The 264,649-nt window shown below is 34.1% G+C and overlaps 15 protein-coding genes and 8 long non-coding RNA genes across 25 annotated transcripts in view; 10 read left to right on the top strand and 13 right to left on the bottom strand.

Annotated features, from left to right (window-relative positions):
* Positions 1-23,573: 23,573 nt before the first annotated feature.
* Positions 23,574-27,982, top strand: LOC124456346 (DENN domain-containing protein 5B-like). Its single transcript, XM_047006819.1, has 6 exons — positions 23,574-23,704; positions 23,796-23,942; positions 24,577-24,670; positions 25,206-25,309; positions 27,371-27,456; positions 27,708-27,982. Exons 1-5 carry the CDS (start codon positions 23,636-23,638, stop codon positions 27,425-27,427), a joined length of 471 nt encoding a protein of 156 aa, XP_046862775.1. The 5' UTR covers positions 23,574-23,635; the 3' UTR covers positions 27,428-27,456; positions 27,708-27,982.
* LOC124456352 lies at positions 27,115-27,295 on the bottom strand. The gene is made up of 2 exons (XR_006952230.1): positions 27,254-27,295; positions 27,115-27,191 (listed from the first exon to the last, which is right to left on the bottom strand). It is a non-coding gene; the product is annotated as an uncharacterized LOC124456352 (long non-coding RNA).
* Positions 27,983-28,025: 43 nt separating the features above from the next.
* LOC124456347 lies at positions 28,026-29,118 on the top strand. Its single transcript, XR_006952226.1, has 3 exons — positions 28,026-28,200; positions 28,312-28,340; positions 28,700-29,118. It is a non-coding gene; the product is annotated as an uncharacterized LOC124456347 (long non-coding RNA).
* On the bottom strand, positions 28,265-29,241 carry LOC124456351. The gene is made up of 2 exons (XR_006952229.1): positions 28,785-29,241; positions 28,265-28,743 (listed from the first exon to the last, which is right to left on the bottom strand). It is a non-coding gene; the product is annotated as an uncharacterized LOC124456351 (long non-coding RNA).
* A 155-nt stretch (positions 29,242-29,396) lies between these two features.
* Positions 29,397-49,353, bottom strand: LOC124456344 (DENN domain-containing protein 5A-like). The gene is given in 12 exon segments (XM_047006816.1): positions 29,397-29,763; positions 30,008-30,093; positions 36,526-36,629; positions 37,153-37,250; positions 37,881-38,027; positions 38,119-38,241; positions 40,415-41,257; positions 43,080-43,264; positions 43,656-44,172; positions 45,141-45,302; positions 47,154-47,263; positions 48,971-49,353. Coding segments are annotated over 12 exon segments (2,538 nt in total). The 5' UTR covers positions 49,068-49,353; the 3' UTR covers positions 29,397-29,697.
* LOC124456349 lies at positions 38,322-38,937 on the top strand. Its single transcript, XR_006952227.1, has 2 exons — positions 38,322-38,396; positions 38,530-38,937. It is a non-coding gene; the product is annotated as an uncharacterized LOC124456349 (long non-coding RNA).
* A 208-nt stretch (positions 49,354-49,561) lies between the features above and the next one.
* Positions 49,562-51,692, bottom strand: LOC124456343 (zinc finger MYM-type protein 1-like). The gene is made up of 3 exons (XM_047006815.1): positions 50,807-51,692; positions 50,401-50,640; positions 49,562-50,319 (listed from the first exon to the last, which is right to left on the bottom strand). Exons 1-3 carry the CDS (start codon positions 51,690-51,692, stop codon positions 49,562-49,564), a joined length of 1,884 nt encoding a protein of 627 aa, XP_046862771.1.
* A 1,555-nt stretch (positions 51,693-53,247) lies between these two features.
* Positions 53,248-54,564, bottom strand: LOC124456342 (52 kDa repressor of the inhibitor of the protein kinase-like). The gene has a single exon (XM_047006814.1). It carries the CDS (start codon positions 54,562-54,564, stop codon positions 53,248-53,250), a length of 1,317 nt encoding a protein of 438 aa, XP_046862770.1.
* Positions 54,565-59,160: 4,596 nt separating this feature from the next.
* LOC124456350 lies at positions 59,161-60,022 on the bottom strand. The gene is made up of 3 exons (XR_006952228.1): positions 59,818-60,022; positions 59,299-59,669; positions 59,161-59,215 (listed from the first exon to the last, which is right to left on the bottom strand). It is a non-coding gene; the product is annotated as an uncharacterized LOC124456350 (long non-coding RNA).
* Positions 60,023-64,700: 4,678 nt separating this feature from the next.
* Positions 64,701-65,673, top strand: LOC124456345. 2 transcript variants are annotated; one of them, XM_047006817.1, is made up of 2 exons: positions 64,701-64,999; positions 65,356-65,673. In XM_047006817.1, the coding sequence occupies exons 1-2, from the start codon at positions 64,730-64,732 to the stop codon at positions 65,626-65,628; spliced, it is 543 nt and encodes a 180-aa protein (XP_046862773.1). In that variant the 5' UTR covers positions 64,701-64,729; the 3' UTR covers positions 65,629-65,673. The 2 variants fall into 2 exon arrangements, with proteins under 2 accessions (XP_046862773.1, XP_046862774.1); XM_047006818.1 differs by having other exon boundaries at positions 65,316-65,584.
* A 547-nt stretch (positions 65,674-66,220) lies between these two features.
* Positions 66,221-67,780, bottom strand: LOC124456341. Its single transcript, XM_047006812.1, has one exon. The coding sequence runs from the start codon at positions 67,778-67,780 to the stop codon at positions 66,221-66,223; it is 1,560 nt and encodes a 519-aa protein (XP_046862768.1).
* A 58-nt stretch (positions 67,781-67,838) lies between these two features.
* On the bottom strand, positions 67,839-71,030 carry LOC124456340. Its single transcript, XM_047006811.1, has one exon. It carries the CDS (start codon positions 71,028-71,030, stop codon positions 67,839-67,841), a length of 3,192 nt encoding a protein of 1,063 aa, XP_046862767.1.
* Positions 71,031-71,516: 486 nt separating this feature from the next.
* Positions 71,517-72,777, bottom strand: LOC124456303. The gene is made up of 2 exons (XR_006952209.1): positions 72,580-72,777; positions 71,517-72,509 (listed from the first exon to the last, which is right to left on the bottom strand). It is a non-coding gene; the product is annotated as an uncharacterized LOC124456303 (long non-coding RNA).
* Positions 72,778-75,979: 3,202 nt separating this feature from the next.
* Positions 75,980-79,684, top strand: LOC124456339. The gene is made up of 5 exons (XM_047006810.1): positions 75,980-75,992; positions 76,055-76,240; positions 78,963-79,040; positions 79,345-79,580; positions 79,655-79,684. Exons 1-5 carry the CDS (start codon positions 75,980-75,982, stop codon positions 79,682-79,684), a joined length of 543 nt encoding a protein of 180 aa, XP_046862766.1.
* On the top strand, positions 79,683-80,347 carry LOC124456302. The gene is made up of 3 exons (XR_006952208.1): positions 79,683-79,706; positions 79,895-80,005; positions 80,292-80,347. It is a non-coding gene; the product is annotated as an uncharacterized LOC124456302 (long non-coding RNA).
* A 284-nt stretch (positions 80,348-80,631) lies between these two features.
* On the top strand, positions 80,632-82,178 carry LOC124456337. The gene is made up of 5 exons (XM_047006809.1): positions 80,632-81,065; positions 81,198-81,313; positions 81,495-81,586; positions 81,670-81,790; positions 81,864-82,178. Exons 1-5 carry the CDS (start codon positions 80,632-80,634, stop codon positions 82,175-82,177), a joined length of 1,077 nt encoding a protein of 358 aa, XP_046862765.1. The 3' UTR covers position 82,178.
* Positions 82,179-82,391: 213 nt separating this feature from the next.
* Positions 82,392-83,680, top strand: LOC124456287. Of its 2 annotated transcripts, none has more exons than XM_047006767.1 (4): positions 82,392-82,503; positions 82,649-82,774; positions 82,899-82,957; positions 83,109-83,680. In XM_047006767.1, exons 1-4 carry the CDS (start codon positions 82,398-82,400, stop codon positions 83,358-83,360), a joined length of 543 nt encoding a protein of 180 aa, XP_046862723.1. In that variant the 5' UTR covers positions 82,392-82,397; the 3' UTR covers positions 83,361-83,680. The 2 variants fall into 2 exon arrangements, with proteins under 2 accessions (XP_046862723.1, XP_046862722.1); XM_047006766.1 differs by having other exon boundaries at positions 82,598-82,774.
* Positions 83,681-84,596: 916 nt separating this feature from the next.
* Positions 84,597-89,995, bottom strand: LOC124456336 (uncharacterized membrane protein DDB_G0293934-like). The gene is made up of 6 exons (XM_047006808.1): positions 89,962-89,995; positions 88,871-88,899; positions 87,949-88,104; positions 87,195-87,413; positions 85,381-85,834; positions 84,597-85,002 (listed from the first exon to the last, which is right to left on the bottom strand). The coding sequence occupies exons 1-6, from the start codon at positions 89,993-89,995 to the stop codon at positions 84,746-84,748; spliced, it is 1,149 nt and encodes a 382-aa protein (XP_046862764.1). The 3' UTR covers positions 84,597-84,745.
* A 10,734-nt stretch (positions 89,996-100,729) lies between these two features.
* LOC124456354 (DELTA-alicitoxin-Pse2b-like) lies at positions 100,730-108,823 on the top strand. Its single transcript, XM_047006822.1, has 3 exons — positions 100,730-100,918; positions 103,589-103,863; positions 107,224-108,823. Exons 2-3 carry the CDS (start codon positions 103,803-103,805, stop codon positions 108,483-108,485), a joined length of 1,323 nt encoding a protein of 440 aa, XP_046862778.1. The 5' UTR covers positions 100,730-100,918; positions 103,589-103,802; the 3' UTR covers positions 108,486-108,823.
* A 1,608-nt stretch (positions 108,824-110,431) lies between these two features.
* On the bottom strand, positions 110,432-173,561 carry LOC124456355 (receptor-type tyrosine-protein phosphatase mu-like). Its single transcript, XM_047006823.1, has 20 exons — positions 173,473-173,561; positions 173,218-173,270; positions 162,745-162,859; positions 160,525-160,706; positions 158,829-158,941; positions 152,025-152,112; positions 150,804-150,877; positions 150,679-150,715; positions 140,139-140,236; positions 128,341-128,460; positions 128,075-128,232; positions 125,503-125,638; positions 125,135-125,275; positions 121,998-122,093; positions 121,852-121,927; positions 121,362-121,496; positions 121,099-121,224; positions 112,222-112,370; positions 111,013-111,148; positions 110,432-110,892 (listed from the first exon to the last, which is right to left on the bottom strand). The coding sequence occupies exons 3-14, from the start codon at positions 162,765-162,767 to the stop codon at positions 122,007-122,009; spliced, it is 1,257 nt and encodes a 418-aa protein (XP_046862779.1). The 5' UTR covers positions 162,768-162,859; positions 173,218-173,270; positions 173,473-173,561; the 3' UTR covers positions 110,432-110,892; positions 111,013-111,148; positions 112,222-112,370; positions 121,099-121,224; positions 121,362-121,496; positions 121,852-121,927; positions 121,998-122,006.
* On the top strand, positions 134,483-145,566 carry LOC124456356. The gene is made up of 3 exons (XR_006952231.1): positions 134,483-134,495; positions 137,474-137,480; positions 145,330-145,566. It is a non-coding gene; the product is annotated as an uncharacterized LOC124456356 (long non-coding RNA).
* On the bottom strand, positions 173,288-251,383 carry LOC124456353 (hemicentin-2-like). The gene is made up of 10 exons (XM_047006820.1): positions 251,129-251,383; positions 250,324-250,716; positions 201,144-201,404; positions 197,587-197,871; positions 191,459-191,722; positions 188,355-188,603; positions 177,020-177,310; positions 175,931-176,163; positions 173,990-174,046; positions 173,288-173,696 (listed from the first exon to the last, which is right to left on the bottom strand). The coding sequence occupies exons 1-10, from the start codon at positions 251,187-251,189 to the stop codon at positions 173,682-173,684; spliced, it is 2,109 nt and encodes a 702-aa protein (XP_046862776.1). The 5' UTR covers positions 251,190-251,383; the 3' UTR covers positions 173,288-173,681.
* A 9,866-nt stretch (positions 251,384-261,249) lies between these two features.
* LOC124456335 overlaps positions 261,250-264,649 on the bottom strand; it is a 5,643-nt gene continuing 2,243 nt past the window's right edge. Inside the window, exons 4-6 of the mRNA XM_047006807.1 lie at positions 262,646-264,442; positions 261,693-261,938; positions 261,250-261,435 (exon numbers count right to left, since the gene is read on the bottom strand). Coding sequence (XP_046862763.1) covers positions 261,250-261,435; positions 261,693-261,938; positions 262,646-264,442 — 2,229 coding nt within the window. The remainder of the gene's footprint in view (positions 261,436-261,692; positions 261,939-262,645; positions 264,443-264,649) is intronic.

Here is a 264,649-nt window from a genome sequence, read left to right as displayed (position 1 = left end):
TTTTTTTACTAATTGTTTCAGGATTTTGAATTTTTTTGTATATCGCTTTTGTATTAATTACTTATTACAAACAGTTATGTGATATATGTAGTCAAACGACGAGCAGGTATGTATGATTTTACTCTAACAGAGAGCCCCACTTTACATGCTTACTACACATTATAACTGTTTGTTAATATTTAGTTATTTGAATTGATAAGATAATGACCATAAGCATAACTAATTTACAACCATCATCTAATATGTACCGTTTATCATCAAAACAACTGAGTGATACTTTATTAATTTCATAACTACTAAGTTGATGGTTTACACTTCTAATAGTTTTCATTGTATGATGCATTTGTTTCTTATCAAATAATGTTTTCTTATAGTCTTCATGTTTTATTTCATTTCTAATAATATTTTTTTTTATTCCTTTGCTTTTTATCTCCTATATTATTATCTTTAATATAACTATACATTTTGCTTCTAGAAACCAACAAATTCAGTTGTTATTTTCCAGCAGCTTCGTCTTTAAATTTACCGATAACTTTTTTATTAGTTTATCATTGATATTTATATGGTATTCTGGGTAATCACTGAAATCAAATTTATCTTTATCATTTCAAAATCTTGTAGACATCTTCAGTTTCTTAATTCATATGTTAAACTATCTGTGTCTGTGAAAGTTTAGCTTTATCACCATATTTCTTCTTGATATAATTGTAATGAAAATCATACATCAACGTTTTACTTAAATCTAAGATACACATGCCAACATATGCAGGCCTGTTAAGGGTTAGTGTTTCTTTGATCTTGTACAGCCACAAGGTTCTCATTGAAGATTTTTACTACTTACATAAGTAGGTTTTGAAGCTAATTTTAATAATTTATTTTTATTAGTTACTACTCTAACATCTACTCGTTTTCGTAAATTTTCCATAGTCTTGCCAGATACCGAATTATTCATTAATTTGAAGAAGTCTTTTTCAAAAGAATTTTTGCATTAGTTCTTTTTGAGTATTAAAAGTCTATGTATTTTTCAACCATGGAGATTGATTAAATTCAAGTACTCTATGTACTTTTTTTTTAACTTTAACCCAAGATCTAAATATAGTTGAAGATTTCTATAATGTAAAACATATTTGTATTTATTTTTTTAAAGTCGGAATCAGTTTGCTTACTAATCCTGTTGATATATTGTAATTAGAAGCAATTGTCTTACAATATACGACAACATGTCGCTAGTTATAACTTTTTTTCTGGTGCAACAGGATAATCATTATGTAAATCATGTAGTTCTTTATTGTATTCTAAATCAACTTCTAAAATTAAACCTTTTTACTATCTGCTTGATATTCAGCAAGGTTTAAGTTGTCAATCTGTTTATCAGTTAACCATTTTGAAACCACCAGTTGGAAGGCTTGGCTCATAGCCCAGCCATACAGGTTGTTAGTATCTAAATACATATATATTTTGAGGGTTTATTATTATCAAATGTTTCCATATACTTGTTTATTAGCCTTACCATATCGATTGAAATATAAGAAACACCTCCTCTCATACCCTTTTCAATGAATTGAAACATGTCAATATCAGTCATTAGTTCTAATTTAATCAAAATAAAGCAAATTCAAGAGGACATCTCGTTTTCTTGATATTCAAAGTTTGAAACAAAATAATGTGTAATATTTGTCTTTATTCCAAAGACATCACATCAGACTTATAGTTTTACAATGCAGGCTGCGAAACTTTTATATATTTACAAACAAATGCAGTTATGTAATTGAGAACTATAAGACTAAAATATACTAACATTAAAATAGAGATAGTTTCTTACAAGCTTTAAAACCACTATTAAGTTGTGCATATCGTTTTATCAAAAGTACTTCTAAGATGAGAATTGATTAGGATTATTATTTTTTCAGTGATAAACAATATTTTGGTATTACTAGGAATCAAGTTACAAGTTAATACCAAAATATTATATCATGTAAAAATAATAATCCTAATCAACTTTTCATCTTAGAAACTTTACTTTTGATAAAACGCATATCATGGGTATATACCTTTGAGTCATTAAATTAGATTTTTCACGGCCAAAGCTGCTATATATTATGATCTTTAGGTAAATATTACAAGCTTTTTTCCAGACTAGAGCTTATAAATTGAAAACTATCAATAAAATTAAGATGGTTACCTAACATAAAAGCCATATACTTTTCCATATTATTAGGTATAGCATTTATATTCATCTGAATATCTTCTCCTTTTTTGTTTTTGTATGTATGCTTATTAACAATAGCTCCGATTTCTTGCATAATAAAATGACTGTCATACCCACGCAGATTGTGAAAATATTGCTGGATTTTAAATTTATCATAGTCTATTCTAAGTTTTAAATTACAATCTTGTGTCTTTGACCCTCTATATTTTTCCAGTGATATGACAATGGTCTCGAACTCGAATATCTTTGTTAGTATATTTTTATTTACAGATATGACATTCATCAGCTTTTTAAAGTCTTCTTCATCATCATAGGTCATTTTAATGGTTTATTAAAGTGGGTTTTCATAATATTTTTACAATATTTAACTTCTTTTAACAGCTTCCATAAATTTGTAAACAGCCTTTTTCCTCTATATAGTTGAATTGGTTTTGTGATTTATCATCATAAAACAAACAACTTTATACCCATAACAGTCAGTATGTTTCTGATAGGCTTCTGTAAGATTTTTATTATTTTGATTACAACCAGATATCTTTTCTGTAATAGCCTCAAAATCGCTATATATAACAAATGGTAATGGTTGTTGCTTATGATAGTTGTTGAATTTCAGTATGTTGTCATTTTTATTTGGCATTCTTATTGATTGTATACCATTTATTAATATACAGTTTTCTATATGGTTATTTAATATTTTTCCAGAACTAAAACATTGAAGGCATCATACACAAATGTTTTTTCTTTCTTTATGTTTGGTTTGATTGCATAAATTTAAAATCTTTTATTAATACAAAATGTTTGTTTTCATTATCAGTTATTAAGTAGTTCCATATGGTTTTCAAATTGTTCCTTTGATGAATAATGGATATGGTTGTTTATCTTCATAACCGAAAACGTTAGTAATTCTGTTTTGCTTTTCGATTTTATTATAATGTTTAACAGTCACTGGAAATTCAATCCCAGAGTAGTCTAATTTGTTAATATATTCCTTATCAGATTATTTAATTCTCTGTGGATATTTATTTTGTGGGTTAATATGTCTAATATGACACCATCTAAAGCATTCATTATCTCTATTTTTGATATTAATTAATCCTTTTTTACTATTGTTAAGTTCTTGTGGTAAATTAATGTATGAAGATCCTTGTAATGGCTTGTATTTAACAATATTTAAATAATGGTTATCTACAGGTGGATAAACCATCCAGAACCTTCTTGAGTGAATCTATCAATTTATTTAATTATTTTTTGTTCTGAAATTTGTAGTGATTCAGTAATATTTTCATAATTTGTAATTGTTAAAAGCTGGATTGTTGAAATAAGCAGTCTTTTTGTATAAAGTTGGTCAAAATTTGTCATCATCATGTTTTCTTTTTTTACTAAATATTACCTTAAGCGTTTCAACAAATTTTAATCCTTTCATTGTTGTTAATAATTCTTTAATATAATATGTAAGATACTTTCTTGTGCTTCGCATTTGTATTAATGGTACTTTATTGTTAATAAACTGCATTTCATATGACTTTGTATAACCTTTAAGAGCATTGTTTGTTTCTCTTATTTTAACTCTTGGTGTTGGTTTGGTTTTTATTTTTATCTGATAGCATCTGTGTATTGTTCTCATACTCTTTAACCATCTCTTTTACACTCTTTCTTGGTTTTGGGACTGGTGTTAATACTTTGATTAATTCGTTTTTTTTCTAAGTTTATAATAACCTTTAACCTTTTTTTCTTTAGCAATAACTTTAACTGTGATACAGTCATTTGTTTGATATTGGATTGTGATAGTACTTTTTGTACTGGTTTGGAAATTGAAGTATTATTAACTTCAACCTTGGCTTTGATTTAATATTATATTAATTAAATCATTTCTAGTCATCTTTTAGATACGCATCTCTATTCATCTATGCATATTATATAATATAGGTTTGTCTTTAAGTACCTTTCAATTTAAATAATCTCTCTATTCATATATATACTATATATTTTATTTTTATTTTTTTTTTTTTAAACGCACTAATTTTAATTATAGAAATAAATCTATATTTAAAACTTTTTATAAAAACTATATTATTTTAATTTTGAATTTCTTAAATGTTTTCTAGTTCTAAGATGTAAAGTCTTGTATGCTAGCAAAACTATATGTTTTATTACATGAATCACAATGCCATGGTTTTGACAACATATATGAAGTTCTATGTTGTTTAATTTGTTCTTTAGTATAAATTATTGGCCTTCCTCTTATTAGGTTATCTGAACACATATATACTAATACTATATTTTATTTTTTAAATAGTTATTTAATGCGTTTAAGATAGATTCTAATAATACAAAATAAATTGTACTATTTAAATTGTGTATAAAATAATTTAATAAACATTTGGCTATTTAACATTTTTTAGTTTTATTTTTTTTTTAAATATTCTTTTAATTCAGATTTTTTATGTAATAAATTTGGTAACATATTTGGCATTAAACCATATTCATAATAAGGATTGAACCCTTTCATATGTAACCATATACACTGATTTAATTGTGCACGAATAACCAAGATCATCCTAAACTTTCTTGTATAGTAGTATCATAATATTACAATGATTCTTTTTATATGATTATCAGTTTTAAATACTTAATAACCTTAAATTTTTTTATTATGTTCAACTAATTTTTAGACAATATTAATTGCTTCAGATATTAAAGTATGTTTAAATGTTTCAAAATCTTTACATTTTCATATCCTGTAGAATCAGGTGGATAATGTAATAATTTTGTCAGTAAATCCAACTAGGTATATATAAATCAAATTTACATAATAAATAATGGTCTAAAGGTCAAAGAAACCCAACCAGGCCCATAATGACATAATGATATTTTATTATTACTCATTTCAAGTATTATTAATATCATCTTTTGTCTTTAAGTCTTTTTAAGTTTTCTATTTTTCTATCCTTATATATAGATTTATATATATTTCTTTAAATTATTTAAACGCACCATAAAATTTTTTTGTAAATGTTTTATTTCTTCTTAGCTGGACCCAATTTTATAATAAATTACAGTCGATATTTTTATCCACTCAAAGGATTTTATATACTTCACCAAATAATCTATCATCAAAATCCTTTTTGTTTTTACTATTTTCATTATCTCTAACATGGTGTTTAATGGTATACCCCTCCTACTAGCTAAACAGTATTATACAATAACATGTTCACATACTAATATTCTTTTCTAGCCAATCAACTTATATTTAAACATAGTATTTACCAACAACTATAAAATCATTTGTAATCATCTCAACATATTCAAAAGTTACACACAATCTAATTTATTATAAAACCATTTCTTTCTCGAGTGTATGGATCGTTGATTTTCCAAATCTCTAGTATCCACTCATTTACTACCTTTATATGAATGAACAGAACCACAATTTATACAAACATTCATTTTATTGTTATCTGAAATAATTTCTTGATTTTCATGACTTATAAGTATGTCTTAACAGATCTATTAATATAACTTCATATCTTTTATCACAAAGCAACAATTTACGTAACCAAAAACTCTTCTAACTCTTTATGAATCAATTTATTACAATACATATAATATAATATAATATAATATTATATCTTTAAGTAGTTTATATAATATATATCGGATACAATGCCAAGACATACCATTGTTAATAGATTGATATTTTTTCATATTCTTAGATTCTTTGTAAAAGTCATTTTAGTTGAGGTTCTCTATGAAATGTTAGACCGTTGTAATCAGGGGCGGATCTAGGATTTTCAAACATCAGTCATAAAACGTCGGAGGCACTCCGCGCCGGGGGGGGTCTGAGGCATTCTCCCCTGAGAAATTTTGAATTTCAGAACCTCTAAAATGCCATTTTCAGCGTTTTAGAGCAATACAAGATGTATTTGTGGGCATCGTTTTCGGTAAAAACAACACATTTGCTTACGTTTTTTCAAAAAAATAAAGTGAACAATACTTGAATGTTTTGCCAAATAATTAGGCTCATTATCATGCCAAATATATGGCTCATTAGCATGTCTAGGAACGTAAAATTTATTTTACAATAATGCTATTCAAAACAGATATAGTCTTTAAAAATTTCTACCAAGTTGTCAGGCATAGACCCCCCTAGAGACCCCCATTTAAACCTCTATGTAATAAGTTAAGTTAGAAATTTGGTACTACAAGTGACAGTTCATAAATAGAAAAGCTCAGACTTCAAACCATGCAAGTTTATTGTAACCCTTTACCCATCTCCACATCAGTGCCAGCAAATTCACGTTTGAGAAAAACTCAAAATTTTTTTCTGTCAAAGATTAAGAAAATTATCAAAGTGAAAAATTGCAGTTAAGGACAGCTTAATGCCATGAATGTTTCTTAGGCATTTCACTAGACTATTATCTTCTGTAAGTATATGCAAGGTGTGCTATATAGCAATCACTAGTAGCATTGTATTTGCAAATACAAACAGAATGTAACCAACATGTCTTTAATTATATAATTACATGAATGTTAAAATTGGTTCATGTGTCATGCTTACTGGTTATGATAAATATCTTTTCATATGATCAAAGCTCGTTTAAATGTAAATCTGAAATAATTTAGTTTAGAAATTATAATGATCATCAGAAAAATTACCTAGTGATCATGAAAATACTTTGCTGTTTTGCCAAATTTCAAGGTTTATCTGCATACATTGGAAGACATTTTTACTTTATAGAAAATGCTATTCATACATCAATAGCCCTTTGGAATTTATGGCAAACAATCTGGTATGAGCCGTAGATTAACACACCTTTACATCTCTACATGAGGTGTTCAGTTAGAAAAGGGGACAATATGTGACATGGGACAACATTTCATGTATGTGAAATACTCAGGTTTAATACCATTCCAGTCAAATTGTCAAAATAAAAAGCTTCATGGATCATAAGACTCAAAATCACAGGTTATAGTAAACAGCTTCTCATGTAATCAATGTTAGTTTTCTCAAATCTTAAACAATATGTAGTATAACTGTCCAATGATTGAATGATCAATGATCATAAACTGAAAAGCCCCAAACATTTGTTTATGATAAAGTAAATAATAGTATGGCACCTTATGGCTACAGATTTTTGTCCATTGAAATATATTTGCAGAAATGTAGGATTTCGCTGCCATATAACGGCCACGATTCCCAAGCATTATAGAAATCATAGCTAAAAGTCCTTCGGCAACAACAATTTTAGAAGCATCAATCTGCTTACCATACGCCATATTAACATAAATCGCATCACACACTCGCATAAATTGACTTTGATATATTACATTCATGCATACACTTCACTTGTCCTTTACTTACGATTTTCGATGTAAATTTCTGCTGATAAAACTCAAAACAATGTTGGCTTGCTTTTGAACATCAATGACTGAAATGTCGCTCGCGAGATCGTCTTTGCCAAGCATTTACAATTTATCCATAAATTTTTCACCCTCTTGAAAAAATTCCCAGTTTGGAAAGCAGCATTCATGTCAACATATGAATTTGTAAAGATTTCCATAAATTCCATCTGATTGTAGTTTAGTTTCTATCATGCTTCTGAAAATTACTATGAACGATCAAACATTCAATTCAGACAGTGAGCTTGACTATGTTAGTTCAGTTGGCTATCAGTCGAAATCGGTCAAACCAATCACAGTAAGACAAAATTCAAATGAACCAATTGTAAGATAGCAATTGGACTCCTTATAGGTCCGGCCACCCTATTATCGGTCGAGATTATTCCAGACTGTCCACTGATCTGGCCATTGACCAATAAAATAGCGTTTCTGGCGTTCATAGACTCCTTTGTTCGACTTATATGAACCAGTACAGTTCACCACCCGCTTATCAGTCGGTTATTCCAGGTCAATTAAAATTCAACTGATCTGGTTACCAAGGAGATATTCGTTGCATTAGTCATTAGTTTTCAATAATAAATAAAGCTGGATTTTTATCACGAAGTAAATGCGATAATAAAGTAAGAATAATTAATGATTTTTAATTAATATGAATAGGTAATTTTTGAATTTCAAACATTAGTCGCGCGACGGATTTGACATACTCTAGATCCGCCCCTGGTTGTAATGTATTGTTTTTACTTTTCTAAGCATATCTAAAGCTTTGTTCGTAAGTTCTATATCATTATCAGCATATTGAAGTTCTTGTCTTAGCTGTTGAATTTTATCATGCTGCTTGACTTCATTTTCATAGAACGCCTCTTTAGCCTTAGATAGGTCCTCTAGAGCCTTATTGTGACGTTTAATTTCCTCTTCATAACCTTTTTTATCAAGTTTATGAAATAGCCAGCCTGCTAGGGAAAACCTAGGCCATTAACAACCGCTCCAAAAGCTGTTCCAACCCACTAGTAATAACACTTGTCATATATATTTATACAGATTTAACTGGATTTTCAGGAATCCATTTTTGTCTTGAGCATATTTAACTAGCATTGTTGATGCTGTAACAGCAACAACCAATTTAGCAAAATCTTTGATACTGTTTGTGTCTGTTAATTTTGACCTAGTAGTTTTTAGACGCCATAGAAAGACCTACAGCAGTTGTTGTCACAAGCACTGCATCAAAAGCTTCATTCATAAATTGTTTCTTATTCATAGTATTACTCATATATAATAAAATATTTTATTCAAATGAGTCTAAATTATATTTTTATTTTTTGTATCAAAACATGTTTTCACCAGTTGTTTCTTCTCTCGCTTTATCGTTTGTTAATTTTTCCTGCCTTTTATCATTTTTCCTTGTATAATAGAGACTAGCAATAGCAGTTAATACTCCAATAGTTCCAAATAAGAATCCATAATTAATATTCCAGCTATTATCCTCAATTTTCTTTTTATTTTCTAATTCAATCCTATCTCGCATCTTTTTTTCTTTAGAAGCTTTCGATATAGCAGCCAAGCGTTTCCCAGCTTCAACTCTAAAAGGGTCTTTCTCTTTCTTAACTGTAGTTATCTTTACGTTTTCTTCAGACATGTTATATAATACTGTAGATTTTGTTCACAGATAACTCACAGATAATCTTATAGATAACTTACAGATAACTCACAGATCTTTATATTTTTTGTTATATTTACTCACCATACTATCTATAGGAGGACAATTGTCTATTATAATATCATCAATAACTTTTATGTCTGATATAAATATCACTTCATCATAAGGTAATCCTCTTAAATATGATCTTATATCCATAAGTATTTTTCATATGATGTATATGCAAATTTACACATTTCTAAGTTATTATTAATCTTACTCTTAACCATATAACCTTGAACTAAAGCACCTAGGCCACTCAAGGTGGCTATAACTATCGGGTTTACGGTTACACTACCTACAATACCAGCAGTCGAGACTAGAAAATACTTCCCATGTTTAATGATAGTTTAATTTTCTTTAATTTATTATACTTCCATTTATAACCGGTATACATCTTGTGATAGTACAAATACAACTTTTTCAGCTTTTCAAATTCCTCTTGACTCAACTTACTCGAAATATGATTAAAATTTATAACTTTTTTCATATTATATTATAAGACATATTTAATTAATACAAATGATGATAGCGTTGATATACCGAGTAAAGTAATCATATCTGTTTGATGGGATTATTATTTACTATCATTTTGTATGTTTATGTACTACTGGTTTTATGCACTTCATCTAGAGTATCTAGGTGTTGTGAGGTTGTATTATCTTGATGTACTTTTTGTTCTTCCTTTTAACTCCATAATAATTTATTTTAGAATTAATACCGAATTTCATAGTTTTATTAGCTAATGTTAAAATATTATTATACCCATCAATCTTTTTATCTAATATGATCATACGGCTGGGTATTAAAATCATACCAGGGCTGATTGCCATATTTAAAATAACATTCGTGTCTTTTATACTCTTTCTCATGTTAGATATCAATACAGTCGTATCATTCTGTACTATAGTATCCTTTAGTAATTTCCTAAAAACGTTTTGAGTTTGCAGGCTCTTAGCTCCATGATTAACTATTGACCATCTTGTATTTGCCTGGGCACCAAGAATTGTATAAACAAAACTTTCAATGCTCTCTTGCAAAAGAACTTTTCCGATTTTGTAATCCCTTCAGAATGATATGCAATGAAGCTCTTATAATCAGTAGTCGAATATTGAAAATTAACATAATACCCATCACCGTCTTTATCGATTTTAAAATACCTTTATAAGGTATATGCTTTTCAATTCCGTAAAGTCATATTTGTCTAATAACGATGGATGCTTCATAAATTTTTGAATCTGATAATATAAATGATATTTAACAAGGCTTTGTATAATTCTACTTTTATCAAAATTTAAATGATTAAGCCCAATACCGCATAAAAAACTGGCAACATATGCCCCACAAATCATAGCGTAGTACGCTTCTTTTTTATAATTTAAATGACTTTTAATATTGTATCTTATACCAGTCGGCTGTTCTTTTTTACTTTTAATTTCACTTGTCCACGTAGCTGTTATAGGTGGTAAACTACTCATAAAATAATCATTCTCTGTGACATACAATCTGAAGTTACAGATATCGACATTTACCGGCCTTTGAAATGTAGGTTTTACAATAAACTTTGAGGTCCAGCGATGTAACATATGATCGAAATAGTCCTCAGAATGACCTTCATCTCCATTAACAGCTGCTATGAGATTTGAAAACAAAGGCGTTTTAGTTGTTTCTAAATGTATTTTAGGCCATGATTTATATGATACATGTTTTAAATCATCATCGCCTAATTTTATAGCATTTTCTTCTATTTGCTTGTTTGACATATAATATAAGCTATATTATATATGAAGTTCACTGTTTTTATAAACGGAGATAGTACAAAATTGACTTACAAGAAAGTATAGTAACATCTAACTATTCATATTTATATATCAAAAAGCTTATGTGTATTGGGAATATAAAATGTGAAATTAAATAATACTTTAGCTTTTACAATAGGCGCAACAAAATATAATATAGATGCTGGTTACTGGACTTTTAAAATGCTTAAAACGTTTTTGAGTCTGTTAACGTAAAGCTTGAGATGATAGAAAACAACGGAACTTGTAAAATAACTAATAATAATGACGAGGTATTAGTATTGTCTGATACTCTTATTAAAATGTTAGGTTTTAATGATACCATAAAAACTATGAAAAAAGGTATCGTACAAAATGGTGTTTCTAAAGTGGATATAAACAGAGGATTAAAGTGTTTGAAAATTTCTTCTAATATTGTAAATTCAAGTTATAATTATAACCCTGAAGGAAAAAAAGTAATATAGCTTTAACTTTACCAGTAATAACAATTCAGTCGTTATTTGGTACTGTATACGAATACAACGATATTGAATCTAAAGTTACAATTATAAAAGGAGTTTTAACGAGCTAATATTTAATATATTAGATCAAGATGATACCCTGTGAATGTAGGTAGTATTCTACTTGAATGTTATCTTGAGTAAGTTAAATGGATGAAGACATTAAAATTGAGCAAAGTTTAAGAGATATTTATTATGATCCAAAACAGGATATCAATCAGCAGAACGGCTGTATCAGAAAGCATTAGAAGAAGGTATAGATGTTAGTAGAAAACAGGTTAAAGAATGGTTAATATCTCAAGATACATACACTAGATATAAACCTATTATTAGGAGACATAAATTCAGACAAACAAGGGTAAACTATCTTGGTGAACAAATACAAATGGATTTAGTTGATATGGGTTCTTATAAGTATAAAAACAATGGTTATTATTGGATATTAACAGCTATTGAAATATTAAGTAGATATGCATTTACTATCCCTGTTTATAGGAAAGACACAAATAATATGACAAAAGCTGTTGCAAAACTATTAAGTCAATTTAAAGATAGATTTAATGATTACCCAAACTAGCTCAATTTGATGATGGTAAAGAATTTTATAATGTAGGTGTCAAATCATTATTAGAGAAACATGGAATTAAGTACTTCTCTACTAAAAATGATAAAAGGCTGCGATTGTCGAACGATTCAACAGAACGCTTAAAACATCTATGTTGAAATATTTTTACAGTAAAGGAACATATAAATGGATTGATATATTGGATGATTTAGTATATAATCATAACAATACAAAACACAGTACAATCTTGATGAAGCCTAAAGATGTTAATAAAAATAATGAAGATGAAGTATGGAATACATTATACGGTTATGAAGTTGCTGATTTACCATTACGTAAGATTAAAACTGGTGATATGGTTAGAATATCAAAGTATAAATCTATATTTACAAAAGGTTATGAAGCAAATTTTACAGAAGAGTTGCTTAAAGTGACTAAAGTTATTAGAGGATATCCGAATTTATATAAGATAGAAGATTTAGAAGAAGAGCCTATAATTGGTAAATTTTATGAAGAGGAACTATCAATTGTGAATAAAAAAGATGATGTTTATAGAGTTGAAAAGATATTAAAACGTAAGAAGGTTAAAGGTAGCAAGATGGTTTTAGTTAAATGGTTAGGTAATGATAATAAATATAACAGTTGGATTCCTGAAAGTGAAATATAAAATATAGAGTAATCTATATAATGGCAGAAGGAGGTTTTGATTATATTGAATTAGAAGATAATAAGCAAGAAGATAATAATGATGTTAATGAAGATCAAGAAGATTGGCAAAATTTTCAATTTATTGATGAAACATCATTTACTGATGATAATTTTGGTGTAACAATAAGAAAAAAAGACAAATAAAACTAATACTCTTCCTAATGTTCCTACTTCCACTCCTGTTTATACAGATATTATTAGACCTGAAAATGAAGTTTCTTTTGCTGTTGAATCTTTTATTAAAAAAAAATTATAAAAAGAGTTTAGATTTAATCACCTAAAAGGTATGGCAGCTTCTGAAGGTATAAATTTTAGATTAAATTTAGGTAAAACTGAGTCGAATCATATTACTTACAGACCATTAAATACAAAAATAAGCGAGGAAATAGTATAATTGTTTTAAAACGTAATAGTAATGGAATACTACAATATAATAAACTTAAAAATGCTAAAGAAGCTGTTAAACAATTTAAAACGAAATTAAAAAATTATTAATTTGCAAGATGAATTTATAAAAACTGAAGAGAGTATGCCTATGGTTGATTTAAATAATCAATATACAGAAAATTTCAATCAAATAACTAATGAAGAACTTAGAGAACATATAGGAGTAATGAACCCATCTGAAACTATTGATAAAAGAACAAGACCACAATTCATAGAAGCACAAATAAATCACTTTGCTGAAGAGCTAAACAAAACTATAACTAGAATAGGTGAAATAGAAAATGAAAATGGTATTGACAACAATATTGATGAATTAACTAATTTGCACGAAAGAGCCGCGGAATTAGAAATTATAATTAGAGAAGAAGAAGAGCAATTAGAGAAAGAGGATGTACGAGATAAACAAGAAGAAGACATTACTAGATTATAACAGTTTAAAGAATGGGTTAAGGAAAATATCCCAGGATTATCAGCTTTAGTTATATCTGTGGCTGGTATAATTACAACCATTGTCATTGGTGCAAGAAAAGCAATCCTACAAGGTGCTCAAGCTACTAGTAAATTTTCTAAGGCTTTAGCAAATCTAGGTAAAAAATTATGGCCAGTGTTAGGACCATTATTGAATATTATCGCTCAGGCTATATCTTGGGGAGCTAAAGGTCTAGCATGGGTAGCTTCTAATCTTTGGGTTTTAGCTATTGCTGCTGCTTTGTTAATATATGACCAGTATAAACAAAGAAAAAAATAAAATATGTTTTAATATATATATGAACAGATTACAAGAAGAGCTTTTACCTGGTTATAAAAGGAGTACTATGACAAAATTAAAGGTAACCGTACTTTTTTAGTATAACCTTTAACCCTAATAGTGTTAAACCGAATGAACAAGTTTATGTTAATATACCAAATTAAAAAAATAGTTGTTTAGTGCCTGGTTCAGTTAATCTATCGTTTGATCTTAAAATCAGTAATACAAAAAGTCACTTTCTAAATAATCTCAGTCAGATTTTACAAAATAGACTACAAATTAAAGTTGCTGGTGAGACATTATACGACTGTAATAATCATAATGTTATAAGTATATACAAAGACTTGTGGATGCCGAAAAGTGATCGACAAGGCCTTATTGAATATGGTATATGTAGCCAAAATCTAAGAAAACTTATTTCTAAGGATGATAGTGCTGCAACAAGTGGAGATTCAGAAAAAGTAGCAGACAAATTAATGTATGATATTTATGGTATAAGACAGAAAATTAATATTGATAATATTCTTAAAGACCATGGTTTGTATTGCCCTTTCAATATGAATAATAACTTTCAATACATAATAACATTACCACCAAGTGATCAAGTCCTTATCCCTCAAAACAGTCAATCTATAGGTGATTATGAATTAGAAAATATTCAGCTGGAATATGAAACTATTGAAAATCAAGAAATTGCAGATGAGGTGACAAATTTATATTCTATAGGAAGAAGTTTATTTTATGAACATATAACCCTCTTAAAAAGGAAAAATGGGATAAGTCAAGTACATTACAGAATGTTAACGTCAATGTCCCAGAAAAGCATGAAAGGCATTGTACTACTATTCAAAGAAAATTCAGTTAGTGATAGTGAAAATTTGTATTTCCATTAATTGATGAAGTTAAAATAACTGTCGAAGGAGTGCCTAATGTTATTTTCGCCCAAGGTATGAATAAAAACAATTTTATGAAGAAGCAAGAAGATTTTTGATAGAACTATCCCGATAGATTGCTTCATGACAATTGAAAAATTTTATAAGGATAAATTTGCATTAGTTATCGATCTACGCACCTTTCAAGAAAAAATATTGCTGGTAACGGAAACGAATCGTTAATACTCAAAATGGTATTTTACTAGAGATTAAAAAAAGAGCATATGCAAAAGATTTAAACTGTTACATCTATGTTGTTAGTGATGCTCTTGTTCAATTTGTTAATAATGATTTACAAAGAATTCAATACTAAAATAACCAGTAATATATAAATGAATACACCTTTTAATATGATTATTTTAGGTATGACTAATTGTGGAAAATCTTTTACCTTCTCAAAATGTTAGAAGAAAACTTTAATAGACATTTTGATTATATTATTTTATTATGTCCAACGCTATCATATAATAAAACCTATCAAGAATGGAAATATATAAATGATTCTGATTTAATTAAGGTAGAATGCAATCAAGATCAGGTAGATATTGTTTTAAAATATGTTAGTGATGCATATAAAGGTACCAATAGTCTTATTATACTTGATGACTGTGCAAGTTGCTTGGATGTTAAAACTAGGACATCGCAATTAATAAAATTAGGTTTTAGTGCTCGTCATTATGGGCTTTCTACTATTGTAGTTACACAGCAATTGACTAGTATTTCTAAACCATATCGCTAAAATATAAGTTATTTAGTTACATTTTATAATACAAACCGCAATGATATGAAAACTATATTTGATGATTATCTTTACGGTGTTGAAAAAGATGATATAGAAGAAATAACCAAAAAATTGAAAAATAATAAGTATGCACATTTAGAAATCAACTTGTATTCCCATACCAATGGAAAATTGTTATTCCGCAATAAAACATGTGTTATATATATATATATGCCAAAGCGTAAAGAGCCTGAAACAATTGATGATATAATTAATGAGATTGATTCCACAAATGATATTATCAAAGATGCGGTATGTGATGATAATATACAAGATAAACCGCAAGAAAGTTTTAATAAAAGAGATCAACTACTTAAACTAGCTGAAGATGGTGATTTAGACAAGTCAGTTGCTTACATTAAAAAAGCTAGTCAAAAAATTATTGATAAATTATACACTGAATACGAGAAAAAACGATTACAAAAAGCTAATGAGTTTTTAACTGATTTAGTTATATCAAAATTTTCAGATATATTAAAAGGGTTTGATGCTATTGAAGATCCCAAAGAATTAACAAAACAGCTTAAATCAGACGACCTTTTAAAACGAGATGTGTACAGTTTAGTAGAAAAAGTATCACCATTATTACCTTTTTTAGGGTTTTTATCTGGTGGTATAACAACCGTTAAACATGTTTACGAACATAAAAATAATAAACAGGATATAAAATCTGAGGAATAATATAAATGAGCTTATTTTATGGGCATGATAAAACAGATATTAATTTAAATATACAAGGATTTGTAGATAAAACACATCTATCAGATAACTATTATACTAAAAATCAAGTTAATAATAAATTTAATGACCACTTTACTAAAACACAAGTTAATAATAAATTTAATGACCACTATAGTAAAACTCAAGTTGATAATAAATTTAATGACCACTTTACTAAAACACGAGTTAATAATAAATTTAATGACTACTATACTAAAACGCAAGCTGATAATAAATATGTTTTGACTTCTAATTTAACTAACTATTATACAAAGAATGAGATTGATAGCAGAGTAAATGGTAAAGTAGTATACCATAGCAATCAATTAAATTATAAAAATTTTAATACCCGACAAGATACTATCAGAATTTTGTTTAATAATATTAAATTTATTGAATTTACACTTTTATTAATAAATACGTCTGATAACTCTAAAACAATTGAATTAGATATGATGGCAGATAAGATTAAAAAAAAATTTATCATTAAACTAACAAATGATAATGAAAAAAAGATAGTTAATGCATTACTAGATTTATATTACGTATACTGTGTTGATGATGATTTAAACTATATTTATATTATTATTGAACCAAAAAAAATCTACAGTTTCAATTGATTATGACGAATGGAAAAGAAAATGGCTGAAAGCATTTAATGGATTAACCAAAAGCAAGTTTATTCACAACATCAATCTACATTATCTTAACATATAATGGTTTTCACAAAATTTTAGGGCTACTATAGAAGATAATATTCTATCAACTAAAAATTTGTAAATGATGAAATCGAAAAATTAAAAAAATTTATTAAAGATAACTATCAAGCTAAAACTTAAGATGAAGAATAATCCTCATGTTTGACTACATATCACATAACTGTTTGTAATAAGTAATTAATACAAAAGCGATATACAAAAAAATTCAAAATCCTGAAACAATTAGTAAAAAACACTTTTAACAAAAATTATATAAAACATTAAATTAAAAAACATGCGCTGAGTTTGAGACCATTGTTAAAGTCCACTAGTTAATCCAATATACCAAGTAGAGTATAATCGCGCTGCTACTGATATTTTATTAACACTTGATTATTAACACTTGATTATTAAAGAATATTTCTACCACGCGCTGAGTTTTAAGACCATTGTTAAAAGGCCACTAGTTAATCCAATATACCAAGTAGACTATAATCGCGCTGCTACTGATATTTTATTAACACTTGATTATTAACACTTGATTATTAAAGAATATTTCTACCACGCGCTGAGTTTTAAGACCATTGTTAAAGGCCACTAGTTAATCCAATAGACCATTTGACTATAAAGCGCTGATACTAATGTTTATAAAACATATTGTATATGGTAGACAAATTGTAAAACATCTTTGTCCTTGATTTATAAAGATAGTATTTTAAAGAGCATATCTTAACCTCTGTTATTCGAGAATATTCTTCGAATATTCGTCGAATCAAAGGGGGCAAGCCGAAATTCTAGCTAAAGCTAGAATTTTTACCCGCCAGGCTTGCACGATTCTCGGGAGCTCCATCCCCCTGCTCGAGCATGGAGCAATATCACTTCGTGATATCACATCATGCTCTGCGCTGCCGAGCCCCCTCGGAAACGATGCTTTCTTAACATTTATTTGTAAAGATAGTTTTTAAAATTTAAACGCACCTATATATTTCAAAAACATATAGATTCCATATTTTGTAAAGAGCATATTTTATGTCTGTCGTCCTTCGGACACCACGGGGGCAAGCCGAAAATTCTAGCTAAAGCTAGAATTTTTTTACCCTCAGGCTCGCTTACGATTCTCAGGGGCTCCATCCCTTCTCGAGGATCTGAGTAATATTACTACGTAATATTACATTATCGTCTGCGATGCCGAGCCCCCTCCGAAACGATGCTTTCCTAACATTTATTTGTAAAGATAGTTTTTAAAATTTAACGCATCTATATATTTCAAAAAACATATAGATTCCATATTTTTCAAATGATGGATTGTAACCTCGAGATTTTTAACCCCCTTTTTTTCCCACTACTTTTAAAACATGGGCTTTTTGTGCTGCTTTGTTTACATGGCCTTTTGTGTTGGTTCCCCTTTGAAACATGGCCTTTTCCACTACTTTGAAACAATGACTTTTTGCGCAGTTTATTTACATGGCCTTTTGCGTTGCTTGGTTCCCCTTTGATACACGGCTTTTGCTCTGGTACACCCATGTATCTTATACTACTAATCGGTACTAAGTACATCCAGTTGGTCGTTACCATGAGCTTGGAGAGTTTGTGGGTTGACAACGCATGCTCAGATTCTCAATTAATTTGTGACAGAGCGAGCTCTGAAATTGGTGCTGTAGATGCGCTGAGCAAGTTTTCCATCATATATTTTGGCATGCTTTTGTCTACTTAAGCTTGTTTTTACAAATGCATGAAACTCGTCAACACTTTGTTACGGCACTCGTAATATCCGTGACAACGTTAAAATGTTTTTTATTTTCTCTACAACTTTATACCTGCATATTGCATGTCATATCAAGCTTTCCTTTGATTTGACGGGAAATGGTTTTATTCACTCCTACATCTTCTGCCTTTATAATTAGTCGATCTGTATTTCTAAACTAATATTTACAAATGCCTCAAGAGAATCTTTTTATTTTATTGGCTCTTCTACAAATACAATACCATGTCCGACTATTTGATTGCACGAATTTTGTAATTTGATCACTTTTTTTGACACATGTGTTTACCATGGGAAAGATGGATTGCTTAAATGTACGTAGTTGTTTAGACTAGTTGGATCCATAAATATCCTGTAATGTATACTCTTGTGAAACACCAATGAGCATACGTAGTGTGTCTTCTTTAACCTCTATTCTTGTTCTCCACTTCATCATCTATCCATCTTTGTTCTTTTTTAGTTCTCAGCTCAACGCAACCCTTGTCTGAAGTTCCTAAAGCCTTGATCTACCCAAGAAAGATCTCTGGTGGTAACATGTTAGGTATGGCTAATGGTTGGTCATCGTCATTGAGCCTTGTGACACTAGTTCAGTAGACGTTAATTGTCCTGAAGACGTTGAGGAGGTTGCTAGTAAAGCGTCGCCTAAACCAGAAGTTAGTTTTCATGGTATGCTAAACGATTACGCAAACGTTGTTAGGAAGAAGTTCACATCAAATGGTTATGGTCTCGTTCCATCGTCTTCTGAGAAGGTTTCATGTTCATCCTGTATATTTCACCAATGTTACAAATACTTAGTTTTTTATTTTTGAAATTGTCGTTTTATGATTATTATTTTAGAGTATAGACATTGAAGAATCTTGTGGTAGTACAGGTATTTTCAACATTTTTTTGTTTAAAAATTCTCTAGTTTCAATTCTTCGAAATTTCTCATCTTAATTATCACCTTTACTTTAGAATCCTTGCGATACGAGAAATCGTCGGGATTTGAGGTACTTTATACGATATATTGAATTTAAGTTTTATAGCGTTAATAACTCTCATCTTTCCGTCGTAACTTTGCTATAATTCTATTGATAAATTATGTTTTTATATATAACAGAATATTGATGATCCTACTTCACCTGAAGGTGTTCAGCAAGAACGACGTATGAAGTTACTGTCGTTAATTAACAATATAGCCCTTGATAAAGGGTTGGATGGTCAAAATTATAAATGTCATGGTTGTTCCAGACCAATTGGAATGAGTATGATCAATGAATTCTTGACTTGTTATTTCCTAATAACTCAATTATATTTATTTTCAAATTTCTTAGCTTAATAAATGTTATCCTTGTAGAAACTATTATAACAAAGTACATAATCCTTTTTTCCGTGAAGCCCATGGATGCGTTCGTTCATGATGAAAGAGTCATATTGTATAAGGAGGCTCTCGTTCATCACGAGAGAGTTATGAGAAAGTTACGTTGTAAAAGGTAATAAGTAAAAAACGTATAAACATGCTTGGTGTTTGTTTAAGTTTTAGTTCAAAAAGGCAGAAAATGTTTGAACCTTTGAAGTATCCTTGGACGTTCTAGTTTTTTTATGAGAAGAATTCTTGTAAAGAAAAAGATAAATTTTGAAAACCAAGGAATCCCGTTTTCGGTCCATGCCTCCAGATACCCGAGATAGTTGAGCACTAGAGCGTCGCATGTTAACTAAGGGAACCACATAATCCTTGTTTGTTTTCCATGAAACATATGGATGGTTTGCTCGTGATACATGAGAAACAGTAAATGGGAGAGTTAAATCAGAAAGATATAAACCGATAAAATTGGTATAAAACTTGTTTAAGGTTGTCTTTAATTATAAGTGTCAGAAAAAGACAGGGTCATAAGAGTTAATTGAAACATTGCTTGGTTTGTTTTATGAGAAGAAAACAAAAAGATAAAATTCGAAAGCAAAAAACCCCGTTTTCGGTCCATGCTTCCCGATACCTTCTTAAGCGCAAGGCACTAAAACGCCGTATGTTAACGTTTCGGTAGGAGATTTCGGCCCCTCCGCTATCCTACTTGGGAGATGCCAATAGCAAGCTTCCGCCCATCAGACCCTGAGATCACCTGCGATAGGCTTTGCTCAGGGTACGCAGGAGAGTGCTTTCGCCACCGAAGTGAGGGCCCCTAAGCCACTGCATACTATATCGCACCCAGCTTCCACTGCTACTTGACATCTACTATATGAAGTTTTAGCTTTATATATATATATACCAAAATTTAAAGGCGTACGAAAGTTGTGGGATGATTGTTATCGTTACTGCGCACGCCCAGATGATTTCTTTGATAATTTGCGACTAAGTGAGATAATTGACACAAATGTAGTGCAAGTACATATAGTTGGTCGTTGTCATGACTATGAACAATTACTCGAGTGGATTGCGCATGCTGGAGCACATGCGCAAACGATTTCTCTATTAAGTTGTTACTAAGCATGCTATCTACTTCAAAATTGGTGCTAGTAGATGCAGTTTGTCGTTGCCATGACCACGAACTTGGGTAGCTGGTCAAGTTGACTGCGCATGCTCAATCAGACTGCGCACGAGCAGATGATTTGTACGGAAGAAGAATAGATTGGACATAAACAGATCACATTCCTACGAGAAATGCCAAAGTACAAAAAAGCTCGGCTTGGTATATTTTAAGCGTATTTTTCAATTTTTTTCTACATTAAAGTGGTATACAGACTAAGCCCAATTGCATTTGCAGCTCAACCACAAACCACAGTATAGAAACAAAAAGTAGTCCCACTCTATAGAAATTTTTTGGTGTAGTGCATATCTTATTAAGCATGTGAGTAACATAGTGGCATTCAGTAAATTGCAGTTTCTGACCAACAGTGGCGCTGAGGAGGCAAGCCGCAGCCAGCAATCTAATTACTGCCTGCTGCTTAGTGCTGTGCAACTTAGTGCTTTATACAGCACTAAGTTGTACAGTGAAGTGACGCACTGTTTGTTTGTATACTGTGGCTCAATTGTGGCATTATGATGTTATATACGCCTTTTTTTGTGGAGTGCTAACTTTGTTCGTTGTTAAAAACTTCCGTGAATACATCCATTCTTTCCGATGCAAATTTTCGAGAAAACTGCATTTATATATTTGGAGAGTGTTGTTTAAGATAATGTTGTTTATGGTGGGGAAACATGTGACGTTCGTGCTCATGTTCTCCACAGTCAGGCTGCTTTCGTGTAGATTACGAATATGCAGACGGATCCTTTGGATCTTACGTTGGAGTTAAAACTTTTTAGGGGCTGATTACTGTTGTAGTTAAGACGAAATAACACGTGGTCGAGCAAATGGTTTCACCCGCCAATTTTTTTTCCGCAATAGAAATCCAGCCTAATGCGATCGAAAATTTAATTGCTTTAAATTTCAGGCTAACACAACAAGGGGCGAGACTAGAACGTTAATTGGGGGAAGGTAAATATTCATGTACTCAGCTCTGACCTGCTGATTTCTTTTCTTGGCGATTTTAATTTCAAAAAAATCAGCAGGGCAGAGCTGAATATATGAATATTCACCCCTCACTCCAATTAGCACAATTAACGTTCTACTTTCGGTCCTGAACACAACGACCGTATTTTGATGTCAATTATGGCTGTCTTAACCTGACTTTACCGACATTTTTTCTTTCTTTAGAAATATAATTTTTTCTGTTATTTTTACGTAATAAATATGATGAAAATTCGACACTTTCGTATGATAGTGTTAAAAATTTATGTTTTTTGGGTTTGAAGTTTTTTCTTGCATTTATAAAGATGCATTGATTAAGAAATAAAAGATGTTTACTGTGTTTCTAAGGGCAGTAATGCATGCAAACTGAGGAGACCTTTACGAGAACTCGAGAGCTGATCAGTGCAAGCCCGAGACTTTCCCTCTAACAAGTATTCATGATTGATTTGAGAATTCTCTTTGATTTATTGAATTGACTCAGTTCAGATCTATTTGCACAGGCTAATGTAAACTCAGCTATAGACCACTAAAGGTAAAAGATAATCGCATTGAAACAGTATTGAAATTCGAGGCGAGGAACAAAAAAATCAAAAATAAGAATTCTGAGTCGCATAATAAATGAATGAAGATGCAAAACAATGTCACAAGTATATAGAAAATTGGTAGATTTTGTTGATTTTGAATTACGTTGATTTTGAAATGGTGCATTAAACTACATGTTCCAGCAACGAAGATTGCCGTTTTAACGTCAAAATATTTTTCAAAATCCTCCACAAACTTACGCACTGTCTACTTCGTCGCAGAGAAAAGCATCTTCGATTAATTCGGGAAAGAAACCATCTCCAAGGCCTAAAACAATATTTCCTCAGAATAATTATATAAAAACAAGACATGTTTCCTTAAATATAGTTTAAAACATAGTTCGTTAAAAAAACAAAAGCAGCTATAGCTACAGACAACGCAAAAACACAACGCACAACGTACCTCTTCTTATTTCTACATCAAGTACATGTGGACTTGGAGCAGTATGGTCGACCGAGTTCGTTCTTCTATACAATATTTGCAATAAAACGCGTATTTTGCCATGTTTAGCTATGGATTTATATGTAATTTACAAAAATATGCTTTGTTTCGCAGAAGTACCTTCAAGAAAACGAAAATGCCCGCAGTCCAAAGTCTCAACTCGGCGATATGAGTCTAAATTCATCTGATGCACACATCAACTTCATTCAACGATTATTGACCGAGTGCAAAGCGAGGGTGAGTTGAAAACGTTCATTACATACAACATGCTTTTAACAAAACTGTTTTCAACTCGATGTAACGATTATTACGCTTCTTGTTTGTACAGACGAAAAGAATGCTGGTAATGAAGATGGGCCAGGAAGCGAGGGACCTGGGTCATAATGACGCGAATGGAGTTGAAGAAAACAGTCTGATTGCCGGTTTGTGTGACCTCCTGGACAGAATCTGGGGTCATGGGCCTTACGATTTGAAGGTATCTTTCAGTGTCTTTTCACTTACGACCGATTTTTTGGCGGGAATAGACAAATTTGTAAAGACTCGAGAACACGAAGTAGCTAAATGCAACGCATATTAACGACTAAAGCTTGTTTTCAAACTCTTGAACATCGTCTGTGGATTATTGAAACTTTAGAATTGCAAATGATTGTGTTTGACTTAATATCGTAGGACGAACCTTAACGAGAGAGAGAGAGCGGCAGGGGATCACTTTTTTAAAGGTCATGGTTTTTTATTAATATAGTAGGAGAACAAAAAAGTATATAAAGAACTAAATGACCTTCTAGAGCATTGAGTAGCTATGCGGTCTTAAAAAATATGTTTTAATATAATCAACTGTTATTGATTTGTGTGAAATATGGCACTTGTTGAATCTTTTTCTTGGCTGTTGCGGAGGCCTAAGTTCTACAACATATAAAACATACTGGTGATTAGATAGTCGTTGTCATGACGTAACACTGCGTGCTGGATGGAATGACGTAATTCATCCAACACTATTTCTAATACATTTAGAATTACCAAAAATTGCTGAAGAACTTCACTTTTAATTTCTGTTAAAAAATGCGTAAACATGGTTTTCTTTCGTAATCATTCAATGTTGTTTCCCATAGGCTAAATCTCCATTATGGCTCCATATAATGTCCTACTACAACAGTTGGGATGGAGATGAGATGATTATGAATGAAGGCAGTTCCAACTCACCCTGTAAGTTTTTACTCACCTGATTACATATTGACTTGAACGCCACAGTAATAAACTAAAGGCTGCGGTTTATTTGGCTACAAATATTCGCTTTTTAACATAGTTAATTTCATGTGAGAAGCAATTTTGTCTGTTAGTAGAATGGGGTACTTGTGCACACGAATTGTTTTTACATTTTTCACTTGCACAAAAGCTCAACGAATACATATGGGAGACGAATATATGTGTAAGAGTGGTAATGGTGCGAAAGGTGCTTTTCTCCCACAAACTGTTGATGAAAACTGCCATCTTTTTTTCTAAAGTCAATTATGCAATGCGATGTCTTGTCGAGGAATTTGCATGATAAACAAGATTCACCACCTCGAGAGCAAAGCAAATTAAAACAATACAAACCGTCAAGTGATTAAGTCGTTTTAAATGTTACATTTGATGAACCAATTGTTACGTCATGATTACGTCATGTATACGTTCTGAAGGTCGAGTGAGACAGTAAGTGCTTTAAATAATATCTAAGTTTCTCAATTTTTTAAACTTATAGATTTCCTTGTGGTCGATGGCTATCAAAAAGCAATGACGATGGTAGTACGTAGAGGTTGTTGGTTGGCGAGCTTCAAAGAATACACAACAATAACCATAATGAGGGTATGTTTCTGTAGATAGATTTTTTGTTTATTGTGCTCTGTTTATCTTTCATATAACATCCTGTTCGGTCTATCTTACATACATTGTGTTCTGTCTATCTTACATACATCGTGTTCTGTCTATCTTACATATATTGTGTTCTGTCTATCCTTACATTGTGTTCTGTCTATTTACATCATCGTGTTCTGTCTATCTTACATACATCGTGTTCTGTCTATCTTCCACATACATCGTGTTCTGTCTATCTTACATACATCGTGTTCTGTCTATCTGTCCACATGCATCGTGTTCTGTCTGTACATACATCGTGTTCTGTCTGTCTTATATACATCGTGTTCTGTATATTTACATACATGCCGTGTTCTCTTGTCTTACATACATCGTGTTCTGCCTATCTTACATACATCGTGTTCTGTCTATCTTACATACATCGTGTTCTGTCTATCTTACATGCATCTTGCAGTTGTGTTCTATCTATTCCATCATTATTCTATCTATCCATCCATCTATTTCCATATCATTCTATCTATCCTTCCATCCGTATTCTATCTTCCATCATTGTTCCATCTATGTATACATCGTGTTCATCTGTCACCATCATTATTCTATATATTTTCCATCATGTTCTGTCTATCTTCCATTCCATCGTGTTCACCTATCTTACATACATCGTGTTCTGTCTATCTTACATACATCGTGTTCTGTCTATCTTACATACATCAGTGTTCTGTCTATCTTTATACATCGTGTTCTGTCTATCTTACAGCATCGTGTTCTGTCTATTATTACATTACATCGTGTTCTGTCTCTTATATACATCATTGTTCTGTCTATTTTACATACATTGTGTTCTGTCTATCTTACATACATCGTGTTCTGTCTATCTTACATTGCATCGTGTTCTGTCTATTGCATGCATCGTTCTATCTATCACCCTTCATTCTATCTTCATTCTATCCTTCCCCTTCCATCTATCCTTCCTTCCTTCCATCATTTCTGTCTATCTTTGTCCATTATATTTCCATTGTCCTATCCTTCCACATTCTGTCTATCTTCCATCATTCCATTCTGTCTATTTACTTCATCATTCCTGTCCCATCATTCTGTCTATCCATCCATCATTCTGTCCTATCCATACATCATTGTTCTGTCTGTCTTCCACATACATCATGTTCTATTCCATATTTTACATACATCGTGTTCTGTCTATCTTACATACATCGTGTTTCTGTCTCCTTATACATACATTGTAATTTCTGTCTATCTTACATACATCGTGTTCTGTCTGTCTTACATACATCATGATTTCTGTTTCCATGTTCCTGTCTATCTTACATACATCATGTTCTGTCTCTATCTTCCATTCTGTCTATCTTCCATTATTCTACCCTTCATTCCATCTATCACATTCTATCATTTCTATCTTCCATCATTCTGTCTATCACCATACATTCATTCTGTCTATTTATCTTATTCCATACATCGTGTTCTGTCTATCTTACATCGTGTTCTGTCTATTTACATACATCGTGTTCTGTCTATCTTACATACATCGTGTTCTGTCTATTTTACATACATCGTGTTCTGTCTATCTTTATACATCGTGTTCTGTCTGTCTTACATACATCGTGTTCTGTCTATCTTACATACATCGTGTTCTGTCTGTACATACATCGTGTTCTGCCTATCTTACATACATCGTGTTCTGTGTAACTTAGATATGTCGTATTCAACATCGAATTCTCCGCAAAGACGATCTCCGGTCATGACGAAAAAAAATGCAGAAAGTAAGTGGGCAGTAGATGTCCACGTTATTTTGATCATATAATCAGTTGGCATTTCCCAATCTACGTACAAAAGTTATATGGTCTAGGTTACCAATCTACATGAGTTATATGGTCTAGGTTGACAACTTACAGGAGTTATATGGTCTAGGTTACCAACCTACAGGAGTTATATGGTCTAGGTTGACAACTTACAGGAGTTTATAGTCTAGGTTGACAACTTACAAGAGTTATATGGTCTAGATTTTACATTTTAAAGTCTCACTGAATTTTCTAGAGAATAAAATTTCTGTGGTTCAAGAAAACCTTGCAAATGCTGTCAATAAGATCGTGAAATACTTTTGCACAGAGGAATCGGAAGAGGTTGTTGATTTTATTTAAAAATGTCCGTCGCATAGTATAGCGAAACACTATTTTTGTGTTATCAGTACTTCCTTGTCGACATTATGTAGTATGTAGTATAATAAATGTATTAATCAGGAAACATCTACAAGATGCGATTTTTGATGTGATCATAACAATAATATACAGTCGTTATATCGCCTTGAAATTCTCTGCTTTCGTTCGGATTCTTCCTTATCCCCTTTATGATGGTGATTACATTTTCTTGCTAGAGAGGATATTTAACGTATTTATTATGTGGTGAAAATGGACTTTGTGACTCATTGGAGTAGATATGAACATCAACATTTACTATCGATGCTCAAAGAAAGAAGATGTGTTCCCAACAAACATAACATTGTCGCGTATTTATGTTCTATTTTCCTCATTGTGGGAGGTAACCTTGTTTGTCTCCTACGCTGTTGACTGCTTTGTTTTTAGGTGTTTCATTACGGTTTAAAGTCCTCACGTATTTTTCAGAAGAACTTTTTCATTTGGGATTTTATTGGTATGAAATAAATTTGCAATTATTTGTTGCGTTGCTACTGTATTGTGCGCTTTTCTGAATGTCTTTAAATCTCATTCTTCCCAGAAAAAGTAAACATCTATCTAAAATCGGACGAAGGGACATATATTCTAACCGAGCAGCGTCCAGCAAAGTTGTCGTTTTGCTCCATCGTACAGAAGATTAATGATGCCTCACAAACTGTAGGCAAAGATGAAAAGGTGGGAATTCTCTCCAGATAGATCATAATAACTTTTTCCCACATATTTATAATCATCACTGAGATTTCCTCTTCTGTGAAGAATTCACGTTAAAGTTTATTTTTTTTCTAGTTTCAAACGTTCATTTGTCTTGGTGTAAGGTATTATTTTATTTCTCATTTTAGTGTCATTTTTATAACCATCATTGTCGTCATTATTTTCCATATCATCATCTTTGTCGTCATCAACATCGTCATCGTCATCAACGTCATCATCATATCATTGTCATCATCATCGTCATCAACGTCAACATTATCGTCATCATCATCATCATCTTTCGTATTGATGGCGCTATTTGTCATATAGGACAGTCAACAATCCTTATTGATAACATCAACTGTCATCTTTGTCATAACCATCATTACATAGCCTCCATGGATCTTAACCTACCATGGTCCATGGATTGTATTTATCTTCCAAATGAACGACATTGACAAGGATTTTCTGTTTTTCTTTTTAGGGATCATTCACTGGAAAAGTGGTTTCCTTTGATCTCTATTTGTCCTGTCACAACCAATATGTACGAACAGAATTAGTGAACGTACTTGGGTCGCTGGCTGAATACAATATAGTTCTAGAGGCGTCTCTCTTGAAAGGATTATCCTGATAATATTATGTCCTTGGCAAGTTGTGTACCATTTTGCCACACGGAGTGAAAAGTATCCATCATTGGTGGCTGTGTTGGTCAAAACAAGAAAAGAATTTGCAAGCGTTCCTTTGGGGTAGTAACCATGAAGTTAATTATGTCGAACACTGCGAAGACACTCGAAAAATCGGAAACAGAAGAAACACACTTTATGCATCGTTTATGTTATACAGTGGTAGGAAATTGTTATGCATTAATGGGGTTTTTTATTACATAGTATTGATGAAATGAGAGCTTTAGATGGTTTATTGCTTATGAATTAAACGAAGATAGTGTAGAGAGTGGTAAATTTGTGGCTGAGTTGCTCCTAACACAAAGTTTATAACAAAACCGAAACTTTCAGCGACAAATCAAGTGCCTTAAAAAATTACAATCTGTTCTTCTCAGCTACATTTTTCCCTGTATTTTTGCGTCCATTAAACTAAAATTAAACAGAGATTGAATTATGTGAAAATCGTTTGTAATGATTAATTATGTTGTTATAATTCTTTAGTTTTCTCTTTATAGCTTGTTGGATTGAAATGTATGGATTTTTATAGATTATTTGTAAAATAAGAAAGATTAATATATTTGAAAATTTCAGTTTAATCTATTTTAGCCTCGAGTGTAATGGACTACATTAATGTGAAGTCTTATTCTATTCAAGTATAGTCCTTTGAATTCCATATATATATTACACGATTACACTGTCTTTGCGTGAGACAAACAAGGTTACCTCCACAATGAGGAAAATAGAACATAAATACGCGACAATGTTATGTTTGTTGGGAACACATCTTCTTTCTTTGAGCATCGATAGTAAATGTTGATGTTCATATCTGCTCCAATGAGTCACAAAGTCCATTTTCACCACATAATAAATACGTTAAATATCCTCTCTAGCAAGAAAATGTAATCACCATCATAAAGGGGATAAGGAAGAATCCGAACGAAAGCAGAGAATTTCAAGGCGATATAGCGACTGTATTGTTATGATCACATCAAAATCGCATCTTTAGATGTTTCCTAATTAATACATTTATTATACTACATACTACATAATGTCGACAAGGAAGTACTGATAACACAAAAATAGTGTTTCGCTATACTATGCGACGGACATTTTAAAATAAAATCAACAACCTCTTCCGATTCCTCTGTGCAAAAGTATTTCACGATCTTATTGACAGCATTTGCAAGGTTTTCTTGAACCACAGAAATTTTATTCTCTAGAAAATTCAGTGAGACTTTAAAATGTAAAATCTAGACCATATAACTCTTGTAAGTTGTCAACCTAGACTATAAAACTCCTGTAAGTTGTCAACCTAGACCATATAACTCCTGTAGGTTGGTAACCTAGACCATATAACTCCTGTAAGTTGTCAACCTAGACCATATAACTCCTGTAGATTGGTAACCTAGACCATATAACTTTTGTACGTAGATTGGGAAATGCCAACTGATTATATGATCAAAATAACGTGGACATCTACTGCCCCTTACTTTCTGCATTTTTTCGTCATGACCGGAGATCGTCTTTGCGGAGAATTCGATGTTGAATACGACATATCTAAGTTACACAGAACACGATGTATGTAAAATAGACAGAACGCGATGTATGTAAGACAGACAAAACACGATGTATGTAAGATAGACAGAACACGATGTATGTAAGTGAGACAGAACACGATGTATGTAAGACAGACAGAACACGATGTATGTAAAATATACAGAACACGATGTATGTAAGACAGACAGAACACGATGTATGTACAATAGACAGAACACGATGCATGTAAGATAGACAGAACACGATGTATGTAAGATAGACAGAACACGATGTATGTAAAATAGACAGAACACGATGCATGTAAGATAGACAGAACACGATGTATGTAAATAGACAGAACACAATGTACGTAAGATAGACAGAACACGATGTATGTAAGATAGACAGAACACGATGTATGTAAGGTAGACAGAACACGATGTATGTAAGATACACGACGTATGTAAGATAGACAGAACACGATGTATGTAAGATAGAGACAGAACACGATGTATGTAAGATAGACAGAACACGATGTATGTAAAATATACAGAACACGATGTATGTAAGACAGACAGAACACGATGTATGTAAGATAGACAGAACACGATGTATGTAAGATAGACAGAACACGATGTATGTAAGATAGACAGAACACGATGTATGTAAGATAGACAGAACACGATGTATGTAAGATAGACAGAACACGATGTATGTAAGACAGACAGAACACGATGTATGTAAAATATACAGAACACGATGTATGTAAGACAGACAGAACACGATGTATGTACAATAGACAGAACACGATGTACGTACAATAGACAGAACACGATGCATGTAAGATAGACAGAACACGATGTATGTAAGATAGACAGAACACGATGTATGTAAGATAGACAGAACACGATGTATGTAAGATAGACAGAACACGATGTATGTAAGATAGACAGAACACGATGTATGTAAGATAGACAGAACACGATGTATGTAAAATATACAGAACACGATGTATGTAAGACAGACAGAACACGATGTATGTACAATAGACAGAACACGATGTATGTAAGATAGACAGAACACGATGTATGTAAGATAGACAGAACACGATGTATGTAAAATAGACAGAACACGATGCATGTAAGATAGACAGAACACGATGTATGTAAATAGACACAACACAATGTACGTAAGATAGACAGAACACGATGTATGTAAGATAGACAGAACACGATGTATGTAAGATAGACAGAACACGATGTATGTAAGATAGACAGAACACGATGTATGTAAGATAGACAGAACACGATGTATGTAAGATAGACAGAACACGATGTATGTAAAATATACAGAACACGATGTATGTAAGACAGACAGAACACGATGTATGTAATAGACAGAACACGATGTATGTAAGATAGACAGAACACGATGTATGTAAGATAGACAGAACACGATGTATGTAAAATAGACAGAACACGATGCATGTAAGATAGACAGAACACGATGTATGTAAATAGACAGAACACAATGTACGTAAGATAGACAGAACACGATGTATGTAAGATAGACAGAACACGATGTATGTAAGATAGACAGAACACGATGTATGTAAGATAGACAGAACACGATGTATGTAAGATAGACAGAACACGATGTATGTAAGATAGACAGAACACGATGTATGTAAGATAGACAGAACACGATGTATGTAAGACAGACAGAACACGGTGTATGTAAGATAGAGACAGAACACGATGTATGTAAGATAGACAGAACACGATGTATGTAAGATAGACAGAACACGATGTATGTAAGATAGACAGAACACGATGTATGTAAGATAGACAGAACACGATGTATGTAAGATAGACAGAACACGATGTATGTAAGATAGACAGAACACGATGTATGTAAGATAGAGACAGAACACGATGTATGTAAAATAGACAGAACACGATGTATGTAAGATAGACAGAACACGATGTATGTAAGATAGACAGAACACGATGTATGTAAGATAGACAGAACACGATGTATGTAAGATAGACAGAACACGATGTATGTAAGATAGACAGAACACGATGTATGTAAGATAGACAGAACACGATGTATGTAAGATAGACAGAACACGATGTATGTAAGATAGACAGAACACGATGTATGTAAGATAGGCAGAACACGATGTATGTAAGACAGACAGAACACGGTGTATGTAAGATAGAGACAGAACACGATGTATGTAAGATAGACAGAACACGATGTATGTAAAATATACAGAACACGATGTATGTAAGACAGACAGAACACGATGTATGTAAGAATAGACAGAACACGATGCATGTAAGATAGACAGAACACGATGTATGTAAGATAGACAGAACACGATGTATGTAAAATAGACAGAACACGATGTATGTAAGATAGACAGAACACGATGTATGTAAATAGACAGAACACAATGTATGTAAGATAGACAGAACACGATGTATGTAAGATAGACAGAACACGATGTATGTAAGATAGACAGAACACGATGTATGTAAGATAGACAGAACACGATGTATGTAAGATAGACAGAACACGATGTATGTAAGATAGACAGAACACGATGTATGTAAAATAGACAGAACACGATGTATGTAAGATAGACAGAACACGATGTATGTAAATAGACAGAACACGATGCATGTAAGATAGACAGAACACGATGTATGTAAGATAGACAGAACACGATGTATGTAAGATAGACAGAACACGATGTATGTAAGATAGACAGAACACGATGTATGTAAGATAGACAGAACACAATGTATGTAAAATATACAGAACACGATGTATGTAAGATAGACAGAACACGATGTATGTACAATAGACAGAACACGATGCATGTAAGATAGACAGAACACGATGTATGTAAGATAGACAGAACACGATGTATGTAAGATAGACAGAACACGATGTATGTAAGATAGACAGAACACGATGTATGTAAGATAGACAGAACACGATGTATGTAAGATAGACAGAACACGATGTATGTAAAATATACAGAACACGATGTATGTAAGATAGACAGAACACGATGTATGTAAATAGACAGAACACGATGCATGTAAGATAGACAGAACACGATGTATGTAAGATAGACAGAACACGATGTATGTAAAATAGACAGAACACGATGCATGTAAGATAGACAGAACACGATGTATGTAAATAGACAGAACACAATGTATGTAAGATAGACAGAACACGATGTATGTAAGATAGACAGAACACGATGTATGTAAGATAGACAGAACACGATGTATGTAAGATAGACAGAACACGATGTATGTAAGATAGACAGAACACGATGTATGTAAGATAGACAGAACACGATGTATGTAAGATAGACAGAACACGATGTATGTAAAATAGACAGAACACGATGCATGTAAGATAGACAGAACACGATGTATGTAAATAGACAGAACACAATGTACGTAAGATAGACAGAACACGATGTATGTAAGATAGACAGAACACGATGTATGTAAGATAGACAGAACACGATGTATGTAAGATAGACAGAACACGATGTATGTAAGATAGGCAGAACACGATGTATGTAAGATAGACAGAACACAATGTATGTAAAATATACAGAACACGATGTATATAAGACAGACAGAACACGATGTACGTACAATAGACAGAGCACGATGCATGTAAGATAGACAGAACACGATGTATGTAAGATAGACAGAACACGATGTATGTAAAATAGACAGAACACGATGCATGTAAGATAGACAGAACACGATGTATGTAAGATAGACAGAACACAATGTATGTAAGATAGACAGAACACGATGTATGTAAGATAGACAGAACACGATGTATGTAAGATAGACAGAACACGATGTATGTAAGATAGACAGAACACGATGTATGTAAGATAGACAGAACACGATGTATGTAAGATAGACAGAACACGATGTATGTAAGATAGACAGAACACGATGTATGTAAGATAGACAGAACACGATGTATGTAAGATAGACAGAACACGATGTATGTAAGATAGACAGAACACGATGTATGTAAGATAGACAGAACACGATGTATGTAAGATAGACAGAACACGATGTATGTAAGATAGACAGAACACGATGTATGTAAGATAGACAGAACACGATGTATGTAAGATAGACAGAACACGATGTATGTAAGATAGACAGAACACGATGTATGTAAGATAGACAGAACACGATGTATGTAAAATATACAGAACACGATGTATGTAAGATAGACAGAACACGATGTATGTAAGATAGACAGAACACGATGCATGTAAGATAGACAGAACACGATGTATGTAAGATAGACAGAACACGATGTATGTAAAATAGACAGAACACGATGTATGTAAGATAGACAGAACACGATGTATGTAAATAGACAGAACACGATGTATGTAAGATAGACAGAACACGATGTATGTAAGATAGACAGAACACGATGTATGTAAGATAGACAGAACACGATGTATGTAAGATAGACAGAACACGATGTATGTAAATAGACAGAACACGATGTATGTAAGATAGACAGAACACGATGTATGTAAGATAGACAGAACACGATGTATGTAAGATAGACAGAACACGATGTATGTAAGATAGACAGAACACGATGTATGTAAGATAGACAGAACACGATGTATGTAAGATAGACAGAACACGGTGTATGTAAGATAGAGACAGAACACGATGTATGTAAGATAGACAGAACACGATGTATGTAAAATAGACAGAACACGATGTATGTAAGATAGACAGAACACGATGTATGTAAGATAGACAGAACACGATATGTAAGATAGACAGAACACGATGTATGTAAGATAGACAGAACACGATGTATGTAAGATAGACAGAACACGATGCATGTAAGATAGACAGAACACGATGTATGTAAGATAGACAGAACACGATGTATGTAAGATAGACAGAACACGATGTATGTAAGATAGACAGAACACGATGTATGTAAGATAGACAGAACACGATGTATGTAAGATAGACAGAACACGATGTATGTAAGATAGACAGAACACGATGTATGTAAGATAGACAGAACACGATGTATGTAAGATAGACAGAACACGATGTATGTAAGATAGACAGAACACGATGTATGTACAATAGACAGAACACGATGTATGTAAGATAGACAGAACACGATGTATGTAAGATAGACAGAACACGATGTATGTAAGATAGACAGAACACGATGTATGTAAGATAGACAGAACACGATGTATGTAAGATAGACAGAACACGATGTATGTAAGATAGACAGAACACGATGTATGTAAGATAGACAGAACACGATGTATGTAAGATAGACAGAACACGATGTATGTAAGATAGACAGAACACGATGTATGTAAGATAGACAGAACACGATGTATGTAAGATAGACAGAACACGATGTATGTAAAATAGACAGAACACGATGCATGTAAGATAGACAGAACACGATGTATGTAAATAGACAGAACACAATGTACGTAAGATAGACAGAACACGATGTATGTAAGATAGACAGAACACGATGTATGTAAGATAGACAGAACACGATGTATGTAAGATAGACAGAACACGATGTATGTAAGATAGACAGAACACGATGTATGTAAGATAGACAGAACACGATGTATGTAAGATAGGCAGAACACGATGTATGTAAGACAGACAGAACACGGTGTATGTAAAATATACAGAACACGATGTATATAAGACAGACAGAACACGATGTATGTACAATAGACAGAACACGATGCATGTAAGATAGACAGAAGACGATGTATGTAAGATAGACAGAACACGATGTATGTAAGATAGACAGAACACGATGTATGTAAGATAGACAGAACACGATGTATGTAAATAGACAGAACACAATGTATGTAAGATAGACAGAACACAATATATGTAAGATAGACAGAACACGATGTATGTAAGATAGACAGAACACAATGTATGTAAGATAGACCGAACAGGATGTTATATGAAAGATAAACAGAGCACAATAAACAAAAAATCTATCTACAGAAACATACCCTCATTATGGTTATTGTTGTGTATTCTTTGAAGCTCGCCAACCAATAACCTCTACGTACTACCATCGTCATTGCTTTTTGATAGCCATCGACCAGAAGGAAATCTATAAGTTTAAAAAATTGAGAAACTTAGATATTATTTAAAGTCTCACTCGACCTTCAGAACGTATACATGACGTAATCATGACGTAACAATTGGTTCATCAAATGTAACATTTAAAACGACTTAATCACTTGACGGTTTGTATTGTTTTAATTTGCTTTGCTCTCGAGGTGGTGAATCTTGTTTATCATGCAAATTCCCTCGACAAGACATCGCATTGCATAATTGACTTTAGAAAAAAAGATGGCAGTTTTCATCAACAGTTTGTGGGAGAAAAGCACCTTTCGCACCATTACCACTCTTACACATATATTCGTCTCCCATATGTATTCGTTGAGCTTTTGTGCAAGTGAAAAATGTAAAAACAATTCGTGTGCACAAGTACCCCATTCTACTAACAGACAAAATTGCTTCTCACATGAAATTAACTATGTTAAAAAGCGAATATTTGTAGCCAAATAAACCGCAGCCTTTAGTTTATTACTGTGGCGTTCAAGTCAATATGTAATCAGGTGAGTAAAAACTTACAGGGTGAGTTGGAACTGCCTTCATTCATAATCATCTCATCTCCATCCCAACTGTTGTAGTAGGACATTATATGGAGCCATAATGGAGATTTAGCCTATGGGAAACAACATTGAATGATTACGAAAGAAAACCATGTTTACGCATTTTTTAACAGAAATTAAAAGTGAAGTTCTTCAGCAATTTTTGGTAATTCTAAATGTATTAGAAATAGTGTTGGATGAATTACGTCATTCCATCCAGCACGCAGTGTTACGTCATGACAACGACTATCTAATCACCAGTATGTTTTATATGTTGTAGAACTTAGGCCTCCGCAACAGCCAAGAAAAAGATTCAACAAGTGCCATATTTCACACAAATCAATAACAGTTGATTATATTAAAACATATTTTTTAACACCGCATAGCTACTCAATGCTCTAGAAGGTCATTTAGTTCTTTATATACTTTTTTGTTCTCCTACTATATTAATAAAAACCATGACCTTTAAAAAGTGATCCCTGCCGCTCTCTCTCTCGTTAAGGTTCGTCCTACGATATTAAGTCAAACACAATCATTTGCAATTCTAAAGTTTCAATAATCCACAGACGATGTTCAAGAGTTTGAAAAACAAGCTTTAGTCGTTAATATGCGTTGCATTTAGCTACTTCGTGTTCTCGAGTCTTTACAAATTTGTCTATTCCCGCCAAAAAATCGGTCGTAAGTGAAAAGACACTGAAAGATACCTTCAAATCGTAAGGCCCATGACCCCAGATTCTGTCCAGGAGGTCACACAAACCGGCAATCAGACTGTTTTCTTCAACTCCATTCGCGTCATTATGACCCAGGTCCCTCGCTTCCTGGCCCATCTTCATTACCAGCATTCTTTTCGTCTGTACAAACAAGAAGCGTAATAATCGTTACATCGAGTTGAAAACAGTTTTGTTAAAAGCATGTTGTATGTAATGAACGTTTTCAACTCACCCTCGCTTTGCACTCGGTCAATAATCGTTGAATGAAGTTGATGTGTGCATCAGATGAATTTAGACTCATATCGCCGAGTTGAGACTTTGGACTGCGGGCATTTTCGTTTTCTTGAAGGTACTTCTGCGAAACAAAGCATATTTTTGTAAATTACATATAAATCCATAGCTAAACATGGCAAAATACGCGCGTTTTATTGCAAATATTGTATAGAAGAACGAACTCGGTCGACCATACTGCTCCAAGTCCACATGTACTTGATGTAGAAATAAGAAGAGGTACGTTGTGCGTTGTGTTTTTGCGTTGTCTGTAGCTATAGCTGCTTTTGTTTTTAACGAACTATGTTTTAAACTATATTTAAGGAAACATGTCTTGTTTTTATATAATTATTCTGAGGAAATATTGTTTTAGGCCTTGGAGATGGTTTCTTTCCCGAATTAATCGAAGATGCTTTTCTCTGCGACGAAGTAGACAGTGCGTAAGTTTGTGGAGGATTTTGAAAAATATTTTGACGTTAAAACGGCAATCTTCGTTGCTGGAACATGTAGTTTAATGCACCATTTCAAAATCAACGTAATTCAAAATCAACAAAATCTACCAATTTTCTATATACTTGTGACATTGTTTTGCATCTTCATTCATTTATTATGCGACTCAGAATTCTTATTTTTGATTTTTTTGTTCCTCGCCTCGAATTTCAATACTGTTTCAATGCGATTATCTTTTACCTTTAGTGGTCTATAGCTGAGTTTACATTAGCCTGTGCAAATAGATCTGAACTGAGTCAATTCAATAAATCAAAGAGAATTCTCAAATCAATCATGAATACTTGTTAGAGGGAAAGTCTCGGGCTTGCACTGATCAGCTCTCGAGTTCTCGTAAAGGTCTCCTCAGTTTGCATGCATTACTGCCCTTAGAAACACAGTAAACATCTTTTATTTCTTAATCAAAGCATCTTTATAAATGCAAGAAAAAACTTCAAACCCAAAAAACATAAATTTTTAACACTATCATACGAAAGTGTCGAATTTTCATCATATTTATTACGTAAAAATAACAGAAAAAATTATATTTCTAAAGAAAGAAAAAATGTCGGTAAAGTCAGGTTAAGACAATCTGTTATGCCATAGTTTTACTACTTATGAAGACCAAAAACCCAATTCTTACTTTCAACTCTGTAGCATCACTGACAAAATCAGTGTCATTGTGTAACAGCGATCTTTAGTTCTTATTGCTTATTGTTTGTTAAGTTTGCGAAGACAATGCTATTTGATTGTAATAACATGCAGTAAAGTTCTCTTATGTAATTGTCTAATAAGTCATAATTGGGAAGGTATCGAGCCATAATTGACATCAAAATACGGTCGTTGTGTTCAGGACCGAAAGTAGAACGTTAATTGTGCTAATTGGAGTGAGGGGAAGGGTGAATATTCATATATTCAGCTCTGCCCTGCTGATTTTTTTGAAATTAAAATCGCCAAGAAAAGAAATCAGCAGGTCAGAGCTGAGTACATGAATATTTACCTTCCCCCAATTAACGTTCTAGTCTCGCCCTTGTTGTGTTAGCCTGAAATTTAAAGCAATTAAATTTTCGATCGCATTAGGCTGGATTTCTATTGCGGAAAAAATTGGCGGGTGAAACCATTTGCTCGACCACGTGTTATTTCGTCTTAACTACAACAGTAATCAGCCCCTAAAATTTTAACTCCAACGTAAGATCCAAAGGATCCGTCTGCATATTCGTAATCTACACGAAAGCAGCCTGACTGTGGAGAACATGAGCACGAACGTCACATGTTTCCCCACCATAAACAACATTATCTTAAACAACACTCTCCAAATATATAAATGCAGTTTTCTCTCGAAAAATTTGCATCGGAAAGAATGGATGTATTCACGGAAGTTTTTAACAACGAACAAAGTTAGCACTCCACAAAAAAAGGCGTATATAACATCATAATGCCACAGTTGAGCCACAGTATACAAACAAACAGTGCGTCACTTCACTGTACAACTTAGTGCTGTATAAAGCACTAAGTTGCACAGCACTAAGCAGCAGCCAGTAATTAGATTGCTGGCTGCGGCTTGCCTCCTCAGCGCCACTGTTGGTCAGAAACTGCAATTTACTGAATGCCACTATGTTACTCACATGCTTAATAAGATATGCACTACACCAAAAAATTTCTATAGAGTGGGACTACTTTTTGTTTCTATACTGTGGTTTGTGGTTGAGCTGCAAATGCAATTGGGCTAAGTCTGTATACCACTTTAATGTAGAAAAAAAATTGAAAAATACGCTTAAAATATACCAACCCGAGCTTTTTGTACTTTGGCATTTCTCGTAGGAATGTGATCTGTTTATGTCCAATCTATTCTTCATGGAAGATATCGTTTGATCAAATAACTCGAATCTAGAATCACGCTCCGACAAACTGATCAGTTTTGCGTCGATAAATGAAGCAAACATTTGTGTTTCGATGAAAGGTGAAAGAAAAGACAAAAACGTTGCTGGTTGATCGGACTGGAAGGCAGTCTTGTCGAAATTCTCCATTTCTTCGCGATTTTGAATCCATTCTTCCACGTCCTGGTCATCTTTCGGATGAAACACGAAGCTTTCGTAGTCGAGAAAAACCTGTATAAAGCAGTTTAAAAGAATTTCGCGCACCTCCACATTGAACTCGTACTGTCGAATCATGCCTGAGTCCAAAGCTTTCGTCATGTCGTTCAACTTTGGGTCCATATTATTGATGTCGGTCAAACTTTTATATTTTTGCATATTCAAGTTCGTTTGGATTCCGGTTTTGCGAGCAACTTTATCCAACGATGCCAGTCGAGGATTTTCCTGAATAGATAAGTTCGAAACGCTTTTAGCTGCTCTTAAATAACTTGATCCGGCTTTCCACACATCGAGTTTTTTGACAAATTTTCTAGCAGTTACACGTTCGTCAAGAGATTTCTTTTTTCTATTTGTAGGTGAAGTAGAGGAGTCCATTTTCGAAACACTTTTAATTCTTTTGCTGTTAAATTTAACAAGCACTTCCGAAAGGTCTCGTGCCAATTCTTCGGCGAACGGTAAGTCTGGTAATTCTTCTGGAACTGTCAAAACTCGATTGTTGATATCCAAACAGCAAAGAGAAGACTGAAGAAAAAAATCAAATAACCATCAGAGTGGATTTTTATGAAGGTAAAGAATCATTGTCAACCACAATGCAACGCGCGCTCAAATGATCTCCGCGGTCATTTTCTTGGTTGAATAAAGACAAACGCTGTATCAGTTTGCAATCCGTCAATAATCTCTCCATCTTTTGTGGATGAATAAAAATTTGACTCGTTTTTGAATCAAAAAAGTATGTTCAGATGCCTGCTACTGATTTTTTTCATAAACGTACTTTTTGGGTGGGCAAATAACTATTCAAAATTATGGCAAGCTCAACGGTTGAAAACTTTCAAAAAGAGGAAGACCAAAACCTGGTATTTAAATAAATACTTGGTATTTGGAAACACATACTTTTAACTATTACCTAAGTTGTGCAAAGTGTCAAAGAGAAAGATCATCGTTTGATGGAATAAATTATCATACTTAGCACGAATATAAACAAACAAGAGGCGCGTGTCGCATTGTGCTTCACAACGATTCTTTAATCAGTCCAGGTAAGGTCAAAAATCATCGTGTTTACTTAGAAATAAAATATGTTAACTGTGTTCACACAAGCTCATTCAAAAAGAACTTCGGGAAAACTCGAGAGAAGATCGGTTGCATCAATTCGAGAGATCTCACGAACGTCTCACGAACGTGTTCGAGGTTTACATACTTAAGCCTGTGCAAACATCTTTTATTCTTTTATAAAATTAATAAACACAAAACAGATAAATTGAAAACAAACGCTTAAATTTTTCCTCTAACATGTATTTATGATTGGCTTTCAAACTCTTAAAGATTGATTTATTTGATTGAGCTAAGATTGCATAATGTTTGCACGGGCTAATGAGAACACGGATATTGACAAATCAGCGCGCGCGTTTTATTGTGTTTTATTTTATAAAGCCATATCCTAAAAGCTAAATTTTGCTAATTTGCATGAGCAAAGACTGATTGCAGGATTGCAGGAGTAACAGAACAAATGCATAACTTAGTAACAGAACAGCAAAGAATGGTTTTAAATAATGAAGTTTTGCTTCAAAGAAAATTTTACAATACATTAACAAATCAACAGGTAATGTGGCGAAACCAGCCCGTTTTTACTCCTAGAATAGAAATATTTTGTACTTAATCACTGGTAACACAATACATTGAATAAATTTTCTAATAATTTTGATGAAAAATTTGCATTGTAAGAGTGAAATATCCGGCTGGTTTCGCCATTGATGTAGCTATAGATGGAAAAAAAAGAATTGATTGTGACATACTTATAGGGCCCAGAGATTTTGGTTTGTCGGCCAAATGTTACGACCAAAAATTAAAGAAAGAAAAAACAATTTTTACGTCAACACTCTGCAAGTTTGACGTTCCATCTATGTATTCCGAAATATTTCAAGAAACGCCAATAGTTGTAAATTTATGGAAATCATGGAGAGATTTTTGAAGTCTTGTATTCACTGTTGCTTTACAATATACTTTAATTTTTCTGTTGCAATAGCCAGTACCGTGGCCAGCCCTCAAAATTTGGTCGCGCTAGGTAAATTTCTGATCATTAACATAGTTTATTTTATAGAAATCTATTGTTTTAACAACGTTTTAACAGCTTATATATTGAAACTACTGCAGTTGGTGGATTGCCCAGATGCAAGTTTGGTCCTGCTGTGAAACGTTTTCTGCGCTGACTTACAGAAAAATGATAATGATCTGAAATTTATATAACAGGACCAAAACTTGTCAAACTGGATACGCTACTGACCATAAATGAGAAAGTAAAACTACCGTAGACGGTTTGAAGTATCTCAATAAATCTCGCGTGCATTACCTTTGAGGGAAGAAAATCATCTATGTCGTCTGTGTCCTTGCAGTATAGACCCATGATGAAAGGTACGGGAGCTTCGAGGAAATGAAGAAGAGAGGCGGGAAGTATGGGCACATACACATGTTGCCAATTGTATGGAAAAATTAAAGACACAATGGTTTCAGCGACCAACATAAATGTATAAAAGTCTAAATTGAAGAGTTTTTACAAAATGTTATTCAACGTGGGTTAGCGATAGCAAGATCACTGAGAACAATAAAATATACAGCGTTACTCTTAAAGAAATTTGATGGAAATTCTTGTGACACATCAGTTACATTAATGTTGCCAGTTTGCCATGTTCAAAATAAACAAATCGCAACTTTACTACCAGAAAATGATGAAAAGAACACCAAAAGCATGGGAGCATTAAAAACTTTTTTTCAAAAAACCTTAAAACTTGATTTGACTTATTATTATCGAACTTTCGTTCGTTTTGCAACATACCGATCTCCGCCATTGTAAACGACTTAAATATTTATAGAATTACCAGCAGCTTTCAAACTCAATCTTGTCCGGCATGATGACAATAAAACTTACCAGATCCCAAAATCAATATCTGATGCTCCAACATCACACACGAAATAAGTTTTATAAAATCTTTCACACCAATTAAATTGAAGACATCTTCCAAACTTCCAAAGGGTAATCATTCATTCTCGCCCGGCCTTTGGCACAACACGTCATCTCTAATGCAGGTAAACTTTAGATTCCTTCCCGGGGGAGGCAGTGGCACTTCATAAATCAGATTGTGGATGTAGCATTCCATTGTTAACCTGAATGTACCTTCACTCAACCCCCCCTGATATATCTTATTCAGGCACGATTTTGCTGCGCTCACAAAAGGAAAAGGCATGACCAGACACAGGGACTTGGAAACAAGAAGATTGTGTTCTTCTGAATCGTACAACTTAATGCCTTTGCGTGTTGGTGACGGGAAATTCTTGCGCTCGTACGAATGAAACCCCTCTACATGGCTATGGCAATGTACGGCAGAATGTGACCTGGAATTGTTAGAGGATAGCGCCAACTCGGCAATATACATATCTTGTAGAACCTAGATAAAAAACGAAAAGTGGACAGTTGAAATATGTCCCAAGGGAGTACACAATGATCCGGTTGTTGATGAAACCAATGGCTGCTCTAGATTTTTAGTGCAAAGTTTCCACGGGAACTTTGTAGTATTGTGGTGAGTAGCCAAAATTCACACGAGTCAGTCAGTCAGTCAGTCAGTCTAGTTTAAATACGAAATGAACGTGCATTCCACTCAAACTTGCCAGAAACTGGACTTGTTCATCAACTGATGCAAATTGTTCTACGTAAATATTTTCGAGCATCGTTGCATTTTACTACTCGGTTCTCTTATTATTTAATTAGGTGGAATTTAGCGCTAAAAATATCGCAAACAAAGCATTTTGTTCTTCTGAATACATGAACTTCACATATGTGTCAGAAGAATAAAAAAAATACAACATAACCGAAACAAAGTAAGTAAATCATGAGTGATTTCGTAATTTATATGTTGTATACTGCTTAGTAATAATAAAAGAATGTAATGCATGAATGTCTTAATTGTGTCGTGTCAAATATCCTTATCATGTATCTGCAACGTAAGTGCGCAAACAAATTAATGTTTATTTACGCAATCTTAGAGAAAGTTGTAGCTATTCGTCAAAAAAACAAACTGCTTGGCCTTTGATAAGCACTTCTCGTAATTTCAGTTTGGCATTTTTTGAAACGACAAGGTTTGATACTAAGATTTCGTATTTTATTTGCCATGATTAGGAACATTTTTTTTAAGAAACTGCACTGTCCTTGGATCCCTAGTTTAGTAGTACTGTTATATTAATCGTCTACAGTACATATTATCATGTTAGAATTTTTCTAAAGGGGGTGCTAGAGAATTTTTTTGGAGGGTGGGAGGTGCGCACCCCTTGCCCCTCAAAAAATCTGCCCTTGAAACGACCGCTAGCAACATATCATTTTTATAAAACTAAACTTTCACATCAAACATTCGGCACATACCTGCATCGCTTGACATATCTCGTAGTCTTTCACTTTTTCGTAAAACGTGAGAGAAAAACCGTTCATCCTCGAGCCGTCCTCGCGCGTTATAAGAAAGGAGTGAAATGACGGATTGTGAGTTTCTGTGTTGAGCTTGAATTGAAGACCGTTCGGTAGTGATAACTAAAAATGTTTCGACAAAGACTGAGTGTACATGAAATCATTAAATGTTTTTTTTAATAAAAATTATGTGAAACATTAAGTTGGCCGAGCTTAATGCAAGTATAAATTTGCGAAACACCTCAATCTTGTTTTCCTTACACTAAAGAAATCATAATATAGCAAGTAAATCTTTCCACTCCTCCTCCTTGCAAAAGAGACAAGTCTACTCAAAAGTAGAGAGCCTGGAACAGATTTGAAGAGTGGAAGGGTTTTACTTGCTATATAATGATTGCTTTCGTGCAAGAAAAACATGGTGTTTCGCAAATTTATATTCGCATTAAGCTTGGTCAACTTAATATTTCTTAAACAAAAAGAATGATAGCACAACGCTATAACCAACAACTACAAACAATAACGACCTTATCTAACAACATTTGAGAAATTAACCTTCCACTCCTCTTCCTTGTAAACGAGCCTACAAGTCTACTCAAAAGCAGAGAGCCTTATACACTACAAGTCCCTATCATTCTTTTTGTTTAATAACATTCCAACTATTTAACCTTGTGATTAATATTTCTTATGATTTCTAGAAGAGCGAGTGCATATTTAATTGTCTTTTAGGTAGCTAAGTTTCTTATGAATTAGACCTTATGACACAGGGAGCAAGAGGGGTCATCGTTATTAGTCGGGTTTCAAAGGTACATCGAGTGCACATACTTATGTCCAACTCTCTTCCTTTCGCTTGCGTTTGTGTCAAAGCTACGTCACATGCATATTTGATTGTCTTGAGTGCCATCTTTAGTCTTTGCACGTGCATATGTTTATTCAACACATGCGGGCAAACATTAATAGAAATGCTCTTTCGATGAATAGGTAGTGCGATTGCAAAAACGCAGTAGTTATAAACAAAAATTACTGTTAAAACTGTCCTTTCCGTAGTGGAGCAGGCCTTAAAACAGCTAAACTGGATACAATTTTTTAAAACCACGTCACTCTAAGTATGCGCCTGATAATTATACAGGCCACATGCCGACGTATAATCACTTTCATTTTTATTTTTCCTGGGCCTTAAACAAGTGAACGCCCTGTGGGCGTCTTGTCAACAATAAATAAAGGCGCTGTCACTTGGAAGTATAACAAAAATTATGAAACTTGGTACGTTTATGACAATTTAAGCCCCCTGCAAAAATGCTTAAATCAATTCAAGGGCCATAAAATATATTAAAATGTTTCATGCTTGTTTTTCTTTTGAAACCGAAATTCTGAATGTTAGACGTCGATAAATTTCTTTCAACTACTTTCAGGAGTTACGCCTTCTAAAAGCAACGATTTTCTAATGTCAGAGGTTTCGAAAGTTACGACTTTCTAATGTGATGCCTTCCTTAAGTTACGCCTTCCCAACATTACGATTTCGATTCAAACGTTACAACTTTCTCGCGTTGAAGATTTCTCACGAAACAGATTACAAGTTTTACGGCTTCTCAATGCAAGATACAACGCTCTAACGTTACAACTTTGTACGTAATATCACGGCTTCCTAATCTTACAGATTCGTTATGTTACTGCTTTCTGACATCAATGCTCAAACTTATAACAAAGTCTTAAGTTTAAGTAGTGAAATTTCACAATGCATGCACACGTGACGCATAGGTTTGAAGAAAACTTTCTCCCTTATGACACACACAGATGTTGCTAGAGTCACAACAATTTACAAAACAGAGTCTCGTTTTAAATAAACAATATAATGGCTAAATGCTTCCCTTGCTCAGATCCCTCAGCTTCTCAAGCTCAGTCCCCCCCTTCTCACTTTAGCAAAGTAACAAGGTTTCTTTTATGAAAAATTGGTTGTTTCAAACCAAGCATAAATCATACCATGCAAACTGCATGTTCATCAAATGGATTCCAGGGGACATGATCGAGATAATGAGCTAATGTCTTTGCCCGATAAGACCTTTCAAGGGGTGGAACGTGATGTGAATCACCTACAAAAGAAACCAAAGAAATACTTGAATTTATGAAATGAAAGGATATAAACATTCTTGACATTTTGCAATATTGCAACATGAAGAAACACAAAATGGAAAATCTTTTAGCTGTTTGAGCAAAAATTGTTGACACTGCATATGGCTTGCTCAGTTGAGTTGCCCTTTACTTCAAATAAAAATTATTAAGTTATTGCTTTCTAGTACTATTAAAAAAAAACATAAAACATCAGTCAAAAAAATAATTGGGAAGAAAAAGTTCACTCTTCCGGGCCCAACAGGTCATATTTTTCCCATTTCTAGCTATGAAAGCAACCAATGTTAATGTCATTGTTTGACTTGCAGGAGAATGTTGAGGAAGGAAGAAAAGTTCATTTAGCATAAAAATGATTTAACAAATAAATAACTGTTTTTAGATGTAATAATAATATGTACTTTACATTAAATTATGTGTGTTAAGGTAATTGAATTAAATTATGTAGGCAAAACTTGTATCATCAAATAAATGAATAAGAGTCCCAACAGTCAGAATATTTTAATGAGAATACTTATGAGAATACTTAATGCATCCAATTGTCAAAACAAAAAATCTCAAATAACCACACCTGTCAACACAAAAAATTGGCAAAAATCATATATGCTTTAAACAAAGCAACTACATCAAGTATGAAGGAGAAATTAAATGTTATAATATTTTACATATAAGATGTTAAAAAAAATGAGTACAACAACTTCAATGACTACAATAACTTCAACAGCTTGGATCTCAAAACAGCCACTGTAATAACCTGAAAGTAGTCAATTACTGTATTCAACTGTATTCAATAACTTGGTCCAAACAACTCAGCCCCTATTCAACCCCTAATTTAATTGTAAGCCTAACTTTGACCATAGCTCCCAACCCTAACCTTAGCCTTTACCTAAACCATTATATGGAACATCGTGCTGTCAAACTGTGAAGAGTGCTTGGCAACCAATGCATCTTGAAATTGAATTGGCTGTTGTCCGAACACAATCTGATATAAATAGCTTGCACATAATAATCTTGGAATACATAAAATGTAAACTTAACATCTTCAACCTTCACATATTACAAATGGTAATAATGAAACAACAGTAATATGAGATCGACACAACATGCAAAAAATCACCATCAAATTTCACAATCCATGCAACCAACAACAAACACCATTTGTTAATTAACAACCCTTCGTAAACAAAAAATTGTATAAAAAAGACTTTCATTCGCGCATTTGTGAATGTCAGCACGAAGTCGCAGCGAGCAAACGTCGCATCAAAGAGCACGATCTTTATCATGACTTCATAATCTTAGCCTAAGCAAGTAAAAAGATACGATAAACATCGCGTGTCAAAAACGCAATAAATTGTTGCTTTGAAGGGGTAAGTTTAAATTGAAATAAAAACCTCTCAAATGATTAGTCAGTCATTAAACAAAACTGTAATGAACTTTGATTACAAGAAATTTGTATACGGAAATACGTAAACTCGTCAATCTATGTGCACAGCTGTTCAAGTCGCACATTTCAACATGTTGACAATTTTTGGTCGGCAGCGATACGTTTTCTATACAATAACTACAAAGTAGCATTCTCATTTCAAATGTTAAATAAGATTATCACACACACACGTGTTAAAATGACTCTAACTTCGACCGTTTTAGAGAAAAACCGTCGTAAAGTATCATACCTAATAGCTGGTCGGGTTCCAAGCAGAACACATTGTCAAGTCCGCAAACAACGAAATAGTCAATGAGCCGTTCTCCCGCAGACGTTGGAGCGGTCATGGCGCTCTTCTTTATGTAACCCTTACTTTAAATAGAGAATACGCCATTTTTTAAGCTACATATCACTGTATGCAAAGTCTCGCATGCATCAAACATGCAAAGAAAAAATCGTTCTCGTTCAAATGTCATGAAGTCCAGTGGCGTGCGGTGACCGAATTTAATAGGCAAGCGCTGGGGGTGAGGTTCGCGGCATGCCGCGAAGCTATCTAGGGGTTCTGGGGGCATGCTCCCCCAGAAAATTTTTGGATTTTGAAGGCTACTGGAGCGCATTTCCCGCGATTTCTGGGAGTACTTTGTCGAAAAAATGTATCTGTCATGACTGAAACAGTATTGAAAAAATCTAAAAAATTCAAAAACTATATATCACAATTACGGTTTAAAAGTATTACATGTGGTATTGTGATATAAAGTCGTTTTAAGTAAATGGCTACGCGTGCATTTCTATTGTAGTGAAGAAGTAACAGAACGAAATAGTCCAAAATCCTACAACAGACTTACTTAAATGTAAATTCCATCCGTCTTTCCTTTGCGCAAAACTCCTTTATAACGTCCTCATAGAATCGTGGCTTCCCCTGCAAACTTACCAACATCTCCTTCTCGATTGAAATTGTAGCCAATGCAGAAAGTCGCTCTTGCCCTTGTGTACTGCGAAGATACGTTTTGATACGCTTGAGAGCCGAAAATGATCTTTCTGCAGAGGAGGACGTACTTGGCATAGTAAGAATGAGCTGACACAATCGGTACACCTCTGGAAAACAGGCTTTCAAGTCAAGTTCGATTATTTTTGATATCATATCAAAAACAGGTTTCGATTTGAGCTCGGCAGATGCGTATACAACGATTAGTTCACTTTTTAGTGCTTGAAGATTAAAGAATGTTCCATATGAATCTTGCAACGATTGCAGCTCTCGTTCGGGAAAATTCCGGCTGTACACTTCGTGCTTTGAATGTTCCAACAAAGAAACGAATGCTCTGCTGTTAAGACTTTCGAATCTAGAGTCAATCTGCACGACAATGGTATCGACTACACAGAAAAACATTTGACGGAAGGACGCCTTTACATCCTCTTCACTTTGCCCGCGTTTCAGTGCTACTTTGACGATACTTGACGTAAAATTCCAATAATCTACGAATTTTGTTCGTTGTTCTTGAATCTTATCTTTCGTCTCGCGAACTTTCGTGACACAGAAGACAATATCGAACTGCTTACTCTGAATGATATTATACAAAACATCCGTAAGACCAAATATTTCTGAAAATATTTTAAGGCAGAACACAAACTGGAAATCTGCAAGAACTTGTCAGTAGCCCCTCGCTTCGTTTAACGTCGTACCGTCAAACTCGTCATCATTTTCGATGATGTATTCGAAAACTTCGAGCAGCTTTGCTCTTGTCTCCAGTACAGCATGGATTAACCTGCTCTGATAGTGCCATCGAACAGCTGTTCCAGTGGGAATGCGTCTGCCGACAACTGTGTCCAACAGGTATGTTCTCTTGGACGAGGCGTGAAAAAAGGATGAAAGACCAGTGACGGTTTTAAAAAATATACGACACTCTTTAGTTGACGAGACAGCTTGAATAAGGACCAAATTTAATGCGTGTCCGCAACAGTGGATAAAAAGAGCATGTCTTCTCTTACTCGTGTTTGCAAACCGGACAGTTCTCCTGACATCACACTCGCACCGTCATACGTTTGGGCAATCAGTTTTCGCCGCATCCGTACTCGTTCAGGGTTTTACCGACTTCTTGTTTCAGTCTAGCCGCAGTTCTATCCTCACTTACATCGGTAAATCCAAGAAAGCGCTCCACAGCTTTACCATCTGGGTTGACATAGCGAACTATAGTTGTTAGCTGCGATAAGGTCTTAACGTCGGAGGTTTCATCCAGGGAAATAGCGACAAATGGGCTCCTCATCACTTCATCTTTTATTGCTTTCAACATAACGTCCTTGACAGCAACAATCAAATCGTTCTGGATACGATTAGAAAGTCCAGAAAACACGGTTGCTGTATGAAGATGCTGTTCAAGCGTGGGGTCATATGCACTTAGCAGTTTTATCAATTCGACGTAATTGCCCCTGTTGGCAGACTCCTCCAGCTCCACCCGACCTCTGAAAGAAAGTTCCTGTTTGCCAAGAAAGCAAACAACATCAATGAAACGGCGAAGTACTTCTCTATTCTTGTGCACCATCAAGTTGTGAGCTGAGATGTGTTGACGGGCCTGTTCGTCTAGCTGCATGTCGATGCGTGTACGCCCAAAACTGGCATTCATTAGGCAACTGGACAAGTGTGTCTTCGTTTTCTCGTGTCTGTTGACGGCATTACACAGGTTGGCCAAATCATCGTACCCCTTCTTGCACCAGACTGTCTTGTCTGTTGAGTTGAACAAAAGACACGGCCAGCAAAATAACTTATTCAATTTTGAGGAGCCAGCCAGCCATTTGTACTTGTCGTAATTTGACGTCTGAAAACTTCGAATAAAGACTTTACCACTTCCCTTGGATGTTGTATGTAGTCCTTGCAACTCAGGAGTGGGACGGCCACCTTCGACGATCTCTCGTTTCTCGGAAAAAGGTCTCAATCCAAATGAGCGGGATAACAGTGATTCCACAATGCATTCAGTCATGTTGTACAGGTGTCGTGAAAATACCGAATTGTAGAAGTAGAACATAAAAGGATGAAAATTCCTATGCTATATATTTTATAGGAACATCAATCTTATTTATACCTTACATCAGTTACATGATATCTTGTAGTGACGTACATAACGTGCGTACATTACTCATCTAGATTCATGTATTAGCAATAGAGGAAATAGCCAATCCTACACTTACTCAAACGCGCTACTTAAACTTACGCACTTAACTTTATAATTACGTAAAACTACTCAAATTTCAAGTACATTATCCGTTGTGTAATAACTGCACCTTGTTTATCAAAATATATAAAAAGCCTGTAAATAAATTCTAACATATAGAATACTCACGACTGTTGTAAATAACTTCTTTGCTAGTGAATAAAATAATCACAAAATTTAATAGCGTTCTAGTACATTGAAATCACGTTCAGAGCTCATACGCAAGACTTATATAACGCTAAAGTATAACATGCTACAGATAATATCTTCTACATACATAAATAAGAAATCTACTACTACTTTGAATTAGAAATCAGAACATTACCTTTCGCTCTCAGTCATCTTTTAATAAACGATAACATTAACGGCGTGAATAATTCGGATGTCCAATGTGTTGAATATACGAATATTATTCGTGCGCTGATATGTGTTTAAAATTGCGAGCGTACAAGACTGTTGACCAATCGCTATCAAGCGGCGCCCTTAGAAGCGCCGCTTGCCTTTTCTCGATATTCCTCGAATAAGAAGCCTCCAAATCTAGATTAACGCATGCGCAAATGTTCAAATTGAGCTCCGAAGGCAAGCGCGCTTGCCTTGGTTAATAAATAATTAATTTAATCCACTTAATTTAATACACTTGACTCATCTTACAAGTGTAGCAAAGTGAAACCGAAAACCACGACAGTAAACCGCAGGGGCGGATCCAGCTTCGTATATGAACTTAGGCACAATGTCGCACCGTTAGCGCGACTTTTCTAGGGGGGGGTCCAGGAACATGTCCCCCCCGGTAAAATTTTAAAATTGTATTGCGAAAAACGCTATTTCCTGCGTTTTTGCAGTTGGTCTTCTAAAATATTTATTACTGGAATGAGCTAACATTCTTGCTCATAAATTATCGATTTTTGACCGTTTCGCTCAATATCAGAGCTCATCAGCATGCCTAGGAAACTCGCAAAAAAATATGCTTTGAGGGCTTCCGACATGGACGGCCTGGTTCATTACAAACTTAGCCTAAAAAAATTCTTTACGCTTCATCAATATGGAATTTCATTTTATAATGGTCTAGTCATACCTATATGCTGATTATTATGCAAACGATTTTATGTCAATATATCAAATGAAGTTGTCAATAAAAAAAAAGCAAAAAAATGTTTGTAGATGTCGATCGTCCAGGTAAGTAAAGTCCTGAGAACGATTGTTTGTGTTTATATTGACTGAGGTTAGCGGCAGTCATCTTTACAGTCAAGAGTTTAAAAAAGGCATGAAGAACTTTCACTCCGAACTAGAAAGCTAGTTCAATTCTTCTTTGTCTTTTGCAAAAGATCTATAATTTTTCTATATCTAGATTAATGTCCTGATGAATATACAATAAAGCAAGACCATTTAACCTGTCAGCAGCCATAGTACTTCTTGTATAGTTCTTTAGTCTTCGCAAAGCAGAGAACGACCTCTCACACTCACAAGAAGTGACTGGAATAGTACCTAAGATCTTTAACAATACTTTTATGTTCTCAAAACCTGGAAAATTTACCGACTTTAAAGTAGAAGAGACATTTTCAGGAAGACAAGTTGTAGAAGACGATTCCCAGTATTTCTGCCAGAGATCAAGTTCACCATCTAAAGCCTTTGGATTTGGAAGATCATCCAAGAACAAAGAAGAAAATGAATAAAAGTTTTCCTTCCAAGAAACGCCACAAGAAAGACATAAAAGTAACTTGGATGGAATTAAAAACAAGCCATAATATATGCTAGTTGCTGATGAATCAAACCGTTTTTCTAACTCAGAACACAAGTGATCAGCTAAAGGAATGGTTATTGTTTTCTTAAAGTAATCAGATACAGATTCAGACGGAACATTACTTCTAATTGCCTGACGACCACAAGTTCTAGGTTTTTTCTCTTCAACACCCACCTTTTCTGCCATCGTCAATGCAATACTGTACCAGTTAGCATGATAAACATCGACTTCATTTCTTACAGTTCTCGACAATGTTTTTAATGCCTCAATCAAGTTCAAACCGTCAGCAATATCATTACTAGAAGACTGAAGTAACTGAGTAACTGGAAGAGTAAGATCAAAAATACATCTAGTTATTACGAGTGCTGCAATAAAATCAAAAGATGTCAAAAGATGTAACAGAGGGGAAGCTTTACTAGAGGTCTCACGATTACACTTGCCTTCGACGTTAAAACTCATTTCTTTCAAGGAAAAAACAATAGCAACATACAGTTCTTCAAAAGTACCTAAGCTAGTAATACGCTCGACCCATCTTGTCTTACAAGCACTTTTCAATCTCTTTTTTGCAGAATCTGGACAGCGTTCTCCAATGCATTTCTCCAAAATTAGTTGTCTGCATTGGGAAGAGTTGAAAAAGTTAGCCACTTCCTTCACATGTTCCAAAACATTTCTTACATACTGAACAGCACAAGTCCCACAAATACTAAGATTTAATCTGTGACTGAAACAATGTGTGTAAATGGCTTTCTCATTCAAATTCTTAATCCTTGCAGCAAGACCATTAATGCATCCAGCAACAGCACCTGCGCCATCATACCCCTGCCCACGACAGTCCTGAATGTTCAAATTCAACTCTTCGTTTAAACATTTCAAAATCACAGATGCAAGGTCCTTCCCAGACATACCCTCACTACAATGAATGAAACGAAAAAAATTCTTCTCTTATGTTGAACTCCTCGTCAACAAAACGCAAAACCAAAGACATCTGTTCTTTATTAGAAATATCACATGTTTCGTCTGCAATCAATGCATAAAACTTGCTCTTTTTTTACTTCAACTAGAAGCTGTTCAGTGATGAATTGACCACAACACCTAATTAACTCATTCTGAGTAGTTTTAGAGATGTAGGAGGCATTTTTATCATGATGCTTAAGATGGGATTCCAAAATGGTGTCCCCTGCACGAACACGGAAGTTTAATAATTCAATAAAATTACCAACATGCTTTTCAGAATATTCACCAACTTCAGGATGATGCTGAGAATCATCCCGATGACCTCTAAGTGGTAATTGAAGGCGACCTGCAAGAATGATGGTATCAACTACTGGAACTAATTTTTTCCTATTCTCTGAAATCTTTTTTTTTAAGTTACTGTCAATGATGACATTTATTGGCTGGCTTTACCGGAACTCTGATCCAAGATATCCTTAAGAAGAGCCGAAGTGTGAACATGAAGACCTGATGATGTACTTATATGCCTTTTATTGCACTTTTAGCATCAGGCCAATGTGTTAATGGCTCTGAAAAAATATTTTAATTCGACTGTTTTGGAGGAAACCTATCACCAAACAAAACACATGGTAAGCAAAAAGCACCATTAAGACTTGGAGAATGCGAAAGCCAAAGATAATCCTTCAGCCAATCATGTCGAAAGGACCTACTGCGACCATTTGCATCAGCAGTTTTAGGAAATTCATAGCATTCATCAGGTACGAATACATTCTTCACAAGTTTTTCAATTTCATGAATTTCCATACCTCTCACCTTTTCTCTATAAAAACCAACATCATATGGATTTCTAGGCAAATCAGCATTTGCAGTTTTATTATCTGGTAATTGAAAGGTAGAAGATGAAATAAAAGAAGCATCACAAGAACCCAAAGCGCTACTGTGAGATATACCATATGGATGAGCCTTAGTTTTCATGGTTGTCTCAGTAGGACCAGAAGGTGTAAACCTCAACTTTGTTTGTATACTGGGCTTTTTAGCTTGTGACAAGTGACTACTTCCCTTTCTTTTAGTTTCCTTCCTCCAAGTATCAAAGGCACATAGTGATTGTGTTTGAATGCAGTTGCTTGAGGAGCTGAACCTTCAAAGCAAAACAAAACTCAAATAATTACTAGTGGAAGCACAAGCTCTAGATCAAATTCGAGGTTCAATTCTTTGGTTAAATAATAAATTCCACCTATAAGCACTAGAGTATATGTCAGGATAGTAAGAAAAAATGCTACAGGATGTAACTGAAGAGAGTGCCAACAAACAAACAAACCCAGTCCATGCCATATCTTTTGCATTTAACACAGCTTCTGCCCTGACCAGTTCAGCAACAGAACAACCACTTCCAGCACTATCAATAGCTTCAAAAGAGACTGACATGGCCACCATGCTTGAGATGGAATCAAAGTGTTTGTTATGCTGAGTTTCAAAAAGATTTGAAAAACATGGATGTTTCATAATAATCAGCATATAAAAATAATTCTATAGAGGTCATGAGCCTCAAAATAGTCACCACAGAGTTGTCACCAACAAGCAGAATTGACAATGAACTATAGAGGCAGTTGCCATTTGTAGCAGATCTGAAATAATGTTATGTAAATTTCAAATATTATGCTTCAGTTCATTTTGTATATCTTATCTTAAGTATACTATTAAACACATCAAGAAATAAATCAATAGAAACGTTTTAAATATGATCGAATTTCGAAAATTTGTTTTGTTTTGAATCACATAAATAAACCACAAATGACAAATCCATCGGGCATCACATCAAGTCAATTTATATTTGCTTATATATTCTTGTGTCAGCATGCATGCATAACATGTCATAAGTTTTCTAACCTTAAGGCAACTAAATTTGTGTTCTTTGTCTTGGCACTCTGCGGTATGTAAAATTCGGCATTGATATTTCGGAAAATATCAACACCGAGACGATCCAACAAATTATCGTTGGTAACAATGCTGTTGACTTTCAGGCAATCCAACATCTCTCCGTAGAGTTGAGCCATAAAAGTCTCATCTTTCCTCGTAAAAGCATCTTCGACTCGATCAGTGAAAGATGCCATGCCTCTCATTAAAATCGTTGGTTTTGAAGCTCAAAGATAAAACCTCAGCTATCAACAATCTCAATCTGTGCTGAATTTCGCACAACACCGCTGGAACATTTCAGCAAAAACGGCGGCTCGTTAGTCAGCACAACGGGCAATAAACCAATCAAGAGACAGATTTTAGTCTCCAAATTCAGCACAATTTAAGGCGTGCTGACTCTGTGCGGGTTAGCTATGGGTATTTCTCCCGCAAGTGAAATATAATTTATTTTAGCCACTTGATCCCTTAATCCCAATCTTAATCCAGGTCTTGGAAACAATAACATTGTTCAGTGAATGCACGTTGTTGCACAAATTTCTCATAATACTATCCCTAACCCTGACAATATGCTTATTTTTCTAATGCTTTCGTTCCACACGCGGCAAATTGTTTTTATTTTCAACTAGGGGCATTTAAAATTTGATTAATTTTTTCCGCTGCTGTGAAGAATTTAACTACGTCGCGTGCTGAATGTGACGTAGTTTCAATCCGCCCCTGGTAAACCGCGTATAAATAGCAAGCATTTCAACTGTAAAGACAATTTAGACAAAAGATTACATTGACATTGTTTAGAACAGAAAAATTTAAACTGATTTTGCTCAGAGATTGATCCAAAAAATTTTTGTTCGGTAAAATGCTTAGGCAAGCGGCGCTTGCCTACGCTTGCATGACCGCACGCCACTGATGAAGTCATAGACATGGTTTGATTGATCTCTTGCCACTCCAGCTTCGCGGAGGAAGGACTGTACACTGACCGACCATTGAACTGGACTATTATTTCACCGCTGGCGTTGTTAGACAGGAAGGCACACTCGGACATCTAGCAAAAGTAGGCGCATTCGGAAACTTCTTACGAAGATGATTTCCGACACCCGAGGCTTATTTTTCGTATTGCGTGGATTCTGCGTGATAAATTTGCGTGTAAAGCCTTAATTCGCGGCAATTTAAAACTTATCGCGGGAAAATGGAAATAATTTAAAATAGTAAACAGTCTCTGCATATTGTACATCACCACACAATACAAACGAAGTTAAATTTCTGTTTATGTTTCCGCTGGTAAACTGTTCTTATAAGAACAAGCACATATTTTTATACATATGGAAAGTATTGACATTTCAGCAGCGACTTCTTTATTTAAAATCAAACTGTCTGAACGCTCTGGACTTGTGCAAAATGTAGAGGAAGCAGAAAGTCTCCTTAGAGAGTACGAGTTGGCAAGCACAACTAATTTTTGTGGAAATAAAGAAAAAAAAGGATTTGGGAACACAGGTTTGTATTTTTTTTTCTCAAAATATAACTAATCTATATTAATCTATACGCTTTCCTTATTTCTGTTGTCCAGATCAAATTGTTATATGAAACCTGAATGTTGTCATATTCTTTAATATAAGAAGTACTATAATAATGTCCATGCACATTTGAGTCTTACTATCCTCAGTCTGTCGTTGTGTGTCGAACGAGCAAGGAATAGGGAAACTACACTCATCGCAAAAAAGGTGAAAACCAACTCATAGGTAGTACTTTAGTCTAAAAAAGGGCAAGAGGCAAAGCACAGTTTTTTGTTAAAAAGGGTTTCGTTTAATGTGTACAGAATACAACCACGTAAATCACACAGCAATGTTGAATATAATGGTTCAATTTGAACTAAATGAAATCACTTATTCTATTTTTAATCGAAAAAATGTTAAATCTCACAAGTGCCAATCACAAGGTTTGGTGGAAGATGGCCAGCTTCCGTTTGACCATATACCGTTCGTTCAAGTGAACCATAGGGTCTACGATTGTCGTCATGGGGTAGATAGGCATTCAAGCCGAAAGAAGAAAAACAGAACGGTAATAGATATTATTCATCTGCAAATGCAATACTACAGATTTAATAAAAGTAAATAAAAGTGAAACGACGTTGCTAACTTATAGTACGTTGCAATTAAACTTCCAGTGTGAAGAGCTTTGAAGGAAACTTTGAGTTTTATTGTATTTTAACATTGTCATGTAATCTTGGTTTCTTTCTTCTTCATGAATTTCTTCAGCTACCTTTCCTTTTAGGTGTAATTATTTACCAACATGTTTATATATTTTAGTCAAATTCTAGCGACCACTCGTTTAAGAAGCACAGAAACATGGTTCAAGGAACAAGAAAATTGAACTGTTCAGCACAAGTTCACATGAGAGAATACATCAGATTTCCAGACTTTAGGGTAATTTTAAATAACAGCGATTATTCGTATGCATTACTCGATCTGTCAGGTGTAAACAACAAAATGTCTCGAGGTGTCCAAATCAATTTGCCTTGAAACTTTACTCACACAGGTTTTTGATAAATTTACGCGCCTTTAGATTAAAGAGCAAACGGTTTGGCGACAAAATCGATGTCGAAAAACTTAGGAATGCTTACAAAAAGGTGGAAATGCCAGTGGAGAAAGGTGGATCCATATCCAGTTGCCTTGCCTATCTGAGCACAAAACTCACCCTATAGGAAGCGTAAGGATATATTTAGTCCTAGTTTTCGTACGGTGCAAGTCAATGCCTTGCTATATTGTTTTTAAACCTTACGTTTTATAATCGGCTCCTTTATATGTAGGCTGGAGGTCTTCATCAAGGAATTGATAAGATGCTTGTCTCCAAGATCCAAGAATTGGTTGTTGCTGGGGCTTGCTCAGTTAAAGAAGTTAGGAGGCATCTTAAAATCTACGTGGAGCAAGACCTGTACAAAGCAACAAAGGCACCCGCTAAAACCAATCGGAGATTTTATCCTTCCAAACAAACTATACGCAGCCACATTTACAAGGCAGTCATCAAAGAAAGATTTTCAAAATTTGACCAAGAAAATCTTCAAAAGAAAATCGAAGACTGGAAACTGAGGTGTCCCGACGAGTCTTTCTTCTTTCGCCCGCTTGCTAAATATTCAGCAGAGTCTTTGATTACTCAAGAAAATAGTGTTGATAACGAAAAAGACGACGATGACGATGATGATGACAACACAGTTTTGCCAGAGTCAAAAAATGGATTGTTATTCATTCACCAGACTGTTAATCAGAAACGATTTCTAAAGAGATATGGTAACGAACTTACCCTTCTAGATGCCACTTACAAAACGACAAAATACAGCCTCGCTTTGTTTTTTCTTGTGGTAAAAACCAATGTAAGCTATCAAGTCGTTGGTTCTTTTGTCCTGCAAAGTGAAACATCGTACGCTATTGCGGAGGCTCTTCAAGTTATAAGAGGTTGGAACAACGAGTGGAATCCAGCGTATTTTATGGTAGATTACTCTGAAGAGGAAATGTCGGTGATAAACCGAGTATTCCCAGGTTAATCAAGAAACCTAGAACTAAACTACTTTCAAAGGCACACACAATGCTACACACCTCTTTTGTTTTTAATTGAGGCAGAAATATGCAAATTTCATTTTTTGTGGTGTGGAGTAAAAGATACAATCTAGTCAATACACTTCATGTTAATTGTAAGTATATATTACAGAATGTCAGAGGTACATCTGCGATTTCCATCGAGAGCAAGCGTGGGAGCGATGGCTTTCAAAAAGCAGCAACGGACTGCTCCCGTTAAAAAATATGAATCTCGCAAAACTTAGATTAATTGCCAGAGCGAGGACGGAGGCTGATTACGAGGAAAATGTTAAAAATTTTAAGTCATCAGAAGAATGGAAGACAAACCCAAAACTGCGCAACTGGATTGGCAATACATGGTTATCCCAATACAAGGCAAGAGAATTTTATAATTTGCTAATAATATCATTCTTACAGTGCTCATCAATAATTACAATACATGTTGATTCCGTTAATTTTCTCGCGCGGACAAAATTTATAGAAATGGGTGTGGACCTTTCGAAAAGATCGACTGCTAACAGTCATAAACACAAATAATGGCGTGGAAAGGCAAAACAAAGCTTTCAAGCATGAATATTTGGATGGTTACAAGAATTCAACGTTGAGCGTCATGCTGACAGTGCTAATTGAAGACTTTTTGCCCGACCTTTACTTCAAGTACTTATTTTTTTTTTATTTACTTGAACAAGTCTCTTAGGCGATGGCGAAGCCAGCCCGATCTTTTCCTCCAACAAATCAGATTTCTCAGCAAAATTATTGTTCATTTCTTTAGAAATTCGATTCCATTCATTGTCTTTCCATTGATTAAACACAAAAATATATGATTTGTAGAGGTACAAAAACCGGGCTGGGGAATTCGCTGCTGCTGTTAGCGCTAGTATTTTAGCAGCAACAACGTTGGAAATTCTTGTCTAATTTTACAGATACGTCGAATTAAATACGAAATTGCAGAGCAATTACAGGCAGTACAATTATGATGTCCCGTCATACCTTCACGAAAGACCACACTCTATGATTAGGCATTGTATGGAAAGACTTGCATCGTCAGAAGATACCCTTGCATCACACATCATGGTTGTTGACGAAGTGCATAGAATTTTCAAAGTTCGTAGTCAAGACGACATATGCAAGTTTTATACATTGTCGTTTGGAAGTGATCCAGGTGATCTTCCAAGCTGTGATTGTTATGACTGGGAAAGACACAGGTTGCCATGTAAGCACTTCTTCGCGATTTTCAAGAACTTTCCACTTTGGTCATTTGATAAACTACCGAAGTCGTACACGGAATCTCCATTTTTAACAGTTGATCGAATAGGTTGCACGTCTGTAATGGAAACAAAGCCATTTGAGGTAAGCCAATGTCACTCCGATGATTCTTCACAAACCGTGGAAGCACCAGAGGAAAACAAAATCCACGTAACTAAGGACAAGAACATTTTCCCCACCATTGTAGCTGAGCTAAAACGAAAGCCATCTTCACCTAGAACAGAAGCCGCAAGGTGCAGAGAACGGTTGGGAAAAATAAAGAATTTAACTTATGTTGCTGAGGGATGGGGAAATGGCAATGTTTTGCATGAAGTAAAGGTCAAATTGGATGAATGTTATAAAATACTGACTGATGTTTCTCCAAAGGAAAATGATTTAGTGTTGGAAGTGCCAGATACAAAGAAATCTGCCCCAAAATGTCGCGTCAAAAATAGCAAGTGTTTAGTAAATCCGTTTAAACCCATCCCAAAACCGGCAAAGAAAAATCCCTGGTCAGGTCGAAGTGGTGCAAAAGCAGCAACTTTAAAAAGAAGTTATGCTTCAACATTAACAGAAATTGAAGGAAAGCAAGCAAAGATTGGACGAAATGATTCAAATATTGTGACAGATGAAATAAACTCTTCCCATTACAGACCTATTGAGCCCTTGAACAAAGAATCGGGTGATAAATTGGAAAAGATCGTTCAGACCCCAAAGCGTGGATTTTTTAAACTTAGTGACATTGACATGAACATAATCATCACCAGAAAAGAGTTAACAGATCACATCATTGGTGCTGCACATAATGTTTTGCAGAAACAATTTCCTGTCGTACTTGGTTTAGAAAACACAACACTTGGCCCTGTCACCAATTTTTTTGTACATCGGGGTACTTTTTTCCAGATTCTCCACACAGGTACTCATCACTGGGTATTGGTTTCAAATATTGACTGTCAGCCTGCTTCAGTCAATTTATATGACAGTTTGTACAATGGAAGAGTCAGTTCTTTAACAAAAAAACAAATTGCCAACCTACTCCATGAGCCATCACCATCAATCACAATCAACATACCACATGTCCAGTATCAATCCAATTACGTTGACTGTGGGGTGTTTGCAATTGCATTTCTTGTGTCATTACTTTTTAACCAAGATCCAACAACTTTGATGTATAATGAAGGTTCCATGCGATCACACTTGTTGAGTTGTCTGAAAAAATATGAGTTCACTCCTTTCCCTTCGACAAAGAAAAGGAACATTGATGACAAGAGTCAAATCCAAAGAAAATTGATACTTTCACTGATGTGCCACTGTCGAATGCCATGGAACCAGAAAGATCTTGAAAACCCTGAACTATGGTGTACTCAGTGTGACAAATGCTTGGAGTGGTTCCACAAAAAGTGTTCACCAACAATGCCAGATTCAGTTTTCCACAAGACAAATGTCACTTGGAATGTCCAAAATGCGTATAATGAATCAAAAGAATAAAATGCTTTAGAGGCAACTCAAAGTTGTAACTATAGAAAGAATTGTTATATTTTGTATTCAATTGTAAGAGTTTCTCTGGATTTTTATTAATGATTTATTGAGCTTTCGACTTGGTGCTTCGCGCTTATATATATATGTGCATGTACATTCATGTGTGCATGCACACAAAAAGTAACCACTTTATCAATATTTCAATGTTCAAGGTGACTAATAGCAACTTTCCATTTTTGATATATATACAAATATGTACAAATAGCGACAGCAAAAACTTGTAGATTTTATTTTACAAATATGTAATATATTTCTAAGATGGTAATTAGTTTCCTTAGTTACTTAGTTACCTTGAACATTAAAAATGTTACATATATAATGTAAAATGACTATTACTGATTTTCCCTTTATACTACATGAATATGTTGTTAACAAATTGCCACTGGCACATGCAAAGCATAAAACACAATTGGCAAGATTATATTCTATAAAAAATATGTCAAAAATTTAGTACATAAAGTGATATCAAACCATCATCTAACAAAAAACCAGGGAAATGGAGAATAAAATGTCTAGAATTTTCAATGTTATCATACCTTTCTTGATAAGTTGATTTAGATTTGTTTATACTGTAGAACAAGTGATGGAGAGCTTAAATATGTAATACCAGTGGGCAAAATAATTTCAAAATAAATTGTGCTTTAATTTGCTTTATGCTTTCAGGTTTCAACACATTTAAAGTTAAATAAATGTGTATGGGTATAAATTTTTTAATTTCTAAACTGCTAAACATTTCCATTTAGTTGATCACAATAATGATTAAGCATCACAGGAGACCATTTGTCTTTGTTTACTTGAATGCAAATGTGTCGAATAACATGTCAATATTATAAATATATATTATACTACAATATACTGCAATTACCTTTAAGTTTGGTTAGATCAATAGTCTGTTCAAAATACCACGACCATTTGTCTATCTGTTGTTTTTATTTAAATTATATGCAGCGATATTCATCGCTCACATACACGCAGAATCCACGCAATACGAAAAATAAACCTCGGGTGTCGGAAATCATCTTCGTAAGAAGTTTCCGAATGCCCCTACTTTTGCTAGATGTCCGAGTGTGCCTTCCTGTTAGACATGTCGAACCAAACCCATTGAGTTCTATAAGACCTGGAGGGGAAACGTACGGTGGCCCAGAGGTGCAATACACAAACGCAAATTGAAATACACAAACGCAAATTCAAATACACAAGCGCAAATTCAAATACACAAACGCAAATTCAAATACACAAACACAAATTCAAATACACAAACGCAAATTCAAATACACAAATGCAAATTCAAATACACAAACACAAATTCAAATACACAAACGCAAATTCAAATACACAAATGCAAATTCAAATACACAAACGCAAATTTAAATACACAAACGCAAATTCAAATACACAAACACGAATTCAAATACACAAACACAAATTATAATATGCAAAATTCATATCCGGTTAATTTGCTAGCTAAATGTGTTGTGAATTTACAAAGTTGCCGAAGTGCAGATTATTGTCATATTCTTATATTTTCGTTTCATTTCGAGAAAGTAAAATAAATACAGAACATTCGTGAGGCATTTATTAGCTTTAGCGTTCATGTTAATTTATTATTAAAGCAGAAACAAAACAACATATATTTAATAATTTAAGTTACACGATGAGCGTTGTCCTAGAGTAGGCGGTATCGAGCAGAACAGAAGATAACAATAAATAGTATACAATAAGAAGTGTTTACTAGATCATGTGACTAGTACTATGATCAGATATCGTATACTTAGTTTAATACACATATAATGTATCGTCATTGCAAACAGTTCGTATTATCTTTCCCGGCTGTTGGTAATGTGAACTTAAACACCATGTTTTGTACAGTATGCGGGAATTCACTAAATACAAGTGGTAATTTTTGTGCTAACTGTGGGACGGATCTTCGAAAGTCTGACGAATCAAAGACCTTGCGGAACAGTGATCCATCAACATCAGCTGGGCCTTCTACCGATCCTCGTGCCACCAAACCTTTGACTTTTAAAGAGTATTTGGCAGATATTTCATTTGCCACTGTTGAGAAAAGGAAGCGTCAAGATCTTTTTGTCTCCACGAAAAAGGGGAAGAAGGATGAGACTGTCAAGGTTTGTGATTACTACTCTACCTTTGCAAATAGGTCCTGTCAATAATAATTTGAAGGGTGGGTGATGGTAGTCAATATTCAATGCTTGTTTTTATATAGATATTAGTTATGCAATTTCCACCTATTGAAGCTGAAATATAAAATGCTTGCTATAAGAAATTTGTTTTTTTTGTAGTCATTTGAATCAACACAATAATACTTTTGTTGCATGCTTTAAAAAATCAGGCTCAGGTTTTCATGGAGAAGGATGGAATGGTTTTTGCCATTAAAATGTCCAATTATTTTTTCATTTTTCATCACACATTTTGTGATGCCAGGTCATGAACACCTAGTAACTGGATATTTTTTCCACCACAGATAAACATTGGAATTATTGAGCTAGATGGGAGTCATTTGAAAATTAAGCGAGGCTCACTTCTTCCTATTGATGTAAAAAAATGTGATTCTCATGTTGTGGTAAAAACTGCTGGGGTGGAGAAGCAACTGGCTCACAATAAGCAACTCTGTGATGAAAGTTCCGAATGGGTTTTGTTGTACCCAGATATGGAGTTAGTTTTATATTTACCAGGCACAACAGTGTCGGGATTTGCTTGCCCAACACAGAAAATCACTCTCACTGTTTCGTTTTAAAAGTATTTATTGTCACTCTCGCTTTAAACAATTACAATGTGCTATCGAATGCTCTACCATGCTGTACCCTTTTTTTTTCTTCTGCAAGTGTTGTTGTTAACACTACCGGTACGAACCGGCCAATTCCGACTTTGGTCTCGCGCGACCCACGCGTTAACTAAACTGTTTATCCTTTCCGACACCCTCCACCCTGTCTCGCCAGTGACAAATGTCACTAAGAACTACTATCCTCAAAGTTTGAGACTTCCTGCATCCTCTCTCTTGCCACTACTGCTGCGTTTCTTCTAGGCCGGAATTCTTTCGCGTCTGGATCCAGGGTATTGTTTTCTGTGGCTACTTTTGCATCTTCTACTCTATGTAGCTCTAATGGGAATAGATGCTGTGGTGCTCGGTCAATATGCGTTTTCCGTGTTTTAATCTTTGCTCCTCGAACAACTCCATCCCTTCCCTCATACAGTTCCTCTACGATACCTACACTCCATTTTCCTCGATTTCTTTCTTCTCCTTTTATTAGCACTACGTCACCCACTTCTGGAGATTTTCCCATTTTTCCATGTTTCAGGTTATGTCTCTCTCTTAATGATCTTAGATACTACCCCGTCCACCTCTTCCATATGGCTTTCTTACATCGCTGAATATGTTTTGCTCTTTTCCTTAATTCCTCTTCTTCACTTGCTTCATCATTTTCAATCACTGAGACGGACGGTTGGCCAGTTATCATGGCATTTGGTGTAAGAATTGGCAATTCGTGGTCGTCTTCCACATACGCTAGAGGTCTATTGTTTAGACATATCTCCACATCAAGGATTACCCCTTCCAATTCTTTCCATGTGAGGCTTGATCGACCAACTACCTTATAAAATGCTTGTTTCACCAATCCTATCAGTCTTTCATACTGTCCACCCCACCAAGGGGCCTTGCTTAGGTTGAATTGCCACTTGATATTGTTCTTGGCAAGATAGTCATGAACTTGTCCATATTTTGAGATTTTTCGCACACGTTTGGCTGCGGCCACAAAGGTCTTGGCATTATCTGAGTACACCTTATCTGGCTTGCCACGTCTAGCAACTAACTTCTTGAAGCTATGCATGAATTCTTCTGTTGACATATCTGGTAGCATCTCCAATTGAACCGCTCTTGTTAGGCTGCATCCCACGAGGAGTAGGTACGCTTTTCCTTCTTTACCTGCTCGTTTCTTATAGATGAACGGACCTGCGTAATCCACACCTATGACTTGGAATGGCCGTGATCCTTCTGTGCGGTCCTTTGGGAGGTTGCCAGTGGGTGGTTTTGCGAATGCACTCGCTTGGAGCCTCTTGCAACCGTTGCATCTGCTTCTGACCTTTTTTGTGAGTTGTCGAAGACGTGGTATCCAGTAATTTTCCCTCACCGCAGTCATTGTCAGACTGACTCCCCCATGGAGAGTGCGTAAATGTTCGTGCATGACCAACTTCTTTGCTAATTCGGACTCTGGTGGAATGTAGATCGGGCATTCTCCTTGCATCCTTCCGCGACATTCCAGCACTCCTTCCTCATTTTTCTTAAGGTTTAAGCGTTGAGTGTCTTCTCTCATCTGATCCGAGTTTTCAAAGCGCAGCTGTTCTCTTTTCACCCACCAGAGAACTTGTGGTTGTAGCTCGTTAGTCGTGAGTGGACCCCGTCGACGTTGCTGTTTTTTCTTGAGGTTATACACGAACCTGAACACCCATGCTGTTATTCTCATGGTTTTCCAATAGGGGTACTTCGCCAAGATTGCTGAAAATCTGTCCTCCTCTAGTTGAACTGCAGGCATGAAGACTTCTTTGCATTTCTTTACTTCCGCTTCCGTCTCAACTGTAGCTTCTATGGTTACTTCCTTTGGCCATTTTTCAGGGTCGGAAAGCCATTTTGGTCCTTCAAGCCATTTTTCATACAACTGATCTCCGTTGCAGCCTCGGCTTCCAATATCGGCGGGATTATCTTTTGTTCCCACGTGCTTCCATGAAATGTAATTCTTTTCTCTAATCACCTTTACCCGATTTGCTACGAATTGCTTGTAATTTCCACTTCCATTTATCCAGTATAAGGCAACCATGCTGTCAAGCCATCCAACACAATGCCTTACAGACCCTTCAAGAACGGATCGCACGTTGTCCATCAGCCTTGCCGCCATTTGAGCAGAGACTAACTCAAGTCTTGGAATGGTCAACCCTTTCTTTGCCAATCTTGATTTAGCTGTTATGAGTCCTTGACCGATACCCCTGCCTTGTAGGATAACTGCATGCATACACGGCTGCTGACGTACCTTGACCACTAGCATCTCCAAATGCGTGCAAATCTATGGCTTGTATCCTTTCTCTGTGTGTGACTAAACTTCTGGGTACTTCAATTATACTTGGTACTCTAGTGCACCAGTTGCGCCAACGGTGCATCAGGTTATCAGAAAGTTGTTTGTCCCAGGGTAAATTAGCTTCACAGATGTCCCTATAGATCATCTTTCCAAGTACACTAATTGGCGAAACTAAACCGAGAGGATCAAAGATTGAAGCAATTTCGCTAAGTACTATCCGTTTTGTTACGTTTTCTTCGTTGAATTTTTCGGGGAAATGGACACCGATTGTATCTTTGCTTTTGTTCCAAGGCATACCCAATAGTTTCGTCTCATTTTCTCTAACGCCCAGTCGTTGGTTAGCGTAACTTTGATCGAACGCTGCGTCACTGACCACTGGCTCGCTCGCTTCCAGTTCATTAAGATTTGAGTGCCATTTGTGCAGAGTGAATTTAGCTCTATCAAAGATCTCGATTGCGGTTTCTTTCAACTGTTGTACTTCCTCCACAATGCACACTCCAGTAAGCAGGTCATCAACGTACAAGCTATCTCTTATCTCAGCTACTTCTTTTGGAAACTCCTGTTCTTGACTGTTGAGATGTTGATTGAGTGTCCCAGCTAAAAGAAACGGTGATTGATTTAAACCAAACAGAGCTCGCGTAAATCGATAAACTTCGACTTGCTTGGGGTCTTCTTTGCTCAACCAATGAAACCGTAAGACATCTCGGTCCTTTTGATTTATCCTGATCTGTAAGAACGCTTGCTTTAAATCCGCTGAAAGTGCTTCAGGTTTGAACCGATTGCTCACAAGAACATTCCACAAGAGATTCTGTAATATTGGCCCTGTTTCCAAACAGTCGTTCAATGATAGTGAGTCTTCACTTTCCTTGGCTGAGGCATCATAAACCACGCGAACTTTAGTACTTTCTGCTGATTTTCTGACTACCGGTTTGTGTGGGAGGTAGAATTCACGTCCCTTTGCTTCATGTGTCACCTTTTCAATGATTCCTTGTTCTTCCTGTTCTTTCATTATCTGCTGGTACTGTTCAAAGAGTCTTGGCTTTTTCTCAAGCTTTTTGACTAATTTGCCAAGCCTCGCAAGGCTCCCTGCCTTATTACTTGGTAGACTGCTGGTGGTTGGCTTATATAAAAGCCCTGTCTCGTACCATCCTTCTGGACTTTGGATTAACTGATCCTTAAAATCCTGGTAGATTGTTTCATCTCCATTTGACTGATCTTCCAAACCAAGCACGTCTAGGTCGCATAATTTCCTGTAATCTTCCATAGAAGACCTTGCAAACAATGATTTCGTGAGATCCTCCTCAGTTCCTGGTGATAACAACGTCCAACCAAATTTAGTGAGTTCAGCTACTGGCTCACCAGGTTCACCAACGCAGGGCTCCGTAGCAGTTTTGATCTTAGCATAATCACTCGCACCCAGAATTAAATGGACAGGAAGTTGAGGTTTTGCATCAGTATCATCCATTTTGACCTTCTTGAGATGATCAAACTTACTTAAAACTTCTTCATATTTAGGATTGTCAACGAGGAGTAAGTTATTCCGGTCGACCTTTGTTACTTCAGTTTTGAGCTTGTGTTTCTCGTCTAAGTCACTGATTGTTACTTCGTGTACCTCAATTATACGGCTTGTAGACTGCATCATCATTTCTATCCTTTTGAACACCTTCCGCACCGGTCGCTTATTCAATCTCTCCACCAGCGCTCCTGAAGCGTAGGAGCTCCCAGCCCCTGTGTCTAGAAGTGCTCTGCAAATAATTCCGTCAACTTTGACCAGAACGATTGGATATATCACCTTGTTCTCCCCCTTTGCTACCAGCATTTGTTCGGTTTGTGGTTTAACGCCTTCTTGCTCGTTTGGTCTTTTATCGCAGATGGATGAGTGATGCCTTCTTTTGCAATGTTGGCATGTTTGTTGGCTACGACATTCAGACGCTTTGTGTCGTGGACCCGTACAGTTAAAGCACAGTTTCTTTTCTCCAAGAATTCTTCTACGATCACTAACACTGACCACCTTTTTACACTCAGCAGATCGATGACTAGTATCATTGCAATATACACACCCCTTTTTTCTCGACTCTTGTTGACGAACTTGAAAGCTCCTTGATTTGCTATGCCTGTCCTGAGAGCCATCATCTTGTTTAACTGGATTTCTCACCGTCCACTTTCTTAGCGCTTCGATAAACTCCGGAAACCTCCATTCTTGCCAGTCGTCATCGGTTCTCACAAGATCGCTTCGAATTCCTTCTAGTTTGTCAATTGTCATTCTGACATAGCCTGATACTTCCTTGAGTTTCCCAAGTGTCTCGAGAGATTGTACGCTTGTTAGTAGTGTTTCATAAAATGCATGGATTTTACCAGGCTTAGTTCCTTGAATGTTGGGCAGGTTGATGATGTTTTGAACATAAGCGTTGATGACTTCGCTGGTTTTGCCGTATTTAGTCGTCAAAATGTTCTTAGCTCGTTCATATCCCTCTGATGTGAATGGTAATCCATCGATACATGACCGCACTTTTGGTTCGACAAGCTCCTTTAAGTATGAAAATTTAGTTATACTAGAGACATCCGAATTGTCAATTTCAGCATTAAACTGCCCCCAAAATCTACGCCAGTCCGTATGTTGTCCGGTAAACTTGGTAATAACCAGTTTCGGTAATTTTGTTGTCAATTTGGTGGCGCCATTTTTTCCGCTTGTGGACTTTTCTCGATTTTCAGACAAGGCCTTTTCGTGCTCCATGCGACGCTCAAATTTGGTTTGTTCTAGTTTCAAATCTTCTTCGCCCTTAACCCGATCTTGTTCGTGTTTCAACTCCCGTATAGCGTTCTCGAATTCTGCCAGTTTTCCTTCAATTTTCTCTGTCCAGTCTCGTACATTGTCTACGTTTTCGCCGCTCTCAAAGTTTAATTCCTGAATCTGCTCTTTTAAAGCGTGTACTTCTTCGGTTTTCCTTTCTAAAGTCTTCCTCTGTCTCTCCATTCCTGCCAAGTCATTTTTCCCCAAGATATTTACTGTTTTCTCATTTGTGAACTTCAGGAATTGGATTTTCGTCTCGATCGCTTTTACTAGTTTATCCATGTTAATCTCGTCCCATCGGGGGTGCCACTTGTCGGGATTTTCTTGCCCAACGCAGAAAATCACTCTCACTGTTTCGTTTTAAAAGTATTTATTGTCACTCTTGCTTTAAACAATTACAATGTGCTATCGAATGCTCTACCATGCTGTACCCTTTTTTTTTTCTTCTGCAAGTGTTGTCACAGAATAGATACATACAGAAGGGCCACTTCGCGAAAAATGCGGTCCTAAATTTTAATGCGCATGCGCCACTTCCGCCATGTTGGCAGCAAGATAAACTTGCTACACTAAGTAAGGGTAGCAATGTACAACTCAAAAATCTTGGCGTTATTACTTGAAAAGTTGAAATATTTATCCTGAGACGACGAAATCAAAGCTGTGCTGAAATGGGAACATACAATCAACATATTTTTATGCTTTTTCATGTACAACCAATGTGTACAATTCTATCGAGACCTGTATAAGAAATGCTGTGCCGTGGCCGTGTGGTCAAGGTTATTCGTATTTATTTATTTGTAAAGAACGGAAGCGGAGAAGCGCTTAACGAACGTCTTTAAATCAGAAACAAGAAGGAACAATGTGAAATTTATCAACGGACGGGCTACACTAAAAAAGATATTTCGTATGACATTGGATTTGGTGCTTTAGAATTCAGACAAATTTAGTCATATCCCGAACACTCGATAAATGTTCATTGAGAAATTGCAAACTTGTGCAATTGTATTTAATGCCAATGCCATATTGTGTTGGGAAAATTCTTATATTGTATGATTGTAGCTAACTTCCAGATGCTCTTAACTATATGTTCCTTATATTTGTCATGTTTTAGATAATTTAAAGTATTGATTCCGTTGTAAGGAAATAAAATTGTCCTCTTGCTTCTATTAATATATATATATATATTGTTATTTTCGTTACATCTCTGTCGCTGCATTAATTTTCAGATTAATTTTCAAGTTAAATATGCTGCACAAATATTCAGCCACACCGTTGCTGCATCGATTTGCACATATTCATCAATTGGAGCACTACCACCATCAGCCTTGGGTACAGCTGAGTTGCTTTTCAAATTTGATTCGCTTTTTGATTGCGTCAATAGTTCCACACTGAAATCAGCAAAAGAACAAAGAAGTGCAATAAGCAACAGCAATAATCACATTGCTTTTCTCAAAGAAGCAATGTCCTTTATCCAGGGAATCAAAGTGGTAAAAGATGGTAAAAACATCACAGGCAGAATCAAATCACTGAAGGGATGGCTTATATCTATAAAGGCCATTATCTGTCTCTGGACCTATCTTCATGCCTCACATAATTTTGCATTCTTGCTTACCAGAAGATTAAACACAGATGCTCTAGAGAATTTTTTTGGAACAATATGCCAGCAAGGAGGTAATTCTGACAATCCCACGCCAATACAATTTATCAGAGCTTTTCGAAAGGTTTTTTTTAGTTCACTTTTGACCTCTTCCAAAGGAAACTGTTCTAAAGATATGGACACTCTGCTAACACAATTTTCAAAAAAAAAGCCCAAACCATTTATTATGCCACTTACCCATGCAAAAGCTCCAAGTAACTCACTGTTGATTGGTGAAAATGACTACCGAGAACAAAATATTGGCAACAATTTATTGCTCAAAAATGCTGCTGCCTATGTTTCAGGATATTTGCTGAGCAAAGCTTTCAAAATCCACAGCTGTCTCCAATGTAAGAACGTTTTGACTTCAAATAACATAAACAATGATGGTAATTTACTTTGCTATTTCAAGGCATATAAAGAACTCAACTTTGGTGGGCTGACTGCTCCTTCATCGTGCTATTTAAATTACATTATGCAACTTCAAGACACCTTCGTGGATTGCTTCTCAGTCACAACCAAAAATCTCAATGATGGAAAGAGCATCTTGAAGAGTCTTAACATGATACCAGTGCCATTCCGTACATGTTCACAGTTTCCACTGCAATATTTGGTCAAACTTTTTTTAAGAATGCGAATTTATTACGGCATCAAATTTGCAAATCGCGAGTTTTCCTCTTCTAATAAAAGATCGCGAAAGTACATTAAAGTCAAGCATTTGTAACATTCTACAAACTTACTACAAGAAAAATTCCATAGACAAAGTTGATGATCCTTTTCATTGTAACTCGCAATACAAGCATAACCATGATTGAATGTTGGCAAGTTGGCAAAAGCATCAGACCACAATAACAAAATTTTGACTCTAAAACGTGTATTCCAACGATGCGATTCGACCTAAGTTGTCAAAATTACCTTCTTTGACATTGCTCGTGATGGCATACACAAAACAAAAATGGAATAGCCATATAATTATCGAGGACGCGCCGAACTGTTTCTCATTACTATATTTTCAACACAGTCTCAAGCTTAAATAGATGAATAGCATCAATTGACAATAATAATCATCAATCCAAGGGAAACTCCGTAACTATCCAAATTCAATACGTTTTGCGCACCCGCGAAAAGTGAACATGGCGGAAAAACCATTGAGTTCTATAATAACTGGAGCGGCTATCTCAAGCGCGGCTTTAGATATCGCATGTTGTAAAAAACATGGCGGATTTCGTCCGTTGCCGCTGAGATTTACCGAAATTGACCGCTTTTCCGAAAATTTCCCAATTTCCCACTCCCTCCTGAGGAAAGAGTGAGGAAAATGTATGTGTGTATTTGGGATTCGGCAAGCAATTTTTTGATGAAAATCAAGGTAAAAACCTTAAATTCATAACAGCGAGTCAACTGTGGTTGTCAGTTATCTGCTCCTACAAGGATGCATTTATAACTATCGACGAAAGAACTATATGTCGGCTACACATGTATGAATGCAGATGTGCGTCGTTTTCTTACCAGCTTCAAACTTGTTTGATCGATTAAACTCTTTAGTCAATACAAAAAAGTATATCTTAGTTCATCTCCACGGTTCACGAGAGAGAAGTCAGCTTATTTGTTATCATTGCTATTTTGCTTCTTTTCATGCAATGGGCAATGGCTTTTTTCGCCACAATTGTAGGATTTTTACTTGTTTCTTTAAAAAAGTACATATTAAATCTCTGGATATTTACGGATTTTCTGTAATTGAGTTAAATATGAAATTTCAAAAAGACTCAAGTCTTCATAGGTTTGGTAAATGAAAACAAGCAATATTGTATAGAAATTACTTTAAGTAACCTTTTTGTGATGTTCTGAAGTGCAAGTGAATCAAATACTTGTAAAGTTGTAGCACATTTTGATTTTGTTGTATTGATAGCACACTTTGTTTTGTTTTTCCTATATTTGCAATAAAAGTGCACTATAATTTGAATGATTAACACAGTTTTCACCTCAATAATAAATTTCATAAGCAGTTGGTAGTGCATTTTGTTCTCTGAGTATCCACATCTGGTGTTTTGTTCATACAAGAATGATGAAGTGCAAGTAGATATGTCATAGTAAGGCAATAAAACCAAATGAATTACATACCTATAGTGTACTTTTATGCTAGAAGCTTAAAAGCTTTTAGAAATTAGAAAGTTATTGTATTATATTACCTCTATATCATCAATCTCATGATAAGAAAAAGAAGCAAAAATTTGTAGAAAAGCTTTGAAAAGTGAAAACTTTCTTTAAAAAGCAGCAATAATGCATATGATAAATCTCCATTCTGTACTCTAATAGGTAAATAAGCTCAAAGTTTTCTTAAAGAAATATAAGAAATATATAAGAAATATACAGTACAGTAACTTTAATGGTTTCATCACTGAATCTTTAATGCTTCAGTATAGTGCATTAGATATTAGTAACATTCAAACAACACTCAACTAAAATATTTTGATAAAGATATGACATGATTTAAACATTAAGTTACATAAAACCCAACGGTTTATACAGTTTGAAGCTTCACATCTGCATTGAGTCATCATCAATCTCAGTACAAATGTTTACATAGACACAAACTTTATGGCCTTCTATTTTACATGTTTGTGAATTGACATTTCATTAAGCATCAAAACACACACAACCTTCTTGCCATCTTTCTTTGGATCATGAACTTTAACTTCAAAGCATTCAAGGCATCCTTAGTGAATCCACTGTCTCCATCCATAGAATTTGACCATGATTAAATTAAATAACTCTGGATAGGGCAGACAATAAATCAATTATCTTTACAGCATTATCATTTTTTAAGACTCTGCCTGGTCAATAACATCTTCCAGTCATCTTTACTCCTTGATCTTCCCTGCATGTTGTCAGCAAATAGAACATAACAAGCTCTGCTCCAAATCATGGGTACCGTTGGGGCTGATCATTTCTTTTTGATACTTACTCACAGAGCAAAATGTGTGCAGGGTCTTTTTTGCTTTAGGGAAACTATTTTGCAAATAAATGGGTAAATTTACGATTTCATGCATTAACAAATGACAGAAAAGTATGCAGAATTTTATAAACAAAAACAGGAAAACATCAGCATATTTGGCTTTCAAGTCAGTCTTAAAGAATACGATCTTTAATATGTATTTTATGGCTTTTCAAGTGCATGTATAATTGCTTTTCAATCGTTGACGGACTAACAAAACAAACAACTACCTCACCTGTGAGAAGCGATATGTTCCTTTTTGTGGAAACTACGACATCCAACAATTGAACGATTGAAGTGTTCGCATTATAAAAGAAATGCCAAAAAAGATATCGTCACAGAATATGGAACTAACGATATCCATATTCTGTGATATCGTGTTTGTTTTTGAAAAACTCTTTTTATTTACTATAGACACCAGGGGGAGGTCGAGAATATTATTTTTCTGCAAAGCGATCATTTCAGCGGAAATACGTCCGTTGGCCGCCATTTTTTTGGCATCCTCGCCCCAGTAAAGTTAGCCCCTCCAGTTATTATAGAACTCAATGGGAAAAACGACCAAAACGTAAGAATTCACCATATTATAGATATTGCTGTTCAAAAGGAATGGAATCAATGTGTATTAAATTAGGCAAATTTTAACTACAATTAAGCTATTATTTATTCTACCTTGATATACAGCGTGTAAAAAGAAGAAATCCGAGACTCTGGAGAAAGTTCTGAATGATGGTTTAGCATTGTTGGCGAAAGAAAAAGGATCAAAATGTCGGGGGAAAAAGCCTTCTCATTTTCGCTTAGTGCAAGTTGGTTGTAAGAGGTTGACCCACACGCCTTACCGCTGCCGTCAAGGATCAATTAAGCAAAATGGTAATGTTAATATTTAGTATTTATATTAAAATTTACTATCTTCAGTAATATGTTGAGATCAGGGGCGGATCTAGGATTTTTCAAACATCAGTCATAAAACATCGGAGGCGCTCCGCACCTGGGGGGGTCTGAGGCTATCTCTCCTGAGAAATTTTGAATTTCAGAGCCTTAAAAATGCCATTTTCAGCGTTTCAGAGCATTACAAAATGTATTTTGTGGGCATCGTTTTTGCATAAATACAACACATTTTGGTTACGTTTTTTTTCAAAAAAAAAAATGAAGTGAACAATACTTGAATGTTTTGCCAAATATTTAGGCTCATTATTATGCCAAATATATGGCTCATTAGCATGTCTAGGAACGTAAAATTTATTTTACAATAATGCTATATTCAAAAACAGATATAGCCTTTAAAATTTCTACCAAGTTGTCAGGCATAGACCCCTAGAGACCCCATTCAAACCTCTATGTAATGAGTTAAGTTAGAAATTTGGTACTACAAGTGACAGTTCATAGATATAGAAAAGCTCAGACTTCAAACCATGCAAGTTTATTGTAACCCTTTACCCATCTCCACATCAGTATTAGCAAATTCACCTTTTGAGGAAAAACTCAAAATTTTTTTCTGCCAAAGCTTAAGCAAAATTATCAGAGTGAAAATTTGCAGATAAGGACAGCTGAATGCCATAAATGTTTATTAGGCATTTCACTTGACTATTATCTTCTTCAAGGTGTGCTATATAGCAATCACTAGTAGCATTGTATTATCAATTACAAACAGAATGTAACCAACATGTCTTTAATTATATAATTACATGAATGTTAAAATTGGTTCATGTGTCATGCTTACTGGTTATGATAAATATCATTTCATATGATCAAAGCTCGTTTAAATGTAAATCTGAAATAATTTAGTTTAGAAATTATAATGATCATCAGAAAAATTACCTAGTGATCATGAAAAATACTTTGCTGTTTTGCCAAATTTCAAGGTTTATCTGCATACATAGGAAGACATTTTTACTTTATAGAAAATGCTTTTCATACATCAATAGCCCTTTGGAATTTATGGCAAACAATCTGGTATGAGCCGTAGATTAACACACCTTTACATCTCTACATGAGGTGTTCAGTTAGAAAAGGGACAATATGTGACATGGGACAACATTTCATGTATCTGAAATACTAAGGTTTAATACCATTCCAGTCAAATTGTCAAAATAAAAGCTTCATGGATCAGAAGACTCAAAATCACAGGTTATAGTAAACAGCTTCTCATGTAATCAATGTTAGTTTTCTCAAATCTTAAACAATATGTAGTATAACTGTCTAATGATTGAATGATCAATGATCATAAACTGAAAAGCCCCAAACATTTGTTTATGATAAAGTAAATAATAGTATGGCGCCTTATGGCTACAGATTTTTTGTCCATTGAAATATATTTGCAGGAATGTAGGATTTCGCTGCCATATACGGTCACGATTCCTAAGCACTAAAGAAATCATAGCTAAAAGTCCTTCGGCAACAACAATTTTAGAAGCATCTATCTGCTTACCATACGCCATATTAACATAAATCGCATCACACACTCGCATAAATTGACTTTGATATATTACATTCATGCATACACTTCAGTTGTCCTTTACTTACGATTTTGGATGTAAATTTCTGCTGATAAAACTCAAAACAATGTTGGCTTGCTTTTGAACATCAATGACTGAAATGTCGCTCGCGAGATCGTCTTTGCCAAGCATTTACAATTCATCCATAAATTTTTCGCCCTCTTGAAAAAATTCCCAGTTTGGTAAAGCAGCATTCATGTCAACATATGAATTTGTAAAAGATTTCCATAAATTCCATCTGATTGTAGTTTAGTTTCTATCATGCTTTAGAAAATTATTATGAAACGATCAAACATTCAATTCAGACAGTGAGCTTGACTATGTTAGTTCAGTTGGCTATCAGTCGAAATAGGTCAAACCAATCACAGTAAGACAAAAATTTAAACGAACCAATTACACGATAGCAAGTGGACTCCCTTATAGGTCCGGCCACCCCTATTATCGGTCGAGATTATTCCAGACTGTCCACTGATCTGGCCATTGACCAATAAAATAGCGTTTCTGGCGTTCATAGACTCCTTTATAAGTCGAACCAGTCAAGCCACCCCGCTTATCAGTCGGTTATTCCAGGTCAATTAAAATTCAACTGATCTGGTTACCAAGGAGATATTCATTGGATTAGTCATTAGTTTTCAACAATAAATAAAGCTGGATTTTTATCACGAAGTAAATGCGATAATAAAGTAAGAATAATTAATGATTTTTAACTAATATGAATAGGTAATTTTTGAGTTTCAAACATCAGTCGCGCGACGGATTTGACATACTCTAGATCCGCCCCTGGTTGAGATAGTTGTTCTTGTTTGCAATTTTATGCTAAATAATATGTAGTATGCATGTGTAACTACATCATGCTATGAAATTTTGTACTTGAAATATTGACTGTACAATTTTGCTGCTTTAAATCATATATGGCTCAAACAATTTTGTCCAGTGTCCTTAGCAGATTTGACTATTTAGTTTCTTATGGGTAAGCAGAAAGACAACTGAGTAAACTTTCATTACATTACCATGCATGGTTGTACCTAAAACTGTTACAGGTCAATGTTGTTTAAGTTAGGTACTGTATAAGAAATTGCATTGTAAATTTATATTAGATAACCAGCAGTATGATAGCTCTGTGGCTGATGACTTTCAAGTAAATGATGAGCACAAGCAAACAGACGTTGATATTGGTAAGCATCAATGTATATGTATAATATTAAGTTAAATGTAATAGATTTGTCTAATGATTGCTCATGCTTGAAATGCTTTTGCTAAAACTAATAATTGCATTTGAAATCAATAATTGCAATAATTTGTTGAAATGCATGTATGTAGCTCTATCCACTTTGATATTGAGCACCTTTATTTGAAATTGTCTTAGATCATATACCGTCTCATTTAATCAGAAATTGTCCACAACAAGCTCACTCAGCTAACAATTTTAATTTCTTTACTGGTTAAATTTTTATAATATAAGTCATTATTGTTTTGTAGAGCTAGAGAATCTTATATTTGAATGCAGAGGACTTTTGGCTTCAGAGAAAGAGGATGCCAAGAAATGGTCTGATCGCATGGAAGAGCTTCATTCTCTTTGGGAAAATAATAGATCTACCATATTCGAAACCTTGATCCAATGTGAATCAGTTGATAAAGGCACACCATGCTTCAATTGTGGGGAATCTCCAGGCTTGATAAAGTGTCATCAGTGTGGTAGTAACTGGCCAGTCTGTGTTGATTGTGATAGGAAAATTCATGAAAGAAAGCCATTCCATGATAGACATGGGTGGATGGGTAATCATTTCAGACCACTTCAGCCATCACATTCATTGGATAAAATGGACAAATAATTGAAGTTGGTATGTCATGTAAATATGGTAAAAGTATGTTAAATGTCATATGCACTATGCTAACTGATGTCAAAATCAACCTACATATGTAGCTACTTATAGGTATATAATTTGGGGTGATATAATTCTATTATTTATACAAAAAAAGGTTTTATCTCCCAGTCTAATGATGAAAATTTATTATATTTGTTTCTTAGATTGCTATGTTTCTTTGCATCCTGTCCAAAAGTTTTGTCATGGCTGCTCTAGAAAATCAACCTTTCACTCCGTGCCCAGTAAGAACATGCTGACTATTTGTACAACACAAGGTAATGTACAAAGTATTTTATACTTGCAATGTTGAACATGCAAAATTTTGTGTTTGCTCCAATAAAATGTAATCTTATTGAACCGACAACTGTTGACATTAATCTTTAAACATTTTTGATTTCCTTCTTCATCAGTGTTGTGAAGGACTACTATATAATTTACTCATTAATTTACTGTAGTATTCTTCTTACATACTGTAATAGTTACATGTATACAGTAAACTGCCATCCTATGTACATAATGTCTTTTTAGTTATCATGTTTATTAATCTTTTTCTATTGTTAGGTCGCTTTGACATAAACAGTACATCATTCAAGTGTGTTTCTTGTTCAGCATTCTTGATGTTCAGAACATGTTTCAGAGCATATTTCAGAGCATATTAGAAAGGTTTATTCCACTCCCCAAGTTCGGGTAATTTGGAGGTCATGCTTTGCACTGATGTTGAAATGTTTTGTACAGTTCAGTACTATACACCATTACATGAGTAAAGTTCTTTTCATTATAACTCAATACTTACCCTTTTGATAATATTTATTCATTATTATTGGTTTTGCATTTTGGCTATTGTATTCATTGTAATAAATAATAAAATCGACAGTTTAGCCTTTTCTGAATCAATATATAAATGTTCGTTTTTCCACGATCATGGTTCGAATTTGAATCTTTTGTGTTACAAAACTTTTCTGATGACGGGAAATGTGGTGAAAGTAATTGGCGAGCTGCTGGAAATAAAGGAAAACGAAAGAGTCGTCTAGACGAAACAGGACTGGAAATTGCAGGTTGCCGGCATGCAATTGCTCAGTGGGCTGTAAACATGTTTCGCGGAGAGATTTATGGCTACTCTAATTACATCCATGTTCACAAAATGATTCCAAACAATGTTAAATACATTTGGCAAGATATCATATGTAAATATTACATTTGGCAAGATATCATATGTAAATATTGGAAGTGGGCAGTGAAGGCATCAAAGTCGGATGAGTCAAATGCTCACGAAATAAAACCTGCTTTATCTGTGATGCATGCCAAAGCACATAATTGGACATGCCAGGTACACTGGTATCATGTGTTTTTTATAATGAATGCTGGCTGTGTACTTATACGTATATCGATGTTCACTCTCAGTATTGTCTACTCAGACATTAATGAATTTCTTATAAACAAGAATTTCCAAACTCGTCTTATTTTAAGGTATTGTGGGAGGACGGTGGCAAAAGGTTCTGCATATTCCACAGGAGAGGAAGTTGAGCAGATTAATAGTTACCTTTCGAGACTGGCCAACACTACAAAGTACATGTTACCCGAGTGTAAGTGTTACTTAAAATAAGTTTATAAAATATGTTTAATTATATTGTAGACTTTATTTGTTGGATAGAACGATTATCCATATAACGTAGCTATCGTCCACGTTGGTCTCAAGTTACTGGAACATTTTTTATGGTTTTCAATTGATGTCATGCTATGTATGTGCTTTTTTGACAATTTTAGCAAGAGAAGAACTCATAACTGAACATGCTCTTGCGTGGAATAAACGGAAAATATGTGATCTGTCCAGCTCCCTCTGCAAGAGATATGCAAAGGTTGCTTCTCAAAAACTATTTTGTACATGCGGCCAAATAACGCTACTAACAGCCGTCATCCTGATAAGTTATTTTCTTTTTAGTATATAGAAGCTCAAGAAAATACAAGGAAAGAACTTGATGAAATGGTTTCTGGCGTAAATCTCTCTCCGAACCACGTTGATTTCTTGCAGTGGAAGAGTGAAGTTCAACGTATTGCAAAAGGTAACCGGGTTTTACTTGCTGGCATAATTTAATACGACTGTGCAGTATATCATATTTTTTTCTGTTTCTGTAGAAATGGAAAGCTCCTTCTTCACGTATTTAGCCGAAGAAGAGGAATTGTACGTTTTGACCTCCTCTTTAACCGATACCTCTTTATTGACATCAAATGTAAACATCTCGTGTGTTGAGACTGAAGACTATCTTTCTGCCCTGTCAAAAAAGATAATTCAAAGATACTCCACCGTTGAGGATAAACGTAAAAGAGTTAAATCACTGACTGCCAAGCTTTGTCGTGATATAACCGCCGATGTACTGCTTGATAGAGGAAAAAAGTTATTTTTGGAAAGTGCCTTGAAGTGTCTTAAGAATGAACTAGAAATGTTGTAAAATTGGGAAGTATGTTTTTACATATACACGTATATTACTACATAAGAGGAGTGCATTTGTTAGCAAGAATCCATACTGAAGTCATTGCAAATTTAAGGCAAAAATAGATTGTTTCTTATTTAGTATACTTACCTGTTTCTTTTTGCCTGTAGACTCAGCAAAAGCAAGAACAAAGATAAGACAGAAGATGTCTAGTGGTCAGAAAAACATTGACAAAAAAATGCGCATATTCAACGTATTACAGTTTGTTGTGCATGGTCAAGAAGAAACAGTAAGACTCGACGAGTGTTCTCTGGTTGATGGCATGTTTCCCTGGACTCTCAATGGTGTGTACCTAAAACATATTCTGTAAATTCCAACATGCCTTAAGTAAGAACTTAAAGTTACTTAAACGTAATGTTATAAAACATCTTTATATAGAAATTTCTGTTCGACTGAAATGTAAAATTGTTGACAAGTTCGAACATTTAGAAAGACTGGAGGAGGAGTTAATTCTTATTAAGCAAGAGATGAGTAATTATTTGCGATATTACAAAGATATCGTTATTCCAAAGTTGAAAGCGGAAGTAAAAGACATGGAACAAAGTCTAAACTCAGGTATGTATAATGAAAGTCACGTATGTACTGTAAAAGAGTCCATGTGCTCATTTTAAACAAATCATTGTAAGACATAAGCTTTTTAGATTTTTTGAGCTTCTCAAATTTTCAACACGTTTTGTAGAAAGAGTTTCAGTGAAAGACACTAGGGAATGTTTGTCAAATGAAAGAGTTGAATCTGAGGTATATACATATAATCTTCCGTTAAGCACCACGAATATGTATGGAGAAAATAAACAATAAGTCGTGCGCAACAAACATAATGAAGGAACCTTAGCGTACATAAAATGTTTTGTGGAAGAAACCAAATGCCATGTAATCTATTATTTTTTAGAAATCCTTGTATGCTTCTTCGTCTCATAAATCAAGACGTGTTATTTTGGGTGAGATAGCTTTGCGATACAAGGGTATAAACTTTGCAAAGCAACAGCTAGACCTTGGATCCAAGCACTTCTCCTGTATTAACAGTCGCGATGTTTTGGATACTTTAGTTAGCAATGAGAGTGATATTGAAAGCTACAGCGACAATGAAGACGATGATCTTTTTGATGACAATGGTTCTGATGATAAGATCGATGATTGCTAATGTTGCTAGTGATAAATGACTTGTTATTAAACTTGTATTTGTACTGTATGATAACAGAATCCAGCTACAATGAGTGGGTGCAACCATGAAACCCCTGCCTTAGAGCAGCTAATACGGGTCATAATTATCATTCCCGGGGGACTGGAAGCATTGTTATCCATTACTGATATGATCTGTTGCAAAAAACGGGGAAAACGCCATAAATTATCATTTGTAATATTAAAAAGTGAAACGTGCATTTTGAAAAGTCCTTAAATATTCTTATTATGATTTTTTCTTTTATCTCAACATTGCGCGAGGTTACACGTTTGTTTTGGTCTAGTGTTATCTTTTATTGTTGATTTTTTTTTCTATTCTTGATTGTATTAATGGTGTAAAAATGCAATTACCACGTATTATTCTATAGTTAGCACTAAACGGTAGTACACTTCACATACACTTACACAATATACACACTTATATACACTTACACACTTACACACTTACTACATATCACTACCACACTTACACATTACATACACTATACACTACACACTTTCATACTATACACTATACACTATACACACTTACACATACCTATACACACTATCCTTACTATACACACACTATACCACACTATACACACTCACACTTACCATATACACACTTCACTTATACACACTATCACTCACTATACACACTATACACACTATACACATACACACATACATACACACACACACTATACACATTATACAGGCGTAGCACTTTTTTCTATCCACTGTATAGACAACTGTTAAAGTAGGTAAACCATTGTAACTCAAAGGAAATCATGGTTTAGTAATAGAGTGCCTATCGATAAGAAAAATATTTTTTGCTATGTACTGGTGATGGTGTATGCAACAATAAAGAGAATAATAACTTTAATGCCTTTAACAACGTTAATCAGTACACGGTCTTTCTTACCAAGAATAAATTGTCACATTTGTTACGTTAGAGAAGTTAAACGATTTGAGAGTGAATATAAAGCCATAACTAATTACGTATGTTGTGACATTTGACCATTCCCGTAACGACATTTGTTAAACAATTTACAATCAACTGCAGTAAAATTAAATATTTGGTTGTTCGTCACCAGAAATATTTCCCAAAATAATTTTTTAAAAATCTGTTAACTCATATCAAAAATTCATATGACTCATATTTTTTACCTTGTTAAACCGCGGGATGATGATGAATTATAATCAAAACGTGTTATAAGACTAAAATCAAAACGTATATGACTAAAAACAATCAAGGGAAAATAAAATTAATCCATTACCAAAATTCAATTGCATGGCAATCAATATAAAAAAAAACTATCTGGAAGATATATTTACATTATTTTACATACACTAACTATCAATTTATTTCGGGAAGTTATTATTCAATGCCAACAACAATTCAAGCGGCCATATGTAAAACGCCCCTTTTTCGACAAAATCTCCATCAAACTCTGTTGGACAAACTGGCTTGAGTTTACAGTTTGGCATGACGTAATCAATGACTATGCCAACATGACTTTTTGGTACAGGGCGGTTGTGCAAAGTTTTCATAGAAAATAATGTGCATAAAGCTTGAGGTATCTTGTCTTCATTAAAAACCACTAACTTTGAGCCTTCGCCTGATAAAAATATAAAATACATTTTTAGATAATGTATGTCTTGTTATAAAATTGTAGAGAGACAATATACAATAAGACTTAGGATATCTTTTCTTTTAGGGTAACATACATAGCTATTAATAAAATAAAAGCATTTAGCAAATACACAAACTTTAAATGTTTGCAGTTTGCTGTTGATTCGTTTAATAGTGGTGTGATTCCTATTTCTGTAACAAAATAATTTGTTTTTTTTTCTGAACACCTAAAATGTCGATGTTAGCTATAAGACGCTATACATTTTTTGTACTTTTGTATGACGAACTAAAATTTGTTATTGCAACAGTAAGTACATTGGTACAAATAAATACTACAGACTGAAGATAAAGAAACACTTAATACCTATTTTAACTTTCTTCTGATAAATACTTTGAGTGGACGTTAAAATTTTCGGGCTCTTCGAAACTGGTTCTTCATCTTCATCAGGTTCGTCGTAGCTACAAAACTTTCGAAAATACTGTTGTTCTTCGTTAGTATTGTTACCATTACTCTCGATAGTCTCAGCAATGTCATTAACATCAGTGCATCCGATTGTAATAATTGTGTTTTCGTTTGTATCATTAGCGTTTTTCTTCGTTTGGTTAAAAATTTCGTTGACGTTGTTCGGCTTTTCATTGATGTTGCAAGCGTTTTTGACGACGCTGTTTGGGTTTTCTTTGCCGTTGTAAACAGGGTTTTTGCTAGCGTTTTTGGAGTTTTGGCTGTTGTCGTTATGGTGTACGTTTGCCTTGTGTGGGTTTTCGTTGGGATTGTTCGGGTTTTGTTGGTGTTGTAGGGATTTCACAGTTGTTGTCAGCTAAGGTTGAAGAACTTGACTGGGAAAATTCGTCCAATGTGTTAGCGTGTGTTTGACCAACACTTTTATGGCTCATTTCTTCCACTTCCATCTCCTCTAGAAATATAATGTAATGAGCATACTGAAAACTGTAAGTCTGTAACCAATACCATGAACAATAAAAGTTGAAATAGATGTTCTGCTTCAAAGACAAAAAGGATATAAATCATATAATTTATATCGCTATGAAATGTAAGCATCAGCAAAATGCTGGCTCTTACGTATTTGTTATTGTTTTTGTATTTGCATGCTTTTATATTGTTGGTTGAAACTGAAAGTGTAGTTAATTCAGAATACATCGAACGACAAACATGGATTTTGATTATTAAGTTAAAGCTAGTCTTTCAAACTAGTAGCTGTAGAATACAGTAGGATCATTTCTTATTGTATCAGCAAGACTACGAGAGAATTAGTTGCTTAAGTGGATCTTTTTCATGGAAATGGAATACGAACAATGGCAAAGCCAGATCACAAAGTCAGGTCGTCTTATGCACATGAAAATTTTACGAAAATGATTGACATTGCAAGTATTACGATTTAAGCCCTATTCACACGATATAAACTAAACTGAGTTCGGTCGATTTGATCCAACCCATCTCAGAGGTGGAAAAAGTCTTGCTATGCAAATATTTTCGCGTTCATGATGGCAGTCAACAATCATTTTCGAAAGAAATGAACAATGATAATGTAAAATTTGCATAGCATGAACAAATTTTCCTGCTGGCTTCCCCACTCGCAATATATAGATAGAAGACGTTCCTTATTATCATTAACTCCTAATTTGATTTTTATTTTTATTCAATGAAAGCAAAAAACGTTTGTTCATATAGTTTCTGTGGTGGAATGGTTATCGCATGTGTTTAACATTCGAAGGACATCAGCTTAATCCTGATAAGAAACAATATTTGCAAAATTTCATCCATAATTACACATTCTAACTAGTACATGTTTTTTCATTTGCATACAAAACTATCACATGAGTAATACCAATACAGTTAAAAACAAACTAGGAATTTCATTTAATTAATAATACAATGTTCACCATTCGACCTTAATTTATATTTGTTCTAATCAATGGAAACGTGAAAGTGTTTGTGTATGTACTGTACTGGTAATCACGTGTGTCTTAATATGCAAAAGGTCCTGAAATAGAACTTATCAAATGTTATAATTTTAATGCCTGATCACTATGCTAAGCCTGTGTATGCGTAATATATTGTCAGGTAAGTCTAAGGGTTGGATTAGAATATATTCAATAACAGATTAATAGAACCACCAGATCATGGATTTTCATAAATGAATGTTGCATAAATGAACACACGTTCGCTTTCGCCCTTAGATGGAGTTCATCCAATTTTATAAACTTACGTCGCATGAAATTGTCAAAAAGCTTTTCTGTTATTTTTCCATACTCTGTCTCAGTAAGAAACTTGGCAGCTGGTCCAGGAGTGCCGTGTAAGTGAGTGGTATAGCCTTTTGCATGTCTTGAGAACGACAAAACAATAATGTGTTGGTCATGATGTTCATTTAAGACAGAAGCCTAAAATAAATAAAGATTACAAATAAACTTTCTTAGTTTGCTTATAGTAACAAAAGCCGTAAGCAATCATCGGTGGCAAAATCCTTAGAAAATGTGATTTTCAATTATGTTAAAGCAAATTCGTTCCCAACATGAACGACTGGAAATAATTGAGTAAAAATAGTTTGTAAAAGCTCTGCTGAAAGTCATGGTCTTTTTCTGCTGCTAAAGTTTCCTAAGACAATGCAAAACAACAGGAGGAAAATAACACCACCACATCTGCTCGGCCTGCACACATCAGTTGAAAAAATGCTACACATTCACTTATACAGCAATGCATACACACATACAAACATTATTGTACATACAGTAAATACCTATAGATACATATATTGTACACAGACAGATGAATATTTAAAGTTTGATACATACAGGGAAGCAAATTAGTAGCATGTAAATATTTAGCATACATTGATCACACTTCCAAAATTATTCCCATTTGCAAATATTGGGTTGGTCTGTATTGTATAGAAGTATCTTGAGAATTGATACTAACTCTGTACATCATTAGTTCCCTTTGGCGAGAAGGATTTGTCACACACATTTTCCTAATTCTTTCCATGGAATTTACACGTTTCGAAATGAATTCCTTCGGACAACTTTTACACTTCTTTGAAGCATTTCCATTTTCTGTTCCACAACCATTACATTGCTATAAAAAAGTATAACAAAACATATGCTTCAACCCATTAAGACAAAACTTGCAGCAATACAAAATTCACCATTCACAAAATACAACAGGCACAAATTGCAAAATTTACAAAATTCAAAATTTACAAAATACCAAATTCACAAAATTCACAGCAATACACCATTCATAGCAACTACATTTTTCAATAGTACCACATGACTATGTATGAGTGATGAGGCCAAGAATTGAAGGGTACCTTTTCATCCTATTTTTATTGGTTGTACAGCCACAGGTCAGTTTTAGTTGTCAATTGTGAGGATCTAGTATATAGGGGTAATGGGTTAACCAGAAAATTTGACAATGTCTGCCCTCTGTAGTTAATCCTTTAACCAGCAATATGCTTTACTCATTTTTTGACAAACGCCACATGACTTTACTTGTCATTTGGTAGCTATGGAGCTAAATTAGGTTATTAGAAATAAGTGATAGTATAAAATTGAAAAATGTTGTCGTTTATTTAAAATGTTTGTTATACAATTGACAAATAAAATTGGCAATGAATAAAAATGGGCTTAATTAATTGATATAAAATAAGTGGTTTGTCTTGATGCACAAGAGTTGTCATTCAACTGATCTTTTATGCTACTATCAGAAAAAAACTTCTGTTGATATATAATATTGTATGTTCTTCAAAACATATGTCTACAGGTATATATGTAGCATGCTTTTGAAGGGTACAGTTAGTATCAAAAAATTAGGCAACCATTCAATACATATATAAATTTGCCTTAGTTGTCTTTCCTTGAAATCTTTTCTCTAAAAAATACAACATAAAATATAATGATGTACAAATAACCATGCTTTAAATTAGGCATAGGATGACAATAATCCACATTGGCTTCACTGCTGATCTTAAGATTAACCACATACTAGAACTATCACAGTGATCACTAACATTACAGTTATACATATAATATACATAAAGTCTGATGATGGTAATAATATGTTGTTCTATTTGAAAGAACATTTATACATGCAACTATAGAATAGATCCTTACGTACAATTCATAGTTTACTATGCAATGCTGGACAGCATACAGGAATATTTTTCCAATTTGCAAATGGAGTTTATCAAAGAAATTAGGTCATTATTGAAAAAGTCTATCAACGTATGAGGCACATGGGTAATAATAAAAAAATAATAAATCGTCCATTAACACTGCGGATAGCATTTCCAGTGCCGTAACTAGAAAATTAATTGGGTGAATATTCATATAATCAGCTCTGCCCTGCTGACTTCTATTGAAATTAAAATCGCAAACAAAAGAAATCAGCAGGGCAGAGCTGAATACATGAATATAAACACCCCCTAATTAACGTTCTAGTTTTGCCCCCGAGCATTTCTTTTTAATCAAATGTTTTTTTAATAACTTTTAGCAAAAAATACTTGTTAAATAAACGTTTTCTACATGATTAAATAAATCTAATACAAACTAAAAGCACTATCTTTAAAATATTGGCTTCACTCTGATCAGGATTCACGATCAAACATCAATCAAAATCAATGAAGAAAAATACAAGAATTTTAATTTTTTTAACGATATGATTATAAATACTACAAATTATGAGCAAACTAGCAAATAAATTGAAACGGTCAAATCCAGTAAGTCAAGCATTCAACATTTCACGATGTCACGCAACTCAAACAGTCAAACTGCAGCTCTCGATTTTGATTCGAGAATTCGTCTTGATTAAAACCATTTTTACAAGTAAAATTAAACTCCTTGTTAGAAAGGAAAGCATTGATACATGATCGAAATGAAAAATATGAAAGGCTTGTGAGACCTGATTCTAAAATGGATATTTCTATTTACATACCTGTGCTGCAGCTGCGGCCTGCCTTTTCCGCCATGTTAACTTTTCGCGGGTGCGCAAAACGTATTGAATTTGGATAGTTACGGAGTTTCCCTTGGATTGATGATTATTATCTATTTAAGCCGTTTTGTCAATTGATGCTATTCATCTATTTAAGCTTGAGACTGTGTTGCTAACTCGCACCGATTGTCCTTCTTTGAGTAGTTGAAGATTCTTTACGTGTTGGTCATGATATTTTTCAACAATTTCTGACTTTGACTGAATAAGTTTCATTGAATTTTTTTCAGTCCTAAGTGAAAGTAGTGGAGTTTGAAGATGGCGATTAATCATCATTAAGCCATGGGGATGGAGAGTTGTCTGTACCTAGAGATGAGAGTAAAGCAAATAGTATCAGACAAGGGTCATCACTGCTGTTAAGAGTTTTCTTAATTGTCTTCTTTACAGTTTGAATTGGTCTTTCAATGAATCCATTACTCTTTGTGTACAATGGACTTGACGTATTATTTTGAAAACCCCATTCTTTTGCAAATGTTTTGTATTGTTGTAAAAACAATTGAGGGCCATTATCACTAATTACTATTTTGGGAATACCAAATCGAGCAAAAATACTTTTAGTGTGTTTCACAACAGTTGATGCTAAGGTATTAAGAAGAGCACTCACTTCGAAGCATATTGATGTATAATTAGCAACAATGAGATAGTATTTGTTTTTTAGTTGAAATAAATAAGTTGTTACTTTCTCCCATTGGGTTAATGGTATTTCATGAAGAATTAACTCTTCCTATGGTTGATAACTTCCATGCAAGCACTGCAATTAGAGATTATGTCAACAATCTTACCGGTCGTACCTGGCAAAAAAGTGATGATCTGGCACGAGCTTTACATTTTTCTATTCCCAGACGGCCTTGGTGGATCTTTTTTCGCATTCATTTTGAAGGCTTTTTGGCACAATTATGTTGTTACCTTTGAGCAATACATTCTTATCCAATATAATTTCATCTCTAAAGTTATCGTATGGTGTTACCAATGGATCAATATCTTGTCTATCATTTGGCCATCCATTTAGAACATGGAACTTTAATTTCTTCAATGTGGGTCTTTTGATGTTTTAATAACAAACTCATTCAACTTTGTTTTCGAAACTGTTCCTCGATCATTAATCATGTGTACAAAACAATTTAGTTCAGATTCTGATATTTCTGGATTTGAATCATCTAAGAAAGCACGACTGAGAGTATCTGTTATAAGGGTATATTCTTTCCAGATGTAAACTTGAATATAAACATGTAGGGCTGAAGCTTTTTTAAAAACCTCTGAATTCGTGCCGGAGCTTTGATAAGAGGCTTAGAAAAAAATGCTTTTAAAGGCTGATGATCGTTTTCAACAACAAATTTCTGCCCATATAAATATTCTCTAAATTTTTCACATGAAAATACTTTAAGTCTCTTTTTCAATTTGTGCATAGTTCTGCTCTGATTCAATCAATGAACGATAAGCAAAAGCAACGGGTTTCCATTGTTCTTTATTCTTTTGTTCTAAGACAGCTCCTAGACCAAACTTTGACGAGTTTGATGTAGCTTTTATTTGATCTTTTGGATTAAAATATCTTAAGAATGGTGCTGATGTGACCATTTCTTTTAACCTTTTTACTGTATTTTCTTGTTCAGTTTTAAAATACCAAGGGCTATCTTTTTCTAACACAACGTAATGGTGCAGTTACACTTCCTAAATCTGGCATAAACATACTCAAGTAATTGCACATTCCAAGAAACCTCTGCAATTCAGTTTTATTTTGAGGTACAGGCATGTTCTTAACGGGAAAGATCTTTCTTGGATTAGCATAAACACCATCACTGGATAATACATGTCCAAGAAATGTTATTTGGGTGACGAAAATTGGCACTTTTTTCTATTCAATTTTAGACCAGATTCTTCAATTTTAGATAAAACCTCATGTAAACGTTGATCATGTACCTCTTTCGTGTGTCCCCAAACTATAATATCATCTTGAGCATTCACCGCTCAATTAATCCCTTCAATGATTTCAGTAATCTCCTTGTAAAGTTGAATTTATAGCGTCCAAACGGGGTAGTAAAGCATAAAAGCTATGAGCTCTCCTCATCTAATTTGATTTGCCAATAGCCTGATGATGCATCAAGTTTTTAGAAAAATTTTTCACCATTTATCTTTGAAATAATGTCCTCATGGTTGCAGATGAGGTCTTTTGATAGCTTTATTTAGATCTTTCGGATCAAGACAAATGCGAATACTTCCATCTGGCTTTTCAATAATCACTAGACTTGAAACCCAATCAGTTGGTTCAGTAACTTTGGATAAAACACCCAATTTCTACATTCTGTTAAGTTCTTTCTTGAGTTTAGGCTGAACATTTATAGGAACACAACGTTGAGAATGAACAACGGGTGTCACATTAGGATCAATTACAATCTTCCGGATTGTGCGTAGAGCTCCAATCTCTCCAAAACAACATTGAAATTCAGAAATGAAGCTGGCTATTTGGTCTTCTTCCTTTTGTTTCACTACTATTACACGATTGATATGGTTCAAGTTCTCGCAAGTAGAAAGTCTTAATAATAGAGTTGACGTTGTGTCTGCGACAATAAACGGAACAGGTACATCGCCCTTTTTCTTGTAGGTCCGTCGAGCAACGCATCTTCCAACAACGGGAATTATTGTTCCATTGTATGCAGTTAACTTTACTTTTGTGTTCTTTAATCTTGGCTTTTCTGTTAGCTTATTGTATTGGGACTTTGGTAAAACATTAACATGAGCACCAGTATCCAGCTTTCATCTAACATTGCTACCGTTTGTATCCATAACAACTGTCCATTCTGAATCATTTTCAGATTTCGAACCAATCACATAAATATCAGATTCGTTCAACTCATCTTCGCTATGAGTTTTTTTTTCGTGTCGTCATGGCAGTATCGGCATTAATGCTCCCAACAAAGAAACTTGCATCAGATTCTGCAAACTCATCAGAGTCTCTAGAGTGGCGATTGACATTTTTAATGGTCTTTCTTTTATCTGGGCAACACCTTGCAACACCTTCTTTTGTATACTGTCAATACAATCTTTGCCATCAGCTTCCTTTTGAAGTTCTTTCACATGTCTCTTCGTCTCTTCAGCAACATGGCCAATTTGTATAGTTTTCTGTAGTGTTAATTTTGCTTCTCTAAGAAGACGTTCACGTAGACGGTTGTCATTAATTCCACATATTATAACGTCACGGATGAGATCATCTCGAAGTGTTTCAAACTCGCATTCTGCATTACGCTTTTTCAATTTTGTGACGAACTCGTTAAACGATTGACCATCATTCTGCTTACATAAAAAGAATTTGTCGTGCATGAAAGTTGGACTGCAATATTCTTGAAACATTCAAACTACCAGAGCGAATTTCGTTTCGTCTCCTTCAGCAAACTGAAATGTGTTATATATTTCTCTGCCTTGCTTTCCAATACATGTGAGAAGTATTGGCAATTTATATATTATGAATAATCAAAACAGTGAGGATTCATGTTCTAAAGAACTTATGAATTTTTATCTTGGAAGGACATGACATGTGTTTCATAGATTTTACTATCAACCAACCAAAGACATAATATTGAGATATCATACCTTGTAAATGCAAAAGATACTGGATGGAACAAAAACCTCGAAAGCATATATGTGCACAGTAACTCCCATACAAGTTCATAAAATTATGGGACCATAACCTTAAAAGCACAGTATAAACTGTGTTATTAGCTATAAAAAAATATGATTTGTCAAATATTTTCTTTCGAATGAAGGAATAAATATATGGTTTTGATGATTGATACTTCTGTGAAAGGTAAAAGATTGAAAATTATTAACATAGATCTATCTTGCAGAATGTTTAGAAATATTTATTGACTAAATAACTTTAGACATCAGCAGTTAAGCTGGTTACTCTCAGAGCAAAATCATACAGTCTTGAAAAAAACATTCCTTTGACAGATCAGCATTCATCTGCCCTAAAGTGCCATTAGTGAGAAAGTACCCCACAGGAACTTTCAATAAAAAGTCGAGTGTAACAGCCATGTACACTAAAGCCTCTGTTGCTTCAGGCAACGAATCATCATCATTGACACCAGTTCCCATGTCAAAATATCCAAAAATTTTATTTCCATCAAACTCTATGTGCTTTTGAATGGCCATTTTATCCAACAACAAAGCAAAAACAATTTTTTGCCTTCCAGCTTTGCAGAATCTGCTTTTAACTTCATTGCAAGCAATGCATCACGTGTAAAACCTGGTTCATCATCAATGGGATTGTACCATGTGCGAACAAGATTGATTTTTACATACCGGTAAAATGAAATGTTCGTTCGTTTTGGTTGTTATGGCACACATGTACCCCACAGTATATGGGATTTTTCGAAAACAAAGATAAATGATCAAAACACTGCTTTAGTTTTTGTAAAAATATTTTTACAGAGCGGTCTCATGACTTACTACAAAGGAATGTGACATACAATGTACAAAGCCAGTTAGTAGAGAAGTAGCTGAATTTGAATCTGTAAGTTAATCGCCTAATTTCGATCGAAGTGCTATGCTTTTAATGCATATTTACAATACCTCACAACTAATTTACAGATTTGAAATGCATTTAAGGCAGATTCACAAGGTCTTATGCAAGTAATGTTAGTATGACATTGTTCTTGCCAAAATCTAACTAATAAAAAACTAAATGGAACATAATAAACAATTTCAGATAATGCAAAACTAAACTTTATAATGCGGAGAAAAATATTATGTAGTATTTACAGTTATCTAGGTAATCACAGCTTGTCCAACATGAACCAAAATGTGTCTTTTCCACAAATATATTTGGGAGTATATATTTCATATTTGTTTCTCTTAGATATGGTCTTTACCGCCAGTGACTGTTGATGCGTAATTTTTCGAAGTAGTTCTAATTTCATATGATGATACCAAGTTAATGCTCAAAGGATTCTTTCGTATGAATTTATTAATGGTTTCATACTATTGCTCATATGTTTCTGCTTGTTGACAACTAAGTTTTTCTCATTTCGACCTATACTGAAGAAATTTCTTTAGCTTTTGGCGTGTGAATCGGCGAAGTTTCTCCATAAACCGTCTAAATGACCAATTCATAATGCTATTCAATTACAACTTTCTCCATGATAGTTTTGTTTATAGCAAAATGTTTCCACTTAGAAGCAATATGCTTGTAGTGCACGTGCGCAGTATGAGTCTCGCAAGTGTGCGCACCATTGAGTTCGATAATAACTGGAGCAGCTAAGTGGACTAAGAACTGATGTAAAAAAAAAGCCAAAGGACCTATTTCCGCTGAAATGACTGCTTTGCAGAAAAAAATTCTCGACCTTCCCTTTGTGTCTTTAGTTAATTATATGGATTTTTAAAAAATAAATGCGATGCCGTTTTGGCATTTCTCTTATAATGCTAGCACTCACATTTTTCAAATGTTGGGTGTCGTAGTTCACACAAAAGGAGCTTCTCGCGTCTCACAGAATAGATTTTTGCTTGTTTCGTTTGTTCGTCAAAGAATTTTAAAGCAGTTATACAATGGAAAAGCCATTAAATTCGCAAGACTATTTTTTAAGACTGACTTACAAACTAAATATACGGATATTTTCCTGTTTTTTTTATGGAACTCGTTACTTTAGTGTATGAAATCGTAAATTTACCAATATATTTGCAAAATAGTTCCCTGACGCCGAAATACTTTACACATTTTATTCAATGGGTAAATATCATAAGGAAACAATCAAGCCAAACAGTACCAGTGATTGGAGTACAGTTTGTTATGTTCGTTTTGCTGACAACATGCCTGGAAGATCAAGGACCAAAGATGACTGGAAGATGTTATTTTCCAGGCAGAGTCTTACAAAAAAATATGATAAGGCTAAAGGTAAAGATAAATTGCCTTCCCTATCCAGAATTAATTAGTTTGATCGTAGTCAAATTCTATGCATGGAAACAATGGATTCACTAATGGTTCACTCTGAAATTAAAGTTCAAGTACGAAAGAAAGATGGCAAAGTTGTGTGTGTTTTGATGCTTGATGAAATTTCAATTCACAAATATATGTAAAATGGGATGGCCATAAAGTTTGTGCTCATGTAAACATTGATGTTCAGACTGATGATGACTGAATGCAGATGTAAAATCCATTGAGTTTTAAGTAACTTAATGGTTAAATCATGTCATACTTTATCAAAATGTTTTAGTTGATTCTTGTTTGAATGTTACTAATATCTAATGCACACAATAATGAAGCATCGACGATTTAGTGATGAAACATAAATGTTTCAGTACTATGTATTTCTTCTTATTTTCTGTTTTGGCTTTGAAAAATACGTTAAGTTTACTTAGCTATTAGAATACAGAATGGGAATTTGGTTTCTTCAATTTTTTGCTTCTTTATTCTTTTCATGAGAAGGATGAGATAGAGGTTGTATATTTAACAACTTTATAATTTCTAAAAAGCTTTTAAGCTTCTAGAATAAAAATACACAATGTATATATAATTCAATTGTTTTCATTGCCTTACTATAATATATGCATTATAATATAACACACATGCACTTCGTCATTCTTGTATGAACACAACACCAGTTGTGGATACTCAGAAAAAAATCGAGAAGCAACTGCTTTTGAAATTTATTATTGAGATGAATTTGTATTAATCATTCAAATGGTGAAATTACATTCCAAATATAGATAAGACAAAACAAAGAGAGAAACAACTAGAAGTGTTAAAAACACAATTGTGTATTCACAAATTTCAATTATAAATCCAATTGCAAGCACAAGTTTTTTCCATAATTATTTACATTTTGCTTATTTAATATTTCAATAAAACAAAATAAAAGTGTGTAACATCTTAACAGTATCGGTATTAGATGCAGTTGTATTTCAGAACACAACAAAAATGTAACTTAGTGATTTATATACACTATTGATTGTTTTCATTCATCTAACTTATGGAAACTCGAGTTTTTTAAAATTTATTATGAAATTTAATCACTGGAAATTATATACAATAAGTCAAACTGTAAGTATCAAAAGATTTATAAGTTATTTTTCAAAAGCAACAAGGTGCAAATTGTACAATTTTGTCGAAAAAGGCCATCGCCCAATGCATGTAAAGAAGCAAAAAATTAATGATAACGAACAAGCTAGCTTTTCTCTCGTGAACCATAAGGATAAACTGTGGTATACATTTTTTTCTACAGATGACTTACCTTGTTTACGTTTTGCTGGTTGGCAGATTTGGTCGAGTGCTTCTAGACAGAATGAGCAACAGTGGTTAACCTCGCTCCTTTCTTAAGTGAAAAATTGTGAAATTTACGGAAAAGCAGTCATTTTCGGCAAATCTCAGCGGCAGAGGACCAAATCTTCCATGTTTTTTACAACATCCGTTATCTAGAGCCACACTTAAGATAACCTTTCCAGTTATTATAGAACTCAATGGTGCGTACCATTGAGTTTTATAAAACCTGGAGGGAACAAGGCGCATAGACTCGGTTGTCAAAAATATAGAAGTAATGGCAGATTTTGGTTATTAAAACTCCCACTTTGAGAAATATTTTTGACATTCGCTCCCCTCAGAATTCGGATTTCTATTACTGTTTACACCCATAACAACCAGAGAAAACATTCACGTTACAGAAAGCATATCGTTTTCTATTAAAAACAATGCTTCAGGATTTTTGGCAATAGATTGGCACATTAAGATGAGGAAAATCTACGGTAAAGTAACATATATTTTGTGAAATGATGTTTTAGCTATATTTGCAATAAACGTACATCAAACAGCAAACGACATTCTTTAGTACAATTGTTAGTGTTGTCAAGCTTGCACATAATGTATGCACGCTACTTTTGTGTTTGACTGTTTGTAAACAGTTCTAAAGATAGCAAATACCATAGTGAATAGTAAAAGTAATATAATAAGTTGATAGTTCTTAAAAGAACTGTTTTAAGTAAAGAGCACTAACCCGATAGTTCTAAATTAAACGACACGATGCATTTCGGCAGACCACTCCTCAGGTGTCAACGTCTGCTAAATAAAAATTTGCAATCTACCGATATTTATAATGCCAAGACAAAATGTACGTCATCTCCAAAAGGGGAGATGACGCTCAAAACAGGAATAAATTAAAAACATAATCCTTTTGTCAACAGAGGACAGGATTGCTTAACTTAATTAAAACAGCCAGGGTTAGTGCTCTTTACTTAAAACAGTTCTTTTAAGAACTATCAACTTATTATATTACTTTTACCATTTACTATGGTATTTGCTATCTATAGAACTAGAGACAAAATCTCTATTTTATTGTTTGTTAACAGTTTGGGGCAACCGTCTTTTCTTGATTAGATGGGTAAATTTAAGTTAAGATGCCCGAAAAGGAGTGAGAAAAAGTTTGCTTACACCTATGACTTAAGTCAAATGTAAATATATCATGAATATGTAAGTATCTAGTTTTTTATTTATTTTCATCGGATTGATTCTAGGTGTCTTATAAATTATGACGTAATGATATTCTGATACTTCTATTGAGAACTTATAAAGAAAATATCTTGAACTGGAAGAGAAAACGAACAAAATTCAAAACACTACGATCATGTTGCTGGATGGAAATTTCTTATTTGAGACAAGATATTAGAAAATGGATTGTTTGTAAAGTATTTGGTACAACCTTGGATCTATTACTGAACAGAAATGCATTAATTTCCCATTGAAAATATGATTTCTGAAATTAAAGTGCATCGGCTTCTCTGACATAACAATTTGTTTATTGCTGCACGAGGGCAAACCCGTTTAAATAATTATTAAGGAGGTGCAGATATTTAGCAAATTATATAATTCTTACCGTAACTGCGTAAAAGCACTATTGATAATGCGCATTTAATAAATTACACACGTTTTTTTAAAATGAACATGTTTCAACGTCTCATGATGCCATCTTCAGTATAATAAAGAGTATTATGTATGATGATAAATATATATAAAAGTAATATGAGTGATAATACAGTGATAAAATTTATACAATTATGAGTAGATAATATATAAATATTACAATGAAATAGTGGTTAGAATTAATGAGAGTGCATTTACAGGGTAAATATGGTGTTAAAACAAAACACTTGAACGTTGAGATTAGGTTAGTTTTGTAAAGTGCTTCTTTGATTTTAAGTGTGAATGTAGTATCCACAGTGTCAATGATTTTAAAGCAAGAGAGTGAATAGTTAGTTTTGCATGAAGGTGATTTTTAAAAGATGTCGATAGATATTTGAGTTTTTGTCAGTTGTGCTTTGTTCTCTGATTCTGGTGGACAAGTGACGGGAAGTTTCGCCAATAAATCGGGAATTACATCCCGCACAATCGAATTGGTATAGCACCATAAATTTAAGAGACTCAGAGATAGGATCTTTGAATGAAAAGTAATTTTTGATTTCGATTTTGAAGGAAGTGAAAATTAGTGGGATATTAATGTCAGTGCAGAAGTGTTTGATGATGTTTGTAAGTCTGCGATGTTATTACAGATATTGCTCTGACATTTACAATTTTGATCACGGAAAAGCATCATCTTTCAACAGCATCAGCTATTTTGATCAGAACACGCAGGCATAAAATCTCGATTAACCGTTAAACCACGAGATTGAACTTATTCCTTCGAAATTCTTCCTTTATATTATGTATATACTCCTTCGAAATTCTTACGAGCAGGGACATCCATTTAACGAAAAAAATTATTAATCTTAATTATGCGCTAAGACTATAATATTTTTTAAAGTTTTGAAGCATTTATATTTCTTCGTGTGAACATTTTATGCACGCTTATAGCGTCAAGACCCTAAGGAATGTCTGATAAGTTTGATTAAAAAATGGATTGCTTTTGATTGCTTGCATCCACTTTACGATTTGCAAATTTAAATTAAATGATCTCCTCACTCATCATTTCTAAACAAATTTGAAAATTGCACAAAACCGTCGATAGAAATTTGACGAAGTAGTAACTTTGTTTCAACTGAAAATACACGAATGGACACAGTCAAAAAAAATTTATCCATACAATGACAAAAATGGTGAGCTTGAAACTGCAAATTGCATAGGTTGCTTGAAATTGTCTCATTGTGCTACACAAAGCTACTTTAAAAAGTTTAAAGAAAGGATTAGATAACAAAACACGATTGAACAGTTTTTTTCAGGTAAACAATTAAATTAAACAAATTTCTAAAAGGTTAAATTAGTTTCTTTTATGCTGTAAATAATCTTTTAGAAATTTTCTTCAAACTTCATACAGCAATTACTAAAACAAATCAATAAGAATCAGTCAATCGTAACAGACAATTACAATAGTATGACAGGTAGTTTGCACTTCTTATGGCGCGTCAAATTATAAGAGAATTAAAAACGTAAAACAATTTGTGATATGTCGCCAATTGTACTTTAGAAAAGTTTATGCTTCTTTTGCGTAAAACTTTTGTGAATAGAGTCTTGTCTGCTGAGTAGTGTCACGTACTGAATTTCTCTAGCTTTTGATTGCCTTACTATATATTTTTGAGTAAGGCAGGTTTCCCATGGCATTTACTCCTAATCAATAAGTACAAATGCTTCAATCAACTTTATTTGCTTTTTTTCTGCAGCAGACGAAAACTCAGGAACCTGTCAACCGTAGCAGCATTTGTGTTAAAAAGGAACAGGTCTTTGTACTTTTCACGATGCTAAAAGTAATGTCAGAAATCGATGAACTTAACGGTTGATCAATTTCTTTACGAAATCATCTGTTTGTAGTTGTGCATCCAGAGGCATTTGTATTCAACAACCACAGAGAGACAATCTATACAAGCACATTTTGTGATATTGACAACAATAGCTAAAAGAACAGATTTTCTACTTGAAATAAGAAAACCTTTTGATGTGAGTACTATTTGCGTGTCGCTTTATTTTGACTTTATATTTAGCATGACTAGACTTTCTATATGGTTCAGCCCCATTGAAGTGCATTACTTAATTGACTGGGTAGAAAAAATTCACCTGTAGAAATAATAAACAGAATTGCCTACTCGTCTATTTTTAATTGCTATAAAATCAGATTGAATTAAATCAATGCTCTTGGCGTTGGATGCTAAAATAAAGCCAACGTTTTGAATATAACACTCTAGACATTTCCATTGCATCATTATAGTATTGTTGTGTTATCAATCTCTCCTCATCAGTGAGCATTGAATAACCATTTTGCATGACTTGTTTAACTCCCTCCATATCATTGTCCAATTCAAAGAAAATTCAAACATGCAGTTTATTCTTTATTATATCCGATAGTATCCTGGTCATTTAATTCTTTTCCGACCATTTTATTTTTTCATTCTTTTTCGTATCAAACCAAGTTTGAGAATACTATACGTAGACAATGTCTTATCGAGCGTCGCGAAAGCCTCTACAGTTGGAGCATTTCTGTCCTCTTAGTTTCTCACTTCAAGATCTAGATTTTCACACTAAATACAGCTTTTATACCAGGCTTTTTCTTTTTTCCATGCATGAGCTACTTGTCGTGCTTTCTTCTCCACAAGTTTTGAATGTCACTTATGTGAATACGTTGCTGCCCTAATATGCCTTCAACCTCCATCTTGAGCCCCTTTACAAAGACATTTTGCTTTCAAGACACTCCTCCATTCGACCTACTTCTTTGCAATATAAACCAAAGATCGTAAAGCTTCTTCTCGGTGTTTGTTTTCTCCTTCATAGTCAGCCTAATTTTACCATGATATACTTGGGCGCCTTCATTGTTCAATATTTTAGTTACTAAAGTTTCGAATAACCTTCCTCAAAGAAACGATAATCGTCATAGAACCTGTAAACTGCTGAACCTTGCTTGTCATATTCAGTTCCTTGGCATACAAGATAATTATTTTTGACAGTAACTATCATAACTATAATACACGATCAAAGCGAAATATCCACAAATCATTCGCACACAGAAGATGGGGGCACTGGACAACAATAAATTTTGCAGCGGACGTTTGGAATGCCTTACCCCTTTCCATAAGAGATGTGCCCATCTTAAGCCAATTTAAGAGTGGTATCAAGAAAGCACTATTTTAATTAGTTTCGTTTTTAGCATGTTAATTTTCAAATGATGTAGTTTTATCTTCATATTTTCGACTTGTATTCTTTTTCTTTTTATTTTTAAATAGTTATATTATATTTAGTTACTTTTAGAGGACCCCTCTGTAAACCACTTTTTAGTGATGTTGGCATCCTCAATAAAGATTAGCTATTATTATTATTAAATATATTATAAAGCCCAAATGGGGTGAGATGTCTAAATAATTGATAGCATCGCGAAAACGTGAACGGTTCTTGTATTATATCATGTAGTTAATTCTTATATAATTTATTACAGACATTGACATTTAAAATTTTGCTCAAGGAGAAGTATCATCTTTTCAATAACATCAGCTATTTTGATCAGAATTATCTTACAATGACCATTAACCGATAAAACGCAAAATTTAACTTACTCCTTCGAAATTCTCCCTTTATAATATATACATTCCTTTCAAATTCCTACGAGCACGGACATTCATTTAACGAAAAATTTTTTATCTTAACCGTGCACTAAGACTATAATATTTTTTACAGTTGTGAAGCATTTATATCTTCTTGTAAAACCATTTGATGAACGCTTATAACGTCAAGACCCTAAGGAATGTCTGATAAGTTTGCCGAGTAAATCTTTTGACGCCCACGTGTTTGGGCTGTCGGGAGATCGCTTAAAAAATGGTTGCTTTTGATTGCTTGCATCCACTTTACGATTTGCAAATTTAAATTAAATGATCTCCTCACTCATCATTTCTAAACAAATTTGAAAATTGCACAAAACCGTCGATAGAAATTTGACGAAGTAGTAACTTTGTTTCAACTGAAAATACACGAATGGACACAGTCAAAAAAAATTTATCCATACAATGACAAAAATGGTGAGCTTGAAACTGCAAATTGCATAGGTTGCTTGAAATTGTCTCATTGTGCTACACAAAGCTACTTTAAAAAATTTAAAGAGAGGATTAGGTAACAAAACACGATTGAAAAGTTTCTTTCAGGTTAACAATTAAATTAAACAAATTTCTAAAAGGTTAAATTAGTTTCTTTTATGCTGTTAATAATCTTTTAGAAATTTTCTTCAAACTTCATAAAGCAATCACTGTAAATAATCTTTTAGAAATTTTCTTCAAACTTCATACAGCAATTACTAAAACAAATCAATAAGAATCAGTCAATCGTAACAGACAATTACAATAATATGACAGGTAGTTTGCACTTCTTATGGCGCGCCAAATTATAATAGAATTAAAAATGTTAAATAATTTGTGATATGTCGCCAATTGTACTTTGGAAAAGGTTATGATTTTTGTGTAAAACTGTTGTGAATAGAGTCTTGTCTGCTGAGTAGTGCCACGTACTGAATTTCCTCTAGCTTTTGATTACCTTACTATATTTTTTGAGTAAGACAGGTTTCCCAAGGCACTTACTCTTTATCAATAAGTACAATTACTTCAATCAACTTTATTTGCTTTTTTTCTGCAGCAAACGAAAACTCAGGAACCTGTCAACCGTAGCAGCATTTGTGTTAAAAAGGAACAGGTCTTTGTACTTTTCACGATTCTTAAAGTAACGTCAGAAATCAATAAAGTGAACGGTCTATCAGTTTTTTTAAAAAATCTTCAGTAACATAAAACAGATTGGAAGCATCTTGCCTTTATAAAGAACGCTGATTTCGCTGTTATTGGTAAAGCAACGTATGATGAATCTCCCGTTTACATTTTTGTTGCTTATTATAAAAGCAATTTCATATTTGAAAGGTAGGTCGTCGTTGTGTAACAACTAACACTCAAATACTCGTATTAAGCTACACTTCAAAATATAATTTGAAAATAATGGCTTTATAGAGGACGGCAGCAGCTATTCAAGAATAAATTTTATACAATTCATTGCTTTTTGTTGAAAAGTAAGGTTCTAGAATGGAAACTTAAATTAGTTTGAAATGATAGAAAATGCTTTTAGATGTTTTTAACTTTGGGAGTTTGATTAGCATAAACATTCTCTGGATTAAGAAGCTTGTTGTTTGTTTTGATATGAATAGCCTGCTTATTATATAAGTTCAACAATAACTCTCCTATTTTGATCGGAAAAATTTTATAACAGGATGTCGCAGTAAAGCTGCGTTTGTAAATAATGCTCTAATTATCCATGCAGGCAAAGTTAAATCTGTTGTTGTACAGAATACCTATGCTCTATGCCATGGACAAAAAAAGGGTAAAGAAAAAGTCTGTATAGAAATGACCACAAGACCATGTATTCAGTTTTTATACGCATAACTAGTTTTACTGACAATAGGATCTATATTTGTGACAATTGTAGTAAGTTTTAAAAGTACCTATTTAGATGTCTTTATCCAATAAATTCGTTTAGACATAATTAATAAATGTTCCCTTACCTGTTGGTTGATCTAAACATAGGTTGCTCGAAAAAACTTTCATTGGTCGTAAATTGTTCAGTGATTTTAGTTCTGTCTCGTCGAGCCTATTAACATCAAATTCGCAAAACGAAACACTTAAATACACATACCGGAGTGTTTTCTGTTTTTAAATCAACTGCATTAAGTAATGTTTTATAACACGCGTTTTGTTCATGGAGTTTTGCAAACTTCTCCACTAATTGTTGCTGATAATGCTTTCTTCATCTTGACTCAAAGGACTTCTAGTACACCATTTGCTTATCATTAGAGCACATTGGACTTTTAATTACACGCTTTGACTTATCATAAATCCAATACGAAACTAGGAGCAATCAAGAGCACTTGGTGACAATCAATGGCAAGAAATCCTATCGAGTTGGTGTAAAAACATTTATTAGAGAAAGCTCAACGGGAAGTCATGTTTCTTGGCATTTCACTAAGCTATTGTTTTATTATCAATGCCAGATGTTATGAAAGCAATTTGCAATAAATATGCAAACACAATAATAGTACAACTAAGGGGCTGATTACATGAGCCCGGTAGCCGGGATTCAGCAATGCGTTAAATGATTTTGACAAATGGAACGATTTAATACTTATCATCAGATAAATCTTCTTAAGCAATTTCACAATATTCTGATTTAATAACTACGCATAACATTTACAATTAAAACAACCAATTTGCCCTAATTTGAGAATTGCCATCAGAATGACATGTGGCGCTTTGCAAGCAGTTGTAATTTTAAACCCTCAAGTTTGGGCCTCTTTCAATCCCTAGAAATTATCGGGCTAACTCGCTATCTCGGCCAGCTCGCCTCCATATAATTAGACCTTCGTGCCTTAATCATAATTAATTACATTTGGTTTACACAATGCGAAATACAGAAAATTCATGACTGAGGAGATCAAACTAGCTTTATGTGTCATATGCTCTGTGCAACAAAAAAGCTTCTTGTGTACTCAAAATAATCTATTCAAAACTGGTCTTGTCAAATTTGGAAAAATGTATCGTGTAATGATCATCTGCAAAATTATCAATGGAGCTTTGAATATTACTAAACTATTTTGTCAGAGCTCACAAGCATGTCTGTGAAAAATTTTTCAGAAAAATTATTACGACAGAAACAGACCTTAAAAATTTCTGCCAAGCCATTTGAGTTCAATTTAATTAGGCCGTAGAGACCAGCTTTCATATGAGAAGTTTAGTTAGAAATGGTGATCATATGGAATACTTGTAGGGAGAAAATAGCTCATGTTCCATGCTATTAAGGACCTTTATGCTTAATTGCTCTTTTGAAGAAGGAGATTCCGAACTATTCATTTTTTTAAAGGGATGCCCATGATTATTATCATATTATTAAAATTTGTGGCATCGCTTTTTTCTCCCTCAAAAACTTCAATGTCCAAATTTTTTTGTTTTTATAAACCATACAACATTTCTATCATAAGACAGTGATGGCAACTGAAAAGTCAAATAAAACTAGATTTTCGTATCTTAGTAACGTACCCAATGACAAAACAATTTATGATTTAAGTGCTAATTATGGTCGTTGCGTTTTTGTACCTTATTTCCACAGACATTTTTGTTCGATGAAGGGAAACAGGTTTGGTTTTACAAACGATTTATCAATTTTGCGCATTGAAGGTCATTTTTGTTTGGCTTTGTCGTCGAAATTATCCCTATATTTCGGCCATCGTAACATGTAGCAATCGTAATTGTCATATTTTTCAGGTTAGCAAACGATTAGCTCGATTAGCTCGAAGCTTATATCTCGCCAAGAAGAAAGACAAATTATCGAGGGCATACTTTTGGCAAAAAGTTATAAGATATTCTAGGATGCATTGATGAAGTTATAACTCCAATTAAAAAATTATACTTGTAGAACATAGATTAAAAAGTTAAAAACTTCCCCTGAGTGAGATTTTGTTTGTTTAAAATGCAAAAATCAAAGCAGTTTGGAAGATATCAAAGCCATATTGTGAGAGCGATAGAAAAAATAAATTATAAATGATGAAATCGTAGGTACAATAACGAGCAAAAGAGCTTTGAAAAGACTGCATTTGCTCTCATACCCTTACTTCTTAGTTGTAATTCTTTATAAAAAATTGACCCGAGAGTAAATTGTCTGGCTGGTTGTTTGGGACCTAATGTCATAAAAAAAACTAAACCACCATTCTTTGTTTGATGGTGTAAGTAGCAATAATAATAATAACTGTGACAACAATTATATTGCTAATGGTACTAATGATAAAAATGTAATGAAGAATAAAGAATTAGACAATGGTATATGTATTATTGGGCATAAAAGTGTAGCTAGCATGAAAGCTCCAACGATAAGGCATCAAACTTTAGTGGGACCTTTTTTGTCGTATTTTAATGTAATGCATTGCCTTTATTAAAAAATATATATAGTGGAAAAGGATTGATTTCACAATTCACAAGCCGGCATGAACAGTGAATACGAAAAGCTTGTAACAAAATAGCTTAGGTAGCAGCAAGTGTAGAAGTACACTGAAATATCAATAAATTTGCTTTCGAATTTATTTTTAAATTTTTGTGAAAACATTTTCCATTTAATAATTTTGTCGTTTATTCAACACCAATATAATATCTCATTAAGAAGAATTTTTTATTTTATGATTATTTGAAAATATGGAAAGGATAAAAACACATGTTTGAAATCTTAATAATTTTTTGTTAAAGCTGATGGAAATGTATTGCTTGGAAAGTCAATTTACATTCCTGGAGAGGACCTTTTGGGCTCCATTCCAAATGGAATAGTGTTCTTTGAAGAAATCCCTGTTGAATGCTTTGGAAAGGCTGAAAACCCTACTTTATTAAAGAGTGATTCATTTTATCAAAACACGGAAAATTTTTTTAAAAGTATTGCAACAGAACTGAATTTAAACGCTCAAGTCACAAAAATTTTCTCTTTGGGTACGACATTGGATGCAACAACAAAAAGCATTGGTGGTGATCATCATGCAGTCAATGGTGCATCTTTGAAAATTGCGACAAAGCACTTTGACACACAACTTTCTTCAGTCTGTCTCTACGAAACGAATATTCAAACTAGGGTGTTAGATGATTTCTCAGAACTTCCAAGTAACATTGGTCAACCATGGTTTAAAGAATCGTGGAGAGAATATGACATTTTTCTTCAAACGCATGGTTCGCACGTGATTACATCCGTTACGTATGGATCAAGCCTTGATCAATACGCATTTGGAGAAGAGTCTTCCTCTTACACACAAAAACAGCTTACAACAAAAGCGTGTGCAGCCTTACCGGGAGAAATAATCGGTGCAGCTGGGTTATCGCTATCAGCTTGTGCTGGATTAAACAAAGAAGATAAGGACAATATCAGTAATGCAAAGATGACAACATCCATCACTGTCCGAGGAGGAACAATTGAGACAAGAAATAGACTATTTGCAGATACATCAGCCGATGTAATTTTAAAATTTCTATCAGAAGGCAATACAAGCCCTGCTCCAATTAGATATAAGGTTACACCTATTTGGCAAGTTCTCATGGGTCAAAAGCAAGTAAAACAATCAAATCCCAAAAGAAGTGTTCAAGCAGCAAACTTACAATATTATTTTGAAGGCTTCCTCAATTTTGATTGTCCTTATATCCCTTCAGATGATGAAGGACCAATTTTTCAACTTTTCAACTACGCGGAACATTCAACTCCAGAGCGACCGGCCTTTCAATGTACTATCGCTCCTGAAGGTTGCCATCATGACAAAGACTGCCACAGGGCACTCGGGACCGGGTGCTTGTGCTACGGAAAATCAAGCGTCCGTCATCATTCAATAGAAAAAGATGGAGATATGAGACTAGTCGCACAACGTCAAATAACGAAAGATTGGGACGGAGATAAAACATGCTCAAGAAAGAATGTTGTTGGTAAATGTTTCTGCAAACATGAGCGTTTGAAAAGAAAAGTTATTTTTGGCTAATATTTCATTTTACAAACAGACAGCAAATTTATATTTACCAAATATATCAAACCCATCACAGTATTTTCTGTAAAAAGATAAATAAAAATATTTGACAAACCGAAAGATTTCTCGTTACGTAAACATTTACTTCAGAAAAAAAACAATTAGATACTCAATGTTATAGAGTATATGTCCTGCGTAATTATTATTATTGAAACTATACTTTGAATTGCTCCAAAAATGGGTTTTTCAATTTCTTTATCAATAAATTATAACGCTATAAGCATTTTCTTATATTAATAATTACTGGATATTTAGGGATTAAAAGTATAATATTAATATAATCATCTAAAAAAGTGCGTGTTTGTTGCAATCTCTTGTTGTGCAACTTTGAAGTGATTGCTGTTTTGTCTTTATGTGTGGTGATAGATGATTTGAGTTTTTGTGTAGGTTTGTGGGTGACGTTTATATTGAATGGTCAAAGAAGTCTGGCAGTCATTTCTGATGTTCTGTTTATGTATGGTATTAATGGTAATGTGATGATTTTTACTGTTTCGTCAATTTTCTCGTTACTTTTATCTGTTTGTGTTTTGTTTTGTAATTTGTTTATAGTTTTGTTTATGAGGTTTCTAGGGCAATTGTTTTTAATATAAGTCGAGTACAAGTAGTTGTGCTCTGTTTTCTTGGCTTCTAAGGTGTTGCAGTGATTGTTGATTCTGTTGGAAAGTGTTCGTATGCAGTTATTTTCTGTTATATTGTGTGATTGCTGTTGAGATCGAGTATTTGACCTGTGTGAGTAGTTTTGCAGGGTACTTGTGTGTTTAGTGTGCCATCATCTGTTCTGGTCAGTGGGATATGGAGAAAAGTAAGCTGTTTGTCGTGTGATTTGTCTTTAGTGAAAGTTATGTTCTTTATGGTATTGTTTATAGTTTGTAAGATTTGTTCAGTTTTGTCTTTCTTGACTATGGTAAAGATGTCGATTACATATCTTGTCGTCGACATATCTGTTGTCTGTATTGTTGGTGACGCGGTTTATTTCGAGGTTTTGCATGATAGCTTTATCGAGGAAGGAGGAAAGTGGCGATCCCATTGATGTGCCTGAAATTTGTCTGTAGTATGAGTTTTGGAAGGAGAATTCAGTGGAGGGAAAAAAGTTGAGTAAATCTAAGATGTCAATTTTGTCTAGTTGTGTTGTAGTTTGCCAAGATTTGTCGTTTTTGAGTAGTTCGCTTTTAATTTGTTTGGCTATGTATAATGGTATGGATGTAAAGAGTGGGGTCACGTCGTAAGATATCATAATTTCGTCTGATCGTAGTTTAATGATGTCAGTCCAGTTCAATGTCGGTAATCCAAGCATTATTGCTGAAAAAATATAAAAGTTTCTCTGGATTTTTTTAAATAATGTTATTGAGCTTCAACTCGGTGTTTCCAGCATTCTTCAGAATAAGTAAATTATTGCTATTTACGTTTGTTTTTAGCTTGTAGACGTATCGAATTGGATTAATGGATGGATTGAGATGATTGGATGAGGAAGGGCGGAATTTTACAATTGCTAATGTTGGATGTTAGTTAGAACTTATGAAACTCGATGAAGCTGATAAATTGTTTGTGGAATTTTTTTATTGTCTTGTGAAATTTGCGAAAGTTTGGGTGGCTAATAGAGCCAAATTATTGGGTGAAAATTCCCGTCAAAACGCAAGAAATCGCATTTCCAAGCTTCTAAAGTTCAAAATATTCCGGGGTAGCATGAGCTATCATAGCGCGTCGTTTTGACGGGAGTGACGCTTGCCATATAATAAATATGAACAATGGCCTCTCAATGATTCATATAGCTACGCCATTGGTCTAATATAGAATATGTTAAGATATGTTTTTAGTTAAAGATAAGTAATTTTGTAGCTACGTGCCGTTTGAGCGCAATTCAGCTTGTCTACATGGCTGGAAAATTTGAACAAATTAAAACCTTTTAATATCTATCACAAGACATTTAATGATAATTTTAATCTTATGCTTCAGGTTATGCTCTTAAAACATTAGTATGAATTGATCCGTATAGACTTTGCTTAATTAATTATTGTAATGAACTTTATTTGTAGTTTGGTAGTGCAAGGCGATCTTTCATTTTATTTAGAATGGAGTTCTTTCCTAAAAGAACTAAAACGTGAAGGCCTCGAAGTAAGTGAATTTTCCAGATTTTTCGAGAATTTTCCAAACTTACCATTTTGAATTACGTATTCTTATCTGGCATTAAAAGAATGAACTCGATTGCGAGTTTGCATGGATACCGCAAACTCGTTTGGCGTACCGATTTTTACTCGAGAAAGGAAACTGCTCAAGATGAATAAGGCATTAGCTTCAATCACTACCGACTGTTTACAAAGGCAACATATTCACCCAACACACGGTAGCAAAATCTGTATTGATCCTGTTAAAAAAAGAGAAGTCAACAAGCATATATTGGCAGAAAGGAAACTTGAAATCAATGAGAATGTTACATTGCACGTTTGTTAGCATTTGCTGTCGTTAATATATGCAGTTAACTCACAATAGTTTCTACCATTCCCATCCTCTGTGTTCGTAGGATTCGCACGATGCTAAAAATATCGACGGCGTTTTCCATCCGTATTCTTTCCATAGCGATGTATATCGTGCAGAAACAACCAGTTCTCCCAATCCCATTGCTATACAAGTATACATAATAATATTACGCACATGAAAAATTTGCGCTGGTATGTTCGAGACATTTTACTGCAACTTTCAACGATAAACATTAAACAAGATAGTTGTGTGTTTTGTCAATCTCTTTTTAAAGAAAAATAGATGCCATTGGTGATCTCATCAAATAAGTTGTTCTTAACACACTTCCGGAACACTTGTTGCCTGGATGCTCACATTTGTGCACATTATTATTATTAAACATAATCGTGCATGTGAATTAAATTTGCTGTGTTCAATATAAAATGAAAAAAGTGCCATTATGAATAAACATGTGTTTTAAGACTGCAACAAAATATCGCACGTCCGAAGGACGAGCTGTTGTGCTCAACGTGCTCGTTAATTAAATTAAAAAAACTATATCTCGGAACTCTTATTCGCTTCCTATTTCCAATATTTGCCCTTTTATCAACACGTCCCACGTATGAAGCAACAAAGATCTGGGCACTACGTAAAAACAGGGAAATTAATTTTGCTAAATTAATTGCACTGCTAAATTTGTCCTATTGGTTTGAATCGAGTATTTTTGAAGCTCGCGAAGGCATGTTTTCTGTAAATGCACGTTTTATAATAGGATTACTTGCTAATGATAACATACTATGACATTATGAAATATTTTGAGAAACGCCGTCTACCTGCTGATTTCTTCAAGACTATCGCTTCAGAAACTATTTTGCGTTGCGCAACGTTTACAAAATTTTCAACAGAAAAAGTATTTACTCTTGTGTCTTAATTTTTTTGCTTAACCCCTACCCCCCGTCTAACAATATTCCACATCACATAGCACTGCCATTTTTAGAGAAAAGAAGCTTGTTTATTTTCACTGCTTTTCAGCCAATCATATTTCTATAGTGAAATACATATTTTTGAAGGGCAAACATGAATTAACCTGATTCATAGTCGAGAAGTATTTTAAAGTGTGCTAATAGTCAGATAATGACGACTTCATTATTTCTTGTAGAATTAAGTGTCATTTGCCACGCGTCGAAAATATGCCACTATTGGAAGGTAATGTCCATTAATAAAAAAATATTCTTACTTGCAATGCACTAAAGTCATCCCAATTCCTGTTTGCTTTTCAATCTTCGCAACTTCTTCGATGAAATTTAGCAATGCTCCACTATCTGGTAAGCTGCATTTAAACCATGACGTAAAATGCATATGGTAAATCTTGCGAACTTCTCCGCTCTAAAACACGACATAGTGCCTTAATTTACAAATATTATAAAACATAACCATAAATTAACAGTATAGTAAAGTATAAGTAATCTTACTGAGAGCAATTAATTTACACCCCGTAAGTTAGGCTTGCTCTTTTTTGAAGTGAACCAATGGAGAGTTCAATTGAACTGCTATTAGCTAATATAATATGTAATCATACATCGCAGCTTAGCAGCTCTCAACCTGACCTATGATGAATGTTGTCAGAATATTTTCTTGCTGAGTTTGCCGATATAGTTTCATATTTTTTAAAATTATTTCCTAAATAATGAAACAGAGACTTTGTCGTGGTGACAAACTTAAAGATGGATTTCAAAATAGCAAATACCATGGAGAATGGTGATGATAACAATGTAATAGTTCTTAAAAGAACTGTTTTAACCAGAACACTAACCCAACAATTCAAAGGAACCGTTATTTACAGCTAGAAAGAGACACTATGCATTTCGGCTGACTATTCGTCAGGTGTCAACGTCTGCTAAATGAGAACCTCCAAACCATGCTATATTTACTATATTTATAACGAAGGTTATATTTGAAGGTTCTCCTTTAGCAGACGTTGATTTCTGAAATACTTTATTATAATGTTCACTATGTATTTGCTATTTTGAAATCCATCTTTAAAATTATTTCTGTTTGTCACAAAAGTTTTCTTATAGGTGAAGAATGAAAGATTCGAAAATAGCTTTATTAGCTCTGCATGCCAGCAAATATTCAAATAACGACTTATAATTATGATTTAATATTTTTTTATTTATCTTAAATATAAAATTATTAAATTTTGAACAAGTAATTTTAATTAAAAATAATGTATGTAAATATAACTCTCTTATAACTTCCTGAAAATTCTGAAAAATCTGGTTTATTGTAAAAGTAATAATAATAATAATGAAATAAGCAAGAATGGTTTTATAAATATATTGAAAAAGAAGTTACTGATGTTATGTGTGTGATATAATGATAAATTCATTATGTTAAAATTGGAAGATGTTTCATTGACAAGTGTATCATAATTTATTCTTGTGTAAAGCTCGCCGCACAATATAGCTATCAGCTGAGCCGAGCATAATTGGCGTAAGCAAGTTAATTCCTCCACTGTGCTGTAGTGTTTTTGAGCGCTTTTCAGTACACGTGTCATTTTTGCCAGGTATTAAAATGTTGATTAATATCAGTGACGATCACTGTTTCCCCCAAGTGAGCGCGCGTATAAAGGTATAGCGTCAGACATGCTATTCAAATGCATGCGCTGTAAAATGAGCTTTTTGCAAAAAAATGGCTGCTATGAATGGAATTTTTGTTTTATCGTCAGATGAAGAAGACAAAGAAATGATTCTTTTGGTTCTTTTCTTATGTCAGCAGCTAAAAGAACTTTAATTTCATGACTGCCTACGTAGAGAGCTTGCGCAAATATTGCTTTTGAATTGAATACTGAAGATATATTTAAGCAGACTTGTGGATTATATTAAGCTGCTTTCATTAGCAACTGTTTTACCTTTTATTGTAAGGCAAGATGTTTGTAGCCAATGCGAAGACTTTTCTTCGCATTACATTTTTTATCTACAAGTCTGTATGGATGAAAATTTAAATAATGAAATGCAAACCACAATGAAATTGTGAAGACTCAATTTCTACTTTTCATTTTTTAATCTAGGACAGGTCTTTAGAAGTTGGTCTTTGAATACCGCCTCGGTGAGAGGACAAACTCAGAAACAGTTCAGGAAACATATCAAGTGCTATACACGATGATGAAAACAGAAAATGAGATAATTTAAAGTGCTTAAAGATACGTTTTTGGACCCAAGATAAACCATTTATAAAGTAAATGGTTTGAACCCGGGAGTATCGTTATATGTTTGTAAATGATGATCGTCCAGGTTAATAAAGTCCTGAGAAGGACTGTTTTTGTTGTTGTTGACTGACGTTTCGACAACCTTAGCGGTAGTCATCTTCAGAGTCAAATGAGGAGTAAACGTCAGGTTAGCCGTATTTGTTATCTGGTTCTTACGATGTGTATACTATTGTCTTTTGATGTGAAATCACTGTTCACCAGTATTCCACTTAATCTGGCACTTACTTGTACAAAAACCCTCATTACAAACACCACGGACGTACTGCCATTACCGACAGAAGACATTATGGAGTTACTGGAGCTCTGCCTCACCTCGACTTACTTCCAATACAAAGGAGCACACTACAAACAATTACATGGGACGGCAATGGGCTCGCCCGTTTCTGTAGTAGTTGCTGAAATTGTAATGCAATCTATAGAGGAACGGGCGCTCACGACTTACAAACATGCACTACCTTTTTGGTTTCGCTACGTAGATGACACAATCACAGCACTACATGCAGACGACATTAATGATTTTCATACTCACATTAACAAACAGAACAGCCACATACAATTTACCAAAGATGTCGAAGAAAACGGAACTCTTCCTTTTCTCGACTGTTTGGTAAAACATGACAATCAAGAACTAGGAACAACAGTTTATCGCCAGCCAACACATACTGACCGACTACTAGACCAATCATCTTACAACTCTACATCACACAAAGCCACCACAATCAGAACATTAACAAGACGTGCACAAATCATATGTGATTCACCGGACGCTCTACAAAACGAAAACAACTATCTCAAACGTGTTTTTGACAAAAATAACTATAACTCTGAGTTTATCAAACGCAACACTTACAAACACAGCGAACCCAACGAAACGAACAACTCAGTGACAACAGCAACGATACATTACATCAAAGGTACGTCTGAGACTATCTCGCGTATCTTACGACCATACAACATACGTGTCGCACATAAACCAATCACAACGTTACGACAAGTACTAACGAACATAAAGGACAAAGAACAACCCAACGAACGACAAGGTGCAGTTTACAAAATAAACTGCTCCGACTGCCACGCCTCCTATATCGGAGAAACTGGCAGGAGCTTAAACATAAGACTTACTGAGCACAAACGAGCTACTAAGAAACAAGACAAAACTAATCACATTGCCGAACATCACCGAATCACAAAGCACAACATTGACTGGGACTCGGCAAAATGCATCACTTACAGTACTGACTATAGACAACGGCTTACATTAGAAATGGTATACCAACTTGGAACAAACCCCCCTGAACAGATCACAGCAATTACCGGCACCTTACAAACGACTTATTCACAATACAAACAAACGATCAACTAAAAACACTACACTTCAAACTAATTCACAATGACAATACACAATTGACACCCACACATTACAACTAAATACGTCACACCTAAATCACACATCACAACTAAAAATAAAATATTTCACTTCACACTAATCTACAATGACAGTAAACATTTCCTGTACACACAATACAATGACGTAAGAACCAGATAACAAATACGGCTAACCTGACGTTTACTCCTCATTTGACTCTGAAGATGACTACCGCTAAGGTTGTCGAAACGTCAGTCAACAACAACAAAAACAGTCCTTCTCAGGACTTTATTAACCTGGACGATCATCATTTACAAACATATAAACCATTTATATTACATAATTTAGCATAGATTTATCTACCACCTAAAATAGTGTTGATGTTATCATACGAACTCACATGACATGACGTGGTGTAGAATGGATATGAGAGCATATTGTTCGGGCGTCTGCATGCGTAATATACCATGTGTTTAAACGTATACATATCGCATTAATGTAAGAGCATTTGTAATTATTAATTATATAAAGTCATCATTAAGGAGAAATGATAATCTTGGCTATTCGGCCATTTGCCTACCAACAAACTTTGCTCACTCTGAATTTTCGAGCAACTCTCTGACGTGAATATAAGATAATTCATGGTCAATGTTTTCTAAATCATAGATTCTGGCTGCCATTAGTTAATAAGTTACTGATTTTATTACTTGTTAAGGCACATAATAACGGAATGGGAAGAACGCAATCAACAAAAGCTCTTTCTATTAGCTAACACCTTATTTCGTGAGGTAGGCACTTCTGGAAACAAATGACCAGCTGCATTTGAAACAAATGTTTTGACTTCATGTTGAGCTAAATTACACGTTTTTACACGTTAGCTATAATTGTGCCACTTGCAATCGCCTCTTCAACATCTTCATTATCCCATATTTATTTTAGTAGTAAGGTTTACGCTTGATTCCCGTGCAAAAAAATAATTATAATGCTGAAACTCGTTTTATTCGTATTTTTGCTACATTGAAAAAAACAGAATTGTTAGACAGTTTCTTCATGTATTTCAAACAAATGGACCTATCCATGATGCCTTTTGGCATGCGCAATAGACGGCAAAACATATTGGCGAGCAACAACCTTTGTTCTTTAACTATCATTAGTTGATTCAACTAGAATTTAATCATGTTGATGCTGGTGCAGCGGTATGAGTTTGGGGCGCTGGTTTGTTTATGGATTCATCCCATAAGACAGCGATGGCATATAATTAACTGGACCTCCCATAACCACGAAAAATGCCAAACGTAGCAAAAGAAACTCAACACAACATAGTTGGTAATGATGCATTTCCGTTAACAATGCAAACTATGAAAACAAATCGTCATCAACATTTTCAAAAGACCAAACAGATTTTTACCCATAGGCCATCACGAGCTTGTCGCGTGGTAGAAAATGTTACTTGGATCTTTGTACATCGCCGAAGAGTTATTTCGCCAACCATAAAACTTTCAACAGATAAAGGGATTTTTATTATTTTAGCGACTTGTTGTGTACACAACTTTATGGTAGAGAAAAACAAAAGCCAGATATGTATAGAAGTTGCTGATTTAGAGAACATTAACAACACAGTTGCAAGAGGTATGCAGTGGCGTGGTGGCAGGGGGGCCAGGGGGGCCAGGGCCCCCCTAGCTGTTGATTTTGGGGGGCGCTGAATTGAATACAGGAAACTTTTTGGAAACGCTTAAATTATTGTCAGAGTACGATCAATCAATCAATGAGCATCTTGAGAAAGTTCGTGATCACCAAGTGAAGCAATCAACAAAGGATGGTGGTAAAACTGATGGAAAAGGAATCAAAGAACGTGGCTCATGGCTAACGTTTTTGAGCAACGATATTCAAAATAAGTTAATCAATATCATTGGTAAAGAAATATCTTCTGTAATTGTACAAAAAATACGCAACTGCAAAGCATGGGCATTGATTGCTGATACAACACCCGATATAACTCATACAGAGCAATTGAGTATATGCGTAAGGCTTGTTAATGAAACTGGCGAGTGTTCTGAACACGTTTTGTCATGCCAAAAAGCAATTGGAAGAACAGCACATGATCTATACACTGCTATTACAACAATATTACAATTGCATGGAGTTTCATTTGAAAAGCTTGTTGCCCAAACGTATGACGGAGCATCCAGTATGAGCGGATGTTATAATGGTTTGCAGGCAATTGTAAAAGAGAAAATCGGAAACCACATCATATTTGTTCACTGCTATGTGCATACGCTAAATCTTGTCTTGTCCGATTAAACTTGTGTTGCTATTCATGTCATTACTCTTTTTGACTCTCTCGAAAAACGGCACGTTCTCTTTAATAATTCTCATAAAGTACACGAATTGTTTCAATTGGTTCAAAAGAATGAAAACCTCAAATTTTTTTCAATTAAACGTCTTAATACAGTTCGATGGAATGCAAGAGAATTTTGTCTAAACGTACTTCTTTTGAGTTTCGAGTGCATCATGCAAGTGCTCCAAAAAGTGGCTGAGGAAAGATCGTTCACTGAAAGTCAGCGAGCAACAGCAAATGAATTGCAAGCAGCTTTTCAGACAAAGTAATTTGTTGCGACTGCCTGTCTTTTCCAAGAAATTTTTGGAATTACTGGACATTTAAGTCGATATCTACTGAGCGTAAATGCTGACTTTGGAAAAGCAGTGGATATGGTTGATAGCTCAATTTCTAGAATTCAAATCATACGTAACAAACCAGAAAAATCATTGAAATGTCCGATTCTTTTGCGTTAGATATCGAATGGAGGTCTACACGACCTCGTCGTCGACGACCGATGGACGGAGAACAAGCCTGAGATGATTTGGCAGATTCACCAAAAGCACAATGGAGGCGAGACACATTTTATAAAGTGCTAGACTCCATTCAATCTTCAATGAAGAATCGTTTTGAAAAGAATCGACCACTAAGGAAATCATTTGATTTATTCGTACCTAATCAATTTGACGAGCTCTCGAGCAAGTACAAGACACACCTCACGATCTTCAATCTGCAGTGAAAGCCTTTTGTGATGTGTATAAGATAGATTCCCAAAGATGCGCTACTGATCTGTTAAGCTTTGCAGAAACATTTAAGAAATTTCACTGTTCTCAGTTTACAACTCAAAGTGACCATAATCATAATGAGCGGAACTTTGAAACTATGGATGATGGTAATGGTGATGATGATGATGAAAATCTTTCTGATACTGACATAAGCTTTCGAATAATGCGTCAATTACCGAGAAGGCTAAAACTCCGTCATTCTTAGATGTCTTGAAGCTGCTTTGTTTTCCAAAGTATCATTTAGTCAACGCATACCCAACATTTTGCAAAGTTTATTCACTTGCAGTGGCAATACTCATTAGCTCAGCAACTGCTGAACGTTCTTTTTCTTCGCTGAAGAGAGTAAAAACGAGGATTCGATCTACGATGGTACAGGAACGCCTGGAATCATTGCTTTTAATGGAAGTTGAAAGGGAAACTCTCCTTTCTATCAACAAAGATAGAATCATAACTTTACTTGGGAAAACCTCCCCAACGCTTGCAAAGGCATTAATATAAATATATTTTTCTATAAAAAACAAATAACGTAACAGACATATAATTGCTTGATGATACTTAGTTTTTAAGTTACTTTCTTTTTTATGAAGATTCATGTTTGTGTTTTATAAAATAAAAATAACTAAAATACTTGAAAATAGCTATAAGAAAAGGTGAAAGGGCGCAAAATTTGTGTTGGCCACCGCAGTAAAACTATGCCACCACGCCACTGGAGGTATGTGAGAAGTGATTCGGTATCAAGCAGAATGCAATAATTTTCAGTTCATATAACAATTAGAAATACTAAATTGCAATAACAATATATAAATGAAAAAATTCAAAATAATTTTTTGTTTGTATATTTCAACATACTAAAATTTAAGACAGACAGCCTGGTATCAAAATAAAGGGCCAAAAACTCCTACAACTTTAACAATCAATTTATCCTCTTGATGAGATTTCTCCTGGCAGAGCCATTGCATGGCAGCTGCTTTTTTTGTCAATAGTTGTTCCGAAAAGCCTTCAATTTTGCTTTCGCCGAATAAGATAGAGATATATAACACATATAAATGTGGTATTAAAAATTTTTCAAACATGTTGTCTTTTGAGCTGCTCTTCTAAAATCTTATGTATAATAGAAAAATATGAATTCGTGAAAACACCAGTATACAATTTTTGACCAAGCTTACTCGTTTAAGAAATTCTTCTGTCATCGTGAATAAATCAATGTCATCTTGAATAAATCAATATCATCTTGAATAAGTCATGAAGATAAGTAAAACAGTTAATGCACCAACGTTTCATTAAATGAAAGTTAAAACTTGGCAAAAAGCATTCCTCAGCGAATTTCAATCTAATTGACTTATACTCAAAAATTTCTTTACAAAGATGTATAATGATTTTGTACATATTTATTACATTTCTAATGTTGTCAGTTTATTTCTATATCTCTATGCATGATAATAATATGGGGTTTTTTGATAAAATCAAGGGAAGACTGTGAGCACACCAGTTTTCTAGATCTGGGATTGTTTTGATGACCATGGTCAAGGTAAATTAAATCCACAGATAAAGATTTACAATTTCAGTCTTTTGTCTATACTACCTTTGGAAAATGCATTAAACTTCGGATGCCATGCATCTCTCAGAGATATAGTCTAACAAAAATGCAAAGAGCACTGAATATACCCTGATTCACTTTATCGCCATTTTGTTAATATTCACTGATTTTATTATGGTTATTGCGTTGGGAGGTCTCTTTACAAAAAAATGGTTCTGAAGCAATTTTATAACTCATACAAAATTGATGAAACATGGGTAAATAGTTTTCTGAGCATGGATAAAGTTAAACACAAATAATGAACGTATAATCATGTAAAATAACATGTAGTGTCCAAATAAGCAGTTCCCTAAATCCGGTACGTTTTCCATTGTTTTGAAACAATCTTATCTTTATTCTTCTTTTGGAAGCTTTCAGTAGAAATTTCAGAGATGTAAATGATTTTTCTTAAAAAAACTTTTAAAGTACTTTGGAAATGGAAATACCTGATTGTCTGTAAGTAAATTTAATTCAAACAACCTGGTCTGTTTAAAGGATGGTATCTAAAGCGCACAACACCTGATTTGGCTGCAAATTTCATCATGCGCGACAAGCTTCATTTTATAAATCAATCTACAGATATAGCCACTTAAAAGAGCCACCTTCAAAACCGTGTTAATTATTATGAGATTAAATTAACTTTTTATTGTACATCTACTCACATACTTCCCTTTATATCCGATCCTCACTTTGAAAGGGAGAGTTTTGAAAAGTAGTACACGAAGTACATACCTTCATGGAAAACGCACAATTAAATGAATAGAATATTGAGTAATGGCTGTCAGGCAACTTTTAAAAATACCTTTGTATTTGTGCATTTAAGACTTCTTTGAACATATGAATCGAAAATTTCCTTGGAATGCACCTCTATCATCAACAGTCCAAATACAATAAATTCTTCGTCATGTACAGGCCAATATTTCAGAAACTGAAAAATACATATAAAAGTTAACTTTTAGACAAAGTGTAAGTGTCATTAAACCATTCAATAATAGTAAGAGATATTTTTAAAATTGCGATCAATACTTATTTTGATTTGAGGTCATGAACAAAATGCTGTCTGACCTCTTCATTTTCACTTTCATGCAGCAACGAGACCATAACGTAGCATTCGTATTCCCATATCATTCGCCAAAAATCTTCTGCAGACTCCTTCAATGGTGATTGTGTAGCTATAAATTTTTCGTTATTTCTGTAACCCTAAAATTAGGACAAAACATTCAAGTATTAATCACCAGACTGAGATTGTCAAAGAACAGTGTGCTTTGTACACTAAAAGAATGAGAGGAAATCCCGACATGTGTCAGAAATACAATAGCATTACGCTCCATAAGCACGTACTCTGGCAAAACGTCATTCCGTAAGACGAAATGCATTTGCTTTGTTAATTGTGCATAGCTTGCAGTTGCTACACTGCATAAATGCACTGTTTTTCTTTATTTATCTGATTGCATCACAGTATAAGTTTTAATTGTTTGTACTGAGATATGATGTTTGATGTCAACGTGAAAGATGTAAAAAAAATAAAATTTAGAGTTTAAGTAAGAGAACTGACGTCAATAAATGAAGCATTGATGTAGTCTGATCCTTTTCGTTTGGATAAGGCCAGAGCTTTACCCTATCACTATCATCTATAAAATACATCAAGTTTTTATCAATAATTATATCTTGCAGCACAGCTATAAATATGTAATCACTTACAAGGTAAAATCAAATTATATCGATTCTTTTCGCATTTTCTGGCATCAAACCATTGACACAGGTCTCCTTTTCATTAACAGATAACTCATTCAAGTTCTGTAAAGATGCATGAAAGTTTTAGCACAGAAAATAATTCAAATGCTGCAACTAATAGAATATTATTCTTGCTATTTTTAGTCATTAAAAATAGTTACCGAAAACAGAGCTTTGACAAATGCAGCTTTCGAATTTAAATATTATGGTAAAACTGCAGAATCTGCATTTTATGTCGTATCCTACATCAGGTACTACGTAATAGCCTAGTCAAAATGGCATCAATCAATTCAGAAAGATGTAAAATTTTTAATTGAGTTTTTATTTTTAAGGTGAAATTCTAAAAAACTGCGGGTTTTTATGGTGGAAACAAGTAAATTTAAAGATTTTATGTTACATCCTAGTTATCTATTGTGTTAAAAAGTAGTCACCAATAACCAGCAACGAAAGTCATGATAGAAAATCATTCTTTCCAAGACAAATCTAGTAGCAGTCAATATAGAGTGTAAAATATACCGCGTTAAATTTCGATGGCCTACAAAGGCTTACAAATCCTTAAGAGTACGCGTCAAGAAAACAAGAAAATGAAGCCATGCGCCAGACAGTGAGCTCTAACACTGTTAGGTTATTGAAGGATCAAGTAGTCAGTTCATCCTGGTGCAAAATCACATATTATTTACAAGCGAGCAATTAATTTAGCCCAATAAGTTGTAGGCACATGTCTAACAGACCGTGAAATAATCAAGAAATCAATCTATAAAGGAGATGCATCAAAAGTTGGCAGATGTTCTCGCTCTTTGTTAAGTGAGTCGAAATAAAAAAATATTACTATGCTTCATGGTTTTGGGATGAGTGTTGAATATAAAAGGTTTCTTAGAGTAGAGGCGCAAATAGAAAAACCAGTCATTAATCACATTAGAGAGAAAAACAGGGTGTATCTACCACTAGACTTTTTACAAAATAAATGTTTTTTTAAATAATTAATAATGTTGATTCAAGCAAGCACAAAGCATCAACACTACAATGGTTGGTCGAAAATCACAAGACATTCATCAGATTGGACATTGGCAGCACATCATTTGCAAATGGGCTGACGTGAAATAAATCATATAAAAATGAGTCCAGGTATAAAGTAAACCTGCCTTATAATTCTTTGTAAAATGAGGTATAAATTCAATATGACTTTTTCTTGTTCTGCATTTAGCCCATTAGGTGAACTTAACATTGGTATGGCACAATTGATAGCTATTGGTGCGTTTATTTACGATGGTGGCATACATCTGTACTATATTGAATGTCAGTTGTATGCGTAAAGTATTATGTAAATGTCAGTTGTATTTACAGTTAAGCATCGTTCTGTGCATTAGGGCATATCACACCTTCATATCACACCTGTTGATAGGTCGATACCAGTCAGCGACATGTTTGCTAGGTTATTAAGCCTTGTCGCCGTATTCTTTCAACACCGCCAGCGAATTCGCTGGAGCACATGGAATCGCTGTGTCGCAGAGACAAAATTGAAAATGGTGTCTTTCGAAGAAGCTCTAATAAATAGTTTTTAGTCTCTTCTTCCTCTAATTAGTTTAAAATTTTAGCTAATGAAGCAGTGCGCGCAGTGCTTCGTTAGTCGCCATGTTTGAGACAAACCACCAAAACCATATTTTAGGTCATAAAGGCCATCGCTTCACTTGTATCATCAGTGACAGTGTGTCTTTACATCACTATGTCGTTATGTCGCTACGTTTTAACGACTTAGCCACAGCGATAGTTTCTCTCGGCCTTTAAAGTCTCTATGTAAGTCTCTCGAAGTTTAATAGGGATCATAAGGCTCGTGACAAGGTCTTCCGTTTTGCTCCGGAACTTGCAAAGTTAATTTGAGAAGCTTAAAATGTGGCTAGAATTTATCAAAGGAAACGATCCTCCATCACTGCCTTTCTAAAGCTGTTTTAAAAAGCAAAGATAAACAACATCCAGCAACTAAAGTCGACGATTATACCAATTTCTTATCTATTGGTAAGGAGAAAGTTGTCACAACAGATAAGGTTAAGCAAGATCTGTTCAACTGCGCAAAGCAATATCGGAAAAAAGATGGAAGAGTTTGTACATGTGCGCGAAAAGTCAAAAAAAGTAATCCTTTCATTTACCATGAAAAGCACAAAATGATGACATAAACTACAAGAGGAAAGGTGATGATAAGCAGAAGTCGTCCTGAACTAAAAAATATTGAGAAAGGCATTGACAAGTATTAGTTTACAGTTGCAACAAGATGAACTTAAAACAGCAACTCATATAGGTTACAACAGTAACTCTGAAAGACTACCACACCCATCACGCATGAACTTTGAGAAAGAAAGTAGCAATAATCGTAAGAATTAAAAAGGTCCAATAACTGCTCAAGCCGCTTGGGATTATTACATGTCACTAAATTGATGAACTCTTTGCAAATTATGAAGTCAACAAAACCGATGTTCTTATCCTTTCACAGAAATTTTTAGATTATGCCAGAAGTCTAACTGGTGCTTTGTTTTCTCACAAGTTTGCAAATGTTCTGTAGACATTCAATGTACAGAAACTCTCCAAAGTAAACGGGAGAAAGCGAGCACAAAAAAGACTATACATACTCTTCATGCAATTGAACTGAACATCAATTTTCCTGACATAAGTGTCTTTATCCCAGCTCTCAGGATATTCTGCCAGAATACCTTCTTTAATTTGAGAAAATAAAATACCAGCAAAAATGTTTTTTAGCCAATCAAAGTGCGCTAAGTGAGAAGGTCCATAGTCAAAGTGTTTACGCAAGTAACTCCCAATTATCGAAAAAGATGGGAAGTGAGTGTCATTTTTATTGATTTTAAAGTTTTGTGCGAATTGGTTAAATATAAATGATGAATTGGGTGATAGGCAGAAAGAAATAATGCGACTGAAGCGAAATACCGATATTAGCTAGTAACAAACAGCAATAGAAATTTTTGAAAAATAAATAAATTTGGCTTAACGGTGACTCTGCATGTACTATGATAAATGATGTAAACTTATCAAGAAGTCTAAAGTGCCTTTTTCCGAAAAGTATAGCGACAAAATATATAGGTGTCAGGTGCTTTTACCTTAAATTCTTCAAAGAGGAAATTCACATGATCTTCCTGTTCCAACGAATTCAGAGTCTCTAAATAGTCTTGTACTTGTATTTCAGAGTTTCCACCAATAGAGTGCTCGAGAAGAACGTTGTAAATAAGGTTATACTGCGCCTATGAGATCATAAAGAAGGTTAGTTGTGCTCTGTGAAGGAACATTTTTAAGTATCCCGAGGACCTGTTATCCCTGTTATTTTGAAGTCAAACAAAGTGAAAATTAAGCTCATTAGAGCAATTAAACTCAGTCCCTGCTGAAGAGTTAGAAAAAATATTTTAACAATAAAATATCACACATATGATCCCGCAACTTTAAAAGATTCTTAACAACATGCTTGGCGCACCTCAGTTTGAACCATAGAACACCTCTGTTTTCTAATTTTTGAAACAACTTTATAGACGTCCACAATGCCTTCAATTTTCATTTGGTCAAGCAAAATATCCAATGCAATAAATGCGCCAGTTCGACCAGCACCAGCGCTAAATGGCGAAAATATATTGTAAGATGAATTTTTTTGCCATGCAACGGAATTTCCCAGACCTTGCTGGCATGAGCTGCATGGTATCGAATGTAAGAAATATTTTGAATTTTGCCAAAAATATCATATCGAATGTTTTCTTTCGCTTAGTGTCTTATATAAACTGTGCAAGCAAGTTATGTCATTTGTAGAGGTGGTCTCAGCAGGAACAAAACAAAACGCTTATCAGGAAGATGGCGAATATTAATATATTATCCAGTCCTGTCCGACTGATTTCTCCTTAAAGCAGATGTTATTTAAAAACAAATCAGACGGGTGAAGCTAAAAGTAATAAACAAAAACATTGAAAGTTCACTTGGCTTGGGATAATAAAATCATTTAAAGCAGCATTAGTTTGTGCGGTTACCAAGTTACAATGGGAAAGTAAAATTTATAGAGCAGACAGATTTCATGTCTTATAATTTTACAATTGCTACGTATTTTAAAGGCCAATGCCAAACAAGGTAATATAAAGACAGGAAAAGCATGAATGATTATGTCTAATGGTTCGTTGTAAACAATGAACTATTAAACTGAATAAAAATAAAATGATACTTCCCGCCAAATTTCGAAGACAACAATTTAACTAATTCTAGTCGTTTCAGGCTCGGCTGGAAGAAGGTTCGTTTATGATGGCTAATATGTGTGACTTTATCTCGCAGTATTATCTAGATGATTATTTAGTCTAATGGTCATAACACAATTGAGTAGTAAAGTAAATGGTTTGAACCCGGGAGTATCGTTACATGTTTGTAAATGTAGATCGTCCAGGTTGGTATAGTCCTGAGAAGGACTGTTTTTGCTGTTGTTGACTAACGTTTCGACAACCTTAGCGGTAGTCATCTTCAGAGTCAAATGAGGAGTAAACGTCAGGTTAGCCGTATTTGTTACTACGTCATTGTATTCCTGTACACACAATAGTGTAGTTTAGACGTAAGAAATATTTTCCGAGTTTAAAATGTTTTGGTGGCAGTTAAGAAAATTTCAGCCACATATTAGCGAAGCAATGCCGAACTTTATGAGTATCAAGTCTTGCACACGCTTATTCTAAGTGTAAGATTAACTCTAAAGAATTTCTTCTTACGAAAAAGCACATGATAACCCTTTCTAAATTATAAAAGGATAAGAACATTGTTATTTTTAAAGCAGATAAGGCTCTAGTGTAGTGATTCTAGATAGAGAGGACTATAAAAGTAAAATTCTGAACATTTTGAATGACAGCAACAAATTCTTCCAGATTGCAACAAAACCTCTATATTAGAAAGGAGATTGCAAGCACTTCTGAAAACTTGAAAAATCAAACCACTTGGGTGAAATTTTTTATAATTTAGTCCAACCAACGTACGCCGAAGACCACGTAAGTATGATTCGTCTAAAATCTACAAATCTGACTCTCCACTGCGACCAATTCTAGCCACGATTAATTCAGGTCATCATGAGTTAGCTAAAAAAATTGTCAGCGGTATTTATAGAGGTTCTCAACATACGCTGTAAAAGCTCTTTCACTTTTACGAATGAACTTAAACAGTTAAATCTTTTCATGTTTCCAGATCTAACGATGTGTTCTTTTGATACAACTAGCGTTTTCACTAACGTGCCTTTAGAAGAAACCATTGAAATTTGTGCTGATTATCTTTTTCGGTCGGAAATCACCCAGCCGAACATGTTTCAGAATGCTTTTAGAAAACTAATACTAGCTGCCACAAAAGGTGTGGAAATTGGCTTTGGTGACACCATGTATAAACAAATAGATCATGTGGAGAAATGTTTGCCACTTGGACCACTTCTTGCTAATATTTTTGCAGGCTACTATGAATTTAATCTTCTTTAATCATTATTTTGATTTTCGAAGAGATCTACTTTAACCTTTGAAAGAATTGTCTACTGGGCTACTTGCCAGACAACTCATTTACATCTAGACAACATCAATACTCACATGAGGAAAAAAACAAATAAAAAATAAAATTTAAAGAAAGGACAAATGAGAACACAATAATTTCTAAGTCTCTCATTGCAAGCATTAGTTGCAAAATTATACTACGTTGATAAGAGCTATTTTAATCTAATTGCGGATTCGCTTGTCTTAAGATTAAAATTTTAAAAAGAGCCTCCCTAAATGGATAAAAGTTACTCGAGGTACGGTAGAATACAGTACGTTTGGGATACCAATAGGGACGCAGCACTCCTAAAATGTTACGTTTTACATATAATACTTGGTTTAAACGACAGTTTTGTTCGCCGTTCCTTTTCGACCTTTTTTGTAGAATACAAAAACTGCAATGAAAATGCGTAAGATTGTAGATGCAAATGTGCTAAATTCAAAGCTTAAAATGTTAAATTTATGATTGCTGCTTATTTTTTAAGTACTTTGTGCTCAATTTTCAGGCCTACAACTTACCTGCAATGCACAAGGATCTTTCCATTTGTGATGTGGCAATGATTTCTTATTCGCTTTATGAATGCAAGTAGACGAGACGGATGAACTGACACTCCATGATCTGGCCATGCTGTGTAGTGAAACTGTGTAACTTGCTGCAGAAGTTCTGCATTGTATTTCTACGAATGTGTTAAATGAACTTGTATACCTTTTTGATATACATGCCTGGTTGGGTTGGAAAAAGTAGTTTTGGACTTAAAAAAAAATTAGTAAAGGATTGTATTTACCTGTTGAATTTGAAATTTTCTAATAGTGTAGTCAGTAAGCTCCCATTCTTCAATTAGATTAACAGATATAGAACCAAATAATTCAGCTTCATTACTTGGCCAGTACTTTTGGCACTTAACCTGATTTTAAACAATTAATTGACAAATGAAAAACAAACATGTTACAGTTTCTGATTTTATATTATTACAGCTAATTTGTCTAATTTATCCGTAGCACAATTATTTGCACTAAATTATATTATCAAAGAAGAAGCTCGGTTATTTAAAAACAATTTATCAGTAATATCGCTTTTTGTAAGCAATGAAATCAGTTTTATTGAAAGTAATTGTACTATTTCATAATTGTCGAGGATTATAAACAAAGTCATCGCTAATTATGGGGTAGTAAAAATGTCCTTACAATACAAAATTATATTTTTTCACGAGTATACAGTTACTAAAAATATTAATAAATTAAACTGTTGCACATACTAAGTTTTTACTTCACTTTTTAGCATTAATGACCACATCACAAAACGAATACATTGAGTATAATATAAAAGCTAACTGAAGTGCCAGGCGGGAAACGGATTCTCAATATAAATATTAGAGCCCAACAAATAATTTTGAACATTGTCATAAATAATTTGGTTTTTTGAAAGTTATTAAAATATCGACGTTTGGTCTTGAGTCAAGACATCTTCAGACTAATAAGTTAGTTAACAAGAATTACTATGAGAAAGAATACTTGACATTAATGGGTTAGTATAGCGTTTTCCGATCAAAGGAGAGATCCCCAAGTGTTCCGGGATTCTGGTGTGTAAGTGGCGTGTGGTTGGACCCACATACGACGCGGAGCAGCATAGACACGTGTATTAACAAACAACACCAAATCTTAGAGACTTGAGAATTTTATCCTTAAGGGAAAAAATGAAGAGATTCGTGTGAGGGTACGAAACACGTGACATTGAGATGAGGAAAAGCAGCGTTGTAGAGACGATTGATTTGTGTGCAGATTTGTAAGGAGTGACAGCCGCTGAATGGGAGACAGAAATACACTATTTTCTCTGGGACATTAAGGACGGGTGGTTTCTGTTCGAATTTTGTGTCAAGGAAACGACAGACAATGAACAAACATTACATAAAATAGCACGAAAGGAATTAAGGAACAATTGGGAACAAATGGGAACAACAATAACAAAATTTAAAATGGCGTCTACTTCGCATTCGGTGAGTTCGGTCGGTTTGCAGAAGAAATTTTGCTCAAATTGTGGTTAGAGCTTAGAAGTAAAGTCCCTTTTCTGTCCAGATTGTGGCACTGCGATAAAAAGAAAAAGTGCTTCTCATAGTTCAAGTGCTTCAAGTTGTTTAAATGCTTCAAATGATGCACGGAATACCTCGCCAAGTTTTTCTTTGCCCAGTTTTCGCGCTTTTAACGCCAGAAAAGAAAAGGACAGCCAAAGTTCATTCTCAAACAGAAGTGCAAATAAAAAGAGAAGTATTGAAAATAAAGATGTTGTTATCCTAATTGGGGTTATAGATGAGAACGGCAAAATGAGACGGGGACAATCAATACCGTTAAAAGTAGGATCATCTGCTACTGCAAAAGCGATTTGCAGTACCGCTGTTAAGAAGCATTCTGTCTTTGACAAGTGATTTGATTGTGGTGTCATGTATAAACTGGCCTTTAGGGATGGCATCTTTGTTGAACATGTTCCTGGTACAGATCCTCCAGAACCATTTACATTGCAGAAATATAACGAAATGGCAAGATTTGGATACTCTCGCATATACCTGTACCTCATACCATATGCTAATGACTTTACCACTGACAGCAATGATGAGGAGATAAGCAGTCAATCATTTGATGAAATTGATCACTTGCCACCTGCCTCATGGCTAGATGACTTATATTGTAAAAAGATTTCCTCCTTGATTCAGATGATATTGGTGAACCCAATGTTAATCAATGTAGGTAGATGTTGTAAAAGCATGTTTTAGGCACAATGCTAAACAATAAATAATTTATACCCTGTAATAATGCCAACTTCATGTCATGCTGAAACAATATTACATTAGTTATTGATAAACATTAAAATTGTTCATTTAAAATTGTATATTTCAATTTGGATACTGTCTGTATTTCTAATAGTTCTGTCCTTTTTAAATTAATGAAAACGGTTCCACTATTGAAGAAATAACCAGTACCAAAGATACCTCAATTAAATACAGGTAAAGGTCATAAAACTATAGTTTTATTAGTATGACATAGTCTGCATAATTTTTGGTGATATTTAAAATTAGTATATCTATTTTTATAGCCCATGGTTTGCAATGGATGAAAGTGACACCGATAGTGATCATGAAGAAATAGCTGCAGTTATCTTAGAAAGGTAAAGAATTTCTTTACAGATATATTTATTTACAAGTTAATTTTATATGTTCTGTTCATAGTGACTGTCAATCTCAACTTGTAAGCAATATTACTCAGCTTTTTCATAAAAGTTTATTTAATTTTCAGATTGATTGCGTACAGCACATCTGTTTGCTATGATATATTTTGCGATGAATCGACTTGCATCAGTCTTCAGTTATTATACATTATATTATTACTTGTGCCATATATGAAGCAAAAATAATAGTTCTTTAAGTAGTGCTTTATTGTACAAAGAAAACAGAGAAAGACAGTGGCCATATTGAAATGGAAAAAATCATAAAAAGAAACTGACCTTGCAAAATATGTACACAATCATATAAGATCCCAAACTGTTTCATAGATGACCAACTTTACAAAAAGTAACATAATATTGCTTCTCCTTAACTGAGCTTAATCTATAGTTTTATAATGTTTATTTTTTTATTACTTAGGAAGTGAAGAATTTTTTATGATATCTTTGTATTTCACAATCAAATTATTTTCTTTTATATTTAGGGAAGGTTTTGTTCAGAGTGATGAAGATGAAGATCTTGCAATTTTACTATTGACAGTCATGCGCAGTTTCTATCAATATCACAGAGGAGACTGTAAGTGTTTACTATTATCACAGGTCAAATTTACTTATAGCATGCGATCAGTTGATGACAAAGGACAATGATGAGAGTCTTTGAGGTAGCTAAGAAATGATATGGTTGAGAGTTCAGGTGTTTTTCAAAGCACAGCAATGTTGGGCTCATATGTATTGACACATAATGCAAGTAAATTGAGTACACAAGAATATTATATGGCAGGAGGGGCATGTGCTATTTCCTTGATTTTTTCCTGAGATCCGCCAGCAGTTCTCTCACCTGTAATATATGATTACATCACAAAGGCTACGAGAATAAAAAAGCTATGTATTGATGAAGTACCTTATGTACAGCATAGAGAGATCGCAAAGGTGTTGTATATGTTCCATACTAAATGGAGACTTTCTACTTGAGAGAAAATGCTTTGATGCAATTGCTCCTTTTTCTCTGACTTTCATTAATAAATATTCACCAATAAATATTTGTTTCAGCTCTTAGAAATTAAATGCCAAACTGCTCTTTCTCAACTACTACAAGATGAGAAAATGATTGACCTCATGATGGAAGCAGGATACCAAAACTTGTCCTTCAAACTTGTCCTGTTGCTGAAAATCTTGTGAAGTATTTGGTTATTGGTACATGCAGGTATAAATAGTTCACATAGCTATCAATCTGAAAATATTTCAAATTTAAACTCTGTGAAAAAATTGTTTGTAAAAATTGAGAATTTTTTATCTTACTGGCTATGATTGTCTATATTATCATTAGTTGTAACACAGTCAACAAAACCATTGCTCTTCCACAGATGTGAACTGGAAGAGTTTTGTCTTGATTTGTCTCACTAAAATTTGCTAAATTTAATAAAGACCTATGCTTCATCATTCCGTCGCGTCTTTGTTTTTGGTGCCAACGATGACGAAGATGTTTCTGTTGATTATATCATAACCACATTTTAACCTCAATTCTCTGAAGAGGAAATCAACATAAGAGAAAGAGAGGAGGACGTATATGAACATTGGATTTCTTTTGTTGGAAGCACTGCAGGTATTTTTTGCCACCCTTTATTAGTTGTAGATAGATGCCCATAATCTCTTCTAATTTACACTCAACACTTTGCAAACGTTTTGAATAAATATAAAACTTTTTCTATTATAGATGTTGGCTCTGAAATTCAACCCATAGACATACTCAGATTTGCTAGTGGCTCAAAAAAGAAGCCACTTCTGGGTTAGGGTATCAACAAGACCCCGATGATATTGTTTCTAGAGTCCCATCACTGCTTGGCAAATGGTCTAATACAAGGATACAGATTACCACAAGGGTGAACCTGCGGTCCGACTATACTGCTACCGACTGCTGAATATAATGAATTTAATGATTTTAAGCTGGCAATGGTAACTGGTATCGTTGCGTAACCACAGATTCTTCTTTCATGATAATCATATCTCCTTGGCAGTACTTGCCCTTAATACATAGCATTGTTTTGTTCTTTATTCACTTCTATTTTTAGTTCAAACTTTCATCGAACACGGAAGCTTAAAATTTATGCTTCAGAGTTTATTGTTAAACTGTTGTATTCATTTTCGCGGATGAATTAAATCTCCTTCGAACATCAGCACCGGCATCGTCGTTACGAGCAATCGCACTACCTTCGGCGAATTCAAACAAATCCTGCTTTCCAAATATAAACGCAAGTTGAAAGCCCATGACCGGTAGTTCGTGCCACTCAATTTTGCGAACTTAAGAGCGCAATCCAAAAAAGACATTGCTTAAGTTTTAAATTACTTCTCTTAAGTAGGACAGTTTTCGTCCTGGGCCCATGACCTGTTAGAATGATAATGTTTAAGTAACAATTTTATTACAACATAACCAAATACAAAGTGCAGTGCAACAGAACAGAAGAAGAATACTAATGAATGGTGGCCGGTACGGGTCACCAGAAAAATAATTGAAAAAACATAACAAACAATAAGAAAACATCACTCAAAATCATACTACACATTTCAAAATACCCACTACACATTTCAAAATACTCACTACACATTTCAAAATACTCACTACACATTTCAAAATACTCACTACACATTTCAAAATACTCACTACACATTTCAAGATACTTACTACACATTCGTCCCAGTCTTACCCTCGTCCGGCCTGCCCACGGTCGTCATTAGTTTCCATATACGAAATTGACGTGACGTCAGAAAGCTAATATAAATATACGCTTCCGATATTACTATTAGTTCAGTACGTACGCGTAAGGATATTTTGATGCTATTGTGGCGATATGTTGTCTATGTGGAATTCGGCACATAGACAAACATATTGCCACAATAGCATCAAACTATGCGATACGCGTACATCAACTACTAGTAATATTTCTTCCAGGGATTTCTTGGTCTTGGTTAGACAACACAACACGAGTGGTCAATCTACAGATTGCATGTAGTTGTATTTGTACTGGTGATATTCGACAGTCATTAGTTTAACTAATGCACTTATTGAGGTGACTGGTATTAAAGTTCTAAATTTATTGCATTTACTCGAAATTACCGAACTTTTCATTTTCTTTGGCGATTCTTGTGCAACAAATTGTAGCGCTATGTACAAATTTCTTCTTTGGTTTCCTTGTTATTTTTGTAACGCATCACACAAGTACGTACGCGACCTAGCAAATGCAAATTCATATACTCAAATTTTTGCTGTTAAAGTAAGGACATGACGAAAGCCAATGCAAATACATTTGCTTGCGATATGTAGATCGTCTACTGATATTGTTGCCCGACCAAGACCAGCAAAACCCTGAAAGAATTTCTAATTAGAAGTCAGCCAATATTTTCATGATATTATCCCAATGTCCCAATTTGTTTGTCTTGTGAAATGCGGAATTATATATTTAATATGCTTACTTTATGATGTCACGTCAGTTTCATAGATGGAAACTAATGACGACCGTGGGCAGGCCAGACCAGGGTAAGACTGGGACGAATGTGTAGTAAGTATTTTGAAATGTGTAGTGAGCATTTTGAAATGTGTAGTATGATGTTGAGTGATGTTTTCTTATTGTTTGTTATGTTTTTTAAATTATTTTTCTGGTGACCCGTATTTCTGGATACCAAGAAGTGCTTTGACGTAGAAGTGCTTTCTGACAAGTGTCAGCAGTGTATCAAGTGGAGGAAGAAACAAAGTGATGCTAGATTTAAAGAATGGAAGGCAACTCATGTTTGTAAAATAAATCATACTTGGAGTTCTGGCAGCATGGAAAAGGCAGGTGCACTGAGGATGTTTGAAAGGTCCTTTGCTACAAGAGGGCTGAAGTATAAACATATGCTTCGGGATGGTGATTCATCTTCATGTAATGCAGTCCTAGCAAGCAAGCCATATGGAGAAGATTGCCTACAAAATAAATTGGAGTGCATTGGGCATGTGCAGAAAAGAGTAAGAAGTAGGTTGGGAAGACTCAAAAGTACTAGTAAAGGAAGAAAGCTCGCTGATGGGAAGGGTATGTCAGGTAAAGGTAGACTAACTGATGGCAAAATAGATGTGCTCCAAAATTATTATGGTCTGGCAATCAGAGAAAACCTTCACAGTGTTGAGGTAATGGCAAAGGCTCTGAAGGCATCACTTTTTCATGTGGCATCAACAAAGGAGAATCCACAGCATCACTTTTGTCCAAAAGGAATGGACAGTTGGTGTGGATATCAACGTGACAAGGATGGTTATAACCACAAGAATGGCCTTCCAAAGTCCATTGTTGATTTGTTAGAGCCTATTTTTGAGGATTTGGCTGACACTACATTATTAAACAAATGTACACATGGTTTGACACAAAATCCAAATGAATGTTTGAATGGACTTATTTGGGATAGATGTCCGAAGACAATATATGTTGAACATGAAACTGTAGCTCTTGCCACATATTTAGCTGTTTTGAAATTTAATGATGGAGACATTTCCTTCCTAAAGATATTCGAAGATTTGGACATAACACCAGGTTCCTTCACTTGCCAAGGTGAGCACATTTGTGACCAAGCTCGAATAAAGCTTTCAGCAAAAGAGCACTGAGAAGGTGAAGGGACAAAGAAAATCCCTAAGATATTATCGAAAAAAGTATTTAGACAAGGCTGAGGACGGTGAAGGAGTTACATATGAGTTAGGTACCTTTTAAACCCTGTATAATGTTATGAAAACTTTACTATAACTTTAACTTGACTTTTCTCCATTTCGTTATTTTTTGTGTGTCAACAATATTTGTGACACTGTAATTTTGTAAATATTTATTGTAGAAGCTTGATATTTAGTATATTTATTCAGTACAATATAATCTAGAAACTGATTTTTTCAAATTTTCAAATTTTACTCACAGATGAATTATTTCCGCTTTTTTTTCGAAAAAAATGGTGGATTAAAACCCAAAATATCTGACAATTCAATAAATCGGCTGTTAAAGTTTTATAAAAAAATTTGAAGAAAATTGAAAAATCTCATTCCCTAGCTCAGATTCTTGGCTTTTCAAAAATGTATTATTTGTTTCATTGTGATGACTTGTTCTTGAGATATCATGTTAATGCTGTTAATTAATTATAGGCTAATTAATGGCCGCCATAATGGATAATTAGTGTAATTAGCAACTTCCTGAATTTTTTGTGCACTTCATTTTCTATCACCTTACTAAATCAGAAAATGTTATTTTCACCTTAGTTGCTATAGAGGGGTGACCAACTTAATAATACGTTTATCCTAATAAAATAGAGATATCTGCTCAATGAATATATATTTACTGCTGCACTAATATATATCATGAATAATGAAAACATTTCATGCAAAATACTTTGATTTCTATCAATTTATTAATCTGCATTGCTGTGGGCCACCGTATTACGAATGGTGGTGAATTTGTCGTTTGAGAGGTAAATGTTAATGTCTAAAAATGGCAGTTGTCCATTATTTTCCATCTCAGAGGTGAAAGTGATGTTGGGGTGTTGATGGTTGATGTAGTCAAAAAAAAGAGGAACGTGATCAAGTGATTTAAAAAAGAAGAAGCAGTCATCGACATATCGTCTGTAGAAAACAGATTTGAATTTGTGGGGGCAGTTTTTCCGCCAGTTTTGTTCAAGGAAAGACATGAATATGTAGGCAAAATGAGGGCCAAGGGGACTACCCATAGCAACGCCAACAATTTGGTGGTATAAGCGGTCGTTAAACATAAAGTGGCAATTTTTAACAGATAGCGTTAGTAGATTACTGAATTCGGTGCGGTTGAGTCCATGAAATTGTTTATGGTAAGTAAAAAGAAGATCACAGATAATATTGATTGTTTCATGAAGGGGAATAATGGTGAAAAGAGAACTTATATCAAAACTAGCCTTAACAACTTTGTTAGAGTTGATGTTAGTGTTAAGTAGTTCTGGGACGAAGGAGAATGAGCCTTTATCACAAAAGAGTTTGTGGAGATGGGTGTAAGCAGCTTAATGAAAAATTTAGCTAGTTTATATCAGTAGTAATTTAAAAAAGATAGAATTTGTCGTAAGGGAATGGTTGGTTTGTGAAATTTTGGAAGTCCATATAGTATACATATGCGTGAGCCGGTCAGATAGAGTTTATTGTAAGTTTGTTAATCAATTGATTTCATTTTCTTGAGTTGTTTGAGTAATGATTTCACCTGGGTTTCACTTTATAGGGTGAATTTTACAGGGTCTTCGCTTATGAGTTCAAATTTTGAGGAATCGGAGAGGATTTCTGACATTTTGTTATTGTAGTCGGTTTTATCAAGGATGACAACGGCATTGTAAGGTTTCATGACAACAATGCTATTGTCATTCTTCAGGTCATTTAGAACGTTGATTTCGTCTTTTGAAAATAAAACTAGGAGGGCTGTAGCAGCGACAACCAGATAGTGCGATGTGTTTCATTTGGGTTTTTACGAATTCATAGTGAAAACCAGAGTGTTCATAGATGCTTTCATTATGATTTGCGGCGAAGAATTTATCAAAGGGTGCGAGAAAATTACAGTGGTTTAACTTAGTAGGTGGAATGGCGAAATTTAAACCCTTGGAAAGGATTTCTTTTTCTTTGTTGGTGATTAACCTGCTCGAGAAATTAAACACTACTTTGTCTGGGTTGATTAGAATGTTATTGTCGTTCTTAGCGCAAAGGTGAAAAGCTTTCGATCTTGTATGTGTTGGTGTTGGTTTAATTTCTTCGAGTTCTCACGATCCGAAACATTCTTCAAATGTATAAAGTCTAGTGTAGATACGGATGAAGCTAGATGAGAATGGGTCGTTGTCAATTGTGCAGATAACATGCGTATTCTAGAGTGTTTGTCGTTTATTTATTCGAGGAGCAGTTTGGTTTGACATTGTAGATAGGCGCTAGAATTTTGCAGACGGCGATTTGCAACCTTGAACCACAAGAAACGTGGTATTTCTGAACGCTTTTTACATGTTGTAAGTGAAGGTTTTAGTTTGGAGATGAGGGTCAAACCACACGCCACTTACACACTAGAATCTCGGAACACTTGTGGATCTCTCCTTTAACTGGAAAACACTATACTAACCCATTAATGTCAAGTATTCTTTCTCATAGTAATTCCTCCAATCACCCTGCTTCACCAGACGACTTTAAAATCATCTCATCCTACTCTGACACATTCGACTTCATGATCCACGAAAGCCTCCACATCTTCAAACTAAAACCTTCACTTAACACCCAAGGCAGCTCGAGCCCTCTTAAGTTTTTCTAGTCTTAACACCTCACCCTAACTATACATCACATCACACTTCCACTTACGCAGTATCTGATACCTCAAACAATGTAAATAACTTTCTCTATATATATATCTATAATTCTTGAAGATATCCTGAGTCACGACGAAACGTCACTATTTTAATAAATTTCACAAAACCAAGTTGTTTATGACTTTGTTCAAAATTATTTGTTGGGCTCTAATATTTGTATTGATTTACTCAACGTAAACTTTATTCCCAAGCTGTTTGCTAGCTTCAACTATTCCTTGTTTTGCCAACAACTATCTTGCTAACGATTGACATCGGTTCTCTCATTTACCTTACTTTGTTAAATATTATAGCGTGCGAGTTATTGTCTGCTGGTGATTGTGAGGTAAAACGAGTAACGTATTTATTCTGCATGTTCTACTTCTGTCATATTAGGTTCAGAACATTGTCCTTTTTTACTATGAAGGAAAAATCCACGTCAGAACTAAATAAGTGGGCATGACTATGGCACTTGGTAAAGCACTTGTCACAGATAAACTTTAAACTAAAACCGCAATCTTCAATTCAAATAATTCATGATTAAGATAATAATTCAATATGTATCATGCACGAAATGTGTCATACAATATAATTACTGATTTCCTTATAAATACTATCATTTGCATTAATTGAGGAGCATTGAATGCATTGCCAAAATAAAAGAAGCTGTTTACGCCACTCCTGATAATATACAAAGACAACAAATAGATACGCATAGCGTAAAAATGTGCACCACTTCAACTATGTGTCATCTAGCTGCAGCATGAAAAGATTAATCAACCTTTTTCAAGTGATATTATATGTTTGATGATTTGTGCTCTTTGTCAAGTCAACTGACTTTTTTTAACACTTTAGACCAAATGTAAAACTATTTTTGTGAAAGCCTTTACTTAGATTGTATACTTCACGCACGTGGCATTGGACACACGCAGGAAAGTGAAGTTCTCGATATTTCTCAAGCTTTAAAAATTAGTTCATTATTATTTTCTTGAGAAGCATTTTTTGCTATATTGAAAACAGTTTTTTTTCTGACAAGTAAGAAATGTTGTTAACTCAACCTATAAATCAACACATTTAATAATTGTATAGGACATCTTGTATTTCTATTTCTGGGCAAAGCGTAATGCTTTTCGTTGTTCACTTTTTTTTAATAACATTAAAAAGTACTATATTTTCGACAATTCCTTAAAATAACGTTTAAACTGAGCAAATCTTCTCTCATTCTTACTATTCGCAAGATTTGTATGTCCTACTCACTGTTTGACACATACTGTATGTTTCATTGACATTTGACACGTATGTTTCATAAATCCAAAGATAGAAAAGGTAATTCGTACAAGTATCAAAAGCAAAATAAATACATTCGCTTTTTGCCTTTCTGCGTAGTACCGCTTGCACGAAACAACTAACCAAAACAGCTCTTGATAATTGTTATCGCTTGCAAAGCCTGGATAGTTAATACTAATTAACAATATTTTGATTCAATTTCGTCATGACCTTATTACGCAATACAAGTAAACGTTAAATCACTAAAGTAAACGTTAAATTGCAAACGTATAATTACCAAGCATGAATGTACAGTTCAATAACAACCATGTCAACGTTTACAAACCACATAAACGTGCAAGCAGTGCATTAACTTGAATAATAAAATTGCATTTAAATTCACTTTAACACACAAAGTTAGCTTGAGTGTCAGAAAAGTGTCACAAAAGTGCCAGAGAAAAATTTCACTCCCAAATTATCGAGCAAATAAAATGAGAATTCGTTACCCAAACAACATTCTATAATTTTCGCTAAAAGCAACGAACGCAATAAACGGTGATCTTTATACTCTTTCGTAATTCTGACAATCATCAAAAATACACATAGACAGAGCCTCTGAGCCTCAAACCGTGCTCATACCCTCAAAAAAAATGAAAGAAAAATTTTTTCATGCACTTAGTACTATGACAACCAGCCTCTATTGACTAAGAGATGCTATTTATTGCATAATAAGTTATGTTTTAACATCTCTGTATTACAAGATGTATGAAATACCTTTCCTTTTTCTAAAAGATTTGTTACCATAACAATAGAGGAGCAATTTTGCTCCCAGACCATTCGCCAAAAATCACTAAACATTGCTGCAACTGGACCTTCAAAAAAACCCAGAAATACAATCAATCAAATAGAATTTGTAAATTTTATCTAAAAATGAAATCGTTTTATTAATTTCTTCAAGTATTTGACCTATCTATGAAATGGCGCATAGTTAAGCTACCATTGTATCCCATTGATATATTAAATATTAATTGCGACGTATTGCATGTACAGTATAGGTTTTGCATAATCCATCATGAATAATCCAAATTGGCAGAACAAGAGATGAAAATAAAGGAGAAACACACTCCAAAACCATCATCTTGTAAACTCAAGATTCAAGATATAAAAGTAAGAGACATGATTTAAAGCAATATCTCGACTTTACTTCAAGGTCATTATCAAGCAAATGATCTTAAATAGTTGTTACAAGGAAATGAAGTAAGCAATAAAAAGAAAGAAGGAGATGAAAGGAGGTGTTACTGTCTAGAATTACATCAATGAAATTATGAAAAAATAGCAAGTTCTTTAGAAGCCTTCAGTCCAGATTTAGCTAAGGACTTTTGAAACGTATATAAATCGCCTCAAGGAAAAGCAAAACATTAGAATTGTTATGATGAAGACAGTGTAAAGTGTTAGGGTTGCTAAGAATGTGATCATGGGTGGAAAAAGAATGCGATAGATTTATGTCATTAATTGTGTCATATAATTTGAAAATGTCAGTTATGTGTTGTGCGTCATGGCAGTTTGTTAGATGGTCATGAATGGCGCTTTTGTTGGGGTCGGATTTTGCGTGTTTATTAAGTCTAGTAAGAAGGGTTCTGTTAGTTTTACCTATGTATGACTTAAAACAGCCAGGACGAGTAAATTCATAAATTAAATTTCTGCAATCCAGAGTTGGTATTTTGTCTTTTTTGGGAAGGAAATATGATACTTTCTTTGTTTTGTATAACACTATAAATTTCACTGACTCTTTTAGATTACGTTGTAATTTTGTTATTAGTGTTTTAACTAACGATTCCCCCTGACTATTACAAATCTTAAAATTCCATATTTTGCAATCTCACCAAATTTTCCCGCCTTAGTTATGATCCTACCGCCACTAGACTGAATACATTACAGAGCTATCTATTAACTTTGCGCAATCGAAATGAAATATCTCAATGCAAGTACACTTTTATGCGACCACACAGAGCTTGTTTTAGTCGAGCTCACGGGTTGCCAAAAACGCACAAACCATTTTCACACTTACTCAACTTCATTCCGACCGATAATCGACACAACAACACCACCTCATAACGTAGGCAAATTTCTTTCACAACTTCTTAACCCATTCAGGCTTAATAGACACACTATAGCGGATTTATTTCATGCAGTCTCCACCATAAATTCCATCCTACTGAATTATTCAATTAAGGTTATAAGTTTGTTTCATTTGATGTGGAATCACTTTTCACTAATGTGCCTCTCAAACGAAGTATTGAAATTATACTAAAGCGCGTCTTTAACGGCAAACTCGTTAAGGCAACACTAACAAAACGGACTTTACAGAAATTGCTAAAAGATTCATGTACAAAACGGCCTTTTCTTTCAATAATTATATTTTGAACAAATTGACTGTGTTTCTATGGGTCCTTGTATTGCTCTTGTGCTAGCAAACATCATTCTCACAGAATTTGAGAAACAAACTGTCGATGACTTGTTACGTGCGTGGTCCTGAAAGAATAACTATTAATTTTGGTTTTATTTCCACACGCAACAAAGATAGTGTGAACCAGTTATATTTCTCGAACAATTTATTTATCTTCGCGTAATTATATAAGTAGATAAGTGTCTTAATAATAATATAAACAAGTATGAGTAAAACGTATCTCCTCTGTCTGAGTACAACCGCGAGTCTTTATTCTTGAGCGTTCGTGAGTCCAACAATGACTCACAATAGTTTTCCAAATAGATTAAAGGCACAGAAGCCAAAAGATAGTTATGGCACAAAAGCCAAGATAGTTGTCTGGTAGATTGTAGCTTGTCAACCTACTTCAGTAGGCTATGCCTCCTAAGTTTATCTCCTCGTAGGTTGTGCTCGTAGGTTGTCCTCGTAGGTTGTACCCAGTAGTGTAAACTACTCATATATATATATAATATCTAATGGGAAGTATTGTGGTTTTGTGACCTACATCCCATACGCAATAGAGTATGTTACAGCAAGATATAGTTAACCAAAATAACAACGCGGTTCTAAAATATGTGTTTACGCATGTAAGCAATCTTCTAGCGCATGCAAGTTAAAGTTAAAATATAAAAATATGAAATTATAATATGATATAATAATAGTTTATAAATGATAGTAGATGATAGTAGTTGATATCATGTAACAGACCTCATAAACTCTGGATTACTAAAGTTTTACTGTCGCTATGTAGATGATACCCTCGTTTAAATCGAACTCTCAAATATTCCAGCCGTGTTAAGGAAGTTCAATAGCTTTGATAAAAGCTTAAAATTCACTTTTGATGAATATAAAAATGACAAAATCCATTTTCTTGATTTAGAAATTTCAAATTCGGGTATAGACAATTTTCGTAAGGCTACTCACACCTGTCAATATACACGCATCGACAGTTTTGAACCTTGGTGTCGCAAAATGCGTAGATCAAATCTCTTTTCGTACAGGCTAATATGATTTGCAGTAATATAACCCTCCTTAATAAACAAATATCCAGTATTACTAAATTTATGTCTTGGAACGTTCTATTATACGAAAGGTCAGAGAAAAATACAAAAGAAATACTTTTGTTAATAATGATCCACCAGTATGAAACAACCACCAAGACTCTAACTGCCCCAAAGTTTGGCTCAGGATTCCGTACTTAGGTAGGCAAGGGGAATCGTTAGTTAAAACACTCATAAGGAAGTTACAACGTGATCTAAAAGAGCCAGTGAAATTTATAATGTTATACAAAATAAAGAAAGTATCATATTTCCTTCCCAAAAAAGACAAAATACCAACTCTGGATCGCAGCAATTTAATTCATGAATTTACTTGTCCTGGCTGTTTTAAGTCATACATCGGTAAAACTAGTAGAATCGTTCTTACTAGACTTAATGGAGACGCAAAATCCGACCCCAACAAAAGCGCCATTCATGACCATCAAACAAACTGACATGACGCACATCACATAACTGACATTTTCAAATTATATGACACAATTAATGACATAAATCCATCGCATTCTTTTTCCACCCATGATCACATTCTTGACAACACTAACACTTTACACTGTCTTCATCATAACAATTCTAATGTTTTGCTTTTCTGAGGCGATTTATATACGCTTCAAAAAGCCTCAGCTAAATTCTGGACTGAAGGCTTTAAAGAACTTGCTTTTTTTCTTAATTTCATTGATGTAATTCTAGACAGTAGCACCTCTTTCCATCTCCTTTCTTTCTTTTCAATGTTTATGTTTCAATATTATTTCAGTTAGAGTTAAGAACAAAAACAATTATTAAATCCCGTTTCGCACGATATCAAGAACTATTACGAATTTGTATCTATACCAAAGCTTTCCTTCGGCAGATAACATTGAATAATTATTGATATCATGCTCAGGGGCGGATCTAGGATTTTTCAAACAGTCATAAAACGTCGGAGGCGCTCCACACCTGGGGGGGGAGGTTCGAGGAATTCTCCCCTGAGAAATTTTGAACTTACGAGCCTTTCAAATGCCATTTTTAGCGTTTTAGAGCAATACAAAATGCATTTTGTGGGCATCGTTTTTGCGTAAAAACAACACATTTTGCTTACGTTTTTTTCAAAAAAAACTGAAGTGAACAATACTTGACTGTCTGTCCAAATATTTAGGCTCATTACCAGGCCAAGTATATGGCTCATTAGCATGTCTAGGAACATAAAATTTATTTTACAATAATGCTATTCCAAAAAAGATATTGTCTTAAAAATTTCTACCAAGTTGTCAGGCATAGACCCTTCTAGAGATCCAGATTAAAACCTCTATATACAGAGTTAAATTACAAATTTGGTACTACAAGGGACAGTTCATAGATGTCGAGAAGCTTAGACTTCACACCATGCATATTTTTTGCAACCTTTACGCATCTCCTCGTACAGTGCCGCATAATTCATCTTTTGAGAAAAAATTCAAAATTTTTTTCTTCCAAAGATTAAGAAAACTATCAGAGTGAAAATTGGCAATTAAGGACAGCTTAACACCATTAATATTTATTAGGCATTTCACTAGACTATTATCTTCTGTAAGTATAAGCAAGGTGTGCTATATAGCAATTACTAGTAGCATTGTATTTGCCAATACAAACAGAATGTAAAAAACATGCCTTTAATTATATAATTACATAAATGTTAAAGTGCTTATATTACGAATTTTAGCCCCCCTTTTTTATGAGCTTAATTGAAAATTTGGATTATTTGAAGAACTATGACATGTTGCTGGACTTAAACAGATAAATATAAGTTCCTTAATTTTGCCTCCAAAGTCGGGTACTATTAGCGAATTTTTTACGACGCCATATTGATACTTGTGACATAGATAGTTGAACACGTCTGTTTCCGTCAATATAATATTATATTATAGGAGGTGATTTTGTTGTCGTTTTTCTTGTCTTAAAAACAAATATTGACAGTATTTTCAATAAAATATTAAAAAACAAGTTTTTCGGAAAGTATGGCCTCAAATCAGTGCTCAGATAATTCGAATTCGATGTCTGAATGCGTAACTGATTCGAGCTCGGAATCCGTGGGTTACGTCGAGCATTTAAACGACTTCGCATATAACGATGAACCGCTCGCAGGAGATGGTGATGAATGGCATCCTCCAGATGATCCCAATGGAATTCTCCCTGCGACATTAGAACAACGAAGTGATGGCGTAATTCTACTCGGTGAATGGTAAGTTGTTGTTTTCTCCTGTTTGTAATATACATAAAGTTGCTTTATAAACCACAATGCTCCCACGTTTCAGGTGTAATTGTCAATGCTGTCATACCGATTTGTTAGAAGGTGCATTAGAGTACAGATGCTGTAAGGAAGTAGGACCAGCTTTGCAGAAAATGACATTCGATGGCAGCATTGAGAAATTATCATGCGTAACACAGCATGCCAAATTTGGGCCTTTAGTTCACAGGGGCGGATCTAGGCCATGGCGAAAGTGGCTTGAGCCACGGTCAGAATTCTGCCACTTAAGTTTTTCCAGGGTTGACTTTTTCATGATTAAAAATTTTGCTCAAATACAGCAAAATTCGATCAAAAGCAAAAATTGAATGAATTTTGTAATTTTTTGTCAAAAATTTGTGTTAACAGAACAAAAACTTCAAATTAAACGTCTTGTTAAAATAGTATTATCATCCAGTTAAACTCTGAACTGTAAAATCACCGAAAGCGTCTCGAATCTTGCCGAATACGCCATGAATATGCTCGGAATATGTTCGTAAATTCGAGCCTGCAATCTCAGAATGAAGAGCCACGGTCAGCGTTCAAAAAATTTCGCAATAGTTGCTAAATATAGTAACCTTTAGCCACGGTGCAGCGTTGCAAGCCAATCACAGGGAACGTTTTGGTCATGTGCGCCACGGTGAGCCACGGTGAATGTATTTTGATTGCGCAATAAATACAAGTCATATGAAATTGCTCGATTCTTGTCGACTTGAAAAACGCTACTTCTAGTTCTTCTCAGCGATTAGGATCAACGGAAACTTCTAAAAAGATCGATGTTCTTGAAAGGCTCGTCCAAACCTTTCAGCAAGAGAACGCTTGCGAAATTATTTCTGGTGAATTGTCTAACTTGAGACAACACTGTGTTAAAATAATCAACGAGGAAAGGCTTCGTCGTATAAATTCTACTGGCGATATTATGCTACGAACTTGTTCATTTTCAAAACTGCAGTTCCCTGAAAGCCAAATTGAAAGATCAGGACCCAATGTCCCTGTTAGGTAAGAATTTACATGTATTGGGGTATTAATTTATATTTTTATTTACGTTTGACATCTTGGCCTGAAATATATGATCAATCCGTTAATTTTCAGCTATTCATATTTAGTGTATCATGTAAAATATATGTCTAAAGCTGTCATTATTTTGCATACTCAGTCTGTCTAATGTACTGCCTACATAATTCTAATTGTTACTGTCTGTTAAATAAAACGTTTTACTTCAATATTAGTCAAAGCTAGTCTTTTTAAAATTTAACCCAATCAATAATGTATTATCCTTGTATTCCTGGCATTTTATGTTATCCCCTGGTTAAAGAAACTAACATATAATTTTGAATAACTGTTACTTTCTTTCGCGATTTATATAGAATATTGATGCTATAGTAGATGGAATCAATAAGTCGTCTGAATCCTGTTCGACATGCCTAGACTAGTTCCAAATCTTAGACTACCTGCCTGTGACTTTGACTTTATCATGATGTTACCAAATTAACACAAAGACAAAATAACTTTCTAAATTTCAATATTATTAGTCTATCTTTAACAGTATTGGTTACCCTTATTTATTCTAATGTCAGAGTCAGTCTAGCAGATTTGTTTCCAGGTATAGCTTGGTATAACAAAGCAGCCATTGATACTTAAATACTAATTTTTCTTTTAGTACTTTAGCCAATGGGAATTTTCTGTTCAATGCATGTTTTATTGCATTAGTTGGGAATGAGACTCTCTCTATTTACTTGAGATTCCTAACTAGTGTTGAAATGTTTGAGAATGCAAAATACTATTCTACCCATCCTCTCATCGAGTCCCAGCATAAAATGGTGCGTTCACTTCACTTAAAAATGCCTTTGCCATGTGTATATGCGATGCAGCTCTAACCTCTTTAGAAAATGCGAATGAAATTGCAGCTGTTTTACAAGAAGCGGTGGAAAGAGCGAATAATTACACCTTTTCACCCTTAATGTGTATGTTTGCTTTGTCCACAGTAATCCAGTGTGCTATTCAGTCATACTACCCAATTACTAATGATGCTGAAGTGAAAGGAAATTGGGATTCGTTGGCTAAAATGTTCAATTGTACAATATATCCAAGAGATTTTGTTGATGGGAGTGCAATTGACTATGTCCATATCTTTCGTTGTGCTGCAATGCCACCTTCTTATTTGGTAGATCAAAAAATCCCATCCACCAAAAATCATTCTGTTACTTTGTTTTTAGAGGACCACCTTTGAACATTGCTTTTATTAATCTTGCCATCTTTACCATTGTTGGATAAACATCTTTGTCGCTGTTGGAAGAAGATCACCTTTGAACATTGTTTTTATTAATCTTGCCAACTTTACGATTATTGGATAAACATCTTTGCTGTTGTTGGAAGAAGATCACCTTTGAACATTGCTTTTATTAATCTTGCAATCTTTACGATTGTTGGATAAATATCTTTGCTGTTGTTGGAAGAAAACCACCTTTGAACATTGCTTTTATTGGTCTTGCCATCTTTATGGCTGTTACAAAAGGCATCCTCGCTGCTTTTCGAAAAAGACCATTTTATGGGGCAACAAAGATGGGGAATTATTTTTTGTAGTGAACTGTCTTTGGTTATTCACTGCAAAATAACATGCTTCATCTTTCTCTCACTCCTGTGGCAACAATCCTGTGATTACAGAAAGGTACGGAAACTGCGTTGATTTTACATCAGACACCACAAGATAAGTAAAATTTTTATCCGAACAGAATTAAAAAATTGGCGATATTAGAATTTTTTTTAGATGAGATTATAACTAAAATGGACATCAAATAGACATCAAAAAAGTTGTCGTGTATATTAAATGTGTATTGGCAATAGTGCTTTTACGAAATTATCGAAACTAAAATATTGTTATATTCTACATTAAAAATGCAGGAATTTGCTTTTCCGAGAGTCTAGATTTCAAAATTTTCTGGGAGAGCATGCCCCCAGACCCCCTTAGCGTTGGCTCGTGCTGAAGTCGCTCGCTACGTCACAGGGCCACGGTCAGCCCAGAAGCTGGATTCGCCCCTGGTTCATGAGGCTGTCCTTGAAAACGTCGGGCCACTATTGAGAGATAGGAATGGACGTGCTTATCGCCGCCAAGTATCACAATCATTAAATATGTAAGATTGTAAATTGTATGAGAAACAATGTTATCATCAACATTGTTTCATCAACAATAATTAGTCCAACCTTTTTATTTACTTCAGGTACTTGAGAGCTGTGGCATACAGATGGTTGATGCGATGGTTTTGTGGGTCTATGGGATGAGAGAATACTCGGCCTTTACCTGCTTGTGTTTACCACTTTATTCGGAAAGCATATCCAAGTGGTAACACAAAAGGTTACATTCAATCAGAGGAGCGATGATGGAATAGTCTTTTAACTTGTGCACTGTAGAGACTGTTGACCTTCTTTGCTGAGTTTGGAATGGTCAGGAAATATGCCTAGATGAAAACCAAATAGGAGATACATGGATGCACTATATAAGTTGACATGCAGTTTAATGGTTTGCAACAAGAGTAAACAATAAAAACAAATTGGTGCAACTACTGAGAGGTTAAGCTAAAAGAATTAAATGAAAGAAAATCTTTTCTTCAATGTCAGTCTGGGAAAAAAGACAAAAGAAAAAATATATGGAATTAAATCATAGCATAAATGTAAAAATGGAAAATAGCAAGCCGTTCAAATGACGAATCGTTTGCTTCCCCAGTGCATACTTCAACATGCTCAGCTCCATCACTAGTAGATGGTACTTCCTCATTGAGAGAACATGTTTCCTTCAGCGATGGCTTATGGAGAGTATGTCGAATAATCAACAAAACTAATATCGAATTTAATAAATGACAAAAGAAAAATTTACATAAACAAGCGTAAACTTACTTGTCTTCGCTTTCGATCGGTTATTTCGCCCTGTAATGTTTCAGGAATCCCAGCCCCGTCAATGGTTGGATAGCATCTTTCTTCAACCTTCTTTTGAGCTTGACTTGCACGCTCAAATTAAGGTCAAAACAAGAATCTTCAAAATGCGCAGAACACAGACACGAGGTAGAGGAAGCCTCAAAACCCGATCTATGTTTACGCACAAATTTTACCCATTTTCTATGTCTTTGCGGCTCTGTTTCTTTTTTAGGAAACAGATGCATCGACATTCCCTCGGTTTTTGAATCATTGGCGCAACTAATTTGATTAGGTCCGCCAGCAACACAGCGTTTTCCTCCACGTTTCTTATTAAGATTACTAGTAGAATACGCCATGTTGATATATGTGTTCAACTTTCTACGTCACAAGTCATTAACATACCGATCAAAAAGTTCGCAAAAAAAATGCTGAAATCGTGAATTTGAACGTCCGTAAAATAATTTTCACCAATCCAATCTCAATTATAATTGCAGATTTAAAATCAATGAAACAAGGTCTTTCAATTTAGCTAATAAAAAAGGGGGTCTAAAATTCGTAATATAAACACTTTAACATTGGTTCATGTGTCATGCTTACTGGTTATGATAAATATCTTTTCATATGATCAAAGCTTGTTTAAATGTAAATCTGAAATAAATAAGTTTAGAAATTATAATGATCACCAGAAAAATTACCTAGTAATCATGAAAAATACTTTGCTGTTTTGTCAAATTTCAAGGTTTATCTGCATACATAGGAACACATTTTTACTTTATAGAAAATGCTTTTAATACTGCAATAGCCCTTTGGAATTTATGGCAAACAATCTGGTATGAGCCATAGATCAACACACCTTGACATCTCTACCTGAGGTGTTCAGTTAGAAAATGGGACAATAGGGAGCTTTAGCAAAAACTACGAGTACGTCTACGAGTACGATATACGTCATTTTGGCGCGAAAACATTGTTGCGACAACAAAAACACGTAGCCGTAATCAATCTGAGTACGATGTTTTTTAAAATATTCGTAGTCGTGACTACGATGTCTTTTTAAGCAAAGAAAGTAGGTATATTTCTTCGTTCTGTAAGAAATTAGTTTACAGTACTATTTTCGAGCATTCAGGCTTTAATTTAGAACCTTTTTTGAGGGCAGATGTACATTAAAAAGGAAAATATAACCTGCAAAACTTTGCCGACAAAACTAATCCTGTCCTTTGCCGACAAAAGGATTACGTGTTTAATCTGTCTCTGTTTTAAGTGTCATCTCTAAAAATAGGGATGACATTGACCTTTTGTAACGTTATAAATATGGCATGGTTTGGAGGTTTTCATTTAGCAGACGTTGACACCTGACGAGTAGTCTGCCGAAATGCATAGTGTCTCTTTCTAGCTGTAAATAACGGTTCCTTTGAATTGTTGGGTTAGTGTTCTGGTTAAAACAGTTCTTTTAAGAACTATTACATTGTTATTATCACCATTCACCATGGTATTTGCTATTTTGAAATTTTTGAACTATAAACATCAGTCGCGTGACAGATTTGACATACCCTAGATCTGCCCCTGATAATGCTCAACCTCATCCAGTAATTGTTTACTATTCCCAATAGATTTTTATTAAGTACTTACCTTGGGTTGCAATAAATTTTTCTGGAAGATAGTATCCCTAAATGTGCAGCAACATGCAATAATTTAAATGCAATATCTATCATTTATAGTTTCTTAATATCATTATCATATTTTTTCTAACTTACGTCGATATAATTGGCATTGATATAGTCAGATCCATCATCACCTGTATTTGACAGGCAAACTCTGGTGTGATCGTCTAAATATACATTGAAGCATTGTAATTGCATTAAGTGCAATGCAATCAATAAAGGAAGCTGCATGTTGCTATCAAGAAAACAATCTTTTATTTAATTGACCTCGTTTTAATTAGTTTTACCTTACATGAAACAACGTTTTGTTATTAAGCTGATAGTGCAGTCGATCTCAAACATTTTGCATTATATATATTATAATTCCAAATTGCGGGTCAAAGACGGCAAACTAAAGCATTTTCAACGTTTGACAACCAAGATAAAAAAGCTGGTATAACTTTACTGTTATTTGTGAGGTCTACTTTAAAACTCGTTTGAGGATAGGTAGAAAATATAGCCAAAATGACAGCGAAATCTGACAGCGTAAAGGTGCAAACTTTACAGTGGTTTTCTTTATGACGGTACTGGAGTGGTAACTCGTTATATTGCTGAATATGGATAAACATGCACGAGTGAGTTTTTTAAAGACTGCGGCGAAATGAGTCTTTGAAAACTCACGAGTGCATGTTTAGTGGTAATTGCACGAGAAACTGTGCTATTACTTAACAATAATATACTTTGAGATGTTTCGTGACTTTACCGTTTAACTCTCTTCCTCGTTTTGTTTCTTTCAATCGTTTCGGAAAAACGCCGCCTAACTGTTAAAAACATTCACCAAAAAACATTACTTTCTGTTTCTTTCTATTCTTTGCATTCTTTCGTAATTCTTGAATATCAAACAATTACAATTGTGGAAATCCTTGTTTACTTACAATTTCTGCTATGCTTTTTTTTTAATTAAAAGAAGTTTGTTTGGCTTTTACTGCTTTTCGTCCAATCAGGTTACAGTATCTGCAGTGTAATTGCACGTTCTACAATGCACTTAAAGATTTTGAGAGTTCAATTACAGCTTTTCAACAGCGTAATTACACATTTTCAGAGTGCAATTATAATAAACTGCCCTTCAACCAACCAATCACAGTCGAGAAATATCTCAAAGTATATTATTAATATCAGAACTCCAGCTTTACATCAAATTTGTTTTAACAAATAACATATGCCTGGGTGTCATTCGCAAATCTATAATCGATGTTCTTGCTCGACTCATTAAGTGATTTTCAAAAACATAAAGATTTTAAACGAATAAAGAATGTGAAAGAAATTGAAACTTACAAGTGACAATGTTTGCATAACGATTCTTGGCTTTATTAATATATCTTTTGCATTCATCGTAGGAGAAATTTGCTTTTCTGCTGATTGACTACGTTAAAAAAACAGGTTGAGTATAATTAAGAAGCCATAAATACAAGTTAGCAGCATAAAAAATAAAATAAAGAATAAAGATATTTTGAGTAAAGGAATATTCTTTAGACAAAATTGATAATTAAAAAGGGAATCAACAATGTTCATTAATCTATGAATCATCTAAACAAATTCTCGATTGAGATTTAAACGTTTACCCAGTTTTTAAAAGAGAAAAATTAACTTCAGCTTAAATTACGTCGAAATGGACAAGTACAAGTAAAAGTACAAGAATGACAAATTTGAAATTGTGCTTTTCCTGCTAAGTATTAATGATAAAATTATGAGCAGTGCTAAAAATTGGCTTTGCAATTGCTTCGAGTTACATTTAACAATTGTAATTTCTTTGAGTATGCAGTCAGATATTTTTTTGAAAGTAGATGATTTTGTTGAACAAAAGTTATCTTTATAAATGCAGTTGATATGCTGGAATAGCGTGAAAGTGATTTTGACTACAAACATATCACAAAATTTCGATCAGTTTTAAAATTACATGAGTGAATTACAAGTGAATTACAAAATCGGATAGCTCATTTCAAAACTGCTATGGCATGCTCCGAAGCTTGTGCATTTCATTTAGAGATAAACTTTTTAACGTGCTCTCCTAAATGCAAATTCCTTACTACGTCAATGTAAAATCGAGCGAATCTACCACCGAATGATACATCTTCATAGGCTTGTTATTGAATAATTTCTAATTAGCAGCAATTTTAAAAAACACTTGAGAAAAACGACGATTTTTTTGAAAGCAAACATGTTTCGACATTATCATAATGCCATCTTCAGTGCAGAATGGTTAGTGTTAAGTAATATGATACGTAATATGATATGAATAAATTAATTACAATGAATAGGATTATGATTTAGTCAGGAAGTTATAAAATATTTACAAAAAAGGAAAAGAAAAATAAGTATTAAGAACTTATAACGTAAATATAGTGTTGTAGTGGTGAACTTGGATATTTAAATCGGGATTAGTTTTATTGATGTGTAGAGCTTCCTTGATCTTGAGTGAGAAAGTGGATTGAACAGTGTCGATGATTTTAAAACAGGAAGGTGAGAATTTGTTTTTACATGAAAGAGAGGCTTGAAGATGTTTGTAGATAGTGGAGTTTTTGTCTGTGTGAGTATGTTCCTTTATCCTGGTAGATAATTGGCGAGAAGTTTCACCAATATAGCGGGAATTACATCCCGCACATGAAAATTGATAAACTACCATAGATTTGGAAAGTTCGGGAAGTGCCAAAAGTTCGGGAAGTTCCAAATCTATGGTAGTTTATCAATTTTCATGTGCGGGATGTAATTCCCGCTATATTGGTGAAACTTCTCGCCAATTATCTACCAGGATAAAGGAACATACTCACACAGACAAAAACTCCACTATCTACAAACATCTTCAAGCCTCTCTTTCATGTAAAAACAAATTCTCACCTTCCTGTTTTAAAATCATCGACACTGTTCAATCCACTTTCTCACTCAAGATCAAGGAAGCTCTACACATCAATAAAACTAATCCCGATTTAAATATCCAAGTTCACCACTACAACACTATATTTACGTTATAAGTTCTTAATACTTATTTTTCTTTTCCTTTTTTGTAAATATTTTATAACTTCCTAACTAAATCATAATCCTATTCATTGTAATTAATTTATTCATATCATATTACGTATCATATTACTTAACACTAACCATTCTGCACTGAAGATGGCATTATGATAATGTCGAAACATGTTTGCTTTCAAAAAAATCTTGTTATTGAAGTTGACACTATCATGTAAGAGAAATCATCTGGCAAAATTAACAATGTGTTAAATGACATTATCAAGTTTCTCAAACTAAGATTTGACACGACTAATTTCTGATACTTTTTTTAAAGATAAAGATCAATGCTTAAATGAAAAGATCGAAATAAAATTAGTGCCAATGTTTAAAGCTATTGTAAATTTAAATTTCAGAATTTCAATCACAATTTCAGAAAGTGATATATTTAAATACAAATATACGTACTATTGCAAAATTCTATTTTAAGTTGATCATCAACTACTTTGTCTTCATAACAACCATTTTAATTCATACATATAAGGCTCAATCGTAAATTTAACTGTCGTTAGTTAAATGGTAATTTGTAAAGCTCTATCCATTATAATTAAAAAAAACTCTTGACAGAAAGCCCTAATGTATGTCTTGCACCAAACTGTCCAACATTACTCAATTTATGAAATATATAGCATTTTTAAAACCAGGCTGTGACTGTGGTAAGAGCCATCTGGGCCAGATAAATTGAAGTGCCTATTTTCAAGTACCTATTTGCAGGGGCGGATCTAGGATTTTTCAAACATCAGTCATAAAACGTCGGAGGCACTCCGCGCCGGGGGAGGTCTGAGGCATTCTCCCCTGAGAAATTTTGAATTTCAGAGCCTCTAAAATGCCATTTTCAGCGTTTTAGAGCAATACAAGATGTATTTGTGGGCATCGTTTTTCGGTAAAAATAACACATTTTGCTTACGTTTTTTTCAAAAAAAAAATGAAGTGAACAATACTTGAATGTTTTGCCAAATAATTAGGCTCATTATCATGCCAAATATATGGCTCATTAGCATGTCTAGGAACGTAAAATTTATTTTACAATAATGCTATTCAAAAACAGATATAGTCTTTAAAAATTTCTACCAAGTTGTCAGGCATAGACCCCCCTAGAGACCCCCATTCAAACCTCTATGTAATAAGTTAAGTTAGAAATTTGGTACTACAAGTGACAGTTCATAAATATAGAAAAGCTCAGACTTCAAACCATGCAAGTTTATTGTAACCCTTTACCCATCTCCACATCAGAGCCAGCAAATTCACTTTTGAGAAAAACTCAAAATTTTTTTCTGTCAAAGATTAAGAAAATTATCAAAGTGAAAAATTGCAGTTAAGGACAGCTTAATGCCATGAATGTTTCTTAGGCATTTCACTAGACTATTATCTTCTGTAAGTATATGCAAGGTGTGCTATATAGCAATTACTAGTAGCATTGTATTTGCAAATACAAACAGAATGTAACCAACATGTCTTTAATTATATAATTACATGAATGTTAAAATTGGTTCATGTGTCATGCTTACTGGTTATGATAAATATCTTTTCATATGATCAAAGCTCGTTTAAATGTAAATCTGAAATAATTTAGTTTAGAAATTATACTGATCATCAGAAAAATTACCTAGTGATCATGAAAATACTTTGCTGTTTTGCCAAATTTCAAGGTTTATCTGCATACATTGGAAGACATTTTTACTTTATAGAAAATGCTATTCATACATCAATAGCCCTTTGGAATTTATGGCAAACAGTCTGGTATGAGCCGTAGATTAACACACCTTTACATCTCTACATGAGGTGTTCAGTTAGAAAAGGGGACAATATGTGACATGGGACAACATTTCATGTATGTGAAATACTCAGGTTTAATACCATTCCAGTCAAATTGTCAAAATAAAAAGCTTCATGGATCAGAAGACTCAAAATCACAGGTTATAGTAAACAGCTTCTCATGTAATCAATGTTAGTTTTCTCAAATCTTAAACAATATGTAGTATAACTGTCCAATGATTGAATGATCAATGATCATAAACTGAAAAGCCCCAAACATTTGTTTATGATAAAGTAAATAATAGTATGGCACCTTATGGCTACAGATTTTTGTCCATTGAAATATACTTGCAGAAATGTAGGATTTCGCTGCCATATAACGGCCACGATTCCCCAAGCATTATAGAAATCATAGCTAAAAGTCCTTCGGCAACAACAATTTTAGAAGCATCAATCTGCTTACCATACGCCATATTAACATAAATCGCATCACACACTCGCATAAATTGACTTTGGTATATTGCATTCATGCATACACTTCACTTGTCCTTTACTTACGATTTTCGATGTAAATTTCTGCTGATAAAACTCAAAACAATGTTGGCTTGGTTTTGAACATCAATGACTGAAATGTCGCTCGCGAGATCGTATTTGCCAAGCATTTACAATTTATCCATAAATTTTTCACCCTCTTGAAAAAATTCCCAGTTTGGAAAGCAGCATTCATGTCAACATATGAATTTGTAAAAGATTTCCATAAATTCCATCTGATTGTAGTTTAGTTTCTATCATGCTTCTGAAAATTACTATGAACGATCAAACATTCAATTCAGACAGTGAGCTTGACTATGTTAGTTCAGTTGGCTATCAGTCGAAATCGGTCAAACCAATCATAGTAAGACAAAAATTCAAATGAACCAATTGTAAGATAGCAATTGGACTCCCTGATAGGTCCGGCCACCCCTATTATCGGTCGAGATTATTCCAGACTGTCCACTGATCTGGCCATTGACCAATAAAATAGCGTTTCTGGCGTTCATAGACTCCTTTGTTCGACTTATAAAGGAGTCTATGAACGCCAGAAACGCTATTTTATTGGTTCAGTGAAGCCACCCCGCTTATCAGTCGGTTATTCCAGGTCAATTAAAATTCAACTGATCTGGTTACCAAGGAGATATTCGTTGCATTAGTCATTAGTTTTCAATAATAAATAAAGCTGGATTTTTATCACGAAGTAAATGCGATAATAAAGTAAGAATAATTAATGATTTTTAATTAATATGAATAGGTAATTTTTGAATTTCAAACATTAGTCGCGCGACGGATTTGACATACTCTAGATCCGCCCCTGCCTATTTGCTCCAGTTTATGAAATCAATGTGATAAAAACGCATATCTGCAGAAGTGTTTGTATTAGGGAGGGGTAGAATTTCTTTATTAGTACTTGCTAAATCAATAATACCTTTCTCCTAAATACATTTTGATGTCATCTGTAACATGTCTGCATATCCAAATGGCTACGAAAGAATAATGTTTTAATTTGCCTTGACATCTTTCCAGTGCATGTTTCGAGGTATTTTTTCATTCAAAAATATTGCGATTTGATCACAGATAATCAAAAATACCCATAGACTTAACTGAATTTTCAAAGAATGGCAAGAATAAAACGAGTGTGATTCCGGTAGTCAGGAATAATTAAAAGTTCTGAAAATATTAATGTATGAAAAAAAAATGCTATGCTTGATCTCGTCTGTAGGAACCAGGGTAAACGATGGGTAATCAGCGGGAGTAACTCTGTCTTATTTAATGGTCATTCTCACACGGAAGCAAAATACAATAGTAATTTTTAGCCTACGAGTTAGCCTCGCTAGGAGCCGTTGCATGACTACATTATTGCTGGAGTGTGACTAGTCCAAGTAACATGAGTGACGTTTTGGATTGTCCATGGCTTCCAAAATGCGGTACCCCATTAAGGATGATACAAGCTTATTCTGCACGTCCAAATAAAACATTATTGGTCAAAATCTGGAGATACTGATAAATTAGTTCATTTTGATTGGAAAATGTACCGAGTAAAAATTAATTAACAATATATTTTCTAGTAAAATATATATGCTTTTTAATTAAAATTAATACTTAGTGCACAGTGACATTGAATTAGATGACATACATTTAAAATGGATGAATAAAGAAAATTTTTTTATATTTTTATCCCACCTGAACAAAATGCCCGTTTACCATGACGATCCCATAGACTGGACCATATACCTATCTTAAAATATGCATTTTAATTTTCTTGTCTTATGTGGTGCTCACAGAATGATGTATGAAATTCCTCATTATGTGGGAAATTTTATAGAAGTAAAGCATTATTGATGAAGAATAAATAAAAGGAATATGTTTCATGTGATGTCGACAATCGGCAACTATTACGTCATTCACAGAATTAAGAGAAAAAGAAAATTTATAAGAAAGTGCAGCATTTTTTCGACATCATAATATTTTTGTTCTACACGGTAATTAACCAAAATTGCAGCGAATCGGGTATTCTACACTGCAAAGCACAACCGTTTTTACACGCGTATATCCTTCTTCTACAGTTTGTCAAAATTCAGTTTATGAATAAGTTTTATTATTTCTTTGTAACAATCACGAACATGAAGATACAAAGTATAATTAACCTGGATTGAAAAAAATTTCTAAGAGTATACTTTTTTACTTTAGCAGTTATATATTTTACAAACTTTCGTCTTTAAAGATTAAGCAGGCTAAAATAAAATAGTTTTAAAATCCAGTCACATGCATCCATTTATTTCTTCAAATAGACGTGTAGTCCTATTGGAAGCCACAATATAATCCATCCCCTGTATTTATATATCTAATAGCTGATTAGTGATTGTCCTATGCATGTCATTGAAAATATCACGCCAAACAAATTGCAGTGCATTCTTTTAACATTATGTCAATATTATAATATGTAAACAATGCTCAAGATGGCCAAATTTCAGTTGAACTTGAATTGGATAATATTTTTTTTGTCTATATTTTTCAAATTGAAACTCTCAGTTGGTAACAGATGTATGATTCATTCAGGTGAACATTAATCACTTTCTTATGGTAAGTTTATTGTAACACGTTTAAATAGAAAATAGATATTAGCATATTCATGGCAAACAGGCTAACAGATGACATTATCAAGTCACAACTGGGCAAAGGATTCTCTCTTTGTTTCATAGAAACAAAAACGACTATGATTTCAAAAAAAACTTACTTGACATAATTTTTAGAAACTAACAGATTGTTTGATGAAAATGATACCTCGAATTCCTCAGCAAAGCCTGTGTTTTTGTTTGTTTGGTGCTCTTTTACGTACTCCAAAAGATTTGACAGAGGAATTGGCTTTGTCGGGCTCGAAAGTACATCCAATGAATCTAAATCATTCAATGAAAGAGAACTTTCAACGGCGCACACCATCAATTACAAAAAGCAGATTCGCTTACGAAATGATTTCTTGCTTACGGTTTTATTGTGATATTAATAAATTTATTTGTTACAAAATGATTTTCAACCTCATCATGATGAAAATTGATTAAGTATTCAAAAAAATATTCTATAGTTACATAGCCATTTATGTTTTTTAAATAGCCTTAATGCACATGTTTGATTGTTCAGTGTTGATCAGTTACATATTTTAAATTGTTTCTGGCTGATCACACTATCATAAACTGTTTTGTATAAAACAGTTGATATCTTTATAGCATAAATATTTCCACAAATTTAATCAATTGAAGATAGTATTCATGTGTTAGCATCATTACCAAATAGCATTTCACTGCATTAAAAGTTCATCCAGTTAAAAGCTGCAGTCACATGAATAGCAATTTATGAGAAGCATTATTCAAATATTCTTCTGCTCTTAAAACAGTTTTACATGAAATATTTATTTTCACAGTTCAAACCAAGGAAGTAATTGCATCCAAAATGACAAAATTTAAGCTTTGTTTTTTGGGGGGTTGTGGTACGGTAGCTATAAAACAGGGAATAAAGCAATCCTGCTAGGACAATCACTTTAATAGTCGTTCAGGGCAACGACGTCCTCTGAATTAAGAAAAGTTTACTTCAGGATGTTTTCCATTTGTTTTTAACTCTTCCTAAATTAGTATATGCTTAACATGAATTCAATTCATTAATTTTAAATATCAGTAATTGTAGCTAGTTACAAAACCTATCGCATTTCTTAATCAGGTAGAAGTCTAAGAATCTCTTCATATTAAAATTTATTTGTAGCCACTGCTTTTAGGTAAGTGGAAATTTCAATTTTTCTGTAGTAGGACATATTCATTTTTCTCTTCCAACAATATTTTTCATGTTTTTGATCAAAGACATATTGTGAAATTCTTTATGTATCAAGGTACACCGTTGTATCTATAGTACAGGATAAAAGTATGTGTTGAAAGTATTTATAGCTCACTTAGCAGGAAAAGATCTGAAAAAAGATAGAAATAAAAGTTGCTTGATAGCTCAAAATCATGCAAAGTTTTCAAATCAAAAGTTTCGTGAGTAATTATATCACAATAATTACAAATCAACTGTGAGCTACTATTACTATCAGCCACATCAATTACTCAAAACTATGTGTACTAAACATTGAGCAAGGAAAAGCTCAGCTAAGACACAATAAGTTTCACTTAAGAAAATCAAATTTCCCATCAAACATCCATTCCCTCAAGTTTCCGTTAAAGACTAGCTAAGTGTGCAAACACCATGTATCCAAAAACATACTTCAGAAATTTATATTGGTAAACCAAAACTTGTGAACTGACTGGCCAATGTATTTCTACTCAATAAAGAAAATTTCGTTCTTGAAACTCACTTTTGCGCACATTATTTTGTGCAAATTTTTGCTAGTCGCTGAGCGACTTCGCTCGTGAAAATAAGGCCCTTAAAAAAACACAAGTCTATCTTGAGTCCATTATGTTAAATCCACAGACGAAAAAATCATAATGATATAGACCTTCAACAGAATGCCTTTTTCTCTTCGTTCGATGAAGATGCGTTTCACAATCAGGTGAGTTGTGGCTGTGGTGATCTGAAGGCGATTTTATCGGCGAGTGACCGTTCTCTTGGGTAGAAGTAAGAACATTGGAAGTTTGACGCGACATTTGAAAAGAAGATCTGGTATTTCTTCCCCGCTTTCTATGAAAATAAATGTTTAGTACATGATGAGTTATTAGAAAGGAGTAGTTTGTACATTAGTTTGTACATTAGAGCGTACATTGAAACGTCGTGATTACTTCACTATTGAACATTCACCTGTCAAAAATTCAATCGCCAACATTGAATTATAAATTCTTATTGAATACGAATTATTAAGTGTTTGGTATGAATTTTAAAATGTCCTTTAAAGTGGCAATTGTTTTTGTGTCAAAAATATAGACTGAATGGCCTTTTTACGCTTAATCCCAAGAGAGGTTAACTATTATTGCTAGTGTTGCGCAACAGCACTAGACCAAATCTGCCTACGAGCAAAACAAAAACATAGCAAGTCCTATATATCCATTGAGTTCTATAAGACCTGGAGGGGACATGTTAACAAAATTACTATAAATTATTAGCGCGCGGCCGCGTGGTGAAAAACATGGCGGATTTTGGTGGTCAAAGTCAGCGGAAAGACGGGGGCTCATGAAATAAAAATTTTGTCGCCCACCCTGATTTGACCACCACGATTGCGAGTATAGAAAATATCAAAACTATTTATGTTCCTAATATAAGCACTTCTTTAAAATTTTATTTATTAAACAATCTGCCAACTTCTGTGGTTTGCGGATGCTGAAAGAGCGACAGAAAAGGGAACATTTCTTGACTCCGGTAAGTAGCACAGTAGTAGTTTTACTATTTTGTTTTTAACACGATACTTGAAGAGTGTTTCTACGACTAAGTTTTAATTTAAAGTTATTTTGGTCCAGTCTTATTTGTTCTTCACTTAATCGCTCGCCAGACGTGGCGAAGCTGTCAATTTTTATCGAGTTTTGCATCCATCTTGTATCATGTTCAAGTTGTTATCATTTCATTCCCAAATGTTAGTTTGTATATATAAATAATTAGTATTAGTAGCTGTAAGTTGTTCAAGCAAAACAGAAGAGTAGTAGTGCTTGAAGGGTTTAGCATTTTTGAAAAATTATATCTTGTTCTTGACATACATTACACAATTCCAAAAGACTGTAAGTAATGCACAATAATATCTATAGAACTTGCTAAATTTCTTCACCTACACTGTCAATTAACTATTTTGCCTTCATGCAGCAATAGACAGAGTGTTTTTGTCAGAGAAACCAATGCACTTTAGTTTCCAAAATTGTAATTTCAATGGAAAATTAATGTAGTTCTGTTCAGTAATAGATCCAAGATTCTGCCAAGCTGTTTACAAAATACAAATTACCAAGCAACAGTATCATGGTGTTTTGAATTGTTTTCTTTTTTGTAGCTCTTCAAGTTCAACATATTTTCTTTATGAGTTTTCTGTAGATTTATCAGGTAATGACAATACACTTATGATATTTATCCATGGTAAATTTTCAGTTGACTTATGTCGTAGGACTGAAGCAAACATTTTCTCGCTTCCTTAAGAGCATTTTAACACAGATTTATCCATTTGAGAAAATTGTTTACAAACAGTCAAACACATAGAAGCATGAAATACTGTATAAGTTTGACGAGATTGACAGGTCCACTAAAGAATGCCGTTTGATTTTCACTTTTAAATGGTAAAAATGTCATAAAATAACTTAAATGTTACAGGCAAAATATGCGTTTCTCTACCGTCGATTTTCTTTATTTTGATGTTTGTGTGTACTGTGTTTTTCACGTAATGCTGAAGCATTTTTTCACATGATATGCTGTCGGTATCATAATTGTTTTTTTTTTCTCACTTGTTTTCGTTCATACAAACAGTATTAGAAATCAGGAGGGAGTGAGTATTGAAAAAAATTTTAAAGTTGAAGTTTTGCACACCAAAATCCGCCATTACCGTCATGTTTTTGACCACGGGGTCCAGGCCCCTTTTCCCCTCCAGGTCTTATAGAACTCAATGTATATATCATGTTGTTAGATAAGGTCGTAAATGTTTGTAGTTGTTGGTTAAAGTATTATGCCATCATTCTTTTTATTTTCACAAATAAAGTTAAGCAACATTTTTAGCAAACAAAGTAACCTTATCAAATTTTCAATCACCAACCTGTAATTATATCTTATAAACATAGCCACGATAATGACAACGAACGAAAATGTCAAAGCACCAGCAATTACACCTCCAAATACTGGAACGTAGCTTTTTCCGTGTATGATTGCTTCTGTATTTGAAAAAATTAGATTTTTATGTTGAGGTAACGACTGATAGTTCATATTTGTTATCCAGTGAAAAGAAAAGCATCAAGCGAAAAGTTCAGGAAGGTTATCCGATAAAGAATTTGGATATAATCACAGAGCAAAGTTCGAAAAACTAAATGTTGTTCAGCTATGGCATTTTAAAGACTGCCAAAACTGAAATAGAACTTGAGTAGAGTCCTTAACAAACTGTGCAGTATACCTTTGTCACGAATGGTCCGTAACAAAAAATTTTGCAGAAGTCAAATGTAAGTAAGTGATAATAAAATGGCGGTTAATTCCGACCATGTTCCGACTAATTGAAATTTAGTGAATTTAATTTTCGCGGGTCGTGAGTAAAAAGTCGCGTGTCGCGGGTATAAAAAACACTTTTTTGCATAGAAGAGTTAGAAAGAAGTTGATTTTAAATTCTCAGGAATTCTTTAATTCTATGTATGCCCACTTGAATCAACGTTCTCTGCTGTAATATTAATATATGACACCGATGGTTTGGATATTTAAAAACTGTGTTTGTTATACCTGTCCAAATATACAAAACGATGCGTTTTTAATATAAGAGGAACTATTATTAGTTTTGATAGCTGCAATATATGTCTGCAGTTGAATGATTATAACCGTCAATAGAGCAGAACTATTTATCCGTACGGTGTCTGCCATTTGAAGATATACTTCAGAATGTTTTTCAAACGCAGGAACTAAAATATGTTCCGGAAACGGAACAAATCTGGTTCAAATACGAGTGTATCTAACTCACTGATATGTATATTACACTGGATAACGCACCATGTATAAAATATAGTAAGACTAGAAGTTGCTATCGCAAGGAGTGCTGCCCCGACCCCTTGTCTGGAAAAAATTGCAGGGTTCAGCCGTAGTCACAGCCATTGGAACCCATTCCGTGTACAGCATTCTAGGTGGTTTCATACATACGTTATGATTGGGTCATTAGAATGATAGACAAAGAAATTTTACATGCGTGTCTCTCTAACTTTTAGCTTTGCGTTGCAAGGTTTATTTCGCCATGTTTGGAGTTTTCTTTCCATCTGAAGGCCGGTTTATACGTTCCGACTTGTGAGATCCGATTGTTTCGGTTCCGTCTTTTGATTGCTTGTTAAGACGGTCAGATAGTTTTGTTGATATTTAAATACGTTTAGATATTTATAATCTTGAGAGCAGCCATTTGTGTTGTCCAGTAATTTATCGATATATTTACGTACTTTTCTTCTTGTTTCCAAGTCTTTCTCAAATATATAGAATTTGGCTAGTCGGTATTCTCAGATCTTGTCGGTCAGATGAGAATAGAAAAGTTCTATTTCTATCCTCTTTTTTAGATTGACGTATCCAACTGTCGGAGACTAACTTTATATGTGCTCACACGATCCGTTTTTAGGATCCAACAAAATCGGATCCAACAAATCGGATGGAGTGAACGGGCCTTAATCAAGCGTGGCATACCTTATTTGGAATACATGCAAACAAAGCACGCGTCACAGAATAAATACATAATTTATTATGTATCTATCCTGTGCACGCGTTCTGAAAGTCGACGGTTAATTTCCGGCAAAAAATAGCTCCCGTGCTTTACATCTTATTTCATTTCACGTTTCAAATAATTTTAAAGATAAATTCATTACCATTTTGAACGAAAACAATTTTTTGATAACATGTTTATATCTCCAACAAATTTGTCTTTAAAATGATTTTTCATTAAAAGTATGATACTTTGTTTACTCTACCGATCAATCGAACGCATGTTTACAAACGTAAAAACGGACAATATTATAAAACTGTAGTTTTGTTTCCATTATTTCCTTTATAACATTTTGATAGGACCTTATTTCCGATGATTCTGTGCGACTGCGATAAAATGATGTATAGTTATTGCAAAGAGCAAACGTTTCATCGTATTCATAATTCATATTTCATGGTTGAACTCGCACCATGCGTTTAAATTATTTTTGACGTTTTGTTAAATCCACACCGATATTTCGAGTAATAATAAAAGCTCGAACGAAAATAAATACATGCTTACACTATATTTTGCTCACCGTGTGACCATAGAGCTCAAGATAAAAAATGTGAACCGAACTGGCTAAATACAAGGTGAATCCATTTCATGTATTTTTCTCCAAACGAGATATGTATAATTAATGTCAGTGATCACTCGATTTTAGTATCTACTGTATAACGTTGTTTAGGAAGCATATCTATTCGGATTCCACACATTTAAAATCAAATAGAAACTTACAGAAGTTCAAAAAGGTTCTATCTTATTGTGATTGTTCGTCCCCCCTCATTCCGTAAAAATCCCCCCAGAATTGTTGACAGACAGACACAAATCGAAATTTCACCTCTATATAGGTCGCGGGGGAAATGGGTCAAGTCATGTCAAGAATAGTGTGCTGCCTCGTATTAGCGTGGCAGCAATAATTGAAGCCGGAAGTTTGCTCATCTGATTAATCCTAAAACGTTTGTCTTCTTGGCTTCATAATGGCAGAAAATTGAGATGGTACAACGTCGACCTGCATTGTTTTGAAACAAACTGGAGATTATATCATGCTGCTGCTTCTTTAAAATGTAGAAATATTACAAAATCCTACTACTGCTACCAAAATTTCAACATTAAAATATGTCACAGGAGCTTTGGATATTTAAGATATGTGTTTGTTATACCCTTAATATACATGTGTTGGATTTAAACTATAAATTATTTTATTGCTGTAATTGTGCATATGGTTGTGCACTTACCAACCGTCAACAATTTAAGGAATTAATCGTGTACAACTAGACATGTTGTTAACATGACACTCAGAAAATATCGAATAGCATTGCCAAATGTAAAATTCGCATACATTGGAAATTGAATTACTTTTAGTTATAAGGGAAACGCAACCTTCCAATAGTCAGAAAGTGTAAGTTATACTTATGATATACCAAATGTACCCAGTATGTAAATTCTATAATTAGAGACTGCAAGGTTTGCGGACATTACCGTTGAAAACTCCGCACATCCACCTCAAGTTGTAAACACATTTCGTTTAAGATCATAATTCATGAGCGATGGATAGATTATATAAATAAAACTACGGCTTCCACTTTTCCTTGCGCACGACTGGCAAGTTTCTTGTACTTAGCAATATGTTTTATATCCATTACATGAGTTGTATCCAAATAAATCTTGCATCAATGGTTGATATTTGTTATGACTGTACTATACCCTTAGAGCCGGGGTCTATAAGATACACGTTCTCTGTTGTGAATAGAAATACATCATAAGCGTTATGTAGAATCCTGATTGATAGGCAATGTGTGTTTATTCTATGTATCCAAATATAATATTAATATACATAAGTTATATCCAATAATCACTATCGAAAACATAGTTGTTAGCTTTTCATTCCAAACATCACAAACCATTCAAGATTTACTTGGACAACTCTTTTAATGGTAATGAAACACTTAGTTGCTAGAGAAAAGCAAATTTATAATCGTGATAAAGTACAAGGTATACATTCAGGTCGGGTCAGGACAATAGTCTTGCTACCGGTAACCCACAAATCCGGTACCACCTGTTGGTGGGTCGGGCTGTCGGCGACTCAATCGACAACCCCCCTACCTCCATGGGAGAGGATGTACTTCGATATCCATAGAGAACCAAAAACAACATCTGTTAAAGCCCTGAGGGCAAATCCAAGGTTGCACCGTGGCAGCAACTAAGGGCGGAAATAGACAGACTTATCCTCCGGCCAGCCGCTGCAGCAGGGTGAAAATACTAGCATGTCTCGACCTGTTCTTGCCCGCTAGATCACTTTTCCTACCTGTCGAGAGAGTGCCCTGGTGTCGCGAAAGCCAGAAGCCACTAAAAATCTTCGCAAGCAGATTTATGGAAATGGAACAGATGACTAACTCTAATACCGGCTCGAACGTCGGCCGGGTCAACAAGGTTCGCGCTGGGTTGCTCCCTCTCCGGCACCCAGTGAAAAGTAAGCTAGGAGTTCAAGGTAACAACAGGAAGCGTCTGAGTATAGCTGAATGGAATGTTAGAACCTTGATGGACAGAGAAGTCTCAAAAAGACCGGAACGACAAACAGCATTAGTTGCTAAGGAGTTCAGTAGATATAATATTGATATTGCTGCTCTTTGTGAAACTCGACTGCCTGAGTATGACAGCATCGTAGAAGATGGTTACACTTTCTTCTGGAGTGGAAAGGACGTAAATGAGAGAAAGGAATCTGGAGTGGGGTATGCTATGAAAAATGCCATAGCCCAGAGCCTTGAGCAGGATCCAACACCGATCTCTGATAGAATCATGATTGTGAGATTGCCACTGCTAAAGAGATGTTCCGTATCCATTGTGAGTGTATATGCACCGACTTTGACAAACCCTGATGAGAACAAAGAGGAGTTCAATAGTGACCAGAGAGACACAATCAAGAATGTCCCAAACACCGATAAGCTGATAATTCCTGGTGATTTTAACGCTCGAATTGGGACAGAAGCACCGGGTACATGGTACCGGCAAATATAATTCCAATGGTGAACTCCTCATGGAATTCTGCTCCGAATACAGGCTTGTCATCACAAACACTGTCTTCAAACACAAGCCTCATCATCAAACTACTTGGATGCACCCGAGGTCGAAACACTGGCACCTCCTGGATTATGTGATCACTAAAAGGAAAGACCTACACGATGTCCTTGACACTAGGGTAATGAGAGGTGCTGACTGTGCAACAGACCACAATCTGGTCCGGTCAGAATTAGCTCTGAGGGTGAGACCGCCAAGAAGGAGAACCCAAGGAAAGCCTCCATCTAAGCTGAAGGTGAGAAGACTAAGGAGCCCCAAGTGCCAACAGGAGTTTGAGGAGAGGATGGAAAAGAACCTGGACTACATAGCAAATGAGGATGCTGGTGTTGAGAAGGAGTAGGAGATTCTGAAGACAGCTGTGTCTGAGACTGCGGAGAAAATTCTTGGAAAGCCAGAACGGACACACCAGGATTGGTTTAACGAGGATGATGCTAAGCTAAAGGCACTGCTTCATGAAAGGAACGAGGCCAAAGCACAAGAACTACAACGTAAAACCCGTGCGACTACCGGTCGCCTTGCCAGAGCACGTAGCCAACTTCAAAAGTACACTCGGAACATGAAGTCAAAATGGTTGGAAGAGAAAGCGGAAGGATTACAACAAGCAGCGGATCTAAACGACATGAAGGCATTTTATAACGACCTAAGGGAGATCTATGGACCACGCAGATAAGGAACAACTCAGCTTCTAGCCCAAGATGGTGTGACAGTGCTGCAAGAAAAGGAGGAGACCCTGGACCATTTTGCTCAGCACTTTGAACAACTACTGAATGTTCCAGGATCTGTGGACAGAGATGCTCTAGGTGAACTACCAAATATCAGCCCTGATGCAGACATGGATGTTGCTCCGAGCTTCGATGAACTATTGACGGCAATTACCCGTACCCGGGAAAATAAAGCCCCTGGTGGATGTGGAGTCCTTGCTGAGGTCTGGAAGCACGGAGGCTTGAGACTAAAGGAGAAAATGCATGAACTGATATTACATATCTGGAGAGAGGAGGTTATGCCACAGAATTGGAAGGATGCTAGCATTGTTCCCATCTTTAAAAAGGGCAGTAGGAAAGAATGTGGCAATTACAGGGGAATCTCTCTCCTTTCGATTGCTGGAAAGATCATGGCGCGTGTGATCCTCAACCGTTTAGAGAAGTACATAAGTACCCGGATACTACCTGAAACACAGTGTGGTTTTCAGAGAAATCGAAGTACTATTGATATGGTCTTCTGCCTCCGCCAAATTCAAGAAAAATGTACCGAACAGAACATGGAGCTCTACGCTGTATTTATTGACTTTACCAAAGCCTTTGATACAGTCTCAAGGGAAGAACTGAAGTGTGCTGAAGAAGTTTGGCTGCACCGACAACGTTGTAAACCTGGTGAGGGAGCTTCATGATGGTATGCAGGCAAAAGTAGTTCAAGGGAAAGATATTTCATCAGAATTTGCCGTGACGAATGGTGTGAAGCAAGGCTGCGCTCTTGCTCTATCATTATTCTCGCTCTACCTGACAGCTATGCTGCATGTGGCTTTTAAAGACATTCACAAAGGGATTTACATCCAGACAAGACACACTGCAGATCTCTTCAATGTCTCCCACTTCAAGGCAAAATCACGAACAACAAAACACCTCGTCAGAGAGATGCTGTTTGCGGACGACAGTGCTCTGGTGGCTCACACTGCATCGGACATACAGTTGCTTGTTGACAGATTCTCAAAGGCTGCTACCCAATTCAGCCTTAAAATAAACATCAAGAAAACAGAGTGCTTGTATCAGCCGATCAAACTTCACAATCCCCCTCCTGAGCCACAAGACATCACCATCGATCAAATCCCGCTTGTCCAAGCCACGGACTTCACATATCTTGGAAATACTGCTTCCAGCTATTCAAAAATAGAGAAAGAGCTGAAGGCCAGGATTGGGAAGGCAAGTACAGCATTTGGCAAGCTCCAGGAAAGACTGTTGAACAATAGGCATGTGACAATCAGGATAAAATGCAAAGTCTACAGAGCTGTGGTGTTATCAACCCTCCTTTATGGAGCAGAAACCTTGACTATCTACAGAACTCAGGTAAAGAAACTAAATGCTTTTATGATGAGACAGTTGAGAGATATCATGAGCATCAAATGGCAGGACAAGATCACGAATGTTGAAATCCTGAAACGTGCTAACCTCCCTTGATGGCAGACATTCTGATAGAAAGAAACCTTCGTTGGCTGGGACATGTACACAGGATGGATCAGGAAAGACTCCCAAGACAACTGCTGTTCTCACAACTATGCGAAGGGAAGAGAATCAAGGAAGAACCAGACTCAGATACAAAGACGTCGTAAAACGACACATGAAAGTGAGCGGGTTGGAGATCGGCCATCAAAAGCAAACCCAAACCATAAACACTCCTAGTCGTACCGACTGACAGCCCGAGAGAGAGAGAGAGAGAGACAAGGTATACATATAAATAAACCATATCATATAATTTATGAACTGGATTTTACAACTTCAATTATAAGAGAATTTTAACGGCTTTCAAAACTAATAATAATTATTACTCTTATTAACATCGCATTGTTTGGTAAACTTGGATAAGTATAACAAACACAAATCTTAAATATCCAAAGCACCGGTGACATATTTAATGTTAGCAGCAGCGAACGTTGATTCATAGAGCACATTTACCCGCGACATTCTACTCGCGACAGTTAGATACACTCTGAATCTTTCGCTCTCTTCTTCAAAAATTGCTCAGTTTATATTTCTAAGCCTTAGTCAATTCCTATTCCACAATTTATGTAGTTGAGTGGGAACAGAACTTATCTTTCCCTCGCATCAGTAACTTCCTTTATATTATTATAAATCAGGCCAAGAGACTATTACTAAACCTCTCAAGGCTTAAGGCAATGTTTAATCACAATAACATCCTGAAAGCATGCGTTTACTTTGTACTTACATAGGGAGAATCAATGCATTATACTCATCACTTTGACAATACTTCATGAAAATTTTGAGTTCATTGATTTGAATATTGAAAACTATTGATGATGTTCAAAGCATATATCGTTCATAGTCAAACAGGGAATAAAAAAATTCATCAAGCTGCCTACTTTGAATTTTGTTTTTGAATTGGTTGCAGTGACCTGTGTATGACTGGGCTTTGCAAATACATTTGGAAGCTTAATTATTATAGAAGTAGTTGATGGTTCATTCTAAGGGATCAGAGGTAGAAAATCTTGAAGCTTAAAAACTACTACAGTTTGTTAAGCGCCAAAGTTATTCCTGCGGTATTTCTCAAAGTATGCCAAATTGATTGTTAATTTGTAAATGTTTTGCGTAGTTATTAAATCAGAATATTGTAAAATTACTCATGAAGTTTTATTTGATGATAAGTATTCATTTGCTAAAATTATTTAACGCTTTATCAGCCGCTTAGTGACATGCAAGTTGCGTACGCGAGGAAAAGACGATTTTTCTTACCATTCAACAACATTAATTGTGAAGCAGAAATGAGGCAAGGCTTGTAATAACTCGAGTTTGGCCATTATTAACTACAGGGAAAAAGATTTACTCCTATCTGGCTATGAAAAATTGTAACAACAGTCGAGAAAGACGACTTTCAACTTCTTAAACTTGCCATCGAAGTAATGTGGTTTAAAGTACTTAATTGCCTAAGACATCATGTTATTAATCTTATTCATTCAGTATTATTCAATATCCCTAAAGAGCATGCGTTTATTTACAATGAATGTGAATTTCCTTGTTGATCAGTAGCAGATTAAAGGCTTCTTGGGCCCATAGCTGAAATTTTGAATATTGCCTCAACACTAAAATTCAAAGATGACAGAAAGCATAAGCGTGAATTTAAAAACGTTTTATGTATACTGACAACTTAAACCTCCCATCTAACGTTTTTTCTTTAGCTGGCGTTATCGAGCAAAAACTAATGTTTTCAAAGTAATGTTTTTAAGCCCACTAAAATTTCAATATCGTTTATAATGTTCACAGATAGTAGCGGAAACAAAATCTACTTGTAATGCTTAGTTTGCATTTTGAAAATACTTCATGTGGCTTACACTATATTACGTTTCTGCCGATATCTGCCCTAATCATTGCCTAAAAGCGCATGGAACTCTAGATTGTGCTCTAGTCAGGCCAGCACGACCGAATTATATATTCCTAAGCACTGATTGACAAGAAAATCTCACGCCCTCTTCAAATGCGTACAGTCAGCCTTAGTTTTGTAGTGCTCACGACAAAAACATAAATGACTAATAACATATAAAGCTGCATTTCGTTGTACGCGGGCTCAATCGCCGAATATTTTCCTTTGGTCTTGCGCAAGTTTATTGGCACAAGTATTCCAAATACTGTAGAAATATTCATTGTTTTACTGCGTTATTCAATTTATTTTATGTGTGAACATGGAAATCAATCAAGATAGTGAAACGTCGCGTCTAAAGCTCAAAGAGTCAAAGATATCGTTTCTGAGCTTTTACGAAAGATTGTCGATTTACGCAATGTCATAGAATAGAAAAAAATTGCTTGTATGCCACGACTAACCCTTATACTCACACTGAAAAGGAGATAAGGGCTTCCAAACAGTCGTGGTGCGAAAGGAAAGATTGGTTGTGCGCTAGTGTGTAGAAACAACGGTTATTTTGGTGAATTTCTGTCCAACGTCCACTAAATGGACTCAAGCTGATTATTTAAACATGAATAATTTACTGGGCGATTGCCAAAAGCACGAAAAATCAAAGCCACACTTTGAAGCGTACACAACCGATGGCACAAACGACTTATTTGCCACAAACTGCAGCGGAACTTCATGTTTGTTCTCGCTATAGCACGACCAGTTGCTTTTGTCTAGCTGTGATGACTTTTATCGGTTACGTAAAGGGAACAAAGCTATTTCAGCCTTAAAAGTGGTTGCATTTACTATTGGCTTGTTTCTTGCTGAATTTTAATTACAATTAATATTCCAACTATGGAGATTTAGAGAGGTAGGAGCGAAAAAATTAAATTCGTTTCGGAGAATGCGCAAAATGAAGAATGACCAATATTCTGACCAACAACTTAGGATGCTTATTCTACATTTCAGCAAACGTTTCGTTTAAAAAATAATTCTTTGTTTTTATCTTGAATACTATTTTGAAACCACCACAGCGGTTGCAATCCTCCTCCCCCCTAAAACGGTTAAATCAACGGGCACTTGGCTGTAGCCTAGTCAGACAAGACCCCACCCAAAAAAACTCCGCCACTTTTTTGACAATACGTGAAGTTGTGATAATACATCGCCGAAGCATAAAATGAGCATTTTTAAGACATTCCGGGGATGTTCACACTAAAAATGTTGAATTCGTATGACTCGTGTGAATTTTTGCTGCTTATCACAATGCTGCAAAGTTTTCATTATCATGATTTGTTGGTCACGATTTATCATTTTATTCTTAAATTTGTCTTCTTTGGCAGGTAATAAAAGTTTATCGTTTCGTTAAAATCCTGCAATTTTTAATTACATGATGGGCATAGCCAGCGCAAAGCAAATAGTACCTCAGTCGGCACCATTAAAAATTTCAAATGCTAGAATTTTAAAACACCATTTTTTTAGACAAGTAAAAGTTCAAATGTCACCTTTCGACAAGTAGTGTTTGATTAAGGGATTTCTAAAAAAGCGGATAGCCACAAAACTAGCCTTGTCCACTAAGGGAGCTCAAAGAGATTTAACGATGATAAACTGAGCACAAATACTAACCAGTGTGTACTTCTTTTTTACTCAAAAACTTGATTCTTCAAGCGAGCCAACAGCTATAAGGAAGTCGTCAACATCCAGCAATTAAAACAAAACATTACAATGATTTAAATTCCTTTCTCTATTTTCTTACATATAGTTACTTTAAACACAATTTCTAAACAATGTGGCCGAATTTTTGAATCATCCATTCTTAAATCAGAATGAGACTTTCGTGCATTGTGTATTTAACTTTATAATGATATTATTGTGACGCACCTTAAATTCATATGATTTAGAATCGTGCAGACCATTCAGATTAAGTGACAATGAGTCATTTTTTAATCCATACTTTATTTCCTTTGACTTCCATTCTTCCCCTTTAGGACGATAGTACACTTCATAACTATCGATTATAAGAGAAGCAGAATAAGGTTTTATCCAGGATATTTTTAAACTGCTTTTTGAGTTCCTTCTAACGCTCATCTTTAAGATTTCAATACCTAGCAAAGAAAATACAATAAATTTAACTGTACACTGAGAGAATTTTGAGATTGGTATATGTTGTATATTCTATTAGTTGTATATTCTATAGTTGCTTTTCTACTTTCATGTTAAATCACGTTCAATAAAGTGCATCTCATTGGAAGAATATTGTTTTGCTGTTGAACACTATAACCGTCAGAACAGTCCATCTGTGCCTCAGAAGTTTATGCTTTTGAGTTTACTGGAGTCCTGCATGTTTAAGAAAATAATTATAAGCCACCATTTCTTGTATTATATTACAGCCACTAACCTTGAATAAATTCCAATTTTCGCTTAGTTTACCTGGATATTTGCCAATTGCTTGCACCTAAGTAGAAGAGTATGGTTAATCAAGGACACAACACATGAGAAATGCTCTTTTACATTAACTTTGTCATTATTTTTGGAAAAATCGCCATTTGTTGTATCAAAATTGTTTTGACTTCCATCTTAACAATGTTTAATTTAACAATTAATTTTACTTTTTTTGCAGCTATTTCAAACACCTTGAGATTATTACGTAGAATAACAGGCACTAAACATTCTTTTGTTAAAATTACCAGACAGATATATTTTGCAACGAGTTTTAATTGCATAGTTCGATCATTTAATTGATTAATTAATGGTTGGCGTAAGTTTAGCAGTAGACTCTGGAATAACAAGAAAGCTAACATCGCCGCCCGGTTTGAAGCCAACACTGATGTTCTTTTTGTGAAAGTATGGTCCGTTTCCGTACGCCGTTCTGAAGGTAGCTATAATCCAGATTTCATTGTGAGTTATATTAAGCTTTTTTACAAGAATAAAAAATAGCTGAAATATATGTATGCATGTCAATTTTTTATACTTTTTGATGCATGGAGAAGTTTCGGATGAAAAAAGGCTAGTTTGGCAAAAAGCAAAGCTGTAGAAAAATATTTACAAAGCATTGTTCAATGTCATTTTTTTATATTTTTCGATGCATGGAGAAGTTTCGGATGAAAAAGGTTAGTTTGGCAAAAGCAAAGCTGTAGAAAAATATTTGCAAAGCATTGTGCATGAGGAAACCTTTAAAATGTGTCTTCTACTTATATCTTATTTTTCAATAATTTTAATCTATTTGATGTAGGTGATATGACAAATAAAATCTGAAATCTTTGACTGAAAACTTAAAGCAATAATCGCGAGAGACTTGCCGAGTGGAAATCGGATTCGTGTAATAAAAATTAATGCCCAACATAAAGTTCTGATTAGAGCCATAGAAATAGACAAAAAAACAAATTGTAAAATTAAATTTATTGTAACGTTTCGTCTTTACTCAAGACATCTTCAGACAAAGATGTCAAAGACGAAACGCTACAATAAATTTAATTTTACAATTTGTTTTTTTTTTGTCTATTTCTATGGCTCTAATCAGAACTTCATGTTAAGCATTAATTTTTATTACACAAAAGCAATAATCATCATCATGTTCAAATTATCCCTCATTGCTCAATGCTCAATCCTGGTATTCTAGCTGTCACAGTTTGTTAATTATTTTCAGAAAAATGAGTGTGTTATCGAAATTTTTTTTGTAAAATACCACATATTCAAACGTAAAATCAACACAACAAATTGTGAAAACGGTGCCATAAAAGTTGTGTTTTCTAGATTTGTGACAATCCACCCATACAACATGGGTATTTTATACCTGTTGTGGTGCTTGCCTGCTGGGCTCAGTAAACGTTACATTTTTATTAAATGTTTTTCTAGCCTTATTATCTAATCTAAGTGTAATTTTAAAATTATTATTACGTCATGGGTTAAGTATTTGCGTTAAGGTCAGTCGTATAGGCGTACCAGGACAATATCTTCAAAAAAGCACTCTATAGTCGCCATTTCAGCTTAATTACTTTAATAACGCATTATCGCCTTTGTAAGCTTTTCAAATAGCTCTCAAAATTATGCTTATCACATATACTAATAATACACCTCAATTTCATCACACCAATATTTACCCACAAAAAAAAATTGAAATTTTCTTTCGTGATAAATTGTTTCGAGCTTCTATGACGGTGATTATTACCTTTGAAAAAAATGTTTGTTTATGGACCGGTAGTTGTAATGATTAAAGGAAAATCTCTGTACGCCAAAACTTAGCATTTCTGTGAAATCAGCTTGTTTTGTCCCAAATCAACCATCATCAAAACCACTTTCATGAGTTTGGAATTATCTCAGACATATTAAATTTTTTTACCGTTATACTGTGTTTTCCAACGTTTGATAACTCATCAATCACGATTGATGGATTGCGACTTTCAAAATTATTTTTAAGCTCCTTTGATCTTTGGTTATTTTCATCGTGGTAACGTACAACGTATTTTTTGAGATTTCCGCAAAAGCTGAAAGGACGCTTCCAAGACAGTTGAATGCTTTCATTCGGCAGCATATTGATTGTAACATCTCTTGGTTCACTTGGTTTCAAACATGCTAAAAAGTATTGTCTTATCAAATGAAAAGGATAAACACTGAATAGAACGTAGTAATTAAAATGTAATCAAATGGGAAAATGTATGGAAAAAAGTCTGGCTTTAACAAAAACAAACTTGATTATCCCAAAAGCTTTGTTTCACTGTGAGCAGAAACGAATTAACGGTAAGTCAAAATAAAATTCAACATCTCATAACTAGACACATTTTTATTATGCAAAAATACATGCACTTAAAAAACTGCACTGATAATTTATTCAGGAACTCCATAACAAATATCGTCGCTGTCAATGTATTTGAATTTAGCATTGATTTGCTATAAGTTATTTTGACCAATGCCCCTTGCCCCAAATTCTGCTTTCTTCCCTTTCCCTTACTGACGGATTTTTGGAAACCAGTAAGAAATTTTTCCTTTACACAACTAAAAACTTTAGAAACATATGAAAGAAATTTTTAATAGATACTGTTTATGTAAAATGGTATAAAGGCATATAGGTGACGGTTAAATTGATCCATTTTATTTGTATAAAGTGAAGTACATCCCTCACATAGATCAAGTTTCTGCCAAAAATGTGGAGTGTTTATTGTGCAATACTATATTATATATCATAATCAATTGAACCTCCTGTTATTGGAGGCTCACCTTGACTTCCCTAAACCTAATCTTGACTTAGGGAATTGCGTTCTAAATCATTGACCGCAAAATAGGTTTCTGAGCAAATCAAAGCTCGCTCTTTCACCAAAGAAACCTTTGAAATGATATCATAAGCCGTAATTGGTTGCTCATTTAAAAATATATGCTGTTTTCTTTTGAGGGGAAAACTGGACGTCGAAATTTGCATGTCTGTAATACTTACAGCCAGTCTTTGTGGAAAAATATATTTCCTTTGAATTAATTGTGAAACTTTGATACATTGCTGACAGTCGAACGACATAACTTGTATTTGATTGAAGTTTGTCAAGGTTGTATGATCTTTTGTTTGCTTCCAAAGTTAAAATTTTTTTGTCTTTGATGCTCTCGACCTGGTGGTACTGTATTTCTTGGTTTTCAATATCATTTCTACCTTTCCCACTAATACTCCAAGACAGATATCCAGAATTTGCATCTATTTTCGTAACATTAACTTGACCAACAAAGTATGGTTTTCCTGCAAAAAATGCGTAAATGAATGGAATCAAATACATTTCATGTCTAATAGATGGTGACAAAGGGTAATGGCAGATAGCAGCTTCATAAGAGGTATGCTCGGAACGTATCATAATTTGTTTCCTGTCACACGTTATCTTTATCCATTTATATATCCGCCCGTATATTTTCAGATGATAACATAAACCATGCATGTTTGTGGATGAAGATCGTCTAGATTAGTAGAGTCCAGAGAAGGACTGTTTGTATTGACGTAGACTGACGTTATATGTTTGTAAATGATGATCGTCCAGGTTAATAAAGTCCTGAGAAGGACTGTTTTTGATGTTGTTGACTGACGTTTCGACAACCTTAGCGGTAGTCATCTTCAGAGTCAAATGAGGAGTAAACGTCAGGTTAGCCGTATTTGTTGTCTGGTTCTTACGTCATTGTATTGTGTGTACAGGAAATGTGTATTGTCATTGTGGATTAGTGTGAAGTGAAATATTTTATTTTTAGTTGTGATGTGTGATTTAGGTGTGACGTTTTAGTTGTAGTGTGTGGTGTCAATTGTGTATTGTCATTGTGAATTAGTTTGAAGTGTAATGTTTTAGTTGATCGTTTGTTTGTATTGTGAATAAGTCGTTTGTAAGGTGCCGGTAATTGCTGTGATCTGTTCAGGGGTTTGTTCCAAGTTGGTATACCAACTTTCTAATGTAAGCCGTTGTCTATAGTCAGTACTGTAAGTGATGCATTTTGCCGAGTCCCAGTCAATGTTGTGCTTTGTGATTCGGTGATGTTCGGCAATGTGATTAGTTTTGTCTTGTTTCTTAGTAGCTCGTTTGTGCTCAGTAAGTCTTATGTTTAAGTTCCTGCCAGTTTCCCCGATATAGGAGGCGTGGCAGTCGGAGCAGTTTATTTTGTAAACTGCACCTTGTCGTTCGTTGGGTTGTTCTTTGTCCTTTATGTTCGTTAGTACTTGTCGTAATGTTGTGATTGGTTTATGTGCGACACGTATGTTGTATGGTCGTAAGATACGCGAGATAGTCTCAGACGTACCTTTGATGTAAGGTATCGTTGCTGTTGTCAGTGAGTTGTTCGTTTCGTTGGGTTCGTTGGGTTTGTAAGTGTTGCGTTTGATAAAGTCTGAGTTTTAGTTGTTTTTGTCAAAAACACGTTTGAGATAGTTGTTTTCGTTTTGTAGAGCGTCCGGTGAATCACATATGATTTGTGCACGTCTTGTTAATATTCTGATTGTGGTGGCTTTGTGAGATGTAGGGTTGTAAGATGATTGGTCTAGTAGTCGGTCAGTATGTGTTGGCTTGCGATAAACTGTTGTTCCTAGTTTTTGATTGTCATGTTTTACCAAACAGTCGAGAAAAGGAAGAGTTCCGTTTTCTTCGACATCTTTGGTAAATTGTATGTGGCTGTTCTGTTTGTTGATGTGAGTATGGAAGTCATCAATCTCGTCTGCATGTAGTGCTGTGATTGTGTCATCTACGTAGCGAAACCAAAAGGTAGTGCATGTTTGTAAGTCATGAGTGCCCGTTCCTCTATAGATTGCATTACAATTTCAGCAACTACAACAGAAACGGGCGAGCCATTGCTGTCCCATGTAATTGTTTGTAGTGTGTTCCTTTGTATTGGAAGTAAGTCGAGGTGAGGCAGAGCTCTAGTAACTCCATAATGTCTTCTGTCGTTAATGGCAGTACGTCCGTGGTGTTTGTAATGAGGGTTTTTGTACAAGTAAGTGCCAGATTAAGTGGAATACTGGTGAACAGTGATTTCACATCAAAAGACACTAGTATATAGTTGTCTGGTATTTGTATAGTGCACAGTTTTTTAATGAAAGTTTCAGTGGATTGTAGCTTGTGTTTTGATTTGTTTGTTAGTGGTTGCAGTATGTTAGTCAAGTACTTTGAAAGTTCGTAAGTAGGCGAACCACAGAATGATACAATTGGTCGCATGGGTATTTGTGGTTTGTGAAGTTTTGGTAGTCCGTATAGTCTGGGTGGTCGTGGTACTGAACATCTGAGTCGATAGTAAATACGTTCAGATATAATGTTAGATTTTCTCATAGAGAAGATCTTGCTGTTAAGTTTGCGTACTAGTGATGGTGTTGGGTCTCGTTTGAGTTGTTCGTACGTTTGTCTGTCGTTAACAAGTGCGTCCATTTTAGATTATACTAGTAATATACAATGTTAGATTATACTAGTAATATAAAACAAAAGCCATGACGTGTCAAAGCCGTAGACTGACGTGTCGTTAACTTTAGCGGTAGTCATCTCCAGAGTCAAGTGAGGAGTAAACGTCAGGTTAGCCGTAATTGTTTTCTGGTTATTACGTCATCGTACTGTGTGTACAGAAAATATGTGGGTGTGTGGGTTTCAATTAGCCACTTCAAAATCTGCATGAACTGGGCACGAATTTGAAGCGCGTGCGGCTTTATGGGAACTTAAATGACTTCCACCATTGTTTATGACTTGAGTTAATAGCGAGACGCATAGTAATTATGCAAAAGAAATGAATGTTTCTCAAAACGAAATCTATAGCCAGCTTCTAAATAATGAGGAGAACATATTGGAGGAATGAGATATTCAAGGGATCACTTTACTAAAGCCTGTTCAATAGTGAAACATGGCTATATTAAAACGATGCCTTCTCTGCCGTTGAGCCAAAATCTCAGGAAACAGAAATGACTTGGTTCAAAGGTATAAAATAAACATTTACTCTCATTTTCTTTGGTTGTGTAATAGAAATTATAACTTAAACTCGCTGTGTTTTAGGGTGAAAGATTACCTTCAAAATGATCTGGCATCGCAACTTTTCGATCAAAATGGAAGTATAAACATTGCAAGAAAGAAGACGAAGCTAGGTAAGCTGGCCGTAAACCCAACAAAAAAAATTTTCCTTGTTTGGATTTTCTACCGATTTGGGATTTCTGCCGATTTTACCCATAACTTTCTCTGGAAATTCATGATAGAAGACGTAGAGCAATAGAGACAATTGTGTACTGAGAAGCCATTGATAAAAGGCTTCAACCTTTTTAAATCTGGGCATGTAATACAAATGTATTCAAAACAATAGGACGACGTTTTCTTCAAAGGAAGTAAAGTTTGCCTCAATGAAAGAAGGGAAAATTTACACTGCCAATATCATACTCAATACAAATGGAATGGTTGTAACTTGTAAGAGCAAACTCTGGTTGCCCAGCTGGTGTAGATGTTCGATGTGCATGTAACAGCCAGTTTGTTTTGTTTAGAAAGCTATTGTTGCTTGAAAATAAAGAGAAAGAGAACTTGGAAACCCATGTACAACCAAACCATGCACGTGGAATGCTTCTCGTCAGAAAAAGATTGACCCATCTCCTATTAGACAAATGAAGTTTGCGAAGCATGTGTGGAACAAGGAAAAGAAAGATAAATTCTTTCAAGAGATTGATGATGTTGGAGCCCCCATCAAAGGACAGTTACTAGATAGAAGCTTGAGAAGTTCCAATTGATGGTTAAAGAAGTTCAAAAAAATGACAGGGAGATTACTTGGGCTTTCATTGATACTTCCCCAGCTATTAGAAGTGTAGTCATGTCCATCAATTCATGAAGACAGCATTTCTCCTACTGACATCAATCATACTGCCAATCAATTTAAACTTACCACCCCACCTCATTCCAAAGTGCAAGGTCCGCTGTCTATTGATGACATAAAATAGAAGGCTGAAAGAGCCAAGAAAAGGTTGTTTGACTTGAGTCAACGTCGTGACGAAATTGAACGGAAAACTAGAGACCAACACCAATCAAAATTGTGGTATACCATTCGCCAACCTATAATAACTGCATCCAAAGCAAAGCGATGTTTGCTGAAAGACACTAACAGTCCAACAAATTCAATAGCAGCAATGTTAGATTATACTAGTAATATAAAACAAAAGCCATGAGAGGAGGAATTGAATGAGAAGGAAAGCTAATTGAGAGGTAATCAGATTTGTATTTCTGATAAACTTGAATCTGTTCTCACTATAAAGTTCAATAATTAACTTCTTTATTATCACTAGTAAACTTATTTATTTTGGATACTTTTGTTAGGTATGAGTATTCTAGTGGAAATATTGTGGCCAAGTCTGGGTTTGTCATCTCAGCTTAGCACCCTTCTATAGGAGCATCACCTGATAGATATATTAATGATGGTGCAGGTGTCACTGAAGTAAAAATGGTAACTTTAAAGGAGGGGGAGTCACCTAAAGAAACTTTGTGTCGATTGTATATTTATAAGAAGAAGGATTGGGAGCTGACCATAAATTGTGTACAGCGTTATTATGCCCAGATGCAGCAAAAAATGCATTTTACAGGATGTTCATACTCCATGTCATTATTTCTAATGGAGCTTGGATGTATATTGATGTCATCCCATTCGACCAACCTTTCTGGGAAAATGCCGTATTTAAATTTAAGCAATTCTATTTTAAGTATGTGTTCCCAGAAATTGTGTACCCAAGAATTCTACACAATCGTCTTCGCTGGGGAAAGGGAATTTCTTTTCCTTCTTATTTTTCGTTGAGAATTTGTTTAGTGAGATACGATTATATGATACTCTATGTAAGTAATTGCACAAGTGTATTGTATATTAATGGCAAGATATATTGTATATTAGCCCTTATCAGTAGGAAATCAATAACAGTTTATTCAATAGTTGCCTTTGCACTCCTCAAATTTATAATAATATACTTTTAAGTGATGCTGTCAATGCCATATTTGTCATTATATAGTTATCAAAATTTTTTGTTTTCTACAGTTCTTTAAAGAGCCACTTAATAGTCATTCACCAATATAAATATGCTGTTAAAAGAAATATTTAAGTTTGTAACTACAACTTAAACTACAATCAGGTCTTTGGTTAGCAATATGTAATTAATAATAAAATAAAACATTATAGAATTATAAGAAAATAAGGTCGTACATGTTGGTCGTATCTAATACAATTTTTCATTTTTAGTGGTGGTAAAAAATTTGACAAACAAGCTGTAACAATCCATACATCTGGTGCAATATCATGTAAAGTGATAGAGACTGGTAAGTTGAAAAAGTGCCAGTTCTTTCTCTCCATACACCGTTCAATATGAATCCGTAGACTTTCAGTTCGTTTATTATGTTCAATCTCTGTCTTTGAAAACTGACCTTTTGAGTTAAGGAAATTTTCAAATTACTAACCTTGCACCGGCTGATACTAAATCATTCTGTATAGTGAAACCCCTGTCTGCCATAAAAAAATCCCCTTGACCTAAATGTTTAATGTACCCAGATTTCTTTATAATTTCAGGATCACTGATTGTTCTACTAAACAAGTCTCTGGAAAATGATATTACATCATTTGGTGTGATTCCAATAAGACCTTTCATTGTATTGTATGATTTATAATGTGAGTAGCAGGCTCACAGATTATCCAAACCTGAGGGACTCTCCATGAATATTTCAGTGCAATCTATTATGGACACCAATTCTGGGTAAAACTCTTTTATCAGGGGAAGCATGAAGTGCTTTATTTCCTCTTTTGATGGCCACAAAATACACATAGGTTTGAGCTCTGCTCTCATGAACTTAATCCATCCACGAAATATATGGGACACTGTACTTTCACTAACACAAAATTGATGACTCAGATCCTTTGCAAAGAGGCCAAGTCTAACACGCATCAGCACCATAGTAGATTCCTGCCATGGAGTAAGTTTTCACCTCCGGCCTGGTCGCTTAAATTCCAGCAAGTCAAACTGAGATCTTGAGTGATACCCATAACTAATGTTATGAAGCTTATGCTCCAAAACTCTATGTAGAACGAAATATCGTTGTCATTGTTTTTAAAATCATCAATATCAAACATCGGTTGATTTTATAGCTTGTAGTTGATTAATATCAACTCTGCTGTTAGATTCTCTACATCTTGTTTCAGGTCATTCTCATTTTTTTCATTCTCCACGTTTTCTTCACGTTCACTGTTACCTGCTTCTGACAAAATAAATCTAGGCAGATTGAATTTTCTATTGTTTCGCAAGAAACTTCCACAGAGCCCTGCTCATTAGCTTTTCTAACTTCAGCTTCAAGTTCAATAGCTTTGGCTGCCACTTTTCTTTTTCTTGAGCTGGAAGGAACAATTGGGTGCTTCTTAATTACTCGTCGAGCAGCATTTTCTTCGTCCAAAGGGAATATTGTGAGAGTTTGGGCCTGGCAAGCCTTTCACCACTAATAAAATGTTCGCCACAAATCTTTGTGCTTGAACTAACACAAAGGCTGTAATTTTTAATAACTCTAGCGTATTTTTTCTTACTCCTTCATCAGAGGGTATAGAATGCACATAACAATTGGGTAAATTATTCGTACACAGAGGAACACAACAATTCCATTTTAAGACTATCGCAAATTACTTTCAAACGGATAAAATCTTAGCAGTATAACGCGAGCACAGTCTAATTCATGCTCAGCTCGTGCAGATTTTGAAGTGGCTAATTGTGTATTGTTATCGTAGATTAGTCTAAAGTAATAAGTTAGTTGCTTGTTTGTTTATATTGTGAATGATTCGTTTGTAAGGTTCCAGGTAATTGTTGTGATCTGTAAAGGGGGTTTTGTTCTAATTTCTAATTAGCAGCAATTTTAAAAAACACTTGAGAAAAACGACGATTTTTTTGAAAGCAAACATGTTTCGACATTATCAGAATGCCATCTTCAGTGCAGAATGGTTAGTGTTAAGTAATATGATACGTAATATGATATGAATAAATTAATTACAATGAATAGGATTATGATTTAGTTAGGAAATTATAAAATATTTACAAAAAAGGAAAAGAAAAATAAGTATTAAGAACTTATGACGTAAATATAGTGTTGTAGTGGTGAACTTGGATATTTAAATCGGGATTAGTTTTATTGATGTGTAGAGCTTCCTTGATTTTGAGTGAGAAAGTGGATTGATCAGTGTCGATGATTTTAAAACAGGAAGGTGAGAATTTGTTTTTACATGAAAGAGAGGCTTGAAGATGTTTGTAGATAGTGGAGTTTTTGTCTGTGTGAGTATGTTCCTTTATCCTGGTAGATAACGTATCATATTACTTAACACTAACCATTCTGCACTGAAGATGGCATTCTGATAATGTCGAAACATGTTTGCTTTCAAAAAAAATCGTCGTTTTTCTCAAGTGTTTTTTTAAAATTGCTGCTAATTAGAAATTATGGTAATATTATCTACGACTTAGCACAAAATTATCATGAAAGGTTTCCTTGTCGGATTTTCGAAGTTATGAAAAGCTTACAACTAAGAAACGCAAGGCTGAACTTGATGTCGCCTTCCTTAAAGATTGCAATTCACTTGGAGTTTTTCCAAAGTTCCTGTGTTTTCCACTGCCTAATGTTGACAATCGAGATACATACCACATTTGAAAGCGTTTACTACGAACTACGATAACGAAGAGATCTAAAGAACTACGGACACTGGATAGGGACCTGACGAACAAAACAGAAGAAATCAAAAGCTTTCTTAACCCAATTGACTGGCATATCTTGAATAAAGCCCTCAAAAAGAATGTCGACAAACAACTAAACAAAATATTTTCGACACACCGTAAGAAACTAAATAATTTGACCAAAAACAAGGCTATACCATTCACTCATAAAGACACTGTCACCAACCTATCATCTGTGAAGCTAAGTGAAGATGAACTTAACGCTCTAATAAACGGTCTCAACTTCAGCATCAAGCCACCAAAAATCCACTCCTCCGACATTCTGCCAACATTCGAACGAATCAACTATTCATTAAGAAATAAACTTATCAAACAAGAGGACTATTCAATACTAAAAACGGAACTTGGTCACTTGGCACACACGTACGTAACTTCCTACCATCCAACTCCTAAAGACCTGAAGAAACATAAAATTCTAAGGAACATTCGTAATAATGACAAAATCATTGTTCTTAAACCTGACAAAGGCAATGGTGTAGTCATTATGGATCGTCAGGTATACATTAACTCTTGCCTCACTATAATTAACAATTTATCTAAGTTCAAACCACTCGATCATGATCCTACAATTTCCCGTGAAGCAAAGTTACAACGACTGCTACGTAACTTAAAGAAAAGAACTCTATTAACGAAAAATCATTTCAAAGAAATGTACCCTAGAGGTTCACAGCCAGCTCGATTATATGGTTTACCTAAACTTCATAAATTAAACAATATCAATGACATACCTCCTATCAGGCCTATAAATTCTTCAATCAATTCATATAACTACAAATTAGCCAAATACCTCAGCTCTTTACTCCAACCCCTAATACCCAATGACCATTCTACTAAAGATTCTTTTAGTTTTGTCGATGATTTTTTATCTTTTAACATTAACGCTCCACATGACAAATTCTTTATTTCTTTTGTCGTTGAAAGCCTTTTTACCAACATACCACTGACCGAAACCATAGAAATTGCTATTGATTTAATTTTTACCAACAGCCCTTACATTCAAAATGAACAGAACAGAACTAAAACTATTGTTTAACATCGCTACGGCCGAGACTCATTTTTTATTTAACGGTAAGTACTACGACCAAATTGACGGGGTAAGTATGGGCTCCCCCTTGGCACCCATTCTAGCCAACATTTTCATGAGTTTTCACGAACGAAACTGGTTAAATAACTACAGCAACAACAAACCTTTATTTTACCGCAGATACGTTGACGACATTTTTTGCATTTTTCATAACAAAGACGAAGCATTACTCTTTTACGAATACATCAACAAACAACATCAAAGCATAAACTTTACATACGAAACCGAACAAGACAATCAGTTACCCTTTCTTGACATCTTACTAACTAAATCCCTTGAAAACTGTATAACCTCTACGTACCACAAACCAACATATACAGGACTACTGACTAACTTTTTTAGTTTCACACCATTAAATTACAAAATTGAACTGATACGAACACTGACCGACAGAGCACGGAAACTTAACAACACAGACATCGGCATTCAACGTGATTTAAAGAAACTAATATTCACTCTCCAACGTAATTCTTTTCCTTTTCATTTCATCAACAACACTATACAACACTATTTGGACAACAAGAAAAGCACTGACTCATCTAACTCCACAACTAACACTAACGATATACAACAACCTGACAATAAACGTTATTTCAAACTACCTTACATAGGTGATTACTCACGACACACACAACGCAAACTCACACAAATCATTAAACGCTACTGCACTGACATTGATGTTAAACTTATTTTCACACCTTTTGAAATAAAATTATTATTTTCGTTTAAAGACCCACTTCCCGAACTTTCCAAATCTATGGTAGTTTATCGATTTTCATGTGCGGGATGTAATTCCCGCTATATTGGTGAAACTTCTCGCCAATTATCTACCAGGATAAAGGAACATACTCACACAGACAAAAACTCCACTATCTACAAACATCTTCAAGCCTCTCTTTCATGTAAAAACAAATTCTCACCTTCCTGTTTTAAAATCATCGACACTGATCAATCCACTTTCTCACTCAAAATCAAGGAAGCTCTACACATCAATAAAACTAATCCCGATTTAAATATCCAAGTTCACCACTACAACACTATATTTACGTTATAAGTTCTTAATACTTATTTTTCTTTTCCTTTTTTGTAAATATTTTATAATTTCCTAACTAAATCATAACCCTATTCATTGTAATTAATTTATTCATATCATATTACGTATCATATTACTTAACACTAACCATTCTGCACTGAAGATGGCATTCTGATAATGTCGAAACATGTTTGCTTTCAAAAAAATCGTCGTTTTTCTCAAGTGTTTTGTTCTAAGTTGGTATACCAACTTTCTTATGTAAGCCATTGTCTATAGTCAGTACTGTAAGTAATACATTTGCCGAGTCCCAGTCAATGTTGTGTTTTGTCAATCGGTGATGTTCGGCAATGTGATTTGTCTCTTTGTAGCTCGATTGTGTTCAGTAAGTCTTATGTTTAAGTTCCGGGCCAGTCTCCTCGATATAGGAAGCGTGGCAGTCGGAGCAGTTTATTTTTTAAGCTGCGCCTTGTCGTTCGTTGGGTTTTTTGTCCTTAATGTTCTTTGGTACTTGTCGTCGCGTTGTGATTGGTTTATGTGCAACACGTAAGTTGGATGGTCGTAAGATACGCGCGATAGTCTCAGACGTACCTTTGATATAAGGTATCGTTCCTGTTGTCGTTGAGTTGTTAGTTTCTTTCGGTTCATTGTGCTTGTAAGTGTTGCGTTTGATGAAGTCAGAGTTATATTTGTTTTTGTCAAAAACACGTTTGAGATAGTTGTTTTCGTTGTGTAGAGCGTCCGGTTAATCACATATGATTTGTGCACGTCGTGTTACTGTTATGATTGTAGTGGCTTTGTGTGATGTAGGGTTGTATGATGATTGGTCTAGTAGTCCGTCAGTGTGTGTTGGTTTTCGATAAACTGTGCTTCGTAGTTTTTGATTGTCATGTTTTACCAAACAGTCGAAAAAAGGAAACGTTCCATTTATTCAACATCTTTGGTAGATTGTATGTGGCTCTTCTGTTTATTGATGTGAGTGTGAAAGTCATCAATGTCGTCTGCATGTAATGCAGTGATTGTGATAAAATAAAATATCTGCAAGCGTTATATTAGTCCTTGTAAATCCACGTTCTTTAAACTAAAGTTCCATAAAGATGAAGAAAAATCGGTACAGAAAACTATTTTTATCGGGTGTATTGAATTGTCAGCAATAAAGAGAGCACTTAAAATGTCTTTCCTAGCGTCGAAAGTTTTTACGCTAATATTGATTGTAAAACAAATCCTTATGAAGAACTAAATGATTTCAAATTTCTTCATTGTATATGGTCACAGAACAAGTCGTGGTCCATCATTGCTAAATGAATCTATATGCCCTTTTTTTAAGAATATGTAAGAGCTTTACTATTAAATCCATTTTACCTACATGCATAAGAAAACTATAAGATGTCTACGTTAGGTAAAATTGTGTGGATATTTATCAGTCAATATTGATATCTCAGGCTTACCTACTTCAAGTACATTTATTTCGTGAATAGTGGAACCAATGGAGTTATTAGCAACACATACGTATTTTCCAAAATCCGATAATTTGTGTATTTTAACAGTTCTTGTCGTTTGTGTGCCTGGGAGGATTTTGCCTTCTTTTTTCCACAAAAACTTTGGTGGCGGATTTGCACTGACATTGCACCTAATTACCATTGCATCACCTATTTGAGCGACAATTGTTTGCCTCAGCGTTTCAGAAATGGGTTTGTCTATAAAGAAATTCAATTTTCAGAGACAAAATACTGCAAAATACACAGCATACATGAAAGTAATAAAGTAAATGGTTTGAACACGTGAGTATCGTTACATGTTTGTCAATGTAGATCGTCCAGATTGGTATAGTCCTGAGAAGGGCTGTTTTTATTGTTGTTGACTGACGTTTCGACAACCTTAGCGGTAGTCATCTTCAGAGTCAAAATGGTAGCGGTAATCATCTTCGGAGTTCATCTTTCAACCTTAGCGGTAGTCATCTTTAGAGTCAAATTTTGATTTAATTTAGAAAGGGTGATCATGTGCTTTTTCGTAAGAAGAAATTCTTTAGAGTTAATCTTACACTTAGAATAAGCGTGTGCAAGACTTGATACTCATAAAGTTCGGCATTGCTTCGCTAATATGTGGCTGAAATTTTCTTAACTGCCACCAAAACATTTTAAACTCGGAAAATATTTCTTACGTCTACACTACACTATTGTGTGTACAGGAATACAATGACGTAATAACCTGGGGCCGGTTTTATAAAAACGTAGTTAACTTTAATTATAGTTAGCGCTAACTACCGTAGTTAACTCCTTAACTATAGTAACTTAACTGCTCGACTTAACTGCGTTGCACAAAACGTAGTTTGTCGGATAGTTAAGTAACTGCGTAGTTAACTTGCGTGGAAATTGCGTGGAGTGTTGTTTACGTTAAACGACATAAAGTTTAATCAATTTATGCTTTGTAATGGCGGGCAAGTGAAATATAAAATGACTTCAAAATCAAGAAAAATCTCTTGGCTTATGTAAAAATCCTAAAATATGGCAAACTATTGCCGTTTTTATGGATGTTGATGATGCGAAAAGAAAATTTAACAAACTATTCACGGTGACATGGTAACCGGATTAAATTGTAGCATATATTTTATACTTTTCTCAAGAAAATCGACCCGCATCTTTTGTGTAATACAGTACGATGTTGATGAATGATATGAGTCTCGGCAAGGACTGCTTTATTTCATGTACCAATTGTATATAATGGACTTGGGCAAACGAAACAATGAAGTCTTCTCAAATTGATTCATATTGTGTTCTATGTGCAAGGATATAAATATTAAAATGGCCTTGCTTTTACAGAATTTAAAACTGAGAGATTGAGAGTAACAAAGGAAAAGGTCGTTTCGTTTCTCTTTATAACAGCTGAGTAAAATGCTTGAAAGAAATGTGTTTGTACAGACATAAGTCACACATATTTGTAAAAGATGACAGTGATGAACTTTTTTATTATTAGAAAACATTTCTTTGAGTCATCATAGTTAGTAGCCATATAATCCAGCAACTGTCTTCTCTGCTTGTGACATTTTATATTTTCTTCTTTTTTCTAAAGCTTGGGAGTTTTATTCATTTTTTTCTACTTTTTAAGTCATCAAACAGTAGCTAGATCTTTATTGGCAGGCAAGATTGTATGTACATATTTAAAAATGTACAAATAAAAATTTTTACATAGGAAATACTTGATGAAATATCAATAAAACCCACTAATTGACTGTCATGTATATTTTCTTCTTGTATAATAAACAATATGCAATGGATAATGTATATATATCTAGCAACATGGACCTTCACCATGCATGCTGATGAAATGTTTTATGTATTTAAGAAACTAACATCATTGTATCTCATGCAGCTGATACACAAAAGAGTAGTCATGAATAAAAACTGTTGTAAAGGTCATGTATCTATATGTATTATCATTGGTATACTTAGAACAACATTTATACTGTAGTACCTATTTGTTTTAACATAATCTAGCTTATTTTCCATAGAGCAAAGAGTTTATATGATGCATATGATATTCAATCAAGCAAAATGCATAGGGAAAAACCCGCAATTTGAACATTTGATACATCCAAGGCTATAGGATTCATTGCTCGAATAACATTCTTTGTTTTTCTTGTCATTGAATGAATTGTACGTATTTGTAAGACAATGTCAGCGAGTTATGTGCACTAATCTTAAAGAAGTGGCTCTATCTCAATTGAGAGTCTCGCTTATGAGTTGCAAAGAGCTACCGGACAATACAAAATGCAATTGCTCTTGTGTAAAAAAGGATTTGTTACGTGGATTAATTGTTGGCTGTTTTTCGTCAGCAAAACTTGGGATGTTTACAGCACTGACGAATGTAGTACATTGTCCATAAAGCTCTTATTCTAAAAGCCTTTGCCATGGAAGATACATATGTGTTTAAAAACTCAAGGTAAAACCTTGTTGATCAACAACATCTCCCCCATAATTGTCTTTAAGAAGCTAAGCCGCCATATTTAACTGTGTTCTGAAAAGTTAACTATGCTCCATAGCATAGTTAACTTTAACTACCTTTTAACTGCATTTAGCGCTAACTACTTTTTTATACAACCGACTTAACCGCGTGGTTAAATTTAACTACTTTTTAACTGCAAAAAGTGTAGTTAAAAAGTAGTTAAGAGCTTTATACAACCGGCCCCTGATAAAAAATACGGCTAACCTGACGTTTACTGTTCATTTGACTCTGAAGATGACTTCCGCTAAGGTTGTTGAGACGTCAGTCAACAACAACAAAAACAGTCCTTCTCAGGACTATACCAACCTGGACGATCTACATTTAGAAACATGTATACATGAAAGTATTATAAAAACGATAGACATGTAATGCATCGCACACTATTGCGATGCTGCTCTTAACCTCTGTTTCTGGTTTAGTGTAGCTTTCGATCAGTTTTTATTACATGTGAGTGGTAAGAAGAAAATGCAAAACTTCAAAATTCCAAACAATATATCTTGCAAAATAATCTTAATGGAAGAAAACAAAAAAAGTACAAGTATTAACTTACATAAAACATCGATGAAAACACTCTTGATTGCATCTGGTAAAATACCATTTGAAGCGGTGCAGGTATATAAACCTTGGTGTTTTGCTTGGACATGATGAAAAATAATGCGAGCCTGATGTACTTGACGCTTGTAAATCATTCTATTTTCATGTACCCATTTAATATGAGGAGCAGGATTCCCTTCAGCTTCACATACCAGGTTCAATGTGTCATTTATTTTTACGACGTGGCTTGTTGCTGAGAGATTAGATATATTTGGTGAAACTGCAAAGACATGAAATAATCATCAGCACCAGCAGAAATGGGTTTTATCGTGTTTTTAAAAGATCTCGAAAAGTCAAATTTGGTCATGCTGTGTATACGTTTTTAACATTAGCATTATTAATCTCTTTACAAAGTCTGAACACTTAAATATTTGCATGGCACTACCAAACTTGCGGTCTGGCTACACCACTTGAATCAACGCATCACCTATGACCTTTCCAACTTAAAAGATCACTAAAATCAAATTTTTACTTGCATTAATTATTTTTAACAAAAGTGACGAATACCTGACCTTTAGTCATTTTGGCAATTTTTAGATCAATCTCAAAAATAAAAGGCGTTTTAACGTTTGAAAGTTGACGTCCGTTATTAAATTCTTTTCGAGCGCTAAAATGAACAGTGTGACGTCATTTTCTTCACGCAAGAAAGAATTAATGTAAGTTACGAGACATAATTTACAATGCTATCAGCAAGCTGTGCTGTGTAGAGCTTATAGCAATGAATAAAATCCTCATACAAGCTTATCTTTGCATACAAATTCTGTAGATGTATTAGAAAAAGAGCTAGCAGAAAATGTGCAAATTTCCACTAGTCAGGAATATCCGTTTTAGGATTGGCTGTGCATTATTATCCCCTACTAAATCCAAATGAAATCTAATAGAATCAACTTAAAAGTTTAAAAAATCAACAACTGGCTTGACATTATCTTTAGCTAAAGCGATATGCTTGTGCTGATGAAGGATAAGGGTCCTCAGTGGTATGTGGAACTATTAAACATAATCGTTATTTAACTTTTGAATATTACTTTTGAAAATTAATCAACATTGTCAAATGTCAAATCTTAATGTGCGTCAATAAATAAATCATTGCAAACAAAAATCATATGAATTGTCACATTGTGCAATTCTGTAAATGGTGTTGATATGGCTTTGTCAACACATTGATTTGTGCGCTAAACTAAAAAGAAACAAAATCCAGAATGCAAGAAATCAATTCACATAATATAAACTATGAACATGTTTTAATACATTTAGCCAGCCTATTTGGAAGATCTAATTCCAGTTAACAAAAATTTGAAAGAAGAAACATCTCCTGCCATGGTGATATGGATTTAATTACAATAATATGAAGTCAGTCTTTGTTTATCAGTTCCTTTACTATATAGTACAAAAAGTTGACATAAATAAATCAAGAAGTAGCTGTTCTAATTGCCCTATAGTGTTAAGGACCTATGTAAAAGGAGAAAGTTTGTATCATAGTTCAAATTAAAAATGAGAACTTCTAGCTCCTTATTCTTGACTGCTTAGTCACAGTGTCAGGTGTTGATTTCGATGATTTAGTAAATGGAATTTGTTTTGCCTCGTGCTCCAATGTGTGCAAAGAATTGGGAAAAGCGGCTTAAGTATTACAGGGAAAGGCAGCGTTCTATTTATATATACATTTCAATTAGGCGGCTGCTATAATTCAAAAAGAGTTAGTGGGGAATCTTAAGCATGATTTCCTACCATTTAGCAAACTGTTTTGAGAATAAAAATGCAAAAATAAACACAAAAACGTCTACACTGTCAGTCAGGAGAGTGTTAGATGGAAAAAGACGAAATATAAATTTTAGGAGTACTTTATTACATCTCTCTACTAATCTATTTGCTTGCAGCCAGTATTCTGTTAGGGTATACACGGTTTAATTCCCAACATCTGAAGAATAGATTTGAACACTTTCGATATGAAATATTTAGCGTTATCAGTCTTTAAAGTCATAGCATAAACGTGAGTTGAAAATACTAAATCTAGCCATTTAAGGATTCTAGATGATGTTATGGTGTTAACGATTTCCACTTTTACCCATCTTGAATAATAATCGTTGAGAACTAATGCATAGTCTCTTGTGGGGAATGGACCTCAAACGTCGAGTGCGAGGCATTCCCAAGGGCCATTTAGTAATGGTGTTCAGCAAATTGGTGTAGATGGATTTGGTTAGCCAGTAATTGACATGCATGACAACCTTCAACAAATTCTACTATTTCTTTAACCATGCCAGGCAACCATATTTTAGATTTTAAGCGATGTTTACATTTGGTAATTCCTGGGGGAAATAATGTTGGTTATATAAAGTTCATTTTCGTATGTTTCTAAATGTATCTGATAGTTTATAGTGGGTGTTCTTAACTATATACTTACGAATTAGTTTCATCTCTATGTCATTTTCAAATGCTGAACGAATTTCTTCGATGTTAATTGCGTTGGGCGACATATGTTCAGCCAATAAGTTGACATATCAGTCAGCACAATTTTATCGATGTGATATGTGTTGTAACAGTGTTAGTCTTGAAAGAGAAAAAGCTAAATTTTGAACTCCTGGACGGTAAATGAGTTCAAAATCGTATTCTTGTAATCGGAGTTTCCATCTTTCGATACGAGCACGGGGTGGTTCATTTATCTTTGGAGAAATATATATTCCAAAGGTTTATGATCTGTTTCTAATTGGAATTTTCTACCGTACAAGTACATATGAAAATGCTCGCAACCAAAAACAATGGCCAAAGCCTCCTTTTCAATATGACCATACTTGATTTCGGTTCTGGTTAGGGATCGGCTTCCAAACGCTAAAAAACGGTAATTTGTGTCTGATTGCTGCTGTAGAAGTATAGTGCAATTTACCCAAGACACAGTATAAAGAACATAAAGTAGGGCCACTTCTTTGAATTTTTTCGTGCCACGTATATTTTATTACGCATATGATTACCATATTGGCAGCCGGTAAATTGCATTGTGTGGCCAAAAGGACTGACGATATGGCAAACGGCAGCCAGAAAACTAATTAAATACACAGCACCCAGTTGCACAGCGAAATGACCCCACAATATAGTCCTATACTCTGCCCAAGGCGAGGCATCAACAATTAGTCTTGCTGGAGTATGTAGGTCGTAGTGAGCTAATGTTGGTGCACTGCTGATTGCTGGAATGTATCGTGAACAGTAATTGTATAGCCTAGAAAAGAACGAACTTCGGAACATTTTTTAGGATGCAGTGCTTTGCAGATTGGTTCAGTCTTATTCTGATCGGGCGAAATCCATTGCCAGAGACAAAATGACCAAGAACATTTATTTCAGGCTCTGCAAAATTACATTTTGAAAATTTCAGAGTCAACCCATTAGACTGTAAGGTTGTAAGCAGCTTTCCAAGAAGGCGAAGGTGAGTGAACATATCTTTTGACCAAAGCCATATGTTTTCAGAAATGTTTTTGTGGTTAGGAACATCTCTTATATGCTCATGAATCTTTTCATGGAAATATTCCCAAAAAGGTCAAGCAACCATGAAAAGTCGTGTAAATAGGTGGGGACTGTCTTCAGGTGTTGTAAATGCAGTAATGAATGGTGACTCTGGTGCTGAAGAAAGTTGCAGGTATTCTTGTGCTAGATCTAACTCGGTAAAAATGGAAGCACCTTGTATCTTCTGTAGAATTGAATTTACCGTTCGAATTTGAATTCTTCTTCGTTTTAAGGCAGTGTTTGCTTTTCTCATATCTACAACAAGGCGAATATCTCTGCATTTCTTTGCGATAACGGCTAAGGGTGACAGCCATGGAATAGCTCCTTTAACCTTTTCTCCTCGCTTCCGCATCTCTTCTAGCCTTTATTAACAATTAATTTAATACTGTAAGGTATACAACATGCTGGTTGTGCAACAGAAGTAATATTATGATTCACTTTAAACTTTACTTCGTAATTCTTCAAATGATCAACTCTGTTGAACAATGGTCAATGCTTCCAAATAAGTTTGTCAATCTCTAAATTTGTATTATCTTTTTCTGTAAGGTTGTTGGCTTCGACATTCAAAATTTCAAGTTCTGCTGAGATTCTATAGCTTAAAAGACATTGGGGACTGACTTTGTGACTTAAAATGTAGGCAAAGGTTTCACAGTGTTTGTATTGAACCAAAACGTCAAACTTTCTTTTTATTTCGATTGTATGCTTGATCCGTATGGGAGTACTTTGAGTTTAGAGGATGACAATGTGACTGTAGAATTGACGTTTTGCAATTGTTTGAAGACATCATTATTTATTACATTGACAGACGAACCTGAACAAATGATGAACGAAAGTGCAACTTGTTTAACTTGAATTGTGACCTTCGGTTGTCTGTGGGAACTTGTCGAGGTATAAATAAATGCATCGTCAGATTCTTCAGAAGATGAAACTATCGCAATGTCCAATTTTCGAACTTCTCTTTGCTTTACCACGATTTCATTGCGTTTTTCTTTCCCTTGTTTCAAACAATATTTAGCAAAATGACCAATTTTCTCTCAGTAGTGACATGATTTTCCATACGCAGAACACTTTGTTTTCCCCCCTTCGTGTGGAAATTTTCCTGCACAATTTATGCACTTCTTAGATAATGATGGATTTTGATTTTGTAAACCCTTATATTGTCTTCTAGTTCAACCTCTAGTGTTTGAATACCATCGTGGATTTTGTTTGCGTACGGTATGTATGTATGATTTGACGATGTTAAATATTCTTGAATGCCTACGATTTTCTTTGATTCAATGTCTGTTTTCTCCAGTGTGTTTACATATGTAAAAAGCTCTCTGAGTGTCATAGTTTCTCGTAATGCTTTTCTTCGTAGTCGCGAGTCTGTTGTTTTGTGTATAATTTGCGTCTTGATTTCGCGATCTTCATTGCTAAATTCGCATGATGCTGCTTCTTCCTTTAACCGACGATAGATTTCGTTGATGAGTTCTCCGCATTCTTGCTTCATTTCGCGAAACTCGAAAATAGCCATGTCCGTGTTATTTGATGGTTCGAAATATTTTTTTAATTTGGCCATAGCTGTTTCATACTTATCTCCCGTTTCAAGTAGAGTGTCACAGATGTCATTCGTTTCTTTTCCGACATATGCGAGAAGTAAACCTCTTCTTACTTTTAAATCAAATTTTTGAAGGTTGATAAAAAGATTGTTGAATCTTTTCACCCATTTGTGCCATCGTTGTCCCACTGTTGATCAATCTTTATGAGGGTCGAAAGGTGCGAAAGGCGGCAGACCGCTTCGAAGAACTCCCATGTTTATATATATAACTGAATGCTTGTTGGATTTCTTGAGCTTTGCAGCTGTTGCTTTTCTCTGTTGTTTGGGCATTTCTGGATGATGTAGCCATGTCATTTCGTTCTTTCTTAGTCGTCACTGTCGTATATTAATGTTCCCGCCTTGGTGTTTATCGACAGCTATGTTTACTCGATAGAATCTCTTAATTTATAATCTCATTGCAATAAATTTACATAATATGATAAGTATTCTAAGCTGTAATTATCAATTTCATTTCCTATACGACAGTAAAAATAAGTTGTTTAAAGGTTTTTGCATTTAGATTTGTAAAATAAAACAACTAGAGAAATTCGTCTGCGCATAATATCAAGAATTATTCAGGCTTCTCAAAAATTACTTAGCTTTGCTTTGGTCGGAATAATACTTGATATCATGCTAAACCTCATCTAAATTTTTAATTATTATCATAACCTTACATGTTGCAGTGTAGAAGACCTGCAAGAATCACCAAACGAAATTGGAAAAGACTTCGAAAAACTAGGAAAAATAATCGCCACCTAAAGGGTTAATTACTGAAGGTGGCCACTTTTGCTTTGAAATCTGTGATTGAGTATTAATCATTATGAAAAATTGAAGCAGCTACCAGCATAATAATCACATGTTTTAGCAAATGAGCACTATTTTTACTTGAGCCATACATGAATTGACTTCTATGGAAACTTTATCCTTATTACATAATCATAAAAAAAAGAATGTTCGCTTCATAAAGTTTCATTGCAGACGTGCGTGAAATGTGTTTAGCTTAACTAACCATAACTTACATTTAACAAAGACCTTGAGTTCGGCTTTCTCCCCCTGTCCAACATCATTTGATGGTATGCATAAATAACTGCCTCTCTGTTTGGGTTGAATGTCCTTGATGAGAAATACGCCTTCGTGAGTTGCCCCATTTTTTTTAATTTCCTTGGTTTCATTGCCATACTTGTGGTACAATTTAAATTTCGGCGGAGGTTTTGATTGTGCCTCACAAATTATTTTGAGTGTAGTTCCCTTACACAAAGTATTCTTTGGAGCATCGGTTTTTATTTTGGTTTCTACGGGCTTATCTAACAAAAAACTTTCAGAATAATGACGAAGAACATACCAGGCGTGAAGTGAATTCTTATTATAAATATTACAGCCCACACAGTGCTTTTAAAAAAGCCATCAAACACAAACATGTATAAAAAAGAGTATTTGTTCAAATTACACGTGTGATTAAGAGAACGTCGCAAAATCATTATTACATACTTATGATTATTATGATTACCATTATTACATGTTTGTAAATAGGTTCAAACCATTTACTTTATTATTATTATCATTATTACTATTATTACTATTATCATTATTATTATAATTATGATTATGATTATGATTATAATTATGATTATGATTATGATTATGATTACGATTATGATTACGATTATGATTATGATTATGATTATCATTATGATTAAAATTATTATTATTATTATTGTTATTGTTATTACCATATGATCTTATGAGCACGATGTTTAATAAACATGTTTGTAGATGTAGATCGTCCAGGTAGTATAGTCCTGAGAAGGACTTTTTTGTTGTTGTTGACTGACGTTTTTACAATCTTAGCGGTTGTCATCTTCAGAGTCAAGTGAGGAGTAAACGTCAGACTGTATTTGTTATCTGGTTCTTACGTCATTGTATTGTGTGTACAGGAAATGTGCATTAATTGTCTGTAAATTGTGTATTGTCATTGTGGATTAGTGTGAAGTGTAATGTTTTTAGTTGATCGTTTGTTTGTATTTTAAATAAGTCTTTTGTAAGTTGCCGGTAATTACTGTGATCTGTTTAGGGGGGTTTGTTCCAAGTTGGTATTCCAACTTTTTAATGTAATCCGTTCTATATAGTCAGTGCTGTAAGTAATGCATTTTACCGAGTCCCAGTCAATGTTGTGCTTTGTGAGTCGGTGTTATTCGGCAATGTGATTAGTTTTGTCTTATTTCTTTGTAACTCGTTTGTGTTAAGTAAGTCTTATGTTTAAGTACCTGCCAGTTTCCCCCATGTAAGAGGCGTGGCAGTCGGAGCATTTTCTTTTGTAAACTGACCTTGTCAGGACTATACTAACCTGGACGAAATACATCTACAAACATGTAACGATACTCCCGGGCTCAAACCATTTACTTAATAACCATTTTTAGATAAACAACAAAATTTTTCAATTTTATGTTTTTAATTATAAGCATTTTCGACTTAACTGCACGTAAGTCATCTTCAGTGTGAATGCTTTTCTTAATTACATTGTGTGATATATATATATATATAAGTTTGAAAATTTTTGTAATCCAGGCATCGAATATATAAAAGATAAACATTTCTCCGGATTTTTAAATGATTTTTATTGAGCTTTCGACTCGTTACTTCGAGCCTTCATCAGAATGAGGATATTTATTTACACGTGCTTTTAGCTTGGAGACGTTTAGAGCGTCTAATTGGATTAGTGGGTGGATTAATGTGATTGGATGGGGTGAAATGCGTTGCCATGGGTTTTGGTGTGTTGTTAATATGGTTGGTGTTAATAATGTTGAGCGTGAGTTGTTTAATGGTGGTCGATAGTTGATGCTGTTCGGTAGGATTCGTTGTTGTTTGCATTTGTGTAGGAAGTGAAGCTGCTCCAATGTTGATGACTCTTTACGTGCGAATAATTCCCATTTTCTTGTTCTTCTGAGAATATCTATCCCTATGCTAAAAGCACGTGTAAATAAATATCCTCATTCTGATGAAGGCTCGAAGCAACGAGTCGAAAGCTCAATAAAAATCATTTAAAAATCCGGAGAAACGTTTATCTTTTATATATATATCGTACCGTACGTCCTGTGTCCCAAGTGCAGGAGTCACCATTTTACTACGGTGATAGCCGGGAGGGCACATTGTTATACACTATTTCTATATATATATATATATATATATATATATATATATATATATATATATATATATAGAAATATGATACAGTGTGTTGATACTCAATCAATACACTACACACACTAATTTCTCCATTAACAACAAAGATCTCACAGAATTATTTATCATAGCCACATCGAAAACTCATTTTCTTTCTTATGATTTATTATATGACCAAATTGACGGTATTGCAATGGGATCGCCACTTGCTCCTGTTTTAGCTAATCTTTTTATGGGCTGCCATGAGAAAAATTGGATTAAGGATTATAACGGAAATAAACCACTTTTCTACCAACGCTATGTTGATGATAGTTTCTGCAGGTTTGAAAATAAAACTGATGCCAAACTTTTCTTTGATTATCTCAACTCACGCCACCCTAACTTTAAATTTTTTTTTAGACAGAATAAGACAACCAAATTCCTTTCCTCGACATTCTTATTAAATCGACTAACAAATTGTTGCCATAGTTAGACAGGTTGAATATGCAGTTCTTACACCAATTGCCATTTTAACATCGGGTGGTATGGAGAAAATAATCGCAATTGCACATAAACGACTAGCTGATTTGCTTGCACAAAAGAGAAAGTTGCCATATGGCATCACGCAGGTGTAAATGCGTTGTATGTTATCTTTTGCATCGTTAACATCCGCAAAATACTGCAATACCAGAAAGTCGATCTGCCTCCAATCGTGTATTTATGATTAGTATTGATCTGGGCTACTGGGAAAGTCGACTTTCTTGCTGATTTTCTCCCTTATATACATGCATGCATATATAAAGCTGCTAAAACGACTACAGATATTTCTGCATTTTCAATATTGATATGAGTGAATATTTTATAATATTATCTATGTAAGCCATTCTCTTAGTTATTGTTTTTTGTAAAATTGAGACTGGAACTTGAATACACATGATGTTAAGAGGCTTCTAAACATTCAATTTTTCTCACTCATATATATACATTCTTGATCATTTATTCAAACATTCGGAAATAGTGTCCACACTTGATTTTGTAAACTTGTTAAGAATTCATAAAAGGAAGTTACATTTTGTTTTATTTCGTCCATTTTATGGCAGACCTAATTAGTTCCCGTCTCAATCTAGAAATACCTGAATTTTCATGGCCAAGCACTGCCAAAGTATCCAGTAATCTTCATGCTAAATTCTTTTTGGGCGTGTCATTGAGGAGTGAAAATAACTCAATAATTATGTGATGTCTTAATGAGTAAATACAAAACGTTACGCTTTACATAAATACTCTATTTCATGCATATTTGTATTGTATTTAAGTGCAGTTACGCACATTGCTCAACAACGCTAGATAATATTGAGCTCATGTTTAGTCAACATGTGAGAGCGTTAGCACGTAGCTTTAGTATTCTACATATACTCACAGTTTACAATGACATCCACTTCATAATAATCTTGTGTCGTTGAATTGTTCGTTGCCACACATCTGTATCTGCCTGCATCCAATTTGGTCACATCAGATCGTTCGTGCTCAGCAGTACCATGGCGTTGTGATAGCTCATTATTTTCTTTATACCAAACAACTTTAGGAGTAGGTTTTCCCGTTGCTTTGCATCCTAGTTTGAGGTTTTCACCCTCTTTGAGTAATATTGTTGCAGATGGATGACTTACAATTGTAGGTGGAACTGTAAACGATAAAGATAATAAACAAAATTAGATTTCCATAAACTAATGCCACTCAAAAAGTTTCGGGCGACATAGAAAAAAGCATTTTATCGAAAAACACCTGTAACGCCTGCAGCGGTCATATAATAAAAATTAAAAATCTACTAACATTTATTGTAAAAAAATGGCAATCTTATAATGTTAAATAGCGACAACGGAACAAAGCTAGCTCTTAGGCGCTGAGAGAAAATCATAAAAATTATGATTCGAGTCTTGGATTCGAAAAACCGAGCAAGTTATACCGATGATAAATGGAATTCAGATTAATCACACTAAATACTTGTGCTGTATCATTAGTGAAAAGCTGCATTAAACAAACAATGAAAAATATTACACAGTATGAGTTTTGTACTGTCTTCCAGAAACTTGCTTGTTTTGAAACTAGTAGCTAGTTTTTGTTGAAATGCGTCTTTTTTTACTTTCCTACACCCTCTCCCCCCTTTCCCCAAAGTTGTGGAATGTAAAATGTAGCATGGCATATGACTTCCGTTGTTAAAAATAGACAACAAAACACGTTAAAAATATGTGTTCAATAAAATGCATTTTTGTTTGTTGTGGTAATTTTCCATAAATTCTAAGACAGTTTAATTTCAAAGAAAGATGGTCGGTTGAGACAGATCTTTTGCGAATTTTGAGCACTGTTTGCTTGAATTATTCAATTTAATAATGATGGAGGAAAATAAAGAGAAAATGTTAAATTTTTGAGCTTTTTTCTTGGTTTAGTGGTAAGTGGTTAGGTAAAAACGAACAAGGATTCAGCTAATTAAAGATTTTTTGTTTACCGATTCAATATCTATTACTTTTAGGTTTATCATTATGTCAGACGAGTCTGACTACAAGAGTCGACATGATTTTGCCCTCTTGATTGACAAACCGCAAAAGCAGAATCTTTCTGATTCTGAATCAACAACGCTTATGAAAATATCAATTAACTTGCAAAAAAGTATGAAAATATAGAATATGTTATAACCTCGTCTTGAAGTGGACAATAGACGTAACCGTAATCGAAAACAGACGGTTGAATGTATCAGCATTAATTCCGCAACTCTTGCTGAACGTTCAAAGACGGATGTACACGATGACCATGCTGGTGCATCTAAAGCTTCAAAAAAAGCTACCTACTTAGCATCAGAGAAAGCAACTAATTTAGCTTCACAGAAAGCAGCTACATTGATTGTCTCATACGAAGACAATAATTCTGCATATGATAATGACGATGCCCTAAGTATTCAGGGCTACGACAATGACAATGAAATTTACGGTTTGTTAGACGAAGGAAAATATGATGAGAACAGTATGAGAAATTAGTGCATCTCTTTACTCCTCTGATCATCATGGGCTACCTTTACAAATGAGGTTGCTCGGCTTGTAGATAATAAATTTGCCAATGAGTTTGACATTGAAAAGATGAAAGCAGGGCCGGATTAACCATATGGCAGAAGGGGCGTTCGCACAAAGACCCCGCGTGTTAGGGGCCCCACGCTTTACTTAGTTCTAATTTCTTTCGGCGCATTGGTGTACGGAAAAAAGGCCTCAGTGTCGAGGAATCCGCTCCTCACCTGGTTCACAAACACTCTTCATTTTTTTACGTTTATTTTACCGTGCATGTACAGAGGTCTTCTTGAGAACAATATGGAAACTGTAGTTTCAACTCTATCAAAATTATTGACTCTAAAAGATTTACTTATAAGGGTTTCTACTGCTGTAACTGTAAGTGCAGATGAATTAACAGTCGGAAAAATAAATCAGCCCATATTATAAGAGGGCTATGTCCTCGCTTATGTACTCTATTGCACTCATTGGTCAAGATAATAAAGATAAAAAATTTCTCTTTGGCAATGATCTGCCTAAAGTCTTGCATGATTTAAAACAACAAATACAGTTGTCGGAAAGGTGACATCAAAATATAGGAATAGATCGTCCAATGGTCAATACTCTGCTCATTATTCGGGTACACACTTTTTATCACAACGAGGGAGGAACCAATATCCCCTCCCCCCAATCTCGCCATTACAACACAGCATTAATAAATCAAGCAGTTTGAAATAAATCAATCCATCCCAACCCAGGAAGAAGTTCATCGAAAATTAAGCATGGTGGCCTTACAGGTAATACAGTTCTCATAATTTATAACGAATTGTTTAAAGTCTTATTTTGAAAAAAGTAACTGACTTCAACCACATCCACCAAATTCGATTGTTAAAGCTCACAGAGACCTCCTTGATAATGAGATCAGAAACCTCCTACAAAAGGAGATGATAATTGAATGTGGTCATGAAACAGGAGAATTTGATTCTCCAGTATTTCACAGTTCCATTAAAGGATGGCGGGGTACGATTGATTTTAAATCTGAAAAAACTAAATTGCTACAAATGGAATCTGTTCATCCTTTATTAAAGGACCGGAAGACCGAAAGAGAATTTTAACCTCAAAATAGAATCTCAAAATGGAATCTGTCGATACTATTCAAAATTTATTACACCTAACTGCTGGATGACAACAATTGACTCGAAAGATGCATATTACAGTATTCCAATTCATCCAAGATTTTGAAAATATCTACGTTTTGTTTACCATGGAAAACTTTGCCAACATACAGTTTTTCCAAATGGTTATCTATATGCTCGAGAAAGTTTACTAAATTAATAAAGCCAATATTAGCACATATTTGCCTGCAAAACTATATCATAAGTGAGTATCTTGACGATTTCTACCAACAGGATAATACATACGATGGATGTGTTTCTAATGTAATGAACACCTTACAGTTTTTTGATAATGATGGCCTTCAGTCTCATCCAGACAGATCAGTCTTGGTTCCCAAACAACAAATTGTAGTTTTAGGCTTTATTGTTGACTGTGTAATAAAGACTCGAAAATTGACTAGGGATAAAATAGCCATATTTTTAAATTAGTTAAATATCTTTTAGCAAACACACGAAAAATTAAGATCTGGATTGTGGCCCAATTGATTGGATTGGCTACAACAGAATCTGTCTTCACTTATTGATGTTCTTCTGCCATCTGACGCATTATCAAGAGGTTGTGGTGCGGTTATGGGTGATAGGTCCTCTGGGGGAGAGATGGTCAGCTGTAGAAGCCCATGAGCATATAAAGGCAATACCACTGCAGTGACAGTTATCAACCATATGGATACCCTTCACAGTCATTAATATCACTCTGTTCCTATTAAAATTTGGGAATTTTAACCTAACCCTAACCTCAACCCAAAAACCTAAGCCTAATCCTGTCCCCCCATTTAGTTGCATTCTTAGGACCCTCCAAAATATCATTCAAGACTGGGGCTTGGGAAAATGGTTGTGCCAAATTGGCCAGCCCAACCATAGTATCCCTTGCCGAAAAGATTATGATTTTACCACAAGCAGAATGTGAACCGTCGAAGACCACACTTATACTACCATCCCACCGCCATCAACACCACCCTCTTCACAGATTCTTGGCATCTGTGAAAACGTCTAAATCACTTCACTATTAGAGTCAAAATATGGACTTTCTGGTTCAGCTGTTAATAATTTGCGTAAGGTTTGAACTGCGTCTTTTTGCTTTTTTGTCAACGCAAATGGAGCATCTTTCTTAAGATTTCGACGTAACGGTTTAGTAACCTTGATTTTAGTGCACTTGATAAATAATGTAGCACCATTTAAATCACTTATTATTTCACCAATTGTCGGTGTGATATGCTGTTCTCTCTTTACAGCTTTATTAACTTGTCGCATATCTATGCAAACTCGTACCTCTCCTTCTTTTTTGCTACCCCACGAACGGTGAGACCCAAGGTGTTGGCTCATCTGTTTTCTATCACCCACCGTGTTTTAGTTGTTTCTCCAAGTCTTTTCTAACATGGAGTGGTACTCGTCGGTGAGGTTGTGCGACAGGTTGTATATCTTTATTCACATGTAGATGGACTTGAAACCCTTTCAGTTTTCCCAGTCCTTGAAAGACTTCTTGAGGTTTGTCAACTAACTCTTCCACTTTACTTACTTTGTTACTTTTCCTATTTTTTCAACGAGTTGGTTATTTGACTTTATATTATCTTCTATCGATGTAGCTATTTGAACCAAGCCCAATTTTTGAGCCCAAGTTTTCCAAATTACTAGACAACCCGTATACCCATTGACGACAAAAAATGTCTCTAAGCCGTACATTTTATTCGATTCAACTATGTTTTTTGCCATAAGTGGTAATTTTTTGACCCGTAAGGAAAGTTTTTTCGGTCGTTTCCAGCAATTCTGGTTTTTACTTCAGTCTATTAAAATTTTCTTGATCCAAAAGGTTTACGCTGGAGCCCATATCTGCCATGAGTATTTCATGAGTATACGGTTAATTTCAAATTTAAATTTCGGCAATTCTAGTTGACCTGTTGATGTAGAAAATGCATATTCATCCTCCATACTTGATTCTGATGAAGCTTCTTTCATGATATTCTATTGACGAAGTCTGGTTTGGTTAAGTTTCATTTGTCCGCTTCGTTTTATCAATTCAGTACGATGATTTGAAAATCGATTTGTTGCGTCTCTGTTCTTCTTCGATTCTCGGAGCAAAATATTTGGAAGTGATTCCACTTTGAGAACTGTCGACATTTCTTCCCAAAGGCTGTGCAGTTATTCTTCCCTGGGCGATGTTCACGAGCGCAAAATCTGCACTTGCTTTTCGTTGAATATTCCACAGCTTTTCCGTTTAAACAGCTTAAATTTATGAAAAATTTGATTCGTGCTTTCAATGCCTTCTGCTTCGGTTTTTGATAACTTTAACGTTTTTCCAATTTGCAGTAGTTTCTCCATCGTCATTTTGGGGTCTGCTTGTGCTTTTCTCTCCAATTTTGAAGACGAAACACTTTGTATGATCTGAATTTTTATCTCTCTGTTTTCATCATGAAATTCACTTCTTGAATTCTTATCTTACCCATATGATAAATGTTTTAGCATGATAAGATATTTAGTGGAATATTTGAAGAAAACAGCCGATCTCTGAAATTCTCAACAGCTTCTGATAATTTATGTAAAACCTCATGGACTAGTATCCAGAAACACCATCGCTTGCTAGAGCAAATCTGTCATGGACATGGCCGGGGTAGACACGTCAAAGTTTAAAAGTCACAACACACGAGCTGCCTCGTCTTCCTATCTCGCTGAGAGTCAGTTGAAGATGCAAGATACATTCACATCAGCTGTTTGGTCAAATGAAAACACTTTTCAACGTTTTTTTAAAAGCCATATGAATCTAATTTTAGTTATGAAAACGCTATTTTGCAATTTAGCTCCGGCAAATTAAAATCTTAAACCTTTCTATTTAGACTAAATATTTGTTAATTATAAACTTATTGTTGATGGGTTATGTTATTCTACTTTGACCTAAGCTGAATTGTTGATTTGTACGAACAAATCTGGAACGAACAGAGTTAATGATGAAATAGAATTTAAAAATTATACGAGACTTACCTTAACTTGAAGTTTGATTATAATTCTATGAATCATCAACTGGGAGTGAAAGAACTGTACACCCTTCTGCTAGGTCTTGTATGTCTGACCCACCCTTAGCTAGTTAGTGTTATATCACTGAATAATTGTAGGCTCTTAAGAATGGTTGACGCATGCGCAGCGTTCTCTCTCATTCTGTGTTCCATGTTAATGACAGTCACGTGACCTCCTTGTGGGAGATGCGTTTTAGGACAGAGAACACAGCATGCTCGATCGATAAATGAGGAGAATATTGTTCTACCAGCGTATTCAGAATTCTAAGGCATCAAAGCCCTTCATAATCATTGCATTCTGTACAACTCTTTCACTCCCAGTTCATGATTTATAATAGAGTTATAATCAATCTTTAACTTAAGGTAAGTCTCGTTTAATTTTTAAATTTTGTCTTATTCTAATTGTGTTATTGACAATCTATGACGCATATTAATTGTTTTCTTAATTGCTGGATTATTTCTTTTGAGATTTCAATTGACGTAACTGATTTTAGTGAAATATATTTTATCGTGCATATTAATTAACAAATAGATAACATTCAACCGTTGTCTATACAGTTATAGATACACGAATAAGACGTTAATTGTGATAAAAACTAAAAAAAGTGGCCACGAGCAGCCGAGGTGGGTGGTCACTTTTTTTTATCACAAATGACGTCTTACCCGTGTATCTATAACTGTATAGGCAAAGGTTCGATGTTATCTTTTGTTTTATATAATAAAATCAAAAAATTCCCAAATTAAACCGTCAAACAGTTTGTTTTCTTTGTCTCCCAACACTTGGAACTTGGAGCATTGAAAATTCTTGATTTTGCAAATATCACGTTGACGTGATCTATAGGATTGAAGAAATTCTATTGGCTATCTTAATCGCGTGATAAAGTGTGATTGGCTAACAAAATGAGCAAGCAATGGTAGATCATTTTTGGTGAAATTTTGTTATCGAAGTCGAACAACAAATTAATGCTTGAAAACCGGGTTTTTCTTTTCTTTTTGCTCAAATACGTCAACTGCCTCAACTAGGTCTTTGTGAATATCGTTATTTTCCCATTCAGGGAGGTATTGCAATAAATTTTCAAATATATCCACCATTTGTTTGCTTTTATAAACATGAAATTTTCTGCGACGTCAATTCCTTGCGTATGTCGTTTTATAGATCATAGCTCTCGACCAATGAAATTGCTCAAATTCTTCTGGTTATTATATAAATTAAGCTGATACACAATCCAATGTTTTTAACAATTTTCCTTATTTACGCCATTAATATGTATAATATTTTGGCGTTCAATTTCCGCCAAAATTTGTGCCTCAATTTCAGCATTATAGTTTGCATTCGCGTCATTATGGTTTGCATTTGCGACATTATAGTTTGCATTTGCGACAATAGTTGACATTCGCGACATTAAAGTTTGCATTTGCGATAATTGTTTACATCAACGTTCAAATTTCAATAAAGTTGAATATTGGGGTTTGTGCAGGCGTACAATTTCCGACAAAATCATTTTCAATGAGATACGTGGAAACACGGATGCGGATGCACGGTGATCAGATAAAGCACATGCAGATAACAGCGAATGCCAAAGGATCCAACATTTATTTGCATCAACTAACAAACTACTTCAAAAAGTCCATTGAATGTGTTTATACATTGGCGTAAAAGATAAGGTATGAATTATGTTTATTTGAATGGTTTTGAGCATATATACTCGAGTCCATAAAATATAATCACCGCCCATATCATAATTCCGCTAATCTTCTCTCAATTACATTGCAGGCTCATTATTGCCTCCGTATTATGCTTATACACTTCATATTAAATAAAAATGGAGGGGGGACAACAAAGAGTGAATGTGTCTACACACGATTTGGCTTAAATGTTAGAAGTAGTCCAGAACGTAGTAGCAAGACTGGGCACAATGTCTAACCCAGATGAAATTGATTGTTTACTTTTAAGGAAAGTTATGATCAAAACCAGAGTTATCAGCCTCTGTCTCGTTAATTTTTTTTTGGAATTGCTAATCACAGCTTATAACTGCCTTAATGAGGTAATCGCGACTGTATATTCACCAAGTAAAACACGAAGTCGTGGGCGACCTTCAATTGATGTTAACAAAGAACAAGTTAGCTTTCTTCTTGAGCAAAACTTTAAAGTAGCTGAAATTAGCCGAATCAGTGGAGTAAGAAAACGGGCAATGGAATGGAGAATGAAATCACTTGGCTTGAGTGTTAGAGGTGTTGATATAATGATTACTATAATTAACATATATATGAATTACTGAAGGCTCGTGGCATCTGCTTCAACTTCTTCCTCATTAATGACAGCATAGCTTATTCCTATTTTAAATAAAATTGGGAGGAATACTAAATAAATAAAAACGTAGAATAAGATCTTTTTCCCACTATCTTGTAGTTATCTTCTTCCCAACAAGAATCTTCCATTGGCAATGGCTGTAGCCTCTATATTGGTAATAGGTGTTTAAGGACTGCTATGAAAACTACATTAAATTTTTTATGCAGCTACAGTTACATTGAAGATCAGACACTTGACAATCTTATTAGGGAGGCCCAGGAACATATTCCAAACATTGGTATAAGACTTGCTAAGGGTTTTCTGAGAAGTAATGGCCATAGAATACAACAGGAGAGAATTCGAGCATGCTTACTAAGGACCGACCCAATTGGCCTATTGGGACGTTGGTCAAACGCCATAAGGATGCGCAAATGCAATGTGCCTGGACTTTTAAGTTTATGGCACATTGATGATAACCATAAGCTTATAAGATACATGCTTCTAAAAGTTGATGTTAAGGTGGTTTACGTGTTTACATGTATGAGATGACCAATAATTCACCCACAAATAACCATTTTTATGCTTTAAAATTATTAATGTTGAGCTTAGTTGTAGGTGGAGAGTAGTCATTCATGGTGGTGTTCATGGATATTCCAGAATACCTGTGTATTTGCATGCATCAGACAAAAATCAAAGTGAAACAGTTTTGGCTTTTCTCCTGGATGCAGTAAACAAGTATGGCTTACTCTCACGCGTGCGTTCTGACAAGGGTGGAGAAAATGTGGAAGTTGCTTGGCACATGTTGATCCATCCAAACAGAGGTCCAGATAGAGGAAGCATGACAATAGGTGATAACGCAACTGAATACGATTTTTTGCTGAATGCAGTTCATTGTATTTCACTTAATTATTACCAATAAACATACATACAAAGTATAAAAATACTACCCAAAAGCCACAATGCAGTGTCATTTTTATTCATGTAAACAACACAAATATAATAAGCGTCACGTGTTCACTTTTGTTTTCTTTGGCTTTGGTTTTGTGATGTAATCTTAAGATATGTATGCACCTTTTTGAGTATTTTTCAATTTACGTATTATTAGAATCTAGGGGCTGAATCTAAAAATGTAAGATTTAGTTGTAAATCATATTTGGGCTTTAAATATAGTGCAGAACAAATAAAATAATCATAAACATGACTGTCTTTTGATTTAGGTAAGAGTACGCATAACCAGCGTATTGAAAGAATGTGGAAAGATGTGTTTCAAGGCTGTTTGAGTTTGTTTTATAATTTCTTTTACGAAATGGAATGATGTGGCAATCTTGACGGCAAAGAACATATTCATCTTTGGTGCCTTCACCTGGTCTTTTTACCTCTCATTAACAAACACTTGCTAGTTTGACAAGAAACCAGGATTCACTGTTATCGTAGTCCCTTTTACTTAGTGCGATGTATAATCTAATTTAGTATTATTTATTGTTGCAATGAACTGAACACAAACTCGTTGGAGCGATAGACTTTTCGAGTTGTGATTACGAAAAAATAAAAATCACAGCTTATTGGCTAAAAATGCTAAAAATTCAGGGGCCGGTTGTATAAAGCTCTTAACTACTTTTTAACTACACTTTTTGCAGTTAAAAAGTAGTTAAATTTAACCACGCGGTTAAGTCGGTTGTATAAAAAAGTAGTTAGCGCTAACTGCAGTTAAAAGGTAGTTAAAGTTAACTATGCTATGGAGCATAGTTAACTTTTCAAAACACAGTTAAATATGGCGGCTTAGCTTCTCAAAGACAATTATGGGCTAGATGTTGTTGATCAACAAGGTTTTACCTTGAGTTTTTAATCACATATGTATCTTCCATGGCAAAGGCTTTTAGATTAAAAGCTTTATGGACGGTGTACTACATTCGTCAGTGCTGTAAACATCCCAAGTTTTGCTGACGAAAAATAACCAACAACTTACCGCATAACAAATCCCTTTTTACACAAGAGCAATTGCAGTTTGTATTGTCTTTTTTTTGCGTCCGTTAGCTCTTTGCAACTCATAAGCGTGACTCTCAATTGAGATAGAGCCACTTCTTTAAGATTAGTGCACATAACTCGCTGACATTGTCTTACAAATACGTACAATTCGTTCAATGACAAAAAAAACAAAGAATGTTATTCGAGCAATGAATCCTATAGCCTTGGATGTATCAAATATTCAAATTGCGGGTTTTTCCCTATGCATTTTGCTTAATTGAATATCATATGCATCATATAAACTCTTTGCTCTATGGAAAATAAGCTGGATTATGTTAAAACAAATAGGTACTACAGTATAAATGTTGTTCTAAGTATACCAATGATAATACATATAGATACATGACCTTTACAACAGTTTTTATTCATGACTACTCTTTTGTGTATCAGCTGCATGAGATACAATGATTTTAGTTTCTTAAATACATAAAACATTTCATCAGCATGCATTGTGAAGTTCCATGTTGCTTGATATATGTACATTATCCATTGCATATTGTTTATTATACAAGAAGAAAATATACATGACAGTCAATTAGTGGGTTTTATTGATATTTCATCAAGTATTTCCTATGTAAAAATTGTTATTTTCAATGTACATACAATCTTGCCTGCCAATAAAGATCTAGCAACTGTTTGATGACTTAAAAAGTAGGAAAAAATGAATAAAACTCCCAAGCTTTAGACAAAGATAGGCTAATAAACCACAAAGGCATAAATAAAAGTTTCATAGCTAAGGCTCATTAACAAATATACCCAGCAGTTTTTATAACTCAGTTTTTGCAAGGCAAAATTAAGAACAAAAAAGGGTTTTGTGTATAGCTGTGAATATAAAATGTCACAAGCAGAGAAGACAGTTGCTGGATTACATGGCTACTAACTATGATGACTCAAAGAAATGTTTTCTAATAATAATTCTTTGCCTGTGAATTAAGTTCAATACAATGCACAAATAGACTTTATAAGCTATTCCGACAAAAATATTTTTGAGAATAGATTTTAAATTAAATAAGTTAAGAGGAAATATTCTATGTACCTGGGGACACTCAAAATCTATAATAAACAAAATGACATGAGTTTAACAGGATAGAAATGACAATGAAGACGAAATGAAACAATATTTATTCTATATGCTTATGTTACATTTTAATGACAGAGGACAGATATGTCATAACAGTCGTGAGATTACATTGTAACTATGATGACCTTTAAGAAATGTTTGCTAACAAGTCTATCAATAAAAAATCTATGACTGTCTTCTTTTGCTCATACAGTCATACCTGTGACTAAATGTCTCGTCACAAAACAATGATTAATTTTTTTGGTTAACAACATTTCTTTCAATGATTAGCAAAACAATATCTTTCTCTTTTATACACTATTACTGATAGTGTCAATGGCTGTTTAAAGCTATTCAAATACTTACCAAGATGCATACTACATATATTTCCTATGTAAAAATGTTTATTTTTAATGTACATACAATCTTGGCTGCCAATATTTTTCTAAGAGGCAGAAAGCTCTAGCTACTGTTTGATCATTTAAAAAGTAGAAAAAAAATAAAACTCCCAAGCTTTAGACAAAAAGAGGCTAATAAATCACAAAGGCATGAATAAAAGTTCCATAGCTAAGGCTCATTAACAAATATACCCAATAGTTTTTATAACTCAGTTTTTGAAAGGTAGAATTAAGAACAAATAAGTATTTTGTGTATAGCTGTGAATATAACATGTCACAAGCCGATAAAAGAAAGTTGCTGGATTACATGGCTACTAACTATGACAACTCAAAGAAATGTTTTCTAATAATAAAAAAGTCCATCACTGTCATCTTTTACAAATATGTGTGACTTATGTCTGTACAAACACATTTCTTTCAAGCATTTTACTCAGCTGTTATAAAGAGAAACGAAACGACCCTTTTCCTTTGTTACCCTCAATCTCTCAGTTTTAAATTCTGTAAAAGCGAGGCCATTCAATTATTTAAATCCTTGCACATAGAACACAATATGAATCAATTTGAGAAGACTTCATTGTTTCGTTTGCCCAAGTCCGTTATATATAATTGGTACATGAAAGAAAGCAGTCCTTGCCGAGACTCATATCATTCATCAACATCGTACTGTATTACACAGAAGATACGGGTCGATTAACTTGAGAAAAGTCCAAAGTATATGCTACAATTTAATCCGGTTACCATGTCATCGTGAATCTTTTATTAAATTTTCTTTTCGCTTCATCAACATCCGTAAAAACGACAATAGTTTGCCATATTTTAGGATTTTTACATAAGCCAAGAGATTTTTCTTGATTTTGAAGTCATTTTATAGTTCACTTGCCCGCCATTACAAAGCATAAATTGATTAAACTTTATGTCATTTAACGTAAACAACACTCCACGCAATTTCCACGCAAGTTAACTACGCAGTTACTTAACTATCCGACTAACTACGTTTTGTGCAACGCAGTTAAAGGCTCTTACAGACGAACAAATTTTCTATGACAAAACTCTATGTTACCATTTTTTTGTGACAAATGTCCATGTGTACGTGCAGCAAATTTTCTATGGCAAGTTTTTCATGTGGCATATTTTCTTTGACCGTTTGTACCTATCAACAAATTTTGTGTGACAAATGTTGTGGCCCGCGATATAATAGCACAGCATATATCAAAGAGAATACGCGGGAAAATCAGCGATAATCAAAGTAAACAATCGTCGGCTGTTCAACGATGCCATATTTGAGTAAACACAAACGGATGCTTGCTTGTGGCATTGGCATAACACTACTTATGCAATACGAGTACTCAAAGAGGCACTTAAATCGCCGTTGGTTCATTATGTTCAGGATCTCTTGATAGTCTTTTTCTTTTTATTTCTGTCTTTGTAGCATTCTGATTTTAAATTCCACAAACTCTCCCTTGTTCTAAGTAACTCAAGGAGGTGACTTGTGGCTGCGTCAGTCCAACGCACGTTGTTGGCTGCCGCCATGTTGGCCGCTAAGACAGAGACCTTTGTGGCCACAACACTGAGTACGCCGAAAAATTCCGCTGACTAGGTTCATCACTGGCACGTCATTTGTTATATTTTCTTTGTTGGCCGTACAGACGAACAAAGTTCGTCATTTGGCCCATTTTTCTATGACAAATGCATTTGTTCAAAAGCTGGCATGCTAGCTTTTGAACAAATGCATTTGTCACAGAAAAATATGGCAAAGTGACGCGTACAGACGGGCGTATAAAACTTGTAACATAGAGTTTTGTCATAGAAAATTTGCTCGTCTGTAAGAGCCTTAAGTCGAGCAGTTAAGTTACTACAGTTAAGGAGTTAACTACGGTAGTTAACGTTAACTATAGTTAAAGTTAACTACGTTTTTATACAACCGGCCCCAGGTGTCCAATGTCTTTATATACATAAATTATATTAAGCACTAAAGTTAGTACAATACAAGTGTCTATACATGTAGTTTAATTCATATCATAAACGTGTTGATTTAGCAGACAAATAGAAAAAAATGTTTTTCAGTGGAAAAAAAAACTTTAAAAGCTGCGAGAGATCTAAATGACGTCACGTGATATGCAAGCTAAGCTAGAGCACCAAAAATGCAGAAAGAGTTAAACGAATACATGGGTCATTTAACTAAAAAGCATTTTCAAATCTTGAACAAGTTTGACGTAAAGAATATTAAATATATTTCCATAATTACGTAAAAGCACAATTGAAATAATAAATTGAATATACAAAGCAAACTTTTTTATTACAGACATGTTTCGGCAAACTTATGCCATCATCAGTGCGAAGGAATGTGTTACAGAATGTGATACTTAAACATATAAATAGAGATAAACGACTTACACTTAATTGAGATGAGGATAGTATTACAAATATTTACAATTAATTAACATCTGAAAGTTAGACGATAGATCAAACGGAAGAAAAAATAACATAAAACTATTTACAAACTGAAAATGTTACTAACGTGGTGAACTTGCTTATTGAGATCGGATTCAAGTTTGTTAATGTGTAAGGCTTCTTTAATTCTGATTGTGGAAGAATAATTGGCAGTGTCGATAATTGTAAAGCAGTTGTTGGTGTATTGTGACTTGCAGTTATGTTAGGAGAGAAGGTGTGTGAAGACGTGCGAGTTTTTATCAGGGGAAATGTGCTTCTTCATCCGGTTAGAAACATGACGTAATGTTTCGTCAATATAGCGACTGTTACAAGCCGCACGAGTAAATTGATATACTACCCGGATTTAAGATTGAAGGGAATCAAATCTTTAGAACTGAAAAGATTTTTAATTTTGTAGGGCATAAAGATTAATTTAATTCCAAAAGTACGCAGTATCGTTTGATCGATATAATTAATCGCTTTTGAGTGATCTTAGAGAAATATCCTATATACGGAAGTTTATAATATCGTGTGGTGTTAGTATCATTAGTTGAGGCATGCAGGCTCCTGCATGCTATTGTCTGACGACTGAAATGAATGTTTTTTGTTATAAGTATTAATGATTTTCTCCAAAAGATGTTGAGGAAAGGAGTTGGGTTTTAATGTAAGAATGAGTTGTTTGAGGTCGTTTTGAAAACCACTGACGGAGTTGTTAATTTTTCGCGTTCTGTCAAGAAGAGTGCGTACTAAACCAATTTTATAGTTTAAAGGAGAAAAGCTAAGGAAGTTAGTAAGTAAGCCAGTGTATGTTTTCTTGTGATAATAACTGAAGTTTGACATTTGTTGGGGAATTTGGTGATCAAAATGTCAAGAAATGAAATTCGGTTGTTAGATTCGTATTCTAAAGTAAATTTGATATTGGGGTGTTCAAGGTTTAGAGAGTTGAAAAATAAGACGGCATCCAGTTTTGTGTGAAACATGCAAAAAATATCATCCACATATCTACAGTAAAATAAAACACTTGAACTTAATACTCTGACAGCCAAGGGCGTTCATGAAAAAACATAAATAGATTGGCTAAAACCGGTACTAAAGGACTACCAATAGCAACGCCATCTATCAGATCGTAATATGAGCCATCAAATAAAAAGTGCGTTTCTGCTGTAGCGAAGAGAAATAGTTTAGTAATAACTGTTTTGCTAATGGGAAATATATGGTCATGTGTGTGAATGAGACTAACAGCGATATCTATAATTTCTAATAGGGGAATATAAGGAATAAATTCTGTGTATCGAATGAAACGAGAAATTTGTTACTGTTGTCTAAAACATTAAACTCCCCAAAAAATGAGAAGGAATCCTTAGTTGTGTAGTAGCTTGGAAGAAGTGGAGCAAGAAGCGTGCAAAGATATTTTGCAAGATCGTAATTGTAGGTTTTAGTTGATGAAATAATGGGACGTAATGGCGGTGTGTGTGTGTCGTCACAAGTTTGGACATGTGAAATATATTTATATATTTAAGTATCACATTCTGTAACACATTCGTTCGCACTGATGATGGCATATGTTTTCCGAAACATGTCTGTAATAAAAAATTTGTTTCATATATTTAATTTATTAAATATATACAATCTTATTTTGAACTATGTTCATTTAATCTATTTTTTTTACTAGCCATGCACTAGTCAGGCTACCCACATGTACTTATTGCGTGCCTATTTTTCCTTCTTCAAACCTTTGATTCAAGCAAAATTTTTATCAATGGACAGGAAGACTGAAGGAGAATTTAACCCTTTAAGTATTGTTATCTTGCCTTTAACGCCAGAAAATTGAGATGGCACAATGTGGACTTGTATTGTTTCGAAAAGAACAGAGGATATAAAAGCCGAATTACTAAATTCCGTTTCAGACTAAATAAGCAGATTTTTACAGACTGCAATAGTAATGAAAAATTGGAAGTTTCATTAGTTATGAAAAAGTACAAGTTCTATCAACTTTTTTCTGATGTTTTTTCCACAAGTCTCGTATTTCGCGTATTTTCCTTGCCAGGATGGTAAACCTAATATTACAATATATATTTGATACAAATTTCATCAAATTGTAAACATGATTGTCATCCACAGTTGTGTCATGTATGTGGAATACCAGCTCTTAAAAAACAGTTGAGCTTTTTGTGGCTCCAAATAAAGAGACAGTAATTGCATTTACTATCATTGACTCTTAAGCGAGTTTTCCATTTGTAGTTTCAACCATTCTTTCAAAACATTTTTCGTCCCTTCTTTAATTGTGATGACACTATTTGAGGGTTAAAATAATGTTCCTCTATCTTTAATTTTAAAAATTTCTGACAAATGTGTTGTATTATCGAACCTAGGGCAATACAACAGTCCATGTACATTAGTTGTTTATCCACTTTTTTGCAACAAAGCCATCAATGTAAGAGATTAAATTGAAGCTTTTATATAATCACTAATATTTGAGATGCTTGGTGTATCACAGTGATTATGATCAATATTGCTGGGTTGCCTTTCAATCAAATCATATTTTCTAATTAGTGCTGTTGTAGAGATACCAGTGGTTGTATTGGTTTTAAAAACAGCTCTAAGGATGTCTATTCGATCTCTCTTTTGACAGTTTCCATTTCCACCCACAATATGGCTTTGAAGAACAAGGCACTTGTATAGGTTGTTGATTGTATTGCTCCAAAAAGCTCCAAATGATCCAGGCTTAATTTTTAGGTGACCATGTACTTTAATGGACCCTATTCTGCTCAACCATGAATCATAAAGTCCTTGTACACTTTTGATTGCCAGCAAGAAACCAAGAAATCCAGTTTTTTGTTTTGTTGTACACATGGGTGCACGAGGTGAATTTTCTAAGTCTAAGATGTACTTAAAGGCCTTCGGACTTGCTTACTATGACAAACTGGCAGGGGCGGATCTAGGATTTTTCAAACATCAGTCATAAAACGTCGGAGGCGCTCGGCACCAGAGAGGGGGTCTGAGGCATTCTCCCCTGGGAAATTTTGAATTTCAGAGACTTGAAAAGGCCATTTTCAGCGTTTTAGAGCAATACAAATGCATTTTGTGGGCATCGTTTTTTCGTAAAAACAACACATTTTGCTAACGTTTTTTAAAACAAAACTGAAGTGAACAATACTTGAATGTTTTGCCAAATATTTAGACTCATTATCATGCCAAATATATTGCTCATTAGCATGTCTAGGAACATAAAATTTATTTTAATAATGCTGCTCCTAAAAAGATATTGTCTTTAAAAATTCCTACCAAGTTGTAAGGCATAGATCACCCTAGAAACCCCCATTCAAACCTCTATGTAATGAGTTAAGTTAGAAATTTGGTACTACAAGGGACAGTTCATAGATGTAGAAAAGCTTAGACTTCACACCATGCATATTTTTTGCAACCTTTACCCATCTCCACATACAGTGCCAGCAGTTTCATCTTTTGAGAAAAAATTAAAAAATTTTTCCTGCCAATAATAAGCAAAAATTATCAGAGTGAAAATTTGCAATTAAGGACAGCTTAATGCCATTAATGTTTATTAGGCATTTCACTAGACTATTATCGTCTGTAAGTATATGCAAGGTATGCTATATAGAAATCACCTTAAGCATTGTATTTGCCTATACAAACAGAATGTAACCAACATGCCTTTAATCATATAATTACATGTTAAAATTGGTTCATGTGTCATAATTACTGGTTATCTTGTCATATGATCAAAGCTTGTTTAAATGTAAATCTGAAAAAAATTAGTTTAGAAATTATAATGATCATCAGAAACATTACCTAGTCATCATGAAAAAAACTTGGCTGTTTTGCCAAATTTCAATGTTTATCGGCATACATAGGAACACATTTTTACTTTATAGAAAATGCTTTTCATACATCAATAGCCCTTTGGAATTTATGGCAAACAATCTGGTATGAGCCGTAGATCAACACACCTTGACATCTCATATGAGACATGCCACAACATTTCATGTATGTGAAATACTCAGGTTTAATACCATTCCAGTCAAATTGTCAAAATAAAAAGCTTCATGGATCAGAAGACTCAAAATCACAGGTTATAGTAAACAGCTTCTCATGTAATCAATGTTAGTTTTCTCAAATCTTAAACAATGTGTAGTATAATTGTCCAATGATTGAATGATAAATGATCATAAACTGAAAAGCGCCATACATTTGTTTATAATATGGTAAATAATAGCATGGCACCTTATGGCTACAGATTTTTTGTCCACTGAAATACATTTGAAGGATTGCAGGATTTCGCTGCCATATTACGGCCAAGATTCCCCCAACATTAAAAAAATCATAGCGAAACGTCCTTCGGCAACAACAAGTTTAAAAGTACAATCTGCTTACCACACGCCATATTGACATAAATCGCATCACATACTCGCATAAATTGACTTTGATATGTTACATTCATGCATACACTTCAGTGTCCTTTACTTACGATTTTGGATGTAAATTTCTGCTGAGAAAACTGAAAACAATGTTGGCTTGCTTTTGAACATCAATGACTGAAAGGTCGCTCGCGAGATCGTCTTTGCCAAGCATTTATAATTTATCCATAAATTTTTCACTGTCTTCAAAAATTCACAGTTTGGACAGCAGCATTCATGTCAGTATATAAATTTGTGAAAGATTTCCATAAATTCCATCTGATTGTAATTCAGTTTCTATCATGCTTTAGAAAATTACTATGAAACGATCAAACATTCAATTCAGACAGTGAGCTTGACTATGTTAGTTCAGTTGGCTATCAGTCGAAATCGGTCAAACCAATCACAAAAAACAAAAATTTAAACGAACCAATTACACGATAGCAATTGGACACTCTTATCAGTCTGGCCAACCCGCTTATCAATCGAGATTATTCCAGATCGTCCACTGATCTGGCTATTGACCAATGGAATGGCTTAAATAAACGTTCTTGAACTCCGTTCGGTCGAACCAGTCGAGCCACCCCGCTTATCAGTCAGCCAGTTAATATAATTCTAGATATGTTTTATATACTGATCCGTTTACTAAGGTGGTATTTGTATAAGTTTTCATACATAAAACAGAATTTTGACGATGAAATCCAAACGATTACAGAACGAAAGTTTAATGATCAAAAAAGAATTGTAATCATTAAATTTGATAATTAATTTTTGAACTACAAACATCAGTCTCGTGACTGATTTGACATACCCTAGATCCACCCCTGCAAACAGGCTATCAAAATTAGCAAAAATTCAACAGTGCTTTCACTACATTTGAACTTTGGTAATTTTAGTGTGTCAGTACAGTATTCAATGCCATTGGCAACACTTGCACTAATTGCTTCTGCAGCTGGGTCGACTTTCATCTTTTGTTGTTTCCATTGTATTTGAGCCATGCTTAATGTGTTGCTAAGTCGCAGACCTTCTTTGCGCTAATATTTTTTAAATTCAACCAAATATTTCCACTCAATTTGGCTTCCATTATTGTTATAAAGAGGTCTGCCTTTGACTAGTGTATTGCAGACAAGTTTCAACATATGCATCATCAAGTATAACATATATTTTTTGCATCTTTCTTCAGGATATAGAAAATATGGTACTATCTTCGAAGGATATATGATTACACCAAGGGCAGCAATCTTGCTTAAATTGCAAGAGGGGCCGTCACTTATGCGACTTTAATACCTACACTACCTAATTTTTTTGAATGGAAATATTTATAAGATTTGCCCGCCCTGCACCAGAACGCCCATCGATAAAGAAATACGTACATGGTACCTTCTAAGACTCATTCATGCTGAGGACCATAAATACAAATGTTTCTTTGGCTGAAAGGGAACTATCATCAACAATCCCATTGCCGAGATCAACACCCATGTATTTTATGGTTCACTGGCAAGATTTACCAGTGATATTTTTTGCCATCCCAAAAAATTTGCTTTTTAATAGCCATTTTATCAACCATCGATGAGCAAACAACCTGCTCTCAAATTTCCTATGCGTTCAAAGCATCAAATGCTAGTTTAGCGAAACCAGAATCAGCATTGACTTTCCCTTACTATCTCCCTTTTTGAGACAGACATGGATGTTCAATATCAAATGTTTTCCGAACAAATTCATTTGTAGGAGCGTATTTATTCTTTTTTCTTGACTTTTTGAAGAGACTCCTTTCATCTGAGCAAAGGGGATGCCTGAAAAATTTTCATTTAATTCCTCTACACAATTGTTTGCTTATATAAAACCTTTTTGACCCAATGACATATTTACTCCTTTCGATTAAGTCGCCTTCAATTTTGTTGAGAAGATTTCAACTTTGTGGTAAGCAATTGAATCTTTTCTTCTTTCTTTTTAAGGGCATCTTGTAGTTTCCTCACATGGATAGGATCATTTGAACCGACATTGCTTCTTTAATGGAGAACCTTCTACAGTATCTGCCAGCTCATGTGCTATTGATTGAAAATGAATGCTGTCTAGAAGAAGTCTTTTCTTTGATGCTGTAGTATCTTCATCATCTACTTCAATTGTTGCATGCTTTTTAATTGGGTCACTGTTTTGTGTGGATGTTACACATCTCTTCAGGGGTCTTACGATATTTCTGTTTCTAAAGAAAAAGTCGTTCTTACGGTTAGACAATACATTGTTAAATTTCCCTTTCATATTTTTCTTGGAAATTTTCAAATCTTGTTGGTATGGCATTTGCTTCAAATATATATTCGGCACACTCTTGTCAATATATTTTTCCAAAAAATGGTCAAAACTCATTATGGAATATTTCCCAGAAACAAGCATTTACGTTTTATACTCTCCAGCAACTGTTTTTTTCCTCCGATGGAAAACTACGCAGTAAAATTTTACACGAAATGATTTTTGACATTGTAACTTTTGTTTGCCTAAACAGTGTTTATTAACACACTAATAATAGTCTTTTTCACTCTGCACACATTTAAGGATTTCTCCTGAGTTACGATCATTTAATGCAGAGAAAATCGTTCTTGCCTAAACCAGCAAAACAATAAAATATCATACCAATGAATTTGTTTGTGTAATTTTCCCTTAATTGAGGACTCCTCACCGTAGCTTTCATCATTATCACTTTGTTGCTCATTCTTATCAACTTTTTTGCTTTGCACAGCCATAAACACAACCCTGTGTATCTTGCTTTTTTCCATCTTTTTTGCAAAATTAGGTATTGATTTTTGCGTATGTGTTCATTAGTTTTGTCTTGCCATTGACTTAGGACGAGTGGGATTTCGATTCAATTTTTAAGTTATTTTTGATGCGACTCGCTTATTTTATTGATTTTTCTCGAAAATAGCCATAAAATTAGGTGGACTAATCGCAAATTTCCTCTTTCTGCGAAACAAGATACAACTTGAGTAATGAAACAAAATTTCTTTACAATCAAATAACATCCTTATTTACACAACTAAATTTGAATTAAGCACATTTCTATCCAACAACGTTGTAACCAATTGTTCGACAGTTGAGTATATACGACGATAAAATAGTTAAATATTTCTTGTTATCTTGTATCATGAGATTGACAACTCCGAATTAAAGTCTCCTAAAAACCACAAAGCGCAATAGATATAAATTGGTGTTCACATTTCTTCAACGTTGTACATTCTTGACGGTTATATTAGATGTGAAAATTTCTAAGCTATCAAAAATTTTATTCATTCCGTTACTATACATATAATCAAAGAATTAATCGTACTGTGTTTCGTTAAAAATACCTTTTATACTTGAATCTCCATCGTGTTGTTTAGTGGTCTCGAATTATAAGTTCAGCACTTTTTCGGTATCGTTAATTTGTATTATCCTTGCAATTGTTGCACAATTCACATCAACGATTAGCCCTTTTGGCATTTAGTCATTCAGTCATTTTCCTTTTTATACGTACATTCTCTGCAAATGCCGTCATGGCGCTGAACGACATCTCCATCAAACTTGTACATACCATTTTTAAAATGTATGAACACGAATCAAATCTGATTTTTTCACCAGATGTATCTCTTCATGTTTTTTAATTGTCCAAGAACAGCAAAAGCCATAGGAAAAATATAACGCATGAAAGCAGAAAATTATTGCATCGCCAGTATATATTTATGGAAATGCGGGCTACACTTAAGATGGCTCTGCGCAACTTCTGCTTACATTTTTAACAAGAAATGCGCTATGCATATATCCACATATCAATGATTTACGTTAATGAATTGACAGTCGCTTTAATGTCACAGTATATACACATATATAGTAGTCCCACTCTATTGAATTTTTTTGGGTTGCGCATATCTTATTACGCATGTGATTATCATTGAGGCATCATGTAAATTGCATTTTCTGACAAATAAGAGCGCTATGGTGGCTAGCTGCAGCAAGTAATCTAATTAAATATACAGCACCAAGTTATACATTAGAGTGAGACTACTGTTTGTTTCTATACTGTGTTTATATTGTGACCTTTGATGCAAATACTCATTTATTTCCTTATGATGCGTGGCAAAAACGTGTAGTTGAGAAGTTCAGTACTAGTGTGAATAAAACAAAGTCATACGAAGAGTGAAAAAGATTAAAGATTCTTCAGCGGTATACAAAAGGTGCTGTTGTTGTAGCTAAGAAATTAGGTTGTGACATTTTGTAGCCCGTGGTGAGATAAAAATGCTAAAAGCATGCTAAAGAATCAAAAGAGTACAAAACCCACACAGAACTATGGCCCAAGAAGCATGTAAAGTAAAATCGATGAGACATTTCTAAGGAGTTAATGTCCAAGAGGAAATAGGAGAGTTGTTATCATAAGGGAGAAAAAGAGGAGATGACAAAACAGTCGAGTAAAACGGTAGCTGAAAAACAACAGATGTCAGATTTATGAAGCCTCTACACTTCACGATGACTAAAGACGTTAGCGAGATTTGAAGTCGAAAGAAGAAAAAGATACAAAAGAGAAAGACGTAAAGAAAGGAAAAGATACGAATTTAGAGAAAAAACATGAAAGAGTTTGGAAATTGGAGATAAAACAAAAAAAAAGACATAATAGGCTATCAACATTGATATCAAAATCTGGATCAGGAAAAATAATTGCAGAAACTCGAAGGCATTATTTAAAATAGACGTTGCACTAACAAAGTTGAGTCTGAGTGATGTTAATGAAATTTATTTAACAGCATTTGAATAAATGTTTGAAAAATATGAGTGGCATAAAGACAAATAGGTTTTGAAGTTGGTCCTACAACTGATAGGAAAAGCACAGTCGTGCAGCCTATATGGCTATGTCATTGAAAGAAAGCAGCAATTTCAAAATGATAATAGAGGATATATACTAAGAAGATATGATATCACAAAAGAAACATATAGACAAAGGTTTGGATCGGGGAGAAAAAAACAAATGTACGTAGCCAGATGAGAAATCAAGCTTCATGTGGTTGAGATCCTGATAATGGAGCAACTGATAGATACGATGTCTCCTCGAGTAGTATTTTGGGTAGGTGAACAAAAATCTAGGCAGGGAGTAGAGACAGCAGAGCCTGCAGACAGCAACTACGATGCTCGTAAAAACATCTGCGCCTATAAATCAAGGAGAGTTCCCTCTTCACCTGGAAACAGTATCAGGCAATCAGATCAAAGAACTGCAAAACCAGTAATGTAAATAGACAACTGTTTCTGAACTCTGAATGCAAGACGTGGAACGAGCATAAGGACTTATTTTGTGTCCTTTTTGACAAACGATAGGGTATCTTTGGAAGAAGAATCGTTGTATATAGAAAGATTTCATCTTTCAAGGACACGTCGAGGCAAGGAAGTTAAAATAGTTGTGGATTCTGGTTGTGTTATGACACTTGTCAATAGCGATCTGGTTGACCCAATCAAAACTAACTACTCTCAAAACAATCGCCTTACAGTTCACAATGACGACGGAAAATAACAATACAAAGAAAGAGATTTGATCATTTCTAAGAATGACGAGACTTTAGCGGGCATTTGTACCAACTTATGCAGAAAAGGTAAATTGGGCTGTAGAATGGGAAAAATCATTTAACGAGCTGAAGAGACAATTATGTTCAAATCCAATCATAACGACGCATCAGACAGAGGTATAGGAGCAGTGCTAAGTGTAAAGGATGCAGATGATAATGATAATCTACCTCACCAGAAAACTCTAACCAAGAGAAAAAAAAACTATGTTATCATTGAAAAAGAGTGTTTGGCAACCAAGTGGGCAATCAGTATTATTTGCTCGGAAGAGAATTCAAAATTATTTCTGATCACTAGCCACTGCGTTGATTGAATGAGATGCAGGAACTAACCAGAGATTGACAAGATGGAGCTTGCAATAACAACAATTCTGCTATGAAGTTATACATTGCAAAGATTAACAAACGGCAACGCCGATGGATTTTCAACATTGTGACGCAATTTTAGCATCTAAACTAAAAAATTGGGGAATGTGCAATGTATTTTCATATGATGATTAAAAACCACTATCAATTACCACATGTCCTCCTACCACATTCGGCAAATTTGTTGCCAGTGTGAGAAATTATCTGACATAAGCTAAGACAATTCCATTTTCAAACATAGTTAATGATAAACCAAAGATCATTTAGTAGATTGCTCGGATAGTTGATCCTATTTATATCTAAATAAGCCGTTGGTAGGGTAGGTTTTTTCTACATAAAAAAAAAAACAAGGCATCAATTTGAATTTTTGCTGAGGATTTTAAAATTTTTTTCGGAATGTTTTCCTTCACATATTTCACGTAAGAAATGGAACATAACTTAACATGATGTAAATGTTTGCGATATTGTCATGTTAGCTGAGACTAATGCTGTACGTGTATGGTAATTGGATAATGGACAAATAATATAAATGTACATCTTGGTAAAGAGATAAAGATTCAATGAAATTGTTACGTACGATCAATTGTTACGTAAAGACGCAGATCGGAAAATACCAACGACCAATTACTAAGACTTCTATAATACAAACCGCAAATGAGTAAATAATTAGATTGATTAAATGTTGTCATTTGAGATGGATGTTCTGGCGACAACTTAGTGTTAGATTCAACTTAATGGTTTCTTTTTTAGGGCACAGTATCAGGGAATGTAAAGTGGGTACACTTTGCGTGCCAGTAGCTGCTGCATAATTAATTAGCTATTTTGTCATTCCTATTGGTCAGAAAAAGCAATTGACTGGCTGCCACTATATGGTTATCACATGCGTAATAAGGTGTGACACAAAAAAGGCAATTAAGTGGCTCTTTTGCATATTCTCTATACTGTGGCTGTTAGGTGCTGTTTATTTGATTCTGCCTAACCCAGATTCAGTGCGACGTGAAATTATTTTGAGTTTTTGAAAGGAGTCAATACATGTAGCGTAAAACTTACAACCTTTTCTTAAGTGCCATACGTGATTTCTGCTGCAATTCTCAAATTGAGGTAAATTTTATGCTTACATTTTTACTGTTTTCCAATTTTATAAAGTCGGAACATTAAGAGCATTACGATATTGCCAAGAAAATACCATTCAGAGACATCACTGAAGGACTCAGCTTTGTGATGGCAGCTTCGTTCCCATATAATATGGCAGTATAGATAGATCGTCAAATCTGTCTATTGACATAAAACATACGTTCAACATACAAACTAGAGACGTCTGCAAGCGTTATTTTTTTGACGTATATGTTGTAAAAGCAGAACATGTACATAGCTGACCTATATATATATTAGTAGTATATAAATTACGCATGTTTTTACAATGCTATAAATTGGGAAAGGTCAGAGAAAGAAAGCACATTTTGAGATCTCTTCTCGAGGTACGAAGTTATCAAGTATGATACATGATGGCAGCAACTAAGCAGAAAGCCAAAAGAGTATTGACGTAAGGTGAAAGAACGAGTAGACAGGATCAGACATTATGAAATTCTTCAAAGCGAGCATCAAGTGAACAAGTGATGCAATCGAAACCGCCGTCGGTTACATTTTGATTTTGCAAGACTGCCAAGGAAACGGAAACAGTGGAAAGAAGAAATAGAGTTGTACATGGATTTGTCAATGGATGGGAAAAGAGAACAAACGAAAATAAAATTATTTTTTACCTGATGCCGATAAAAGGACGTGAAATTTTGCAGACTATGCAGGTTAAAAAATGAACGAACTTTAGCGCGAACAATTGCTGCATTTAATAACAATTGCAATCCAAAAAGAAATGACACAGTTAAAAGATACAGACTCTTTTCTAGACTGCAAGGAATCAAGGAATCTTTCGAACAATTTTCTACAGATTAAAAAATTTTTCCAGCGAGCTGCACTTTTAAAAGTCTAAAGGCCTGCTTATATGGAGCCGAGTTACCCGACTAGGCGAGTAACTCGGCTGGTCGGGATAAGATAGCACTGTGTTTATATGACCAAGAACTTTGGCTTACAATCCGATACATCGTTATTACTTAATATCCTTTAATCGAAGTATACTTTAAATCGCAAAGTCTTGAGCATCAGAAATAAAAACATTAATCGACGAGGTACGACATTTCTCGAGGTACGAAATTATCAAGTATTAAACAATACAAATAACTCACAATCATAAAGAGAACGCTTCAGATGAGGGAAGGATCAAATCGTTGTTTCCGGTCACAAGAAATTTTTATGTAATCTTTTAATCATTAGCATTCTTTAACAGATGTTGTCTTACCGCGATAAAAGTGTTTGTGACAGACAAACTATTTGCCTGTTACGACAGCTACTCGACATGTATTTATAAAATCAGCAGTAATAGTTTGAGCACTTACTTATTTTTCACCAATTCTAAAGGCTATTACAAAGGCAAACAATTCATGCTGGTAAAATAATATATAGCTCTTACAAAAAAAACAAAACAGACTAATGGAAATTTTGCCATCATTCTTGTGAACACAAGTAATGACCGAAATATAACTGATAGCAATAGAAAGTGTAAATTTATTGATAGTCTGTTTGTATTGTGGAGGGTCTAGTGAAAGAAGTCCAGTCAATCAACATTTCAGTAAAAGCGGTATTCCAATCTAGTTTATCAGCAATAAATTTCAAATGTTTTGTTGCTCAAAGAAGTGTGAAATGCCTTGTATAATCATCGTCAGGGCATAATGCTATCGCTTATTGGGGCACTTATTCATATATGCATAATATAAATCCGCAGATAAGAATACATTTCAAATAAACTTAACAAAGGCATATATGAAAAAGAGCCCAACCACGAAAGACAGACAATAACAACAATCAACACTTAATCGATAGCATAGGTACACAATGGTTAGCGAAGGTTAAAATAACATAGTAAAAGTAAATTTAATTTTGTCTAAATGTTTGTGCAGGGATTAAACATATTTAGAGAACACTGATAAGACAATGAAATAATCACAATTAGATGATTCTATTCAACGTTAGTAAAGGTCACTTTGTTTTAAGCTCGATTCACAACAAAGTACAATTTTCTTTATTTTATGTGATAGCTTGAAAAGACATAAGGAAATCATTTTTGTGCATGTAAAGTCTTTGTTTTCATTTTGCTCGTACTTTCGATAAAAAGCATTCACAAGAAAAATGACACAGTATCGCTATAGCTCGACAACAAAAAATGAACACACAGGGAGTCCAAATCAAATGAATGAAATGTTTCTGGGCAGATATGAAAAGCTTGGTGGCAATAATGTTTGTGTTAAGCACGGTATGAATAAATGATGGTCCTTTATCCAATTCTTGACTTGCAATACAGCCATGTTTGTGGTCTGATACAAAAGAAAACTTTATCAGAGTTATTGTTGGCACCAGCCGGCGTGGGCCAGCAACATTGTTTGATAAATCTCAAGAGAACGGTTGCAAGTCAAGAATAGTGGCTAATCACGAATCATCATGACTTCGAACATCAAAAGCACGAGTTCTTGTTTGTCTCAGCAAACGAACAGATTAAGCAAACGTAAATAATTGATATGATGCCCTTCAAATACGATACGTGAAAATGCACTTTTATGTATTAAATGTATTAATAAAATATATTACTTCATAATATAACTCTGATTGCGTGTTTCAGATAAATTCTTAATGTTATTCGGTGGAAACCAACCATGCTTTCCGCACAATCTATCTTTTTTGTTCAAAAGTCATTTCTCCTAAAGATTTTTCAATCTGCAAGAGTCTTGTTGAAGCTTGCAAAACTTTGCATTACTCTCAATGATGCCGTCAATAAGTTATTCTGTGGGAAATCGTGTAGTTGAATAAGTAAATGAGCATGGCTTTTTTAAAATAAACACAACTGCTTAATAGTAATGACGCAAACGCGACCATTATGTAAATAAAAATAAGAGCAGAAGCTAATGATACAAAAAGCTTAATGCTGCCGCCATTATTGGACTCACTGTAAAGGAGCGCATAAAGTTTCAAAACTTAAAAAAAATTATTTTAAGTAATTAGAAACTAGAATAAATAATTATTGGTAAATTCTACACAATTGTTTAGCAAATTATATATGAGTACTTTTTCTTCAGCTAGAAGCTTGGTATTGTAAGTAAACAGAAATAGCACCTTAATCATTTAGCAAAGTCAAAACAATTGCCATTCAAAACAGCAGCGCGGTATGAAAAAACCTTATTTAGAAATGATTCAGACCTTACTTAAAACTTATCTTCCCTTTAATTATGATTTTGATCATAATGAAAAAAGCCGGCACATTGATATTTGTTTCAATAGATAATTCTCTGACTAATATAAGCCTCTATTGTCGATAAATAAAAATTATAATAAAATTTTGCAGCAAATGCTTATTCATCCTCTTTCAGTTAGCTTAGCTCACCCGTGTCAACGTTTTACAATTATGAAACTTTATCCGTCATTCAAAAATTAACTACCAATGGTTTATTAATAGTGAGCATTTTTCACACTAAAAACTGAGGTTGCTGAGGTCGTTAAAGAATAATGAAGAGCTGTTTGTTTCTTTGCTCAGTCTAATTAACATTGTTGTGAGTAGTATAGTACATGGGGGTAGGAGATCAAAAAAAGTAAACTTTTTTTTATCTCATACGCCCCATGTACTATACGGAGTTTAACCTTGGGTAAAAACTATCTTTATAACAGCGTAAAATAAGACCATGGTTCAAAGACGTCCCTCTGGCAAAAGGTCATTTAAAAAAGCTGTGTAAAAATAGTCATTGTTTCAAAGGGGGTAAAAATCTCGAGGTTACAATCTGTCGTTTAAAAATATGGAATCTATATGTTTTAAAAACTGTCTTTACAAACAAATGTTAACAAGCATCGGTTCGGAGGGGACTCGGCAGCACAGATCACGTAGTGATCGAGCAGGGGAATGGAGTCCCCGAGAATTCTTAGCGACGGTGGGGAAAATTTTCACGAAGTGAAAATTCGGAGCGCCCCCGTGGATTCGATGAATATTCAAAGAATATTCGAGAATAACAGAGGCTTAAAAAATGCTCCTCAAAAAACCGTCTTTAGAAATCAAGTGTTAACAAGGCCCTGCCAGGAGTCTGTCAAGCGCGTGTCTTAGTGCATGTTTTTAACAATGGTTGTTTAATGTAGATAGCACATTTCATCAGCGCGTTTTAATAATCAAGTGTTAATAAAGCATTGGTTTTGATGGGGCTCGGCAGCGCAGAGCACAAAGTGCTCGAGCAGGGGATGGAGCCCCATCAAATTCTAGGCGACGGTGGGAAAATTTTTCACAAAGTGAAAAATTGGGGTCGCCCCCCCGTGGATTCGATGAATATTCGAAGAATATTCGAGAATAACAGAGGCTTAAAAAATGCTCTTCAAAAAACCGTCTTTAGAAATCAAGTGTTAACAAGGCCCTGCCAGGAGTCTGTCAAGCGCGTGTCTTAGTGCATGTTTTTAACAATGGTTGTTTAATGTAGATAGCACATTTCATCAGCGCGTTTTAATAATCAAGTGTTAATAATTTAATGTTTTATAAACTGCCTTCAGCAAACAGTGTCATAGATGATCTTTACAAAATATGGAATCTATATGTTTTATATAATTTTTGTTAAAAGTGTTTTTACTAATTGTTTCAGGATTTTGAATCTTTTTGTATATCGCTTTTGTATTAATTACTTATTACAAACAGTTATGTGATATGTAGTCAAACATGAGGAGCAGGTATGTATGATTTTACTCTAACAGAGGCCCACGCTACATGCTTACTACACATTATAACTGTTTGTTAATATTTAGTTATTTGAACCGATATTATAATGGCCATAAGCTAATGTTGTTACACCATCATCTAATATATGTCGTTTATCATCAAAACAGCTGAGTGATACTTTATTAATTTCATAACTATTAAGTTGATGGTTTACACTTCTAATAGTTTTCATTGTATGATGCATTTGTTTGTTTTCAAATAATGTTGTTTTATAGTCTTCATGTTTTATTTCACTCTTAATAATATTTTTTTTAATTCCTTTAGCTTTTTTATCTCCTTTATTATTATCTTTAATATAACTATACATCTTGCTTCTTAAACCAACAAATTCTTTAACTACTATTCCAGCAGCTTCATCTTTCATTTTACCAATAACTTTTTTATTAGTTTTATCATGATATTTATGGTATTCTGGGTAATCACTGAAATCAAATTTATCTTTATCATTCCAAAAATCTTGATAGACATCTTCAGTTTCAATTTCATATGTTAAACTATCTGTGTCTGTGAAAAGAAGTTTAGCTTTATCACCATATTTCTTCTTGATATAATTGTAATGAAAATCATACATCAACGTTTTACTTAAATCTAAGATACACATGCCAACATATGCAGGCCTGTTAAGGGTTAGTGTTTCTTTGATCTTATGCACAGCCACAAGGTTCTCATTGAAGATTTTACTACTTACATAAGTAGGTTTTGAAGCTAATTTTAATAATTTATTTTTATTAGTTACTAGTCTAACATCTACTCGTTTTCGTAAGTTTTCCATGGTTTTACCGAATACCGAATTATTCATTAATTTGAAGAAGTCCTTTTCAAAAGAATTTTTTGCATTAGTTCTTTTTTGAGTATTAAAGTCTATGTATTTTTTCAACCATGGAGATTGATTAAATTCAAGTACTCTATGTACTTTTTTTAACTTTAACCCAAGATCTAAATATAGTTGAAGATTTCTATAATGTAAAACGTATTTGTATTTATTTTGTAATGTAGGAATTAATTTTGAAACTAAACCTGTTGATATATTATAATTAGAAGCAATTGTCTTACAATATTTTGACAGCATGTCGCTAGTTACTTTAACTTTTTCTGGTGCAACAGGATAATCGTTATGTAAATCATGTAGTTCTTTATTGTATTCTAAATCAACTTCTAAAATTAAACCTTTTTTTACTATCTGCTTGATATTTAGCAAGGTTTATGTTGTTAATCTGTTTATCAGTTAACCATTTGAAATTACCAGTAGGTAAGTTTTGTGACATAGCCCAGCCATACAGATTGTTAGCATCTAAATACGTTAAATACTTCGATGGCTTATTATTATCATAAGATGATTGATATTTGTTATTAGCTTTACCATATCGATTAGCAATATAACTAACGCCTCCTCTCATACCCTTTTCAATGAATTGAAACATATCAATATCTGTCATTAATTCTAATTTAATATCTGTCATCTTTAACATAGCATCCCAAGACAACCCAGGAGATGTGAAATAGTGGCATGGGTCTAATTTATAATATTCAAGACATGTTTTTCGAAAGTTTTCAAATACATCAGCTAATAACAAAACGTCTGATTTCAGATATAGGTCATGATACTCACCCATGTTTTTCATATTGAATGTATCCCACACTTTTTCTGCATGATGGTATTGTTCATCTGATATATTATCAGCAGTAAGAATACTATAAAAGTCTTTTTTTGAAGGTAATTTTTCATCAAACTTTTCAAAGCTATCCATATAATCATATGGGTATATACCTTTTGAGTCATTAAATTAAATTTTCACCTTGAAACTGCTTATAGGTATATTTAAATGAATCTTTAGGTAAATTACAAACAAGCTTTTCAAGACTAGAGCTCATAAATTGAAAACTATCAAGAAATGTTAAATGGTTTCCTAACATAAAAGCCATATACTTTTCCATATTATTAGGTATAGCATTTATATTCATATGCGTTTCTTCACCTTTTTTGTTTTTGTATGTATGCTTATTAACAATAGCTCCTATTTCTTGCATAATAAAATGGCTGTCATACCCACGCAGATTGTGAAATATTACTGGGATTTTAAATTTATCAGAGTCTATTCTAAGTTTTAAATTACAATCTTGATGAGCTGACCCTCTATATTTTCCAGTGATATGACAATGGTCTCGAACTCGAATATCTTTGTTAGTATATTTTTTGTTACAGATATGACATTCATCAGCTTTTTTAAATTCTTCTTCATCATCAGAGGTCATTTTTAATGGTTTATTAAAGTAAGTTTTCATAATATTTTTACAATATTTAACTTCTTTTAACATAGCTTCCATAAATTTGTAAACAGCCTTTTCACCTCTATATAGTTGAATTTGTTTAGTAAATTGATCATCATAGCAACAAACAACTTTATACCCATAACCACAGTCAGTATGTTTTTGATAGGCTTCTGTATATGAGTTACCATTATCTTGTTGGCAACCAGATATCTTTTCTGTAATAGCTTCAAAATCAGCGTATATAACAAACGGAACAGCTTGTTGTTTATGATAGTTGTTGAAGTTCAGTATGTTATTATTTTTATCAGGCATTTTTACTGCTTGTGTACCATTTATTAATATACAGTTTTCTATATGGTTATTTAATATTTTTTCAGAACTAAAACATTGGAGGCAGCGCATACAAAAGTGTTTTCTTTCCTTATGCTTTGTTTGATTGTACATAAATTTATTAAAATCTTTTATTAATACATAATGTTTGTTTTCATTATCAGTTATCAATAGTAGTTCCATATGGTCTTCAAATTTTTCTTTTGATATATAAATGGGGTATGGTTGCTTATTTTCATAACCGAAAACGTTAATGTTAATTTTGTTTTGCTTTTCGATTTTATTATAATGTTTAACAGTCACTGGAAATTCAATCCCAGAGTAGTCTAACTTGTTAATATATTCCTTATCAGATTTTTTAATTCTCTGTGGATACTTATTTTGTGGGTTAATATGTCTAATATGACACCATCTAAAGCATTCATTATCTCTATTTTTGATATTTATCAAACCTTTTTTACTATTTTTAAGTTCTTGTGGTAAATTAATGTATGAAGATCCTTGTAATGGCTTGTATTTAACAACATTAAGATAATGATTATCTATAGAACGAATAAGCCATCCAGAACCTTCTTGTGTATATTTATCAATCTTATTTAATATATTTTTTTCTGAAATTTGTAAGGATTCATTGATTTTATTAGAATTAGTAATTGTTAAAGCTGGACTGTTGAAATAAGCAATTTTGTTAAAACCAGCAGTACCATCTTTTATTTCAAATTTTTCAAATGTTACCTTAAGCGTTTCAATAATTCTTTCATTGTTGTTAATATTCTTTTATGTAAGATACTTTCTAGTGTTCTGTAATTGGGATCTTTATTGTTAATAATGCTTATTTCATATGACTTTGTATAACCTTTAAGAGCATTGTGTGTTTCTCTTATTTTAACTCTTGGTGTTGGTACTGGTTTTTTATTTTTATCTGATAGCATCTGTGTATTATTCTCATACTCTTTAACCATATCTTTTACACTCTTTCTTGGTTTTGGGACTGGTGTTAATACTTTGATTAATTCGTTTTTTCTAAGTTTATAATAACCTTTAACCTTTTTTTCCTTAGCAATAACTTTTAACTGAGATACATTCATTTGTTTGATATTGGATTGTGATAGTACTTTTTGTACTGGTTTGTAAATTGAAGTATTATTAACTTCAACCTTAGGCTTTTGATTTAATATTAAATTAATTAAATCGTCTTTAGTCAACTTTTGAAGTTCATCTTTATTCATATTAGGCATACTATTTAAAATACTCATGTCTTTAAGTACCTTATGTTTTGTTTTATCTTTATTCATATATATATAGTATATATTTTATTTTTATTTTTTAAACGCACTAATTTTAATTATAGAAATAAATCTATATTTAAAACTTTTTATAAAACTATATTATTTTTTATTTTTGAATTTCGAAATGTTTTTGTCCTAAGATGTAAAGTTTTATATGCTAAACTATATGTTTTATTACATGAATCACAATGCCATGGTTTTGAGAGCATATATAATGTCCTATGTTGTTTGATTTGTTCTTTAGTATAAATTTTTGGTCTTCCTCGTATTGGTTTATCTGAACACATATATATACTAATACTATATATTTTATTTTTTAAATAGTTATTTAATGCGTTTAAGATAAATTTTAATAATTCCATTAGCACTTGAATGATTACAATATTCATATAAATCAAATTTTATAACATAAACATCTTTATCTATATTGTTAATGTCATACTTAAAATAACAATCATCCCATCCATGATATTTATTAAACATAGCTTTAGTTATATATGTAAACTGTGGTTTATAAAAATCACTACTCATAGTATCTTTATTAGATGGTTTAAATGTATTTAGTATAATCGGTTCATAATCAATATTCATTGCACACATAATATGTAAAATTTTTGTTATATTTTCTATATTATATTTATTTTTTGAAAAAGATAACCACTCATTAGTGTTCAATTCATACTCTTTATATATATATCTATCCGTATCGTCTTTATAAAAAAGCTCATATGTTAATTTGTGAATATACATGTTTTTGTCTTTCATTATTTCATCTAATAAATCTAAACTAACTTCATGTCCTTTAAATTTATATACATCTTTATTTTTTTGAACCACAACCATTCTATACTAATACTATATATTTTATTTTTTTTAAGGTGCGTTTATATTATCCTTTGTTTTATATAATGTTTTTTCAAAATCCTTCAAAACAACTTCTATATTAGAACTAGTTTTTTTACAACATAGAATAAAATTTCTAATCTTTTTTAATAGATCTTTAAGATTCATATATAATCATAAATGTTTTATTTCTTTGACTGGGCCCAGTTGTTATAATAAGTACAGTCGATATTTTTATCCCACTCAAGGATTTTATATACTTTACCAAATAATCTATCATCAAAAACTCTTCTTGTCTTACTATTTTTCATATCTCTAACAGAGTGTTTTAATGGTATACCTCTCCTACTAGCTAAACGTATTACATAATAGTTATACATACTAACATTTTTTTATTAATTAATTTATGTTTAATCATAGTACTAACAACCTTTATAAAATCGCTAGTCAATGTTTCAACATGTTGAAAAGTTACACACAATCTAATTTTATTATAAAACCATTTTTTCCTTGAATGAACTGATTGTTGACATTTCCAAATCTCTGGTATCCATTCATTAACTATCTTATATGAGTGAACAGAACCACAGTGTTTGCACACATTCCTTGTATTATTTGAAATAATTTCTTGATTTTCGCAACATAAGTATGTCTTAACAGATTTATTAATATAACTATCACATATCTTTTTATCACAAAAGCAACAATTTACGTAACCAAAAAACTCTTCTAACTCTTTATGAATCAATTTATTACAATACATATACTAATACTATATATTTTATTTTTTTTAAGTAATTTTATATAATAAATATCCAGATATAATACCAATCACAACCATTGTACCAGATTGATAATTTTTCATAGTATTAGATTCTTTGTAAAAGTCATGTAATTGTGGTTCTCTATGAAATGTTAATCCGTTGTAATGTGTCGTTTTTACTTTTCTAAGCGCATCTAAAGCTTTGTTTGTAAGTTCTATATCATCATCAGCATACTGAATTTCTTGTCTTAGCTGTTGAATTTTATCATGCTGCTTGACTTCATTTTCATAGAATGCATCTTTAGCTCTTTGTAGATTTATTAAAGAATCGTGGTATCTTTTCATTTCCTCAGTGTAACCGTTTTTATCAAGTTTATGAAATAACCAGCCTGCTAGACTAAATCCTAGGCCATTAACAACAGCTCCAAAAGCTGTTCCAACCCCACTAGTAATAACACTTGTCATATATATTTATACAGATTTAACTGGATTTTCAGGAATCCATTTTTTGTCTTGAGCATATTTAACTAGCATTGTTGATGCTGTAACAGCAATAGCTAGTTTAGCAAAATCTTTGATACTGTTTGTGTCTGTTAATTTTTGACCTAGAAGTTTTTTAGACGCCATAGAAAGACCTACAGCAGTTGTTGTCACAAGCACTGCATCAAAAGCCTCATTCATAAATTGTTTCTTAGTCATAGTATTACTCATATATAATAGGAAATATTTTATTCAAATGAGTCTAAATTATATTTTTTATTTTTTTGTATCAAAACATGTTTTTCACTAGTTGTTTCTTCTCTCGCTTTATCGTTTGTTAATTTTTCCTTCCTCTTATCATCTTTCCGTGTATAATAGAGACTAGCAATAGCAGTTAATACTCCAACTGCTCCAAATAAGAATCCATAATTAATATTCCAGCTATTATCCTCAATTTTCTTTTTATTTTCTAATTCAATCTTATTTCTCATTTTTTGTTCTTTAGCAACTTTTGATATAGCAGCTAAGCGTTTACCAGCTTCAACTCTAATAGGGTCTTTCTCTTTCTTAATTGTAGTTATCTTTAAGTTTTCTTCAGACATGTTATATATAATACTGTAGATTTTGTTCACAGATAACTTATAGATAACTCATAGATAACTTACAGATAACTCACAGATCTTTATATTTTTTGTTATATTTACTCAACATACCATCTATAGTAGTGCAATTGTCTATTATAATATCATCGATAACTTTTACGTCTGATAGAAATATCACTTCATCATAATGTAATCCTCTTAAATATGATCTTATATCCATAAGTATTTTTTCATATGATGTATATGCAAATTTACACATTTCTAAGTTATTATTAATCTTACTCTTAACCATATAACCTTGAACTAAAGCACCTAGGCCACTTAAAGTGGCTATAACTATCGGGTTGACGGTTATACTACCAGCAATAGCACCAGTCGAGACTAGAAAAATACTCCCCATGTTTAATGATAGTCTAATTTTATTTAATTTATTATACTTCCATTTATAACAGGTATACATTTTGTGATAGTACAAATACAACTTTTTAAGCTTTTCAAATTCATCTTGACTCAACTCACTCGAAATATGATTAAAATCTAGAACTTTTTTCATATTATATTATAAAACATATTTAACTAATATGAATGATGATAGCGTTGATATACTGAGTAAAGCAATCATATCTGTTTGATGGGGATTATTTACTATCATTTTTGTATGTTTATGTACTAATGGTTTTTTATGAACTTCATCTAGAGTATCTAGGTGTTGTGATGGTGCATTATCTTGATGTACTTTTTTAGGTTCTTCCTTTTTAACTCCATAAAAATTTATTTTAGAATTAATACCGAATTTCATAGTTTTATTAGCTAATGTTAAAATATTATTATACCCATCAATCTTTTTATTCAATATGATCATACGGCTGGGTATTAAAATCATACCAGGACTGATTGCCATATTTAAAATAACATTTGTGTTTTTTATAGCCTTTCTCATGTTAGATATCAATACAGTCGTATCATTCTGTACTACAGTATCCTCTACTAATTTCCTAAAAACTTTTTGAGTTTGCATGCTCTTAGATCCATGATTAACTATTGACCAATGTGTGCTAGCCTAATATTGTATAAACAAAACTTTCAATGCTCTCTTGCAAAAGAACTTTTCCGATTTTTGTAATACCTTCAGAATGATATGCAATGAAGCTCCTATAATCAGTGGTTGAATATTGAAAATTAACATAATACCCATCATTGTTTTTATCAAATTTTAAAATACCTTTATAAGGTATATGCTTTTTCAATTCCGTAAAGTCATATTTGTCTAATACCGATGGATGCTTCATAAATTTTTTGGTATGGTAATACAAATGGTATTTAACAAGGCTTTGTATAATTCTACTTTTATCAAAATTTAAATGATTAAGCCCGATGCCGCATAAAAAACTAGCAACATAAGCCCCACAAATCATAGCGTAGTACTCTTCTTTTTTATAATTTAAATGATTTTTAATATTGTATCTTATACCAGTCGGCTGTTCTTTTTTACTTTTAATTTCACTTGTCCACGTGGCTTCTATAGGTTTAAAATTACTCATAAAATAATCATTCTCTGTGACATACAATCTGAAGTTACAGATATCGACATTTACCGGCCTTTGAAATGTAGGTTTTACAATAAATTTTGAGGACCACCTATGTAACATATGATCGAAATAATCCTCAGAATGACCTTCATCTCCATTTATTGCTGCCATAAGATTTGAAAACAAAGGCGTTTTAGTTGTTTCTAAATATATTTTAGGCCATGTTGTATATGATACATGTTTTAAATCATCATCGCCTAATTTTATAGCATTTTCTTCTATTTGCTTGTTTGACATATAATATAAGCTATGTTATATATGAAAAAGTTCACTGTTTTTATAGACGGAGATAGTAAAAAAATTGACTTACAAGAAAGTATAGTAACAACTAACTATTCATATTTATATATTAAAAAAGCTTATGTGTATTGGGAATATAAAAATATAAAATTAAATAATACTTTAGCTTTTACAATAGGCGCAACAAAATATAATATAGATGCTGGTTACTGGACTTTCAAAATGCTTAAAACGTTTCTTGAGTCTGTTAACGTAAAGCTTGAGATGGTAGAAAACAATGGAACTTGTAAAATAACTAATAATAATGACGAGGTATTAGTATTGTCTGTTACTCTTATTAAAATGTTAGGTTTTAATGATACCATAAAAACTATTAAAAAAGGTATTGTACAAAATGGTGTTTCTAAAGTGGATATAAACAGAGGATTAAAGTGTGTGCAAATTTCTTCTAATATTGTAAATTCAAGTTATAATTATAACCCTGAAGGAAAAAAAAGTAATATAGCTTTAACTTTACCAGTAATAACAATTCAGTCGTTATTTGGTACTGTATACGAATACAATGATATTGAAAGTAAAGTTGTAATTATAAAAGGAACCTTTAACGAGCTAATATTTAATATATTAGATCAAGATGGTAACCATGTGAATGTAGGTAGTATTCTACTTGAATTTTATCTTGAGTAAGTTAAATGGATGAAGACATTAAAATTGAGCAAAGTTTAAGAGATATTTATTATAACCCGAAAACAGGGTATCAATCAGCAGAACGTCTTTATCAGAAAGTATTAGAAGAAGGTATAGATGTTAGTAGAAAACAAGTTAAAGAATGGTTAATATCTCAAGATACATACACTAGATATAAACCTATTATTAGGAGACATAAATTCCGACAAACAAGGGTAAACTATCTTGGTGAACAAATACAGATGGATTTAGTTGATATGGGTTCTTATAAGTATAAAAACAATGGTTATTATTGGATATTAACAGCTATTGAAATATTAAGTAGATATGCATTTGCTATCCCTGTTTATAGGAAAGACACAAATAATATGACAAAAGCTGTTGCAAAACTATTAAGTCAATTTAAAGATAGATTTAATGATTACCCGAAACTAGCGCAATTTGATGATGGTAAAGAATTTTATAATGTAGGTGTCAAATCATTATTAGAGAAACATGAAATTAAGTACTTTTCTACTAAAAATGATAAAAAAGCTGCGATTGTCGAACGATTTAACAGAACGCTTAAAACATCAATGTGGAAATATTTTTACAGTAAAGGAACATATAAATGGATTGATATATTGGATGATTTAGTATATAATTATAACAATACAAAACACAGTACAATCTTGATGAAGCCTAAAGATGTTAATAAAAATAATGAAGATGAAGTATGGAATACATTATACGGTCATGAAGTTGCTTATTTACCATTACCTAAGATTAAAATTGGTGATATGGTTAGAATATCAAAGTATAAATCTATATTTACGAAAGGTTATGAAGCAAATTTTACAGAAGAGTTGTTTAAAGTGACTAAAGTTATTAGAGGAGACCCGAATTTATATGAGATAGAAGATTTAGAAGGAGAGCCTATAATTGGTAAATTTTATGAAGAGGAACTATCAGTTGTGAATAAGAAAGATGATGTTTATAGAGTTGAAAAGATATTAAAACGTAAGAAGGTTAAAGGTAAAAAGATGGTTTTAGTTAAATGGTTAGGTTATGATAATAAACATAACAGTTGGATTCCTGAAAGTGAAATACAAAATATAGAGTAATCTATATAATGGCAGAAGGAGGTTTTGATTATATTGAATTAGAAGATAATAAGCAAGAAGATAATAACAATAATAATGAAGATGATAACAATAATAATGAAGATGATAACGATTATAATGAATATTATGAAACATCATTTACTGATGATAATTTTGGTGTAACAATAAGAAAAAAGACAAATAAAACTAATAATCTTCCTGATGTTCCTACTTCCACTCCTGTTTATACAAATATTAATAGACCTGAAAATGAAGTTTCTTTTGCTGTTGAAAAGTTTATTACAAAAACTTATAGAAAAGTGTTTAGATTTAATCAACTAAAAGGTATGGCAAATTATGAAGGTATAAATTTTAGATTAAATTTAGGTAAAACTGATATAAATAATATTACTTACAAACCATTAAATACAAGAAATGAGCGAGGTGTTGAAAGAATTGTTTTAATACGTAATAGTAATGGAGTACTACAATACAATAAAACAAAAAAATCAGAAGAAGCTGTTAAACAATTTAAAAACGAAATTAAAAGAATTATTAATTTACAAGAGGAATTTATAAAAACTGAAGAGAGTATGCCTATGGTTGATTTAAATAATCAATATACAGATAATTTCAATCAAATAACTAATGAAGAACTTAGAAAACATATAGGGGTAATGACCCCCTCTGGAACTATTGATAAAAGAACACGCCCGCAATTCATAAAAGCACAAATAAATCACTTTACTGAAGAGCTAAACAAAACTCAAGCTAGAATAGATGAAATAGAAAATGAAAATGAAAATGGTATTGACAACAATATTGATGAATTAACTAATTTGCACGAAAGAGCCGAAGAATTAGAAATTATAATTAGAGAAGAAGAAGATCAATTAGAAAAAGAGGATGTACGAGATAAACAGGAAGAAGACATTACTAGATTACAGCGGTTTAAAGAATGGGTTAAGGAAAATATCCCAGGATTATCAGCTTTAGCTATATCTGTTGCTGGTATAATTACAACCATTGTCATAGGAGCTAGAAAAGCAATCTTACAAAGTGTTCAAGCTACTAGTAAATTTTCTAAGGCTTTAGCAAATATAGGTAAAAAATTATGGCCAGTATTAGGGCCATTATTGAATATTATCGCTCAGGCTATATCATGGGGGGCTAAAGGCCTAGCATGGGTAGCTTCTAATCTATGGATTTTAGCTATTGCTGCTGCTTTGTTAATATATGATCAGTATAAACAAAGAAGAAAATAAAATATGTTTTAATATATATGAATAGGTTATTAGAAGAAGAGCTTTACCCTGGTTATAAACGGATTACTAAGACAAAAATTAAAGGTAATAGAACTTTTTATAGTATAACCTTTAACCCGAATAGTGTTAAACCGAATGAACAAATTTATGTTAATATACCGAAATTAAAATCAAATAGTTGCTTAGTGCCTGGTTCACTTAATCTATCGTTTGATCTTAAAATCAGTAATACAAAAAGTCACTTTCTAAATAATCTCAGTCAGATTTTACAACATAGACTGCAAATTAAAGTGGCTTCGGAAACCCTCTACGATTGCAATAATCATAATATTATAAATATATACAAAGACTTGTGGTTACCCAAAAGTGAACGGCAAAGTCTTATTGAATATGGTTTAATAGATAGCCAAAATTTAAGAAAATTAATTTCGAAAGATGATAGTGGTTCTACAAGTGGAGATTCACAAAAAGTAGCAGACAAATTAATGTATGATATTTATGGTACAAGGCAGAAAATTAATATTGATAACATTCTTAAAGACCATGGCCTCTATTGCCCTTTTAATATGAATAATAATTTTCAATACATAATAACATTACCACCAAGTGATCAAGTACTTGTCCCTCAAAACGGCCAAACTATCGGGGATTATGAATTAGAAAATATTCAGCTGGAATATGAAACTATTGAAAATCAAGAAATTGCTGATGAGGTGACAAATCTATATTCTATAGGAAGAAGTCTATTTTATCAGCATGTAACCCTCTTAAAAAAGGAAAAATGGGATAAGTCGAGTACATTACAGAATGTTAACGTAAACGTGCCAAGGAAAAGTATGAAAGGCATTGTACTACTATTCACAGAAAATTCAATTATTGATAGTGAAATATTTCACTATCCTTTAATTGATTCAGTTAAACTAACTATTGAGGGAGTACCAAATATGATATTCAACGGAGGTATGGATAAAAAACTATTTTATGAAGAAGCTAGGAGGTTTTTTGATAGAACTATCCCGATAGATTGCTTCATGACAATTGAAAAATTCTATAAAGATAAATTCGGATTAGTGATCGATTTACGCACTTTTCAAGAAAAAAATATTGCTGGTAACGGAAAAAAAATCATTAATATTCAAAACGGCATTCTTCTCGAAATTAAAAAGAGAGCATATACAAAAGATTTAAACTGTTACATCTATGTCATTAGTGATGCTCTTGTTCAATTTGTTAATAATGATTTACAAAGTATTCAATACTAAAATAACCAGTAATATATAAATGAATACACCTTTTCATATGATTATTCTAGGTATGACGAATTGTGGTAAAACCTTCTTTCTTTTAAGAATGTTAGAACAAAACTTTAATAGACATTTTGATTATATTATTTTACTTTGCCCAACGCTATCATATAATAAAACCTATCAAGAATGGAAATATATAAATGATTCTGATTTACTTAAAGTAGAATGTGACCAAGATCAGGTAGATATTATTTTAAAATATGTTAGTGATGTATATAAAGGTACAAATAGTCTTATTATACTTGATGACTGTGCGAGTTGCTTAGATGTTAAAAATAGGACATCGCAATTAATAAAATTAGCATTCAGTGGTCGTCATTATTTGCTGTCTACTATTTTTATTGTGCAACAATTGACTAGTATTTATAAACCTTATCGCGAAAATATAAGTTATTTAGTTACATTTTATAATACAAACCGCAATGATATGAAAACCATATTTGATGATTATCTTTATGGTGTTGAAAAAGATGATATAGAAGAAATAACCAAAAAATTGAAAAATAATAAGTATGCACATTTAGAAATACAACTTGTATACCCATACCAATGGAAAATTGTTATTCCGCAATAAAACATGTGTTATATATATATGCCAAAGCGTAAAGAGCCTGAAACAATTGATGATATAATTAATGAGATTGATTCCGCAAATGATACTATCAAAGATGCAGTATGTGATGATAATATACAAGATAAACCGCAAGAAAATTTTAATAAAAGAGATCAACTACTTAAACTAGCTGAAGATGGTGATTTAGACAAGTCAGTTGCTTACATTAAAAAGCTAGTCAAAAATTATTGATAAATTGTACACTGAATACGAGAAAAACGATTACAAAAGCTAATGAGTTTTTAACTGATTTAGTTATATCAAAATTTTCAGATATATTAAAAGGGTTTGATGCTATTGAAGATCCTAAACAATTAACAAAACAGCTTAAATCAGACGACCTTTTAAAACGAGATGTGTACAGTTTAGTAGAAAAAGTATCCCCCCTATTGCCTTTTTTAGGATTTTTATCTGGTAGTGTAACAACTATTAAACATGTTTACGAACATAAAAATAATAAACCGGATATAAAATCTGAGGAATAATATAAATGAGCTTATTTTATGGACATGATAAAACAGATATTAATGTAAATATACAAGGATCATTAGATAAAACACAACTATCAGATCACTACTATACTAAAACACAAGCTGATGGTAAATTTAATGACTACTATACTAAAACGCAAGCTGATGGTAAGTATGCTTTGATTTCTAATTTACTAAAATATTATACTAAAACACAAGCTGATAATAAATATGTTTTTGTTTCAAGATTAGCTAACTATTATACAAAGAATGAAACAAATGGTAAGTATGCTTTAAGTTCTAATTTAAATAAATATTACACAAAGACTGAAACAGATGGTAAGTATGCTTTGACTTCTAATTTAAATAACTATTATACTAAAACACAAGCTGATGGTAAATATTATACAAAGACTGAAACAGATGGTAAGTATGCTTTAAGTTCTAATTTAAATAAATATTACACAAAGACTGAAACAGATGGTAAGTATGCTTTGACTTCTAATTTAAATAACTATTATACTAAAACACAAGCTGATGGTAAATATTATACAAAGACTGAAACAGATGGTAAGTATGCTTTAAGTTCTAATTTAAATAAATATTACACAAAGACTGAAACAGATGGTAAGTATGCTTTGACTTCTAATTTAAATAACTATTATACTAAAACACAAGCTGATGGTAAATATTATACAAAGACTGAAACAGATGGTAAGTATGCTTTAAGTTCTAATTTAAATAAATATTACACAAAGACTGAAACAGATGGTAAGTATGCTTTGACTTCTAATTTAAATAACTATTATACTAAAACACAAGCTGATGGTAAATATTATACAAAGACTGAAACAGATGGTAAGTATGCTTTAAGTTCTAATTTAAATAAATATTACACAAAGACTGAAACAGATGGTAAGTATGCTTTGACTTCTAATTTAAATAACTATTATACTAAAACACAAACTGATGGTAAATTTAATGACTACTATACTAAAACACAAGATGATGGTAAGTATGCTTTAAATTCTAATTTAACTATTATACTAAAACACAAACTGATAATAAGTATGCTTTAAATTTAAGATTAGCCAACTATTACACAAAAAATGAAATAGATGATATAGTAAATAGTAAAGTAGTATATCAAAGTAACCAATTAAATTATACAACAAATTTTGATAGCCAACGAAATATTATCAGAATTGTTTTTAATAATATTACATTTATTGAATTTACACTTTTATTAATAAATACATCTGATAACTCTAAAACAGTTAAATTAGATATTATGGTAGATAAGATTAACAAAAAATTTATCATTAAAATAACAAATGATAACGAAAAAAAGATAGCTAATGCATTACTAGATTTATATTACATATACTGTTCTGATGATAATTTAAACTATATTTATATTATTATTGAACCAAAAAAATCTGCAGCTTCACTAGGTTATAACGAATGGAAAAGAAAATGGCTGACAGCATTTAATGGATTAACCAAAATTCAAGTTTATTCACACCATCAATCTACATTATCTATGAGATATAATGGTTATTCACCAAATTTCGGGGCTACTATAGAAGATAATATTTTATCAACTAAAAAATTTGTAAATGATGAAATCGAAAAATTAAAAAAATTTATTAAAGATAACTATCAAACTAAAAATCAAGATGAATAACTGTTTGTAATAAGTAATTAATACAAAAGCGATATACAAAAAGATTCAAAATCCTGAAACAATTAGTAAAAACACTTTTAACAAAAATTATATAAAACATATAGATTCCATATTTTGTAAAGATCATCTATGACACTGTTTGCTGAAGGTAGTTTATAAAACATTAAATTATTAACACTTGATTATTAAAACGCGCTGATGAAATGTGCTATCTACATTAAACAACCATTGTTAAAAACATGCACTAAGACACGCGCTTGACAGACTCCTGGCAGGGCCTTGTTAACACTTGATTTCTAAAGACGGTTTTTTGAAGAGCATTTTTTAAGCCTCTGTTATTCTCGAATATTCTTCGAATATTCATCAAATCCACGGGGGGGCGACCCCAATTTTTCACTTTGTAAAAAATTTTCCCACCGTCGCCTAGAATTTGATGGGGCTCCATCCCCTGCTCGAGCACTTTGTGCTCTGCGCTGCCGAGCCCCATCAAAACCGATGCTTTATTAACACTTGATTATTAAAACGCGCTGATGAAATGTGCTATCTACATTAAACAACCATTGTTAAAAACATGCACTAAGACACGCGCTTGACAGACTCCTGGCAGGGCCTTGTTAACACTTGATTTCTAAAGACGGTTTTTTGAAGAGCATTTTTTAAGCCTCTGTTATTCTCGAATATTCTTCGAATATTCATCGATCCACAGGGCGCTCCAATTTCACTTCGTGAAATTTTCCCCACCGTCGCTAAGAATTCTCGGGACTCCATTCCCCTGCTCGATCACTACGTGATCTGTGCTGCCGAGTCCCCTCCGAACCGATGCTTGTTAACATTTGTTTGTAAAGACAGTTTTTAAAACATATAGATTCCATATTTTTAAACGACAGATTGTAACCTCGAGATTTTTACCCCCTTTGAAACAATGACTATTTTTACACAGCTTTTTTAAATGACCTTTTGCCAGAGGGACGTCTTTGAACCATGGTCTTATTTTACGCTGTTATAAAGATAGTTTTTACCCAAGGTTAAACTCCGTATAGTACATGGGGCGTATGAGATAAAAAAAAGTTTACTTTTTTTGATCTCCTACCCCCATGTACTATACTACTGTTGTGACACTGTCTGTAATAAAAAGGGTTGTGAAATACGTTTCAGTAAAATATTTTGGAAACAGGATATTCACAATGTGTACGACATTTGGACGCAAAATGTGATAGTGTCATTTTTGGAGTGGGCAATCCCAATTCACAAGGCAGTGAATACACAGGCATAACTCAATATAATGGGGAGAGGGGGGGGGAGTGTATTCATGCAATTGAAAAAAAATTATAATTTTCTTGTTCAAGTATTTGACGTATAGCCATTGAAAACATCATTGCGTGGAAGGGTAGTGCGGATACTAATCCTTATAGAGACTACAATGCACTTATACTGTAATTATTCTTTATATTGTTGATGATATAAATATACAAAAAAAAGAAAGAAAGGCCATCATAACAAAATGTCACATGTTTGTAAATGTAGTATGTTTGTAAATGATGATCGTCCAGGTTAATAAAGTCCTGAGAAGGACTGTTTTTGATGTTGTTGACTGACGTTTCGACAACCTTATTAACCTGGTGTGGGTTTCGACAACCTTATTAACCTGGACGATCATCATTTACAAACATATAACGATACTCCCGGGTTCAAACCATTTACTTTGTAAATGTAGATCGTTCAGGTTGGTATAGTCCTAAGAAGGACTGTTTTTGTTGTTGTTGACTGACGTTTCGACAACCTTAGCGGTAGTTATCTTCAGAGTCAAATGAGGGGTAAACGTCAGGTTGGCCGCATTTGTTATCTGGTTCTTACGTCATTGTATTGTGTGTACAGGAAATGTGTGGGTGTCAATTGTGTATTGTCATTGTGAATTAGTGCGAAGTGTAATGTTTTTAGTTGTGATGTGTGATTTCGTTGTGATGTTTTTAGTTTTAATGTGTGGGTGTCAATTGTGTATTGTCATTGTGAATTAGTGTTAAGTGTAACGTTTTAGTTGATCGTTTGTTTGTATTGTGAATAAGTCGTTTTGTAAGGTGCCGGTAATTACTGTGATCAGTTCAGTAGTTGCTGAAATTGTAATGCATCTATAGAGGAGCGGGCGCTCACGACTTACAAATATGCACTCCGTTTTTGGTTCCGCTACGTAGATGACACGATCACACACTACATGCAGACGAAATTGATGACTTTCACACTCACATCAACAAACAGAACAGCCACATACAATTTACCGAAGATGTCGAAGAAAACGGAACTCTTCCTTTTCTCGACTGTTTGGTAAAACAGGACAATCAAAAACTACGAACAACAGTTTATCGCAAACCAACACACACTGACCGACTATTAGACCAATCATCTTACAACTCTACATCATACAAATATACACAATAATAACATTAACAAGACGTGCACAAATCATATGTGATTCACCGGACGCCCTACACAACGAAAACAACTAGCTCAAACGTGTTTTTGACAAAAAAAACCATAACTCTGACTTCATCATACGCAACACTTACAAACCAACGAACCCAACAAACTGAACAACTCAGTGGTAACAGAAACGATACCTTATATCAAAGGTACGTCTGAGACTATCTCGCGTATCTTACGACCATACAACATACGTGTCGCACATAAACCAATCACAACGTTACGACAAGTACTAACGAATATAAAGGACGAAGAACAATCCAACGAACGACAAGGTGCAGTTTACAAAATAAACTACTCCGACTGCAACGCATCTTATATCGGGGAAACTGGCAGGAACTTAAACATAAGACTTACTGAACCCAAACGAGCTACAGAGAAACAAGACAAAACTAATCACATTGCCGAATATCACCGAATCACAAAGCACAACATTGACTGGGACTCGGCAAAATGCATTATTTACAGTACTGACTATAGACAACGGCTTACATTAGAAAGTTGGTATACCAAGTTGGAACAAACCCCCCTGAACAGATCACAGCAATTACCGGCACCTTACAAAGGACTTATTCAACGAACGATCAACTAAAAACATTACACTTCACACTAATTCACAATGACAATACACAATTGACACCCACGCATTTCCTGTACACACAAGACAATGACGTAAAAGCCAGATAACAAATACGGCTAGCCTGACGTTTACTCCTCATTTAACTCTGACGATGACTACCGCTAAGGTTTTCGAAACACCAGTCAACAACAACAAAAACAGTCCTTCTCTGGACTTATACCAACCTAGACGATCTACATTTACAAACATGCAACGATACTCCCGAGTTCAAACCATTTACTTTATAACAAAATGTCCACATCCCAGCCAGTATTTTTCTATAAACAAACATGGAGCTAGTCTGATTCCGCCATGTATACTTTTATTATTAGTTATATAGCTATCTACGTTAATATATATTCACTCACCCAGCACGTGCAAAGTCACCGCTCTGGATAAAGTGTCCCAACCGCCAGAAGCATCGGTAATTTCACACAGATAACTTCCTTCGTCTCCGAGCGTTACATTACGGATTTGCATAGTGGCATCTCCACGTCCTTGTCCAATGACTTCAACGCGACCTCTGTACCTCGGTGGCATTTCAAGAGACCCTACAACTTCTCCATTTTCCTCGTAATTTCTTGCAGTGAAAAATACTTCGTGGAACGTCGGGACCTTTTCGTTCGGTTTTGAAGTTCCCCACGTTATATGAACATCCATATCTTTGGCTTCGTACAACCAACGGAATTTGACGGTCTCGTTAATCATCACGATCGTGTCATTAGGCCAAGTGACAAAATACAGTGCACGTTCCGTTCTCACTATACATATGTGATCAACACACAAAACGTTTATTTGTGAGTAAGAATACAGTCAATTTTCTACATATCAATTCAAGATCAATGACATGCACAAGCCTTTGCCAATGCAATTTTTGACATGATGCAATTTGAATGTATCTAACTACATAGTTAGTTGGTCCGCAGGTGTTCAGTAGAATCTAATGATCCGAAATTTATTTATGCGATCAAGTAAATATTGAAATTTGACAAAAATTATGTTTTCACGTTCTTTTCAGAGGATTTTTTTTCAGGAAGTCGATCTTGAAGAATGTATTGTCGTTGCGCATTCGTTATCATGACTTTTTGTAATGAGTCGATAGTCAAATCTTAGACATCATGAATAACAAATTTATATGGCAAATCTCATATGCTCTCAAGCAACAACACTTACCCAGCATTGCGCTAATGAAAGCAAATACAAGCACATCAGTGACTTGAAGAACTCTTGGCATCTCTATAAAGGCGAACAATTCTCTGGAGCGTGTTTTGTAGTGCTTGGAACACTTGTCAGATGTTTTGACGTCTGTGCGATACTATACTTTTGCTAAGTAAGGATTAGAGCATAGCGTTATAAGCCGCATTCAATAATCTTCGACACTTCTTTGCAAATATAATTAACGCATCGCAGCACGCGTCCCGATGCAACATTCACTGAAAATAACAAACTAAAATATTCTAAATACTGGCACTCATTGTGTGATTTATTCCTGGGGACGAGGAACGCTATTGCGGCAAATGAATACTTTAGATAATGGTTTAACACAGAAACAGGTGGTTTTACTTTAGCTTGTGAAGCACGCTCAGTTGAAGTACTTTGAGGGGTAAACAATTCACTATTTGAACGTTCTCAAAAGCATATGTAGTGTCGAATAAATAGAAATGCCGAATATTCGCAGCTATTTTAAAGCATGCATTGTATGTTTTGAATTTTCATGACACGACCTTAAAAGCTAAAGGTTATATCTATAGGTATCGTATACCTTGAAAAATTATAAATGGAACTGGGAAATATCGAAAAATTATTCCCATTTTAGAAAATTGCAAAATGTTTTGTTATTAAAAATTTATGATATAATAAGTTATGAGACAATGAAAGATACTTAACTCAAAGTATCGTAATTTGTAAATACAAATTAGCTTTAAGGTTTGAATCGTACAATACAAAAAAGTCAATGGAAATATTTTTACGTTGTAACTCATATGCTCAACGGTCATGAATTAAATATAAAAAATTTTCAGTTTGTAAACATTACTTCTATTAGATTATTAGAATTCGCGTGGTCAGTCTTAGTTTCGTGCGACTTAATTTAGCGGACCTCGTAGTCGTAGAGGACGAATTCGCGCAGACTTAACTTTAAGTATAGATAATTCTCTTGTGTTCAGTTTTTTACTATATTAAATTATGTTGTTTGCCTTATTTATGTCATCCAATAGTTAAAAGTGGTATAGCACAGAATCTTCCTGTCCATCAAACTAGCTTAAACAGCCCATTGCTTACGCATTTCTTTTCATCCGCTTTTCATGTTTGTTTGACACGAAAGAATGTCATCTGATTTGTTCAGTTGTATCAAATCAAAAACAGCGATCAAAGCAAGCTATTTGTTTTTCGTATACAAATAAGGTATTGCATTTGATATCAACTAAAATTATAGTCATGATTTACAATAGCATTTCGTACAACATGCCATTCTAAATGCTAAAGTTGACAAGAAAGTTAATATTCAATTAGTCTAATACCCTTTTGGGCGAAATATATTTTGCGCGCGCAAATTCTAGTACTGCACAAATTCTAATATATCTAAGGTGAATATAAGTTCAATTATTTCTTAAATTTTATTTTTTTACCCGATGCATCCAGCAATACGAATAGCCACACATATAATTATGCCCTTGACGGGACGCAAATTTTGAGAAAATGATGATACATATTCTCAATTGTTAAGGGGCCTGAAAATACATGCACATATTTTTGCCATTTTTGTTTTTTTATATAAGCTAAACAATGATAATGGTTTTTATTTATCCCAAAGCTATATTTTACTAATCCTAAAGCCATATTACTAATCCTGATAAATTTTAATTGTTTATATTGTCTATTTTCCATCCTTCCAAACATTCTTCTTCCTCTTATGACGACATCGTCTGGCAAAAACTTGCATTTTCTTTAGTCTGCAACTTCAACCGGTGCCAACTTTATCACTGGTGTAATAATTGTATCTTGCTCTACCTGAACTTTTACCACAGGGACATGTCCATCTCTTCCAGAAAATACTTTTCTTTCTCGACCCAACAGCCAATATTCACGATTCTTTTCAGGCAGTTGCGGATCTAGGGTTTGTCAAAATACATTACAGCTGCACAGTTTGGAATATTTTTACATTTCTAAACCCCTCAGAGACAAGTGCATTGGTGAAATTATATTCTTTAGAAATTCAAAACCAATAGTAGTCCGTTACCCGTGTAATCAAAATGTCCTTAGAAATAAAGTTTCGTAGCCACCATCGTGGTGCTAAATTTTATGAACGGTATTCTATAGTTTTCGAAATGCTGAATTCGAATTTCTTTGTTTCCAATCACCAAAACCCGTAGTTTTTTTTACTTTTGACGATGAAGATCGTTCCCGTTTTGTTGTTTAGGCAACCTTTTTACTTGAAGTAACGTCAATACCGCTGTTATTTTGAGCCAAGTCGTGGGCTCACAGTTTCTTTAGAGAGGTAAACAAAACAAAATACAATTTTCTTGTATGAAAGATTATACAAGTTGACAGAATATTGAAGCTTGCTACAAGGTGAAATCAATTTACGAATTATTTAATAAAGAGGTGGTATAATACGAAGACAAGATTCAATCGAGAAAGATGTGAAATCGTGATGCTACTTGTTAATTTTCACTGTTCATTTACTTCAGTGACTCATTGTCACTTGACAATTCTTCGTCTGGAATTTTTGCCTTCAAAACCTCTCCATACACATCCTTTTCCAATTCGTCTGTTTTATTAAAGCACGAAAGGCATTCACAGAGTTCAGTGCAATGAATGGATGCTTTCCTACAAGAACATCTATTTTTTGAGCAACCTGTAGTGCATTTACATTGTAAATATTTAGCACATCGATTAGTGCACAACTGCCATCTATGTAATCAATGGAGATAGACTTATTTTGTCAATTTTTCATCCATGGTGGGACGGATTTGGTGGGGCACAGTGACGATTTCCATATTGCTGCTTGTTAATAGGCACGTTTGATGTGTTCCAACAGACAATCTTTATTAGGAGGCAAGTTGTACCTAGCCATGTTAATGCGAATACCAGGCATTGAGTGGTAAACCTTACATTTCACCTTCTCCTGGCTCTTGTGAAGCTCTTTAGTGCTTACAAAATATTCTTCAAATTCCTGAAGAGCTTTGACAGCTTGGGCATCTTCTGACAGAAGCTTACATCTGGACACTACACTATGTCCATAAAACAAACTGGTTGTGCCACAGCGTACCAATAAAAACAAACTAATTATTTTCCAAATTATTTTAAAAAAACCTAGTGATGACACCAGGTCTTCTTAAAGAGTAGTGCTAATTTTTTAAATTACCTGGACTTTATTGGATTCATGTACTTACCCGTAAATGCATGGAATCCAATTATCTGAATCACATAACTGCGACCATCACATCGGAGAACACCACCAACGCCAATTACAGCATTAACTTTAGTAACTTAGTTCCTGCTGAAATCGTTGTCCTTGCTAGAATATCTGCATACTCTTTGTAACTTTTCTGTTGAGCATCTCAAATTAATGAGAGTTGTGAATCTTTGATTTCTTCTGGTTTCAAAGACTCATACACTCGATCGTGGACTATAGTTCTACAATACCAAGCTAGACCATCTTTCTGAGTTTGACCGCCATGCCTTGCAACTTGAAGACTCATCAGTGAGGACACCTTGCGATTCACTCCTTCACAAACTAAGAGTTTCTGCGGCCTCTACTCCGACTTGCTTTTTTGTAACAAACGAGGGCCTTGCCACTAAAATTCGCTTGCAGTCAACTGTGTTACGTTACTCCAACGAGAACAAAGGTTAGTAGGGTTATCTTTCAAACCAATGAACTGCCATTGCTCTGGATTTGTATAATTATGTATGAAACCTACTCGATTGGTGACAAAGGACATGAACTCACGGCAATGACCACGAATCCAAAGAAGGACACTCATATTTCATAGTCTGACACCAAAAACGCACGTCAGAAATTGAGAGGTCCGCCGCTCTTGCTATTGCTATTGTCAACCGCAATCCCAACACTGCTGCTAACAACTCAAATCGTGGAATACTCACTGGTTTAACGGTGCTAATCGTGTTTTCGATGAAAATATATTGGTCTTGAGACTGTCCATTTGATTTCTTAATTTTTAAAAATCACCGCTCCATAAGCAACCTTTGAACCATCCACCAAGGTACGTATTGATGTTGATTTATCATGGTTCAACTCAGTACATCAGGGAATACGTAGACGTGCCAGATTATTTAAATCCTCAGACCGAATCTTCGCTCACCGATACACACTACATTATTTACTACTATAGTTGAAATTAATCAACAACAAATAGCAATATATACAATTGCTGAAGATAAGCTCAGGTGTTCATTACATATACAACTATCACACCAATCTCAGCAGGGGCATCTTTGATCCATATTTCTTGCAAGTGAATTTTTCCTTGCAAAACGAAGGGTGATAAAAACACCCAAGGGATAAAATAACTTTGATACTCGACTTATTAAAATTCTCTTAGTTATTTGTGATTGTAATACTGTTTCAACTTGAAACGAAAACACGTCATCTTCCGCCAACCATTACATACCCAAAGTTTTAATTTTAGCAATATTACCTAAGACTAGATCAGTTTTTTGCTCGATTCTCTCTTGGAATTTTTTTAAAAACTCTGCAGGAATTTGATACCCACTTTCGTGGTTCCATACCAGCTAATCTTCACAACTCGTTCAACTTCCTACACAGTTCTATTACTACGCCATCAGTTCTAGTCAAGTCGAGCGAATCATCCATATACGTGGCTTTGTCAACAGTTTTTGTTGCAAGGGGATATATCACTTTATGTTGTCGAGCATGCTCTTGAATTATGTATTGTGCGCGAAACAGACCAGAAGTCTCTCCAAAAACTACTTTTTGAATTCATGAACTTCTGAAGCGCAATCTCTTCACAAAAACCTGAAGTACGAACGATGTTCTATTGGAATTTGAATTTGCAAATACATTTCACGAATAACACAGACTATGGCTACAGCAAATCGACGAAATCGAAGCAATCAGGGGCGGATCTAGGATTTTTCAAACATCAGTCATAAAACGTCGAAGGCGCTCCGCACCTGGGGGGGTCTGAGGCATTCTCCCCTGAGAAATTTTGAATTTCAGAGCCTTGAAAATGCCATTTTCAGCGTTTTAGAGCAATACAAAATGTATTTGTGGGCATCGTTTTTGCGTAAAAACAACACATTTTGCTTACGTTTTTTTCAAAAAAAAAAAAAATGAAGTGAACAATACTTGAATGTTTTTCCAAATATTTAGGCTCATTATCATGCCAAATATATGGCTCATTAGCATGTCTAGGAACGTAAAATTTATTTTACAATAATGCTATTCAAAAACAGATATAGTCTTTAAAAATTTCTACCAAGTTGTCAGGCATAGACCCCCTAGAGACCCCCATTCAAACCTCTATGTAATGAGTTTAGTTAAGTTAGAAATTTGGTACTACAAATTTGGCATTTCACTAGACTATTATCTCCTGTAAGTATATGCAAGGTGTGCTATATAGCAATCACTAGTAGCATTGTATTTGCAAATACAAACAGAATGTAACCAACATGTCTTTAATTATATAATTACATGAATGTTAAAATTGGTTCATGTGTCATGCTTACTGGTTATGATAAATATCTTTTCATATGATCAAAGCTTGTTTAAATGTAAATCAGAAATAATTTAGTTTAGAAATTATAATGATCATCAGAAAAATTACCTAGTGATCATGAAAAATACTTTGCTGTTTTGCCAAATTTCAAGATTTATCAGCATACATAGAAAGACATTTTTACTTTATAGAAAATGCTTTTCATACATCAATAGCCCTTTGGAATTTATGGCAAACAATCTGGTATGAGCCGTAGATTAACACACCTTTACATCTCTACATGAGGTGTTCAGTTAGAAAAGGGGACAATATGTGACATGGGACAACATTCCATGTATGTGAAATACTCAGGTTTAATACCATTCCAGTCAAATTGTCAAAATAAAAAGCTTCATGGATCAGAAGACTCAAAATCACAGGTTATAGTAAACAGCTTCTCATGTAATCAATGTTAGTTTTCTCAAATCTTAAACAATATGTAGTATAACTGTCCAATGATTGAATGATCAATGATCATAAACTGAAAAGCCCCAAACATTTGTTTATGATAAAGTAAATAATAGTATGGCGCCTTATGGCTACCGATTTTTTGTCCATTGAAATATATTTGCAGGAATGTAGGATTTCGCTGCCGTATAACGGCCACGATTCCCCAAGCACTAAAGAAATCATAGCTAAAAGTCTTCGTCAACAACAATTTTAGAAGCATCGATCTGCTTACCATACGCCATATTGACATAAATCGCATCACACACTCGCATAATTGACTTTGATATATTACATTCATGCATACACTTGACTTGTCCTTTACTTACGATTTTGGATGTAAATTTCTGCTGATAAAACTCAAAACAATGTTGGCTTTCTTTTGAACATCAATGACTGAAATGTCGCTCGCGAGATCGTCTTTGCCAAGCACTTAAAATTTATCCATAAATTTCCACCCTCTTGAAAAAATTCACATTTTGGACAGCAGCATTCATGTCAATATATGAATTTGTAAAAGATTTCCATAAATTCCATCTGATTGTAGTTTAGTTTCTATCATGCTTATAAAAATTACTATAAAGCGATCAAACATTCAATTCAGACAGTGAGCTTGACTATGTTAGTTCAGTTGGCTATCAGTCGAAATCCGTCAAACCAATCACAATAAAGCAAAAATTCAAATGAACCAATTGTAAGATAGCAATTGGACTCCCTTATACGTCCGGCCACCCTTATTATCAGTCGAGACCATTCCAGACTGTCCACTGATCTGGCTATTGACCAATAAAATAAGCGTTTTTGACGTTCATAGACTCCTTTATCCGTCGAACCCATTGAGTTCTATAATAACTGGAGCGGCTATCTCAAGCGCGGCCTTAGATATCTGATGACGCCAAAAAAATGGCGGATTTCGTCCGTTGCCGCTGAGATTTACCGAAATTGACCGCTTTTCCGAAAATTTCACAATTTCCCACTCCCCCCCTGAAGAAAGAGTGAAGAAAATGTATGTGTGTATTTGGGATTCGGCAAGCAATTTTTTGATGAAAATCACGATAAAAACCTACATTTCGTAACAGCGAGTCAACCTAGCTTTCCAGTTATCGGCTCCTACGAGGATGTATTTATAACTATCGACGAAAGAGCTATATGTCGGCTACACATGTATGAATGCAGATATGCGTCGTTTTCTTACCAGCGTCAAACTTGTTTGATCGATTAAACTCTTTAGTCTATACAAAAAAGTATATCATAGCTCATCTCCACAGTGGCTCACGGGAGAGAATTTAGCTTATTTGTTATCATTGCTATTTTGCTTCTTTTCGTGGAATAGGCAATGGCTTTTTTCGCCACAATTGTAGGATTTTTACTTGTTTCTTTAAAAAAGTAAATATTAAATCTCAGGATATTTACGGATTTTCTGTAATTGAGTTTCGTATTAAATTTCAAAAAGACTCAAGTCTGCATAGGTTTGGTAAATGAAAACAAACAATATTGTATAGAAATTACTTGAAGTAACCTTTTTGTGATGTTCTGAAGTGCAACTGCATCAAATACTTGTAAAGTTGTAGCACATTTTGATTTTGTTGTATTGATATATAAATTGGGCAAAATGCAAATAATCATCAAAACACTTATGCTTCCAATGGTGTTTATAATTCATTTTTAGTTTTAATACTTCTACCCTTCTTTTTCACTTTGTTTTGTTTTTCCTATATTTGCAATTAAGTGCACAATTTGAATGATTAACACAGTTTTCACCTCAATAATAAATTTCATAAGCAGTTGGTAGTGCATTTTGTTCTCTGAGTATCCACATTTGGTGTTTTCTTCATACAAGAATGATGAAATGCATATGGATATGTCATAGCAAGGCAATAAAACCAAATGAATTAAATACCTATAGTGTACTTTTATGCTAGAAGCTTAAAAGCTTTTTAGAAATTATAAAGTTATTGGATTATATTACCTCTATATCATCAATCTCATGAAAAGAAATAAAAAGCAAAATATTTGTAGAAAAGTTTTGAAAAGTGAAAAACATTTATTTAAAAAAGCAGTAATGATGCATATGATAAATCTCCATTCTGTACTCTAATAGGTAAATAAGCTCAAACTGTTTCTTAAAGAAATATAAGAAATATATAAGAAATATACAGTACAATAATTTTAAAGGTTTCATCACTGAATCTTTGATGCTTCAGTATAGTGCATTAGATATTAGTAACATTTAAACGACACTCAACTAAAATATTTTGATAAAGATATGACATGATTTAAACATTAAGTTATATAAAACCCAATGGCTTATACAGTTTGATGCTTCACATCTGCATCGAGTCATCAATCTCAGTACAAATGTTTACATAGACACAAACTTTATGGCCTTCCCATTTTATATGTTGTGAATTGACATTTAATTAAGCATCAAAACACACACAACCTTCTTGCCATCTTTTTTTGGTTCATGAACTTTAACTTCAAAGCATTCAAGGCATCATAAGTGAATCCATTGTCTCCATCCATAGAATTTGACCATGATCAAATTAAATAACTCTGGATAAGGCAGACAATAAATCAATTATCTTTACAGCATTATCATTTTTTTAAGACTGCTTGGTCAATACATCTTCCAGTCATTTCTTGCTTTAAGGAAACTATTTTGCAAATAGATGGGTAAATTTACGATTTCATGCATTAACAAATGACAGAAAAGTATGCAGAATTTTATTGACAAAAACAGGAAAACATCAGTATAATTGGCGTTCAAGTCAGTTAAAAAATACGATCTTTAATATGTATTTTATGGCTTTTCAAGAGCATGTATAATTGCTTTTCAATCGTTGACGGACTAACAAAACAAGCAACTATCTCACCTGTGAGAAGCGATATTTTCCTTTTTGTGTAAACTACGACATCCAACAATTGAACGATTGAAGTGTTGGCATTATAAAAGAAATGCTAAAAAAGATATCGTCACAGAATATGGAGCTAACGATATCCGTATTCTGTGATATCGTGCTTGTTTTTGAAAAATTCTTTATAATTTACTATAGACACCAGGGGGAGGTCGAGAATATTATTTTTCTGCAAAGCGATCATTTCAGCGGAAATACGTCCGTTGGCCGCCATTTTTTTGGCGACCTCACCCCAGTAAAGTTAGCCGCTCCAGTTATTTTAGAACTCAATGGTCGAACCAGTCAAGCCACCCCGCTTATCAGTCGGTTATTCCAGGTCAATTAATATTCAACTGATCTGGTTACCAAGGAGATATTCATTAGATTAGTCATTAGTTTTCAATAATAAATAATGCGGGATTTTTATCACGAAGTAAATGCGATAAGAAAATAAGAATAATTAATGAATTTTTAATTAATATGAATAGGTAATTTTTGAATTTCAAACATCAGTCGCGCGACGGATTTGACGTACTCTAGACCGCCCCTGGAAGCAATACATGAAACAAATTGCTTTGCAGCTTCGTCCCAGGTAAGATCATATCATTCAAGGATAGCCGATCATGCTTAGCACTAATGCATCAAATGCTAGGAGTTTTCGTTGTTGTCTTGTCTCACGGCACACTGGAAACTGAAGTAGAAACCATATCCGGCCTTCATGAGCCATTTCTTCTCCTTGATTTAACTTACGGATATATCCCTTCGTTTCATAACTTCGTATGATGTTACCTTAATCTGTTCCAAGAGATTCGTACTTTAATAGACGTTTTTCCGTTTTCTTAAGTCGTCTTAATGAAGTCTCATAATTATTCGGTAGAACAGGAGGTTTTCCCTTCCATGGAACCTCTACTTGGTAATGGTCACCGACATTAATTAACGATTCACTCAACTGAGACAACGCCACTTTTCCTCTTGTGACTTCACACAATGTTCCTTTACGGGGTTTACTCATTCAACTGGCCAAAATCTCTTTAACGTTTCGTTAAGATCTTCAAACAAGGTTATTTACAAACAAGCAATTTCCCTTCTGGATTAACAATTCATGACCATCCTAACGTACCCAATCGTGCTATCGCTTCATCTGCATGGTTTATTTCTCACGTCACATCTAGCATAATGGAAATCAATTTTTTCCTGACCACCGAGAAAATCAACCAGTGGATGTTCTGTTGCCTTCGAGAAGTCGCATATTTCTAAATGGAGCTATCGCTTTTGATAATTTTCCAATCCACTTGTCGCAGAATTCACTGAGTTCGTCCAGAAAATTGATCTGCACTCTGATTCGGTTTGTTTTATGGAGTTTATTAGCAATGAACAATCTACACAATCTCTCCGACTATTACAAATTTGAGTCTATTTATATGTTTACATTTCGTGACTTACGTGCACTACTACAACATGAATTAAGAGAGAAAATACTTAGGAAGTGTTAAGTACATACACCCTAATTTTTAATTATAATTTTGGCACACATAAAACTCTGCATGGGAACTTAAAAAATCTGGCATGCAATAAAAAATATAAATGAAATATCCTAAATTATACAACACTCTCCCCCCCTTGACTCACTCAGGAGTCAAGCATCGCCCTAACCTTCCACCTGGCGTCCAAAGCCGCCTTTCTCTTAGTCTTCTCCTTACATCCGCTAACTATATCCTCCTTAACAACCCCTTCAACCTTACTCTCGTCTTTAACCTCAACTGGATATAAATGCTGAATCGCTCTATTCAACACCTGGCGACGACCGTTTGTCATCACGCAAACCCTTGCACCACGAACGACCTTATCCTTGCCACAAATCAATTCCTGAATCACACCTGTCTTCCACTCCCCCTTACCCTGCTCAAACACAATGACCACATCCCTGGCTTAATTATCGCCGACTGTTTGTCTGCCATCCCAACCTTATGAAATTCCCGAAGATTCGTGAGATACTCCCGTTTCCACCTGCTCCAAAATGCTCCAGTATGGTACTTAAATGTTTGAATCGTGTCCTAGTGTTTGTTCTAGTCGAATCTTGTCCTAAATCATTAATTTTGAGTCCTTGCTATCGGGTAATGTCACGATGCGCCTACCATAGACTAAATGTGCAGGAGTAAGTACTTCACTATTCACTTCCTCGTACTCATACGTTAAGGGTCTAGAATTCAATTTAGCTTCAACTTCAGCTAGAACAGTTGTCAGTTCGTCGAAAGTAAGTTTTGCATTGCCCAAAACTTTCCTTAAACAGACTTTCACTAGCCCTATCATCCTTTCGAAAAACCCTCCCCACCATGGGGCCCTCTCTAGGTTAAATCGCCACTCAATGTTCTTAGCGCTAAGGCAATTATCTACTTCTTCGCATTGAAATAAGTCGCGCAACGTCTTTTTTGCGGCTTTAAATGTTTTGGCGTTGTCAGAAACAATAAGTTTCGGTGTTCCAAACCTTGCAAAAAATCTTCTTAAACAGCGCAGAAATGTCGCTGCACTCAAATCGTGCACTAACTCTAAGTGAACCGCGCGTGTCACACAGCAGGTGAACAGCGCAATGTACACCTTGCTCATACTTGCCTTTGTTTTACGTACAAAGGTCCTGCAAAATCTACGCCTGAATTTTCAAATGGTGCGGCTCTCCTAACCCTAAACTCTGGTAACGCTGCTTGCTTTATTTGTGTACACGGCTTACTGTTCCATCGTTTACAAGCTACACATCCACCGCTCACTCTCTTAACTTCCTGTCTGCCCTTGGGTACCCAATACTTCGACCTCAGTTGCGCCAACGTGCTCCGAACTCCCCCATGCATAACAGATTCATGACACTGCCTAATCACTAGCTCTGTGAAATACTGTCTCCTAGGCAAAACAATCGGCTCTCTAGCTTCTGCCTCCAAATCTGATTCACCCAATCTTCCCGTACAATGCAGTATCCCGTTCATTTCTATCAGTCCGTACTGTCTTTCTAACTGCTTAAACTCGGGTTGCTCTCGTAACTCTAGCTGGGCTGACTTTATCCACTCGCATTCTCCATCATTCATTTCGCTCGCTTTTATTGGTCCGGTAAAAATTTCTAATCCTAGTTTTTTTTGTTTCAAATTATAGACGAATCTCTTCACCCACGCAGTAACTCTTAACAGCCGTGTAAGTGTGCTGTATTTACTTATGCTAATGACATTGCCAATTCCAAACAATGACCTTGCGCTTATGATTAGGTTAACAACAAATGACCTTTTCTCTTCAACCTTGCTGTCTACTGTGGGAACTATCTCCTTCACCATAGGATAATGCCTTGGACTACCCCGCAACCAAGACGGTCCTGACCACCAAACCTCCGCGTTCTTTAACTCAGTCATCAAGACCCCTCGCGACCCTAAATCTGCAGGGTTTTCCTTACCTGGACAATGACTCCACTCTGTTTTTGAACTAAGCCTTAATATTTCGTCAACTCTATGCTGAACAAATTGCTTCCAATTGCCTGAGTTGACTATCCAATACAAAACAGTCATACTATCAGTCCAATACTTAACGCCCTCAAAATTATACTCTGACTCTAACGCTTTCCTGACTGCAGACATTAAATGAGCCAATATTCTAGCTGCCATTAATTCTAACCGCGGAATACTAAGTTCTTTCATCGGGGCTACTCTTGTTTTGCTGGCAATCAACTTAACACGAACATCGTTACCGTTCAAAACTACTAGATACACAACCGCACAATAAGCTCGCTTTGACGCATCCCCAAATCCATGCAAAAAATATCTCTGCTTTGATTCTGAGCCAGATGTGTCAGTCACGCCGCTCGAGTACCTGCCTATTGAAACACTCTTTACCTCCTTTAGATCTCTCAACCACTTCTCCCACTTCTCTTTCACACTTTTAGGCAATGTATCGTCCCAATCCACGCCACTGTAACAAATATCTTGAAAGAGAATTTTAGCTTTAACAATCGTAGGACTCAAGAGCCCTAATGGATCGAAGATACAAGCTAACAGACTCAACACATTTCTCTTCGTCGGTTCCGTGTTTTCCGCTTTCGCACTCAAATTTTCGAAATCGAATATTATTACGTCCCCGACGCTATCCCATTCCAACCCTAATACTTTACCAAATTGACCCTGTACTTGAGCAAGCGTGGTTTTCGCATACGTTTGCTCATCAACGCAACTACTTTCCACGTCACGCACATCTTCTTCAATTTGCGATCTTAACGCACTATCATTAGTCCGCCATTTGCGTAACTTAAATCCGCCTTCATTCATGCGTTCGTTGGCCTTACGATATAGCTGATACGCTCGCTCTGTACTAGATTCACCGCTGGCAAGATCGTCCACGTAAAAGCTTTTTTTTTCTGAAAATTCCCTATCGCACTGTAAATATTTGCTAATATGATGCCTTAACGTCGAATTAAGCAAAATGGTGACGAATTCACCCCAAATACGACTCTACAAAACGGTAAACTACAAGATTCAAATTGTTGCGCAGTACATCATCTACCCACAAAAACCTTAGGCTATCTCGATCCCTTTCGTGCACTTCAATGTTTAGGAAGGCCTTCTCTATGTCCGCTATTAGCG

This window comes from Xenia sp. Carnegie-2017, unplaced genomic scaffold, assembly GCF_021976095.1.
Source record: "Xenia sp. Carnegie-2017 unplaced genomic scaffold, XeniaSp_v1 HiC_scaffold_45, whole genome shotgun sequence".
Classification (NCBI taxonomy): Eukaryota; Metazoa; Cnidaria; class Anthozoa; order Malacalcyonacea; family Xeniidae; genus Xenia; species Xenia sp. Carnegie-2017.
This window is presented reverse-complemented; position numbering and strand designations above follow the sequence as displayed.

What these genes read in the sequence shown, in the direction of transcription:
- LOC124456346 (XM_047006819.1), top strand. Translation starts at nt 23,636, where the DNA reads ATGAGTCTAAATTCATCTGATGCACACATCAACTTCATTCAACGATTA. An exon ending in AGGCAGTTCCAACTCACCCT is followed by an intron (nt 24,671 to 25,205) that starts GTAAGTTTTTAC and finishes TTAAACTTATAG; the next exon opens with ATTTCCTTGTGGTCGATGGC. An exon ending in CAACAATAACCATAATGAGG is followed by an intron (nt 25,310 to 27,370) that starts GTATGTTTCTGT and finishes TGAATTTTCTAG; the next exon opens with AGAATAAAATTTCTGTGGTT.
- LOC124456343 (XM_047006815.1), bottom strand. Translation starts at nt 51,692, where the DNA reads ATGACTGAATGCATTGTGGAATCACTGTTATCCCGCTCATTTGGATTG. An exon ending in TAGACTGAAACAAGAAGTCG is followed by an intron (nt 50,641 to 50,806) that starts GTAAAACCCTGA and finishes TCCTTATTCAAG; the next exon opens with CTGTCTCGTCAACTAAAGAG. An exon ending in AAATGATGACGAGTTTGACG is followed by an intron (nt 50,320 to 50,400) that starts GTACGACGTTAA and finishes AAATATTTTCAG; the next exon opens with AAATATTTGGTCTTACGGAT.
- LOC124456342 (XM_047006814.1), bottom strand. Translation starts at nt 54,564, where the DNA reads ATGTCTGGGAAGGACCTTGCATCTGTGATTTTGAAATGTTTAAACGAA.
- LOC124456345 (XM_047006817.1), top strand. Translation starts at nt 64,730, where the DNA reads ATGTTTTGTACAGTATGCGGGAATTCACTAAATACAAGTGGTAATTTT. An exon ending in AGAAGGATGAGACTGTCAAG is followed by an intron (nt 65,000 to 65,355) that starts GTTTGTGATTAC and finishes TTTCCACCACAG; the next exon opens with ATAAACATTGGAATTATTGA.
- LOC124456341 (XM_047006812.1), bottom strand. Translation starts at nt 67,780, where the DNA reads ATGGCGGCAAGGCTGATGGACAACGTGCGATCCGTTCTTGAAGGGTCT.
- LOC124456340 (XM_047006811.1), bottom strand. Translation starts at nt 71,030, where the DNA reads ATGGATAAACTAGTAAAAGCGATCGAGACGAAAATCCAATTCCTGAAG.
- LOC124456339 (XM_047006810.1), top strand. An exon ending in AGGATCAATTAAGCAAAATG is followed by an intron (nt 76,241 to 78,962) that starts GTAATGTTAATA and finishes AATTTATATTAG; the next exon opens with ATAACCAGCAGTATGATAGC. An exon ending in GCAAACAGACGTTGATATTG is followed by an intron (nt 79,041 to 79,344) that starts GTAAGCATCAAT and finishes ATTGTTTTGTAG; the next exon opens with AGCTAGAGAATCTTATATTT.
- LOC124456337 (XM_047006809.1), top strand. Translation starts at nt 80,632, where the DNA reads ATGTTCGTTTTTCCACGATCATGGTTCGAATTTGAATCTTTTGTGTTA. An exon ending in TGGACATGCCAGGTACACTG is followed by an intron (nt 81,066 to 81,197) that starts GTATCATGTGTT and finishes TCTTATTTTAAG; the next exon opens with GTATTGTGGGAGGACGGTGG. An exon ending in AAAGTACATGTTACCCGAGT is followed by an intron (nt 81,314 to 81,494) that starts GTAAGTGTTACT and finishes TGACAATTTTAG; the next exon opens with CAAGAGAAGAACTCATAACT.
- LOC124456287 (XM_047006766.1), top strand. Translation starts at nt 82,398, where the DNA reads ATGCGCATATTCAACGTATTACAGTTTGTTGTGCATGGTCAAGAAGAA. An exon ending in GTTTCCCTGGACTCTCAATG is followed by an intron (nt 82,504 to 82,597) that starts GTGTGTACCTAA and finishes ATCTTTATATAG; the next exon opens with AAATTTCTGTTCGACTGAAA. An exon ending in ATGAAAGAGTTGAATCTGAG is followed by an intron (nt 82,958 to 83,108) that starts GTATATACATAT and finishes ATTATTTTTTAG; the next exon opens with AAATCCTTGTATGCTTCTTC.
- LOC124456336 (XM_047006808.1), bottom strand. Translation starts at nt 89,995, where the DNA reads ATGGCGGAAAAGGCAGGCCGCAGCTGCAGCACAG. An exon ending in AGGCCGCAGCTGCAGCACAG is followed by an intron (nt 88,900 to 89,961) that starts GTATGTAAATAG and finishes TGTATTTTTTAG; the next exon opens with AGAAAAGATTTCAAGGAAAG. An exon ending in ATCTAAGGGCGAAAGCGAAC is followed by an intron (nt 85,835 to 87,194) that starts GTGTGTTCATTT and finishes CTTCAACCTTAG; the next exon opens with CTGACAACAACTGTGAAATC.
- LOC124456354 (XM_047006822.1), top strand. Translation starts at nt 103,803, where the DNA reads ATGATGAATCTCCCGTTTACATTTTTGTTGCTTATTATAAAAGCAATT. An exon ending in AGCAATTTCATATTTGAAAG is followed by an intron (nt 103,864 to 107,223) that starts GTAGGTCGTCGT and finishes TTTTTGTTAAAG; the next exon opens with CTGATGGAAATGTATTGCTT.
- LOC124456355 (XM_047006823.1), bottom strand. Translation starts at nt 162,767, where the DNA reads ATGTTTATAAGATATAATTACAG. An exon ending in AAAATTTATTGCAACCCAAG is followed by an intron (nt 140,237 to 150,678) that starts GTAAGTACTTAA and finishes GTTTTTTTGAAG; the next exon opens with GTCCAGTTGCAGCAATGTTT. An exon ending in TCCTCTTTGAAGAATTTAAG is followed by an intron (nt 122,094 to 125,134) that starts GTAAAAGCACCT and finishes GCATCTTTACAG; the next exon opens with AACTTGAATGAGTTATCTGT.
- LOC124456353 (XM_047006820.1), bottom strand. Translation starts at nt 251,189, where the DNA reads ATGCCAAGAGTTCTTCAAGTCACTGATGTGCTTGTATTTGCTTTCATT. An exon ending in AGTGGATGTCATTGTAAACT is followed by an intron (nt 197,872 to 201,143) that starts GTGAGTATATGT and finishes GTTTTTTGTTAG; the next exon opens with ATAAGCCCGTAGAAACCAAA. An exon ending in TTGGAAAACACAGTATAACG is followed by an intron (nt 174,047 to 175,930) that starts GTAAAAAAATTT and finishes TCTTCTACTTAG; the next exon opens with GTGCAAGCAATTGGCAAATA.